This window comes from Athene noctua, chromosome 1 (genome assembly GCF_965140245.1).
Source record: "Athene noctua chromosome 1, bAthNoc1.hap1.1, whole genome shotgun sequence".
Lineage (NCBI taxonomy): Eukaryota > Metazoa > Chordata > Aves > Strigiformes > Strigidae > Athene > Athene noctua.
In genome coordinates this window covers 132,387,440-132,675,797 of record NC_134037.1, presented here as the reverse complement: position 1 = coordinate 132,675,797, position 288,358 = coordinate 132,387,440, and the positions used below count along the sequence as shown (strand labels likewise).

Here is a 288,358-nt window from a genome sequence, read left to right as displayed (position 1 = left end):
GTCATCAAATACCAGTGAGGCCCACAGGTGAAGTATGCTTCACCCCTTATGATGGCAAGACCAAATGTGAAATGGCAGTCTGCTACTGCTGCTAGCAAATTGAGAAACAAAGACATTTCTCTCCCTTCATCCCCAAGCAAATACCAAGCATGAGGGATGCTGGGCCTTTTGTTATTAAATCAATAGTTCAACAACTACAACGTGAACATTGATAGCAAGGACAAATTGGTCTATTAAGGTATGAAATAAGATAGCTGGAGAATCACAAACCAGAACACTTTCCCATAGGAACAGGGAAGACTGAGGTATGGCAACTGGTGTTTCTGTTCAGATCCAAGTGATCAGGAGCTCCCTTTCTTCAGCTGCCTGCAGATGTGTAAGGTGCTGCTGCAGGCTGAGGTGGGAGACAGAGAGCCTCCTTTAGGCTTTCCAGGGGCAGCTCCTGTTCCCGTGGATGCTTCGGACAGTGAGTGGCATTGTTCTGGGGGCTGCAGCTTGTACCGAGAGGATTTATACACAGTGTCGAATCCCTCCTGTCCTGACCCTTTCTGACTCCCGGACATCTGTGAGGGAACAACCCTGAGAGGGTATCTGTAAAGAACCGTTTATTTTGCAGTGAAGGGGTAATCTCATAATAACCAGGGAGGTCCTCCAAGTTCCTGGGAGTACCGAGTGAACATTGCACAGGGTTGCTGGCTGAAACGCTGCAAACACAAATACAAAGGAGGCTCTGAAGAAGGCAGAGAGGCTCAGCACCCACAGCCTATGTTTATTTTCTCCAGAGATGAATTGGGGGCTGCAGGTCAGCAGGAGTTGTGCATTCTGACTGGTATTTATTGACTCAGAAGTCCTTGCTGACAGACAGACAGACAGAGAGACAGGCAGGGAAGGGTTCCATTACAGTGACGTCGTTTCTTTCCCTCTTTGCCCCCGAGGCTTTCACCGCTGACACTCTGCACATTGCTGTGGCTTCTCCACTGGGAGCAAATGGCAGCTGCCATTCACCTCACTGGTGCTGGAAGCCTGGGTGCCCCAAGGAAACATGACTGTCAGGCTTTCAGTGACGTACCGCAGCACATCTATCACAGAGATGTAGCAGCGGCACAGAGTGTTCAGCCTTCCCTCTGAGACCGGGGTTAAGGCTGGAGGTCTGGGTCAGATGCTGAAGGTGAACTCTGGGTGGCTACTGGGGGGTCAGTGTACAGGCTCAGCCTGAAAGAGAAATGTATCCCTGCGCTGTGCTCCACCTGATTTCCACCTTCCATTCCCTGATGTAGTCACTGCTAATTAGGTATTTGATTGCCCTACATTAATATTGTGCTTTAGCAGAGATTCAAGTCTTTTCTGTAAGTGATGGTGAGGCAGATCTACTGTCACCTATTCGCAGGGATGCCACAACACTCTGAGCAGCCTCCATTCGAGCCAGGGGTCATGGCTTCAATACTTTTGATTCCTAGTAGGTTTCTTCCAGAGGATCCCTTGGGATTTAAGACTGTGCTGGAGACTTAGAGCTGTTGGAGGCAGTACAGTCACCTATGCTTTTAGCCACACAGGACAGCCTTTTTTAATGAGTCCTCAGTGGCAATGCAAGATACTGGATTCTTCATCCTTTGTCAGAGTGGAGAAGGAAAATGTCCATGTTTAAATAGCATGAATTGTTTCTCTTGTCCCCACATTTTCCATTGGTTTTTTTTGAAGATGAATTATCTCACTTTGAGTCCAGTAAACCAAAGGCAGCAGTTTCTGAAACATGAAGCAGGCTGGGGTACAGGATATCTGTAATGTTTGCAGCAAAGCAGTGTTGGATAGATCAGATCATAGGTTCTTTACTCACTTTAAAAACTTGCAGCATCGATAAGTGGATCACACTAATCTCTTGCTTAGTGAAATTTACATTAGGGATGCTAAGAACTTGAAATATGAGGGTGCCCTTTCAGTTCAGTCTTTATGAATATGCTGTCTCTGCAAATACAAATGCATATGAATGAGAACCAAAGAATCAGATAATTTAAGTCCACTTACTGATTGCCAATGCAAGATTACGTGCAACAGTGCATGTTTTGTTTTAACAGTCTTAAATGATGAGGTACCTTGCACATTTGGATTCTGGCTGTTTTTCTAGTAATTCAATTCATGCAGTGAGGCATGGTTGCAACACTTTCTGTTCTGTGACAGAATGCTTCTTACATCACCTAACATATATGGAATTCTTTTCAGGCTCTACCTCATTAAAAACTGATGCTTAGATCTCCTGCCTCTCTAATGTACAGGGGCAGATCTAGGCATATTTTCACTTTGAAAAGATTTCCTCTCCTTTTCATTAATGACAGCTGTACAGCTGTCTAAAGACTGTGGAGATTTCCCTCTCCACTGCTGGATGTTTACTGTCTGGGTAATCTGTTTGTGGAAAGCCACATGCTTTTGTTCCCCCAGTAAAGGTCATTTAAGCATAACTTATTTTCCCTAATGTGGTCTTCCCAGTAAACAGGAGTAAAGAGAGTGAGGGGTTTAATATGTGTATGGTGGATGCCAATGGTGGGATGGTACTGCAGAGAGAATTCTTCCCTGGCTATGTCTGTTAGCTGCTGAGAATGTCTCATGTCAAAGGGCTGCAAGAGTGGAGCTCTCTTCATGATGGTGCATATAGAGCACCTTCAGGGTGCTTATAGGTGCACATCAACTTACAGTTCTAAGTATAAGAAGGCCAAACCAGCCTGTAAGCATTTTATCATCTAGCCTTGATGGGGTTTATGTGTAATGGGGCAAAATATGTTACAAGCATGCAAATACTGGGCACGGTTACCATGTGCCTAATGGGCTTCCATGCCTCAAGAGGAAGGAACTGAACCATCAAGTTTTACCTGAGGGCTGACTTACACAACTGGGATGCCCCAAGTTAATTCCTATTTGAATAAGAGCCCATACACAGAAAGAAAGCAAACCTTGATTTAAAAGCAAACTTGATGATTGTCAGTCTGTTACATGACTGTCCCACTGTAACTTCCTTTTCTTTATCTTTAATCCACTGCTTTTCTCATCTTTCCCCATGAGATGCAGTGTCCTTATGTCAGTGGCTTTCAACTTTTGATCCCCAGATTTCTGGAAATCGGGGGTCTGCTCCTAAAGGGTCTGTGAAAGAAAAGCAATTTATATGTGTTGTGCTGTAATCTACATATGTGAAATTTCTAAAGAAGATTGCATGTCTGTCTGCATGCCCATTTGGGAAGTAAGATGAAAGGTTTTTCCTCATGGGAAGAAGCAGGAGATTTAAATCCTAAATTTGTGGAAGTTTTGTAATCTTTAGATTCCTTTAGTTCTCTGTGTCAAGAGAGGCATTCTGAGGTACTGAGAGACAAGATAGATACTTTGTGTATTTATGGAACCTCTCAGGAGTGTCCTGTATGTGCAGAAAGAAAGGATGCACAGTACAAGGGGTGTTTGCATTAGATTGGAATAGGCTCTCTGCTACTGAAGTATACTGTACCTGGCCCAGATTCCTGTATGAGGACATCTGGGACATGACATCCATGCACAGGGAAGATACTGATATCAAAGAGTGAAAGTTACCTCCTTAACAAGAGATGGCAAACATGTCCTGGATTTGGAGGTGAAAATTTTTTTGATCCTGTGCAAATTACTGTTAATAAGTTATGTCTGATCTCTAATTCAGATCCTATTTAATCCCTTTGAAAGACATGCCATTGTGTTTTTTTTATTCTACCCTGTCTCTCCATCCAAGTGCTACCATGGCCCATTCAGCTACCATGTTAACCTTTGATCCTAGTTTTGCTCAGCACCTCTAAGCCCCTTTTCTTTAGAGCCTGATTGCATCTGTTCATGGCAGCCGTATTCTAGAAACAGCTTCTTTTGCTGTTTATACATTCACTCCAAAATGAGTGACAACCAGGCACAAAAAGCTTACATGCATTGTTACCTGTAGCTAGATCTTAAATTTTCCTTGCAAATCTCATTAAACTCCACTTAGCTTAGTTATCTCCGTCACTGCAGAAAGAGAAACAGGCTCTGTTGTTTTGCCATCTACCAGTGAATCCTCATCAATGAAGGATGCTGACCACATGGAAAACCTGCCCATGAAGAGCAGATTTATGGTCTTACTGTCATTGATCAATGGCTTAGGCCTAGGAAAAGTGAATTTTGGTAATGAGATTAGAGGCAGATTAAAGCCTTTTTTAAAAAATAACAGACATCTGTGTTCTTTGACAGATCTCCTTTTGGTTTTGTTTCCTTCCCAAAATGTGAATTTGTGCAGTCAGACAGAATAATATCAGGTCTTATGACATGTATACAATGCAATGCACCTAACTGATTCTCCGCATAAATATATACTCACAATTTTGTAGGTTTGTAAGTTTAGATACCTTAACTGATGCTGGATATCCACAGATACTGGATGCTGTGTATGTACAGAATGAAACGTAAGATACAGTTATACACTGGAAGCTAATTAAAAATGTCCTTGATGGGATCAAGCTTGTCTTTCAATGATGCCAGAGCACACTATTTTATATTAACACACATTAGTTAAGCACATTATTGAGTTTATATTAACAAATTGAAATGGAGTCAGACAATAGCTGATTTCTTTCTGGTTTGCACACACTTGTTATACATTTAGGTCCTATGTTGGACAAGCAGAGCTCAGTAGAGTAAAAAATTTCATTTTGCTAGCTTTGCACTTCACCTGATGGATTCTGGAGGACTATTAGCTTCCCCTCTTTAACACGTTTCAAGAATGGCCAAACTATGGCTTGCAAGATAAATATTTCCTGACACATAGTTAGTTCAGCATGCAGTCCATTTCTTGCCATCCTCTTCTGAAAGCACTCAAAGCATGTGTGCGGAGAGCAGGTTATTGGCTTTGTGGGTTGTTCTCATGGTTAGTGCCACCAGGTAGTCCCTGTAGGCCTCATTCCCAACGATACATATAAGTGACATGATGCCATGTGATAGGACACATCAGGTGATGGAAATCCAGCTATTGATCACATCATGGGTACATATCTGGGAACATAACAGAAAGGCTCAAGCTGATGACAACAACCGAAAAATGTCCCCATAGGAGGCTGTAGGGCCCACCTCAGCAGAAGGGTGGGGAGGGCATAATGCACTCCAGCCATACCTTGTGCCTTCTCCAGCACATTGTCCATGCCCTTGTGCCAGATTCTTCAAGCAAGCAGGATGGCCCAGGTGAGAAGTGCCATGGAAAACCTTCCTTGTCCCGAGGATTTCCAACTCATCAGTTCTGCCACTCTTCCAGTCTTGGTACAGAGGCCACAGTGAAACACAGACTTTGTTTTTGTACATGGATTCCCCCCACTTTAAGATATGCTAGTTCAACAAAATTAGAAGGAAATCAGTAGGATTTAAAGGATACTTTTCTGAGTAAAGGAAAAAAAACAGTCCTCAAGAGGTGAATATGGGTTGAAGATTGAAATATGGATATGAAGAACGAAGAGGTAACATTGCAACAACTGACCATTTTGTTGAACATTGGTCCACTTTGACATAGGTGAGGATAGGGGAAAAAATAGTTAATTAAATTTTGTTGTCTAAAATAAGCAAGGGTGCAGTCACCTAATCCTGGACAGAAATGTAGTTTTTGTCACTGGTCCTTGAACATACATAGTTAAATTGGAAAACCCAAAGCTTTTGGGTTCAGGCTTTGCACAGTAGTTCAGTTGGACTATGAACCGGAAATTATTAAATCTGGTAAATGGTTGTTGATGATGCTTTCCTTTAAAGGCTTGACTGCTTCCCCTTTTGTCTAGTTTTCCTTCTGTGTGTATTCTGTGTGTCTCTACTTTATTTTCATGTCTCTTACCTGCACCTAAGACTCCTGTTATTAACATATACTGTTAATACTGTAGACTTAATTTTCAGAGGGGCAGCACAAAAGCAAAAGCAGCTGCCTTTGGCTTCCACTGGAATTCAGCATCTTTGAAAAACAGACATTAATGTTTTTCAGTTGGAAGAACAGATTCCCTTCTATAAAGTAATGCTTTGCATTTGCAATTTAAAGATCTTCCAATCTATGTAGGTTTTAAAACACTGTGTACACGCTACGTTCACACAGGAATCTGGCAGCCATTTCTAGGGAGCATTAAGCAACAAGATCTTGTAGTGAACAGTGGAATTATTTTTTATTTAGAGATTACATAACTCTCACAAAATGGAAACCAGCCCCCGTGCTTCACTGTAGACCAGAACTTTCTCTTCCCAGATGGAGGATGACCTTTAATTGTGTCAGTTCCACCCCACATCCTCAGAAAACAAGGGCAGCTGCTTCACACATGAAGGGAAGCAGAGACTGAAGCAGCCATGTTGATCAAGGATAGATCATGACTGAGGTAACCTTACAATAGCTACACAAATTAGACCCCATCAGTCAGTCACATCTGTGAGAGTCTCCAGGCAAAAATAATTGAACTTAAATGTCACAAATTTAATTAGCCCCCCACCTAGCTCTGTCTCTTTAGCAGCCACTGTCATAGCAATACTGATGCATCCAGGTAAGCTGCCTGTCACAGTTAACCCATGGGGGATGAAGCCAGGTTTGATGTTAGCTGTGCAGAGTGACACTGCTGTGGAGCTGCTCACTCAGCAGTAGTGGAGGAACGGGCAACTGGGGAGCTGATGGTGCCCTCGGGCTCAGTCTGCCAGAGGAGGAGTTGCCATGTGGACTTCATGTAACTGGGACTCACAGCAAAGACAGAAAACCTAGAAATACACCAAGTATTCTGTCCCGAGTTAGTTCATCAGTACTCCTGTACATGCCTTATCAATAATTGTCCTTAGAACTCCAGTACCACTTATGGTCCCCTATCTTTTGCTCCTTTTGTTCCAGCCACTCTCCTAAACATTCAGGTTTTTTTGATTCTCTTTCCCTGCTCCTTTAATGTCTTCATGGTGCTGAGGGGGTGGATAGGCAGGAGGTGCTGGGACCCCTTCTGTGGAGCAGCTGTGATTGCTTCCCGAGGATGTGTGAGAGTTGGGAAAGATAGCGAGGCATGATTTTTTGCTGTACGCTGAAAGGCTTTCTCCATCAACCTGAAGAAGGACCTGAGAAGTGGTGAAAAGGTATAGAGTTGTCAGCTGTGAAACAAAAGCATTTGCACAGTTGGGAAGTAACTGGATAGTGTCTGCGTCCTCTGATGAGCTGAGACAATTCCATTACCCACAACTTGCCGTAAATCAGCAGGTCCTCTGCTCTGAAATAGGAATTTGGTGTTTGCTTTGCTATTCCTTAAAGTTCAGGGCTCTTGGTCAGAGAAATGACTTCAGTGCAGTGGTTGGCATGAAGTCACTGCAGTAAAAAAATACCATTTCTTTTGACAAAGTTGTCACTGAACACAGTCACACACTTAAATACAATTTCAAAATACGAATTCACTTTGACTATGTTTATGTTAACTTTCTGTGAACAGTCAAGCAATTTACTTCTATCGACAAGAAAATCTGTAAAGAGTCAATGTCAAAGATACATATGTGTGCATTTAAGTAAACTAGTTTTAAGTTCTCATGCATAAGCATTCAGTTTTGAAGTGCTTACACATTCCCCTAGCCAAAGGAATGGAAACAATACAATGTGATTTATCTGACCAATCAAACCTAACCCAGACAGCTGCAGCGCAGGCTTTCCTGCTGGTTGTTGTTTCCATGCTGGCAGAAGAAGAGGGTAGATGCTTCAGATGATCGTATTTTTGTTGCGAGCTGGTTACTTGGTTCTTCTTGCTGATGACTCAGAAGCGAGAAAAAGCAAAGGAGCCCATTAAGCCTGGCGCTTACCGAACAACTGCCTATCAGTGGCATTCACTACATTTGGCCTTTCATTCCTGTATTTAAATATGAATATGTTGATAGGGAGCGACTTGAATTCTGTGCTGGATATGAAATCTCACCCCCGCGCCCCAGATTGATTCAAAATAGTTAAAAGAACTGTTGACAAGTTCCATGCATTAGTAGCGTATTAGGACAAAATGGTGAAAAATATGCTGACATTTGGTGTCACCGTGTTGTTCTCGTGTAACACGGGGGATGCATGATGTCAGCACTGAAATAACAGCTTCAGGCTATACCTGTGTAACACTCCTGTGTGAATATGCCAAAAATGAAATACAAAGGCCTCATTAAAAATTAAAAAACTACCACCAAGAACCAACATCTAGATTTCTCAAGGGTATGCCAAAATGCCGGCAAAGCTGCTGCCAAACCTGAAGATGTCTAAATTCCTTGCAGGGCTATAATTTTGCCAGCAAAGCTCCTTGTGATCTTGAAGGTCTGCTGCTGAGCTGTTAAATCTTGACTACATTAGGTAGCACAGCATGATCTTGAGAAGAAAACCAGCGTGGCGTGAGTGGGATTCCCCTGCACACCCCCCAGGTTTCTGTGATACGATGGAAACCCAAGCCGGGAATTCAGGCAGGGTATGTGGGTGCTCGTCCTGTTGCTGCCTCTGCCGGTGGATCCCACCTGGCAGCACGGATTTATTCATAGCTTCCTGCCCATGCTAGTTATTGCCAACTCTCTTACTTGTCTTCCCTCCACTTTCATCTGTCGCAGGGAGCCTCTGCAAAGAGCTTGGGAGGGAAGGTGATCTGAGGACAGTTCTGTATTTTCAAGAGGTGTGTTTTGAGTGGTGCGTGGAACAAAATGGCACTCGGGATACAACGCTCCTTAAGTCGTATACTTAATTAGCTCTGGTAGCATCCCCTGCTTGCTGTCTACAGCGTGTTTTCAAACAAAGATCTCCCTTTAAAAGAAAATAATATTTTGAAAATCAGAAAAAGTGCTGCATTTTTTTCCCTTTTAAACTGGAAATCAAACCCAGATGGACTGATAAATTTGTGAACACCGTGATTTTCGGCTTGTCACTGAACTTGCTCTTCCCTCCCCACTTTCAGGCGAAACCCCGAGCACAGGCCGAGATGCTGGTTGTGGGGAAGGGACCCCTTTCCATGGGGGGGGGTGGGGGGGAGTGTGGGGGGGGGTGGGTGCTCCTGGGGCAGGGCAGGGCAGGGTCCAGGGGTCCCCCAGACCCGGCGACTGGGCGGTGTTGGCGGGATGAGGGGGAGTGGTGCTGGGACTGCTTCTGGTGGCCCCTTGCGAGGTCGGGAGCGGTGGACATCTGCTGCACACGTTTTATTTATTTCTTGTTGGGAATGGCCGTGTGAGCGGCACGGCAAATCTCACACGTTTTCTCAATCTGTCGGCCAAGCAGGTAGGATTGACAGCTGGAGAAAACTATATATTCCGAGCGCTAAATAGGTTATCCACCATCCATAAGAAAGAAAAGCAGTGAGCTTTACAACCATGCCTCCCAGCCGTGCCCTTGTTTTTGACTTTGCCACTGGCAAGGCTGAGTGCCTGACCCCTGCTAACGTGCGGTGCCTTTAATAAGGAGAGGGAGGGAAGTAATTTTATACTCAGCGTGTGAGTGATTCATGTTCTCAAAGGGGATAAAAATGTTATTAGAAAATTCTCCTGCCAAATGTGTGGCAAACGAAACCAATTTATTAATGCTGTGAAGCCAATGTGTGAAATCAGGATAAAAGGTGAGGTGGGGTCTCACCCCTGTGCTTACTGTGGCAGAATGTGCTGCAGGACAAAAGGCTCTTGTCCTCAGCAAGGGGATGCTGCTGTTGGGACCACAAGCACTAGCAGCAAACAAACAAAATGTTTTCTTCAGCTCAGATGCACTTCAGAGTGTTGGGGTGAGAGATGCTGAGTCTGAAAGAGCAGACCTTGATGATGAGCAATCGAACTGCTGCTGTAAAAAGTTGCAGGACACCTTTGAAAATTCTTTCCATAGTTCAAGGCTTCCTCTTCATTTAGGGTTATAATTTATTTTATTATGTGTTAAGTAGTTTCAGCGTGCTCTGTGTTGAACAAGACAGAAAACAAAAGCAGTCCCAGACCCCAGAGTACTCCCAGTTTGAAACAAAGTCCACACAAGTAAGGCATGGTTTTGGAGAAAAGCAAGAGCCCTAGACATGGCCCATGCTTTTATAGTAATTTATTTTACATGGGTAATGGTGAAGCTGACCATATGTTCATGAAGCACCTATAAAGCAGGTGCTTTACTATTGGCAAAAGCAAGGTGAAAGAAGTTTATATTGAAATGACTCCTGAAAAGTCAGGACCTCTGCCTGGTGCCCTTAAACTGAAGAAATCTGTGACTTTTCCTGCATTCCCCTGATTTTTGCTTTGTCTGCCAACACCATGTGTGATGCAACTGAGCAAGATTGAAATAGCACGTATGGAGCTATAAGGAGGATGAACAAGTCTCAGCTCTACATGTTTTTATCTCATATGCAAATAGCATCATCTCCCTGTTTTCAGCACCTGGCAAACATCAGCATCTGGACAAAAAAAGTCAGGCAGAGCCTGTCAGGACAGAGGAAATCTGCGGGGGAATTTCTGCCTTTAAAAACTCATCTTCTCCAGAACAGAATGTACTCCTTCATCTAATGGTATCTGACTTCAAATTATCATGTAAGTAGGCATGCTCAGTTCTTCTGGATTCCTTTCTATTCGTGAACAGCCCCCAAAACATTGATACTAGTATACTAATAACTCCATTTCTTAGCAGCAGGTATCTAGAAATCTGGGCCTTGTTCAGTCAGATTTTGATTTCACTGTGGCAATCATCATATCCAGGGTGGTTTGCTGAGTTACTTTATACTCAGAAACAAGGCTGCAGATTGTTCTGATCTGTTTCTGGAGAGCTGTAACCCAGTCATTAACTCATTTAGCCCATCCAAGCTGAATCTTTCTGCTCACCTTTCATTCAAGAAAGCACTTGCCATATTATCCCCAGACTCTGATATTAGGGCAGAAGAGGTGATGTGAAGTCAAGCTTTGAACAAAGAAATTAAATGTATTCAGCATGTTCCTGAACAACAACTGTGAAAACTGTCTATTGTTCTCTCATACTAAAGAGGAACACTCCGGAATTTGATGAAAGACTATAAGGAGTAAGATTTAGCTGCTCTAGTCAAGCACATGCAGAGTATGAATGGCTGCGTATCTTTTTTCATTTTCTTCATGGACTTGATCTCTAAATAAAGTTGTGTGGATTTAACTATTCTCAAAACTATGAAGGGTTTTGTTTTGTTTTGTTTTTTTTCAGTTTAGTTCTATTAATGAATCTTGTACTGGTAAATTTACTCAGATATGGGGTTTCTTCAAGCTTCCTTCAGCTGTCATTGTACCACTTTTCTGCCTGCCGTTGAACCAGCAAGCTCATTCCACAAGATCTTAACATTATTTGTATTTTGTCTATAGCAGGGGTAAATGAATTAGTTTCTGACATAATATTAACATTTTATTAGCGTAACTCACAGATTAATTGAGGGGGTTAGTATAAAGTCATCTGTCAGGCTAGTGTCTCCATCTGGCTCTGTTTATGGTTGGAGTCCACAGATGAAGTTTGCAGAATCAGTAGCTTAGACCCTGTTCTCCATATCATCAGATTACAACATTCAGCTTTCTTGCCACAAGTCCTTTGGAGAGTGACACGACCACAGCTGATTGTCAGGACATAGTATTCTGAAGTAGAGTCCAAGGTCTCTAACACATAAAAACCCCATAAATAAATAAAACCTACCACTGATTGGCAGAAAAATGATTCAAACTCCATATATGCCCCAGAGTCTCCAGCTTCATGAGGGAGTCCTGTGTCATTCTCCTAATCCAAGCCCCAGTGTTTTTACCTTGTCAAGCTGGTCATTATTATTGAAAATTTCTAGATCCTGTGTCTCCTAACTTTGTGGGTGAGCTGCTACATACTCTACATTTTAAGAACAGCTTTGAGACTCGAAGCTTAATTCCAGCATGTGTCCACCCTCTTTGTGGAAGTGATCTCAGAAATACCTGGCTGTGGGCTCACTCGGTTGTTACAGCCAAGGAAAAATCTTAGGCGTTTATTGCACTTTGAAATACATTCAATTATACACTTGCCTGGAGTATGGATGTACTTAGGCTTTTCTGCTGATCAGCTGTTTCTGTGTATCCTTTGGGCCCTTCAACAACATCAAGAACCCAGTACATTCAATCCCTAGGCTTTCCTAGAATGGTCTTCAGAGCACATAGAATGCGTAAACAACCTAGGCAAAGGATACTTGTGCCTAGATTAAGGCAAGATGGACACCTGGAACTGTATCTCAGAAGGTGAAGTCTGAGATGAATAGCTGTTCAAGCCGTTCTCCAACAATCTGTTAACCATATTCCCACCATTTTTTTCTCTCTCTCTTGCTAATGTGAAACTATCACTACAATCCACTCAACTGTCAAGAAAGCCAGAAAATTGTCCCTGTTGGTGGAGGAAAAGAAGTCTTCATGGGGTCCCTGGAGAGCATGGTGTTGTATTTCATGAGATCTTAGAGTTTACAGTCTAGCGCTAATTCTGGAAATGCATTCCCTGAATAGAGACTGTTAGTTTCTCAGTTCAGTTTGCAGTTCTATTATCTGAATTGGCTACTGCCCTGCTATAGACTATCATGGGCCAATGATTACAGAAGAATAGAGTCTGAATAGCAGTAAACACAATAGAAGACAAATAACTCCATGAATTCTGGAATTAAGGCAATCTTGCGGCAGTTTAACTTTGGTGTCTAATGATGACACCAATGAACTGATATTCTTCCTCTAATTGGCTTCAAGAGTGGCTTCCTGAATGGATTCTCTGGGGTCAGTGAAGAGCTAAACTTACCTTGCCATCTCCCCATCAGCAGGGAAACACTGGTAAGGGCTTTCCTCAACAGCTAGTGATTTTTCATGTTGACTCTTTGGAGTTAGTATCTTTGAAATATTGTCATTTGAGTCAGGTGTAGCTGAAACTGGCTAACCTGTTCAAGAAACATTGTGAGAAGAAAGAGAATAGCAAGGAAATTATAAGCAAACTAACATAGCAATCTCCCATCTTCCCTTTCAACAGCTCAACATGTCCTTTATAAGCCTTGCTTTCTCAGGAAGCATTTTAGTTTACCCTCTGAGCAGCAAAACCACCCAACAGTCTTTTCTACCAGTTTGATAACTTTGTGTATTGCATAAAGACTTAACAAAAAAGGGATGTAAAGAACAATTAATCAGTTTGTGATGTCACCTGCATTGGTGTGTCAATCCTCTGGAGCTCTGCTGAAATCACTGGAATTACTCTGTATTTTCGCTGGTATGAGCAGATCAAAACATGGCCTCATTTGTGCTGTAACTTACTTTTTCAGAGAAGCATAAGAATTTCTATTTTGTATTACCATTATTATTTGGGAGTTGTTTATTATCATACCATTATTATCATATGGCCTAACAGAGTAATCTCTCAATGTAATTTTGTATTTCCTGGAATCCCAGATCCTTGGACATTTCAGACATAGTGCTTTAGCCAGTAGCAGTGCAAAAGTGACTGAGCTCTAACAACCTCCTGGTATTGCTTTACCATATAAACTGTGATTTATAGCTGTGTAGCATATCGTTTGTATTTGTTGTTTGCAGCTATTTGACAGTAGTGCTTTTCAAAGTGTTCCAGAACCGTATTTGGTCTTCGATGTTAACATTCTCACAACAGGACTGTGTGATTTTGGCTGGGGTTAGTTTACATTCATAAGTATATACATATGTATATGCATTCATATACATACCCTCTGTGCCTGCTCCACTGTTCTGCAAATCCATTTGATGCTGATCTTAGAATCATAGAATAGTTTGGGTTAGAAGGGACCTCCAAAGTTCATCTAGTCCAATCCTGTTGCAGTGAACAGGGACATCTTCAACTAGATCTGGTTGCTCAGAGCCCTGTCCAACCTGACCTGGAATGTTTCCAGGGATGGGGTATCTGCCACCTCTCTGGGCAACCCGTGACAGTGTTTCACTACCCTCACCATAAAAAATGTCTTCCTTATATCTAGCTTAAATCTACCCTCTCTACTTTAAAACATTACCCCTTGTCCTGTTGCAACAGGGCCTGCTAAAAAGTTTGTTCCCATCTTACTTATGAGCCCCCTTTAAATACTGGGAGGCTGCAATAAGTCTCCCCAGAGCCTTCTCTTCTCCAGGCTGAACAACCCCAACTTTCTCACAGCCTTTCTTCACAGGAGAGGTGTTCCAGCCATCTGATCATTTTTGTGGCCTCCTCTGGACCTGCTCCAATAGGTCCATGTCTTTCCTGTGTTGAGTCCTCCAGAGCTGAACTCAGTACTGCAGGTGGGGTCTTACTAGAGAGGAGTAGAGGGGCAGAACCACCTCCCTTGACCTGCTGGTCACGCTGCTTTTCATGTAGCCCAGGATACGGTTGGCTTTCTGGGCTGCGAGCATGCATTGCTGGCTTTTCCTCCACCAGTATCCCCAAGTTCTTCTCAGCTGGGCTGCTCTCAATCCTCTCATCCCACAGCCTGTATTGATACCAGGGGTTACCTCGACCAGGGTGCTGGAACCTCATGAGGTTCACACAGGCCCACTTCTCAAGCTTGTAAAAAAACCCCAGAGCCCATGTAACTCCAGAGTGATGCTATGACTTGGTTCTCATGCAAGTAGCACAGTTAGTCTGATCAGGGTAACCCTCAGAAGGAAGTTGTGGGCCAAAGGCTGGCACTTTCTGTTGAAGTGAGCCTGACACCTACACAGTGTTCAGTGCTTTTGTCAACAGGAGTGTCCATTACATGGACTGCTTTCTACATGGAGCAGTAAGTCTGTACTCCTATGCACACAATTTTCTGTGTACTCAAAGACATTTTCTTTCATCACAGTTTACCCTGATTATAATGCTTATCTGTAGGAAACCTAATACTTGTATCTCACCAACTAGATGTTTCAAAGTACTGAGGCTTTTTTTGAATACTGTCTCAGCAGGAGTTTGCCTTGCAAGGAGAGATGAGATGGGAGCTGAGGGTGACAGCAAGGCAGGCAGAGACTGGGACCTTACCAACAAAGCAGCTCAGTCCCATAGCACCCAAACAGAGTGAGCAGGGCAGGTCCAGCGAAGGTAACAGGGCTCAGCCAAGAATCCAGTGATTGCCACACAAGTCCATAGTGACAGGGCAAGTGCAAGGTCAAGCCAGGAGGTGAAGTCAGTGAGTCAGTCTCAGGATTAGTGTGGTACAAGGCCAGGAACAGAAAGGGACCAAAGGTGAAGCCCTAAGCCTCAATGCAATTCCTGAGCAAAGATGGAAGGCATCTGACAAGGCGTCTTACAACTCTTTCCATGTATCTGAGACAAATTACACAGCTGTGCCATTCCAGAGATGGTCTTGATCCAGGTGGTCAAGCCCCTTGGATGGAGAAGAAAGAGACTGCAGAGCATGTTGATGCCCTCAGGGCAGGCTGCGGTACATATTGGGACAGTTTAATTCATGCATTTATTCAGCAATCATGGATTATTCTTATCTAGTCTCTAAGTATCTGAGACACAATAGACAAAGTTACCTCCTCCTTCTTTTTCATGTACTTCAGGAAAGCTTTTCTTCACTGTCATATTTCAGAAAGCTTGAAAATAACCAGTGGCCTTTTTTCTGTCTCATGGTCTCCTTGTGCACCTCTACCTGTCTGGTGTCCCCACTTAAGGGGGGGGGATCACAGTCACCATTCTAAGAAATAATAAAATTCAGAAGATACTGTCATGAGTTACTATCTGAAACAGTTTTTCTGAACCAAATAGCTGTTCAGGTTGTTCATATTCACATAATTTGGTTTTCACATTCAGCTTTTTAGTGCATTCTTCTCTGCGGTCTGGGGCTCGCAGGGGTCATCACAGTTCTGATGCTTTCAGTGTTTGAAGAAATATTGCTTTGATCCATACAATGTCTACACACAATGAGGGTAAAGATTTTTATGTGTCCAGTATCATATGGGATATGGTGAGTTTTAGCATATCCACTCCCTGTAGACCAGACCCTTCTGCCTTTGAAAGACTTTCCAGAATTACAGAATATTTTTCCTTATGGACTCAAAATGTTACAGCTTTGTTTGGATTCTATTCTGGGCTGCTCGTGTGTGTGGAAAACATTCACCGGACTTTCTGCTAGTTCTAGGCTGCTGATTCCCAAAATAAGGCCATCTATGGCAGCGAGGACTAGGCAGCATTAGAAGTAGTTGTCTGGAACAGAGGCAAGACAGGAAAATGGGGCAGATTTGATAAGTGTTGCCTAGTATTACCTTTCATTTAAATTGTAAGTAAGTAATGCAGTTAACCAAACACAAGGCAGCTTTGGATGGAAGGCAGTCAATATTCTCCGTGTGTGTGAATTTTGGAAAGATGTTTAACTTTTGCACACAAGACAAGGTATTTCCCTTATATTCAGATTACAAACTAGGTCAGGATTGTCCAGTCTTCCAGCACAGCAAGCTGCTGCTTTGAACTGCTTCTGTCTCTGTGTGAGCTGCTGGCAAGCATGACTCATTGGGAAGCTGGGTGTAAGCAGGCGTCATGCCTGTCCTCCTCTGTCAGGGAGGGCAGCCTATAAACATTCAATATAGAATGAGACACTAACGTGGAGTGGGAGTTTAAAGTGTATTTTCTGAAACTCTTTCTTCCTACAAATTATCTTATATTTAGGGGAGTCTGAATTTTTTTTTATTTTTTAAGTTTTATTTTTTTAAGTTTCAGAGAAGGCCTTCAAAAGCACAAAGTGAGTTTAATACATGCCTTCTTGATTTTGTAAAGCATCTGTAATAATAGTAAGCCATATGATATGGATGTGCTGTTTATATTGATGGGAGGTACTAGACTCTAGAAAAAATATTTAAGTATTATAGTGTTTATCATCACAAAGAAAGAATGTCCCGATAAAGAGCTGTGCTGGCATTTCCCATCACCTAGACTATGAGTTTCTGACTGACAGATGAAGGTCAAGGTGGGAGATGTAGAAAATATGTGCCATTACGATGAGTCTTTCAATGGTATGTGTAGGGGCAGTTGGATTAATTTACCTAAAATTTGGAAAGCGTATCTTTAAGGAGTTCTCTTAGTAGGTGAGTATTGCTGGGGAGCAGTGAGGGCCAGCTGCTTCCTAAGGGATCTTAAGGGATCAGCTGCTTCCAGGGACCTGGAAGCCAAGGACAATAACATGCCTGGCCGGGCAAGGGCTTTACTAGGCAAGGTCTTAGTTCCACTATACCCAAATGAGGTGAGCAGACCAAGAGTCCAGATCATCAGGCAAGTTTGTGATGAGGAAGTAAGTACAAGGTCAAGCCAGAAAGTCGGTCCATAAGTCAGGGTTGGATCTGGTGAGGGTAACCAGGGTCAGAGTCCAGTGATTGTGGGGAAAGGTCTGTAGTGACAAGACAGGTCTGTGGTCAATGTCTGAAATGTTTGGGTTCAAGATCAGGCACAGGCAAGGCTGTGGCTGCTCTGGAGACCAATAGTCTTGCAATAAAGCTCAAGCAAGGGCTAGAGTTAGGCCAGGGCTGAACTTTCAGGGAGCTCCCAGGCCCATGGGCAGGGTATGTGGGAGAGGTCTAGAGGTAAGGCTAGTCAGGGCAATTAAAGCCTATTAGTGCAGTCAGGGCCCTGACAGCTATTAAACTGAAAATACTGTTAAGAATAATTAGAAATTTGGCTCATTGTTTAGCTTAAATTTTTCTCTATACAAAATGCTTTGCAAGTATCTTTCCTATGTGCTTGAATTCTGCTTGAACTAACCCATGTGGAAAAAAAAATTCTATCAGGAAATAGATTTTCCTATCTAAATTGATCACTGTCTACAGAAAATGTGAGCTCTCCTCTCCTCTCCTCTCCTCTCCTCTCCTCTCCTCTCCTCTCCTCTCCTCTCCTCTCCTCTCCTCTCCTCACAAAATCTCCTAACTTGTTTTTAGAATATCAGTAGTGAGTACAGTGCAATTCTCTTGTCTCAGAGCTGAAATGGTTTCAATGGTTGGTCAAGAGTGTTGTTAATTTTCTAGTTAAAAAGGCTCTATATGTGGCATAATTTTCATACAATCAACAGCATGGCATTTTGAGAGAAGTTCAGGTAATTGGACTTTACATGGGTAAAACTCAAATCCATAGTTCTGGTCAGGAAAATGCTTCAGCAGCAGAGTCCTCTGCAGTCTTAGAGTAGTATAATTACAACTTGTTGTGGTTTAACCCCAGTCGGCAACTAAGTATGACACAGCCTCTCACTCACTCCCTGCCCTCCCAGTGGGATGAGGAGAAAATCAGAAAAAAAAAAAGTAAAATTTGTGTGTTGAGATAAAGACAGTTTAATAAGCAGAGCAAAAGCACAGCAAAACAAGGAATTGATCACTTCTCATTGTCAGGCAGATGTTCAGCCATCTTCAGGACACCAGGGGTCCATCATACTTAACAGTTACTTGAAAAGACAAATGCCATCACTTCAAATGTTCCCCCCTTCCTTCTTCTTCCTCCAGCTTTATGTGCTGAGCATGACTTCATAAGGTATGCAATATCCTTTGGGTTTGTTGGGGTCAGCTGTCCCAGCTGTGTCCCCTCACAACTTCTTGTGCACCCCCAGTCCACTCATTGGTGGGGTGGTGTGAGGAGCAGTAAAGGCCTTAGCTCTGTGTAAGCACTGCTCAGCAGTAACAAAAACATCCCTGTATTATCAACACTGTTTCCAGCACAAATCCAAAACATAGCCCCATAATAGCTACTGTGAAGAAAATTTACTCTATTGAAGGCAAAACCAGCACACAACATTTAGTGATTACCATCTCTCCTAGCACTGGACTATATGGTGTTGGAGTGGAAGGAAAGAATGCAAGATAATAGGAATAACATATGTTGCTGTCTCGATAGGATGCTGAGCATTGTAAATCAGTGTGGACTTCAGCCAGAAACAGTCTTCAGCCCCTGCTGAGAGTGTCAACAGCATAGAGTTCCCCAAGTTTATGTCCCTTTGCACAAAACTTGTGCAAATTTGAGCCTCTCCTCTCTGGCCCAATAAATTCTGAAACAGAAAGATCTTGAGTCTCCATTCCTGAAACTGCTGATTTTAATCTCTAGGGATTTGTTTTTTTTTCTGTATGTTTTCCCCTTAAAATGTTTCTAGCTGTATGAAATAAAACTCTTTTTCTACAGAGTATTGTCAGAAATAATAGAACATCGATCATAGAAATGCAATATATTTTCAGCCAGTGCCTACAAGCCTGTTCAGATCGACTGAGTATGGACAGTCAAGCCCGATGCTGGCCTTAACATCAGCTAGTAACACATTGTCTTCAGATTAATTGCATCACTTTACACTAAGGTTAAGTAGGATATTTGGAGGGCTGTTTCTTTATGCTTTTGCCTGTTTTGACAGAGCATGCCCTTTGTGGTGAGGTTTTTGAGTGAAATTGTACAGTCCACAGCTGAAATGTCAATAGAAGTAGAAATCCTTAGGTGGTGAAAAGTGTTGTATCTGTAGTTGGCCAAAAGTCAGGTGAATAAGCATAATTTCCATGACAAACATAACCTATAGTGAATGAATAACATTACTGAGTGGAATGCAATCAATTTCTTTTTCTCTGCATGTAGCTGAGCACTCAAGTAGGATTCTGTACCTGGAAATAACCCATACTGGGATCTCTCCTAGACTCCTCCTTACCCGTTTCTTCCTTTTAGGCTCATGTCCAATTTCCCTCTCTCTCAGGATGTAAATGGTGCAGCCTGCAGTATTCTTGTTGAGCTGTCACACAAAGGATATTCCTTAGATAGCAGGAAGCACAACTCAAATACATGTTCTGAAAAGGAACTGGCTGATCTGTCACATCCCACAGTTAGTGCCATGCTGTAGGGTTGAGTTGTCAAAGCACTCTTATTGTGAAGTTCTGCAGGAGGCTGACACAGCTGGTATAATTTTTTTCACCTGTTTGGAGGTAATGGAATGCTATACTAGTAGGACAAAGAAAGTAGGTAGACCTGGTGTGATTAAGTCTATCAGTTGGGAGGCAGTAACTTGGAAAGTCCAGTTTGTGGTGAGAGACTGGTTATGACCTTTTGCTGTGGTGCTATGGCTGAGTGAGCCCGGTGAGTGATGGCTGGGTAATCACTGGGTGTATAAACAGACGACACTGAATAAAGAGATCATATTTCCTCTGCAAACAGTGCTGGTGATACTAATCTGGCACTAGATGTGTGCCCAGTTCTGCTGTCTGCACTTCAAAAAGGTGATGAAAAAATGACAAGGGTTTAGAAGCAATTACAAATATGACCCTAAAGTGAGTCTTCATAATGAGAGAGCAACTCAAGTGGAAGTTAGATGAAAGCTCAACATGGTCTGTAGGTAACTATATGGACAGAAGATTTTGATCAAACAGCTCAGACAAAGGCAGAAGTGACCAAGAGACTGCAAATTTACACATTGTGAAATAGACAAATTCACACTGAAAATCAAGGTCAGTCACATGGTCAGGCCAAAGAGTTGCTGGAAAAAACTTATCAGCAAATGCAGTGTATTCCTGTTTTCTTGAAGGAACTGAGTAGATTTACATAATAACTGGCTCTTTGCCTGGGAGATGTCCTCCAGCTCACCAAGAAGTTTTTGGGATTTGTATAGATTCTGTGCCTTGTATTGCACTAGAGGTCAAGATAACCTCCCACTTTTCTCCTTTAGCCATAAAAACTATGTGCCTACCTGCTCATCTGCTTCTTTGGCATGTGGATTGCTTATTGTCCTTTGTAGTGGTCTTTAAGCACAGTCCTAAAAGCTGAGATAGTTTTTTACTCAGAATCTACAGGAAGAGTGAATCAACTCACTGGGATAATTTTTCAAATTCTCATCATAAACAAAGAAGCTTACCAATGCTTATTTCAGTTTTGTTCTTGTATGAAAATGTCACGTTTGGCAAATAGCTGGGATCTTGCTGCTGCTGTTGGTTGTGTCTTCACCTCACTCCTCAATTTTTTTGGGCCAACTGCAGCTGTTGTGTTGGTGCTGAGTGGCTAGGAAAATAATGATCTGGAACTCAGCAGCATATTATGTGTGAGCAATGAATTTATTGCCAAGAGTATGTATAAAATAAATTACTGCCACGATCTGTTCAGAAATCCTCACTTTCCTTAGCTATGGTGTCTCCTTAGACAGTTCAGCCATTGCTGGCAGGCTGGAACTCTGGCAGGGATTGGGTGTAACCTGGGCAGGAGACTGCAACTTGGCATGTGGCAGCAGAAGGGTGAGAGAGGGATCAGAAGGGGCTGGATGAAAAGCTGAGGGTAGAATTTGCTCTGTTGTGGTGTGGGGCCAATTTTTCTAAAGCACGCAGCTGTGAACAGCCAGATGAGGAGAGCGGGACCAAGGTGAGACAGAAGCAGGACAGAGACACATAGAAGGAAGGGTTAAAAGGTCCAAATTGGAAGGAAAAGGAAGAGTCTTCATTCCTTTCCAGGCTCTGGGTCAAACCCTGAGAATCACTAATTCCTTTTCTATTCACTTACCTGTGAGAGGGCTTAGTCTCTGTATGTAGGATTAAAGCAGTTGACAGTCTAATATTGCTGTCAGGTATTTGATAACACAACTGGGAGCTGTATTGGTTGAAAAAATCTCTTATCCTGTTGGTGACCCATACACATGCCACCAGTGTGCCCTTTTTTTGTGGTTCTCATTTTTCAACATGAAGGTGAAACTTTTAAAGAAAAAGTGTCATATGGTTGTGTAATTAAAAGTAGAACCATAATGTGCATCCACAGGAAAGACTAATATAGGCAGCATAAAAACCAGGCACACTATTTCTGACTTTGGATTATCTGTCATTGTACTAGTGTTTTTATAGCTTTATTTTTCTGTTTGTTGAATAGTATGGTTCAGCCCAGTAGTTAACTTTAGTCTCTAATCGAGTAGGTAAGGACTGCTTTGTGCAAAACTTGTGCCTGAGTACACTGGTGTTGCAACTCAGCCTCTGCTGAAATCCTCGGTCTGCCTTCATTTTCTCATACTCTTATCATTCCCTTTCTATGGCTTCCTTGAGTCCCAGCTGTCCAAACCAGCACATGCCAAATTCTGCTGCCCATCTGTTTGTCTACACAGAGAAGCGTGACCACATCCCCACAGCCTCAACTAATTTCATTCACTTCCTGCTGTCTTTGGATTCCAGATAAAGCTGCTTTTTTTTTTTTTTTTTTTTTTTTTTTAAGAAACCTTCCCCTAATCTGTCCACTTACCGATGTTAATGTGTGTGCTTTCATTTAGAAGGAGGCTTTATCATAATTCCACTCTATTGGCTGTATTGCCCTCCTAAAAATGACTCTGCAAGTGAGTCTGTGACTTGAGACCATGGGAAGGGCATGCATTTCTTTGTGTCTGTTCCCTTTAGGCATTGAATCCTGGGTGTCTCCACATTTCAGATGCCACCTGGTTTTACCAGTAAGTTGTCATATCAAGAATTTGCCTTTATCCATTGCTATGTTTGCAGTAGCGTCAAAACCCCCAGTCATCTATATGGCCCTGTTATGCCTCATATTACATGAACACATGAAAATAGAACCTCTTCCCCAGATTGCTTACAATGTACTAGCATCATGGAACTCATACCCCTGCAGCAAGCAGTTCCCTTCCCATTTTATTCCCTGGTATGGATGCCTGCAAAATGAACATCATCTGGAGGCAATGGATCATTTTACCTAGGCCACCAAACATGTGTTTGCTGCTAATAACTTTGGTTCACTACTCAAGCATAGCCAGGCAGAATGAATGGTCTGGATTCAGAAGCCTTTGTATCCCAACTCCACTCTTCCCCACACATTATTCTATAACGTAAGTCCCTGATCTATGGCCGTTTGTTTTATAGCCTTATGTAAAGTACCATGTGTTTTACAGAACAGAACAATAGTCACAGCCACATTTTCAGTCAATGTGGTTTGGGATTTGGATGTCTTTCCTTTCTCTCTTTCTCTCTCTCTCTTCTTTTTAGGTCACTGTATTGTTTTCAGAACTGGCATATCTCAGTAATCGGCAAGTTACATATGATTGGTCTCTGCTTTACCTGGGAGCTCCTTGAATCCTGTGCCAAGAGTTTGTCACAAATTTAAGACATACAGCTTTTAGAAAAGATAATCCCAGCAAAGTGGTAACATTTAGCTTCTTTTCTGCAGTCATGACATCCAAGCAATGAGTAAGCCCACCAGAATACCTGTCTGGCAGTGTACACGGCTCTTGTGCCGGTCTGTAAGCCAAAGTACTTCAAGTGATGACCAGTGAAAGCGGGACACCATTGCCTGGGAAACCAAATAAATAGAAGCACACAGCCATCCATCACTGCCATCTGGAAAAGATTGGGCTGAACGTCTTCCTGTCAGGATCTGCTACAGTATTTATTTGTATAGCTGAGCTTTGACTGTGGGGATTTCAGCAAAATATTCCTGTCAGCGATGGTTCGAAGAGAAGATTTGGGTCTGATTGTCAGTCTAGTGTTAATCCCTCTGTTCAATTTTGCAAAATTACAATTGCAACTAGTAGTTGCATTTCTTTTTTCACATGTAGGGTCTTCATGTGTGTGGAAACAACATGTAAGAGATTATCTCATTTTGGCATTAGGTACACGTCTTGCAAAAGCACCGTGTTGGTGACATGTACAGGTGTAAATGATTCATGCTGGATGAGTTTGCTCCACCAATGTGTGTCTAAACCTGATAAGAAGCACAAGTTTTTGCTTAACACAAATAGTCTGATGAGTTCTCCTAACATCAGAAGATAAACAAAAGCTGAAAGATGGAGTTATTTTACACATTAAAAATAGGAACATCTGAATGTACTAAAGCACAGGGAGCTTGTGAATCAGATAAGTAGTTTTAAAGATAAGGCTGTGCTAATGGATGTATATTACAATGCAGTGAAATTTAATAAAGTGATACTTAAAACTGGAAGGACATCATGAGGAGTACAAGCTAGACAGAACAGAAGAGGGTAAGGGAACAAACAAATATAAATGAGCATTTGCTACTAACCACCAAGGCAGAAGACTGTAAGAACAAAATATTCTCAAACGAGCAAATGCCACAAAATGACAAGTTTAGGGAGAAGCATAAGCTTTATGTATGCTGGTAACTGTCAGAAATTCCTATTAGTCAAAGAAGGATCAAATAGTTTCCTAAACTGAATGGGAAAAATAACTTTACTTTTCAGAAGGAAGGGAGTCTAGTTAGTGAAGACACTGTCTGGTATCTGCTTTGAGAGGTTTGAAGAGAACATGAGAGGCAGAGAGTAGTTTGGCACCAGGACACGTGAGGTTCTGCTGAGAGAGGGTATGGAGTGACTTACTTGCTGAATTCACTAGTATATTGAAGAAGTAAAAGAAAGAGAACAAAGAAGTTAAGAAAAAAAAGGAGAGGGTAAAAGAAGATTAGGAAATGTAGGACCAAACCCTCAATCCCATGTTCATTGTTTACTTACTTTTTACTGAGGTTGGCTCCATTTGACTTCCATGGGAACTTATAGGAATAAAACCACAGTAAAGTAGAATTGGGGCATTGCAATTTTGGTTCTAGCAGATGAGAGAAGAAGCACTGAAAAACTCGGATCCTCAGTGGAAAAGGAAGGTCAGCCATGTGCCTTCGTATTCATCCTTTTCTGAATGGACATAGTGAGGCTGACAAAAAGCTAGTTCTTCCCATCAGTGTCTTCTATTCTACACCCTCCTGCTAGTGTTAAAAATGTGGGAGCAGGGCAATACAGAGCTTTTCCACAGATGGCCTTGCCTTCAGTATATCCCTGAGGATTCATGTGCTCTGGGAGAGGAACCATTTTCCTTCCTGGGAGAGCTGTGTCCTTCCCATAGCCCTCCTAAGAAGTTACCATGAAGACATCCTCACAGAGTTCGCCTTTCCCCAGAGCCTTCTCTTGCAGGCCCATTGTAATTACAGCACAAAGAGCTAGCATTCCTTTATGAAAAAAACATTTTCAAAGAACAAGAAGCAGGCAGCATATGTAACAAGGATTTGTTCTGAGACGGGAGATTTGAAACACAACTGATCCATAAATGAAAAAGTTGGATGAAGAGCGTCAAAACAAGAGTTACCTGAGACTCAGAGGGAGTGGAGAAGAGCAGCAAAGGAAGAAGAATGAGTTAATGCTTAATCTAGTTTCTCTAAAATCTGGTTTTCAAAGAGAAAGGGAAGAAGAAGGGCAAACCGTTCAGGGAGCGTGAATTGTTGAACTAGATCTCAGAAAATCTAGCCCTTGGAAGGATGGCTGCCCAGGAATATAGATGATTTCAGATAATGGGTAACTTTTAATGTTATTTTTTATTTATTGCATTATTGGTGTCATTGTCTAGACAGGAAAATTAAAACGCAGTGTGCTTACTCTGTGGGAGAAAGATATAGATTTAATTAACACATCCAAAGAAAGAACCACTAATAGTCAAGAGCAGAATTTGGGAGTCAAACCCTCCTTAGTCTGCAAAGATGAAGGTAACACATCTGAGAGTGAGAGCCACTATTAAGGAAAGAATCATGCTGCAGAAGACCTTCATCTGGCCAAAACCAAGTGCTGCTGATTTTCAGAAAATCTATTTATAATAGCTTTGGTCTAGAGAAAACTGAACCTCAGAGTACGTGCAGAGGATCTTCCTTACCTTTCGGATCATTGCTAAAACTGTCATTCTTTCCATTTGAGTGACAGTATATGCTGCCAAATAGTTTGCAAGAGCAATAATACATAGATGAAGAAATAAAGTAAGTGATAAACAAAAGTGAAATTATACTCTTTCTGGGATCAAATGATATGTGTATAGTTTCTATATTATTTTACAGGAGGTGTTAAGAAACTGTCAGACTTGAAAGCAATGGCATGAGAGCAGGAGATGAAATTTTCCCAGGCACTAGCTTGCTTTCCAGGGGAGATGGGACTTTGGCATTCTGTGAATAAAATGTAGAAACTCCTGTCTTCACTGAAGCTTAAAACAACAATAACTGAAGGCAAAGAGGAGAATAGAAAATGAGGAGAAGAAATAAAATTAAAAATTCCCTCAGCTTCTGGGCTGTAGCGTTATATTGTCGGGATAATAACTCTGTGACTTTTATGTATATCGTGGTGATGTATGTACTACCAGTGCTTAGATATTTAGATGGATGGATGTTTCAGAGATGCTAAAATAATCACACCTGCTTTCTATATCCAGTGTCTTGCTTACTGGGACGACTCACTCTAGAGATGTCAAACAGCATTGCTTCTGCATTCCTTGGATATACTCCATTGGAGGAGGCAGTGGTTTTATTTTCTGCTTAGCTCTCTAGAGAAATCATCATGCACGGTTATAACTTGGTGGTTATATTGTTAGCATATCCCTAATGGCTTCAGCTCGCCTCTCTTCCTGGGCAATGATGCCTTCTTTGGCTGTGTTACTGGCACGTAGTAGCTAGCTCATAGTGTCCTGCCAACATGGAATGCATTATCAAGTCTTCTGAGTGCAGATGTCTTTTTATTTTTGTTACCTTATATTCTGTCTTAGAAGTTGGAAAAGGGGAGCATGGTGTTTTTCTAAAATCAGACTGAACTTCCACTGTGCCTCTTCACCTCAGTTCATGCTGTTAATTCATGCTTTGTACCTGTGGGCCTCATGATAGATAATATTTTGGTTTATTTGTTTTGCAGAAGGGATTGTATATCTCATCCTTTGTCCATACAAATAGTGTATTTGTATATTAAGGGGCCAAATGTGAAGGCTTAAAATCTAGAAAGACATTAAAAATATTACAATTTATTATTTTAAAGTATATTTCATGACTTTTAAGTGAGTCTAACAGTTTTCTTGTATTTGAGTCATGGTTTCTGAACTCTATAATTGACAGTACTTTAGTCTGAAGCTAAAGGGAAATTTTTGCTGTTGGCATAGGTGCAAAACTACATCACTATTTAGGGCTCAGATCAGTTGACCTGATCTCTGCTGATAAACTCTGGTTTATTTTGTTTATATAAGATGCCTCCAAATATGCTGTATGCACTGGTCGGATGAGGGAGGGATTTATGTCATTTTAGAAGAAAGATACACAGGAAGTCTCTGGTGAAAAGAAAGAAAGGAAAAAAAAAAAAAAGAAAATTCCCTGCTTGAACAGAGGGTAGATTTCGCTTTGATGAAGCCGCAAAGAATTTGAGCACATATGAAGAACGTCGTATGAAAGCTTTTAGAACCCAAGTAAGACATACTTCACCTCTTAAAGCATTAATGTAGAGCCAGCCCTCATGTCCCGTTTGGTGCATGAGCCACAGCGCACCAAGCACCTTCAGTTTATGATTCTGACCTCTCTCAAGTACCTTCTGTTCAATTGCCTCCTTCAACCTAGGCAGTTGTCCTTATTCTAGGATGTCTTTAAGTGCAGGAACATGAGGAAGTCAGAAGAAGGGCAAAACCACTACAGCTTATATCATGCTACTGACAATTATTTTAAAGTGATAGAAAATGAAGGAGGAAGCAGGAGGCTGAATGAAAGCAAATGTAGAGCCCGTCATCAAAAAAAGGAGCAAGATTGATGCTAGTGAATGCTGTGGCTGTCTCAGATGGCATGCAGGCTACCAGCTGGACTGTTAGCTGTGATATAAATACTTTGTTGGGTTTTTTTAAAAATATTCATGGCAACTTCTTGAAAACATTTTTCTCATTTCTTGAGTCACACTCTATGAACTGTAAAGTCACAGTAATGTGCTTCTAGGCCAGGAATTGTTTAGAGTCAGGAATGGAGCTGGTAGATATTTTTCACTTGAAAACAATTTTTTGATGAAAAATGGCCTCTTTTGTGAAACCCTCTGTATTTAATGAAAAACAGAAAGCAAATATGTTCTTTGACTCTAAGTTAAGAGTAAATATCATCCCAAGGCAGTGTGAGCTCCACATGAAGGGGGAAATCAAAGAGTGGGAAAGCACACACACTCCCTAGAGCTTCTTTCACTCAGAACCTGTCATTTCCTCCATAGGGGTGCTTAATTTAAACTGGTGCAGGGTACGAATTGTGAATACAGAGGAAAATAACAGTTACAGAAGGAAGACTACAGCTGTTGAATGCCTTATCGGAGAGCATCAGCTAGGGGCTGAGCATAGTTGTCCTCAGATCTGGAGTACATGGCCTATCTGTTTGAAAGACTTGCCCGTGCAATGATACCTTCTAAGTAGTTTGCATTTTAGTGTTATTCATAGTCTTCCAGTGATTCTGGAATATTTATGGTCTGACATGGGGTCCCAAACACAGTGAGCTGTGGCTGAGGCATTTTTCAGTCTAAACGTAATTACCTTCAAGTTGTCATCATTTCCTGATGTACTTAGTCTCTATTTAGAACTTGTAATAAGCTGAATTCCTCTCCGTCATTTAAGTATTTGTGTAGTAAACAGTTTTGGAGTCATATGTCACCCAACATCTCTGTGCTTAAACATATGTGAACTCTCAAGGACTAAATTTAATCTCCAACATCATGCTTTTAGGGGGGTGTCAGCCTTGCATTGCACAAGGGTGTTTGTTCAATGACTAGCTTGGTGCTTCATTCCTTAAGCACGTAGTATAAGAGAGACTAACACTGCGACTGGCTGCATTTCACTGATGTACTCTTATAAGCTGATGTCTTCATTACAGTACTTGTCAAGGTGAAGGGTTACAGACAGTCCCCAGAAGCATGGATACACTGAACAGGACCTCTGGTGACTTGGGTTTTTTTTATGGGAAGCTTATCCTAGATAAAGGTCCCTCTTTAGAGGATCAATGAACAAAGGCCGTGGATCATCTAGGAATTCAGCTGGCAGCTCTGACAGCTGTGAAATTGTCCTATCAGCAGTGTCATTGAAGGGACCACCTCACAGATCCTGGAACAGAGCTAAATGACTAAGTATCCCCTATTGGACTTAATTTCCTCATACGTGTTCCTGAACAGAGGTAACATTTTCCTTAATGGTGCATCATGTTGGAATAAACCTGGTACTTTTCCTTTAAAACTGATCTGGTCAGACAGCACTGGCACCGCTCTGCATGAGGAAGAAGTGAACATGTGCTCCCTTAAGAGGCTGTCTTGCACCCACTGCAGGTGTAGGAGTCCTGTTCTGCAGGACTGTTCTCTAAAGTGCAAGGACATAGACACACTGTGTTTGGAAATGGAAGCCTCTCTTGCTAAGCTGTATCCACAGTTTGTTGGCAAGCAATGGCAATCCTAGAAAAGGGTTAATAGCTTGCCATTGACTTAATTTTTCCTTGACTCCTAGTCTAATAGCACCTCTGATATCCAAGGTTGTTTCACCTGCACCAAGGTGAGTGTTCGATAGCCAGTGGGTGCATAGGGCCGACACACATCTCTGCTTATGCTCCGTGATTAATATAGATCAACATGGCTTGAGGGTCATGCTATTTACTTTTTATTTCCTTTTATTTATGCTCACATTTTGAAAATGGTTGATTTATAATTTTTAAGAAGATATGTTTATATACCTTTTAGCTTAGAATGTCACTCCTGGTAAATAAAAATAAAAAGAAACATATACATACAACCATTATTTTTCTTATTTTTGAACACCATTCTTTAATATTTTTCTAACTTTTTCTATTTTTTAAAAGTTGATCTCTTACCCACAGAACTGAGAGAGAAGAGATTCTGAGTTTTGGGGTTCTATCAAGAATCAGTGCAACTCTGAGGAGTCGAGGATGCTGCTAAACCTCAGCCTGTCTGAAGTACAGATATGCCCCCAACCTCAGATGGAAGAAGGAACAGTTGCAACTATATGACAAAGCTTATTGGTATCAGTTGAGTGGGGATGATTCCTAAAACTGGAGCTGCAGATTTTTTTTTTTCAGTTCAAAGCCTCTCCTTGATTTGCCTGCCACCATCTGAAATTTTCAGCTATGGGACTCACATTTTCAAGTCTGACCACTGGTCAGATTTTTTAAAAAGTGTGACCAAAAGTGATCTAGTAGTTCCTAAGCATGAGGAAAAGTATGAAAAAGGTATTTTCTGACTCTATCAAGAGGGATGGAAGTTCTGTAGTGATAAAACAGCTCCAGACAGAAACTTCCAATTAGGCAGAAAAAACTTAATCACTAAAGACAAAAGTTTGTGAGTGTCCTGATGAAAATTGATTTGCTTTTGTCTGAATAACAAGCACTCAGAAATTGCACTCGGTCTAGGCTCAGCTCATTTTAAAGAGCTCTTGTACTCTTAATAACAAACGCCCACTGGAGCCTTTACTGTGTTCATTGTGTTTCCTGTATATAAATTATTTTCATGAACTGTTTGTCTGGCAATGCAGTAGTGGAGGGCACCGTACATGTGTATTTGAAGTTGGAGAAATGGTATGGCAGAAGTAGGCAGATTTCATTGGTGCTGTAGTGTTATGATTGCTGTTTTAATAATTGCCTTGGCATTCTTGAGGATCAAAATACTACGGAAATACAAGTTATAATGCAGTTATATAAAATTAGAGCGGCAGTAAAAATAAGAGTGGGCTAGCGGCAGGAGAGGATACATGAGAAAACAATTCCTAAACTGAAACATGGATTAAAGGTTCATTTAAGCAGGTTGCTACGTAACTCTGGACTGACCACAAGCATGTTAAGGCAGCGTTCAGCTCCTCTGTAAAACATTTGCTGGTCCACAGGAAGAGTTTGTTGCATTAAGTAATTTATGGGGTGCTAAGAAGTTCCTTAAGCTATTATTAAAAACATACAAAATCTTCCCTGGTTAGGACTCTAGTAACTCAGACTTCTAACTAAGCAGAACTGATAGGGCAGGCCTTTTGATGTTTAATGAGTTCTGAAGCAGATGTGAGATGTGATAGACAGGGGAGCCGGGGTGATTTAGTGCTCATGGAACAAAATGATGAGATCCCCTCCTGAAAAAGAAAATGTAGCTAAAAAGGACAGGGTGGTGGTTTTTTGGTTTTTTTTTTTTTTATTCCTTTTTTTTCCCCCCTTCTTCCTTCTTGGTGCATGTGTTTTTGATTTCCTCACCCCGTGCCTCTCAGTGCTGGCTCGTTTCCATTCAAACACACACAGAACACTGAAAACTAATTAGCCCTGGATGCAGCCACAGGAAGTTAGCCTGCCAAGTCCCCTTTCCCCCACAATTCCTCAACTTTCTCAGCTTGCCTCAGGCCAAGGGCCTTGCACTGGGCCTCTCTGTGTAGGTTGCCAGGTCTAATTTTACAATTTCCCTTCACCTTATCAAGTGTGCCCCAGGCCCAACAAGGGGGAAAGGATCAGAGCCAATGTTGTGTTGTGGGCCTTTCTCCCCCACACCCAGTCCCCACCCACCTCTTTTCTTTTCTGCATCAATTTTGGGAGTCTTGGTCATATCTAGTTTCAGTGTTGACTTGTTAATCTGACCTTTGCTAATGCTTTTTAAAAGAACCAAAGAGAACTTCACCATCTTGTAAAACTTGAAAGTCCCTTCTCTCCAAGACTTTCCTTGAAGGTTAACAAATTTTCCCGAGAGCCAGAGGACTACAGGTGTCAACCATTTTCAGGCATCTCATTTCAAAGCAGAGCCCACCACAATCCCAATGTGAGAAGCCAGAGTCTGACTAGAAGAGAGCAGCAGGCTGGATGCCAGCCTACAGTGGGCAGAGTCATGACACGTGCAACTCAACTAGAAAATACCAGCATGGCTGCAAAGTTATGAAGGTCTAGAAGTGTATTGTGGTTTTCTTGATTCTTATGTTCAGTTTCTGTGCAAGACTTAGCAAAAGTCACTTCAGCTCTTTTGACATCCCTTCCTAGGCTGGTGATAACAGGACATAACCTCTACAGAGAGTACTCTGAGCTTTGTGAATGAACGACACTGAAGTACATGACAGCTGTTATCAAATCTCAGTGGAAAGTGGTGAAGAAAGAAAAACTTGAGGCAACTCTACTCCCCTCTTCCTTCTTCTGCAGTATAGATAAGTGGGAACTGATGTCCTTTTTTGGAATGTTGCCCATCCAGTCCATTGTCCAGATCCTACATGATCCAGAACAAAGATTTCAGAGGATCCTGTGGTACAATGGGTGAGAAGAGAGAAGAGGGTAATTTGACCTTCTTGTCCAGTGCCATTCAGATCTCCAGAAGTTAGGAAGTAGCATAAGCCCTCAAGTGAAAAATGTTTGCTATTGTTGCCTGTTACAACTGTGGATGTTCTTGAGAGCCACATAAATATCTGGTCCTTTTTTATTGCTGTTAGGTTTTGAGCTGTGCCAGTTTCCTGGAGCAATGAGTTCCACAGTGTAATTGCATGTTGTGTGAACAACGCCCTTTTTCCATGGATGTGCTCTGTGAATATCTGGAGAAACTCATGCTACATCTGCTGGTGCTGCACCTGCCCTGTAGACAGAGAATTCCAGCCTGCAGGGCTGGGAGAGGGGGATCATCTGGGAACCAGCTCTAAATGAACTCAGAGTCTGGAAATAACCTGAAGAAAAGTATAGTGCTAGAAAGGGCTGCTGTAGGAAAGGAATGATCTTATTCTTGTTTCATTCTCCCCTGATGCAAGACTTGAGAAGAGTTTTGTATGAGCTTTGTAGTGAAGTTACATTTTAAACATATGTACCATCTTGCCTTTGATTTCCATGAATGTTCTTCCCATAGGGCAGGCAGTGACACCTGAGGTACCTTGTGTGGAACCATGCCTGCCACCAGTCTCTTTTCACAGCCTGCATAATGCCTGTTATGATGTTTTATTTAACATTTCATATGTGTTAGTCAGGGACAACCCAGTTACAGAGAAGTGACTTCACCATGCAGGCACACTTTTCTGAAGTGGAGATCAAATGGGAGCACAGAAATATGATGTTCTAGGTTCCTATATGGAGTATTCTTAAACGTGTGCTGTGTAGCATGTAGGCAGTCCCTTAGAATGAAATGGACTACTCTGGTGACTGCTGTAATGCTACGTTCAAGTAGCTTACTGAACTCAGGCAACTTTGTAGGGAAAAAGCCCTAACTCTCCTCTGTGGTTACAGACAGTCCTGTTAATCTGATTTCAAGGTTGTCAGTGGCATAATTTGTAGCCTAAGCTCTGTCAGGCAGAGTCTGTTTTTCCCTCTGCATTTGGACCTGGCACATGTGTCCCACAGTCTGTTTGGCCTGTCCCTGTTATAACTCTAACAAATCTAAATTTGGCAGGATGGCAAAACTAGCAGCCCAATAGTTGACCTGTATGCTCTCCCTCTGTCTTCAAGTTTTAACACTTCTCAGAGTACTTGCAAGAAAATAGTCTCTTAGTTTTTTGATTTTGGCCTGAGTGTCAGGACTCTAGTCCAAGACTATCACATCGCTATTGGTTGCTCTGAAGAAATCCATGAATCCCAGTGAGAACTGAACAGCAGGACACATGCATCTTAAAAGAACAAAATGAAGACCAGAGCATTTTTAATGCAAATATCCATGTTTCTTTTAGCAGGAGCAGACCAATGCAGAAAATGGAGTGTTTGATAAAAATTATTTCTGACTCTTGAAGCTTTCTGAGAGGTATTACCAGATAAAATGACCTACAAATCTGGAACTACAGCACTCATGTGTTGTGACTATTTTGTGAGAGTGCATGTCTCCAGTTCAGCTCATTTTTCAGAACTCTTTGCTTGTCCTGAAGAACAAAAGGAGGAAAACAGAAGTCTAACATAAGAAGTTGGCCTCCTTTGATATCTGTGAAGTCAAAGAAGAGCTTATATTTTACTAGAGTCCTAGAAAACTAGCCCATGTGGCTGGTCTTAGAGCTATGACATGTATCTGATTGCAAGTAGAGCTAGCGAAAAAGTTTCCATCCAAACTTTGCAAATAAAAAAAAAAAAGAGTTTTTACTGAAAATGGAAGATTCCTCAACAAAAATCTTCTTTTATTTAAGTTGTTATTCTTCTTAAAACTTAAACCCTAAATTTTAGAGTGCCATTTCCAAGGACTTTGGGGCCAGGATTTGTCAGCTTTTGTCAGATGTTCAAAAATGTGTGTGTTTGTTTTTCTTTTCTGAGTTCAAGGCTTTTAAAAAGGAAATATTAAAAATATTATGCACACCCTTTTCTTTCCCAGCACAGGCTTAATGAGGCAGGGCTAAGACAGCAGTAGGCCTGACTTTACACTCCAAGTCACCTGATGTGTCTGTGACTCCATGGTTACTCAAAACCTTTGCAGCATGATGGGGTAAGATCAGATCTGTAAAATGTGGCTTGTCTTTCTGTACCTATGGTTTGTTGGCACTGGCTTGTATCCAGACTCCTGGCAGAGCAGAGAATGTTATTCTGGCATCCCTTTGCCTAGTAAGAGGGTGCAGTTGGATATCTACATGGCTCAGTACTCACTTTGCTAATCCTTGAGTCCTGGGAGCCTGCTTCAGTCAGAAGAACACCTTTGTTTTCCATATTCGCTTCTTAAATAACTATTTATAATGTTAAGAAGCGAGGTTGATCCCATTTCAAAGTGTGGCCTGTTCTTTGCTGGAGAGGGAAATTAGTCAGAATTCAGAAGATCCTGTTCAAAAATCAAGGTATAATAACAAATAACTACAGCAAGAACATTTTAATTACAATTAACCTGCTGCAATTAATTGTCTATTTGATGCATTTATATCCATTTTGAGGAGGATCTCGTGCGAGGCTTGTCTGACATGCTAAAATGGTTAATTTAGCTTTCTACTGTCAAGTCTCTCTTTTAGAAATTTTCTCATTTCGAAAGTTATTATTGCAAAAGTCCCAGTCTGTCCACTTTTGATAATTCTGTGAGGGAGGAATACAAGTGTAGCCACTGGTGATGCCTAAGCATGGCGAACAGCTTCAACTGAGTGCACATGGTTGGTTTTGAGGAGAGAGGACTGCCCAGATCTGAGTGTCTTAACAGAAGGATCAAATTTTAAAATCTGTGAGGAGCTGATCTCTCAACACTGAATTTGTGATCAGCAATAACGTCTCTCCTGTTAAATAGGCCTGAATATACAAGATGTAATTATCTTTCTGTGTGGTCTTGCAAATCAGTTCAGCTTCCTTCAGGATCCTCCTATCTAATATGGAAGAGGATGATCTGTGAAGCCCTTTCTCTGGAAAGTGCATTTGTGCATTATGTACACAGAGACTTAGCAGAATAAAATTTCTCTTATATTTTGCCATGTAAAACCAGTGTGTGGGAATGGTCTAGATCAGGACTCTGTGATACAACACCCTCATCTGCTGCTATTGTGTCTTGGAAGATAAAAGGAGCAGGAGGAAAGACAGCCAAGTTCAACTGGGATCCCCAGATCACCTTTGATGATGTCTTCAGGCTGTGACCCTCAGAGTGTAGTTGCTGGATATTATTTTGGCATTAATAACTAGCAGTCCTCTCAACTTTTCCTCCACCTTCCTTACACCATTCCTTTCCTCCACTCCATTCCTGTGCCATCTCTCCTTTATGTGTCCTCAGGCTTTGATCTGCATTTGCTTTCATATACAGCCTGCTCTTCTAATACAGGGAAAGACAAACTTCATGTTCCCCAAACAGATCAATCCCCCAAAAGAAAATCAAACAAATGAGATAATAATGAGCATAAAACACTTCCACATTACTGTAGCTGGATGTATTTCCTTTTTTTTTTTCACCGTCTCATTTTGTTTATATGCTAGAGATCATTGAAAAGTGTTGAATTGTATTTGACTTGGACATTTTCCCAGGGAATTTGTATTCTTTCATTAAAAAAAATCAACACGTCCCCAAAGTTAAGATTTGCAGTGTAAAGGTAGTAATTTGAATGGTTTACTTGATGCTTCTCTTCTCCCTAGTTGCCATACATCTGTCTCACACAGCATCTCTCTGGCCATCAGTCCTTTCCTCGTGTACCATTGTGGCAGAACATTAAGAAGTTATCTAGGACACCATACTAGAGAGATGTAGCTGCATGAGTTGCCCAAAAAACAACTCTTCATGGATGCAAGCTAACATTTCTCAATAAAAATGTCATTAATGCTGCTGGCACTGCTGTGCGGTACTGGTTATGTGGTTGCATGGTGTCAACTCTTCTGATCAATCTTCTGTCTCTTTGGAGCACTAGAAGGCACATACATCATATGGGCAGCTTTATGGCAAGGAACTTTTGGGACATGACACTGAAGTTGTATTTGACATATTTGGAAAAAGGCTGATGGTTCTGATACCTGATATCCCATGGGTATTATACACAACTGAAGTCTTGGCACATTTCTTGTACTTATCAGTCACAAACAGTTGCGTGGAGCAGTATGTGGCAGATGGGAACTACTGAGAGACAAATATTTAAGTTGCTATATAATAAAAAGTAAATAAATAAAAATAGCATCTCTTGTTAAAGTGAAATAATTAAATTAATTACCCCTACCCTGTCAGTGGAAAACAAGAGACCTCTCTAGTGCAGCTGGCATCCTGAGAAAGTGTCTCATGCCACTGTCATCTTGGGTATCCATTTCTGAGAAGCTATCTGTCTCTCTCTAAAATATATCCATGCATATAAACATGGCTTTTTATTTTTGAAACACGTGAAATAATTTAGTACAAACTAGAAAATAACTTCCAAATGCCCTCTTTTGCCTGTACTTTTCTGAGAACTTATGGGGAAGATAGCACATACTTTTCTTACAAAGAAAATGAAAATGTCATTGTTTTCCCCAAATGAATTTGAAAAATTGATTTTGAAAAAATGCATTTTTGAGATCAGCCCCTTCCATATCAATACATCATATGAGAAAACAGTCACCTCTGCAGAAACATTTATTGGTTTCCATCATGTTGCATCGTTTAAAAGATGAGACAGCATGCTCTGCAGAGTGCAGAACTTCCTCTCCTCTCTTCTCTACTTTAATTGCATTTCTGTTCTCAGCATTACATAACTTTAAAGGCATGTTATAAATATTGTTCTGCATCATAGATCATGTCTGTAATTTATACAGCATTTTCACTTTGACATAGTCTCCTAAAGAAAAAGCAAAACATGTGAAATTAAAATAAAAGAAGCCAACCTGCTCATTTGAAAGACATTTTGCTTTTATTTTGCAGAAGCTGGTTTGATGTATTATGCATAATGTGATTATTCTGCAAAGTCAGTTTGGATAGGTTTGATTAAAAACCCTGACATTTTTTAAAGTCAGAAAACAAACTGATGGAATTTTTCTCCCGTGTCTATGGTTTCATCTAATTGTTTTTGTTGTATTATTTTAAATTCAAGATGAAATCATGGCTGATTCCCACCCAGAGTGAGGTAACCAGATTAACAATAGTGGGGAATGCCACGCTGCGAACACTGGCAGATGTGAGAACAACCAGTTTAATTCCATAAATTTTACATACTAGAGCAAGAAAAATGAGTGCTACAGGCACAGACATTTGTTCTTTTCTATATTTGCTCCAGCAAGTTAGAAGTTCAACTACTATGACAGAGAATAGGTTCATAATCCCAACACATTACTCCTTGTTACAAAATCTGTATTACTGCTAGGGAGTGTTTTGCTCAGCGACTTTGCAATCTAGCCTACATTTTCCCATTGTTTTTGCTTATGAAATTATAACTATGCAAACTGTCACCTGTATGATTCAGTGTATAAAAATATTAACATTAGCTGGATGGTTGCACTCAAAGAGTTGTGGTCAATGGCTTGATGTCCAAGTGGAGAGCAGTGACAAGTGCCGTTCCTCAGGGGCTGGTGTTGGGACTGGTACTGTTTAACATCTTTGCTGGAGATGTGGACAGTGGGATCGAGCACCCTCAGCAAATTTGCTGATGACACTGAGCTGTGTGGTGCAGCTGACACACTGGAGGGAAGGGATGTGCCATCCAGAGGGACCTAGACAGGCTGGAGAGGTGGGACTGTGCAAACCTCATGGAGTTCAACAAGGCCAAGTACAAGGTCCTGCCCATGGGTCAGGGTAATCCCAAGCACAAACACAGGCTGGGTGAGGAGTGGATTGAGAGCAGCCCTGTGGAGAAGGACTTGGGGGTATTAGTGGATGGAAAACTGACCATGAGCCAGCAGTGTGCACTTGCAGCCCAGAAAGCCAACCGTGTCTTGGGCTGCATCCAGAGCAGTGTGGCCAGCAGGGCGAGGGAGGGGATTCTCCCTCTCCACTCTGTTGAGACCCCACCTGGAATACTGTGTCCAACTCTGGGACCCCCAGTTATAAGATCGATATGGACCTGCTTGAGCAGGTTCAGAGGAAGCCACAAAGATGATGAGGGGGCTGGAGCACCTTCCCGATGAGGACAGGCTGAGAGAGTTGAGGTTGTTCAGCCCGGAGAAGGCTCTGGGGAGACCTTATAGCAGCCTTCCAGTACTTAAAGGGGGCTACAGGAAAGCTGGGGAGGGACACTTTATCAGGGAGTGTAGTGACAGGATGAGGGGTAATTGTTTTAAACTGAAAGAGGGAAGATTTAGATTAGATATAAGGAAGAAATTCTTTAGTGTGAGGGTGGTGAGGCAGTGGAACATGTTGCCCAGAGAAGCTGTGGCTGGAAGTTGTGGCTGCCCCCTCCCTGGAGGGGTTCAAGGGCAGGTTGGACGGGGATTTGGGCAACCTGGGCTAGTGGAAGGTGTCCCTGACCATGGCAGGGGGGTTGGAACTAGATGATCTTTAAGGTCCCTTCCAACCCAAACCATTCTATGATTCTGTGATTCTATGATTTGTCTTAGAATTGAATCTCTCTGAGTCTCATGTGGCTAATCCAAAAATAACCTTAATTTTGAATTTTAGTAATGAATGAAAATAAATACTGAGGTAGTGTTTTTTCTAAAAATAGTCTTAATATTAGCATATCAAATGCTTGGAGCACCCATCTTCCTTCAGAGTGGAAGTTCTGAAAGTCTTTACCCAGAAAGGTAAATTTTTTTGACATCTTCACCTAAAACACAACATTTCAACATCCCTGAATTTTGTTTTGTTTTGATTTTCTGAACTATATTGCATTATTACAATAAGCTTGTGTATTGCATTACGGGCTCTGTAGTTCAAGTTCCCATTCTCTCTTGGGGACTGGGTTCTCTGGCTGGATGACATCTTTGCATGATGTACCCAAAATCTAGTGATTCCCAGGAACTTTCTCAGGAACTGAACAGTGTGGAAGGTGCATATGGAGGTGGGATGGATCTCATCTAATGGTCTCAGTAATGTACAAAACACGAGAAATCAATGACAGTTTTTGCTGATGGCACAGAGCTGGGGACATCATCAGTATAGAAAAGGTCATGAGTCAAACAGGAAAAAGCAGATGGCTGTGAAAATTGGTGCACATAAAGGGGAGAGCAAAGTTGTTAGTATCAAGTTAAGAACTGAGGGTTTTACTTGATTGCAGGTTGGTTGTCAGTTGCCAGTGTGATATGACTGTGGAGAAAACAAATATAATCCTACAGTGTATTGAGTCATTTCTAACAGAGGTGGACTTTCAATATCATGAGAGTTCAGTGAGAACATAGTTCATGCCTGGCAAAGGCTAAACTGGAAGTAAAATTGCAGAGGATGCCTGCTGGAACAGCTGTGAATAGGAAGCCTGTGTTATGTGTGGAGACCAAGGCAATTTGTCTTTTTTAACTCAGCCATGAGAAGACCAGGAAGAAGATACTAATGTTCTCTGTGCATAATCTGGGGCCAAGCGGCTGGGGTACATAAACTGAGTGACCATCCTGGCACAGTAACAAATGGCTCTGAGCACATGTGTGCTGTGAATTGGGAGAGTGAGCAAAAGCATGAGTAGGAATAATGGAAACTGGAAGCTGAACAAACTTTAAGACGGGGCTGGTAAATATTTTAAAAGGATTACATGATGCGATTGCCTGCTTTGGTGACTTGGGAGGTTCATTAAGGTCCTGTGTTCTGCTTCCTTTCAGCCAACATAGTCCTTCCCTGGACACCAGCCCTTGTAGGAAACGAAGGCTAAAAGAGAGTTCCTGGGATAAAACATCTGCCCACAGATCAATTTCATGGGTTGTGCCAGTGGCCCCTTTGCACATTTTAAAGGATGGGGATCGTGCCTGTTGTGTCTCAGTGGACTGCTTCGAGCAGTCACACGGCATCTGCCACAGGTTTGCCAGGAGCTGGGTAGAAAACTTCCAATTCATGTTCTCCATATGTCTGTTGTCTAGCAGATGACATCACCTAAACGCCCGTAGTCCTGGTTCTCCCCTCAAAAGGCAGAGAGATTAGGGAAAAAATAAACCAAAACTCCTCCCTGCTCCCCCTCACCCCTAAAAAAAAAGGGCAAAAGTCTAAAGTCTTAATGAATTATGTCAACTCAGCTGCAGCAGCCCATCTTCAGGCTTACTAATTTGTTAGGGATACTTAATTGCACTGCTGTGTTTTGTGTTTTTGTTTGGGTGGGAAGACTGCAATTCCTGCTAATGCTTTGTAACATACTTTGTGACATGTGGTAACGCTAGGGAGAATAAAGACCAGGAAACACATGCGGCTGACAGGCAGGGCCAGTCATTTTCCTCCTGCCAAGTGGGCTGCCTTCATATGTGTTTCTGGCAGCGAGCTGCATGACACCTCAGGTTCCCTCCTGTGTCTTTCCAAGAGTAACAGAGATTTTCTTCCTTGCAAAGGAAAAATGAAATCATGACAAAAAGTAATAAAAGCCATCATCCCAAGGCATTCAAAGGAGTTTAAGACAGGAGTGGGGGGTGGGTGGGGGGGTTGGGGTTTCTAGCTTGGAATTATTTTATCGCAGATTATTACTGGGTGCTGTAGTTTATCATTATGTATTTTATTTTGAAGTGTTTCATTTCTTTAAGGTGGTGACCTTCAGTATGCTGAAAGCATAACTGGATGATCTTACCTGATTTCATATAGCCTGGGTATCCTTATACATGTTTCAGTGTAAGCCTCTTCAAAGGTACTTTGAGAACATAGTTTACTAATTAAATTTTTGTGTTGACTTTACCCTTTATCCTTTACAATGCCTTCATGGGTGCATTCTCAGGGAGCGGTGGTAGTTTCCCTGCAGTGCAGAAGGAGCTGGCAGCAAGGTGGGCAGTGGTGTACTGGAGCTCTCCTGCAATACAAATGCTGGGAAGATGGGTGTCCCAAGACCACTCAGGTGATTAGCCCATCCACTTTTTTATATGTATATTATTCCAACAATAGCATAAACTGGCTTTCCCTTCTCTCTGATCTGAGATGACTCTAGTTATTCTATCCTCTCTGAGAAAATTACTTTTTATTTCTTTCTTTTCTCTAAGGAGGGTCTTCACCTCCCCAGTCTCTCAACATCTCTTTGTTCTTTCTCCTCTGTACTTTACAGTCCCTTATGGTCCTTAAAATCCTACTACAGCACACAGTCCCCTGAGCATCCTATCAGCTCTTCCTTGCATGCAGCATCCTCACAATTTTTTGTAACTACTTCCTCTTTATTCTCTGTTGTCTCCCCACACATCCCTATTTTCCTTATGCCTCCTCCTCCTACATGCTTTGTGATCTCTTTGCCAGTGCAAAGTAGTTCTCAGCAACATATTTGCTGCTCTTTTAATAATTTCTAATGATTAAAGTGTCACCAGTGGCAGGACTTGCCTAAAAAGGTGAAAATTCAAAGATGAGACCCTAATTATCTTTTAAAAAATACAATCCAATTTGTCCTTTCCCAGCTTTGCCAAAACTACAAACCAGTCTGTCTTACATTTCATATATATATATATATGATCTCATGTCAGAGCTTAAGTTTTCTGGAAAATTTGAGACAAATTGGATGAGGCATTTTTGGATTCATATAGAAACTGAAACATTCTTTTTAACAGATTTTTCTTTTTTTTTTTTTTTTTTTTCTTTTTTTGGCTTGTCATGACTCAAAAGCAACATGGGCTGGAAAATTCCAGATTTGCTAAGACCATGGGTTTTCTCCAAAGACTAGGTTTTCAGGTTCTTCTAGGGGCCCAGAGAATAAAATCAGTAAAAGAGGCAGTCCTTTTCAGTTGGACGTCTTTCTCCCTTCCCTGCCTGATGGAGTTGTGATGTGTGCTGAAGGACAACCTCCCGTGTAATTGCCCATTACCTCTCAATTGCAGAAACAGAGGCTTATGGACGGGGAAAAAGCTGACCAAATTCAGCCAAGTCCATGTGTGTTCAATGTCAACCTTTTTTATGGTTACTGAATGCTGGTTGTTGAATGTGTCATATTAGCGCTTTGTCAGTAGGTGGTTTTTCAGCTTGAATTCTGATTTGATAATACTGAAATAAATATATTGGTTTTTTGTCTAATACAAATTGGCTTTTTTCTCCCAGCAAAATAAAAAATTCTTTCAAGATGACTTTTTTCTTCAACACCAAAGCAGAGAATTAATTTCAGTTTTGTGAATTGTTTTTTTATTCTTAAGAATACTACCTGTAGGCAAATTTCAGAACAAAATACTTTGTGGAAAAATCAAAATTCTCATGAAGAAAATGTCAAAATTACTTTTTTCCTGTGCTCTCAAAAAATCTCTGTAGACTTGCTAAATTCAGCATGAATTTAGGAATAACTTTGATTAACCCCAATGATATTTTTCTGGGCAAATATGTTTCTTTATGCCAAAATGTTTGTAGCTCTATTTTGATCTGATGATCTCATCAGTGACTGGTGTCTATGACTAGTTTGATAAAAGTGTATTAGCTAGGCTGAAAAAACCCCTATGGATGCCAGAAGCACTTTGCTTGCTGATTTTTATGAGCCTGAAGAAGATCACCCCACCAAGCTATGACATATTAAATTTTTTTTGTAGCTTCCCTTCTTGGGTACAGCATATGTTGAATTCTCAGTGGGTGTGTGGGAGTTTACCCAAGCAGTGATAAACACTGAGGAGGTGATTGGGAGCTGCGTATATCCAATTTTCCTCCATGATAATGCCATCAATCCAAAGATTCAGAAGGCTTTGTCAGCTGTAGTTGTGTTTCTCAGGTCACAGGTGCCCTCTCCCTGCACAAGCAGTAATCTATGATGAGCATGTTTTTTTATTCTTTGCAAGACTGGTTCCTATCAGATGTAGAGGAAATGGTGCTCTGAGAAAGTTACACAATATCCTAAAAAATAAAGCATAAAATAGTAATAAAATGTGATTTGTTTTATCTTGTGAGTGAGTAGAGTGGAAAGGAAAGTATCTTTTCTTGCTCCCTTTTTGCTCCTTGTCTCATACAAGAACTGTGAGAGCTCACAAGTAGTATAGATATAGTCTTCTATATATGTCTAGAACTTTGTGAGGGGTTAAACTAGAAGCAAGGCTTGCATGAATTTTTTGTGATGGACAAGTTGGCAATGATGGGCAGTGTGAGAATACTGTGACTGTAAGGGCAGAATATGACCACAGCAGCCAACAGATTTCATGTCCCACCCTGGTATTTAAGTTAGGTCTTGTGCTGGCCTTTTTCACCAGATTAATTTTATTCTAGAAAAAGAGCTGACATTTCTTCCACAGAAGAACCAGCACTCCAACAATCTAAATTGAATTAAAATTAAAAAAATATTATTTATATCTGAAGAATGAAAAATAATGGTGGAAGACTAGAGTTTAAAATAAGTAGGTTTAATGGGAAATTTAGCAAGGTAACTTAAAAATCTGACATCTCAGAAAGTTCAAGTTCCCAGCAACCTTTAGTCTGCTTTCATCTCATTCCACATCTTCCATTTATAATAATGAAGACACCCACATAGATTTGCAGTCCCTCTGTACATTGACAAGATGATCCATCAGTGTGCATCATATGTGATTTAAGGAAGTCTTAAGCACCCACCCAGGACATAAGGACATCTCTGCAACCAGAAACTATCTTCCAACTCTTGTATCTATGGTAAAATCTTGACCTTTATGTTTCACATAAGGATCAAAGATTCCCAGCTTCCCATTTAAATTCCCCCTTCCATGTACTGAAAATATTAAAACAATTTAATCTCCTTACAATCCCCAGTGGTGCCCTTTAAATCAGCTTTTCATTGGGAATTGACTACATACTTTCTGTAACATAACCTGAAATGTGGGAGTTGTAAGCTGCCAGCGAAGTATGAAGGTATGCTACATTTGCCCAGATATATAAGATATGACAAGATTTAATATGTATTAAATTTAACAGGTGCCATGATCTCCTGTGTAGACACACAATATTCAAAGGCATACTCCAGAGAACTCTGCATTCCCTGCTAGTTCGGCATGTCTGTCCTTTCCAGCGTATTTTTATCTGTAATCTTACCTCCCATTTCTTACAATTCAGATTAATTTTATTTAAGCAATATCATCTGTATTTTTATCAAGTTCCTAAATTACAAGCAACTTATGCAACCTTAGCTCTGGCTTCCCAGAGGTGTTAGCTGGGGTAATTGCAAACTGTTTAGATAAGCTGTAGACTTTGACAGAAACAGAACAAAATTTGGATGTCACATTTCTCACCCAGTCAGAAAAGCTGTTTCTCTCACATGCTTACTATTTGAACCTTTAGGTGAAGGAATTACTAGGGAGAAGGTGGATGGGGAGAAAGAAGAATGGTTTTATTTTTGTGAAAAGCTTCTTAGACTATGGAGTCCCATTGCTACGTTGCAGCTGGGATGTAAAGCCAAACATGTCAAGTGCTGTCAAATATGACTGATCACATTTTACACGTTTCACACGGTTTTGAACACTGACGATAGATGTAAGGCAGCACAACACAGGGAATAAGGTGCTGAACTGTTGGGACATAGAGCCTCTCTTGAGCTTGCCAGCAAAGCTCAGGAGTTCACATTAATCTAAGATTTATAGGTCTTGCTGGGAAGTGTTTCTTGATTGTCATTTACAGTGCCCACACATTCATTTCACTGGTACTGCAGGTTCTCCCTCCCAAATAGTGGCCCTTGTTTTTTAATGTCTAATCCATTCAGACATTAATAAAAACACCACCCTCACCTCCATTTTCACAAACATGTTGTATGTTTTCTGAACATACAACACACACCTTCAGTCACTCAGCACTCCCACATCCACTAGTCCTTTTGGAGCTCAAGGAAGCCATCATGAGCTTTCCAACTCAGTTTTCAGTGGGTATCTGCCAGCTGGTGAGAAGTAGGTTCTCTGAAAGTTTGTTTTCCCTCTTCTGTCAGAGGAGGATGTTGAAACATCACTTACTGAGAAAGCTATTTGAGAGGAAAATGTCATCATCTCAGTGGGCTAAATAGAACCATATTTTGTTCTCTGTCTGGATCAGTATTTTTAAAAAAGAGCAAAATTTTCCATTGATGATGCCCTGTACATAGAAGGAAGAAGGTTGCTCAACACAAAAAAAAGAGACACTTTTAGATGTAGAGAAGTTGCATGTGGCTAAGAATTGAAAGTTAGCTTATTAAAAACAGAAGAGGTAAAACAAAGAGAAAACCCCTGTAAACACAAGGCATTAATGATGTTTCCAGAGATCTTAAAGCCCAGAGGAACCACTACGGTACCTGTAGTCTAGACTTTTTCATAAGATAGGCCAAGCAATTGCACTCGGAGGTTCCATCAATACAACAATATCTTCTGCTTTATCTCTAAATTAGCTTTTAGAAATACATTCAGTTTTCTATTTGAAAGTCTCACCTGATGAAGAGTTGCTTGGGTAAGTGTCTTCAATGGCTATTTTCATGGAGGAGAATATATATCTTATTTATACTCTGAAATTCTCTTCCTTCAGTTTCCATTTATCTGGATTTCCTTTATCTGTCTTTTGCTGAAAATCTTTTCCCCATGAACATACTTTTGAGGGTCACATCACACTTAACTTCCACTGGTATAATCTAACCAGGATGACGTTATCTCACTGTAAAGAAGACCATGTCACCAAATTTCATATGAAATGCGATGGGAATCCTTGAGTTTGTTTTCCAAACCTAACTTTCTACAGTTCTGTGGTGGACAGTACATCAATTGAAATCTTTCTATCAAGATGCAATGTCATTCTAATAGGTTGGAGTGTCTTTGTAAAAGACAGAACTTGCTTTCATAATCTGGAAACAAACATGAATGGAGCTTTTGGAACATGGTTAGATCGTGTTCCATGATCAGAATGAAGTCTAAAAAACAGTTACCCCCAGCCCAGGTAATTGTCCAGCAGAGGACTAGTTTCCTTGAGAGGAGAAAATGTTGATTTGGGAATGCACATTAGATGTGGAGGGTGGAAGTGTATAAATTCTGTCTGTTGGATGCATAAGTTGCATCCTTTTTGTGGGAACCTGGTGCTCTTCTGAACTTCATTGGTTTATGGCTAATGTGAACTGATGAATCTACTGCTGCAAGAGGCTGGTTATACTCCTCTGCAATCACGCTGAAAAAGATGGCACATATATTAGCTGCCAAAAAAAAAAAAAAAAAGAATAAAAAGAAAGTTCAAGATTCCTTAGTGCTGAGTCCACGTATGTTAGCCAAGATAATTTCAGAATCAGCAACAATATTGACTGCTAGTCCGCTTTGGAATACACACCTTTGACAGCCAGAGGTGGGCTAGCCCAATCACATTTCAAATTTATGAAATTTTCCTCTAGAAAAACGAGGGGTTTTTTTTAAGACAGAAGACAGTATTTACTGTATTAAGGCAGAAGACAGTATTAAAGGAGAGGTTTATTAACTCAGCAACTGGATTCCTGCAGAATATAATGAAAATGAGTGCACCACTTCTTAATTAAAAGTAAGCAAACAAAATACTTCTACAAGAAAAACAGATCAGGAGAGTTTTGTGGTTGGTATTCTGTTATAACTACCAGGACATGCAGAACATATAAATGTAGCAAGTCACAATGTAAATCTAGAGATTAATCTCCTGTCTGAGGAGTTAAGGTACCCAGTTAAGAAATTTTACTGCACTGCCATTAATTATGAAAGACTTGATGGTTGTCTTCTGGACTCGCTTCCAACAGGGATATGCCAGAGAAATGTTTGTTAGTCAGTATTTTCAGTGTTCCCATTGACTGTCTGACAACAGATTTTAAAGTAGGAGTAAAAATTACAGGATCATCTTTGGTTGATGAATATGTTGATAATATTACCTAGTACTGCCAACAAGCTAAGAGGTTATTGGAAGAGTTGCAAAAAACTGTAGTCCTCTAGAGGATTTAAGATCAAAGTCATAAACCAAAAGGGTTTAGAATTTTTTTCAGTTACTTTAGTAGCCTGTGGTTGAGTTATAGCATATCCTTTGCAAATCTTTTCAGTTTTGTTGTAAAGGATTTTTGTAATGGAAAATCCTTCATGTCTCTCAGTAGGTGATTTCAGCATTTAATTAGAAATGCTTCCTAATCCAAATTTGTAAATCTCATAATTTTTTTGTGCTAAACTGAAGAGCTCTTTCTTATCAGATATCTTCCCCACATAGGTATTTGTAGGTAAGGTTCAAATCCCTTCTCAAGTGTCTATCGGATAAGCTAGTTTTATCTGCCCACCTTTCTCACTAAACAGCAGTTTTTCCTGGCCTCTTACTAGTTATTCAATTATTTTCTGAACCCCTTCCAATTTCTACCATCCTCCATGGGTGTGGACACCAGAACTAAAACCATTGCTCCAATCACAATAATATTCTAGCTGTGGGCAGTAACTGTTTCATTGCCTATTTCTGTGCAGAAATTAGAAAGATGAGAAAAGATTAGAAAGACACAGAGTTGCATAGGCACTCCAGGAAGCAATGCAGAAGAGCCTAAGCTCCAGTCCTTCAAGGCACCTCTGGGAAAAGCCATTCTCTTGTCACAGACAGTAGAGGGAACTTAGAGAGACCGGCTTCCCTAAGCCAAGGTTAGCCTCAGAGAGAAAACTGATTTGCCCATATTGTCGCTACATGCCTATCTAGCAGTGTAGTGTGTAGACAGTTTTTCTCAGGCAGTTGATTCAGAGAGAACCAGATTTACTCTTTGGCCATGAACCAGGTTCCTGGTTCAAGAACTTTCCTGACAGTTTTCCATGTGGGATATTATTCTGATTCATGTTTGTGCTGCAGCAATAATTCAGTCCTTCCATATAGTAATTTTATGCTTTTCTAGTTTGTTTCCTTGGAAGATCTCAAAAATGCCATAAATATTTATTGATTTAGATTCATAGCAATTCAAGGAAGAAAGTAAATATGAAGGCATTTAAAAGGTTATTCTGAGTCTTGTTTTAATGCTACATGTGAAGTCAGTTGCAGAGAGTGAAATAGAGTGTTTCTCACGCAAACTGAGTCCATCATGTCTCTCTACTTGATATTAGAATTATCACAGTCTGCACTGAAAATTATCTTCTCCTTTATCTGTGTAGACAGCCAACTTGTGACTCCTTTGCTATACTCCACAAATACCTAGCCTTCTGCTGGAAAGGAACTTCCAAGTACATGGCATAGCCTGTTGGGAAGTACTTGAAGACAAGGTGTTGAATGTGACTCCTTTTTTCAGCAGCAGGGTATTTTCCTCTCAACATTCAAACTAAGAAGGAAATGTGAGGATAACTGCCCCAAAATCATAATGGAATATTTCTTGTTTGCGCATTCCTCCTTTTGGACTGCGTCCCCTTGGCTTGTAGAGAAAAGCTTCAAAAGGAGAGGGTAGGGAGTTGTTTTTCAGTGTGTTTGTCTAAGCTGTGGTCCTTTGTGCTATGAGAAGGCTCTCAAGCAGCTCCAGCAAGAATCTTCTTTCTGCTCCCTTCACATCCTCCTTTATTCCTAGGTCCCCCTCCCCCTCCTCACTTTCTTTCATGTGGATCAAGGCCTGGAAAATGACAAGCCTCTTGATTAATAGATACAGAAAGTCTTCTAATGTAATTTATTTGCTTTCTGCACCTGACTAGAATCACTAGGTTTATCTGGAAAGGAAAATATATCGTCCTTCCTGACTCCGAGTGGCAGCAGAGAGAGCTGAGCATGTGATATCAAGCTGCGCATGGAAAGCAAACAAAACGCCATTTCTGTATTTTGTAAGCATCTCAGGTCATAAAAGTGTCAGCACACTATATTTCTTGCTGGGATCCTCTCTGTTTTATTATCTGAGCCTTTTCCATTGTGTTGAATATGCAAGGAGAGTCTCCAAAGCAGGCAACATCTGTTTCCCTGTCATGTTTTTGATTATCAGTTCCATATTCCTTGCAAGTCTCCGGCTCACATATTCCAATCAAATTCAATGGGGGCTTCAACAGCGAGGACACTTCCTTATCTCCCTTCCCCCAGACTCTCCATCCATCATTCTCACATGCTGACCCACTAAATGCTCATGCAAGAGGCCTGTTCTTTACACTTGGGTAACACACTCATGACCTCTCCAATTTGTTTTGTTTGCTTAAGTCTAATTGCAGTGAGCATACCTGCCTCTTGGTCCTTAACACAGGAGATGGAGAGGAAGGAGGCAGGTGGGACATCTGACTGATTTCTGTTTTGGTACCTGTGGAGAACAGTTTTCTAATGTAATTTTAGATTTCTTTCCCAGTTTTCTTCCCTCAGGAGGAAGTTTCTTCCCCTCTTTCTTAGCTCCCAATTGCTAAATCAATCTCTCTGTTCTTTGCCAAGAGATCTGTTTTACCATTTATGCAGGATTTTCAATCTGCAGATGGGGATTCTGCCAGTAATAATCAATTAAAACAATTGTCTTTTGCCTATGGTATTGCAGTTGCAGGATATCTGGCACACTGAGATCTGGGAACACAGACATGTAAGTTACATTGTACTACATGTTGTTTATTCGGTGATGTTTTGCATTTATTTTCACAGAATATTTTTCTGTCCTTGTGCAGAACAACAATGAACAGTTGTAGGGTGATGCAACTAAGTGTTGCAGTTGAGATACAGAAGGGGCAGTCTGTACAAGTGAATTTTATGTATTTATTTAAAGGGTAGATTCATGCCACCGTTGGTAACTCAAGCATCCATCCACAATAAAGCCACATTGTGATCCACATGGCATAATTTTTCAGATTCAGGGAAAAATGTTGTTAACATTCATACTCATAGCCTGCATAGAAGAAATTTATGTACTTCCTAGATCCTATATTGCTAGCAGTCCTGAGTTTACTGATGGATCTCTTAGGTTCCAGGCATGGCATGGCTTGCTTGCACACTCCACGTTAAACCACTCTCTAGATTTAGGGTCATAAAGGAATTTTTCTCCATGTCAGATTCATCAGCACAATTGCTACAGCTGCCCCTTTGCACCATGCATCCCCTAGATGCCCCTATTTCTAGGGCTTCCTAAACGTTGAGATAGTCACTAAAGTTGCTTGCTTGTGGGCATGTTTGACCAATCCTGACATGGTTTCTGGTGTGGGGAAGGGAGTCACAGCAGACAGCACTGGTGTTTGAAGAGCCTTGCATCCCATGACTACCTGCTGAGCTTCTGGCATTTGGTGTAGCTTCCTGTTCACCTGGTGCTGCTGTTAGGCAAATGGAGCACACCTGGGGCAGAGTCCCTGAAGTTCATCTTACAAGGATTCAGACAAAGGTGATGGCAATTTGCATGCAGCCTAAGCTTGGGCTGAGCACTAGCTGTCCTCAAAGCCTGATGGAGACCCCAGGTTGTAGGACATGCTAGAATTTAAGGTCTGCCAGGTCTAGTGTGCCAGTAGCATAATTGTTTTTAACTTGAACCATATCTGCACAAAATGTTTCCATTAAAGTCTCCCTGCTGTCATATTTTTTTATATCAACAGTTAGTTCCTTGGAATACATGTAGCTTTTGCTCTTTGTGCTACAGGTCTCATGTTAGGAATCGGGGTTTAGTAGTGCTATGTGGCTTGTGTTGAGGTGGTCGTTTTTGGACCTTTTTGTCTACCCTTTCTTACTGTCTTGTCCTGGACCTGGAGAAGACTTCATATTTATGTTCATTCTTGACAGTTCCTCACACAGCTTCATTAATAGGTGTGTGAAAGAGATTAAGGGCTCGGCAGGTCATTAACAGCACCAGACTGACAATATGATGAAAGGCAATGAGGACTGAATAAAGAAGAGCAAAATAAAGTAGATGCTTGCAGAGTATGTGTCACTGAAGATGACTGCAGGAAACAGAAGATAAGGTTGAGGAAAAATGGGGGGGAAGAGGTGGATGGACACAGCTTAAGGAGCAGCCAGATATGGAAGACCGTAACCTTTGTGGGTGGGCTCACAGAGGTAACTGTGAGTGCAAAGGCAGACTGGTTGTGAGAGACTGCAGTGCTCAGGCAGCTTCAGAATACAAACGTCCTAGAGAGGGAGTAGCAGTTCATGAGAAAATAAATGGTGGGGATAAGAAAGTAAGCAGTAGTAAGGTGGGTTAAAGGGATGGGTCAGAAGAGGTTGCAGGGTATGAATAGCTTGAATGGGAATCATCAGCTGAGACAGAAAAATAAAAACGAGTGATCAGGAAGAGAAGTAGGCAACAGAAAATTGTGTGGTGGTAGTGGTTTAACAGAGTGCTATATAAGAAAAAGAGACAGGACAAGTGAGGAGGGAAGAGTACGAATGAACATGGAGTCACCCATAAAAGGCAGGTGAGGAGGGAAAGCAGAAATTACAAATAGCAGAAGCTTGCCATCAGGGATCCAGGCACAGAACACCACAGCTGAGGTTATTCATCCACAGCCTTTTGTTCATGTTTCATACACCCTTTAATCATTCGATATTAGCTTTTTTCTTTTTTGTGTGTGAATGCTACCTTTCCTACCTACCTCAATGGTCAGAAATGTATTTACATAATCTACTATTTCCTGGTTTTCTACACTCTGTATAGATTTTAAAGCGTAATTTCTATATTTACTGCATACTTATGTGATCTGAGCTAGCTAAAATTATTTCATAGACTGATTTTTTAATTATATTTCCACTACATAAAAACCTGAATGGCCTCATTAGTTTCATTGGTATAACTTGCCATAATGTTTTTATTAGTTCACATGGAAATTTCCATTACTAGACTGTTCTATTTAACACAATATTTTAATAAAAGCATAATAATAAGATTTATTCTTTAATAAAATACACAGCAGCGAGTTTGCGTTAATGAAATGAAATATTTCAGCTTGATAGGACCTGAAGAAAACATTTCGGTTATCTTGAGTTAAAATCTGGGGGAATTTTCCTGCCCTGTCCTGTCCTGTCCCAAAACGTGAGGGCTGATCACCGCCCTGAGCCACTTCAGTGAGCCACCGACCATAGCCATCTAGGACACGCTTTTCTGTTCTGCATTGGCCTGTCAAAGGTCGTGTGTATTCTGATTGGCTGGCCAGAAGTTGTGGGTGTTCTGATTGGCCAACAATTGGCCAAACACCTGTGGGTGTGATCTGACTGGCCACCAGGTTGCCCTGGTGGGGCTGCAAAGCTGTTCTGGAGCCGTCCCCTGGCTCTCCCACAGGCACGGTGGGATGCGGGCAGCTGCGAACCCAGCCCGCCTTGTCCACAGCATTGGCAGGTCACAGCTCCGCTCACGAATTATGGTCCTGCCGAGGAGAGCAGTGATGGGCTTCTGGGCATGATAAAAGCAGAAACAACCACAGGCATCTGGTAAAACCACAGGAAAGGAAGAAGGGCATGAAAAATTCTTGGATTGGATGTTTGGGCACCCAGAAGCTTTTGGGAGGACATGGCACTTCTGAGGTGGGAGGTGGGAAGAGGAGATTGCTGCTTGTGATATTTTAAAAAGGCTGCTCAGCTAAACATTCAACAAAGAGGTTCTTGAGCATGAATTAGTTAAAATTGTGAAAGCAGTCACTCTCATTGTAGGAGAAACCACATATCAAGACAGTAGCAGAAACTGAATGAGACTATAGGGAAATATAGATCCTGTTACTGTGAAGTGGTGGCCCGTTTTGTTCGTGGGTATTTTAGATGTGCTCACCAATAAATGGCATTATACTGTTCATTAGTACAAGGGGATTTGATTGCAAGACAGATTGACCCAAGGCCTAGCTCTGCGATGGGTATAAAAGCAAGAGCCAAGAAGCATTGAACTTCCAAGGGCATTTTGGCCACAACTTGCTATCTGGTCCCTTATGCAATATAAAGGTGCCACAGAGTTCCACCCTTGTCTCAGGCTCATCTGCTTGACCTTCCCACTTTGCTCCCCCATGCTTTGCCAACTCTTCTGCCCTTTCTGCTGTATTTAGGAACCTCCATCTTACCCTTGCCTTCCATGTCATTCCCTCACAATGCTTCCCCCACCTGGGAAGATTACAGCCTTCCTGGAAACTCTTTGAAAAGAAGGTCCCTTCATCTTGCCTTCCATGACAGATTTCTTCACCAAGGTTGGACCAAGGAGCACTTGCAGCGATTTAACATGGAGATGACAGAGCACCAGTTCTACTACCCAGGCCTGGCTGTTGTTTAATATTCAGGGTAGATATCAGGGTAGATGTAGGCTATAACTTTTTGGCAGGCAATGTCCCATTCCATTTGCAAATGTTTTTATGCTGTATGCATGACTGATAACAACAGAGACAATACTAGAAAACCTGATGAAAGCAATTATAATGTTATTAAAAACAAAGAAAGTGTCCCACATGTCTAATTTGCATTCTGTTTTAAAATATTCACTCATGAGTCCTGCATGCCAGTCATTTGTGATGCAGCACCACAATCTCTGTGATTTTATGGTCCAGACACATCAGTAATATGGTTCAGACTGGGAGAGAAGCTGTGGCCACGCTCTGCAATTTGGGGTGTGCCACCTTATGACTTGTGCCACCTTATGAAGAGCTCCTGGCAAACATGATTTTTCAGCTCTTGCTTTCTGCTGCAGCTACTTCCCCGCAATCCCAGTGTGTGCATCATTTGACTGCCTAAATCCAGTGCTATCTTTGAGCCCCGATCCTGTGTGTTGAATCTCACCTGCCAAGGGATAAGTAAGCAACAGGATCTAGTGTGTATCATGGAAGCATGAAGAGAAAGTAGACTTTGTCGGACAGAAGTTTTTAAAATAGATTTCAGTAGTGTGTGAGACAAATGGGAAGGAGAGCAGTAGGTGGAGCAGGTCTGACATGAGATCTTTGGCACTGAGGTCAGTGAGATGAATCAGAGCAGCCCTCAAGCAGTTTTAGCCTTTAGGTGGCACTGGCCTGGCAGCCAGATTAGGAAGTGCTGAGAGTGCTTTGCTGCTAAGGTACCACAGTGCTAAGCTGCTTTTTCCTGTCTTATTTTTAGGGCTGTGTCAATCATGTAACTCTAGACTTGGGCCTCTGGTTTTAGTAGCATAATTTAAAATGCTTTGTAGAACAGGCAAGCTGAAAACTGCCTGAAAACCAGCTTATAATCATTAGTTCTCCAGAAGTTTGCAGAACATATTGCACACTGAGTAACAATTTCTATGTTTTCTAGCTTTTTCACAATGGAGAAGAAGGTAAGCCTCAACTTCCTCGTGTCTGCAGGCAGGTGTGTACTACCTGAAGGTAATGTGAATAGAGCAAAACTGGAGAAGCCAAAGAATCAGAAAGTAGTTTGTTGGGTGACAAAATTAAATCCTGCTTGGGAAGAAATAGAAACTAATACATATGAGGGAAATATCTAAACCACATTATTCACCGAGGGGGCCGTGGAAATAGGTAGGCTGAAAGAGACTAAGTTTGAGAGCGCACAGTGAATTAGCCATGAGTTTGCAATGTGTCAGCGATGCAGTTTGAGATGCATACACAAAGGCACCACATCAGAGAACATGATAATAAACCCCCTCTCTACATGCCTCGTGTGACCACACCTGAAAGTTTCAGGGACTTTGAAGTCGGTGGAGCTGTGCCAATTAACACCAGCTGAGTGCCTGCCTGTTGTGTTTGGTTATAGCTGTGTCATTACTAGACAGTTATTGACAAATTGGAAGAATCCAGTGGAAAGGAACAAAAATGATGACTGATCTGGTAAGGCTGACACATATAAGTATATATATATATGTATATATAAATGATGAAGTAAACTCAATATGAGAAAGGTTCAAACACTGGAAAAATGCCATTATTCAAATTCTAAACAGCTGCCTGGTTTGACTGCAGCTATGATGCCCTTCAGTATATAGTCCCTAAGGACACTTGTAGAATGGTTGGTCTTTGCATACATTCACATAAGAACAAAAGTGTGTTTGTGAACAAACACGAGTAACCATTGTTAAATACAGGGTCTCTTCCTAGTTGCATCACTCTGATTAATTTGTTATTTAGGCACCTCAGCAAGAGACCAGATTTTTAGATCTGATAATCACCCACAGTTGTCATGAACTTCAACAGCAAGTACCAAGGGCTCGTTCTCTCTGCATGTCTGACCTCAGTTATATAGATGTTAAATATAGATGTATACATCTCAGTGTAGGTGTCTAGATTTGAATTGCTTAGTGGACAACAGCTGAAGTTGCCATGAAGATCCAAACATTTTCCATTTCATTATCTAAAGATACACTGACCCTGACAGATAGTAGAAGCCATCTAATGCAGTGTCCCTTGAAAGGAAATCCTGAAGATGAAAGTTCCCTGTCATTCTGTATAAGACTATCCAGGACCTGATCCAGAGCTCTGTAAGTCAGTGAAAATCTTTCCACAGACTTCAAAGTGTTTTGGACCATTCCTAGATAATAGCACAAATTTCACTTCATTCTTTCTTTCCAATTGGGTTGTCTGAAATTGCACAGTGTGTGATTGAATCCCTATGTCCCTTGCATAGCTTGCATGCCAGCTCCCTTTAACACCTTCTGTGAAGCTTACGATGTTAAATGACATACTCAGTTGCTGTAGGCATCTTCTTTCCAATCTGGACCCCAGCTGCTTGAGGTCTAACAGATCGTTTTTAAAGGACAATGTGAAAGCATCAGTTAATGTATTTAAAGAAGTCAGTCTAGCTAAGCACCTCTGAACATATGACTATGAAAGTTATGGAGTTCATCTAGTTTTGGACACATAAGCCTCAGCAGCAGACAAGTGATTACAAACTTACCTATTCATCAGCCTTGATAAAAGTGGAGATTTTTCATGCTGCTAGTGAACACAAGGCAGAAGATTCTCAATGCTGAAACGCCTAAACAGAGAATCTGACCACTTAACCATCAGAGACACAGATGACCCACATCACATACGCAGATGAATGTGAGTATATGACCAGTTCTGCAGAGAGGCTTTTACTCCCAGAAAATGGCAAAATTTATAAAGTATGCACTCAAAAAGAGTGTGTTAAAGACAGTTAAGCTTCATATGGTGAAAACTCTTGAGTTTCTGTCATGTTCTGTTGCCACCAGATGATGCCAGATGTTAAAACAGGGTTATTCATCTTTGTATGCCACACGTAGAATAAAAATGCTGAAGCTACCTCTCTGCTGTCCCTAAAATTGTTCAGTTCCTCTACCATCTGACTGATGCCAACATCCTCCAGCTAGGATTTAGCTACTATTTAGATCCTATTGTTACCTGTGGAACCATAAACTTTGCTAGTTTCATTAACATCTGGCATTATTAAAGCAAAAAAGTTGGAGGAGCCAGAATTATCTATTCCAAATTAATTACATGAGTGTTTCTTAGGGAAATTCAGGGGATTTGGACATATCTCTGGAGCTTGTCTACCCTGTGGACTATTCTCTCAAAGGTTAAAGTCACAGACCCTCTTTCTCTCCATCGCTGTACGACTCATCTGTGCTGTCAAACTCCTCACTTGGAGATTTCTATTGTATGTGACAGTGGAAAAAGACATTACTAACTAATATTGATGTCTAATGAATGCAAAGAACAGGCACTTTCACTGAAGTGGAATAAATAAATAGAAGAGGAGGCAAGTCCGCTTACTCTTGTCATGCCAGCTGACCGGGGATTGAAAAAAGAACAAAGTTGAGCAAGACAGAGGAGAGGTCAGTATATTTCCCATCACAGGGGCAAAGTAACAGTATGCCTTGCTAATAAAACCTGCACAGAACCCACTAAGAAAGCCCTCATATGTAGAAACACACTCCAAATACCACAGTCACCGATGGAGAGGAAATGAGATGATGGGTGAGTGGAATGGGGGAGAGCACATCTGGCGAATCAAACAGTAACTCTCCATATCAAACAGACGTGAATATCAGACTCCACCCTGCATTTTGAAGGCTCTCTGAAGTTGCCCTGACGATGTCAGGCCTGCTTTTGTGCTTCTGTATCAGTCCCAGGCACCTATAGGAGGTGGAGGTGGAGTATTAACTGTCACAGCTTCACACTACCTTTCTGGAATTAATCCACTTGATCCCTGTTGTGAGTCATATTTTCTAACAACTTCATGAGACTGAATGCTCAGTCTTCTCATGTGAAGTCCTCTCTCAAAAGTAATAGGAATTACAAAATAGTTATGGATTATCTGACATGACCTGTGGTGGGCCAGGAACACCTTCCACAACTGAGAGCTTGGAGGTGGCCATCAGACAAAATCATGTCTAATCTTTTGCAGAGCAGAGCAAAGCAAAGGGGGACAGACAGCAGTGGAATGCACTTAAGAGAAATAGATACACACATGAAAGAAAAAGGCCTTGATATTTAAAATATTTATGGCCTTAAAAGGCATGAAAACTGATACTAGCCATTAACTAATAGACATTCTGCCTTTGTGATGCAGCTTACATCCCTAACTAAAACCACATCTCTGCTCTGACTCTGTCTGAAGCCAGGTGCACAGATGATTAAATTTTGGGCCAACTGTAAGGAGAGTGTCTCCATCCTGTCCTCTTCTCTAAGCACACACCATCTGTATGATACTTATTCATCTCCTTTTGCTGGGCTGACATACTGAGCCCATATTCTCCCGGAATCAGTTGTCCTCATACTGTCAAGCTGTGCAAATGGAAAGGATCTAAGCCTAAGAGAGTAAGAGACTCTATGATAGGCTTGTGCTGTTTTAAGCCGGTATTAACTGCTCTGCTGTAACCTTGATATTGTTCATGTGTGTTTTCACAAAAGAGACTTGGGGCTCTAGCTCTCCACTGTTGCCAGTGTGTGTTTTACTTCGGTGTTCACTATATTAAATATGTTGCTGTGCACCTCCTCTGTGTGAATCAGAAAAAGAAAGAGGCTGGCTTTGTGTCTCAGAGCATATGGATTCCTTGTAATGAGTGGAGGGTGGATTGCCTAAAGCATTTTTATTTTATTTTCTGCACAAATTTTTTGAGCCCCTGTTCCTGTGTCATAGGCCTGCTTGTGGCAGGAAATGGTAAACCCAGACTCTACCTCTTTGAGGAAAAGATAGGTGTAGAAAAGGACTCCAAATGCATGTATGTTTTTCATAAAAAGATAAGACTCCTACTTTAAGTGTGCTGAACATACCAGAGAATAGACACAAGCTCCATTTTTTCCTTTTTTTTTTTTTTTTTTTTTGTTTTTGTTCTTCCTCTGGTTTAAGTCATAGAGCCTAACAAGAACAAATATTTGCAATGCTTTTGACCCAAATACATACAAATATTATTCAGAGCCAGAGCCAAGGCTAACACCCTGATTTTCCACTCCACCAGATGTTAAGATGCACAAGATGGATTCAAACTTCTGTTTCAAGAAGTTCCTCCAAAGCAGGGCACTACTGACTGGCCTCACCCTGCATTCTTTCTTCATTTCCTCCAAATGCAAAAAGCCATTTTCTTACTAGTTTTTCACAAGGCTTTAGGAGCTGTTTTCAGTTGAGGATGATGCCTTGTTCATGTGACTCTGCCCTGTAGTTCTCAGGATTATTTCTGGGATGGGGAACTTAGACTGCAGAGGGTACAGCCGTAAGGACTGAGACCTTGAATATGGACACTTTGGGAAGAGCGGGTAGAGACCAGCAAAATGTCTGATGGACTCTACAGGTAAAGAGGCTAATTGTGGAGATGCAGCTTCACACCACTGCTTGTTGAATGCATCCTGCCAGAAAACAACAGCACCCTTCACCCCACATCACCCACAGCTAGTATTTTAGGAGAGGCCCTAGGTCACCCACAGCTGGTATCTTGTGCGGTGCCTGAACAGTACACAAGAGCACAGAAGGACGAAGATAGATCTGTCCTCTCTCTGCTTTGCCAGCAGACTATCCACCAGTACTGCATCAGTTTCCATCTTGTAGACTGGCTAGAATTTAGAGTGTGCTGGGTCTAGGACAGGCCAGCCAGGAGGATATATGTAAAAATTTCTAGAGATAATGGAAGAAAATTGAAACGTTGACACAGCAGGCAACTACTTGCCAATATAAGGCAATTGCATCTGTCAAGGGGCCTACACCATTCTTTGGATGACATAAATAACACATCCTGCAGGACATTGTCCCTTGATAAAAATAGAAGTCCCAAGTGAAAGAACATCCTGAGAAGTGAATTGCTAAAGGTCAGCTAGCCTGCTGGTGCCCGAGGAGAGCATGGAAATCACAACCTATACTTCGCAGGCTTTTCCTAGTGACAAAGTCCTTGCTTTCCTCAGCCATTTAAGAAAGCTTGTAAAGGAGAACCATAGTTCAGGTAGAACTAGGAACATAAAATATAATAAACAAATATATATTCATCTGCGTAGTTTATTTGATTAGCTGTTTAGCAGGCAGTGTAATGGAAAAGTGGAACAGCAGATCATAGTAGGGTTGCTTACAGAAATACCAAGTTCCATATCAGGATAGTTTTTAATGAGCTCTTACAGTAAATAGGACAATAAAAATTTTACATGATCAATTCACATGTAAATGTAACAAATGTATTCAGTCTTCTTTTTTTTTTGTTGTTCAATAATGGTCAAGAAATTGTTAAACTTGGTATAAACATGTTAAATGTCCACTCTGCCACATGTAAAATACAGCCCAAACATGGGACATTAGGGACAAATATGGATCTTGGTTTTAACTAAAATTTACCCTAGGGTCTTTCTTGGAGTGCACCCTTAATTCTGCTCTGAGAAAGCCTCTATATCCCCTTCTCTCCAGCATGGAGCTTGGGAAAGAATGTGGAAACACTGCAAATTAATTAAGAATAATGAGATATAATAAATTTATGGTGACATTATTAGTGAGATGATTTACTATACTAGAGATTATAATGCTTTCACTGGGGAAGGAATTGGCCTTGATGGAGGAAAAGTAAGCAGGAGAGCAATGCAGTAGCCAACAAGTAAGCAACATTTCCAACCAACCTCCAACTAACAGGGCAAGAGCCAATTTCAGGTTTCAGAAGAGACACAGCTGAAAAAGACATTGAAGTTAAAAAGCCCTCAGAGCAGAGGAAGGGAGAGATGATCAATGTATGGGACTATCAGCAGGTTCTATCTGCAGGCAGATATGTTGGTCTGCCAAGTTAAAACCTGCTTACTCTTGTAAGTCTTTTGCTCTAAAGAAATAATCCTTTTCATCAGGACAGCTGCTTGACTGCAGGATAGTACTGCCCTTGCTTCTGGAGGGAACAGGGCTGGAGGTGCTGGAGGGAATCTAGACACAGCAAGGAAATTCTGGTGTCCTTCAGGCCAGCCTGAGGATCCCTTTTACAGCCACCAACACCTGCTGCAAACAGCCCCCTCACACAAGCCTTGCTGAGGCTCCAGACCTGCATGGAAACGCATTGAGAGAGGCTGGTTTTAAAGCAACTGCTGTAGACCCTTCTGTCTGATAGGAGCCAGCAGAAATGCCATGCGTGAAATCTGTATAAATGGAGGAAGAATGCTACATTTGAAAAACAAGAATTTCTCATCATAAGTTTTGCTGTCTGAAGGAGAATTGTTTTTCAATAGACTGAGAAGACTGATAAGAGATTGGTCCATAAAACAACTGAATTTTCTGTATATACCTCTATGTGTTACAGAAATTCAATACCAGAAAAAGCAAGCAGAATACAAAGCTTTTTCCTTCCACTATACCTCAGCTAGCACAGTACTGCATCTTCCCCTGCTACAGCAAAATAAAAGATAAGAGCAGCACTAAAAAGCTGGAAATAGCTGGAAATTTAATTCACAGACAAATTAGCTGCATTGCATTTAATATTCCCAGTGAGGAAATGAAAAGAAATTTATTCTGTTCCTGCTCTCCACAAACTCACCAGAGGGAATGATATCCCTTAATTAAGGAAGACTGATTGCTTATTTTTTTTCCCAAGCTTTCATTTGCCCTAAAATAAAATGATGAGAAATAAATGGTGCATATAAAAAAAAAAAATCAAAACCACACTGGAAATGCTGCAACCATTCAAATTTCTCATTGTAGTAGATACTACATTCTAAAGAGTTCTTTAATAATCTAGTAAGAGAGTTGGCCAAATGGAGCAATTCATGCCGTGTTTCAATGGAGCAAATCAATTCAACCAAACAAACTAAACCGAAGGAATTCCCTCTGTTCTTTCAGGGTTGATAAATTAACACTGTGGGATAGTATGAAAGTGTATGTATTTGACAGCCAATTTTTTTGCATAAACACTATGCATAAATATGAAGAAAAGAGAAAGATTTGGATCAAGAAGGATATGGATGCTGAGGTAGAAGGGAGCCTAGGACTGGAACTGCATTGGTGACACCTTGGCATGATCAGGTGAAAATGAACAAGAAATGCAGGCTGAACAGCAGGACTGATCCTAATGCAGGCTTAAAAAAGAAGTGCAGTTGTGCCTAGACAGCTATAAACTGTTCCAATATTTGTCATTATTTAAGGACCTAGCTGTGAACTAGTAACTGTTTTTGCAGCTCATGCTTATAAACAATGTTCATCTTTCCATTTATTTAAAAACTCAGAATAGAGGAGGACTTTGAAAGTATATTTAGAGAGAAGACAGCTCAGTATCTTCTACTGAATGCTTAGACAATGAAGACGCACTGAAGAGGCTGAATGCAAGGGGGCCTTTGATAATGCATAGATAAGGTAGAAGATGACCCTTGTATTGTTTGTTACTGCTGGTCTGAATGTAGCTATGGTGCACACCCTAGACTGGTCACTCAAAGGGCTATTGACACCGTATTGACAGCTTTTGACACCTTTTCCCACATCATTCTCCTGGAGAACTGGCTGCTCATGGCTTGAACAGGTGTACTCTTCACTGGGTTAAAAAACTAGCTAGATGGCTGGGCCCAAAGTGTTGTGGTGAATGGAGTTAAATCCAGTTGGCATCTGGTCACAGCTGGTGTTCCCCAGGGCTTAGTACTGGGGCCAGTTCTGTTTAATATCTTTATCGATGATCTGGATGAGGGGATTGTGTGCATGCTCAGTAAGATTGCAGATGACACCAAGCTGGGTGGGAGTGTTGATCTGTTGCGTGTAGGAAGGCTCTACAGAGCAATCTGGACAGGCAGGAGCGATGGGCTGAGGCCAATTGTGTGAGGTTCAACAAAGCTCAGTGCCAAGTCCTGCACTTGAGTCACTACAGGCTGGGGGAAGAGTGGCTGGAAAGCTGCCTGGCTGAAATAGACCTGGGTTTGTTGGTTGGTGGTTGGCTGAATATGAGCCAGCAGTGTGTCCAGGTGGCCAAGAAGGCGAATGGCATCCTGGCTTGTATCAGAAACAGTGTGGCCAGCATGGACAGGGAAGATCTTACCCCTGTACTTGGCACTAGTGGGGTTGCACTTCAAATGATGTGTTCAGTTTTGGGCCCCTCACTACAAGAAAGACATTGAGGTGCTGGAGTGTGTCCAAAGGGCAATGAAGCTGTGAAGGGTCTAGAGAACAAGTCTTATGAGGAGTGGCTGAGGGAACTGGGATAGTTTAACCCAGAGAAAAGGACGCTCAGGGGAGACCTTATCACTCTCTACAACTACATGAAAGGAGTTTGTAGCAAGATGGCTGTTGGTCTCTTGTCCCAAGTAACAAGTGATAGGACAAGGGGGAATGGCCTCAAGCTGCACCAGGGGAGGTTTAGACTGGATAGTAGGAAAATTTTTTTCACTGGAAGGATTGTCAAGCATTGGAACAGGCTGCCCAGGGAAGTGGTTGTGTCACCATCCTTGAAGGTGTTTAAAAGACGTGTAGATGTGATGCTTAGGAACGTGGTTTAGTGGCAGACTTGGCAGTGGTAGGTTAATGGTTGGACTCAATGATTTTAAAGGTGTTTTCTAACCTAAATGATTATATGATTCTATGATCCTATGTCAGAAAGAGGTACGTGAAAACTGCTTTTCTAGTTTTGATTGAGGATTGTTGTAGGCTGGTATCTTCTCTGCAACAATGACCATAGCAGATACCTTTAGAAGTGTAAGAACAGGTGAGGCATCAATAACACTCTCCTAACTGTCAAACAAATTTAACTCCTTAGATTTCCTGATCCTAATTCTTTTTCTCTAATGTCCTTTGATGTAGTGCACTTCCAAACACTTGTCTAGTCTCTACTTGAATCCATGTGTGTCTTTCATATCTGTAGCATCCTTAGGCAATGTGCTCCACAGTTTTATCACTTATATGAAAACTTATTTTCCTTTGCTGCTTTTTAACCTGGTTTCTGATAGCTTCATTTTGGTGTCCCTAGTTCCTCAGTTGTAAGAGACAGTCTATTGTAATGCATCATCATCATTTTATTCAGATTTTTGCAGAACTCTCTCATACGCCTTTTCTTTTCCAGGTCTACTGAGTCATTTCTCCTTCAGAAGTCATCCCATGCTTTTCTTCATCCCTGTGGCTGTTCTCTGAATGTTTTCTAGTTGCATTATATCTTTTTTGAGATAAGAGCAACAGAATTGCACACAGATTCAGGTCTGGGGCTAACCAATGGGCTTATGTATGGAAATTATGTTATTCACTGTTTTGTTTTCTGTTGTTTTCCTAGTAACTCCTAAATTCTGATTTGTTTTTTACTTGTTCCCAGCACAGAACTAATATCCTCATGGAATTATACCCTCATGTTTCATGTCTTAGTGGCAATTGTCAGCATGAGGTCATCGATACATATGAGAAATGGCAACTTTTCTTCATGTGCATTGCTTTGTACTTAACTGCACTGGATTTCACTTCTGAATTTAATCATTCATTACACAGTCATCCAAAATCCCTCCACCATCCTTCACAGTCTGCCTTCATCCTCACTAACTTTAATATCTTTGTACCACCAGCTAATGTTGTCATCTGACAGTTCATGCTCTGCTTCAGGTCATTTATGAATAAGTTGAACATAGGCCCCACCACAGACACTTGTGCAACTCCTCTGGTGACACCTGTCTGTTCTGAAAATGTTTATCCCTAGTCTCTATTTTCTTCATTTAAATTGATTCTTCTTCAGGATTTTCCTTCTTATACTTTGGATGCTTAGTGTACTTAGCAGCCTTTGACGAGGGACTTTTCAAGGTAGATTCTGTCTAAAGGGCCTTTGTCACCTGTCTGTTGCTGATCCTTTTAGAGATGTCCAAGGAAGCCTCTCAGACAGGACTTTGTCTCTTCTGAAGTACATCCTTTTTCTTAATTTATCAGTGAATTCTCTGCTGAGTGATAATGGTTTCTGAAGAGCAGAATTTGCCCTCTCACACATGCACACCCTCGTCTTCTGTACCTTTCTGGGCTTAAAAACCAGCATGAAGCATAAGACCTGTGTTTCCCTAGATGCTCCCCAGGACCTCTTTTAAAGATTGACTTCATATATGCCACATTCCATTCTTTGGGTCCCAAGGATGTTTCAAGTGGGAGGTTGCACACTGTGATTAATAATTTAGTGTTCACATCCTTGATTTCTGCTTGGTACCATCTGGCTCCAGTGATTTGTTAATTTTCACTCTGTCTGTTTGAAACATAATCTCATCCACAATTACTTTCATTTCAGACATATCCTCTGTGCTTTCCCCCATATGAAAACTTCCCCCATTTCTTCCCAGTGAAGAGCAATGCAGAATGGATTAATTGTCTTTGAGTTTTGCCTTATCACTAGATGGCCATGCAGAGTCCTTAGCAGGCTCCTGAAATTTTTGATGAAGAACTAGTTTTGATTTCTTTAGCTAGTTTTCCTCAAGCTCTTTTTTAGCCTTCTTAATTAGGATTTTGCTTTTAATCTGCCTGACTACACTATTCATTTCATTTTATTTGTTTGGATACAATAGGCATCTTTTTGAAAAATGCCTTTTTACTGCTAATAAACTTGCTTACTTGGCTGTTTATGTGTGCTGGCCTCCTTTAATCCATTCTCCGGCCTTTCTCAATAGGTCATACGCAGCAGTGTTATGCTTCCAGTCTGGTGTTCTTCAGAAGTTTCCATGCTGCTTGTTAGGATTTCTCTTTGCTGACCTTTCTAGCTTCTTTTTAACAAGCTTCCTCATTTATGCATAGCTTTTCTTGAAGCTGAGGACAATGGCAGTGGCGTATTTGGCCTGTGGTGCTCCTGTAGAGCTGATGAAGCCGAGTTCTCTGTGGTCACTGTCACAGAGTGGAGCTTCCACTGGAAGAGCTAAAGCCACAAAGCCTTTGCTCCTGTGGGCTCTCTAACCAGCTGCTCCATGGAATAATAGCTAACAGACCCCAAAAATGTCATCTCAGTTTCATGTCCTGGCATGATATTTGTCAATCTATAGGAGGGCAGTTGACATGTCCCATTACCACTGTTTTTCCTGCCTCTCTGATCTCTTTCATCTTATCAAAATCAAGGCATTTTTCTGTCCTGGGTCAGTAACATTATCTGTCATAACTATTTTCTTCCTATTTAGGCCTGGAATTTCAGCCTGTACAGACACCATGTTACTTGTTGAGTTGGTGCACTTGTAAATTTGATTTGATGCTGAGCTTTCAATAAGGTGGAGCACTGCTCTGCCTCTGGCACAGTTTACTGTGCACTTTATATCCTGGATTTAGTATCATATTGCCTGTCTTCCTTTCCCCAGGTTTCCAATACATCTGGTATATTAGTATCTGCGTTTTGGATCAGACATTCTGATTCCCCATTTTATTTTTTAGATTTCAAACATTGTGTAGAAGTGAGTGTACCATTACTTTGATTCTTTTATTGGCACCTTGTATAAAATGCAGTATGTTTGTTTCCCTTTCCCTGCTCTATTTCTTGAATATTCTGTATTGTGTTTTCCTTCAGGATTTGAAACTTTCCCAGTTTTTTCCTCATAAGGGTACTCATGTTGAGTCTGGGCTTTTCCACACCTGTGAGCTTTCCCCAACTGTCTGGGTTTTCCAGCCTGTTAGGGAATATTTTAATTTCAAAATGACTGTCTAGGGCCTTCATTTTGCTAAGAATGTCTGAGAATGTTTTCAATTTTCTGGAAGACCAAGCAGTATCATGGAAGAGAGTTAGATATGTTGGATATTTTCAAATCAGCTGGACTTGATGAAATTCCTGCTAGGACACTGGGAGGATCGTCTGAAGCAATGCCAAGACTATTAGCTGTTATCTTTGAGGAATCATGGAATACAGAGATAAATGTGTAGTCTCTCTTTTTTTTTTTTTTTTTTTCAGTAATGAGGAGGCAGGGGAAGCAATTGTTGATCCTCCAGAAGTTTACTCCAAGGTGAATGGCAACCAATATGGATTTATCAAGAACAAATCATACCAAGCCAATCTAATATGCTTCCGTGACAGGATTTGCTGATAGGGAAGAACAGCAGAAAGATGTATCTTAACATTAGTAAGGCTTTGAACATTGTCTCATATGAGCTTCTCAGAAGCAAGGTAAGGAAATAGAGTCTATGTACAATTTTGGCAGGTGAGTGCAATATTCGTGGAAAAGTATATTCAGAGTGTAGTCCTTGATAGTTCACTGTTAGTCTGGAAGTGTATGTTGGTTAATATCTCTATTGTTAATTTTTTTAATTAATCAAATGGATGACAGAACAGAGAATGTATTTATTATACTTCTATGTTACACTGAAGTGGGTAGGCTTGAAATGATTTTAGATGACCTTGACAAACTGGAGAAATAGTCTGGAAAACCTAGGATTCAGTTTTATTAGGAAAACAATGTCTTCTGCCTTTAGCTATCAATCATCAGCTGTGCATGAGCTACAGACCAGCATTTCAGGGATGACTCTGGAGGTTGTAGCGTGTCCCAATGCTGCTGCAACCTGAGAGAAACCTTTCAGTAGAAAGTTGCCACAAATCAATGTGCAAATGGTCATGTTGCCTCAAGTCAAATGCTTCCCTGCTCTTGGACTTAATGTCAGCCAGAGGACTACCTCTGAAGCAGGTCAACCCCGGGGTTTTTGGGACAGGGGCAGCCCTCTGATCCCATGCTGTGTCCTTGTGAGAGCAGATCCTCTGCTTTCATGACAGGACTGAAGCTGGACTGGTAGTCTAGACATTAACAATAATAGACAAGGCAACTTCCAAGGTAACAGTACAGTTTTACTTTCCTGAAGGCATCAGTTCTGGGATTCCAGAGTCCTAGGCTCAGTTTAAACACTAATTCAGTCTCAAAACCTAAAAGGAGCCCCTCAGTTGTGGTTTTGAGTACACATTCTTATTCAGACTGGGAGTCATTAAAATCTCCTTTGTTTTCTGCCCTTCCATCACCACAAAATCTCAAGGCTGAGGTGGATCTTTCATGATAGAGACTGTTCTTGACACTGTTGTTCAAAGGCCTCCTTTATATCATATATCATACCAGGTTTTACCTGTCTCTGTTTCTCCGAGGAAACATCCTGGATGTATTAGGGTGTCTCTGTCGTGTATTTGGGATAGAGTCTTTTTTATGACATCTATTTCCTCTTAACATTTTTAGCAAAAAATGAGAGTTTTTTCATAGGTGGTTGTTCTCTGAGGTCTGAAACTTCTATTATCCTTAGCCTGACTCTTGTCCTAGTTGGAAAAGAGATGAGACTACTTCTCTATCTGGAAGAGACGAACAAAAGAATTTGGCTCCTTTCTTTATCTGAGGATGGAATGGCACATCTGAAGAAATGAGTAAGGAACATACTGCTGAGTAATGAACACAAAAATACTCTTCCAACATCACAGCTGAATAAACAGGAGTATTGGCATATTCTTTCTCTTTTGTTCCAGAGAAGACTCAGCTGGAGGATCATGTTCAGTTTCTGGTGCTTTAATTAAGGGAGGATGTGGAACAGCTGGAGAGTCAGAGGAGAGAACTGGGGATGACCAGAAGTCTAGAGAACATGGCTCATGAGGAAAAGCCGAAGGAATTTGCATAGCTTGATTTAGAAAAGAGACAATAGAGGAGGTGGCCCAGAAATTACCTTGAAATATTTTAAAAACAGACAAGAGAACATGAGTGAATCTTCTTCCATGTCCACTATGGGTGGATAATAAATTACAGGAAGAGAGATTCAGGTGAAACACCTGTAAATTTTCCTTGTGTTGAGGGCAGTAAATCAATGAAACTGGTCTTCTATGGAGGATGTGGGACCTCCATGATTGGAGAAGGGCACAGGTATAGCTGACTCTGATTTCAGGAAGAGGAGTGGACTAGATGGCCTCTCTGGCCTCCTCTCAGCCCTACTTTTGTATTTGTCTATGGCAGTTATTCAATGGCAGAGAAAGACTTAGTCCTCACTGATTCTCAAATGGTGGTCAGATAGCAGTGTCACTCCCACTGCAGATGAAAGTTGCCAGGACTTTGCCCATCTTATAAAATGGAAGTGGGACATCAAGCCCAGAGTGCTTTTTGTCTCAGGTGGTTGCAGCTCCTGGGTACCTCTTGTTTCTGTTTTTAATGTGCTGTGTGGATTTGAGCAAGCTACGTCTTTTCACTGCCAGTGTCACAGTACTTTAAAAAACAAGAAGGAAGAGAAAGGCTGGACATCTACACAAGCCTAGCTAGCCTATTAGGCCAGATAAGGCTATGAGCAAAATAATCCGTAGCCAACTCTACATAAGGGTGTATCATGATTCATGTCATATCCAGCTGCTTCTGACTCCCTGGCTTTAAGAGTGACAACCGCCCATGGAAGTCAAAGGCAACACTCAAAGCTGAGTCATGCCTGAGCTCCTCCGCTGCTCCACCTTGTGTGAGCTCAGTGTCTTTGGAGGCAACTTTGGAAGCAGCTAGTGAAGACCAAAGGCTGTTCTGGGAAACGCAGCATCTGCAGCCCTTTTTCTCTAGCTATTTTCTTGCTCATTTGACACCCTTACCCCTATTTTGCATACATACTGCAGGTTGTACTTATTTGTGCGTTTATTTGCTTGACAGTAGTCTTAGACGTGTTTGAGAGGAGCAGTGCTGTATGTTTTCATACTGAGAATAGACAGTCATTATCCTCCCTTCTTCATCATTTCCTAGAAATAATTAAATGACCCTGGAACTGCTCTCTGAAATCTTTTTATGGTTGTGTGCTCAGTCCATGACCCTGCTTGTGCACTCCCTCCCTGCAACCTGCAGCCCATGCCTCCTCACATGACAGTAAGTGAGTCTCTTACATCAAACCCTATGGTGATGTTTCCTCCCACCCAAATGTCCTTTTGGCTTGATTCCACCACTGCTGGTGAAGGGGCTTGTCAGAGTCTGCAGTTCCAGAATCTTTATGAAGAGGGGTAACCTGGTGAAAAGACTGCATCATCTCTCTTTGGTGCCACAAAGCACTTCAGACCTTCCTCCCTTGAAGGGATGCAAGGGAACCGACATACACGGTAGGACCCAGAAGCATGATCCTAGTTTCTCCCACTTTTTTCCAGGGATAAAGGGTATGGAATGAAGAAAAAGGGTAAGGATGAGTTGAAATAAAGGATACCACAAAAATTCAGGTTACCAAGAGAATCTAAACATGTAGGAAGGTTCAGGCTTATGGACAGCAGGATACATGATGCTCCACCTACAAGCTGCCATGTCCAGGGAGGCTAAGACCTATGTGGTGCAGGAGAGAGGTAGACACTCCATACCAAAGAAGCTGTCAGCTGAAAGGTCCTGTTGTGGCTTGGTTTGGGATGACACTGTATATCCAGCCTGCAATTTGGGAAGTCCACTGTGCTTGATTCTCTTCCCCTTGTGAGAGGACAGGCAGGATCCCTGAAAATTGCAAGGGAAAATGATTGTTGTTTTTCTGACCTGAACTCTCTAGAGGAAAAAGAAGAGATTCCACACACAGGGCCATAGTGGTAGTGTGAGGCAACTGGGATAGGTCCCCATGAGGGATGGTTTTCCATGTCCGTGAATTTGGATTGCCTTATTTCAGGCCGTCTAAGTCTACTAGCTTTTGCAGAGCCCAGCCTAAAAAGAACAGTCCTGAACCAGTGCTGCACATAGTAACAAATTCATCTTTATTTTACAGCCAAGGGTGCGGAACACAGAGGTTAGGACCAGTGGGGTAGTAACCTCAAGAAGAGCTCTGAGTGCTTACAGACTGGAAGCAGGGAGGGCTGTGCTGACACACAGTGTAACTAGCAATTAACTGGTTATGAATTACCAAACTCAGTGTTTCTTTCCAGACTCAGTCTACTTTTGCATCCTGTGATTTCTCTGTGCCCTGTTGTCACTGGTTTAGTAGATCTTTGCTTGGTGCTCTCTGATGCACAATAGTTAAACCCGATCTGCTTCAGACCCTTTCTCTAATGCTGATGCAGATGTCAAAGTGAGATGCAGCTGCCTTATGGGAAGACTTGTAGTTAGGTGACATATTGGCACATTAGGTAAGCCAGAAAAAAAATTCAGAAATGACATGTGACAGTACATGGGAGTTGTGAGACTTTATATGGTTGGACTTCCAGACACGCAGGACAGAGCCCTGCTGCATGAGCTAGAGGAGTCATCTGCTAGAAGGAAACACTTTTCCTTTTTGAGAATCTAACACTGAGGGTAGATGAGACACATTTTCCCAAAGGGCTCTGTTGCTATTTGCTGTTCTGCAGAGTAATGCTGAGAATAAATCAAGCTCTCTTCTGGGTTTTGGAGACAGAGGTGGTTACAGAAAGAACAGCCAAATATTTGGTAGACTCCTAGAACTGTTTCTGTCCAGTATGTTACAGGCTGTCCCCTTCTGCCTCTTCCCCACATTTGTCCCCTTCTCCTGATTATTTTATCCCCCTGAAGTCCTGTCATTCTGGCATGTCCCTGTCCTGTTTTAGTCCCATTTGTTCTGCCTCTGACCTTGTTGCCTCTGCACATCCCACCCTGATTGTCCCTAGGTGCTCTCCTGCAGCTCCTCTTTTGAGCCATTATTTTTCTCTTCCTTCTCCCCTCCAGTGCTGTTTAGGGCTGAATCCAAGCACAGGTGGCATAGGGGGTGGGAGAGGGGGTGGTGGCCAACTCCCTGCCCTCTGCTCATATTTGGGGCTTTCTGAGTTCCTCTGGCCATGGGCAGAAGCACGCTCTGCACTAGGCAAGTCTTCAGTAAAGATAACATCTGGATTTCAGACAAACTTTGCTGATCATGTGCGAGCAGAGAGCAGTGATTTACAGCTAGGTCAGATCTGGCTGGATGTTCATATGGCCAGCAAGTACAGGCTGATGCCCCCAGGGATCAGCCCCCGCTACTTTCAAGCCCCTGCATGAAGCACTAAACTGAAGTAAAACCACTGTAAGACATTCCAGCATGGGCCAACCACCATATTTTTCACTAACCTCATTCTTGGAAGTTGCTGACTGGCTTTCAGTGAAACATTCCCAAAAAAATGCAGCCCAACACAGAGACCAAGGTTGGAAAATTTCAGCCTAGAATGATTAAAATATGACAAAATTAAAAGCAACTGAAAACTGGATCTTATAATCAAAAGTGTTAGGCAATGTTAAATATAAGATTTGTTGCCATCTCCACCTATAATATAGGGATGACTATTTAAATATTTAATTTTGGGAAAACTTTCTTGCATGACTGACATGCAAGGAAAAAGTGTTTTCTTTCCAAACATGGGGCATATGACTAAGAAAGACATCTGATAAGGAAAACCAGTGGTGACTGTATGCTAACTGTTATGTGATCTGAGTTATTTACATTGCTTAGAGTTCACCAGATTCTTCACCGAAGTGTTGTAAAGTCCCAGAATGAACCCACCAGTAGTGGATGCATCAGTGAGATAGGTGTCAGCTTGACCCACGGCAATTTGCCATCTGTGAAAAGCAAACAAATGTAACCAACTGGAGTAATGAGCATTGTGATTGTAATAGGAACTGGAGCACAGATTTACACAGGATCTTTGTGTTTGGACTCACAAGCCTTTGACTATGTTAGTATTGAAAAGCAAGCAACTTCAACCCCCCAGCTGTGCAGATCTGTGCAGAAATCAAGCTCTGGCTGTTACCTGCTTGACACTCTACCTGCAAGGATGGACCTGTGTGAGTATTTCCTATATTATTTTCTTTACTTCTTAAAAGAAGGCAGCAAGGCTTCCAGCAAAGTTTTAAAGTCTTTTTAAATCTTTTATTGTATTCCAATGAAAGGGCTCCACAACTTTAAATCTTGACCACTTTTTTTTCAAGCATATATCAGGGGTTTTAATAAAAGATACTATCACTGTGGCAAATTTTGATTTCCTTAGAACTTAAGAGCTTCACAGCTAAATCAGAAGTATTACTAGTATCAGATAAAATACTGCTTATAGGACAAGAAGTCACTACTACTTTGAAATGAGTCCATTGCTGAAGGAAGATAATATATCTAGATGTAAAGTACAGTCTCTTAAAAGCCACAGGACAAAAGTAGAGATTTTTCCCCTCTCCTGATCCAAAACACGGTGGTCACAGACTATTTTTAATTCATGTGAAATTATGATAACCACGGAACCGTAAACTTTATGGTTTGGTGAGTTGGCTGCAATGTGCATCCCTAAAGTAGGTGAGTACTGAGATCAGCGTAATGAGAAATGCGACAGAGGACCCTGCAGATAACTTGTAGGCTGAAATGAAGATCAGGCCAGACCAGATTCAGCTATATTTATTACTATGCTGTGCACCAGAAAATTGTTAAGAATAAAACACAGGGAATGAAGATTTCCAAACATATTAGCAGTCACTCTTGTGATGTGATCATATCAGTTTTAAGGCCACAGTGCCTGGCAGGCCATCGAGTACTGATTTTTTTCCCTGTTATTACCAACATAGATTAATATGTATGACCCAAAGCTGACATCTAGTGGAGGGAGAACGAGAGAAGGATTTTCCTTCCCTTCCCAGGGATGCACTCCGTTTTGTGCAGATAGAGATGGCACTTTGCTCTTCTCTTCAGAAGTGCTGTGCGGCTGGCCCTGGTCCAGAAAGTGAACTGAGGAGCTCATGGCCACCCTAGCTAAGCCTGGACACCCTTGTCTCGTTCGTGACACCTGTATCATCCATAGCTGGATGCCAGAAGTTAGCTTCACAGTGCTGTTGGTGGACAGTGAACTCTAAAGGCTGCATTTAAAAACGTTTCAAAAGGAACCAGTATAGACGATCATGCCTGATAGAGTTTGGGCAGGGACTTGTGAATACATTTAGCAGAAGAATAGATGTTCACTACAGCTGCAAATATGGTGTCCTAGGATTTCTTCTGTCAGGAACATCAGATCTGCAGTCCTGGATCAGACCAACCTCTTGGACACCAGGTCCTGAGGTTGCAGGTCAGTTCAGCTTCCATCTCTTTCCCAGTCCTTTGGCTCACTTGCTGCCCCAGCAGGGCTGCTGGTGCTGGGAGAGCAATGATACTGGTAAAACTTTGGGAATGTTTTTGCAAATTTCTGCCTCATCCTCTGCATCTGATATCATAAGTTTATGAGAAAGATATCTCAATTTTCAGTTAGTAAAAATCAAAGTTTCAATCTCTCATGTTTGCATGGAAAAATTGAAAACATGAACCCTAAAAGCTAAAAAAAACCCAAAAAAACCCCAAAAGACAAATAAAACTGTCCAGTGTTTACTTTTCATATATTACAAATTTAAGTTAATATCATAAATCTGTTGGCACCTCAGTCCTGGTTTGTAATGCATAGCATGGGAGATGGAAGGAAGCACGGAGAAGTCTCACCAGCTCCAAGCACTGTAAAGGGAGGGTACCAGTGGTCCTCTGGGGAGATGTCTGGATGGGGAACCAAAGGAAGGAGTCTGCAAGGCGAGTGGGAAAGCAACTGGATCATGAGAGCACTCATAGCCCTTTAAAAATGGCAGAAGACAAAGGGAACTGTACTTGTTCATACACTGCAGGAAAAAAAAAAGTAGTGGTAAAAATTCAAGGCACTGTACCTGTGGGCTGTAACAACTCACACTGTCTGTGGATCATAATTTTGGTTGGATCTGTAGCACATTCAACAGCAAGCAACCAGCAGTTTAGGGATTCAATCAAAACTCCTGAAATACTGTTGCTTCCCTAAATGAATGCAGTCTTCAACCACTGTCAAAGAGCACAGCTCCAGAGCTGTGTCCTGAGCAACTGCGTTGCTGATGAGGTGATACATGTTTTTGGAAGGACCTTTTAATCATCTGATAGCAAAGCAAAGTTGGTGGTATACAAACAGTACAAAGTTTGCTGCAGGATTGAGCTTTAATCTCTGGTGGTTGCTTATTGACTTCAGAAAAAACAGTGGCTACTCAGTGAAAAGACCTCCTCTACATCCTGTTTTCAGGAGAACTTGAAGGAGAGGATCTCACCCACAGGTTGCCTGAAACCTAAAGTAAGTCTGGACTGAGGTCTGAACTTGGAGACAAGGGGCCTGGGTTGTTTAAATTTCCCATTTTTTTCTGCCATGAGAGGACTTGGTTTATCATTTTGTGCTTGCTGGCTTTGACCTTTCTAGTTGGAAAGCAGAAGTCATGATACATGATGTATTGTATATGAAGACTTGTGCTATCAGCAGTGCTTGATGTGGTGAAGGCATACAGAGAAGGCTTGGGATACTTTTACCACCTGCTAACCTAATGTCTGTCAGAGGAGACAAAACAATACTGAGGAAATCAGTCACATTTCTTCTTCATGCTCCAATGAGTCCCTTATTTTGGGCTCTTTCCTAGCAGAGAATTATGAGTCATAATTTTCAAGTGTATACACAGGCACCTCAGTCAGTGAGACATATCCATGTCTGCAGTTTGACAGGTTGGATCTGTTTGCATAACCAATATGTTTATCTGTGCCAGAAGTGTACAACATTGGACACATGGGACTGGTTTTGATAAAGCTTGCAACCCCTGCTAATCTGCTGTGGGAGGCTAACCCTGAAAACTAGGATATTTACTTCTTCCCATACATTTTAAGAAAAATTAGAAACAAACCACAGCTGTTTTAAAACTTAATGTTTTCGTGTACCTTGCAAAATGCCTATATTAATCGGAGCTGTGGAAGTAAATGCAAGAAACAATTTAGCAAATTGATTTTGTCTGTGGTTTGTACATGTTTACTTGCACACGGGCACGGTTTGCCGAAACATTCATTTGCATAGCATTTAGTCCTGCCTGGCTCAAAAGCATGTAAGTGCAGGCATTTGCTATGCAGCATTTATGTAGGTTTAATTAGACATCTGGGTCACATGTCACTTCTGTTCCCTGAAAGATTGAGAGTGGTTCTTAGAATCATGTTTTACATTGTGTAATTTGCTTTTTGCAAGTATTTTCTCATAGTTTGTCCAAATTTTATATGCTCCTTTGTTACTATGTATCAGTGCTCCAGTATGTAATGCAAACACCGGAAGATATTGTTACAAAAGAGAAATTAAGATCTGTAGAGAATACTTTGTTTTTCTGCAGCGCTGGCCTTGACAGTAACTTGCACTCAGAGTCTTGACATACTTTTACAATGTGTTCGTGCTGGATCAGGTTAGGTGTAAACTCCATATTTACTTGTTTCCACATTTCATGAGCTTGAATTTAGTCACCGTGCTCCATAATTGTTCAGTCAGGGAGCCATCCTAATGAGTAATTCAGCAAATGATGTTCTGGGACAACCTTTGAGGAAAAATAACCCAGCTGGTTTTAAGATGGAATTTATGACAGAATTACACAATTTCTGTGTCTTAAAATAGCAGAGGACCTAAAATGTCCTGTTCAGGCTTCTGTTTAAGACAGAATGGAGGCACAGAGGAAGAGGCTTCTTCCTACTTGTATGGCTGCATCTGCAAGCTTTCCTCATACTAGGGGAGAGGCTGAATGACAAGATGGACTGAGACAAGCTCTCAGCAACTCTTCTACAATACAGATGGGTCCAAGGTTTGCATTAAGTGACATTAGAGCCCCTGGAAGAGAGAATGACAGTTAAAGGATCTAATTTCTTCTCTGTTATTCCTTTCTTCAAGGTTCCCAGACCCTCTCTTGGCAATGGCTATGGTGTGTCTTTCAGACTTTGAAGCTTACGCTAAAAAGTATTTACCCAAGATTGCTTGGGATTTTTTTGCAGCTGGAGCAGATGACTGTAGCACCCGAGATGAAAATATCCTGGCATATAAAAGGTAATGTGAGGAGGAAGTGAGGGGTGTTTTACTGCTAGATTTTAAACTGGTTTTGTGTGAGTGTTTGAACTTCACAAGCAAAGATACCTAACACCTTGCCCTTTCAACGTGGTCCCCAACCAAATGCATCTACCTGAATATGCTGTATGCTCTAATGCTAGCCTGATTATGACACAGACTGTATGAGGCATAATGGATGCTGAGGGTACAGGCAAATGGTTGGTATGGTATGGTATGGTATGATATGGTATAAGAGGAAAGCAGATGAGTAGCTATAATAGAGTGAGAGGCAACGGGGACCATTTGAGGAACAACAGGAATCCTACATGTAATGGGATGATGGGATATGGGGATTATGCTGCAGACAGGGAGGGCAGTGACCTTTCAGTGAGGACAGACATACTCATGGTGACATGCAGACATGATGTGCTGTGGTCATTAAGCAGGAGTATGGGACTAATTAAAAGTGGAAGTGGCTGAACTGCTGGCTGAATTGATCTCTAGAAGTGAACAGAAAAGACAAAGAGCCTTTGTTATATGCTGTTTTCTTTATTGGGCTCAGATTCCTGCAATGCAATAGGTAAATGGAAATCTAGTTTCCATGAAACTTCAGAAAAGCCACTGAAGAGCTCATCCTGAAGGGGTTTTTTTTGCCTTACAGGATTCATTTCCGGCCACGTATGCTGCGGGATGTGTCCGTGATGGACATTAGGACTAAGCTCCTGGGTACTGAAATCAGCTTTCCTGTAGGAATCGCCCCGACCGGCTTCCACCAGCTGGCATGGCCTGATGGAGAGAAAAGCACAGCCAGAGGTACTCTTCTGCTTTGTTGCTGTGTAGCAAAAAGGGGCTTGTGGAAAAGCCTGTTTAGGAAGGCTGTTAGGAGGTCTTGAAGTGTGACTGACAAAATCTTCAGGCTTGAAGGGGAAAACTCCTTTCCTACTTTCTGACACCCCTTTTTGTGGATGACCCACTGAGGTCTTGTGACACAGAGTGTGTGAGAAGCCATATCGACATTGCTCTACTTCTCCAGCTACCACTATTACAAGATCAGCCCCATGGAGGCTGCTGCAAACTTAAGACACTGACTGTGGACACATTTCTGGTGTACATCAAGGACCACACAGGTCTCAGTGCTGTGGGCTCTAGATAGGACATAAATTGGGGGATGGGACTCAGCCTGTAAATTCCTTGTTACTGGTAAGAACAGTGTCTCCCTTGGAGAAAAACATAACCTCACCTCCTAAAAACTGTGGTAGGTTTGGAGAGCTGACCCTTGGGAATATCTTTTTTCCTGCGTGTTTCTCTGAACACTTAGTGCATTTGGCAGCGCATTCCTGCAAGTATACAGTCGTAAAGCTTAAAAAAAATAGTTGCAAAATGAAAGCACCACTTGGTAAATTACCTTTCCTGTTTTCTGAACCATGATCATATAACACTGCATGGTGAATACAGCCATTTTTAACCCTGATGGCATATTTGCCAATTGGTAGAGTGCTGTGTTTGGTACAATATAAGTAAAACAGGAGTTCAGGTGGTCTCTGCAAACAGGACATAATTTTGTACCTGATGTCTGGCAAGACTGTTCAAATGACTTTGATTCTGATTATTTTCCAACACCTCCCGAAGCGGCCAAGGCAATGAACATCTGTTACATTGCAAGCACATACTCCACCTGCACACTGGAGGAGATCTCTGCGGCCGCCCCCGGCAGCCTCCGGTGGTTCCAGCTCTACATCCACCGCAACAGGGCGGTTTCCCGGCAGCTGGTCCAACAGGCGGAGGCCTTGGGTTTCCAGGGCCTTGTCCTCACCGCGGATCTGCCCTACACAGGCAAAAGACGTGATGATGTCCGCAATGGTTTCCGCCTTCCTCCCCACATGAAACTGAAGAACTTGGAAGGAGCCTTTGAGGTTTGTAAAATGAGCCTGTCCTTTCATTCACCATGCTGGCATGTACCACATGAGACAAAACCACTGGGTAACTGCTGCTTTAGCATCTGCTGTACCCAGGGTGTATCTTCTCCCCTTCTGATTTTTCAGCATCCTGGCTTGACCTCCTGCCAGCCTGTGTTCTGGCTTCAAAATCCCAGTCCAGCTGCCTTAGAGACACTGATCTCCATCCCCATTGTAATTATTCTCCTCCAGAGACACGTGCTTTCTGGAGCTGATGAACATGTCTGTTAGCAAGTTTAATTAATCTTTTCTAGGGCAGGGAAAGACTTCAAGGGTCCTCTGCATTGTTACAGCTCAGATGAGGTTTCCTTCTGTCCTATGGCCATAGGGAGATGACCATTCTGAGTACGGATTGCCACCCAACAGCTTAGATCCTTCGGTCACCTGGAATGATATCTACTGGCTGCGGAGCCTGACCCACCTGCCCATCATCATCAAAGGCATCTTGACGAAAGAAGATGCAGAGCTGGCAGTGAGACATGGAGTTCAGGGAATTATTGTGTCCAATCATGGTGGAAGGCAACTGGATGGAGGACCTGCCACTGTAAGTGAGAAAACGGATGCCCCATGAGTGTTTATCATATGCACATTTGTGCTAATCTGGGTATCCTTATGCTCATGTTTGTATATATGCTTCTGGTGTGTGTGTGTTTGTTGTGTGGCTGTGGATGTGTGCAGATGTACTTTAGCTTTAAACTGGTACAATGCATGTCTTGACATGGACTATCCCCTGAAGGATTTTCTCAGCTTCTTGGGAGGGTTCTGTGAGTGTCACTGAACCCACATAACTACAGATAAACTACTGGACTAAGTTAGTAAAAGTTTCTGCCTGTGTCTTCATTAACTGGTGCAGTGCACATGTACTCTGCACACTGCAGCAAAATTAAAATGAAGCTCTGGAACCAAAAATGTACAAATGAGAGCACAATGTATTGTCATTGCTCACATCTGCCAAAACGTGCACAAACAATGCAGCTAGATTTAGTGAGAGGTCTGCTTGCGTATTTGCAGATTCAACTCTAAATGGGAATTTATCAACTTTCATGAGCCAGAAAAAGGATAACTTATCCAGAGAAAAATTCCCCCACTTTTTAATCTGTAAAAGAAATCGTGAGTTGTTTGGATGTATTTCACTGGTTTAATCTGGCTTCTGTCAGTTTTTCCAATTGTTCTCATTTTACAGTTCTGTATTGCATAGTATCTTATGGACTTGCTTTTCTCTGTTTTCCTCTGTACAATAAAAATAGGTACCAAGCAATTTTCTTCTATTCTATGTCAAGGCTTACAATAGTGAATAAAAAAGTTAATCTAAATGCTAAGGACTTATTAATGGAAATGACACCCACACTAAACTGCTCTTCTGCCTTAAAAGTTTCTTTACATACACAGACTAACCAGAAGATACCTAGTTCAGCTCTGCTATTCCTCTGGTGCCAAGCCTGGCAACAAAAGCTATTGTCCCTGCTCTTTCTGAGCTACCCTGGGAAAATTTCAGCCTGAAAGTTTTTGGTCTGAAATTCTGAAAAAAATATTATGACCATTTGGAAAAATCGACTTAGCAATCTTAGTTATAGCTGCTCTACTTAAAAAAGATGAAAAGGAGGCAAAAGAGTACAAGACACTGCAGAAAAGAGACCTTTGGGTGTGCTGTGAAGGAGACTTAATTAAGGCTAGTGCAATGCCCTGCCACTGGTTATGCTGCCTTTAGGGCCAGAGTCAGCATCTACCAGCCTGAAACTGCCCTGCGCTCTACAGAAAAGACCTGAGGGCATTAGGAGACTTAGCCTGGAGGAAATTATACCTTGACTGTACTATATAGCAAATTAAATCCTTCATAGATGCTTTAGGGGTCTTGAAGAGACTTCTGACAGGTGGTCACCAGGATTAGGTTGAAATGTAAGTTTAGGAAATTTGGACAGCGGCAAGGAGAAGTTCGACATCAGCCTTTTTTACAAACATTCATCATTGTCTCAAATGAAAGTAAGATATCATCAGCAATTATTTCCTTTGAAATTTATCTAAAAAAACTTAGAAAGCAAGTGAAAATGTTACTTTTTCACTTATCAGAAGTGCTAGCAAAGAGTGTCAATAGAAGCAAAGCACTGGAAACTGGAATTATCTATCTAGCATACAGAACAGGAAGCTACATTTTATTCTGCAGCTTTTGGTGCTGAGCTATTTGTGACGCATTGTCACATTTCATTTTGAGAAGGTATGCTACTAAAGTATTTAATGCCTGCCTGTCTCTTTGGAATATCCCCTCTTTCTCTTGGAATCAAAAGCTGACTTCAAGGTGAGAGTGGCTGCTTCTTTGCAGATTGATGCTCTGGCTGAGGTTGTGGAGGCAGTACAAGGCAGAGTTGAAGTTTATTTAGATGGCGGAATACGAAAAGGAAGTGACGTGTTAAAAGCACTGGCACTTGGAGCAAAATGTGTCTTTATTGGAAGACCAGCTTTATGGGGTCTGGCTTACAAGGTGAGTAAGGAGCTTTGAGCTTGTTTGTCTAATTCTCATAATCCCCAACACTTTGTTGTTGTTATTTAAAAGGCATAGAGACAGTCTTCAGCAGTGAAGTATCTTACCCATTTTTTTTGTTGTTGTTTTGCTGGATTTTGAGTGGAAACACCCCAAATTGAATCAAACCCAGACATTTTCTGTGATTTAAAAATACCACTGAATTTTATGATTTCAGATATGATTTCAAAGCTGGTAACATTGGTTTGTGGAACCTGATTTCTTTGTAGTGTAGTTTGGTAGGACTCAGGCCCACCTGTGCTTTTGAAAGTTTGAGGCAGGCTTCTTGGCAATAAAGTTGAGTCTGACAATTTTAATTGCTGTCAGCTTACTTGGAAAAAATATATGGTTTTGATACAGCAGTTTCATAGAGGTGTTACGAATTCTTCAGAAATACATGTAGAGCTTGATCTCGCTGATGTCTGAAAAAGTTTGGACAAGGCTGAGCACAACTGCTTGAGCGTGCCACTACTACTCAGTTCCAGCTTTGCTGCTCCTGAACTACTAACATATGATCCAGTCATGAATTAGGCCTCTGGTGCAGAAGGTTAACATAATATAATTAACATTAAAATGTAATTATACCAGTTGTTAGCTTTGCCAAATTTTTGCTTTTTAGCCTCTGGATTGGACTTTCAAACTTTCTCTAGAAGAAAAAAAAAAAAAAATGGTCTGGAATCTCTTCCTGTCTTCTAAATGACACTCCTGTCCAGTGGTGTGACTGCTGTGGATTCCAGCAGCTAGACTCTAAGCAAGAAATCACCTGAATCTTGTGAGAAACCTGGAAGAGTTGGCAGCACTGTTTCTGTTGCCAATGAACAGAGAAAAGAGGCCTAACATGAAAATGGTGTTGCTGTGAATTGCCTGCATTTTTTCCACAATGCAAACAGAAAGGAGATAAGATTTTTTGAGTTCAGCTATGCTTTTTTATTATATTCCATAGAGTATCCCTAAAGATGTATCTCAGTGACATTGCCCTAGCATACAAGAGAGGAAGGGCATGAACAAGCACTGGCATTGTCTGCACCCATAGCATTCTTCACTGAAAGAAATAAAAAACAAAAAATAAGAGAAAAAAATTAAAAAGCCTCTAATATTTTACAGTAAGATCAAAATAATATGTACATTTTATTGGATTTTGAACTTTTCAGTGTCATTTGCTCAGAAGAAAATGCACAATGTACTATTTTTAAAGATTCAGTTTGGTATCTGAGTAAACTAAAGTTTTTAAAGCTGTACCATATATAAAACTCTCATTACTTCATAAAATACTGTCAGCTTTGTAAGGATCGACATTTTACAACAAACCCATCGATGGAGGTTAACTGAAAGCTAAGAACAAAAACCAGCTAGAAAATGTCAGAAGTGAAAAACAGCTTTGTTTTCTTTCCCTGTTCAGATATATCACAAAAGGAAAAGCATCTAAATTAATCTGTGACGAACTGAACACATCCATCACATAATTTTAATCATCCATCTGTATGAGAGACTGGAATTGGCAGGGACTTAAGGGACTGTTCCAGCTCTCACAGTGCAAGCATCCTGCAGCATTGTTCTGTGCCAGTACTCCTTTTACCCTGACTGCTTTCTTTGTTCGAGCAGGGTGAAGAAGGTCTTCAAGAAGTTTTGAGGATTTTGCAGGATGAGTTTCGCTTGTCGATGGCCTTAGCTGGTAAGCGTTTTGCTGGTTGTTTGTAATTGATGATGCAGAGGCTTTGCAAGCCATCTGAAACCAGAAGCCTGATGGATGGGTCACAAAGAGGGAATCCATGTGAGCTTTGTTGGTTCTACTTGCTATATTTAAGGTGATTCTTTGCTTCCAGTGAAACCACTTGACATTTCAGGTGACAGAGAATAGAAGCTTGCAGGTAGGAAGTAGGTTAAAGCAGCTTTCTGATCTGCAAAACTGCTAAGTAAAGCTGAGCAAAACTTGGAATTTCTGTTCTGGGAACTGCATATGTTTTCCAGTATTCAATTTAACATTTACCAGGATAAAATGCAACCTTTATTTTTTTTTTTTTTTTCTGCATGAAAGTTCAGAAAAAATGGATGCAGAATTTTTCTCTGTGTATTAGAGAACACAGTCTTTTGGTCCAGGTTAAAATCTCTGCCTCCCACATGCTTTAAAAACCTCCTCGTCTCCTCCAAGCTTTTACTGCTGTTTCTCATTCTGCATTTCTCACATCTGTTCCTACCTGTAGTTGCCATGTTTGACCTCCCTCACTGAAGAGCAAATTTGCACAGCCCAGTGCAAATTCCAGTTTCACACATGAAAAAGCATGACATGCAGGTTCAGTGCAGAAGTATTTGGACATCAGCAAAGGGGCTTATCCCACTTCAAATCACTTTTTAAAGGTTTTCATGCTCTAGTGACCATGAACTGAAATGGATAGTAATGCTGACTGGGAGACTGGAACTGAAATCCTGTTGGGCATATCTTAACAGGCTGGGGTTTTGGGTTACTTTTTCAACTAGTAAAGATTCCTACAAAGTGTTTTCCCAGGAGGCTATCATACTTCTTTATATACAGAAGGGATGAACTTGGCAAGAGTAGCACATTGGGACCTTTTTGGCAGGGCTGTGGAATTCCATGCAGATTTGACCAAATGAAACAGCACTGCAAATCTCTACCTCCAGTCACTTGACACATGGCAATCCCTGAGTCTTTCCTATCTACCTTTCGCTTCTGGCTGGATCAGAAGGCTCCCTGCTCAGCTTGTTATAAAGATCCCTTTTTTTTTCATATTCTAGCTCTTTTTGTGCAGGAAGCCCAGTGCCTAACCTCAAGGCTGAAGATACCACTGAGGAGTAGGGCTCCTGTGAGTGAGCTGTTGAAGTACCAGCCTATCCCCACATGGCTTATACAAGACTAGACTATGATTCAGAGAGAGGGCCTTCCAAGTTTCATCCACAGACCTTCCTCTCTCATCAACATTTCTCTATTTATTTCAGGTTGTGCCAGCATCTCAGAGATTGGCCGACACCTAGTTCAGTTCTCAAAGCTGTGAACAGCCTCCTGCAATGCCCACTGAAGAGAGGCTCACACTGAGGTCCTAACCAGACTGAAGAGAGGAAAAGGAGGTGCAAACACTGTGTAATAAGTATCTGATAAGGCCTTCTGGAAACTTCTGAGATTAGGAAAGGCTCCGTGTTAGTAAAGGCTTTTCTCTGCTTTTATTGAGACCAGTGAGTTCTTTAACACTTCAGATAATTGTTACGTGCTTAAATACTTGCTTACTTTAAACTGGCTGTTCCGTGGCATTGCCTGTGTTGGGCCTTACTCCTAAGCTCTGTTATACTGGGCAACCAGACATGGAAAACTATGTCCCTTGCTTCCTCCACTTGGTTGTCCTACCAAGCCTGACTGCAATTCAAGCTACCCACCTTTCCTGCCCCAGGCAGTAAGTGTTGGGGATGATACTTTCCACAGCTTGGACTTTTCTGAATATATTCATGGCAGGTACAGAAACAAGATGCATCAGCTAACAGGCACCCAGCTACCTTTTTTGGGGGCGGGTGTCTTGTCCGCTGCTTCTAAATGCACAGCAGAAGTTTGTGGCAGTGCATAAATAACTCACCCAGTGCCCTGATCTCTGCCCGTGGATGAGTGCAGCCAGCGCCAGCTGCTGGTGTGGGTAGGAGTTGCCTGCACCACCCGAGCAGAACGTGGTTTGGAGTGCTGTGTGGCCAAGTTTCAACAAGAAAGTGCCACCTGTCCTCCCATGAAACTGCCTATGAGCTTCTTCAGTCAAGGCTCTCTCCTGACAAAGAAGACGTGCTGCTTTTTCTGCAGAGGAGAAGGCATGTGTGCTCCCCCAGTTCCTGCTGAGCACATTGTCTACTGGCTCCTGGTGTACAAGGGGAATGGGGGGGCGGGGGGGGCAGCAGCACCACTTCCTTTTGCACATATCTTAGAAGAACAAAATGAGGCTTGTTAGGTCCTAAACCTGCTAGAAGAGAGGCTTCCAGGTTATGCAAATGGCAGTGGCTGAACGAGCCTCCTGGCAGACCTGAAACATCTGACTAAACTCTGGAGAGGAGCAGGATTTCCAGCATGCTTCCTCTGATACATCCCAGTGACTTCCTTTTGAGCATTTGGATTTTTTTAGATCTGTTTCTGGATGATCTAGAGGACCTAGACATGGGCATGTGAAGTGTGAGAGTGAGTAGGTGCCTGAATTTAGCTGCTGTCTTCTGGAGCTGATGCTGTGAAATGGGAAAGTATATAGTGAGAGGTTGGGACAACTGCATTTAAGCTCTTTTTCCATGAAAATTTGCTCCTTCGTCTCCGCGGTAGATGACTATTAAGTCCTTTGCTCCTTACTCTACACTCCCATTCACTGAAAGAAATCCCTTTTGTTTGGAGCAATCCTGAAAAATCATCCATTTCTCACCTGCATTTCACTTAGATACCTTTCACTTGCAGTCAGACTCGGTCAGCGCTCCATGCATGGCATGGCTGCTCTGCTCATGCCACTCCTCACAGTAGTCTGTGGTCATCGGAGCAGAGGTGGTGCTCAAGGCTGCTCTGCTCAGGCAGAAAAATGTCTCATTTCAGGCTCCAGTCTCAGTTTTCATTTAAAGCCAACAAAACTAGATGCTGGAAAACATGTCATTGTTACAGTTGTGAAGGAAACCTTTCAAGGAGGAAAGCCTCCTTAAGAAACTCAGAGATGTCTGCTGGAGCTGAAACAATTGTGATGGAAATTGTCTGCACTGCCTGACTTGTGGTGGCTTCATTTAGACCACTGTTGAGTGCCATGAGATCGATATGTGTTTTGAAGGAAAGACAATGCCACGTCATGAAAATAAGCACAATGGTTTATTTTGTGATCATCTTCTCTGCTTTTCCCATGGGACTGAAGTTGTGGGATGGAGGACACGAGGGCAGGTGGAGCTGAAAGACATGTGAACCCCACTAAAGGTAGCAAGACCAATTATAGCCTTTGATCAAGCTGATGTATAGGTTTGTTGTGTAAGATGGCATAAACATCTTAAACCAGAAATGTTTGCAGAGGCCACTAATTTGCAACCCCTGTGATCTGGATGTCCAGTGGAGCAAATCTGGAGCCAGATTTGAAGAAGCATGGAGCACTTGCAAGTGAAATGACGTTCAATAGGGGTCCAGGACTGCAGGCATTTGGAATAAGCAGCATCACAGAGCTGAAATATCTTGTTCTCCAGTCCTGTCTCTTGCTGTTGGCCCTTTACAGCCATACAATTTTTCTATCTGATTTTTCAAGCTATACAATGATACAGAATGTCCTCCTAGCCCCATCTCCCCTTTCAGATCAGCATGTATTGCAAAACTGAGGCAATGCACTTGGATAGTTCTGCATGCCCCCAGGAGTAAGGGGAAGGGAAGATTTTGCTGGTCAGGTTTGTGCATTTGTGCGAGTACTGTGCCACAGATATCAGTATCAAACGGGAACCACTACAGAATCGGGCATGTACATCCTGGGGGTGAATGCTAAATCTGCTCTTAAGTTGAGGTTTTAAGGGCAAGCCACTGCCTGCGGCAGAGTACCACTTCTGGGGCAAAGAGCTCGCTCACAGTGGTGCAGAACCCCTGTCATGGCAGAGGCCCTGGTGCCCACTTCCCTGGCACACATGGGAGGACCCATGATGTCCACAAGTGACCTTCTGCATAAACCCTTAAGAAGGCAGAAGAGAGAAGCTAACATTGTTAGCTCACTCTGTTTAGACCTTAATTCCTTGCAGAGATAACAGTGTCTGCAGTGAGGCCTTCACATGGAGGCCTTCCTCTCTGTTCCAGTAATAATAACAGACTGACAGCCCGGCAGATAAGACTCAGGAATTATATCACATTGCACACTTTGATGGACTTCAAGGATGTACAAGAAGAGACAACTGGGTGTGCTCAGTCCTGAGAAGACTAAAGGTAGGGGGAAGGGGGGATTGTGTCGCTATCTTTTACTACTCAGTTGGAGGGAATAGAGAAGATGCAGCCCAACTTCTCAAACGTGTGCAGTAAAAAGGGTGAAAAACAATGGGCACAAGTTGCAATGAGGAAAATTCCAGCTAGAAATTAGTAGAAAATATGCACCAGAGGGTGGTCAGACACTGCAGCAGAGGGTTTTTGAAACCTCTGTCCTTAGAGATATTCAGAACTTGACTGGGCAAGGTCCTGAGCAACCTCATCTGATCTGACACTGCTTTGAGAAGAGGTTGGGTCAGAGACCTCCAGACGCTGCTTTCAATCTAAATTGTTGGGGGACATCACAGAATAACAAAATAAGAACGACACATCAGATCTGTACCCTGCTGTACTGGTGTGTTGCCATGGTCAACTACCATGGAGCTGCAGAGGCAGCACCTCTATCTCTGTGAAAGAGGCTGTAGAAAGCATTTTCTGAGGGAAATAGAAAGCTGTTTGGTGAGTGAGCTTAAAAGAAGAGCTCACAGTATTCAACCAGGCTGAGTCTATTGAACAAGCCCATCCTACAACTTTTCTAAGATTTTGGAAGTTTTCTACAATCTGGATTAAGTCTGTGTCAATACGTACCAAAGTGTCATGTCCCCTTGTCTACACTCTGTCCCGCTTTCTGTATTTGATTGTTGTGAACATCTCCTGATGCAAATTCAAGAAAGGTCAAATCTTCCCAAACAATCATGCTCAAAGAGATTACAAACATGTGGGTTAAGAACTAATCAAACCCTGCCACATCCCATCATCGCTGGAGGATGTAGCAAAGACAGAGATCCAGTCTATTTACAAGGGCAGTTTATCTACAAAATGGAATCAAATATAAACATTTTCCTTTGACATATGGTGCAAATTTCTATAGCCTTTAAATATATAATTCGCTCATCAATTTCAGCTGGGGAAACACAGTTTTATCTAACACTAAAGGGAAAATGAGACTAAATGTTTGTTTCTCATTAATTGCCCAACTCATGTGTTGTCTAATATAGCAAAGAATGCTACAAGGAAGTCTTCGTGATCTTGAAGATCATGTAAGAATAGTTTACTATCACTTTCTCCCTTCTACCAGAAGAATTCTGGTACTACTGAAATAAGAGATATCTTCTTTGTCAGGTTTGAATACACAGAAACATTGAGGCCAGTTAAGGTGATTATCTTCATACCTTGGTTAAAGTGTCTTAAAACTGTTTCCCACTCTGAGAAGTTGTGTTTATTCAGAGTTTGATTCAGTGGCAGCTGTCCAAAAGTTAATTATTTAAGTCTTGTTGCCTCTTGTCAATGTGTAACCAGAAGAGAGGAAAATGTTTCCAGGTAGGAACAGTATCTTCCACCCTGAAGGGCAGAAGTTTTCCTTGAGTAAAACTACACCTCAAAGTACAGACACTTTCCCAAAGCTGCCACCATTTAGGCATTTTGAGCTTACAGGCATATTTTAGAAAGAAATGTATTAATTTTTATGGCTTTTTGGTCATAACTACTCTATGTCTAGACAGCAAAAGGTCCAATTAAATATTGAGCATGCCTTTGCTTTTCCCTGCTTCAGTTATCATCGGTCTGGGCAACAGGGCAGACTCCAAAAACCCCTTTTCTAAATCAGACTTATTTTCGGGACAAAAGGATCTGTTCTCTTCTTACTCACAGATAGCTTCTTTTGCCTAATTGCCCAATTAAACATTTCCCTCTGTAAAACTATATTTTATCCTACCTAAAACTTCCATGCTCTGCAATGTTGTGGCATTTATTCATTGCAGTACCATGATATTGTTTGTTCTCAATGCTGCTGGGAATTTTCGCTTATTTCTCTCTTACTGTCTTCTCGTCTCCACTACACCCCCCCAATCCCTTTTTCTCCTTGTGACAAGGCTAAGAAAATGTGTTCTCGTAGCACCAGCCAGCCATTGCCCCAAAGTAACTTTTTCACAGTAAGCACTAATAAATCTGGAAGATTACAATGTTTCTGGACCAGCAGATTAGAGACAATGCTGGACCAGTGGATTGCACAGATACTAAGCTATCCACCTAGTCCATGTATAGCAATTCTCAAACACAGGCCAAAATTTACAAGCTTTGATTTTTCTAAAATGATTCTCTTAGACATGCAGCCCATTCTACAGCAAAATATCAGATTGTGAAGGCCTTGTTTTACGATAAAGTCAAGTAAAAGAACACAACATAGTTAAAAAATGACTATGCTTTGACACAGAATGCAGAGTTGGTAAACTTTTTAGATGCTGCTAAATTATGTTTTAGTTTGCAAATCCCAGATACGTGCAATAGCTCTGAATTTATTTGGGTTGCTCCTGGTGGTCAGGGCCCTGGTGGGCCTTGGTCTTGTTGCACATTGACACTGTTCTGGGGTGTACAGTCCATTCCAGCATCTGCCTCTGTGTCCTTTAGGGAACACCAGAGCCAGTCTTGCTTGCAGCACAGAGGAGCTGTCATGCCACCCAGCAACCTTACACACGACTGTCCAGAAGGAACAGAAAGTGAAAATGTTGTCTCTAGGTGAGACTGCAGGAAGCACCAGTAGGTCCACACTTTGAGCAAACTGCTGCTGTCTGATCCTGACATCCACAAACAGGAGTTCAGATGAAGGCTGCTCTGTACCGACATATAAAATTCCCTCAAACTAAGCCAAGCATTTGTCTCGGTAGTACCTAAGAGGACAAAAGCATAGCAGCAATAAATCTCCCTGCAGTCCCCTATGCAGCACTCATATTCTCGTATAAAGCACTACCCCTGCTAAACTTGGTCATTCTAATAGGTGAGCTTGATGTGGGAAAGTGTTTTCTATCCTAAGAATGTGTTGTCTGTTTTTATAATGCCTCTTTAAGGCATTTCATTTCCTTTCTGATGGTAAAAAGGAAGCACTGTTTCAAAGAACACTGGTTGCAGCAGCAACTTTGGTCAGTTGTTTTTCCTTGCAAAATGCATGTACTGACCAAAATTAATTTGCAGCAACTTCTGATAACATACAATGTCAAGGTCCTGTCTGAGAGAAGCCAAGGAAAGGAGCACTGATAACAAGTTTTTTAAAGCTTTGTTGTGGTAAGGGAAGGACTTCCAAGGACTCTGATTGAAATGGTTGCCAAAACCTTGTCATCTGTGTCAGCTAGAAACTTTTCTCCTCCAATGGAAATGGTTTTGCTTTTCTCCTGTCACTTGCAGGCCCAGTTTTCCTCTAAAAAAGTAATAACATGGGGCTGCTGCTTCTATAGCTTTATCCAGGGCTCTTTTTAATGAGTGAACAAAATTCATGGCAGAATAAAACAGAGTTTAGGACTTAGTTGCAGGAATACAAGTAAAGCGTTTTTAGAGATCCATTCCAGCTGTTCCTGAAATTAGTGATCCCCTTTCCAGTGATTTTATCCTAATTAGTTGTGTTGCTGGGCTCCTTTGTAACTTCCTTCTCACTTAAGGCAGCTACCTATTTATCATCTTGCATCTGTAGGGATGTCTTCAGATCCCTGTGTGTGAGGGAGAGAGAGAACATACAGTGTGATCTGACAGTACACAAAGACCCTGGAAGGCAGCGCAGTTATTAGGAGCTTCAGGCTAATGCCAACACTCTGCTCTGAGTACTCACACTAGAAAAGAGTTTTGCTAGAACTGGAGTGGAATGCTAGGGAGAAACTCCTGGACATTTTCCCTGTATTTTGAAGATGTAAAACGTAATGACACAGTTCACTGCAAAGGCACATACAGCCAGCCACAGCCTTCTTGTAACTAGGTACTCTCACACCAGACATTTCAGAGGTGAATCTTTTTCTCCTGTGGCTTTAATTTAACTGTAATGGTACATTAGACCATTTCATCATTTCAAATGCCTCAACTATACTAAACAAATACAAAATCCCAGGGGCTAGTTTTTGATCTTGCACAGAGTGAGTGAGAAACCCATGCTATAATGGGGGAGCCCAGTATCCAAAAAACCTACAGCAGTAGAGTCCACTGCTCAAACCATTCTAAACAGCTGCTATTTACATTTAATTTTAATGCTCTTTAACTTCATATTAACAGTGTATTACACAAGCAAGCACAGCTACAGAGAATTATCAGCATGAGGGTTTACCCTCCGCGGATTCAGGCACGCAGGACCACATCTAGGCTCAGACCTGGCCACATCCAGAGCCTTCCTCTTTGAGAGGGGAGTGGTAGAAGCACCACATTTGTTTGCAGCAAAGGAGGCACACGAGAGGGTGGGGAAACAAAAGGACCGAGGTGGTGCTCTGCAGTATATAAATACAGGCAAATCTCCCCCAGAGTCTTTTGCGTGACAGAGAGGTGGAAGCAAGGATTGAGGCAGACTTTTGTGGGGTTGGTTTGGCATTACAATTGATTTTGAGGTTTTTCAGATTTGTTAGTTTCTTTAGTTTGTAATAGTTTGTAAATAATTTTTTTCTTTGCATGGAAAAACCATAGACTAGTTCTGAATAGTAATAGCTAGCAGAAGTAAGACATGCTTTAAAAATCGTTTAATGTAGGAGTTAGAGTTTGTTCTCTAGCAGTCTCTCCTTCTGGGAACACCCTTTGATTTGTTAAGACTCTAGAGGTTGATGTCGTGTGTTCATTTCCTCAGGCAGGACGTGAACCGGCTGGTCCAAGCTCAAGAGACAGACAGTTTGCCACCGAGAAGCAACCCAGAGCAATGTCCCTGGCTGGGGTAAGCTGTCTGGTGACAGGAGCAGGAGGATTTCTTGGCCAGAGGATTGTCCGCTTGCTGTTGGAAGAAGAGGAGGCGCTGGCTGAGATTCGGCTGCTGGACAAAGCTTTTAGCAGTGAAGCCCTTGGGAGATTTGGAAGTAAGTACATTCTCATGAGGACTATATGTTGCGGACATATGTGCTGTTGTCTCATGTAGATAGCTTGGAAATCTTTACCTCTCATCCAAACCAGATTTGCAGATAGAGGTTTTATTTCAGTGAAGTTTTGCTTTATACTTCCCTCTCCCTCCAGCACAGAAATCAGATGTAAAACAAAAGCAAGTGCTTTCTTTGCCAGACCCTGAGGCTTCTCTAGATTGTAAGAGAGACCTATCTACTGTTCATGCAGTAAACAGGCTGCCTTCAACCTGCCTTCTATTACATGAAAACCCATAGAGCAAAATTAGTGCAAAAATCTCTCACTTCTTGTGGGGAAGGAAAACGCAAGTATTGCTATACTGGGAGTGGGGGTCAGAGTAACCCAGAGCATACTATCCTGAGCTCTGACACGCTAGACTAGAAGGCAGTGGCAAAGTTGTGGGTGCAAATACTAATGGGTTTTTTAACCTGTGGTTAGTTTGGTTAATAGTGATCTTCTGGCTGAGTGTTGTCATGAGGTATCTTTAAAATTTGTTGTTAATATTAATATTATCACAGTTTGCTGGAGAGCAGAACCCTTTTGTGTCACGCACAGAAAAGACAGGACCCATTTGCAGAGGGCAAGTCAGGACTCTGGCTTCTTGAATGGACTGGGGACAGCACAAATGAGTGATATGCCTAGTGTCAGAAACTGTCTGGCGGGGAAAGCAGCTCAGAGCACTATATTTTAAATGTCCCATTTCCTGGGAACCTGAGCACATCTATTAAAAGGCATGTAGGAACCTAAATTCAATCAAGTTCTTAAGCACATTTACTTGACAATGCTTTCCTTCATCACATCTTAACCTCAGGACTATTCTTCCTCTATACAGGCAACCATATGGGAACCCTTATGGAATATCCCCATACAATTTGCTAAAGAGACACAATCTTTCTATAAAGCATTTAAGTGTCATCAAAGAATAGTAACAGTGCACCATGAACCTGGTGCAAATTGCACAAGCCTTTAGGATGGTTTTATAAAACTCTGACTTCCTCCTCATTAAATCTCATTCAGCATTTCACTGAATATTTGCTAGATGCCCTTGAGCCTTGCCTGTCTGGATTTCCAGGCAGTTCCTGCAGCAACAAAACTTCCAGCTGCAGTAGAGGCTGAAGCCGTTGCAGTATCAAATGTGTGGTTTAGCACTGATGCAGCAGGGCAGCAGGAGAATCATCTGCACTACTTCGGGCCAGCAGAGCTTTGTGAGGATGATGGAGCTTCCTGGGGAGGGAAAGCAACTGTTGGTGTGAGCGCAGTCTTGTCTGGCATGCAGCAAAGGTTTCGCTGTTCCTTTTTTCATTAATAGGACAGCTCTGTGCCCTCTTTCCTCAGGCTCCCTCCTTCCTTCACTGAACACTGCCCAGACAGTCCCTCTTCTATTCTTGCAGCACTCCTGCTGCCTATCTGACGAGCACAGGAGGAAAGGAAAAATCACTTATCAGAGCTTTTTTTTCACAGACAGGTCGTAGGAACAACAGGCTGGCATTTCAGATGTGTGTGAACTGCCTTGAGGCCCTGCACTTTGACTGGCAGTGCCCCTGTCCGTATCAGCCTCTACAGCTACATCTCTTCAAGTGTCCTGTCAATGCCTGTGCTTGGGACTATCCGAAATACTTTCCTGCCATTCCCTTTCAAGCCCTTCTCTAGCACAGTGGCTCATATTCCAAATCCAGGGCTTCTGCAAAAACTGTGGGGCTGGAGTCTTCTGACCTGCATTATTTTTACTGCAGGGACTTTTACTTGCTAGCATATATTGTATGGATTTCTTGAATAGTCAGGAGCAGAGCTGGTATTCTTTCTCACTAAGCTCCTGAGTACCTTTTGCTTGCAATATCTTTGCAGAGTAGGACATGGGAGTACATGCAAGTTACAGCTCTTTGTGCCAAGAGACACTCAGGGACGCTCTTCTTTTGTCTAAACAACTTTCGGGCCGAGACCTTGTTCATCCCACTCAGTTTGCATAAAACAGTAGAATTTGTAGTCTTCCACAGCCCTAGGGAGTCCAGGATGATCCAATCAATGTCAAATGCTGTGAGCTGGAGTCTACCCAGTTACACTGTATGGTTGAGAATGAACATCATGTCGAACAGGGTGGTTTGGTGCCTTGGGTTTCCTACCTCCCATCTCCACTTCAAATTTATGTTTCTGCCTTTCCTGTGCTTCCACTTAAGCAATTCTTTTTTTGTTCACTACTGCTCTGGCACTTCTGGAAAAGCTGGAAACTCCTAGATTGTTCTCAAGAGGATTTCTCAATATTTCAAAGCACCGAATCCCCCTTCTCTCATCCCTCTGTATATCTCCCCCCTCTCCCCCTGAACCCTCATTTCAAGTCATTTTTCAGAGACAGACATTTATGGATTGTGTGATGCTTGAGCACTGAGTGTTTTTGCACTGCTGATCCAGTACTGCTCCAAAGTAGAAGGAAAGTAGAGGGAGAAGGAATGTTTGGGGGTTTTTTAACCCAGGATTTGTGGTGTGGGAAAGTTCCTGCTCTGGGAAACTTCCTTCTGGCTTTTTGCTCAATGTTGCAGATATTCATTTGCTTTTATCGCTGCATTGAAAACTGAAAGGCAGAGTAGCAACAGAACATCCCGGTACCTGAAACGGAAACAGAATAAACATTTCAGCTTCCCTGGGCCAAAGAAGCCAATAAATTGCTTTACCCTTTACAAATGAATATAAGATGAAATTTTTAATTTTTGCCCATGAATAAACAAAGTAGACCATTTTAATGAATGATGTAGTTAACTAGGGAAGTGGAGATCTCTCATGAGGTGTGCCTTTCCCTACCACCCACCCCACAACTGGTAGGACCTCTATAAAAGAGCACTAAGAAATTCAAGTGAAGTCCCACAGACATTGCTGTTTGTTTGAACTTTAAACAACACACAGAAAAGAGAAAGACAGTTTAGGGCCAATAGTCTTGCTGAATTGTTGAGTCAGACATGCTCACAATAGGACACTGAATATTATTGACTAATCTTTGCATTTCTAATCAAAAACTACCCTGTAGCAAGCAGGGAGCATTGCTTGCAGCTCAGAGGACACATTGGTGAAGTAGAAGAAGCTTTCCCAGTGGGAAGGTATTATCTCATAAACTATGGTATGCAAAAAGAGAGAGATGAGTTGAATTTATTCTTTTTATTCTTTTCCTCCTTCTTCCACCTGACACATATGTGCTTTTCTGATGCCTGGGCAGTGTTTTGTGCAGATGGAAATCAAGTTTCCAAGTTTCAGGTCCATCTCAGAGTGAAAACAGTGTCTGTCAGTCATTTCTTCTTTCCTCTCTCTGCTTCTAAGTTCACCTGTAGTTTTCCTTTTCCCTCAGAGCAAAACAAGATAATTCTGATGATTCCTGACATCTAGCTGATGCCTTATATCACACACGTAATTTAAATTGCAAGCCCAAACAAGGCACAAAGCACCTAGACAGCAGCTTTCTAGTAATTGACACCAACTATCCCTGTGATCAGCTTTAAAAAGGACAAGTTTCTTTTTTCTGAAAACTTTGATTTGCATGTGTAAAAACTTCCATTTTTCTAACTCCTGCCCAGGCACAGCGACCATTCTGAAGGGGCCACATGTCAGAATTTACATTGTGGAAAGCATGTATTTCAATCATTTGGATTACTGCAGCCCCACAAACCCTTACTCATGGAGAACATCAACCTAAGGGCTGTACAAAGACTGATTATTAGAGCAAGTCTAGCTACCAGGTGCTTAACAAAAAGCCTAGCCCCATAGCACAACATTTTTGCATCCATACAAGTAGAGGTCAGTGTAAACCTTCTGGAAATGGAGTCCTAGGAAATGAATACACTCTGTAAAATAAAAGAGCATAAGAGAGCATGTGCCAGAGACTGTGCTGGGAAGGCAGTAACTCTAGATTTAGTAATAGTTTTATAAGTGTTCCACAAATTTCACATCTCAGACCAACTGTCTGTGATGAAAAAAAAGACCCTCAAGCCTGTTGCATCACAGAATCAGAGTCACAGAATTGTCTAGGTTGGAAAAGACCTTGAAGATCATCCAGTCCAACCATCAGCACAACCTTAACAGTTCCCAACTACACCAGATCCCTCAGGGCTAAGTCAAATCTACTCTTCAACCCCTCCAGGGATGGGGACTCCACCATTTCCCTGGGCAGCTCATTCCAACACCCAACAACCCCTTCTGCAAAGAAATGCTTCCTAAGAGCCAGTCTAAACCTTCTCTGGTGCAGTTTGAGGCCATTACCTCTTGTTCTATCTCTTATTACTTGGTTCAAGAGACTCATCTCCCATCTCTGCACCCTCCTTTCAGGGAGCTGTAGAGGGCCATGAGGTCTCCCCTAAGCCTCCTCTTCTCCAGACTAAACCCCCCCAGTTCCCTCAGCCGCTCCCCATCAGACCTGTGCTCCAGACCCTGCACCAGCTCCGTTGCCCTTCTCTGGACACGCTCGAGTCATTCAATGGCCTTTTTGGGGTGAGGGGCCCAAAACTGAACACAGTCATTGAGATGCGGCCTCACCAGTGCCGAGTACAAGGGTAAGGGACCCTGTCCCTGCTGGCCACGCTATTGCTGATACAAGCCAGGATGCCATTGGCCTTCTTGGGCACCTGGGCACACTGCTGGCTCCTGTTCAGCCGGCTGTCAATCAACCCCCCAGGTCCCTCTCTGACTGGCAGCTCTCCAGCCACTCCTCCCCAAGCCTGTAGCGCTATTGGGGGTTGTTGTGGCCCAAGTGCAGCCCCCGGCATTTGCCCTTATTGAAAGTCCTCCAGCTGGCCTCAGCCCATCGCTCCAGCCTGTCCAGGTCTCTCTGCAGAGCCTCCCTACCCTCAAGCAGATCAACACTCCCACCCAACTGGGTGTCATCTGCAAACTGACTGAGGGTGCACTCGATCCCCTCGTCCACATCATCAATAAAGATATTAAACAGGAGTGGCCCCAACACCCAGCCCTGGGGGACACCACTCGTGACCGGCCGCCAGCCGGATTTAACTCCATTCACCACAAATCTTTGGGCCCGGCCATCCAGACAGTTTTTTACCCAGCAAAGCGTGTGCCCATCCAAGCCATGAGCAGTCATTTTTTCCAGGAGATTGCTGTGGGAAATGGTGTCAAAGGCCTTACTAAAGTCAAGGTAAACATCATCCACAGCCTTTCCCTCACCCAATAAGCAGGTCGTCCTGTTGTAGAAGGAGATCAGGTTTGTCAGGCAGGACCTGCCTTTCACAAACCCATGCTGACTGGCCCTGAGCATCTGGTTGTCCCGCATGTGTTGTGTGATGGTACTCAGGATGAGCTGCTCCATCAGCTTCCCCGGGCACCGACGTCAAGCTGACAGGCCTGTAATTTCCTGGATCATCCTTCCGACTTTCTTATATGTGGGCATCACATTGGCCAATTTCCAATCAGTCGGGATCTCCCCGGTCAGCCAGGACTGCTGGTAAATGATGGAAAGCAGCTTGGCAAGCACCCCAGCCAGCTCCTTCAGCACCCCCGGGTGTATCCCATCCGGTCCCATAGACTTGTGTATGTCTGTGTGATGCAGCAGGTCACTGACTATCTCCTCCTGGAATGCGGGGGGTGTGTGTGTGTATCATTCTCACAGTCTGTCTTCTGGCTGAGGATGCTGGATTCCCTCAATAGAACTAGTCTTGCTATTAAAGACTGAGGCAAAGAAGGCATTAAGCACCTCAGACTTTTCCTCATCACTTGTTACCATGTTTCCTGCTGCATCTAGGAGCAGATGGAGACTCTCCCTGGTCTTTCTTTTGCTGCTCACATACTTACAAAAACATTTCTTGTTGTCTTTGATTGCTGAAGACAGATTAATTTCTAGCTGGGCTTTAAACTTCCTGATTTTCACCCTTCATAGCCTCACAGCATCTTTGTTATCACTGTGAGTGGTTACAGAATAATTGTTAAATGAATACATGATTACATTCTAGCGTGCTATAGATACAATGAGATAAAACCATTTTAAAAGACAGTTCCAGATCCCAGCAGCTGTCTCTCTTAAATGTTTCTCCATTAAAGACATGGGATGAAATACTGCCTGCTTTGGAGCTGGTGACAAAGCACTAGGATACATGAGATTTCAGTGGTGGCTGAGGTTAAAAGCTGTATAGATCAATCAGGTTCCTCACTTCTCTAAAATGGGCATCTGATTATGCTGGGAGGAGATGGAGGCTCTGCCAGTGCTGCAGAGTCCCTTTCCAGTCGCTGTGCCTTGGGGGCCCTCTAGCGCAGCCACCACACAGGCTCACAGGAGGACATGCTGTGACACCACCTCCTTAGAAGTTGTAGATCGTGCCAAGAAAGTCTTTTCCTCCCCCATGGCATAGCTGCAGCCAGTCCAGTAGACTTCCCAGGAGAGCAACATTGCCTTGGACTATAAATTTCTCCGGGTGATCATGTTGTCCTGGCTCAATTTTTTTTGTGTAGTTCTGGGCTCTATAAACGATGCTTCTGCCCAGGATGGCTCTGAGACCTAGAGCTCCACCAGGGTCACACACATTAGCTGCTGGGGAGGGAAAGTGCTTAAAAGGCCGAAAGTTAAAGCAAGCCAGAGTTGAGATAGCTCCGGAGAACAGCCTTGAGAGTTCAGATTTGGACCAGAAAGTTGTGCATGCTAAAAATGGCACCACAGCACAGACACTGAAATGAAGCCACAGTTGGGTTTAGAAGAGGAACAGTAAGCCCTGGCTGAGGTACATAAAAAAGATGTGTCAGAACTGTAATGTGTTAGAAGAGCTGCAATATGGGCAAGGTCAAGGAGCAGAAAATAGGTGTGAACACAGCTCTGCACACACATGCTGTGGGTGGGGGGAGATCATTCATCACCTTGAAGACAGAAGCATGCAGTGCCTGGCTGTTTGGTATACTTGGGTTAACACTTTCATAAATAGCCAGTATGAGAACACGCATAGCTAAAGCTACTCCTCCTTTGAACTTTAAAATAGTCACACCTGAAGGAAGTTTCAGGCCCTTGCTAGCACTGGGAAAGATTTCTGTTTTTTGAAAAAAAGAAGAAAGAACCATGTTGAATATTGGCTCCAAAAATACAGTAGGTAATGCAACATAGACTTCTATAGCACTTTAATTAGCACTTGACAATATAGACATTGGAAAATGCTTTCAGCATTTTTTTGTCAGCCTTAAAATACCACTCCTGTGCCTGGATGGTCAACAGGTCCCAGGCGCAGTGTCAGCGCCCACGCAGCCCTTCATCACCACGCATTTCAGTGGCCTTCTTAGGATGTCTGTAAAGTCTTTTGCTTTGTTTTCTCCTGCCCTTGCAGAGGTCCAGGGTAAGACTGAGGTGAAAATCCTGGAAGGGGACATCCGCGATGTGTCGCTCCTGCACCATGCCTGTCAGGGGGTCTCCCTCGTCATCCACACAGCTTCCATCATTGACACCTTGGGCCTTGTAGAGAAGCAGCTGCTCTGGGAAGTCAATGTAACAGGTGAGCAGGTGAAGCACCTTTCTCAAACCCATGTGTCCTATGTCCTGATCATCATCTGCTTAGGAAAGGGAGCACCTCTGTTTTTCTGAGCCAGATTAACTGGGTTGCTCTGTGTCTTACACAGCCACACCTGTGAGGGCAAAGCATGCCTGTGTGCAGCCCTACACATCTCTGGCCCTTTCCACGGCCAGTGTGCACCACTATTCCACCGCAGAGCACTGCAGGATCATTCACTTTTATCAGCACTCACACATGCCCATACTGAGATCTGCACAGACTTCAGTGGGAATAGCCATAATGCCACACTCAGTGGACCTTTCTGGAAGCAATTAACCTCTGAAATCCCAGTGTGCACCTGAGAAATCGGTTCTCACTCTTCCTCCCCCTGTACTGTGTACATTTTTCGATTTTTACAAACACTGCAGACTTTGGCTGCAATTACAGCAAACTTGCATTGCTCACATGCAAGACCCTGTGGGTCTCTGCTTCCTATTCTTTTTCTTCCTCCCCTTCTCCTTTTCCTTCCACTTGCCACTCTGTCTGTGTGTGCATGAATGCAGTTCAGAGGAGCAGGTGCTCTCCCACCTTGAACTTATAATCAAAAATCTCCCAACAAACTCAAGGCTGTGGGCAGGAGGGATTTCAGTGACTTCTCACTCAGTGATGGGATCTCCCTTTCTACTAAGGAGCCCCTGTTTTTCATGAGAAGACCAGATGAAGGGGGAAGGTTTTGGCTTAGGAATGGCCTGTGTGGCATCTGCTGCCAGGAAAATTAAGTATGTTTCCTAAAAGAACAACTTCATCCCCCTCCCTGTGATTCCAAAACCCTCTATGCCTTTCAGAGAACTGTTACTGCATGCATACTGACCTCCCTGGCTTTGTGCTTGGTGAAGATTTGGGGAAGATGTCCTTATTTACGTGAATAGTTTTCCTGGTTCTTTGTTCCTCTCTGCCACAGATATAGGGCTTTTTCACAGACAAACAATGTACATACTTCTGCAGGCACCACTTTTACAAATATTGGCTGCTCACCAGTGTTCAGAGCAAGAGAGCATTCTCTGTAGTCAAGTTGTCCCTCACATGCACCTTAAAAACAGTGGGATGGCCTTTTGGTTGTTTTAGCCTGGCTCGTTGCCTGTACATTCAGTTTCCAGACCCTTTAATTTCTGCTCAAAGCCACAAATTGTCAGTGACCGCAAATTAGAGCCCAGTGGGCAGCTTCTTACGTCCCTGCCAGGAGGGAAGAGCAGAAAAGCAAGATCCCGTAAACCTCTGCATTGAGTAATATGAAAAATAAATATACAGGGGTGGTAGTTCAGAAAGAGGATTTGTAAAGTTCTCTATGACCATACTACTGCTACAATCCATTTTTCACAGCAGAATATGTTACCTAAATCCATAAGGAAAAACAAAAAACAACAAAAAAACCCTCAAAATACTAAAATGTCCCAAAAGCAGAAAGCTCTCTAACTCTGAGCTGGAGTCAGGGCTAGAGTTTATTTATGTCTGTCCCATTGTTCCTTTCAGCAGGTTTAGACTTAAACACAAAATATCTAGGTTTTCATAAATCTTTCAGATTGCCCCCCAACAGGGTGGGTGAAAGAAGCCCACTGGGCCAGTGAGGATTAGCTGACCACATTTGGTAGAATGAGAGCACACACAAGTTCTACTCATAGGAGCAAACTGACTCTAAGGTCAGTCACTAAATATGGACTGCTGTCCTCTTCCCTATTTCCCTCCATTTCAATTCTGATGCTCCTCTGGCTTTCTGACCAACCAAGACACTGCTACGTACTTCATAGACTCGCAGGAGGAAAGTTTTGTTTCTCCTAGAAAACAGAACTTTTATAATACAAATGTGTCAAAGAATCTGATGTGGATGTTCACAAACAAGAACAGAAGGAAACAAGTTAAACTTCCCATGATGCAGGGCTTTCCTCTGTCTCACATTCCACTCAATGCCTCAACGCAAAAATATCTTTTTAGGAAGGGAAGCAAATTTTTAGGAAGAAGGGAATTAAGAAAATGATTACATATAATCCAAACAGAAGTACCCTCTGTGAATCATGTCCTCAGCCAGAAGGGCTTTGCGTACAAGCAAAACTTGGAGACCTGCTCCATGCAATATTTAATTTACTACATGCTCTGTGGAAGATGCTCAAATTCCCATTACTGTAAAAACCTTTTCATTTTTTACATACAATTTTGATTTGCAAGTAAAACACATTTTATTTGGGTGAAATTGATCTTGAACAGATACCAACTCTCAGTATAATTTTATGTTTTCTTTTTTAAAACTTGCTAACTCATTTGATTTTATCTAGCCCTTCTGCACTTTATTAGTTTCCCTCACTTTCTAAACAGTATTAATGGCAGGAATCAAACTATTAATTTTCAGAATAACAGATTTTATTAATTAATTCCTTTTCCAGATCACCCTGTCTTATGTGTCACCTAAACATAAGTGACTTCCTTGAACTCACTTGTCATGTGAATTTATTCCTGGCGTGTAACCTTTTCCTTTTTTTTCTTTGCACTTGTTTTCTGTTTCTTAATGTTTCATCCAGATTTATTTTCCGTTTGTTGCAACTTCTTTCTTTTTCTTGTTCAAGCTTGAAAAAAGGTGCCCTAACAATATTCAGTTCAATAATTCTTCCCAATTTTCACTCATTATTGGTCCATATTTTGCTGCCAATATTCCTTGGTCCTCTGAACCTCTTATTTTCATTATTTTCTCTTTAGTACCACTAGCCTGCTCTGCATTGTGCTGCCTTTAGTTGTGACAGACTGAGCAGACTTGTTAGGTCATTTATGTGCCTCACTGCTAGTGTTTGATTTTATCCTTTTTAGGCCACACCCTTCTGATATCATATCAGTCATTTTGGGTTAATGTTCCTTTGCCAAAGACATTTTCAAATGTCTTTGAGCTGCATCTTCTGTTCCAAAGTCCCTGGCCATTTCACACATAATCTCTCTCATTACACCATGCACAACAAATAAGGACATTTTTGCCTCAAAGCTCAGAAGAAAAAGAAAATAATCTAGTTGCAATCAAAACAACACAATTTATTAAAGTATCTATTTCCCCCTTGAATGTACTTTCTTAGCTTAACCCTCTTGGCTATTTGAAAGACCTTGAACTTGCCAGTTTACCTCTGCTCCCCTCGATGAAAGCATTGTGATAGGATTTTAAAAGTAAGAAATCCTGTATTACTGCAAGTAAAAGCCAGAATATGCTAAATAAGGACATATACATACACAAGCACCACTTTGCTCACTGCACTTTCCTCTGTGATCTTTGACTACATGCTATTGTGTGTTCCGACATAAGATCTTTCTCTCCAAGCCCTCTTCCGAAGTCATCTGAATAGTGGGTGGACTTCCACTGGGTGAAGCTGATTTTGGAGCAAACCTTCAGGGCCCACAATAATTCTTCCTGGTTTAGCAAACCACCCAAAAGCATCCTCAAACCTGGAAAACATGGACTTCAGCATACAGGATGGATGGTACCTAACAAGAGGGGCAGCTTCTGAAGGTTCTCTGCCTTAAGCCAAGAAAATCCAACCAACAGGCACAAACACCCAGTCTGTGGTCAGTATCCATGCTAACTTAAGCAAGAGCAAAATTTGACTCTTGGCAAAAAAAAAAAAAAACCACAACATGCCATTAAGACCAAATGTTCACTCTGGCAGGTGCACTGATACCACTTAAATAAAGATTCAGAGCAGGTTCATTAAACATGCTGCCCAGTTCAGGACAGGATTCTTCCAGCTGCAGAGAGGGGAGATCTGGCCAAGCTCAGACCAGAGATGCTGTTTATGATCTAAAAATCCCACTTTTTCCTGCTTGGGGAGCTCTAGTTGACTTGCGTATTTCTCTTTTGAAGGTACTCAGCTACTGCTGGAGGTATGTGTCCGTTGTAATGTCCAGCACTTCATATATACCAGTACCATAGAAGTGACAGGCCCAAACTGCAGAGGTGACCCAATATTCAGTGGTGATGAAGATACAGCTTATGAGAGTATATCTAAATCTCCTTATGCCCAGACTAAAAGACTGGCAGAAGATTCTGTGCTGAAAGCAGATGGCCAGATGCTAAAGGATGGTGGCATGCTGATGACTTGTGCCCTGAGATCCATGTACATTTTTGGAGAAGGATGCCCATTTCTTCAAGGTCATCTGGATAAGTGTCTGTTGAACAAAAATGTCTACCTGCGCTTCTCCAGGAAGGAGGCTTTGGTGAACCCCGTGTATGTGGGGAACATTGCCTGGGCACATGTGCAGGCAGCCAAAGCCCTGCAAGTCCCCCAGAAAGCCAAGCACATCAGGGGGCAGTTCTACTACATCTCAGATGACACTCCTCATATGAGCTATGCAGATCTAAATTACGAGCTGACCAGGGAGCTGGGGTTTGGAATTGAGCCCCGGCTCCCCATGCCTCTGACAATGTTGTATTACTTCTCGCTGCTGCTGGAGATTATGAGCTTCTTGCTCCGGCCCTTTGTAAGATACATCCCTTCCACCAACCGCCAGCTGGTCACTCTACTGAACACTCCATTCACCTTCTCTTATAGAAAAGCACAGAAGGATTTTGGCTATGTACCCCGCTACACGTGGGAAGAGGCCAAGCAGTGCACAGGTCAGTGGATGGCCTCCATGGTCCCACAGAGAAGGGAGTACTTGAAAAGCAAGGTTGCCTAAGTCTTAAGAGAAACTGAGACCTGGCTAAACAAGCAGGGCCTTGAGCAGCAGCAGATAATTACAAAGCATTTAAATGAAGACTTTATCTAACAGCCCCCTCATCATTGCCACACCCCACACCCCCCCCCCTCCAATAAATAGAAGTGAAATGCTCATTTCTTTGTTGAGTAAAGGCCAGTCAAGGTAAATTTACTGTATAGTCCATATCTACTTCTACATCTTGTATGTGCACATAAAGACATTATTTTAGTAAGACTCTACACAGTCTATGGTGTGAACACATCAGCCCTTCTATTCACTACACACCACCTTTAAGGCTTTTGTAAAGTACAATTTGTCCTAGAACTATGATTACACTTTTCAAACAGCTACACCCTACCCACTCAGCTCTTGCCAGCCTTACCAAACATGCATAGGTTAGAAGCCACCTGATTGTAAAAGCTGTTACAATTGGGTCACTTTTCCCAAGAGCAGTGTCCAGTTTCATGTGCTATTCACCTGACAAAGTTGAGAGCAAATCTGGGCACTGTGAGCACTGTGAGGCTAAAAGTACAATTTAATTGCAACATAGTTTTAGTTAGGACGGTGTGTGGGAGAGAAGGGTGAGATTTAGTCGGGTGAAGGCTTTCTCATCCATTCTCACTTTCCTAGTTGCCAATTTTACAATAAATCTGATGGCTGCCCAGCAGAACAACAGCTTCAACAAGATGAAAAGAAGAAAGATATTGCAGGACAGCCTTGGTCAATAAAGGATTTCCATTGCAGAGCCAAGACATTTGTGAACACTGAGGAAAAATAAACAGTGCTGAAAAAAAAAATCATACCATTTCCAGGTTTCAGTTGGCAGCAAAGGCCAATTTTAGCTGATAGATGCACATATGCTGTCTCTATGTTTTTCTGATGGCCATATGAGTTTCTGCAGAATACATAACTTTCAGGCCAAAAAATGTAGAACTTGCTTGAACAGATAGATTTGATCCAGTGTTTGCTTCTTAAACATACAGCTCACTTGCGGAAAACAGCTCTAAAAGATGGGATTTTTCTCTGTTCTGTTCAGGATAGTATGAACAGAAACATTTTACCTGACTCAGCACTAATGTAAATAGATCATATTTCCAGAGATGCTGGCAGCTTAAAGTCTGTGTTGACTTAGATAGTCTCAGTGCAAATATTACCATTTTCTTTAGTAACATCTTAGGTTAAGTATGTCAGATCTGAAGCAGTGGAATACCAGCCATCAGAACTTTGTCATATTCTGGGGACATAGAAATAAGTTTTCTAGGCTTCCAGCAAAGGCTTTGCTGAAACACTCAGCAAGCTAGTACTGTGAATGTTATTTGAATGACATCTCTTCACAGATAACCATGTCAACATCTCCACCCTTCTCCACTGAGGAAGTGGTACTCAACACCTCCATCAGTGTTCCTCTTTTAGTGAGCACACAGATCTAACCCATGCTGAAGGAGACCCATCTCAGGCTACACTGTATGCTGATAACACCTCTAGAGACTGATGGAGAGTGAGGAGGTTTGCAGAACCTTAAAGAATGAGGGACTTGAAAACAAAATTTGGAATTGCAGCCTCCTGGATAGAATCTGTACAAAGCAAACTGATGTGCACACTCAAGTTTAAAAACATATAAAAGGCATTATTTAACACATTCGAGTTTGCTCATGGCAGGCAAGCAGCACATCAGAGTGAAGATTGCTAACTAGCTACATCACCACTACTAGGAGACTCTCATGCCTCAACATCATGTTAAAAAAATAAAGATAGCTTTAATAAATAAATTCATTCCCCAGAGAGGCCGTGATTTGGTCCAACTGATCTTATGGCAGCCATTTAGAAAGGTCATGTCCCATCCCTTTGCCTGGGAGCAAAGTCAACACAATAGCCCCATGTGTTTATGGCTCAGCTGCTCCAGTGTTTCAGCAGAAGCTGCAGAACCACACACAAGCGCAGGCACAGCAGCACGGGTACACGCTCCGTTCTCCTGTCTTTGCTCCAACACTGGGGTGAGAAACCTGTGACTGAAGCACCTTTCATTGTCACAGCTGCTCACTCAAGTGAACTTAGGTACGAGCCAGATTCTCCCGTTTTCCTGTGAATTGTACAGCATTTTGAAGCAAGCTGCTAACAGCAAGCAAAGGACCAGCATGGAACCACCTGAGGCACGGAATCTTGTGTGCATCACAGACATACGGAGAGTAATTTGGGGAGCTCTCTCTACATGCTTTTAGTAGTTGCTGTGGTCTGGACATAATTTTACCAACCTCGTTTTTAAACAAAGTATTTTATAATCTGGGTGATTGCCCTGTCCAGAAAGGGAGCCAATAAAATATGGTTTAAGATGGTCTCCTGTTCACAGGCAGTTGCTGCAAGGATCAGCTCCTGGTGCTTAGCTTTGTGATTAGCCCAATTGTATGTTTGATTTTCCAGCTTTGCTTAAACCCAGGCCTCAAAACTGACCAAAATGAAGTCAAATCAATCCCACATCAGTTGCCCGCTCATTACCAATGGCAGCAGTTAGGCACCCCTCATCCAGCTGCTACCAGCTGCAGTGGGCACACAGGTGTGAGAAACTGTGTGCTTCTGCCTTGTTGGTGTGCCAGCTTCAGATATGTAAGCCTCAGTGTCTAAATATGGAACAGTTTAAAGTAATTTAATTTCACTCATAAGCCCTAAAATTTCTTGCTAAAAGTCTTTTCAGTGCCTGACAGGACTCTGAACTGCAGAAAAGTCCTTGCTGAGAATGATTTGCCCATGAAGGACAGTAAGGCCTTCAGGTGCAACTTGCAGACAGGAGTCACGTCTTACCTACCAGTCCTATTAATAATGGCTTTATGCTAATAATTGCACCTCCAAACCTCTCCATACATGCTCTCTTCATCTCCAGATTTAGCTTCAGCTCCTGTTGAGCTCTTGGTCCCCTACCATCCTGTTCCTTTGCCCTCTGTTCCCCTTCAGTCCCCTCAGTGCATGCTCCGCTGCCCTTCCAGTATCTGTGTTTTCACATCTGCCCCTTGTGTACCCCTCTGTTTCCCCTCTAGACTCCTCCATTCATGCTCTTCCAGCTGTGCTCTGTTCCCTGCCAGTTCTCTCAGTTCATGCATTTGTCACCACCTCACAAGTAGAGAAAGATGGGCTCTGCACCTTGCAGCTGTCCCAGGCAACCTCATGTCTGGCTGTCCAAAAACCTGCTCAGGGATGAAGGGAAACAGGAACACAGGAACACAGCTCAGGAACACAGAAGAGTGGGTTTTGCTGTAACCCCAAGGCCCAGCTGCCTTCTTTGAGTACCCAGGTGTCCCCCTGCTCATTTTCTCTCTGAGTCCCTTCATCCCCCATCCCCCCCCCAACTCAAACTTCCAGGGTCTTGCACCCCTGCCCTAACCCTACACCCTACTGCCCTTCTGAGCATTCAGGAACATAGATGTCTAGGAGGTCCTCACTCTTTGAACAGTGGACAGGAGGGAGGCAGAGACCATGGAGAGGGTTGTCTCAGTGTGATGAATCCCCAAAAGCTAAAGAGAGAGAGCGAGCAAAAGCCAGATGTCTAGAGGGCAGGCAGAGCAGGGGATGGCTGAGACCTCAGAAGCTCAGGTGTCCCATTTGCCTGACTGCAGAGAATTGAGGGTTTGCAGCTAGTGAGCTTGTGTGGAAGGTTAGGTATGAGGATCTGCAAAAGTGGCCTCTTCTCTCCTGGTTAGAGACATGATACACAGTAAAGGGAGTGGGCCTGGGTCTGCCTCCAAGGTGGAGGGAGGTGCAAAATGAGCGTGAGGAACAAAACAGCTTGGGGACCCAATGCCTTTAATCTTGGCCTGCTGAGGGCTTTTGTATGCCTTGGAGACACTGACTCACTAACCAGGATCAAGCAAAAGTAGGAACGGAGATCAGCATGGGAAAAGTTAGGGAACTAGATCCTTACAGAATCTTGTCTGAGGACTGATCTGAAACCGAGACAAATGACAACACAGGATTGCTTGTGAGGCTCTCTCTGAAGACTGATTCCTGAGAGACTTATGGTGTTGCAGCATTAGAAATTCACAGGGAGAGAAGCCGGCTTATTTGCATTCTCATTGTTTGTGAACTTCTTTGGATTTGCAGGAAGATGGGCCCAGGTCTTTGGGGAAGAGGGAACTTCCTGAAAGAAGAGTCTCTAAAATCCACTTTCTGCTCTTGAGAGAGTTGTAGTACTTCTGCAACTCCCCTGCAGCCTGCAATGCCATTTTCCATCGCTGCCAAGTCATAGTCTTGATGTGGTGCTACCATGAGACCTGGGGTATAGGCTTGGGTTCCCAGCTACTTATGAGGAGACTCCTTAATTGTCCTCTCACCCTTGTTCAGATGTGTCATGATTCACCTTTTCTGCCATGGAGACATTACCAAACATCCTGAAGGGACACTCACTGTCTCTCAGTCAGGGTGCCTTCCAGGAGAGGCTTTGGTAGAGAGGGAAGAGGGACAACCACTTTGGATGCTGCTGCTTTAGGCCCTTTCAGGCCTCACCTCTCCCTGAAGCTATTACACTTCATTTCTCCATGTTTTCTTCCCCCCTCCATTCCCTTTTGTGGACACTGTTCCTCTTCCCTACCCTGTACACACACTCTTATTTACATTTGTACACCTTTATGCACACGCTATTCCTCTCTCATGCGTTTTTCTCCTCCAATCTCATGCTCTATTAGCCTCCCATCACTAAATGATGATTTGTCTTCTGTTTCCATCCACTCCCTGCTATTCTTATTCTCATCCCTGCCAGAACCTTCTGATGGGAGCTCTCTTCCTCTCCTGCTCCCTTCATTTGTGCTTTTCTCCTCCTTTTATGTTCTCATTTTATCTAGGCATCCCTGCTGAATATCTGTTTAGCTACAGCCTCTCTGTTGATGCCTTCTCCCCTTGAGCCTCACCATTCATGTTCTTTTCCCCTCCAGTCTCCTGCATTGTGGCTTTTTCCTCACCAGACGGGTTCCTTCCCGTTCCCCTGTGTACATACTCTGCTCCCCACTGGTTCCCTCCATTTCTGTTTCCATTTCTATTACCCTCTGGGCCCTTCCATTTGCAGGCTGTAGCCCTGCAGTCACCACTATCCAATATTCCACTCCCTTCCAGCTGCCCGCTTTCACTGTTCCTAGGCAGAAGTCTTTGAGCTGGCCATAAGCCTCCAAAAGACTCTGGCCATGTAAAATTCACATCCCTCTGAGTGCTGCTAGTAAAGCTCAGATCAGCTCCATATATTTATATATATAATGGTTCTCTCAGTTGCCTCCTGGATTGAATAAGGCTCTCAGGATGCATAAGACAAAATACTGCTGAAGGTGGTTATCAAACCCTGCTTAGAAAAACAAAAATAAGGTGTTTAACACAGTAACACCCATTATTTTTCTAGGCTAGGGATATTTCGTCTCCCATGTCCAGTGAGACCAAAATGATGGGTGCAGCCATGGCTGCCCTGTCACTTAAGTAGGAGTAGAAAGGATAATCCAGGCACATGGAAATAGAGTAGGAAAGGAAGGGGGAGAGCAACAGAAGCAGAGCTGCTATTTAATAGGGGAAGGCACTTAACACATCAAAGAGCTGGAATATTACAACCCACACCAGAAAACTGGGACATCTTTGCCCAGGTTTAACAGAGCTCCTAAAATACCTACAGATACTGCCAGAGAGAATAAAGGACAATTTTTCTTCCATAGTTCAGTAAGTGATTCATTTCCCAAATGTGGGCTTCCATTGTCAGAGCCTACTTTGCCATTTTTCCCTTCTCAATAAGACAGTGAGATCTTTTCATCTCTCCAAGGGCCACGCTGCCAGCAATCAGATTTCCAAGAACCAAATCTGTCCTTTGCTGAACTTCCTCCCTATTTCTTGCTACCACGTTCCTTCCCTCAGTCTCCATGACAAGCTGTTCCTGCTGACGGGACGCTTATTCTCACTTCTGTCCCTACCCTGCCACCCCTTCCCACCTCATCAACAACCTACTCATTCTGTGACAGAGACCCTCTCCTCCCCTTGGTGGTTTCTTCCTTCTTTCAATCACACCATAGAATTTATAATTGATTATTTTTTTAAAGGCAAGGCACCAATGCTCGTAGATCCAAAACAAATACTGTCCTGCTATTTCAGGTGAAGTTTACAGTGCCGCTTGAGGTGTGTCTTGTTTTGGAAGCACTTCCCATACTCAGCACACATAAAGGGTTTTTCTCCTGTGTGGACTTGCTGGTGTCTGTTGACGTGAACACCTTGATACACTTCTCACAGTGGGCTGTGGGCTCCTCACCTGTGTGGGTTTGCTCGTGCTGGGCGAGTGCTGAGAAATCACTGAAGCCTTTTCCACAGTACATGCATTTGAAGGGCCTCTCACCAGTGTGGACTCTCTGGTGATTTCTAAGGTGAGAGTTTAGTCTGAAGCTTTTCCTACATTTGAGACAAGGGTAGGGCCTTTCTCCTGTGTGCATTTTTCTGTGGGAAATAAAGTGGGACCTCACCCTGAAGTTTTCCATACACTCACTGCATGTGAAGAGCTTCTCACCTGTGGGGATTCTCTGGTGTTTGATTAAAACAAAGCACCACCTGAAGCCCTTGTTACATTTGGGACATTTGTGTGGTTTCTCTGGTATGCCTCACGCTGTTGAAAATTTTATGTCTGACTGATGATTTCATGATCACTGTGTCCTAGTCGGCCTCCATCCGCCACATCCTCCACAGGTCCTTCCCTGTTCACAAACAGGAGGTCCAGCAGGGCACCTTCTCTCGTTGGTTCACTCACCAGTTGGTCAGGAAGTTATCATCTCCCACATGTTCCAGGAATCTCCAGGACTGGTCCCGCTCTGCTGTGTTGTATTTCCAGCAGATGTCTGGGAAGTTAAAGTCCTCCACAATAACAAGGGCAAGCGACTGTGAGATTTCTCCTAAGTGCTTATAGAATATTTCATCCACCTCTCTGTCCTGGGTGGGTGGCCTATAGCAGATTACTACTATAACATCTGCCCTGTTGGCCTTCCCCTGATTCTAATGCAAAGACACTCCACCCTGTCTTCACTACATTTGTGCTCAAAGCAATCATAACAGCCCCTAACACACAACACCACCCCACCACCTCTCCTGCCTTGTCTGTCCCTCCTAAAGAGCTTGTAGCCATCAGTTGGCACACTCCAGTCACGGGAGACATCCCACCATGTTTCTGTAATGGCCACTACATCATAATTTTCCTGTTCCATCATGGCTTCAAGCTCCTCCTGTTTGTTACCCATGCTGTGTCCATTGGTATACATGCACTTCAGATGGGCTGATGTCTGAGATAGGGAGTCTAAATAAACTTAGACTGATGGTGCAAGACTTGTGCAAAAACAAAAGGAGGCATATGGGGCTGTTCGCAAAGACATACCAGGTGCTGATAACGTTGCTAGGCTGCAATCTCCTAGCTCAAAGAGAAGTTTCTTCTGGTCCTTGAAGTTGTATGTTCCAGCAACAAATCACCCTAGATTCTAGCACAAACTGGCCTGGCGGTTTGGCCAGGGCCCAGGGAACAACTGAGACTGCGCAGAACGACGAGGTGAAAAGTTCATCAGCGAGGAAGAGGAGATACTTCATCTATGTGACCCCCGCCCAGAACTCTGCGACCACCGAACAAGGCCAAAGGAGCTCAATACGCAGGCGCAAGGGGAGGAGACCTGATTACCATGAGAAGCGAGAGGAGGCGGGGATAGGCTATGCATATGTATAGGCGTTCTATGAATATGCACTACTTTGTAACATATAAGCCGGACAGGAGCTGCAAACGGCACACATGCTTTTGGTGGAGCTATCCCCCATGCGCCCGGCACTGAATAAACATACCTACTTTAGAACTCCACAGCTGTAGAGTCTTATCTCCGGAAAACATGTCCCCAGCACCTTTTTGCATTTAGAGGTCCTAAGTCCGGCCTGAGATTTCACAGGTGTTACCACAGTTTTGATCCATCAATATCCCTTGCACCTTTGTTGTGCTGCCTGTCTCCATCCCTTGCCTCCAGTGGAATAGCAGGGTGAGGGTTATCTCTGGCACAACATCCCACAAACTGTGGTAATCTACCCTGGGGCTTATGTCTGGGACTTACAGTTTTGTCCCTTTCCCCCTTCAAATCTAGTTTAAAGCTCTGTCAATGAGTCCAGCTAATTCCTGCCCCAAGATCCTTCCCCCCCTCTGGGACAGGTGCATCCCATCTAATGCCAAAAGGTCTGGCATCCTGTATACCAACCCATGATTGAAAATCCAAAGCCCTGCCAGTAACACCAGTCTCGGAGCCACTAGTTCATCTGTTGAGTTCTCTTGTAATCTTCTTCATCCATCCCCATAACTGAAGAGATGGAGGAGAACACTATTTGTGCTCCTGACCCCTTAACGAGTTTCTTCAAGGCCCTGAAATCTCTCTTCATTGCTTTAGGACTTTTCTTGGTAATATCATTGCCACCTGCCTGAAAAACCAAGAGAGGGTAGTAGTTCTTGGGTCTCACTGGTGCAGGGAGTTTAGCCATGAGGTCCTTTACCCAGGCCCCAGGGAGGCAGCAGACTTCCCTATCAAATGGGTCTGGTCTGCATATTGGGCTTTCGACACCCCTCAGAATGGAGTCACCCACAACAGTGTCCCTTCTGGGGCTCTTCTTAGAATTAATTTTAATACCTGGTCTAGAGTGACCCAGCCTTGGTGGACCTTGGTCTTCCTTCTTGTTTGACTCATTTTCTTTGTCCTTCTCTACTACATTCAAAAGTTCCAGGGCCCCATCTCTATTGTGAAGGGGTACCATGGAGGGTGAGGGAGGTGGGGAGAGGATTTTCCTGCCTCCCTGAGCGGGGACCTGTTTCCAGTCTCTCCCATCTCTTAAGTCCCCTCCTTCTTCCTGATAGCAAGAGGGTGAGGGATCGCCTGCTTCTTTTGGAGCCTCCATTAGCTCCTTTTGCTTGAAGGGTGCTAAGGTATTACTCCACCGATCAATTTCCCTTTCACATTCCCTAATACTTCTTAATTTTTCAACCTCTTTTTTGAGTACCACCACCAGGCTGAGCAGGTCATCCAGCTGATCACAGTGCACACAGGTGTTGTCACTGCTCACTGCTGCTCTCCAACAGGACAGGCTCAGGCATTCCCTGCAGCCTGGGACCTGGACTGCTGCATGTTTGCATGGCAGCTCCGTCTGGGTCACCATGTTCTTTCTGGTGGTGGTTTTGATGCAAGTGGAGACCATAGTTCAGTCTACACGTGGAGAATGGTTGGGATTCTAGAGGACTTTCTGCGAGAGAATGGCCATGTGAGCAATCCTGCATGAGAACAAGACTGATAAGAGCCTCAGCCAAGCAAGAATGCGATAAAGATGTGACCCTGAATGAGGGGGGAGAAACTCGACGAGACAAACGACTCCCGGAATGGGTTGGGACGGAAGAGGAAGTTCCACAAGGCAGGAAGCCTGGCAAGGCTGATGTGGCACTTTTTAACCAATCATAAGAAGATTTAAAGTATGGGCTAAGTTAACTGTCCAATCTTGAGGACTTGTACCGCATGTTACTCATGTGTGCGGGAGAACACTACAAAAGGGCTTTCTTAGTTGTAATATATGGGCATTGCTTGATCGCATTGGTCGTGTGCGTGCTCAGCTCTCCCGCAGAGAACTACAAGACAACTAGCTCAGATAAGCTCTAGACCCAGGAGAGGGACTATGCCCTGTTGGCTCACCCTGCTTGTGCGAACTGCCACGCCACACCCTTCTGACTGGCTGTCCTGGTTGCCGTACTCCTCAGTGCAGCTCCGAAAGTCAACCATCCCACCATCGACCATCCAGCATTGTCCATCTACCATGCACCATCCACCTTCAAACATCCAATATCCAGTATCTACCAGCCAAAAATCCATTATCCACCATCTACCATCCAACATCAACCATTCATCATCCACCATTAACCTTCCCACAATCCACCATCTACCATCCCATAGGTCATAAGAGACCATCCACCATACTACCATCCACCATCTTCCACAATCCAACATCTACCATCCCACAATCCACAAAAAAACCATCCCACAATCCCTAATCCATGATCTGACCATCCACCATCCACAATCCACCATCCATCATACAACATCCACCATTTACCTTCCCACAATCCACCATCAACAATCCAGTGTCCACCTTTCCACCATCCACAATCAACCATCTAACATCCACCATCCACATTTCCACCATCTCCCACCCATCATCCCATCATCCACAATGCACAACACATCATCCATAATCTACCGACCATCCATCATCCCACAAACCCCCATCCACCATCCCACCATCCACCATTAACAATCTATGCTCCAACTTCCCATCATCCACTAAACACCACCAACCATCTACCACACCACAATCCGCCATCCACCATATATCATCCACAATCTACCCATCCACCATCCAAACATACAGCATCCAACAACCACAATCCACAATCCCACAATCCACCATCCACCATTGCAAAATATACCATCCACGATCCACCATCCACCTTCCCACCACCCACCATCCACGATCCCACAATCTACATCCACCATCCACTTTCCCACAATACACTATCCACCATCCAACAATGCACCATCCACCTTCTCACCATCCACCAAACACCATCTTGCAATCCACCATCCTCCTTCAAGCATCCACCATCCACCATCAACCATCCACCTTCCCACAATCCACAATCAACCATCCCACAATCCACCCTCCACCATCCCACCAACGACCATCCACCATCCCACAATCCATGATCCAGTATCAGCCATCCGCCATCCACCATCCCACAATCCACCATCCACCATCCCACAATACACCATCTACCATCCCACAATCCACCATCCACCACTGTCCTTCCAACCATGCACCATCCACCATCCCACAATCCACCATCAATCATCTATCTCCCACCATTCCACAATACACCATACACCATCTAACATTCACAATCCACCATTCATCATTCAGCAGCACACAATCTACTATCCACAATCCACCATCCACCATCCCACAATTCACCATCCTCCATTCCACAATACACCATCCACAATCCACCATTGACCATCCACCACTGAACATTCCACAATCCACCATCCCAAAATGCACCATCCACAATCCATCATACACCATTCATGGTCATGCAATACACCATCCACCATCCCTCAATACACCATCTACAATCCACAATTCACCATCCACCTTCCCATCATCCACCTTCCAGCATCCACCATCAACCATCCCACAATCCACCATCCACTACCCACCATCCCACACTACACTGAAGAGAAGTTGCTACAAGTATACTTGAAATAGCTAATGTACAGGGACCTGAAAATTAGGACATTTGGTTTTAACATTAACCATCACTTGTGTTTTACTAGCTTCCCCCCCCCTCCATTTTACTGCAATGTATGCAATTTCATTTATACTTTTTCCTAACTACCCTCTGTAGTCATTACCAACTCAGACTATGTAAATGAATTCTGAGAACCCATTAGCATAAGACTGCCTTTCTTAAGAAATTTGATAAATATGTATACTTTTATGTATATTAGTCAGAGTATTTTGTTAGCAAATGTGGCAGTTGTGGTGGAGCAATCCCAGTGCTGCCCAGCACTGCGAATAAAGAATACCTGCTGAACAGTTATACTCAATTCTGACTGTTGAGTCAACCTCTTTGTTGCAGTTGACGACCCAGATGGGACCCTCTCTGCTCGGCTGCAGGACCCATTGAGACTAGGACTCCCTTGGGCTCCCCCACGATTTTCCCGGAGGGACTCCTTGCCTCAGTTGGGTCACTGCAGGAACAGACAAGGACCATCTGAATAAAGGTATTCTTTAAATTTTTGAAGGGCCTGGTCATTAGGAAACTTCATAAATCATGAGACAACCTCTTACATGTAACAGCGTATACCAGGCTGTTAGCACCTCCCTGGTATACATTTAGGTATGCTTTGGTGTACATTTGGGAACACTTTGGTGTTCATTTGGGACGTTTTGATATTCATTTGAGTGTTTTCTGGTTCTGACATTGGAAATTGTACTCTTGGATCTCACAATTTTGGGTTTGTGCTTCTGGATCTTGCAATATTGGTAATACGAATGATAATGAGATATTATTAAAAATCTGTATGGATGTATGAATGAGTGAGACATGCAATTACACATGTGTTCTGCTGATTAAGGATACCAGTTAAACTCAGACACCAGAGTGAAAAGAGCAGACGTATTTTACTAGTGATAACAGTGTAATATAGAAAACATACAGTAAGAAAAAGCAGAATAGTGCGCTTAAAGCAGCAAACGGGAAAAAACAGGGTAATGCATTAAATCATTACTACACAAGAGAGAGAATGGAGATTAAGAAAAATACATCACCACTTGCATATATTATCATCATCCAGATCCGCAGTGGCTGGGGAGCCCCGGTTACAGTGAGGATTTGGAGAGCCTGTCCCGGCAAGTGGGAAGTCCACCCATAGGCGAGGCTTCCAAAGTTGCTGCAAATGGGCCCAGCCTCATATACCAGAGATCGACAGGCCAGAATAGCCAGCACCTTTGTTTTGAGTGGAAAATTTCTGGTTTCATTCTCCTGTTGGATTCCACCCAAAGCCTGGCCAGGGCTCAGGGGGGGAAGCCAAAGGAGTTTCTAACAAGGCCAGATACTTGGGTTCTCAGCCTTGAACAAGGCTGAACAAGGGAAGCTGGATACATTCTCTCCTCACTCCTGATTATATTTTGTCTAAGCTGCATCTTTCACTAGTGAGTTTACATACTTTGTTAATGATTACAGACTAAGTTAGCAGCTTCAGCTTGGTGCCTGTTGTTCAGGCTTCAGTACTTCAAAGATTTAGCACTTTTTACATCAGCATTAAGTGCATTGTTATAACTTAGTACAATACGTACTAGCACAATGGTTTCAGTTATAAAAGATACAGGATTCATCTATAGGTCAACTCTGGCTTAGGCCAGTTGGCCAAGCCTTAGCACTTCAACATGAAGCGAGTGCAGAGTCTGGATTCGTGGTTCTGTTATTCTGCGAGGAAAACATCTGGAGAAGGACAAAAAGAGAGGAGAGGAGTGAAGGGTGATTTTAAATAATATTATTGTTAGTATAAATGATTTGTGGTAGTTCTCATTATTATAAGATAACCCCCAGCTGTGTGGTATAATGGTTGGTCAGCAGAGTGGGGGAGTTCTGAAAAAGACCCTGTTAGGATGCATTCTGGAACACTGGAAAGATATTGGTAGTCCACCGGGAGGGAATGTAAATGAGAAAACTTTAATCAAATATTGTAATCAGTGGTGGCCGTTATATAAATTGGATGATGAGGAAAAATGGCCAAGTAATGGAACTTTAAATTATAATACTTTATTGCAATTGATGGTGTTCCTCAGAAGAAATGATAAATGGGATGACATTGTATATGCTGATATGTTTTTCACCTTAAGAAATCATCCTGAGTGGCAAAAAGAATGTGTTATAAATTTGGCCCCTCAGGATCGCTTTGTTTTGGCATTAGAAAAGGGTAAAAAAAGGGAACAGGGAAAGTTGAAGCAATGTTGTTCAGCATGTAGTATTGGAGAAAGATGTCTGAAAGTGAAGGACTGGGGAACAGAAGAAAGGATAGAGGATTATCTACTGCCACCTCCTATATTACCTGTGGAATTTCCAGATGAGGAAAATAACTCTGGGGCAGGGGCAGTGGAAAGATCAACCCCAATTACTACCTGAACTCATAGTAAAACAGGACCAATTCTCCAGGTGCCCCTTAGAGAGGCGATAGGACCGGTGGGGGCTGACAAGAATTAAAGTCCTCTTTAATATGGGAGACTCGGATGCTTGAAAGGAAGAGGTTAAGGGGTATACAGATGATCCACTGGGGACTGCCAAAAGATTTCAATAAATAATTAAAAATCAAAACCAGATTAAAAAGGTATAGACATAATGTTAGATGCAATGACTGAAACTGAGAAACAGCTAGTTTTAAAAACTGCCGGAACCCATGTCCAGGCTCAGATTACAGCTGGAACGCTAGCAGGGGGAGCTGATCAGCATGTTCTCCTGACTGACCCAAATTGGGATCCAAATGATAATATGGAGTATCGCATATTGAAGCGATATCAAGATTGAATAAAATTTGGATGGGAGAATGCAATCCCAAAGGCTATAAATTGGTCAGCACTTTATACTGTGAAACAGGGGCAAACTGAAACCCCCATGGAATTCTTAGACAAATTGCAATTGGCAATGCGTAAATATACCACCTTAGACCCCTCATCTGATGTAGGGTACGAACAGTTGATATCTTTGGCTTTGGGCCAATCATTGGAAGATATTAGGAGAAAACTCCAGAGTCTAAAAGAGCCTGAAGTGTGAGATTTGGAGAAGTTAATTAAAGAAGGCTGGAGGGTATACAGGTATAGGGAAAACAGTAATAGGAGAAAATTAAGTAGAACAATAGCCACGGCAACAACTGCAGCTTTAAACGAAGTGCGGGACCTCAGAGACTCCCTGGATGCAGAGGTAAAGGAGGACCTCCTGTGGGAGCTCAAGGAAGTTTCCAAACAACACAGACCAGATCAGGGTACTTATTGTGGAAGGAAGCGGGCATTGGAAAAAGGAATGTCCAAAACTGAGAAAAGTAAAGCCTGAAGTAATTGCTGAAACCGAATGATGGGGACCTGGGGAATCTACCCTAGCAGATCCACTGGTTAAATTGAAGCTAGGGAATCAGAATGACGAGATAGAATTTCTTATAGTTACAGGTGCCTCATATTCTGTATTAAATCAGGAACTAATACCTGTAGGTCATGATTTTGTAACTGTAATAAGAGCTGCCAGCCAGAAAAAGAAGGCTTTCTTTTTACAGCTAATTGAATTTAAGATTGGAAAACAAATGGGAATTCACAAATTCCTTTATTTACCAGAATCTTCAAAATCCTTATTAGGATGGGACTTAGAGCAATTAGAGATACAAATAATTTTTAAAAAGGGTAAAATAGAGTAAAAGATGATCGACTAATTAAAATTTTAAGTTTGGCTATGATTCAAATAGAAAAACAAACTGAGGGTACCCCATAACTTAGAGAGATTTTTAGATCAAGTGTATCCAAGGGTATGGGCCTCTAAAACTGCTGGTAAGACCAAAAATGCTGTGCCAGTAAAAGTAGAATTAAAACCTGGTTCTGGTACAATTAAAATAAAATGGTATCCCTTAAGATTGGAAGATCAGAGGGGTGTAAAAGAAATAATTGAAAGATTCTTAAAATTTGGGCCACTGATAAAATGTGAATCAGAATTTAATGCCCCTTTTCTACTGACAAAGAAGCCAAATGGGAAATACAGAATAGTACAAGACTTGAGGCCAGTCAGCAGAATTGTGGAAGATCTATACCTGGTAGTAGCAAATACATACACCTTATTAACTAGCCTGAAAGAAACATATGAAAGGTTTACAGTATTGGATTTAAAAGATGCATTCTTTTGCCTCTCCTTGGCCCTTGAAAGCTGCAATCTGTTTGCCTATGAAAGGGAAAACCCCGATTTGGGGCATAAAACTCAGCTCACTTGGACAGTGTTACCCCAAGGATTTAAAAATAGCCCTACAATTTTTAGAAATCAATTAGCAAGAGAAGTAGAACTTTGACAAAGGCCTCCAGGTAATGGCATCCTTTTGCAATATGTGGATGATATTTTGGTAGCTACAGAGAAGAGAGAAGAATGTAAAGAATGGACTGTGAGTTCGCTGAACTTTCTTGGACTCAGTTATCGAGTGTCATTACAGAAAGCTCAAATCCTGAAGAAAGAAGTGGTCTATTTGGGATTCCTGATCTCCAAAGGACAACGACAGCTTGAAAACAAAAAGAAAAAGGCAAACTGTAGGACTCCAGAGCCAACTATGGTAAAGGAACTTTGAACTTTTCTAGGAATGACAGGTTGGTGCCATCTATGGATTTATAATTATGGGCTGATAGTAAAACCTTTATATGAACTACTGAAAGGTAACCAGAAACAATTAATCTGGACTGATGAGGCCAAAAGAGCATTTAAAGAGTTAAAATTAGAACTGATGAGAGCCCTTGCTTTGGGCTTGCCAGATGTGACTGAAGTTTTTTTTGTTATTTGCCTATGAAAAACAAGGAGTGGCCCTAAGAACTTTAGCCCAAAGATTGGGACCCTACAAGCGAGCAGGAGCATATTTTTCCAAACAATTGGATGAAGTGAGCAAAGGATGGCCAGGATGCCTCTGGACAGTGGCAGCTGTCATCATAATAATTCAAGAGGCTCACAAGTTTATCCTGGGGCAGAAGATGATTATTCACACTTCCCATGCAGTAACTTCCATTTTGGAACAAAAAGGCAGACACTGGTTATCACCGTCTAGATTTTTAAAATATCAGCAGTCCTAATGGAGCATGACGATGCAGAAATTATTACATCTACAACAGTTAAACCTGCCTCTGTTCTAAGTGATAAACAGGAATATATACATGACTGCATAGAAACAATTGAAACCATCTATGCAAGCAGACCTGACCTGAAAAAAGAACCGTTGGGAGAAGCTGTACGTACCTGAGATACGGATGGAAGCAGTTTTGTGGAAAATGGACTCCAAAGGGTCAAGTATGCGGTGACAACAACAGATCAGGCAATAGAAGCAAAACCTCTCCCAAAAGGTACATCAGCAAGAGAACGGAAATAATTGCCTTAACGAGAGCACTGGAGCTCGCTGAAGGATTATGTGTAAAAAGATGGACAGATTCAAAGTATGCCTTTGGTGTAGTGCATGCTCATAGAGTAATCTGGAAAGAATGAGGACTTTTAACTACACAAGGAAAAAGTATTAAACATGCAGATATGATATCATGACTTTTGGAAGCAGTCCGACTTCTGACAGCTGTGGCCATCACGCACTGTAGAGGACATCAGAAAAGTAACACTGAGAAGGAGGTGGGTAACAAATTAGCTGATTATGAGGTGAGGCAAGCAGAAAAACACAGTAAGGTATTAAGTTTGATTCCGGAAAAATCTCTATCATTACCTGAAACAGTAAAATATGATAAAAAAGATAAAATCTAATCAAGGACTTAAAAACTAAAATTGATTCATCAAATTGGGCAACAGTAGAAGACAATCGAGTAATAGTTCCCTTTAAAATATTGTGGACATAGTAAAAACTGAACATGACATAATTCATTGGGGAACAGAAGCTCTGTATAATTCTCTCTCTACGCAAATAATAGCCCAAAGCTTGTTTCAAACTGTGAGAAATGTGGTTAACAAATATGAGACATGTATAAAAAATAACCCAAAAGTGGAGCACCAAGTAAAGTTTAAAAATATTAGCAAAGGATGTGTTCCAAGTCAAAGTTGGCAAATAGACTTCTCAGAACTGCCTAGAAAAGGGGGGTATAGATATCTGTTATTATTAACAGATACCTACTCCAGTTGGACTGAAGCGTTTCCCAATCAAACTAATAAAGCTTGAGAAGTGACTAAAATTCTGTTAAGGGAAATTATCCCCTGGTTTGGAGTCCCCAAAATGACCTCTTCAGACAGAGGGCCACATTTTGTGTCACAAGTAGTACAATTAGTTAGTAAACTGTTAGAAATCAATTAGAAATTGCATACAGCTTATTGTCCCCATGCAAGTGGGCAGGTAGAAAAAAGGAATCATTTAAAAAAAACACAGTTAAGCAAAATCTGTCAAGAAACCAGCTTAAGATAGGATCAAGCCCTTCCAATCGCCTTATTAAAAATTCAAACCAAACCAAGAACCAAAGAAAAATTGAGCCCTTTTGAAATTTTATATGGGAAACCATTCCAAACTAAGTATCAAGGACAAGATCTCACTCAAGTCAGAGAAATGAGCTTACAACAATATTTGATAGCCGTAGGAAAACAATTGGAGGAAGTAAACAAATAGTTGTATCAACAAGGGCATGGGGATTAAATTCCCCAGTGCACTCATTTAAACCTGGGAATCTGGTTTATGTTTAAACTATTTCAGGTCTCCCCCTTAAAGAAAAGTGAAATGGACCATTCCAAATATTGTTAACAACCTTCACAGCAGTCAAAATCAGAGAGCAACCTGTTTGGATGCACTACTCTCGAGTGAAAAAGGCCCCTGAACAACAATGGACATCAAAACCAGTGGGACCTACTAAATTAAAGCTGTATCAATGTGCAAGTTTAGCTCCTGCCGGAATCGGAGAGCACGTTGCCGTTGCCCCTCCCCCACCCGCGGCCGGTCGGGCTGGAAGTTAGGCACAGACCCGGGCTAAAGTAACAAGGAATTTAATACAACAGAGTGATAGAACAATCTGAACAACAACAGTAACAATGATAATAACAATGAACAGCAGTAACAGTGAACGAGATAAAAGATATACAGAGAAATACCGGTAGCTGGTTCACGGACAAAGGATTCCTGCCACCGAGCCCACCAAAAAGCAAGGTGAAAAAGGTTCCGCCCCTGGACCTGACGCCAGCATGGTATGAATAACCCGGCTGGAGATCCCTTCCCCCTCTCTCTCTGTTGGGAAGCTTAACCCTATCCTAGCTGAACCAGGACAATCAATTGTAAAGCTTTTGTTCCACTTGTGGGGTAGCCTAGGAAAAAACCATGTATGTAAATTGTAAAACTGAAAACTGTTATGAATTCTAAGTGTTTCAAATTGCTGAAAAATGCAAAAGAATTTGCATGTATATTGAAAAGGGGGGGGGGGGGAATGAACAGAAGTTGCTACAAGTATACTTGAAATTGCTAATGTACAGGGATCTGTAAAGTAGGACATTTAGTTTTAATATTACCCATCACTGGTGTTTTACTAGATTTTATTTTTCCTGTATTTTACTGCAATGTATGTAATTTCATTTATACTTTTTCCTAACTACCCTCTGTAGACATTACCCACTTGTAAGATGTTCTGAAACCTTTAACTCCTTGCCTAGTAAAGATAAAACAGACCTTGATCAGTCTGAAAAACTACCTGAGTACATCCCTAATAGCAGGAACATAAAAACCAAGTGTCTAAGAAGATGCCAGAGCCAAGATAAGTGACAGGAATCTGGTCTAAACAAACCTCCTTGGAACAAACAGGACCTGAAGGATGGATGAGGTAACTCTATGACCATATACAGACATGAGAAACCTGAAGTTCTCTAATGGAGAGTGTGAGAAAGACTATGTGGACCCCTAAGGAGAGGATAAAACCCTCACTCTATTTTTACTATGCATGCTCAGACTATGTAAATGAATTCTGAAAACTCATTAGTGTAAGACTGACTTTTCTAGGAAAACTGATTAATATGTATGCTTTTTGTATATATTAGTCAGAGAGTTTTGTTAGTAAGTGTGGCAGTTGTGGTGGAGCAATCCCAGTGCTGCCCAGCACTGTGAATAACGAATACCTGCTGAACAGTTATACTCAATTCTGACTGTTGAGTCAACCTCTTTGATTCAACACCATTCACCATCCACCATCCACCATTCCACAATACAACATCCACCTACACACCATACACCATCCCACAATCTGCCATCCACCCTCCACCATCCACCACCCACCATTACAGAATCTACCATCCACTATCCCATAATCCACCATCCACCATTCACCATCCACAATCCACCATCCTCCTTCCAAGCATTCACCATCCACCATCCACCTTCCCAACACCCACCTTCCACCATCCAACATCCACCATTCGCCATCCACTATCCCACAAACCACCACCCACTATCCAACAATCCATCATCCACCATCCCACCATCCACAATCCACCAACCACCATCCTCCTTCCAAGCATTAACCATCCACCATCCACCTTCCCAAGATCCACCTTCCACCATCCAACATCCAGCACATCACAATACACCATCCACCATCCCACATTCCACCATCCACCATCATCAATCACTGAACAGCCCACAATCCACCATCCACGATCCCACAATGCACCATCCACCATACCACAATACAACACCCACCATCCACTGTCCACCGTCCCAGAATCCACCATCCACCATACTACAATCCAACATCCACCACCCACCATCCACCTACACACCATACACCATTCACCATACACCATCCCACAATACACCATCCACCATCAACCATACACCATATACCATCCACCATCCCACAATCCACCATCACACAATGCACCACCCACCATCCGCCATCCTGCAATCCACCATCGACCCTCCACAATCCACCATCCACTATCCCACAGTCCACCATCCAACATCCACCATCCACCTACACACCATATACCATCCACCATTCACCATCCCACAATCCGCCACCCACCACCAACCATCCAAACATCCACCATCCACCATCTCACAATCCACCATCCACCAACACACAATACACCATCCTCCATCCACCGTCCACCACCTCACAATACACCATCCACTTCCCACCATCCACCATCACCATCCAGCATCCCACGATCTACCATCCACTATATACCTATGTAGGAAATCAGAGTAACAATGGTCTTTTAACCTGAAAAATCTGTCACATCTAGATATAATAGACTACAGCCACTGTAAAGCTAATTTGGAAAATGGGTGTAGTGTAGGATGCGTTTCAAAAGACATCCTAATTTCCCCAGTTAATGATCCCTGTAGTCCCATGTAATGCTCTTCTCCCTCTTTAAAGCTCTCCATCTGATTCTCCATTTAAATTCAAAAACCACTGGGTAACTGGAATTCATGTGTGGCCATGACATGAATTTCTTTCTCATACCAATGTTTGTCATTTCTAGAAGTTTCTCATTCACATAACTAAAATTCTCACATTTCTTAAATAGAATGTTCCTCTCCAGCACTAGCAGCAAGCACTGAATATTTAGTAGTTGAGGACCAATCTAAAAAAGGGAAAAGAACAGTAACCAAAAATAAAGAAGATATATTAAATTTCCAGCTTGGTCTTGTCACAGATGCCACTCAATGTTGTGAGTTTTGATTAGGCAGGTAGGGACTTTGTTGTCAAATATTCAGAAGTTCCCAACAGTGAGGTGCTCAGTTAACAGACTGACTTCAACTGGAGAACTTGTGGGGCTAGGCTTGTCTTCTTGTCAAGTTCATCTTCCATATAAAAAAATACAGAAAACTCTTTTGGCACCAAAAGTATGTCTACAAACCTGGTTTCTCCAAGTACACCTTGCATTGATGAATACATCTCTCCTCTCACAACTGCAGAGTCATAGGAATGGATGGGAAAGAGGACTGTAGACAATGAGGGCTGAAAGTTAAGCACTGCTCTGCAATAGCATGTACACAACATAGTATCTCCCATCAAAATACTTAATATGCATTGTAAAAGACCATTGAGGCAAAGAAAGACTGCTTTTGTTGCTGCCTTAAGATGTGGAAAATCAGTCTAGTTAAATGAAAAGAAAATGCATGAAGGCAAATCAAATTTTGTGTTTGATATTAGTAATATAATTTTATTCTTGAAGATTTTGCAGTTATTACAATCATTTCAGATCACTTTCTTTTGTATTTTGAGTGTTTCGTTTGATCTTGGTTTTATTGCCAAAGCCTTTTTAGCACTTATGAGGACAGGCTCAGAGTTGGGATTGTTCAGCCTAGAGAAGGGAAGGTTCCAGGGAGATCTTATAGCAGCCTTCCAGTACTTAAAGGGGCTACAGGAAAGGTGGGGAGGCACTCGTGATCAGGGAGTGTAGTGACAGGACAAGGCATAACAGTTTTAAACTGAAAGAGGGTAGATTTAGTTTAGACATAAGGAAGAAATTCTTTCCTGTGAGGGTGGTGAGACACTGGCACAGGTTGCCCAGAGAAGCTGTGGCTGCCACCTCCCTGGCAGTGTCCCAGGCCAGGTTGGACGGGGCTTGGAGCAACCCAATCTAGTGGAAGGTGTCCCTGCCCATGGCAGGGGGGTTGGAACTGGATGATCTTTAAGGTCCCTTCCAACCCAAACTATTCTGTGATTCTGTGAACGCCAGGACAGACCAATGGTGCACAGACTAGCAAAGCTCCCATAAAATTTGCTCAGCAGCCCATTTAGTTATTAATTTGTACATCTGCTAGTGCTATAGAAGAGGTGACCTCTTTTCCAGGTGGACCACAATGTTCCCATTGCCTCCTGTTGGTGCAGCTTGGTGCAAACTCGTAGTCATTGCTACTGACACCTGAAGGTGGTAAACTGGTAAGAAAGCTCTATCTATGCAAGTGTGCAAGCAGCGCTCGATGGTCTCAGAGGTCCAAAATATCTGTACACAATCTCTGTAACTGCACCAGCTTCAAGCACATCATGTTGAAGCTTCACATACAGCTTCCAAAGAGAGGTGTAGAGATGCATTTCTTCATCAAGCTCTTTCAGTCCAAAAGAGTTTTTATCATCTAATACAGAATAGCTGTAATACATCTGACTTTCTGAGTCTTCATACGTATTTTTCAGTTTTTGTAAAAGACAATACAATTGAAGAGTTTTAAGGTGCTAATACTCAGGAGAGTTTGCCTAGCCTGTTAACCAGCTATTACACTCCAAACCCAGTGTCTCACCCATATCCCTTCTCAAGGACTTCCTTGTTCAGAAAGGCTCAGCCTGGTTTGAAGATCTTTATTTCAGAGTGATGCTGTAGCACTTTCTCAGATTAAGTATCAAGTGATACTCTTCAGAAAGTCACCCAAGCCTTTTTAAAATTATTGAAAAAGTTGTCAAGGCTAAAAGGGACAATTGCACCATCTATTCTTACTGCCTCAATAATGTAGTCTGTAGACTTTCACCCCTTATGTCCACTGAGCCTAGTAACTTGGGCCTGACTGAAACATGTAATACAGAAAAGCATCCAGACCTCATCCATAGGTGTCAAGAGAAGAAGAATGTATCACTTTGCTTGGTGATTAAGCCTTTCCACTATTCAAAATTTATACCTTATTCTTTGGTCTGGATTTGTCAAGGTTCAGTTTATGGCTTTTGATTTCTTATTATGCTTTCTCTACTAGAATATAAAGCCTTTGAGAACTCTGAAGTTTCTCCTAGTACAGGTACTTATATACTCTGTAATCACCTTACTCCTTCATATTTCTTTTGTAAAAAGTTACATGAATGGAGCATTTTCAGTTTCTCTTTACATGCTATTTTCTTTTTGAAATACTACTGCACCTCAGATTTTTCAATGCAGTGATTTCATCAGGAGCTAGATATAAATTTTTGGTAATCCCACATGCAACTTTAGGTATGTATGCTTTTTAAAATTAATTTAAGCCAAAAGCACACTGGGCTTTTATGTACACTTGGGCTTTCTACACACTTTACTTGTAAATGCTGATGACATAAGGAACAGTGCAAACCCATCACTATGTTCAAGACAGCCACTCTCACGGCACACTTTGGTCCCTCTTGCAATTGATGTTTCTTGTCTATGAGGTTCTTGAAATAAACTCTGGCACACAGGTATTGTTAGAGCAATGTGGTCTTTCAGGCCACAAGGAATAATCAAGGCATGAAAACCTGATGCTGAGCATGGCATGGTAGGTTTTGCCTGTAAGTGGCCATTGAGGTGGCTGTTTTGCAGTGTTCAAGTTTTCTTGATTCTAGGGACTTTTCCTCAGCCCTCTTAAATTTACTAGTTATATATTTACAGAGAGAAAGTAGTTACTTTTACAATGATCTCATTTACTTTGAACTGTCTGTTCATGGCATTGCTATAATAATAATATATTTTATATATATATATATAAGAAAATTTCAGAGCAGGAGCTCGATCCCCTCTTTTAATAAGCACTGTGATTGACTGTACATTACGCAGCTGGGATCTCCTCCACCTGGGCATCCTGTCAGTGTCTCTGTGCTCAGACCTGGGCAGATGCTGTGCGCTGAAAGCTGTACTGGGCACCAGCGCCCAGGCTGCCAGTGGCAGAGGTGCCGAGGACAAAGCATCCATCTCTAGTGGAAATGCAGGTGGAAAGTGGCCACCGGGCTGACCTAGGTGATATCCCAATGTAAAGACCAAGTCCACATTTTGATCTCATCACCCTTTCACAGGGGAAGGTGTTTTGGACAAGGAACATCACGGATGGACCACTGGGTGGGGTGAGTGGAGTATAATTTTTCATGCGTGTCCCTTCCCGGCAGCTCCTGGGCTAGGACACACCGGGCAGACTCTGATCTGAGTCTAGTACTTACGTCTCGGTGGTACCATTTGCTTGGAAAGGAAGGAGCTTATGATCAGCTGTTGGATAGGATTGATGCTTGCTTCACACAATTTAAATGTGCTGGCTCTGTCGGTCTGTGCCTCTTCCTACCACAAGATGGTATCTTTAGCAATAGTTTCCTCTCACTTGTTCTATAAAGCTCGATTTAATATTCTGACTGCTGAGTTTCTGTATTTACAAAGCCTGCAATTTTATCACAAATAACACAGTGCAAGATTGCTGGTGAAGGCTGCCTGCTCGTGGGTACAGTAGATTCAGACAGGATTAACTCTGATATATCATGTCCAGCATTCATGCAAGTATTCATCTTACCTCCTCTCCTGCTCACACTCTTGGGTGCTTTGCAACCCCTCTTACAAGTCAAAGTTTCACAACGTAGCTTTAGGGGAATGGCTTAGTGCATCTATTTCAAGAAAAGGTCCCTGATTCATCTTCTAAAGATTGCTCAAGTGGGAGTGATGTCTGTTTAGCATGACAACAGAACCACCAGAACACAGCCCAGACAGCATCTGGAAGAAGCTCCCAGACCCAGAGTGCCACTGTCTAGGTTTCTGTTCCTGTCTGAGAACAAATTGGTTAATACACTGAATTCTACACAAGCCTCTCTATACAAGCAGATGTATAGCACAGGATTAAAAAACCTCCAGGTTTCCCCCTTCCCTTCTCCCTTCAGCACTTCTGCAGTGAGTGGTGGAAGAAATACAGGTGATAAGAGTTAAGGCCGAGTGTATAAATCCTGTTCATTATTCACTTTGGAGTGGAGAAATAAACCTGCCTGTACAAAGATCAGTGCAAGAACCTATAAGTAATTGCAGGGCTCACATTTATATTACGGAATATTTTACTTGGACATTATGTTGTTCAGTATCGTGTTTTATACTTGGTTACTGTGAGCTGTCTCACTAAAACCAGGATGTTGCCAACTGTGTTTGAACCAGGCGTCAACAGGAGAAACTGCCTGGTATGTCTGGGGAATGGAGATCCATGTCTGTATCAGATTTATGTTTGAAACAATTTGCTTTCCAAAATCCCCAGTTGCCCTTACTTTAGAATTTGTAGCAGTGCTCAGGGTGAGCTTAATGCAGTAGTGCCCACTCTTGATCATTTCATGATGCCGAAACTTCTGCTAGATTGGGAGATATGCCAAGTTTTATTTTTTAATTTTTAAGGGTGTTTTTCATCATTCTGAAAGAAAAGGGAAGGGCTTGAAAATATTAAAACATGAGTGACCTAAAGGACTTTTTTATTAAAAAACCAACACAACTGAAGACATGGAAAAAGATCCTCAAACTTATTATTTAGAAGCAATCTCATAATTCTTGCATTGTGACTCAGAGCTGTTGAAAAATTGAGGTTGTCAAGCAGCTAGATACTAAACTTCAGTCTTTTCTCACCAGGAGCCAGCTGAAATCCCACGGTGTCCACAGAGGTTACCAGACTCTCCCCATCAGGCGTGTTTGCTCCCCTCCAGGAAGAAGATCACAGTTCATGTCCTGTCTCACAAACTTCCCACCATCCTTTGTGTTGACTCCCTGGTCTGTTCAGGGCAGCCTGCTGCATCCCCTGTGCCTGGATGGGGCTGCAGAGCCTTGCTGGCTCCCAAAGCAGGGGACTCCACGTGTCCTGGCAAGCCAGCTGCATCAGGTGTGACACATGCCAGTAGGGAAGGGATGTTTAGCATTTGGGAGACAGACCTGTTTGCTGTGATACAAGTAGGAATACAGTGTCTGTGTTTACAGGAGCTTGGCATAAGGTTTTAGCAGACTATAGTACTAATTTCATATAAATAGTTGCCCAGGTAACATTGGTTCTAAGATTTGAGCATACTAACAGCAGTAATGTACGGATTCTTTGAAATTATTTGCCTGGCTAAAGCATACAAAATGCATAACTGTATCAGTGCAAGTCTAAGAGTACACTTGCAAAAATGCCAGAGAACTGTCAGAGAAATCCCTTGATGTAAACATTAATTAGTACAGAAATAACCCACATACATAAATCACCTCAAGTAATAATTGCATATGTACCCAAATAAAGGACAAGATGAGCATATACAAATCTGGGCAAAACTGAATATAGGTGCATGTAACAGATGGTATCTTCAGAGATTACGTTTTTGAGGGTACCAATGATCTTTACTTACTTTGTTGTGTAAGAATCATCGCACAAAGGACTTTATTTGTGGACTGTACCACTCTTCTATTTTATTATCATATTCCTTCTTCCTTGTTTCTTGTTCAGTAACAAATCTTTTGATAAAACAAAGTGGTGTCCTATGTTGATAGCTCTGTGTTTCAACACATTGCAATCTGATTCAGCCACAAGCAAATCCAGTGGTAAAAGCTAATTGGATAACCACGTTGGAAAACTTAATAGCAAGTATTTTGATGATTTTCTATTCATCATTACTCAACCAACATAGAAATACTCTCATCCATGTAGATCAGAAAGGCTTTTTTTCCGACCCAGTGGCATTTTATATTTGCCCTGCACTAGAAACAATTAACAGCACAAAGGAAGGCTTTTCTAAATTCATCCCTACAGAGCTCCCATAGGAGCTCTGGAATGTAGGACAGGAAAGGACCTCGTGTATCATTCTTTCAGGTACTTGAAATTGCAGGCAAGCACAAAACATCACCCTTTTCTTCAGCAGATCAACATGTTTTTAGGACCTCGTTGTCAGAAATTATTCAGACATTGCAGGAATCAACTTGTGTGTGTGGTTTTTTTTGCCAGGTTTGTCCTTCAGGAAAACCAGCTTTTTTCTATCCCAGGATTACCAACCACTCGATGTGTTGTGGACAGCGGTTATCCCCTCTGCCAGTCTTCCCTTTTGCCAGGCTAAACTATTCTTCTCACATGACACAAATTCTCCATTCTCTGGTAAGCGTAAATACTCACTGTGTTCCACACATTCCCTTCTAAATATGGGTGACCACAATCATACACCATAACTCAGATGTGTTCATCCTGCTTTGTACAACACTGATACTTTTTTAGTTTCATCAGAAATTACTTTTTGATGCATGCATGCTTTGCCAACACCATGGGGCTCTTTAGCAGAGCTTGTCTTGCACACTAACACTTTCTATTGATTCACTAAGTGACTACACTAACTCCTAAGAACATTCCCACTCTCCTCCCCATATGTCAATGGCTATTAAATACAAAGGTACCACCTATGGCTCAGGAAGCTGCAGATATTTCAGGGCACACTTGGGAAGTTTCCTACTCTTCTGTGGGAATCTGTTTTTGATCAGTGTTGAGCCAAGGTGCTAGGTTAGACAGACATTAGTTTTAACCCAGCACAGCCATTTTCACCTGCTTTTTTTCACCTTGCATTGGTCATCTGTGTCATTATGGCTGACTGTATATTCAGGTCTTTCTCAATATTAATGATTTCAGACTAACAACAGCCCAGATTACAGTGAAAGGTTTTGCTTCTAGGCCCTGGAGGAACAAGTTTGTCCATTGACTTTTTAAATTTCTTTTGTCTTCTGCTGTTTCAGGCCTCAAGATTGTCTGATCCTTCATTCTTTTTATTGACAATTCTTCCTAACTTTTTTCTGCTGAAAATTCTTCTTGCCATTACAGAAGATTTGTCCTAGTACCAAAAATTAGTGACATTCACTAAAACAAACACCTATAAATTTCCTTCTCCATTTTATACATTGCTTCTCTTCTATCCAGTTCCTTATCCACTTGTGCAGCTCTTATGTTCAACTTCATATTTTCAAGACAAATTAATCAAGATGCAGTATTGCATACATAACTGAAGTTCAGTTATGTGAGATGTACCATACATCCTTCATCTGGAGAATGACGTATCTCATTAAAAAGTAGCATCTGGTTACCCTGAAAACTTTTGTCTTTGGTGTCCCAAGTAATTCTACACCTTCAGTGACTCTCTTCAGCATACATTCTGTGGCCTCACAGATGGTTCAAGTTAAGCCAGGAGTTCTGTAGAGGGATTCACAGGAATGCCGGGCACGATCCACACACCAGTCATGGATGGGTCTATCTGTCCATGTGAGAAATCTTCCCGCACCTCACCTGGAACCTGCACACAGGGCTCTGCCACAGGTGATGTAGCAGACTGCTGGCATCCATTCATATTCTCTGGGGCTTCCTCCACTGATTTCCTTGCTGAAGCTTCATCATGGATTGGAGAAGAGATCGGTACATAGACATATGCAGCACCAGCTTGCAGAAGAAGGGGCTTTGGGACATTCTTCTTTTTAGTAGCTGTATCAGTAATGCAGTTCACATGGGACTTTGGTGTGATCCCGTACCAACATGTGATGCTATCTTCTTAGTCATGCAGCAGCTCATCCTTTCTGGTTTACATGGTAACAGACAGACAATCATACCTGTTGCTTATAACTACTTGAAAAATGGAAACCATACAAGAAAGAAAACAGTGAAACTGTTGGTATACATGGACACACAATGCTTTTTTCTTCCTCCCCAAATCCCTCCCTGAATTTTTACCTGCAAGTAGCTTGGCTATATGAGTGACTGCTCTCCTCAAACCCTTTCACATAGGAGTTTGCTCAGCCTGAAATATTGTTGTCAAAGACTCTTGCTCTTCAAATTAAAAAAAACAGCACACCACCACCAACCTTCACACATCCCACATGTGAACTGGCACAAATAAAGTAATGTCTCCTTTCCAAAACCAACAGAATGCCTATGGCTTTGTATTGAGTGAAGAGAACTCTCAGAGCTACAAGATGAAGGCTAAAAATAACCCATTAAGGATTAATTTCAGGATTTTTAAATACTGCTAATTAATACGCATAGGAAAGGCACATGGTCTCCTTCCTGGAGACAGAGTCTACAAGGGAAGGGAGGGGGAAGGATGACACCCAGGCAGAGTGCCAAAGGAGAAATAAATGACAATACTCGTTATGAGGATAAAGGAGGTGCAAAGAAAGTGTGTTTCAGAAGAGGTAGAAGCAGGGGGGCAAAACACTTCACTATTGAAGAGGCAGAGACAATGCAGCGCAACCACAGAGGACATGATCCTGTTTGAAGAACAGCAAGGACAGCATGAAACCTTCAGGATTGCCTAAAATGTTATAAACAATGATAGAGATCTTGACAGTACTAGAGCAGGAGGCAAGGTTTTGAGTGTTAGGCCTCAGTGGCTGAGATGGTGTGACAGGGGTGGACATAGCAAACATGCTTTGATGCAAGAAGGGAATTTCAGTGAGGTGGCTTAAGGGCTGAGCACACCACAGGAAGATCAATGGTTGCAAAAGGGCACTTTGGAGGCAATTTTCTCTTAATGAAGTAAAACTGAAGGAAGTCACTGCATCCTGAGGCAGAAGCACCTGGGAAGGCTGGGCATTGGTTATAAAGCATTGAAACAGGACACACAGGATGGCAGTCGTGGCATGGCATGAAAACAATGTACTGCTATGAGCAATATGGGTGATGTCAGACAGTAAGGATTATCTACAGTTAATGTGAATCAGAAAGCAAATATAGTTATTAACTTGCTGTACTGTAAAACAGTGAGTTATGGAAGCAGTTTCAGGGAATTTTAAGGTGCAGGGAGAAAATAGGCTCACTCGAAGCAATTTCCTCATACTAATTTCCCTGTGAACAACATGTAAACAATTACAAACTTCTTGCTTTTCACTGAGTGTAGAGGAATGGATGGATGGTCCAATTCACTGGCTATTTAGTATCAAGAAAAGCTTGGGGTTTTAACATGTCTTAAAAAAATTAAGTTTATTTAGTAGCGCTGCTCATCTGCCTGTTCCCACTAAGAATCTTTGAACTTTTTAGCCACTTTCACACAAATGTAACAAAAGGGTAGAAAACTCAAAATTTTGTGAGATTTGGTGGCTTTCACAATGGCCCACAAACAGCCACAAACCGCTGTACATTTAGCTACATCTTAAGAAAAAATTGAGCACTACAGCGACCTGTTAAAAGCAAGCAAGGGGTACAGGTGTTTAATTTTGCAGTAAGAGGGTCTTGATACATGTTTAAGTTGAGTAAGAAAAGCTGTAGCACCATCAAGTGTATGAAATAGGATCAGCATCACAGTCCAATGCTACAGGAGGTTGCTTCTGGAGGCAAAGGACACAAACCACACCATTTTCACTTAAAGACATTCTTTATTCAATCTTTTTAATATACAATATTATTTTTAATCTGTAAAAAGTACATATGCAGGATTCCAGGTCAGAGGCAGAAGGTTTCCACATCAGAAGACAGACTTACGCCCTTTTATTATTTTGGAGGAAAAATAATCTGTCAGTTTTAGACAAAGCAAGAATAAAGGCAGAATGCAAATCCAACTTCCACCAAGCAATTAGGATTAAAGGCAACAATTCACCATAAGAAGTCAGGCTGTCTCCTTTGACTTTGGTGGTTCCCAACTTTTCTGGGCAATTACAGAGCACTTTGTTAGAAGGGGCTGACAGCCAAAGCAGCTAGTGCTTATCATCTCTGCTACAGTTGAATGCACATAACTTGCAAAAGAGCTTGGGTTTCCTCTTTGTATGGCAACTCAAACTCTTGAGTCAGAAGACTGTTTCTCAAAATTCAAGGAGCGAAAGAGGGATGTCTTATCAGGGTGAACAGATCTCTGAACTACAGTGTGGATCAAGAGCTTGCTTTCATTTTTCTCTGGTAACAAAAAGCCTGTTTCTTATTTGTCCCCTTAAAAACATGGACTAGATTTATTAACGTACATATCAGGCTCTATTTGCTAAAAGCCTGTTACTACAGCCCTGAGATGTAAACTGCCTCACCATTTTCTGTGGATGCCAGGTTACATTGTCGATCCTTTCAATGTTAATGCTATTAACCGCTTCTCCATTCAAACTAGGGAGAGTCACATTATGAAAGTTTGTAATATTTCATCAGGACAAGAGGGGATCATAAAGGACTGTCTGAGAGAGCTGTGCTTAGCTGTATATCAGCACAGGGTAGACATTTATCCTTAAAGGATGATATTACAGTGAGTGTGTCATTATTTTCACTTTTCAGAACCTAGATACTCAAAATTCAAATTTTCTAAAATACTGGGTGGGAGTGTCAGTGACTGGGAGGTAGAAGACAGTGATCCACAAATTTGGAGTAGGGGAGCTAAAGGAGCCTCAAAGGTGTGACTGGCACAGGGAACTACCTGCTTTTCCCTTTACTCCAGCATACATACTATTTTCCATACTTCTCTTAAACATTCAGTTTTAAGCACTACATTGTGCAGCAAAATGAACACCCAGAATATCATTCAAAGGTTTTGTTTTTAGAGGACAAAGCTAAGAAGTTGACTTCTTGTCTGCAGGACACACACAGCTCCAGGGTGGTCAATGGAAGCTGCAGAAATCCAGCTTCTTTGAAAAGTCAAGCTGTGTTAGAAAAAAAATCTACTGCTAGCAGATCCTGACCAACAGCCAAGCTTGAGTCTTGGATTAGGAAAAGAAATGAACATCCTTGTTTTGACTGTACGCAAAGGAAATAGACAATTCTGGGATTTCCAAGCTCTTGCCCAAATCCAGTGTGCCAAAAATGTATATGATTTTCTGTTCTTTATTTCATCCTGTAAGACAAGAGGGTATTGTAGAAATTGCTAAAATGGGACAGCTATCTAAGAAAAGGAGGATTGCTTTGTTAGAGAATACAGTGCAAGACTCAGAAACAACTAGGACTAAAAAGTCATTTTGTGCTTAAATTTACACTCTATCTTCATGAAAGTATGTAAGACAGCAGCAACAGAATGAAAATGGCAATATTCTACTGTACCTTACGTACCCAGAGGGAAAACAGTCTGAACTTTGGGTTGCACATAACGCCGTTCTGCAGATCAGAACCTACTTCTCTGTGAAGTACTTGGAATGAGGCACATCACTTCGGTCAGAAGTTTCAATATCCATGGTGCTTGGTTATTATGCACACACCTCGCCCAGAACCCATTACCTCAAAACTCAGCTTGCTCTAGGAAATCTCAGGATGGAGAGATTCATGAATGACACGGAAATTAGTCCTTAAAATACATTATTTTTGATAGACTATGCACATCAGTAGCTTCTGGAGGAAAAAGATAGTTTGTATTTTAAAGAGTGATAGAGTAGAAACTGACAGCTGTTGGGGTAACTGGAAAATGAGAAACAAGTGTCCTTTATTTGGTACCTGCTGCTTGTCTACACAAAGAAATAGCAGTACTGTACATCTGCTTTGAGAAAAATACCATCTCATAACATGAAATGGCTTAGGTCCTCAATTCAAGCATTCTTGTGGCAGTGAGTTAACCCATTGGGATTCACGGAGAAATTAATTTGAAGGGTCACTCTTTGATTCACAAGAAGGGGATGGAAGAGCAGCAATGATAAGAAGTTTGCTGTTTCTGGGACTCCAGAATTCTGTCCTTCCTCTGAACAGACTGGCAGCCATTCTACATCTGCATTTATCAGGTGGTGTATGGGGATGGTATATGGGGTGGAAAGTGCCCTTTTTCTTTCTCTCTCTCTCTCTCTTTTTTTTTTTTTTTTAACAGAATAGTCTGCTTTTCCTCTTTCTCCTTTGTACCCAGACAGATTTAGGAGAACAAGAGAACTGAGTGCAGTTTTAAACTAGTAACAATTTTCATGGGATGGGAGAAACTCAATTTGAAAACATAACATATCTGAACTTTGGAAAATGGAAAATGACTAGCTCTTCAGTAACTCACTGAATACTAATTAGAAAAAGAAATTTATGTGGGACCAGTAAGAGGAATCCATTTATTAAGCTACTTCTATTTTTAAATAAACAATTATTTGAATTAGTATTATTTCCTAGTTCAATTACTTTATCAGTTCTTCAATTATTTTTAAGGTACTGCTGCAAATTACAGTAACTAGTAACTGGTATTAAGGTAAAACATTGAGATTGGAGTTTCCTCCTCTTAAACTAAAGCAACTGTCTGGAAAATAGAATTTCATAGCATTTTTTCTTAGACTGTGTGATTTCTATGTCTAAGTTAGTGTCAAAGACAAGTATAGAAAAATTTTATGGGGGAAATTCTACTGTAATGTACAGTCAGATGTATTATCTTTTATATGTAAATCTTCATATAAGAACATTTTTTGAGGGGGACAAACAACACTCACTCCCTTTATATCTCATGCTGTACTGCTGTAGCTCACTGAAGAGTTCTTCTACTCACTGCAGTATGAAAACACAATCAATATTTTTTTTTAAGACTCAACCTGTGCACTAATTAGGAGGGAAAGTAGTACCTCACAGCTCTTTTTCAGCAAAGGGGTCAGTCACTATGGCAAAAGGATTTTGAGAGCTATAAAGGGGAGTAAAAATAATAATTTGAGCTGTAAGGATTCTGGAACAACGGTAAAAAAAAGGAGATTGAGATAATTTGAGATTTTAATTTCATCAAAAATATGAAACTTCTTTTAGTAAGTAAGTGAAGACTGAAACAGACTCCATTTAAGTGATACTGTCTAGCTCTGCCTAGGAATATATGAAAAAAACTCATGTAGGTAGCAGCATCTCATTCTTCCATTACTTTATGAGGAAGAGACTCTTTAGCTTCTTTTTCCACTCATATGTAAGAGATGTTATGTTCCTTCTAAAGACCATCATGTTGGCTTTGTACTGGAGCACCCAGAAGAAAAGAAGTTTTGTAAACTAAATCAAAGGCAGTTTGAAGTTTCTGTCACGCAAATACCTGCAAAGAAGGTTCTGTGAATAGCATCCAAAGAATGAAATTTCACTTTTAGGTAAAATCCAGATTGTGTGAAAAAATATAAAGCAACAAACTCCTGCTGCTTATCTTTATGGGAGCATTTTTAGGTGCCATAAACTGTATCCTCCTATATAAATCATGAGAGACTGTTTTTCTCATGTTGTCATCTCTGTTTATTTAGCTAAAAGAACCAGGACTAATAAGAGAGTGTTTTCTTCCATGTGACAGGATTTGTGAGGAAGGGAAACTCAGACTCCTTCCTACCCCTGTGATATGCTCCAGACTGTGACTGCAGCTTGCCAAATGAACTAAGCCCACGTTACTGACAGTGAACTACAAACCAAATGCTTACTAATTGTTGTTTTGGATGTAAGCATACAACACAGATCTTTCACCATTATTTTGGAAAGGGAAAATGAGGAGGCAATTGTTTTTATAGTTTAGAGTTTAGCTTTGAGGCCCTGAGAATGGCTGCCAGTCTGGACAAACAGATGCTCCTTAGAAAATTCAGACAGGTACAGAAAAAAATTCAAATCCTGATGCTGCTGGTGCAGTGATGTTGCTTTTTGTTGTTGCTTTGCTCATGCCATCATCAAACAAAAAAAAACAAAAAAAAAAAAAGAAAATCTAGGTATTTGGAACCCACCCGAACTGAAGAGGTGACTGATGTGTTGTTCCTTGCAACAGCGAACAGCAGCAGCAGCAAGTTCCTCTCCCTGGACGGGAAAGCCTCTTCTCCCTTATGCTGCTACATTTATATTAAGCAGTAGATTCCATGTCTTGCTAGGGTTCAAAGCACGTGAAGTCTCTGTCCTGCAAATACCACACTAGTGTGTTTTGGTCATGTATAAAACTGAACTTTTAACTTATCTATATGCCGAAGAGCTTTGCTTCTCACGCCGGTATTTGCTTGACTCAGAGGTCTAGTTTTATCAAGTGTCTGTCTCCTCTCCTGCTTAAAGTCTCAAGTGGTCCATGTAAACAAAACAGAGCTGAAAACAGTCTCTCTTCCTCTTCATAGAGCTGTTTTTATTGATATGCAGGATTTCCTGACAGTGTGGTGTTGGCTAAATGTAAAACAGGCAGAGGATGAGCTTCCGTGTTAAAAACCCAGTTGTCTAATGGTAGAAGGTCATCATTGGAGAAAAGCAGATACAAATACCTAGATATCAAGACAGAGAGAAAAAATGGTGGGTATTAAAGCAGAGAAACAGACAGGTAGGGGCAACACAGCAGCTTCAGGTCCCACCAGTCAGCAGCTAAAGCTATAAACAAGTTACTGGCTTTCAGTTTTTATATAGCACCCACACAGCCTTCCCTGTTATAATGATCTGAAGAGTCTTTTTATCATGATCAAACCCTTCAATGAAAAGTTGTCATAAAGACAGCATTTTGATCTTTCCAAATGACTTTTGTTTTTCAAGACTCCTTTCAAAGACTTACAATGTAAAACAAACATCAAGACAAAAAGGATGAGAAGTTGGAGAACAGGGGAGCAGAGAAGTTGTTGGCAAAAAATTCTTCTTAATGGAGTAAACCACTTGGAAATGACTCATTCTCTTTAATCCCAATCAAAGATTTTGAGGAAGCATAAGAGAAGCCAGTAAGCCATACTAGATATCTGACTTGTCATCACTGTGCTGGAAGCTGGTTCAGATTCAGGTGGGAGGAAATGGCCAGTATTTTGTGCAGAAGGGATTCATAAATGTGGTACATGATAAAGTAGTGCAGAGAAAATGAAGCGTGTAACAAAACTAATGTTTGTGGCCATACGTGGAAGAAAAGTTGTTGTTTTGTTGTTTTTTTTTCCTTAATATAGACTTTTGAATGTGGCTGTGCTACATGTTAATGGTAGGGATCTTTGTCAAGGTTTCCAAACTCAACTGACAAAATTCAAAAGGCATTTCCCTTGTTCCAGAAAACCTGACTGTGCAAGTGCAAGTGTAACGTCATGGGAGCACAGGAGCTCGCAGCTCCTGCTGCAGCTTTCTTTCCTGTCATCCAGAAAATGATAGGTCTTGCAGCATGTGACAAGGATGGGGTGTTGTTCCCATTAGTGGGGTCTGTCACATCCAGCACGTGCACACACATTGTTTTGCCTTTGCTCTGCTGAGGCTGCTGTTACTTCACTCTTTCTCAGACACTGGTAGTGTCTACTGTCTGCAGTCATGTGTCACTGCCTGGTCATTTTCCCATTGCCCTTATTTGGCAGTTGTATCCACAGCACAACACAGTCACTGAAGCTCTACTTTTTCCTTCCCTTCCTCACCAGTTAACTGTCCAGAGAGAAAAAGTTCTTGCTGAGATGATTCAGTTTTGTCCTGCATGTCTAGACTCTTTCTCTACATTTTTCATTAGTCTTTAAAGTGTCATGCCTTTCCTTTCCTCCTTACTCCTACCTTGCTTTCTTCCTCTGCAGCTCTCCAAACTCTTGTTCACCACAGCAGCAATGTTTCATCTTACTAAAATTCACCTTCCTCATTTGATTTACACTTTTTCTTTGAATAACTTAAGCAACTTACTTCTATGTCTTGCTCCTTCCCACTCACAGCTACCTTCTGTCCCTCATGCTGCCCAAACCCTCATAATTTGCCAAGTATCTTTGATGAGCCAAAGTTTCCGAGCAGTAACAATGCATATCTGGGAGAGGTATAATTTTGGAATTTGAGGGGAATGAAGAAGCAGAAGTTATCATGACTAGCAGAAAAGATCACAGCAGGCATTCTGTAACACACATTTTATGCCCCTCTTAGGGACATCTTCATTTTCCTCATGGCATCACACCCAATCCTTCTGTCCTTATTTTCATACCATTTGAACTATCCTGATCTATTTTATCTCAAGGTGATACCGGTTTCTAGTCTGGCTGTGCCAATCACATCAACAACAACATCTAATATCCAGCTCTCCAATAAAACTTCGTTTTGTCCCACAAGAAGGAAACAAACGAAACCAAAAACCACTAAAAATTTCTAAGTTCCTTCCTAAAACTGCCTTCTTTTGCTATATTTGCACTATAGTACATCCAGTTACTGAGTGATGCATCAGTGAATTTTCAAATCACCTTATTTAGGATGCAGACAGGATTCTGGAGATACTTCAAAGGTCAGTCTTGTCACCACAGAAGTCCCTTAGGAGCAGATTTCATTCTCTGATTTGGCTTTTATAGGCAGATCAGTCATATAAGATCAGGTCCTGGGGAGGTATTGCTTCTCTGACTGGACCTGTTTGCAACTGCTGCCTCTCTTTCTGGGAGTATAGCTTTCAGTCTCCAGAAAATGAAGGAGTAAGTGAAATAAAATTAATGAAGACAACAGAGGAGGTAGCAGTGGCTGACTTTGTTTCCCCATGCTATCATTATAAAAGAAAATATTGTGACTATGTAGAGAAATTTGGTAAGAAGCCAGCAGAAGGACAGAATAGCCAGACTCTCCCTGTACATGTGATGAGCTCAGAGACCCTTCTTGCCAGTGAAACATGTTGTGGTGTCTGAAGTAGGCACCAGTACTGCCACTTTCAGGACCTGCTTTCTCTCCACTGTATTTTGAGCTCCCAATACTCAAAAATTAACCTTCACAAACACCAGCTACAGCTAAAACATGACAATTTGATATTGCCAATACCGTAAACTATTTTTTCTAATAGAAACTCTATTTATTCTGCAAAGCCTGCATGCCATGCTAGACTGTCAAATGATTACAACTGTTTTATTGTCATATCACTGGGCTGTAAAGATAGAAAGGGCAGCTTAATGAGTCTTTGATGCTGACAGGTTTGTGCAACAACATATGTATCATCCTTTCCATCACACACGGGCAGAATGTGGTATGGATATGCAAGCAGAGGAAATAACTATGTCTCCTAATAGCAGCTCTGGCCTCATTCACACTGCCAGCAGTGGCTTCTGTCTGTGGATTTAACTAACTAAAACATTCCCCAACCTGTTATGCAGGAGGGGGAAAAAAAAGGGGGTAGGGAATATAGCCAACTCAGACACTTTCAAAAGAAAATTCACAAGATTTGAGGGAGGTACCCAATACAGGAATCTTGGTAGATTTCAATGCCAGAACTATATTACCAAATATGCTGCTGTAACTTGATTATTAAGAAAGTTGTCACACATCAGAAGACACTGCTTCACAGGCAAAACCCCAGAGCAATCACAACCATGTGACAAAAGAGTGCTCTTGATAGCTGGTTTGTGTCAATGATAGAGATTATGAGTACCCATGACATGCTAGCTCAGTTTTTAAAATGGATCTCTTAAAATCCCCACAAGATATTCCTATCTTTATACAAGTTTTTCTTATTGTATGTATCATCTCCGTAAATTAGAGAGTATGGCATATTCTAGTATAGCGCTTTTTGTATTAATTAAAAAGAAACACAGTGGAAGACCAATGACTGAACATTTTACCTTGAACTAAATATGCAACACAGTGCATGAGCTTCTTCAGGGTGGACTACAGGTGTCTTACTGATTTGACTAAATTGAAAATTTTTAAGTATGCAAGAGATTATAAAATATGCCTGATGTTCTTATTTACACCAAAAAGCATTCTAGAAAAATACATTGTGGGATAAATACAGAAAAATCATCCAAGGACATAAAGGACTTCCATTCCATGCATTTACTCTCTTCCAGTGACACACACAGGAGAAACAGGCTCTACAATATCAGAGCATGGCACAGACTTATATAAGACATGTCAAGTCAGTTTATCTAAAAAAACCAGTGTCTTTTGCACAGGGAATTTCTTGTAAGGAGATAACCTCTCCTCTGCTGTGATGCCAGAAATCAGAAGTCTGAAAAACTAAAGCTCTCTCAGCATAAGGTTCTTGCATGGAAAGTTCTGCTTGTATTTTCTGCTGGTAAAATGTGTTGATCTGGGTCTAAAACTAGGAAAAAAAGAAAGCTCAAACCATAAAACACCCTGACAAGACAAGACATTATTTGTTGAGCCACGACATTCTTCTAGAATTCAGATGCTATCTTTACAGGAAGATGCAAAGAGTGAAGAGAACTTACTTCAAAGTTTCAGCAAGAAAAAAGCTCTGCTGTACATCGTCATATGTAGGAGATGAGGAATAAACATCCTTGACGCCAGAAAAGCCACCACTGACTCGGCAATACTTGTCAATTGCCTGCAAAGAGGAAAAGAAAAGTAGAATGTAATTGTACAGCAAAATTTAGAAACATTATAGGATCAGGCTTGATCAACAAAGGAGGTTGCTCTTTCCGTGATGCATTATTCTGTTGTGAATCTCCTTGTCAGAGGATGCTGTGAGTATTAACAGCTCATGCTGACCAAAAAAAATAAAAAGGGACTGGACACATACAGAAGTAAAATCCCTCCAGAGCTACTAACGACACATTTGGCAAACTGCTAGATACTAAGAAAGTATTCTGCAGGAGAATACTTTCCTTCCTGGGTATTTACTGTTGATTGATACTGATGACAGGACATAGACTCAGTAGACTTTTGCTCTGAGCTGGTACAACTCCTCACAGGGAATGCTGAGTAGAATGTCCATCAGGCAATCCATACAACATGTGCTATGAGGTGCATATGAAGATGACAAACATCTCTGGATTTTGCAGCTGGAAGAGTTTGAAGAGTTACAGTAACTCTGTGACTAGTAGCTTGTCATAGGACTTAACTGAAAGTAGGAATAAAATGCTGTACTCATCTTTAGGGACTGTTGATTTCACCTTATAAAGTTCTAGCTGCTGCTTTCTCCCCACATTTCCATGTCCTACATATGCTCTTCTCTGGTTCCCCTTTTTACAGTTGAAATGCAAGTCAGCTTGTGTGCTGGACTGCAGAATTGCTCTTTAAAGCATGAAGTTTAAATCCATAAACGTTCATGGAGAAAGAGGCCAATGGATCCGTGACTCACAAATCACCCAGATAATCAGCTCCAACACAGTACTGCAAGAAGCACAATGGAAGAGGAGGAGACTGGAAAGAACGTTAGCAGCTCAGAGCACCTCTTGCCTAGGCTTTCATTATTCCGCTCACACACATGACCTTAGAGCACACAACGATATCAGCCATTAAAACCGGCCTCAAAGAAACGACTCTGAAATGATTCACAGGTTATCTGTGCTTCCCCGTTGCTTTGGCGGTGCTTCCTCACCAGACACCAACTCTTTTAATAGATTCATGCAGGGACAGAAAAGGCACAGTGATGAAGGAAAATGTTTGGCTCAGGATGTCTGTCATTACCAACTACTGAATGTAGCTAATCTATGATTCAGCCCGTTAGCCTCTATGAAGGTTCTTCTCCACATGGTGCTTTAGGCCCAGATTTTTGTTAATTCTGATTTTTGCTAGTTATAATCAACAGAAGTGAGGGGAGTCAAGGCAGGGGAGCAACTAAGTTATGAATGATGCAGAGAAAACAAATTCAAGCAAAATTAACTCTTCAAGGTCCTTACTATAGCCTCTGCAAACTAGAAATACTGGGAAACAAAGGAGAATTTTCCACTGGACACATGCATGAAGAATGCTGGCAGATGCCATCACTGAAATCAGGAGGAAAAGTGAAAAGGCAAATGAGCAAGGTACCAAGGACAGTAAGTTACAGCACATCAGGTACTACAGCTAACCTCCTCCTAGTATACACTTTTACCCTGTGGAAATGTGAGGTTGTTCATGGACCAAAGAATAATCCAGACTGTTCAAAGTTCTTTCAAATTTCTGAATACCAAGATTTTCAAAGAAGCGAGAGGAGAGACTGATAAAAGGATGTTACTGGAATTGCTGTAGCTCTAGAGCCTGAGCTTATGCCAAGAAAGGTACCATCTTTCTTGGCAAAATCTAATTCTCGCTGTAACTCCCTATCTCATGCTGAGCCTTCTCCAAGTCCAAATGGAAACTCTCCCTTTTTGGGAGGAACTTGAGCCTAAAAGGAAAGTGTCTGGATGAAATCTTTTCAGATCTGGTTACTGGTGCAGTCTAGGGCTACACTGAGACTATTTGTATGTTGGAATTTGGGTTGACCAGGTTTTCTCTACAATCTGGAAAGAAAGGTGTATGCAACACACCCAATAGCATCTCACGCATGACAATCTCTTTGCATGCTCTTGCACACTGCATGTGATGCTACCTATCACATGGCAGCCAAATAAACAAAAAAAAAGGAAAAGGAAAACATTAATCGCTTCGCCAACTTCTGAAGAAGCACATGCTGTTTATGGAACCATTTGCGTGTTCCTCCTCACAAGTCCTATAGCCGCTAGGCAGGTGTTGAATAAACAAGAGCCAAAGCACTTTTGCTTTCTAAGCAGGAAATTAAGTGCCTCCCTCTTGCCACTATCCCCTTTTTCGTAACCCTGCAGAACACACCTTGTCTCTGCACTGGAGTGTGGCAAGTTGGGGGTGAAGGTGCAATGGTTAAAAACCTGCCAGAATTTCTAGCATGCAGAGTCTGACCTTGCAGATGTTCCACTGGTCAATGATTCGTAACCCTGACACTGTATGGCACAGCTTGGACAGGAGGAACTTGCTAGTGATTGTGGCAAAATGAAAAGAAGAAACAAACAGTACCACTGTTAGTGCAGTGTCTACTTCAATTCGTTTATTCTGGAAGCTGCAGACAATAGATAGCACTGAGAGCCTGCTCCATGCTGTAGAGGTCTCATGCTTAGATAATTAAGCGCAACACTGGTGAAACCAGCAGGCCTAGAAGCCTGAAGAAAGAAAATGCATGGTTTATATTGATTTTTTTTTTTTTTTTTTGCTTACAATTACCAAGTAGTCTTGTATCTTCAGAAATTTCTCCTTGGGGAGGCTGACTCTGTTCAGGAGTTCATGATAAGCAGAGGATTTATCCCAGCTGGTCAGAGATCTAAACACTGCAGGTAGTAATGAACTGCAGAGGAAAAATTTCTCTGAAAGACCGCTATACAGCTATTCATCCAAATATGGATAAACATATTGTCCTTGATCCAGAGGTGTACAGAACTTCAGGATACTGTCTGAAGAGTTCAGTGCTGTAGACAAGCTGCTTAAAAGGTACTTCAAATTTCCAATGTTCTGCCTTCACACAGATCTCGAAGTACTTGGTGTAGAAGCATCTGATCTGTCACCTGGCTACTCTTTCACTCAAAGACCAGTCTCCCTGGTAAAATGCACCCTAGAGGGAATTCCTAGATGACTGGAAGGGTATCAAGGTAATGCTACTATTAGGAGGCTGAATAATTTTAGAATAGCATACTTGATGTTATTTCCAAAGAATTACGGAAACACATGTTAAAAATATAGAAGAATAAATGGATAATTGACACCAATAAGCATGGTCTTACAGAAAACTATCTCTCTTACAAGCTTAATATTTGAGGTCTACAAATTGACTAATAAAGGTAACTGCAGAGGTGTAACAAACTTAAAAGTTTCTAAAGCAATTGACATGGTACCATAAGATGTTATGAAAAGACAAAGCAGTACTGTACCATATCAATATCACTATCTTAATTTAAAACTGACAGTGCTCTAAGAATGAGCTAGCACTGTAAAATCACCAAAGAGAGCTGCTTCTCACAGATATCTACAAGGAACCGTCTGAAGTTTTATCTGTCACCGCAAAACTGTTGCTGGTAAAAATGACGTGGGTAAATATCAGAAGACAGTGTAATCTGGTGGTAACTCGGCCTCAACCAGGCACATAATCCTAAATCTAGACATAAAGGCTGTGTAACTGCAGAACCAGATTAGTCTGGAAAGTAGAGACACTTCAAAGAATTCAGTGGCCACATGAGACAATGCAGTATGAGTTCCTGCTAGGATATTGTGGCAGATGTACACACAAGGACAGTAAACAGTAACAGGGATATAATTTTACTTTTGCAGAGGGCTGTGGGTAAAGTTAAAACTAGAATATGCAATTCTAGAATTCATTTTTAAAAAAGGATGATGAACTAACATGAGTGCAGATATTTGGAGAAAATGCTTTACAGTGAGAGACAGTACAATGTGTTTAGCATCTTAAGCAGACTTGGTGGTAAGCTTATTACAACCTATGAAAACTCTCTGGAAAGGAAATGTGGGGGAATAAAAGACATTTTAATATGGTATAGGAAATCACAGGAAAATCCAGTGATTAACAGCTGAAATTAGACAAATTCAAATGGGAAACAAAGCATATATTTTTAACAGCACAAATAATTAAATAACGGAACAAACTACCATAAGAAGTGAATTTTCCAGTTCCCTTTATACAAATCAAGAGTAGAACAGAAGAATATGCAATGGTGTACTCTTACTAAATACATGTGTGTCTGCTTGTAATTAATGCCTATGACACACAAGGAGGTCAGAGTTGATCTAAGTTCTCTGGAAATAAAATTGGAGATGCCTCTAGATTGCACCCCAGCTCTCTTTGTTCCTCTGAGGGTGTTTTTGTGGTTGCATGTGGGACTCTTCTTGACTATGCCAATAACATGCTCATAAAAACTGTGCCAGTCTCTTCACCAGCTGTGATACCCATGAATTGTGAACCATGTTTTTTTCACCTCCAACTATACCTGGCTCTTTTCTGTCTACCTTGCTTCACGAAGGAGAGCACTATAGGTCTTTTCCACTGCATCTTACTGTCAGTCCTCAGTTTGCCTGAAGTTAGCTCAAACCTGAGGTCTTGTATATTATTTTCACTGTAAGTAGAAACTCTATAAACAAACTCCACAGCCTCCATGGTACAATCCTACTTGGTCAGATATACAAGTCCCCAACAGTAGTTGAACCCTTCGTTCACACAGCTTAGATTAGTAATTGGCTTTACATGCCTATTGTGAAGTGGTAGCTCTTACTGCTTTCAAATAATCCGCCTAGAAAGGATTTTAGTAATTTTCTGTATTTAACCTTGCATGCGTATTTCTGTAATACTTCAACCAGCCCCCCTGCATACCATCATCCAATTTGTCCAGCCCAATACAATTGAGATGGATGATATCTCTAGTGCTTAGTATTAGGGAGAATCAACCATTTTTTTTTATTAGGAAAGAGATACAGAACCTGTCATTGGGATTTATGATCACTGAGGGAATATAAGATTCAACTTCCTGGTTTTTCCCCACAGACACTAGATTTGGAAAGGTATGATAAAACAGGCCTTGGTCAAAGCACATCATCTGCACTAAAATGTCCATTTTGTCTAAAAATCTAGATAATAAAGGCAAAAAAGAAGCTGCTAATGGTGAAACAGATAAAGAAAGTACAGTACAAAGATAAGCATACACACACAATCCAGCCTTCCGTGCAAATTCCCATTCATAAAAGGCAGAGGGAGATCTGGGTTGGGAGTGCTAAAGACACTTAAGTAACGCAGTATATTTAAAAGTCAGGTGGTTCTGTAATGTATCCTAGATCATCTCTGAAGAGTTCTTAAAGTGACAGAAGCAGACCTCTAACATTATCAGTGAACTCGCCCAAATCCATTCAGGTGGGGATGTATTCATCCATTCAGAGAAGTAAACAAGGGAGACCACCAAGAACTCAGTCATCAAACACCAGGTTACACCAGGTTCACAGTAGAAAAATAAGACCATTTAGATCTCAGAAACAAAACTCAGTTTCCCCAAAAGCTTAGAAGAACTACTAGACTTCTGATGAGGAAACTATCACTCACCATGAGAAAGTCTGTAATACAAATTTCAAAGTATGCTTCAGTGGTTGAAAGGCAAAAGAAAGTGAATACAGACAGTGTTGTACAAGAGCAGCAAGCCACTGCTGTGTGTGTCGTACCAGATTCTTCTCTATTTAAAAATGGAGGAATAAACATAACCAGAGCTCTGTGTGGTAGGGCGAAGGAAAAGTAGTGAGTAGATATGAGTCAACACAAGAGCTTATTCTCTATATGCAGGGAACAGAAAACCCTGGGGAACAAAAAGCTTCCCAAGCTTCCGTGTTAGTATGATGGTGGGGTAAGAAAATCTGTAATTGTGGAAGGGAGGGCTATGCAAAAGCATTTTTGAAGAGTTTGAAAATATTTTATGGCTATGTTGGATAAAGAAACTTTTTATTGAGGAAGCAAGTAAAAAAAGGCACTCTGTAAGGACAAGGGCTGCTTCATTTACACAATTTTGATGCAGGCTGACAGAAGGATAAAATAAAACCCTACCCTGCACACAGAGAAAATTGGAGGAGGGTTTGGTCTGAAAGCATTAATGCAGACCAAGATATGAAGGCAAATGGAGAAACTGAATAAAATGCAACACAGACATGCTTTGCAGTGTGCTTAAGAGACAGATCTGGCATGAAGAAATTTACATTTGTTAATTCTTTAACTTAGCACAAAGGACGCAATCTCAGCATGGATCATCCAGCCACAATTTCTGAGAGGAGCTGGTGTTAGGCCAGCAAACATTTGGAGTACACACCCTGGCAAGGAGTAGGTTACTAAATCCATTCCTTTGTCATAGTACAAACATGCATATTTTGGGCAGGAGGGATGATGTGACTCAATGTTTGATGTTTTGGAGAGAGCGGCAATGCATTCTGGAATACAAATGTGACAGATGTGGAACCACTCTCCAGAATAACATAATGTTGGCTGCAACAAACAATCTACAGCATAAAACCTAACCAAGACTAACACACAATCTTAAAATACTTGGACACTCCTACGTAATTGTAACTGTGCTGAGGGAAGGACAAGGATGAGCTCAGCTAAATATTCTGAACTTGCTGTAACTATCTTCCACCTGATGAATACAGACTTCTCAATAGATCTCTTCCTCCAAGTACTTTTTCTGGGTCTCTTGCCTCTGGAATGAAACTGATTTTCACCTGCAGAATAAAGTTTCTCCAGACTCTTGGTTTGTCTCTTCCTTTGCTCTTCCCTCATCTCTTTGGCTGTAGTAAAAATATTTCATTAGTGTTTTGTTATCTTTAATATTTATACTCAACTCTGAAACTGGCTCTGAGCTGTGTTTCCAAAGACTGTTGGAGCTTTAGCAGGGGAGTGAAGGAGGTGTAGTAATCCACAGATCTTGAAGACAACCAGAAAACTACCTGGCCAGCAAATTAGTTTTACACAAACCCAGTACAGACCAGCAGGTGGAAGTAGTCAGCAACATGAGACCAAAAAAAAATTCACAAGTTCAACGCTAGGAAGCACTTAAGAGGCAAAGTCTTTTGGGGATTACAAATAATTTTTACAACTAGAATATTATATTGTCATGTGAAAATTAAGCTTAGTTGTTCATATAGCCCATAATCTATGACTACCAGATAAAAGTGTTATCCATCTACGTACAAAGGATGAAGGAAAGAAGGCCATGAGAGTCTTACAACTACTCTGGGCTTCTGTAGACCAGTATAAGCATTTCCAATGAGAAAGACTCAGGAGATTTTTCACACTTGGGAATTTGATTAAAACATTCAACAACCAGATTTAAACCCTAGAAAGCAGCTATTCAAAGAAACCCAACAATCTCTAAAATACCTTCGCACTAATTTTTAAGTGCCATTACTTACTTTATTTTATGATCTACTTCTTGTGATGCTATAATGTTTATTTTGTAACTGAGTAAATCTAAACTGACTGGCATTTTTTTTCCTTCCTATCAGACAACTAAGAAAAGAAAAAGCCATGATACCAACCTACATATACATATGTACGTGCTATCTAGTCTACAAACCATCTGAGAACAGTTGTCCTACCACTTGTGTTTTAATAGCCAAGAAGAACCTGTAAGAATAGCTTTGTCTTTTAGTCTAAACTGAGTGCAAACACATGCTTAACAAAATTATTTATAATACACTTTCACTTCTGAACATAAATTACCTCTCTCAGGGGCTGTGGGCTAATGATAAACAGCAGGAGTGGCTGACCAGTAGATTCTATTTCCATGCCTGAAACTCAACCAGCTGTACACATGAGTACATCTTATCTATGCATCTGATTCAACAGTTCCAAAACTGGAATAATTGCACACACCCAAATATGTTCCCTGGTTTACAAGAACTCATGAAAATCAATTACCATTTGAAGTGTTTCAGTAGCACAAGATTAAAGCAGCTACAAAAGGAAAATACACAGAATTAAATTACTGACAGATAATTAATACAGTTACCTGTGTGGCCTCCCAGCCCCACTGCCTGTACTTGGGATCGTGGGTGAATCTCCACATATACCAGTAGGTCTCAATCACCTCTGGTCTTAGGATGTAATACTTCTCATTCTGCCGCACTGCCACTGCCTCTACGCCACCATCAAATTTGAATGCTTCAGGACCCAGCTTTAATGCTGCAGAGGAAAGGAAAAAAAAAAAAAAAAAAAAAGAAAAAAAATATTCCTTACCACTGTTTGCAAGAAGGGTGGATAGGAGACTGCTATATCCCAAGCATGTGAGAAAAGCATAAACTAGCTTGTCTTTAAAAAGTCTCATAAATATTTCCTATTGTTGAGGCCTTTAATTTTTCTTATGAATAATTTATCCAGTTCCTGTGAGAAAACTACCTATCTTGACAGGAGTACAGTAATCCTCTTGAAAACTAATGAATCACTAAGAATATAAACACATTAACACATTCAATTATAGATAAAATTAAAGTGACTGACATCAGTTCTTTACAAGCAAAAGAAAAGAAAGAAAGGGTTAACAGAGGTTTTGATGTCCTTTGACCTCACCCAGCACAGTGGGCAAAGATCTTAGAACAAAGGCAGGTACCACCATCCGAAATAACCTGCATCTTTATGAAAACTCTCCTGGCTTAGGGAAGTGCTGTCAGGCCACTGTAACTGATGTGCTTCATAATGCGATCCTCAAGTAAACGGTTTGCAACCAGGCAATGAAAACTTAGCCACACCTGAAAATAAATCTCTGAACTAAGAGATTCACTATTTCAGCCCTTAAAGGAATCTATAATGGCCCTGTGCCAGCATCTGGAACACTATTCATGTAAGAAGGAAGTACCTGTAGAAAATCTGCCTATAATATGAAGATACAATTACATTTTTTTTTTATTATACAGCTACACATTATTCATCAAATTTGACATAAGTAATGCACTCTTATCTACAGCTGCACCACAACCTTTGCTTTGGCAGACAATTTTTAAGGTGATGAACTTTGAAGCTGCACTTGAGCTTTAAAAATTATCAAAGCAATTCAGCATGTAACTCTTATGGGCTAGAGGCTCAAATTAACCATGGTCTCATGAGTTTGAAAGGGGAACCTTAGAACACTACAATGAAAAATGTGAGCACCTCCCAGCGTGTGCCCCAGCAGAAACTATCTTTAAAAAGTTCCTTAATCTTTTTGTTTCAAGGGAGTATGGCTCTGGGTGCCAACAGAAAAAAGCAGCACACTCTGCTTCAGCCACACATGTGGCAAGAAAAACCCATCAGGAAATATTTATGATACTTCTTTCAAAATGGGACATTTAACGAGTTTCAGTTAAAAAAAAATAAATTACATATTTTACTGCAAAATCCATGAGATTAGATACAGAGTTCTACCTATACAAAATGAAGAAGATAAGAACAGCCACACTAGACCAGATGGAAGTTCTGTCTGGTCCAGTATCATGTCTCCAACAATGGTCAAAATCAGACACGGATGGGGAAGAGGAAGAACAAGAACAAGCCAAGTATGTGAGATACTCTTTTCCAGCTTCTCTACCAGTCTCCAATTATTCTGAGCTCTAGGTGTCTCCCAAACTAGACATACTTTTTTATGCGGTCAGTAATTCTTCATAGATTTATTTCCCAAGTACTTATCTGGTGTTTCCTTAAACCCATGTAAGCCTTAAGCATCCAACACAACCTCTGCTAAGGAGTTACACATCTCTAATACCTCTTTGATGTAGAACCACTTTTTTTTGTTCTTTTCCATTTTCAGCTTGGCTCCTACTAGACTCATTCAATAGTTTCTAGGTCTTGTCTTTGAGAAGAGACTGAAAAACTGATTCCTATCCACTCTCTCCAGTCCTCTGGTGACTTCACAAATCTTTTGTATCCTACCTAAAATATTCCTTTTCTACACTGAAGAATATTATCTAAGTCAGTTGTTCCTCAAATGGAAACTGTTCCACACCTTTAGTTTTCCTTCTAGCCTTTCTCTGCAACTCTTCCAATTCTACTACAAACTTTGTGAATGAGAGGACCAGCCTCAATACAGCACTGCAAGTATGAACAAGATTAATACAGTAACATATGACATCTTCTATATCGTTCTTTCTCACTTTGTTTTTCCTGACTGCTACTGAGCTGACATTTTCATAATCTCAAGACCAATTTCCTGAATTGTAATGGCCAATCAGTTAAGAGCTCACAGAATCATCTTGGTTGGAAAAGACCTTGAAGATCATCCAGTCCAACCACTGACCTAACCCTGACAGTCCCTAACTACACCATATCCCTAAGTGCTGGGTCAACCCTACTCGTGAACACCTCCAGGGATGGGGACTCCACCACCTCCCTGGGCAAAGCTCATCACTTTGTATGTGAGGTTAGGAATAATTTTTTCATAGGTGACTCTCTTTACATTTAACTACACTGAATTTAGTTAGTAATTTATCATGCAATTGCTCGACCTCATAAGGTATAATTTTTCAGCTTTGTTTCATATTTGCTATCCTGAATAGCTTTTTTTGGTTATTATCAGCACACTTACCTTATTGTTCCTGCCCTTTCCCTGATCATTTATATATATAAATATTATTTATATATACACATACTATAATATCAAATGTAAATATACTATACATTTATACACATCTATACACATATGTGTATAAATATATCTCAAATATATCAGAGAACTATCAGTTAACCAGCATTCGTCCATTCGAAGAGCTGACTATCTCTACCCTATTTGCTATACTACAATGATTTTTTTCTCCATGCAGGTACTTGCAGCTTATGCAGTGGCTGCTTAATATCCTTAAAGGGCCTTAGTAGAGAACTTCTGAAGAAGCCTTTGAAATCAGGTAAACCACGTCAGCTGTATTACTCCTATCCACATAGAAGCTGGATTTCAGGCAGTTCTGGTGATGCATCACCAACAGAAACTGTGACACCTTCTCTTGCTTTGTAGCTTGCTGGTGCATTAAATCTTTAGTTATTTACTCATATCTGCTTCTAACGTTTTTGGGCACCCCAAGAAATTATACCACCCAAGGACCACTTCTGCATATTGCTACAATCTCACTGAATTTTTATCTCAAACCAAAGATGTAAAATTAATCTCAGCACTTCTACTAATAGCTGACTAAAGTAAAAAAAGCTGCTATGAATAGTAGCATTCTTCTAAGCAAAGGTCATTTTACAATGCTATAGTGGTCACACTTTAATTCATGTATTTTACTATTAATTTGGGCTGATAGGCTATAGTCTAGGCAGGGAGAGCAGATCAGAAACAATTTCACATCACTGTGCAAAACTGCAAAGCGAAACCTGTACCATTTTAAAAGAGATTTCAATTGATTTAAAGTTGGCTCAGTAACAGCTGTATTTAGCATTGCTGAAAATAAGAACAGTAAGTCCTCAGACCTCTAGATAAATATTTGTATGTCTGATTTTAGAAATTATTTTGAAAACATTGCTTATTTTTTTGCATATTCCTTTCAGACTACAGTCAATCTAGCAAAAGATTTCCTGAAAGTAGAAAAGATTCATAATTATAATGGTACTTTCTAGGCTCTAACTCATATAAAATTTGAGGAAGAGAACCTCTAAGGCACTTTTGTTTGAGACTCTGAACCATTCCATCAACGTACATTGTTATTCTGTACTTTTCATGAAAATAAGTAATTATTCTTGTTTCTTCATCTTTGCCTGTTTAGCTGCTTACTGAGAGTCCTGGGACAGAGACAGCATCTACTCATACCCTTACAATGTCTCAGCTGGAATCTTAGTCATCTGGCTTATTCTGCATTGGAATTGTCACACATGTAAAAACAGATAAAGGTGTACCCAGATTCTGAGGACAGTTCTTGTCAAGAAACTTTAAAGATGTGCAAAAAATCATTCATCCTGTAGTCAGTCAATACATACTATCAGCTAATGGCTGGGATCATTCTTACATATAAGGGATGGTATATTTCACTAAAAATGCTGTGTGCTATAAATCAGGACATGCTGTCATCTATGCAGATAATTTTGCTTATTAACCTAACCTCTATAACACCTATGAAAGCTAATTATTCAGACTGATTTGTTAGTGGCCCTTCTATTCTATCAATTTCATTGGACATTTTTTTTTTTTTAACCATTTGTGGATTTTGCATTATCAGTTATTTTATGCCTCTGCCACATTTCTCAGCAGTGTATGTTAATCATGTAAAACAAAGAACTAATGCCCAGTAACTGGAATACCTCAAGATGTGCAGTCCACACACAGAAGCGTAAATGCTGAGAAACCTTGCACCATAAACACATGAAGCTCTTTTCTTTCAGCCTTACCAGTGCCCACTGACAGCACTGACAGTTCCTTGTGCTGTGCTGGACATAGGCATACAGATCAGAGCATGCCTTCTATCTTTGGTTCTCTCCATCTTCTCTCCAAATTGAGAGCACACTGGACTACATACAAATCCTGAAATATCCTGTCATAAAATGGGAGATTTAGAATGACTGCAGCCATTATCTATCAATAGGGTATGGTATAGAAAAAAACAGAGTAGGCAGAAGGCAGAGACATGTGCAGATTACACATCACAACACTATTCTAGTTACAGTTAGGTTTTCTGACTTTGACCACCAATAAGCCTTTTCAAATCCTTGGAGTTTCCAAGGGGGTCCACATGCATTCAGCTTCCTGAAGAGAGGAAATTTTCATGCCAGCAAGTTCAGTGGATCCTGGATACACAAATCCCTTGCTCAGAAGCAGATCAGAATCACACCTCTACCTTCTGCCTTCACCTTCCAAAGACCATCAGCTTCCTCCAGCTGGTGAATCAAAGTCATCCTACATGGAGTGCTATCCTCCATGTAGGTCCTCAGCTTCAGCAGAACCTATGCCAGCAACACACTGTCCAAAAGGTGATGGTGTGCTTTAACTTGTGCCACACTTTCACTCAAGTTAAGAAATGTCTTCAAATCTTCATCTTATGTGGGATTCCTGCAATACAATCTGCTCCTCCCCCTGTCAGCTGGGAGAGGAGGGTATAACTTCATGGTGTTTAGGAGCTGTTGCCCCAGCAGGAAGATGTACTGCTGAGAGCACAAACTGGATGGCGACAGAATGCTTGACATCAAGGGGTAGACCAGAAAACAGAGAAGGATCAATAACGGCTTAAGACCTCAAGGGTCTTAGAAGCCATCAACAGAAGCAAATGCATCCAAGAGACCACAGAGATGGTCTTAGAAATGATGATACTCTGGGCAATCATAATTCAACAGGTGATTTCTCACATCAGTTGTGATTAACTTCAGTCCCAAAGGCAAGTAAATGAAGAAGAGGGGCAAACAGACAACAATAAGTGAAAGGGCTGTATTAGCTTGACAAAATAAGTAAAGTCTTGTTTTGTTAAAGGCGACTGAAGTCAGCCCAAATACTCTCCATTACAGACGGTGATTGAGATTGTCTGAAGGCATACAGTAATGTATCAGAGGGGAAAGTGACCTGAGAGGATACTATTATTGACCTAAAAAAATCCAAATACATCAAGAACCTCCAGCCACAAACGTCATGGCAGAAAATCACCTCAGTGCTAAATAGGCATGTTGACTATCACTGCAAGACAAGAGCATTTTACTGATTATCACAGTGGTAAAATCTGTCCAGATCAAAGTTACTCCAGTGGAATTTATCTGAAAACCCAGTGGACCCTAATAATCTGCCATGTTACCATGTTTGTTTATTTATGCAAGACATGGAAAGCACAATTTCAAACCAGAATTTCTGTAGATGGCTTTCCATGATTTATATGCTAACATTATTGTAAAGACAGTAGAAAATCTAGAATTTAATTTGCCTGAAGCTTTCTGAAATTTATTTTTTTTTAACAGGCTTTCATACCTGCAATATGTGCAACAGATTGCTGACAGTTGGGAATATAATGCCCGGCTTTTACTCTGTGAAATTCTGTTTCGATTTTGCTGAGACTGGACCTTGAAAAGGCTTTTTTTTAATTTTCCCTCATGCTCAGCCCTTATGGAAATTCAGGTTGCTTCATAAAGTAGTATTTTTATACCAAAATATTATAAAACCAGGCATATACTGCACTTTATTATAAGCAACACTGGGAAGACACAGTAAAGGACAGCTCTGGTTGGTTTATCCGAAGAAAAGAGCTCTCTATCCTCAGAACACATCCTCTGCACCTTGCTGTCTTCTCTAGGGACACCAAATGGGGCAAGATTTCTTCCAAGTCTACAGGAGAAAGAGATCAGGCTTTCCCCTTTGCGGACTGAAACATAAACCTTTACACTGAACCAGGATGTCTGCCTTCTGAAAGAGAGTTTTTTTCTGTTCTGTCGTTAAAGTGTACAATTATGTCTCAAAACCTGCTGTTAAAGCATAATGAAGTTGACATTTTTCATATAACAGTTCATTATTTTATTTGAAAAATCAGTCCAGAAAAAAAAAAAATCCACATTCCTGAGATTGCATGACTGAACAAAAGAAAACTAGGGCATTGCAAGTTTCTAGCTGTCTGTAAAACTTTCAGCCTGTTTCTTGCATGTATGTGTTCTTATACAGTCATTAAATATGTAACCAGAAGTTTTATCCCCCCCAATCTTTTGACTTATTTAGGGTACAGAATAAACATCTGAAGAAATAAAATTAGGACTGCACAACAACTGTAAATTTAGCATTGCTTATTTCTAAGTGTCGAATTAAACATAAAAATGCAGTTTTTCAGCATGCAACAGCAGCTACAATGTCCTACTTTTTCCCTTAAGCATCGTCATATTTTTTCTTTCTTCTTTTTTTAATGCTGTTGCTACCCAGGTAAAACTATCACTTATGTGATTGAATTCTTTAAAATGACAGGCAATTATACAATGATACTGTGTAATCCTGTGAATAAATACATGAATTCTCATCTTAAACTGCCTGAGTTTTAGTTACCATTACCTCCACTAGGAAGTTATTTCAGAAGCTCACTTCTCCAATGGCTTCACAAAGCCATTTCCAATTTCCAACCCACATTTATTCATGGTGAGCTTACAAATCTTGCTCTTAGTACAACTGTGTTGTTTATATCTTAAAATAACTCTATTTCTTCTCAGTGTTTATCCCTTCAGATGACAACAAACTTATTCCCTCCTTTGGCATTATTTTTCTAGTCTGAGCAGGCTAACCTCTCTTATTTTCTCACTGTAAGATAAAAGCTCTTTTGCTCTAATCATTCTGTTGGTCCTTCACTGCATTTGTTCTGCTTGAAATACCGCGTATTCTGGATGACAAATTATACCTGTCTTCTAAGGTACTGCTGATATTCTCTAATTTTTTCTGAAAATTTTCCACCTGATACAGACTAAGACTGCACTGGCATTTTTCAACTCCCAGTTTAGAGACAGAGCTCCGGCTTTTTTTGAGTGAACTTCTTATTTCTGACAGTCCAGTTCTCAAGATCTTCCTGTTTACTAGTCTGAGAGTCTTCTGTTTTAATTGTATCTTATGATTTTATGGCCACTGTAAGTGTAATCACCACACTTTATGCATCAAGATCACTATTAATGATGTAAAATAAAGCTGGTTGAAAGACTGAACTTGAGAAACTTTCGGCCCAATAGAGAAGTCTGATACTGCCTCCTCACTAGTCAGGTCTTTGGCCATCTCATAGTTTGCATACTAATCTTCATCCTCTCTATTTTAATTGTACTTACCCAGAATGTACTATTACTAAAACCAGTAAAAGCTACAAATTTTTCACTCTACATGACTGTAAGAACAGCATATATGAAATTAAAAACTGCTCTATATATCTAGGAGGACAAGAGTTCACACACACACTCCTTCCTCCCTGCATCCATGTAACTGTCTGATCCAAAAATAGGGATAAACGTAAAGGAAGGAACCATATAAAGTCTGATTTCACATTTACTCACCGTGATGTAGATCAGAAACAAACACACGGATGTTAAAAAAACAATGCTGGTATAAAAACAGCACATGTTAGTCAAGGCATAAGTCTGTAACAAGTGTTGAAAATAATTACGACAATTTCTGTATTTCAACTGCTGAAATAACTAGATTAACAATCTATCTTACTTGTCCTGTCATATGACTCATGACATGTGTGTGCAATTTCAGCTCCAAGCTGCAAATAATGTCCAGCTTTATCATCTCTGGAACCATCTGCTCCAAGGGCAAACATTCCCCCTGCAAAACAGGTCAAATGGCCCATCTTTCTTTCAAGGTGCCCATTCTTCCACTCCCCAATGAAGGTCAGTCCACCATTGGACTTTCTGACGAGATGTTTTTCTATGGCCTACAAGAAAATTAAGAGAACTTTCAAATACTGTTTCACTTGCAAGTTTTACATAATAAATCTTCTTCAAAGAATAAAGTACTGTTTTCAAAACAGAGAGAATTTTGTTCTTTCAAATCCACTTCTGAGCACTGCTATAAGAATATAATTTCAATACACACAAAAAATTACCCTAACTGCTAAACGATGATAATGAGATCAAACATAGGAAAACCATGACATAGATAACGTTGCATGTTTAGCTGAGAATTCAGCACATATTTTATGGCTCAAACAATGTTTGTCTACCTGTTAACTCTGAGAAGTACCTAAATATTTGTTCTGCTGTACAGTCTGCACGTACTTAGAAAATACATCTACATTGGAAACTTTTGGTCAGCAACATACATAAAGGCAGCACCTGTACTCTCAAGTCAGTCTTAATTAGGAAGTGACAGGAATGCTCCAGCTACCTTCTAGCTGCTTCTCCACAGCAAAATCTTTCTGACTGCACATTACCAAAGGAAGGGTGAGGGTTAGAGAAGCTGTTCACAAAAAAAATATCAATATTGTATAGGTGGGGCAACTGCTGCTTTTTCTTATCACATTTGTACCAATATATGTTGTGGCTTGTTACTCATAAATGGTATTCTACAGTAGGAAGGAGAACAGCTGACCTAGTTTTCCAACTAGGAACTACATAGAACAACACATTTACTTAAGCCTCTTTCAGAGAGGTTCACAATCCCCACCAATCTACTGCAGTACTTAACTACCTTTAGCATTAGACAGTTTTTCTTGTAACTAGAATCTCATGACAGTCTGAGTCCTATAATAATAAAGACACTTATCTTCTTTACCATGGAGACACTATTCCTATCTTCTTTCCAGAAATCTCCTTTGTACTTCCACACATAACTATCTGATGGGTTCACAACTTCCTGAAAAGTGCGTGACCTGTGACTGGTCAGAGTATTCCAAGGCTCATTAGAGCTGAAGGATTAAATGCTATTAAAAAGGCATTTACTACTCTCCTTGCCATCCACAAGATCTATTACAGAAGTGAATCACTCCTCTCCATTACATTTCTGGTACCTTTCACAAATTACACCACAAAATGTCCACAACTGTATTTTGCACTAAAACTACATATACTGAGAACACACAGGCAGAGGATTCTGCATGTAACTAAAGCAATTATCGTGGATGTGGAGGTCACGTCTGCTGCACATAGTGGTGTTCTTGATATCTACACAGTGCAAATGATGCAGTTCGCTACAACATAGATTCAAGCAATAAATATCTAGATTAATCAGCTTGCAACTTGTAATTTGGATTTAAAAGTGGACAGTAAAATAGTTTTTCCCTCTAAATAAAAAAAGCAAGACTGTCTTTTGTTTTCAAGAATATGGACAAACAAAAAGCCTCAAGATCTTCTGTGTTATTTCAACTTTTCTTTTTTTTTCTTTTCTTTTTAAGCTGATGCTTAAGTGATGCAGGAATGTTAAAGCAGCTGTATTCAACGCAGCAATATTGGATAATATGGAAGTCTTCCATCCAGGTACTGGAATAACATCTGACACCCTTCCAAAGTTTTCTTCAATAAAAAACTTTTCTGAAAATGAAATTATTGAAATTACATTTAGAAAAGGTAGAATTTGTAGGACTGGAAGCCTCATCTGGGGAAGACAATATAAACAGTGATCTGAAACAGTTGTGTTTCTGAATATGGATGTGTTTTTGTATGGTTTTCTGAATATGTTCTTGACTTGAGATGCTGCAGTGCTTACAGCAAATTTTGAGTGGTTATAGTGATGTGAATCTATGCCTCAGCTATGTAGCCAGTGAAGATCTGGCAGTCCCCATATGGCCAAGCTAAAAGCCAGTGCAGTACAGGGAGAAGACAGCATTATTATCAGTAGGGCCCTTGAACTGTGGACTGAGTCATCATTTGGATGGTGAAATTTCTCCATTGCCCTCTACTGAGTTTGTGCATTCTGAAGTTTATGAAAGAGAAGTGCTGGTCTGCATTCCTGTTGCGTTCATTTCTTCACTAATACGCTGATAGATGTGAAGTTTCTGCTTATTACAGAATCCAGTGAGAAGAAAGCAGAAATAACTGACAGAGCACAGTAAGTCTCTGACAGCTGCCAGAGTGGTTCTCTAACCATCATGCAAATTGGCATCGAGGACTGGCAGAATACTATGACTTCTGCTGCTAGAGAGCCCGATTTCGTTAGCTGTACAAGCCTCATTTGCTCTGCAAGTACTGCTACAGGAAAGATTGGATCTGCTGAAAATTCTGCCAGCGAAGACAACACTAAGATCTGTTGCATTAGCTCTGTGGATTCAATTAACCTAGACTGTGACAAAACGGACATTATGATGATTACTGGATTTTTTTGACCAAGTCATATATAAAAGTTGAGGAGTCATTTTTAAAGTAAAGCCACTTTTACTATGAAGATCAAGAAGGCTTAAAAAGGGTTTGGTTTATTTATTTCCTGGAGGAAAACATTTTCTTCAGATGTTGTGTGAAATTCCCTTTTGAATTGTATCTTTGTGTAATTTCATAACTGTTGAGGAGTAAATGGTTGCAGAAGCATTTCTAGGGGGACAAAATCACTGTGGTTGACAGCAGGAGAGTCAGCAAAGGCCAAATTTAGTCAGTTCTCCATAAGCTACTCCTTCACTCTAGACTCGCTTTCAGGATTTGACCAAAGAACATAATCTAGGTGTGATGTGTCCCTCTTCTAAACAGAGAACTTGAATCTTCTGAACTTGAGCATCACTGTCTTGTATAAGGGGTAGTTTCTGAAATCTGAAAATCAAATTCTGCCAGCTACTTAATTATTAAGTTACAGCTTAAGAGTCACAAAGGAAGCATCCCCAAAAAGAAAATGAATGCAATCCTCTCAACATACATTATCATTCAGCAACTTAACTGCTTGATAACTGTATAAAAAGGACAGTTAATATTTACAGTAATTAATAAGGAACAGCTGGGCACTGCTGGGAGCACTGCTTAGTGGACAAGAAAAGCTTGAGCAGGTTGGGATAGATGTGGCATTTGTATTCTAGGCTGGATGCCTAGGGTCACAGAGCACTCCAGTAAGTACTGTAAAAGCAGTGACATTCACCTCAACCATGAGGAACATACGTGCACTAACATGGGCATGTATACTTAAGCCCCCAAAGAAAAGACTTAGTTCACATCAACTAAGAGATTAATTGACGGAAGAAGCTTCCTTAAGTCTGTGAAATGCCCGAAACAATAAACTGAGATGTGAAAACAGAATGTTCTCTATCTGATATTCATGCTTTCTGTGATTTTTATGACTACAAAACCCAGCATTTTCTGAGCTATTTTGCAGCAGTATTTGCTATGTTGTGAGAGTCTAACACACTGCTGGATCCTTCTTTTAGATATCCAGTGTTGTGCAGTAAGAAAGAGCAAGGATCAAATTTGTGAGCCTAACAGATTAGGCTACTCAAGGCAACAGATCAAAAGGATGCTTCCCTATCCTCCAGCTGAGGAGAAAAGACTTTAAACCAGATTAGCTGGGAGGGCCACATGATGATGTTGAAAGCAAAGTTAAGAGGCTCATCTTCAACATTTATCACCACAAAAAATTCTCAACAAGTTTCACAATTTCAGCTTTTATCAAAGCTGTGAATCTACACAGGAAGTGTCCTTTACAGAGGAAGACTGAATTAATGTTACATAGCATGGAGAGGTCACAGATACAGAACCTGTTCTATACTCTACATTTTATACTCTTGTTATGTAGTGACCTGGGTAAGGCTTCATATGCCATGGACTGGAAATCATGATGTATAAAGAACAGATGCTGTCATCTTTCTTCTTCTTAATACCTCCAAGGCATGGGATATCACTGCCTCTGCCAAACTTGAGAGTGAGGGTATGGTTGTCTATCTTCCACTCTCCCCCCTGTAATAAGCTAAAGGAGTGAACTGTGGCTGGACAGAGACCTTCTTTTAGACTGGTGGGTGCCGAGAACATTTCCAACTCTGTGCTATGAGTATTTTACACCCTTCCCCTTCTGCTGGCATAAATGACAGAGAGAGAGCTTTTGCTCCAAGTTTTGAAAAACAAGTAAGCGTCAGCTACAGAGGAAGACCTATGTTATGGGCAACAACAAATGAATGGTAAGGGAATGGGGTCTTGAAAATATTTTAAGATTTTAAATAAAAATTCAAACTGCAATTACGTAAAACAAACCCTACTCACTGACTCTTTGCCCATGTCTTTCAATGTCAAGTAGGACTTGGGATAAACACAAACCCTGAACCAGAAGGATGTTCCACGATGCATAAATCAGTATGGTTCATGCAGATTCAAATGTACATGGGTGGGTTTTGCTGAGAGGAAGACAAAGAGGAAACCATCTGATGCCTGCACTGCAGGTCATACCACACATGTAGTGGGAGCAGCTCAACTCTTTCTCCCTCCTATCCACAATGTGTTTACAGCTTTCTTACAGATTTCTTTTGCTGCGTCTCCACTCAGAGACAGATATTTGCTCCTACAAAATGTTTGCAAGACTGGGCTTACAGTGGAGAAAATGAAAGGGAAAGTTTATTTCTTCTAATTTTAAAGTGCTCACAGTTTAGGAATCAAAATAAAAATTTTCAACACTAACCACAATGGATGCTAAACATCAACAGCCAAACATTTTTAAACCCACAGGACCCAATAAACTGTATTTTAAGACTATTAAAAGTACTCAGCTAGTGTTTTCAACTACTAATGTTGACTTCAACAAACTCTAGAAAGCTAAAAAGGACTGGAAAACAGCTGATGCTTTTGCAATATTTTAAAAGGTTAATAGAAAAATAATATAAAATGAATGATACGGTTTCAAAAATAAATGTTTTGATTGACAGGTGAATGCTGATATTAGGAGTATTAGGAATTTCAGGAATTTCCTTGTTATTGTATAAAATATTAGTCCTAAACAAATTCAAGGTAGCACATATGAAGTGGATTAAAGGTTGGGTTGCTAGAACAGTTCAAAGTAAAAAGATTGTGGAAAATCTTCATCCCATAAAGATTCTGCAAAGATAATTTTATTCAATGCTAAGCAGCATTTCTACCAATGATCTACAAGAAACCAATGCTAAAAAAAATTTGCAGATGGCACAAAAATTGATGGAGCTATAGATAGTGATAAAGGAAAAGTCAGTCCTGTAAAGTCATAGAATCATATAATCATTTAGGTTGGAAGAGACCTTTAAGATCATTGAGTCCAACTATTAAATCATTCAGAACAGGTGACAAAATGGGGTTTGCCTGAACAATTGTGTTTTAATAGAGATAATTGTAAGGTCACACATTGAGGAATCAGGAATATAAGTCACAATAGTAGGAAAGCAATAAATCAAAGAGACTATAACCAACTTCAGAGTAAACCCAACTGGAAAGTGGATGATAGTGACGCAGAGGTTAAGAGTGCAAACACAGCTCTTGTCTGGATGAAGGTGAGAATATTGAGAAGAAATCAGGTGAAGACTTATTAGAAGAACAATTACATTCTTGTCTCCATACTGAAGACACTGGAAAGTACTAAGAAAGCAACTTAAGAAATAATTTAAAAAGCCTGGTTTATGTTGTGAGACTGAAGAAAATAAGGCATTTTTCCTTCAGGAGAGAATGCCTATTGTATCTTTGTTAGTAACTAGTTACATGATGCAGTTAACCCTTTAAAACAATGTAGGGAGGCAAAAAGTTGAAGGAGTTAAAAGCCAGATGTAATCAAATTCAGGTCAGGAATAAGACACATTAGAGCTTCAAAGCAATTCTGGACTAGAACCTTCACTATGTGTCTTTTAAAACGTGAATTTTGAGAACTCCAACAACAGGTGTTTTGCTTTAGGAGACTGACTGCACTAAAACTGAGCTTTAAAAGCTTGCATTGAAAGAAACATGGACGCACAGAGCATGGAACAAGTTAGGAACCAAGCACATATCTGCACTTGGACAAGACTACGCAGTCCCTGCTGCTCTTGGTGCCACAAGTAACTTGACTAAAATGGATTTAGTTACTCTCTGTGTCTTTAACTGTAGCACAGGCATGTTGGCATACATAAGCACAAGTGAGCTGGATGGAAGAAGATGCCTGTGTACGGGGAAACTAAGAAAGAGCTGTGCAGCATTAAAGCTCAGAGCCACCACAAAAAGGCCCCCACCCCAAACCCCACTGAACCATCCTGCAGTACTGCCCTGCTTGGGCAAGCACTGCTTATCTGTGAGAGGGAGCAAGACCCTATCACAAAAGAACCATAGAGCAAGGAATAGGTATAAACTACATTTTACAAGATAAATATGGAATATAACATCTGAATATTTTAGAAAATAATTTAAAGAATAAAACAATTCAGGACTTCAACTCCTAGAATGATTCTGAACACTGGAAAAAAGTGACTTGATCATTCTGCACACATGTTAGGGTTCTTAGGTCTCTTTCTAATAAACTATAGCTTGGGCTTTTACATTATACCATTTTGGACAAGTTGATTATTTTTAGCACAATAATCTGCATCAGATGTATTCCACAACAATACTTTTTAAACTGCTCAGAGTGAAAGCTAGTATTATTCATCACTTGATTTTTTAAAACTTACATAATCAAAACAAGTCCTGTTGGGGTTTTTTGCTTTTGGGTTGTTTTTTTTTTAAGTATTAAAGATGGTTAAGTTCCACTTTATTGGAAACCTCAATTAATCATAATCACCTCAATTGCATCGTCGTACATTTTCCTTGCCTCCGTGTCCATCTTGTCTGACATAAGCCAGGCTTTCAATAAATATTCATAAAAACTGTCTCCCAGCCCGCCCACGGATGTGTGATCTGTAGGAGGGAAAGAGGAAAAAAAAAGAAGTTGAAGTTGTTATATAATAGCACCTTAAATTTATTCAAAATATAAACTTACATTTTTAAGGTCTACTGTTGTAGAATTATCAATATTTTAAGACTGTTTAGCAGGACAAAGCTGCACTGTATGCCCTATTTCCTCTGAACTTACTTCATAGGCATGGAACCTGGTGTTATGTGTTCACTTTTTGCCATTCTGCACAGGCTATCCTACATATCAAAAATGTAACTTAACCTCTGCTTTTACTTAATTCCACAGAACCTAATTGTTTTGCTGGTGGGGTTTGGGGGTTTTCAATTTTTTTTTTTATATATGTAAAAAGTATATATAAAAAAACCTCATGAGGTTTCTGTATCCAGGATGCAACCAGGTCACGTGGCTGGCTATGAACTGCCGTGAACTACACAGAACCTAATCTTCCCAGGAGAGTTTTATTTCCAAAAAGGTAGTTACTTAACAGACTAATGAATTTCTCAAAATTAATGCTCTTATTTAAATTATTTCAGTCCAAATGGAGGTGAATTGCCTTTGCAGTGTACAACACAAGCCCTGCTCTGTTCCACCGTGTCACTCCACCTGCTACAGGGTAAGGCTGACTATTAGAATCCACCACCACATAAACTCGACCTCCTAACACACAGATTTCTTCATGCAGATTTCTTTTTTGTCACCTTTTTTTTTTTCCTTGCAGAGGTTGCCTTTCACAAGTAGAGTCATTGCTATTCTGTGCTGACAGACCACATGAGAACTACCTACGTTTCTCTTTGAGTGAACTATCATACATCCCCACAAAAAGCCTACTGATGGTCTGACTGTCTCAGAGTTCCTGTTCCAACCACGGTAAGCAATCCCTCAGTACACCCTTCATTCAAAAAGCAGTACGCTCTGAGATTTAGTAAACGACTCCAACCAGAACAGCATATAGCCTTTTCTTTCCCAATGTTACAGCTCCCAAAATGCTGGCACCAGAACAGCCGTAGTCTGCTGAAGCTAGGCAAAGGAAATGCTTAAGACCAACTTTGTCACAATGCCAGTAATGCACTGCCCTAAGCATGGCTGTTAGTCATGCAAGTTTTACCGGGTGAAAAAAAAAAAAAAAAAGATATAATACTTCCTTTTCCAAAGTACCTCAAAAAAGTGGTATTATTCACAGTCTTTCTGGGATAAAGGTGTAAAAGAGAGGTTGGAGCTCTCCTTCTGTTCCTTTTTCCTCCAAGCACCATCCTGCCCCAGCATGTCTGCTTGTCTCTGAAGATGAGAGTAGGAGGTTAGAGCTGGTAGATGCTCCTATCCTAACTCTTCTAGCTGCCTCTTGACTGCTCGGCTACTTACCAATGGATTTCTAAACAAAGGATGGAGCAAGCAGAAAGCCTGTAGCTTTCTCATTTGTTTTCAGGTTGTGAATTTGGAGCAAATTATTTCATGCTCTTCTCTCCAATCTCAGTATCTCCTAGACAGCTTTTTCACACCCATCTACTCAGTGATTTAACTACAAACAATGAGTTTTCACAAGCCTTCTAGCTCTGAGCTCTAAGACGGCACTGAGGTCAAAAGTCACTTTCTTCCACAAATGCCAGGCCTAGAAATTACTCCTTCAATGCACAATTACATTCTCATGTAGATGCAAGAACTAAGGGTCTGTGGTTTTCAGAAAATAAACTATCCCAAGACTTCAAAGTTACAACTGATATCAGCACTACTCAGGGACTGTCTTCACAAGAGATACAGTTTAAAACTACTTCTGTTAAGCTGCTGGCTCCTCCCCAGCTGAGCTCTGTCAGAGTCATCGCTGCTCCTCTGCCAGACTTCTTTCACAGATCACTCAGTCCAACCAGGACAGGGCTACTGAACCCTCTGCTGGGTTCATCTTGTAGTAGCTGCAGCTGGGTTTGGGGCAGGAAAGAGCAGGAATACAAGTGGAAAAGATTTATTTCCTAAACAGAGAAATCCACATTCCAGGTGAGTTTCCAAAGCCAATTATCAGAAACACACCCTATTTCACATCTACTTCTTCGGGCAGTCACTTGAGAACTGTGTTTCTCTCCTGTCAGCGGCTCTTCTCCTCCTCCACATTGCTTCTTGTCTTAGATCAAAGCACAGGGAACGCAGGAACCCGTAGCATTGGGACACACAGGAATTGGAGCCATCCCCTAGACAGCCTTTTTTGCACCTTCTTTATGTGTTCAGAGAACAGAGCTGTGCAAGCCTCTCGGATACAGATTCTCCTCCCACTCAGCAAGCGAGAAGCAAACACAGTAAGGCTAAGGGCTTCGGAGGGCCTTGCAGCTCCCAGCAGCAGTGTTTTCTTTATTCCCATTTCACATACTTCACTCCCAGCTCTCAACTACTAGGAGTTTTCAAGGCTACTCTTCCATTAAACAGTGGGGTCCTCCACTCGCTGGCTGATGCCTTTCACAGTTGGACCAGAGGGTAGACGTGTCAGAAAGGGCAAACTGATTCTGTTCCTTCTCTTCAGCAGCAGGAACGGGACAGATGACATATGTTTGGTGGTCACACATGATAAGACATCACAGACAACTATCTTTCACAAGGAAGGGAAGCAGTATTTCAAGGGAGCTGACTGCACTGAGACACAGCTGTCTATATTTCACTGACCCCTCTCCATCTGTAAAAAATAGCTGAAAGAGGGTGGAATTGAAAAGGAGTCCACCACAGCAGCTGAACTGAGCTTTAAACACAGCAAGTTTTCCAACTTCTACAACAGCATTAGATTTCCTTCAGATGTTCTGCTGAGGTCAGAAGGTGTTGCAGCAGCACAATTTGCTGCATTTTGTGTAATGACTATAGCTAGACATGACTGAAAATTAAAACACTTGTGACAGATTGCGAGACTTTGACAACTTGCTCTCACCTAGAGGGGAAATGCTAAAGAAATATTTTTCAAGATCCTTAGCAAATAGTGAAAACTGTAGATTTGGGTCACCACATATAATCCTCTCCTATAAACAAAGCTCCCCACCCAAATTTATCATCAGAAAGTCCACAGAGGTTATCACTCTCTCCTGCTATTTGAGCTACAGCTCAGATGGATTCCGAGATTTAACTCAGTTCAACTCAAAATGTTTTGCACGTAAAATATTTTGAAGTTTTTCAACCAGCCCTAACCTTGCACGTCAATTCAGAGTACTAAAAAGGAACAAACTGTGATTTGAATAACCGAGTTTACAATAGCGTCTGGGCACTGGGTACTCTCCAGTAGACAGCTAGGAAGGTATTATGTTTAAAATGCTTGTAAGTATTTTGCACATTTAAAAGCTGATTTAATTTTTCACATATTTGATCTAAAAGAATTATTTAATTAGCTCTATGTCATTTAAAGCTTTTTACTGTGAACAAGTGTTTCACAGTGAAATCCTGAAGCAAAATTCTTTCCAGATTAAGACAAATATAGCAAGGAGAACAGAAGTATGAGGGCATATCAAATATGGCAGAAGCCACATATTCTGTTCAACGGCATGTATACATTTATAGAACATTCATTCCTTCCAATCAAGATAAATTAGGATATTTTCTTCATTCTCCATTTTTTCAAATGTAGGCCCAGACAACTGGGCAAACATAAAAGGATTCCAGTCAAAAAAATTCCTTGGGAAGTCTTAAACTTTTAAAAGACATAGTAGCTGCAGTTGCAAAGAAACTTCAACTATTGCAACCAACAGCAATTACAAAAAACCCTGTATTTTCTCTGGTTTGTCACACACTTGAAAGCATATTGTGTGCAAATCTGTGCAGTCAGTCTGTTTGTAGGCTTCCTTCCTGCCAGAAAGAGCCAAATAAAAATCTTAATAGGAAGACAATGATATTTACAATTCATAGCAACACTTTTGCTGAGATACTTCAAAAGATTTACATCCTGTTAAATATTGGAATTTTTCTCCTTAAACAACAGCATGCAACTGGAAAAAAAAATAATTTCCATAGCAATATTTTAATGAGTTTTAAATTAATAATTAATTTATTGATAAAAGAAAATCTATATTTAGTCAAATACTGTGTCTCAGCTAATAATTAAAAAAAAAAAAAAATCACATCCACCCCTTGCCCATAGAGTGGAGGATGTTCTTTTAAATTCTCACACCATCATGACCCGATATTTCTAAAGCTAGTTTCACTCCAAATGATCTTACTCATATCAGCAATCCATTAGCCCACTGCTAAAACAGTCTCTTCTGACAAGAACCAGGACAATTACTTCACAGCAAACCACAGAAATACAGAGCAGGTCAGAAAGGAGTGTACATGCTATCTAACTGAAATGACAATGAATCTCAGCTTGAGATAGGAGGGAGAGTGGCACTCTGGTGATTTGTTCGCTCTAAGTGAAATTGTTTCTTTACAGTCTGGGGAGACAAAAACCCTTGTTTTTCCTCAGCTTGCTCTTCAGGGCGTAGGCAGCAGGGTTCCCCAGCCTCAAATACAGCTGAGGCTCTGTGATGGATCTGGCTGTTCTTCCTCTCCAGGACTAATTTTTTGGGGTGGTAGTAGATAATAGGGATACTAGGCATTCACATAGCTCATTCTCCTTCCTCGTACCCAGATCTACCTAACGGCTGTAACTAACTTCCTCCACAGAAAGCCAGTTCCTAAATGAACTGCAGTGGTTCCCAAGAATATGGTTATGGCAGCAGACTGCAAGTTACAAACATGTGCCACTTCCTTATGTTTACAGGAAAAGTTTGGTTCAGTGAGCAATAAAATATTTTCCTCAACAACTGAAAGCCCCCTAAAGATAACTTTAATAACAAAACCTGCTCTAATGAAGGTCTACCTGCTCTCTAGAGCAAACTTAAGATGTGTAAATTATTTTTAAGCAGATGGCTTTAAGTAGTTAACAGCAGCTTAATGAGGCAAATTAAAAACAGTTCATGATTTGCTAAACCCTCTCTGCTTTGTGTCTTAATTGTGCAATTGTCATTTCTTGGCAATGAGCAGGAATAAAGAAAGAAGGCAGGCATTGTTTTAAAAGCAGCACATCAAGCCTGAACTGATGCTGCAGTCACAACACCTGAGGGTGATGACTGCTTCGGTTACCCATGAGCAGATGGGTAGTAAGCCACTGTCCCTTCCTGACCCCAGGGCACGTCTTCCCGCATCCATGAAGCTTACGCATCATTTACTGCACACAGAATGAAAAACATGAAATAAAATGCTGAGCAGAAGTATGCTTAGCATGCACAGGCTGCCGTGCTGATAAGCAGTATGGTGAGATAAGATTCTAGCAGTACATAAGCACAAGCAGGTGGAGATGAGGATCAGCTATGCCGATAGTATTTTTAATTCATGAATTTGCAACTACAACACCGATTTAATATTTTTAAGTACAGACATGTAGAGAACAACCGAGCAAAGAAATCAAAATTAGGCAATATGTAAGAGAAGCTCAAGTCTTAAAACTGGAATTGTTAGTTATGACTCCAAAGTAAAGGAAAATTAACTTGAACCTGCTACAGTGCTATACCCAATAGACTAGAAACACCAAGATGAACAAACTACTGATTCATTTCAACCTAAAGAGTACTAGTACAGAACTACTTTGCAACAAAAGAACAAAGCAGTAAAAAGGGAGGCTGATTTTCCTTAAGGATCACGAACACTGTATCCTTCACGAAGTGCTATTGTAATGTCAGGGAACGAGTTCAAGAGTGGAAAAGATAAGTAACCAGGAGGGAGTAGTGAAGTGATTAAGCTAATACTAACTTGCATTTAGAAACTGTCACACTGCATCATCATTAGTTGTTTTGGGTACCAACTGCTCTTACACTGCTGGAACTCTCTTTCTCTGTGTAGGAAACTTTTTCAAGAATTGTTTTTCTGTTTGTCTTCACAGTGGCTCTGATTACGTTTCAGTTCAATCTTCATGTACTTGGGCTTAGTGCCCCTCAGCTGCTCTAAATAGGTGCAAGTTCCCTTTCTAATCCTTTAATCCAGAAAGATGAAGCCCTAGAAATTGCAGCTGCTGCAATTCACAGTGAAAATTCAACCTAAGGATGCCATAAGCCATAATGGATGGCTTAAAAGTGCAAACACTTGTAAATTAACTGCAGCAAAGGCAGCCATGATAAAAGGAGGCAGAGGCACAATTTTTAGTCAGCTATGAATCATTTATCACTATAGAACACATTACCAGCATGAAAATTTTTCTGAAAACATGCAGGTTGTCACATAATCTGTTATTCAAATATTACATTAAAAGAATAGTTAAGGTTGTAAAGACAGGCTTTTATAAGTTAGGACATTGTGTCCCTTTCTACTGTCTGGTGCCACAACAGATTCAAGCAACAAGAAAAACCCAGCTCAGCTCCTCCCAACCTGGGGGTGCATGATCACGCCTGCTCAGCACACACAGCTCAAGAGAACGTAGCAGCTGAACTCTAAATACTCCATATGGAGAAAGTAGATGTGAGTATTTTTCAAAGACTTGGAAAATATGGATGGTTTTCTCCTCAAAGCAGTCCTGAAACAAATCCACAGTATTTCATATCCAAAACATGATAGTTCTTGAGCTTCTTAACTGTATGCTGAGAAAAAACAAACTTTAATCTGGGTAGAATCACATTCTACCTCTAGCTTCATTTTAGAAATGGATGAAGCATTTTTGTCAAAGCTGTTTAAAAAAACTCAGCAAAACACCTTGAGGCAGACAGAATATTCCACTTGGAAGACTTGAAGTTTCTCAGCTACAAGAAACTGAAAACACAATCACTTAATGGAACATGTTGAGCAATCTTAGCTTAAGTGCTACCAGTTTCTTGGATAATAAAATTAAGAAAAATTATTTCCTAGAACTATAGTGGTTATCAACTGAAGCTTAAAATTCTCAAACTTGCACAATTCAAGTGTGTGCAAAGACAACAGAAATAATTTGAAACAGACCAGCAAGTACAACTAGCTCAACTAAGACATATTTAGGTAACTCATGTTGTCAAGACATCTTCAAACTGAATGTAGCTTATGATTCTGTGATATCAAAGGAGTATCCTAATTTGGTATCTTACAACAGGCTCTCCTTTCACACTGAGGAATTCACAGCTGGAACAAATATTTTCCTTTTTGTATTCAAACTTCCCTGAAACTTCAAAACATTCTACTTGTTTATAATTCTGAAAATAATTTATTTCTCAGAAGACATATTCACCAATCAGCTAAATACATCAAGATCATGTGTGAAAATTAAACACATTAAACCTGTATATTGGTGCTTTTATTGAAAAGTAAAATGGCCTTTTATCACCTGAAGTTATTTTCCAGATTATTTCACTCACCAACAGAGCTACTCAAATGAAGCACACCTGCCTCTCCACCAAGTCTGGAGTCAGTGTAAATCCCACCTGTGCTGGCAGCTTTAACTAAACAGCTGGAATTTGCAGTGGATTGATGGGAAGTCAGGTACATGTTTACTTCTTATGCCTTTTATTTTTTCTGACACAGTGTCTGTTAAAACAACAGCTAAGGGGTGGTAACATAATCTACAAACAATACTGCTGTAGGTATGCGCCCACAATGCAAAGAGTTCATTTTGAATAAAAATTTCTACACAGGAGGACTGACAAGCTCTTATGGTCATTACAACCTTTTGTTTATTCATCTTAGTCTTCCTGTAAGATCCCAACTCTCCTCCCCTACAGATTAAAACCAAGAAAACAGGAGAGAGAAAATCTTTATTAGATTAAATCTGGCCCAACATCTATCTATGCAAAATCAGCTGGCAAAACCATTGTCAACAACTTCACCCTCTTGTTCAAGTTGTATCAAGACCACAGCAGTTACGTACTTATGTACGTACGTGTGTGTATATATATATAACATATGAATGCTGACAGTCAAAAGAGATTCAAAGAAGCAATGAAAGACAGTCTCTGTTTTTGATGTACTTGGGGATTACATCACACACAAAACAAATTCAGGCTACTCTGCATGTTTCTCTCCCCTAGACTTTCGTCTGCATATCACTTATTTTTCTTCTTATGACAGACACCTGAAATGGCACACAGCTAGCTGAAGTTTTGGTCGCTCTGTAGGTGATAGGAAATTGTGCTGATTTTAAGACTTACTCAGTCCATGTTCTATGACTGAGACTGAACTACCATACCCTACATTTGGACTGAATTCATCACCATCACCTCTCACTTCAGACCATTAGTGTGATCTGCAATCAAAGATCAGCTATGTCTTCACAAAGATCTCCAAGATGAGATGGTATTTTACCTTGCTGCTACACAACAGTCCAGCTCCCAGTGGAATGTCACAATTAAAAGAACCCATCAAGAAGACATATTCAATGTCCACGGTACAAAATTACAGATCGTCTCCCCTCAAGGCCACCAAACTGGAAATGTTTCTCATGTGACTACCAAAGGTACACCTCCACATATAAGAGGATATGAAGTCTCACATACTTAAGACAGAATGAGATGAAATGGACTGTTATGTGTCATCTGAATCTATTAGTGGTCTAGAGAATGTCAATATGAACAGCTACATGTACAGCCTCCAACAAGTGATACAAAAGGAATAAAATAATAAAAAAATGTAATAAGGCTGTAACAAGTTTGTAATTTGACTTTGATAGGCTTCCCTAAGAAATGAGTAAGTCAAGAATGGTTCAAAAGTACAGTTTAGATATATAAAGATCCCAGCACAAAAATCAATTATTAAATAAAGAACAAGATTTTACAGTAGCTCAAACTTTACAAACTCACAGAGCACATGTCACCTTTTCAGTCCCCAATCATTTTAAGTTATCTGTCTTCAAAGCCAACAACTTAAGCTCTCAGGAATATCAACTGGTACCCTAAAATATGTCAGACTGTTAACACAGATTAGTTTACTGAATTCAGAGTGACGAAAATAAATGTTAAAGCTGTTGTGGGACATGTTTCAAATTCTAGATACTGATGTGCTGCCCACCAAGATCCATGGTCTAGAAGTACAGTTTGGTGGTACAGCAAACTAAAATATCTCTTTCCACAGCAACATATGCAGGCACTTTCAAAACCCAGTTACACCATATCCAAATCCTTTATTTAGGAATTATTTATAGACACTCTTTTTCAAATGCCTAATTCATATACACATGTATAACCTTCCAATAACACCAGAATCTTTAACACACTAAAGAAAGCTTTTATTTGTTCAGCTTTTCCAGCATATTGCTTAACAGACCAGCAAAACATCTTAACCTTGTACACTTATAAAAGCATATTCCCTGTAATGCACAGCTCTGTTGTGTTTCATTAAAACAAAGTTTTAACAGATTAACTTGTTCTTGGCTTCTAATGAATAAACAAATTTGAATTCCTCCTTTTCTTGGAACATGGTTAATTACATTTGTACATGGTTGTAAAGCAAAAGGGCAAGGGGAATTCCCCCAGAAGATTATTACACAGATCATTTTCTATTCAAAACACATGCATGTTCCTAAAGACAGAATATTTTGGAGAGAAAAATTAAGAACATCCTCCAAGACAGCAAAGAAAATTAAACAGCAGAGAACCACCCCCACCTCTTCATCTGTAACTGGTACATGCACATCTACTGCTGGAAGTCTAGAAATCACGTTGTATTTTTATTTGTTCATAACATACTCAACTGAAAGCAGATTTGAAATAAAAAAACGCACCCTTGCTTGCATCAGTCTCCAAACTTACCATCACATAGACCATGTTATCTCCAGTTTTGTAACTGATGTTCCAACCACAAATCAAAAAAGAAATTTACTGGCTAAATCAAAGAAATGTGCAAAAATAAAGTCACGTTGGGAACTACTTTTACAAGTACTTCTACAATAGGTAAAATTAATTATTTTAATCATTCACTGTTTCTATTTAAAAGAAAATCTTTTCCTTATACCAAAGAGGAAAAAAAAAATCACCTAAGAATTAAAGCATTAGAAACTATTATCCACAAGTCCAATTTGAAGGTAATTATCTGAAAAGTTTTGTAAAATACTCTTTGGAAAATACAGGCTTACTTGACACAATTCCCTTCAGGTTAGGATGTTTTGACAAAACTTGACGTTACATTTCCCAATTCGATTTTTCACTATTCTCAGCACTGCTGTTTTCTTAGTGTTGTTTACAGCACATAAGGGTATTAACAGACACAATTTAAGAGACTACTGCTAAATAAGGCATCTAGTAAATAAACAAACAAGGGGGGGGGAATGCCAAGTACCATCATAGTTGAAGGAAAACACTAGCAGCTTCAGCTGACAAACACAGGAATTTTCCAATACTAGCATCTTTCTCACTACCCATAACTAGACTATCAACCAGTTATTTTATGCTACAATGATATTTTTATCTGAGATACTTATCTGCAATATTTATTTAATCTTTTGAAAGACCACTTTGTTCTTCACTATTATGCACTTCACCTTGCAAATTACAAGGGCTTTAATCTGCCAGACGTAGATGTAAAGACTGAAAGGGCTTCTTGCTTTATTTAAACAATCAAAGTCCCAATAATAGAAATCCAAATAGTGACTTATCTATCAGTCTCTGCAGCACCTTTGAAAGCTTGCATTCAGGAGAGCCATTCTTCCTATATATTACATAGAGCTCAAGCTGCCAGGACAGTATCCTTCCACTGACATGTTGATTACTCTCAGTATTAGCATTCTCACAAACAGGGATGTGCAGAATGTGAGAGCACCTCCTTCACCAAGTTATTTGGGTAAGGAGCATTCAGTACAACAGAAGTAAGAAATGACAAGGAAATCGGTAAATTAAACACACCAACATTAACAAGAAGATAGTAGGAGACACTAACACAGATCAGAACTTGTCAGCTACTGATTGATGGGACATTAAAGGAACTACTCCGGCACAGACTCATAGAGTCAACCTGAACTTTGCCACTGACAAGGGGAAAACATGATTGTCATGAGCATTATTTGAGGGGACTTGCAGGACCGTGCAAAATGTGTTTACGAAACATCATAAAGGGCATGTAGCTTTAGATAAAACTTACTATGGGCTATTTAGGGCCAAAGGGAGGGAAAGAGAAGGATCAGGGTGGGCTTGGGTAGGTATGAGCAAAGGAAAAGTGGAGAGGAGGTGGCTTGAAAGGGCCTGGTCACATGTAAACAAGCTGCAGATCACCACACTTGTCTGCCTAAGTCCTGCACCCTATAAGCAGTCTGATTTATCTTCTTACTAAATCCTTCATTTTTCACATGTAACCCCACTCACTATCCTAAGTCTGAGCGCTGCAAGGCATAAACATCAGCATCTGAAGAAGAGGTCATGCACTGCAGACCCTGCAGGTCTAGGTGCCAGCAATTGGAGAATCTGGCATGCAAGAGAGGTTCAGGGGTCAGTAACCGGAGGGACTTGGATGTGTGTTGCAAGGTCAGAGTCCCAGCAACTGGAGAAAGGGGTTGAAGGTCACAGGGGCCAGTAGGTCCGGGTGGCAGCAGCTGGAGAAAAGCCAGTGAGTCACAGGGCCCTAGGTTTATGTGCCAGCAACTGGAAACACACGTGTGTTTCTTCTTGTGAATTTAATCCCAAGTGCGTGTGTGTATGTGGAATTCATTAGCAAACTTCAAGTTGGACGAGCTGGTGAGCTGCTCTACAGGCAGGCATAAAAATTTAGGAATATTCACCCAGTATTTGCACTGATTTAAGGGAAGTAATTTAAAAAAATTTTATTGTTTTTTTCCTACATGTGAAAATTGCACCATTTTAACATAAGTGTAAATCTAATCCAATTAAATGGAATCCACAGAAGTCTTCTCTAAATAGTACTTTAAAAGTGCTTGGTTTGGTTTATTTCAAGCATTTATTGTTGAAAATGAAAGACCACCTGAAGAAACACATCCACAAAGGTATTTGCTTTGGTTTATTTAAAGGTTAGGTCTACAGCACAAACAACTGGGAAACAGGGCATATAAATTTCTTCCATTCAGCCACTGTGGCTGTGCCTCTAATTACTCTGTAGTTACAGATGCAAGGAGCTGCAAGAAAGTGAGAACATCATCAAAAGATGCTAAGGCAGTGTGTGTAACCAGACAGGCTAAATACCTATGTGAACCCTCTTATTTGTCTTTAAAGCATAGTCATTATTTTGTACACTAAAGACAGCATTTAAATTTAGTGCATTAAATACACATACATAGACTGATGTCACACTGTTGGTGAGTCCTTGTAAAGGTGCTGATGGAGTACCCCTCATATGGCCTTTAACTTGCAAATCTGTCTAAAGGGGCTTGTTTTCAGTGCAGAGACACAAAGCAAGCACTGTGAAATAGACTGAAGTCTGAATGTTCATCACATCAGCATTCAGCAATAGCATTTTCAGTATCTGCTATTACGTTTCACAGTAGTGCTCAGCTCATGCCCTGTAAATTCACATACTAGCTCACTTTACAGTAATTTGTTAATGTACTCACATATCACAAAGATGCAATAAACACAGAAGGCTAACATAGATTAGGTATCTCTGCTTATTTTCTTGCATATGAAAGCCATATACAGTCTAAAAACCAATTTTAGTTAAACTGACACAACTTTAAGAATCTTACATAACCAACACAGGTAGCTCCATAGGTAGCCCAACTGCAGGAAGCAAGATGTGAAGTCAGAGCAATCTGAGTTCCCCTTCAGTAATATTATTACTTGCAAGAGACAGCAGAACCAGATGAAATGCAATAACTTGTTCTCGGTATTGAAAAGTAGAAAGGAAGAATGCACAATTTACAGAAATGGGCAAACATGAGCTCCATGTCCTGACTTGGCAATAGCATGCAGACTGGCATTTTCTTTGTTACTGCCATTCTAGTTGGTATTCTCATTTAGTCTGTTTTCAAATGCAAATTGTAATTACATTTCCTCAACATATTTTCTTTTTTAAAAAAAATAATTTTTCTTCAGTACAATTTTATTTCTGTAATTTTGAAATCTTTTGCTTTTAATCAAAATTCTAGTTGTTTTGTCTGCTTAGCAGGCTTCTCCAGAAAGCACTGTTACTGTTTTTGAAAATAATGTAAAATCAAAGTTTTGATGCTTACATCAAACCAACCACTCACAAAGTGAACTCACAAACCAACCACTCACAAAGTGAACTCACAAACCAACCACTCACAAAGTGAACTCACAAACCAACCACTCACAAAGTGAACACCAAGCTAACAAATTTAACTGTAGATTAGTGTGAGAGGTTAGAATATGCTTCTTGCCAGCTATTTTCCTTTCAGTTTCACAGAAACTGAAACCCCGAGGCAGAAGTACTTGTTCCTACTAGACCATCACCTTAGTCCGTAAGTAAAAATTAAATCTGTCAACATTCCTGTGGGCATTAGAGCTCTGCCTTCTAGCAAAAGCCTCAGTGAGCTGACAAATCCTGAGCTGAACCCATTAAAAAGCTGTTTGTCATGACACTCGTGCTGTAATAATACCTGCACATTACAAGCTTAAACAGTAATATTTAGCCTACACACGACATCATTTTCCTCCTCCTGAGTATAAAAAACTCCCTTCCTGCTACACAGCAGTAAGGGTCTAGTCACATACAGCTGTATTACAAAGCCTTTCCACTGAAAAGCATGGAGATTTAGCAGTGGCCAGCAAGCCAATCACCCAGCAGTTTTTAGGGCTGGGTTTTATGACATTCAAATGGAGAGAAATGATGGGATGGTAGTCCCTTTGCAGCCCTGTCTGATGTAGCTCCTAGATCTGGCTGCTGCTGCTTCGCAAGGCAGGCAGAAAAAGAAAGAAGGTAATCTTCAAGTGCTACATAAAATGCATTAAATTCACATGGAAATTTATATTCATAAAAATGTAAATATTACAAAGACATGGCTATAGATTAGATTTATGCCACGCTATATGACTCTACTCATCTCCAACTTGTAAAGAACCTGGAAGCCATGGTCACATCCTTCTTGATGAAACCATAATTACTAACTGACTGGTAAGTTACTTGACTGACTATACCTTTTTATGTATTTGTAACAGAAACACTGACTGGTTTGAATGAAAAATGCATGCCTTTGTAAGCACCAGCAGAAGCAGCAGAACAATGACCAAAAAGGACGGTCTGTATGTCCCTAGAACATCACCCCGCAGCAGTGAAATTGTAGAACATGTTATTTATATCGAGATCAAAAGGCCTGCACTCTGATAAATCAAACCACAGCAGAAATGACTCATCAGACCTGCATCCTAACATCAGAAGGATGGTGACAAGGCTGCAGCATATTACATACACCATTCCCCTTCCCCTAACCCAAGAAGGGAACAAACCACATATATATATTGTAAGCATACATTTAAATGAGGAAAACCAGGCAAGACACAGCAATGTGGCCTAAGATCTATGGAGGCTAATGACAGAAATATTCTGAGGCATACAAACACCCTGTAATAATTGCTGATCCCTAAAAGGCCTGAAAGATCTGTCCAAAAACTAGCTTATCGTCATCATTCAAGAACCCTAGGTATGTGAACAGGACTGGATAGCAGTGTCCCTTTTTCTTTGAGTCCAGACAACTTGGACATGTCTTGGTATCTGTGATCATGAGTGAGTTAAAGTTATGAGAAAAGGAGAGTAGGTAAAAATCAGCTGGCTTAATCACTCTGTAAACAAGTATCACCTTCCCCTTAAGACCTAGCACTGAATTTTATTACTGTCATTTCCTAACACCAGTAGCTGAGATATAAGCTTCATATTTGTGCATTATATCCAGTTCGTACAAAGTTCTGATGGACAACATGACATTTAGATTTTGCAAAATTTGAGATTCAAAAGGATGTTGTGAGACATTACACATGCTAAAAAGTTACTTACATGATAAAAAGTTACTTACATGATAAAAAGTTACTTACATGATAAAAAGTTACTTACATGATAAAAAGTTACTTACATGGCAGCATAATTCACTGCACATATTACTGGAGCAAAGAGGAAAAAGGAAGGAAAGATTTCTAAATGAGGTATTTCAAACACATGTTAGTTGCTCACACTAACAATTAATACTTGGGATTGTATGTCAAAAAAAAAAAGATGTAATCCTTGTGGGGTTTTTTGGTTAAAAACCAAAAATAAGGATGTGTCTAGGCTCTTTGTGCAAATACCTCTGAGAAGGTATCAAAATACTGTTATCAAGGGAGAATGTATCAAGCATTTTCCACAAAACTCTTGTTGCAAGTAGAGATACATCCAGTTTACAAGTCCTACGGGGCCACACCAAAGCCACAGAAAATGTCTGAGGCTTACCTTTTCTTCCACAAATCGGACTTGCAACAAGAATTGTCTTTAAGTATTGAAGTTTACCTATCAGCCCGTTAGAACAAAATTAAACAGATAAACAACACAAAAGTATATCTTTTTTCTTCTGTTCAAATCATATAATTCTTTTAAAAAATAAATGAAAAGGTAAAGACAAAACGTAACTACTAAGAAAACCTGACCTAAATGAATTCTTCCATTTTATATTGTTTAATACTCCCTGGATAATCAACTGGTAGTAATAACATCAACTAGTCTGACTGCTATATGCACATCACTGATACTTTTATTGCTTTTGAATAAAGTTATCCACCACTAGAATATACCCACTGCTAGAACGACAGACATAGAAACAGAAAATAAACCCATCACTAGATTTATGCTAATATAACAGCCAAATCCCATATTTCTTCAGCAGTGTATTTATGTAGAAATTGATTTTACCTATTTCACACCCCTCATGACTTAGCTGGAACACTGTACAGATTAATAGAAAACCTAACTAGCATTGAGCCAAAAAAGTCTGAAGGAAAAAAAACCATGTTAAAAGAAAAAGGAAAACCCAGAAAGGTCAGAGTCAAAAGTTACATGTATCTGGGCAAATAAGAGTTCTGAAATAATTCTCAAAAACTATCTGGAGAAAGTACTTTGAACAAGATAAGATGCATCAAACTAAAGGTCACAGCAGAGACGAAAAGGGCAGCTTTCCCAGAAGCCGAAAGAAGAAAAGTTATGCTTGGGAACTCTTCCCATTGTCTCAGTCTTTCCAGTACTAAAGTATAGAACAAGCCAAACACAATGCTCTTTGAAATTACCTTCTGAGAAGGACATAAAAGCCTTGCCTGCCCTTAACACCAACAATACAACTCAAGTCAGTGACAGAATCGTAGACTCTGACACAAGTCCTCTAGCGAGCTGAGATATAGGGCGTGAAGGCATCACCCTTACTTCACTGACTTCTGTGATACAGGATACAATCTTTGCAGGAGAATCAGAAGAAAAATTCCTGTCTAATCCTCAGCTGTTCCAGCTCGTATGTACAGTGTTTCAGTGTATGCATACCTTTACTGTAAGTTCTTAAATTTCTGCATATAGATTTACTGAAGAGTGATCTATCTGGGGTACAACAGACAGCTTCTCATTGTTCCATCTTGGTTTGTGGAAGGAAAAACAGAATTATGAATTCTTGCTATCTTGTCCCCACAAAACTTTTCAAGATAGGTTTACAAATGCTTGCTGCATTGGGAAAATCTTAAAAAACACCATCAGAACATCTGTATCTGCATTTGGAAGCTTATTTGCTCAAAAAAACCACCCCAGACAACCAACCACCAAATTCCAGGAAATAACTTTGTGGCTAATGAGCAGCACAGAAAAATAAAGGCTCTATAAAGTTGTATTTCTTTTTATCCTAAGAACTTAAGTGTCAGCCTGTAATCCTAAACTTTAGCCTCAAGTGTATTATCTTTCAAAATTCATATAAATAGTATGTTTGAGCTCCACCAAACTTCTGCAAAGTTAAAATTTTCACTGTATGTTTATTCTCAATGACCAGGATTATTGTCTTCCCAAGAGATGCCAGTAATTCTGAGCATTAATATTACAGCTGACAAAAAGCCCCTAAAGAATCCTGGTGATATGCCACATTAGACTCCTTTTGACAAAAGTAGCAGGGGTAATTGGTTAGAAAAAGAAAGAGGCAACAGAAAAAAATTCATAACAACAGCACAAAATTGTCTTTTGAATAAATAATAGGTGAATATTTGTATCTGCTCACTTTCTTTTTTGCGAATGCATCACTAAACCTAAATTTGTCTGAAGAATTTCTCTCATCAATCCATGTGTCCATCTCAGAAGGTCTCACTATTCACTCAAAGATATTAGATGCTTTGGCCTTAATGATGGGATTAGACGACTCTTTTCACAGTCACTGAAGTGACAGCTGCATTTATTTCCCTCATACACCAGACTCAAAGTCAGAAGCAAATTCTCAGTTTGCAAGCCAGAACATTTTCTACTGGGTATTTACAGCCAACCACTGAAATCCCCCAAACCTGTCAATGATGTCAAACAGGACAAAAATAGATCATCTTGCTTGTTTTTTCCTAAATAAGCTTGCATTCATAAAAGAAGTAGGAACAGAAGCCTTGTAGAAAAGGATTCTTTTACCACACCCACTATGAAAGCACTAAACTACTCAAGTTTTTTTGGAAGAACCACTTCAAGAAAACGAATCATGTAATCATGTCTGTGTCTTATCTCTCCAGTTACACTGTCAGCAACAGAAACAATTTTTTTTCATTCCAAAGCCTTGTTTTTTTGTTTGTTTTTAAAATACGAGACACACTGATACCCTCAGGATCTACAGGGAGGTTCATCAGGCCACTTTACATACCACTAAGTAGAAGAATGATGTTTGTAAATGTCAGGCTCTAACACCAGGTGAAGGAGCTCAAATTTAACCACCACAAACATGCATTACTTCTACATCACTTTACAGTAATTCACTTATCAGATGGTTTGCAGAACAAAAGCAGGAACATAATCAAAATGAAGAAACTATTGTCAGTATTACTGAAGACTTTATTGACTGATGAAAGTGATAGATATCAGATTTGGTAGGAATTTGCTTTCAGAAAGTACCAAAAAAACCAAGCTGCATGACTTCAGAGAGCACGACAGGCAAAAATTGGTTTCAGGAGTTCTCAAGTAATCCTTTTATGTTGCAAGCTTTCAAGCAATGCTGTTCATACCCTAGAGAATAATTTTATTGATCTCCAAATCAGCAACAAAGTAAGAAGTAGAGCTTTACTTAGAAATGAATAAAATAAGAATACTTACGCTGACCCCACCGGCCTGTTCTTGGATTCAAATAATTTGGATAAAGTCCATTAGGACGATCCATTTTTTGAAGTAACTTCCGAATGTGCATGACCTAAATTAAATCAAGAATCAGGATCATGACTAACAACATTCATCTGCTCTCTGCACATAGTTAAATCTAACCATTTTTTGTTGGGGTTTTGGGTTTTTTTTAGTACTCAACTTTCTTAATCTGAACCCAGAAGCTTTCTTGAGGGCTTCCTGCAGATTTTAGTATATTTTTGGTTTTTAAAGGACTGCTCACATAAACATGTTTAAAAATTATGTTTTTTAAATGTATGCTGAAACAAATAAAAAAAATTGTGTTGTCATAAATTTCTACTTGAACAAGTCACCTATTTGGTAACAGAAATATAAGTACGAAAAATTTACCTGCTACCAAGAACGCAAATAGAATTCGATGTACTTCTCCTTTAGCGCAATTTATGATGAAACAGTATAAAAGACACTTGTATGATAAAAAACTGAATTTGAGACTCACCTTGTTGTAGTATACAGGATCCCCTGTCAAATAGCTGAGGTGGACAAATTCCATGTGCAGAGTACCAAACTCAGCGAGGATGCTGCTGCCGGCAGAAGCCCAGCCCCAGTTTCGACCCACACCGCTGAATTCCAACAAATATGCATGAAAAATGGAGAAAACAACAAAAAATTCAAAATTACTGGGCTCAGCACTAGCAACAACCACCACAGCAAATTGAACAAATAACAGCAAAGTATTAACCCACACTTAAGATTACAGGAGTTGTAGTTTGATCGTTCAGTGAGTTTATTGGTTAGGTCTTAATGGAAAAAAGATACCATAACCTCAACAACAAAAAGTCCTGTCATTAAAACATATAGTATCTTGAAGTCACAGAAATATAATGACTTAACACTGGGCCCATTCTCGATTGTTGTTTATTCATTGTACGTTCCTAGGAACAAGAATCAAAATAAATTATCAGATAAGATGAGTATACGTCTAAAGGTGGCAGCATTCAGTTTCTTGTTCTGCCAAACATCTGCTGTGGTCCATTTCCTTGTGTGGGATGTGCTTCAAGTCAGTATTAGACACTCCAGTAGGTTGGGAGTGGGCCCTATCTGTATCTACGTAGGAAAACAGTCCATGTTTACTGTAGGCAGAACATTTTTAGTTCCTCAGGCTCATATACAGAATCAACAGAAAGTATCATATCCCTCATATCTTTTGCACTCGAAGATACACCATCTTGGTAAGTCATAATTCCTAAACAATCTCTGGTTTAATCTAATTTGGGAGTTTTCACCACATTTCAGGATCGGGTCTTTTTAATTTCTGAAGTAGAGTTTCCTGGAGATTACTTCTACTTCCTCTCATAAAAGATTTCAGTTATCAGTAGGGCTACAATCACTTATGAATGTTGTCTTATTTATTTTTTAAATTACAAATTAGAAAGAAGAAATGTAAAGGAAAAATGTTGGTTATGGAACAATATTTGTAGCTCTAACCTGAGATAGAACACTACTGTTTAAAATACAGTAAGCACTGTTTACAGAGTGTAGAGACACAAAATAATAGCTTGGGGTTTTGTTACAGCTCTCAAAAAGAGAAAATTAAGTCTTTCATTATGAATACAAAAGCTAATAAAACACAAGTCAATAATTTTTCAAATATTTCTTTCATGTCATGTCTTTTACTGCACGTCAGCTTGATGGTAAGTGTTCTCATATACGCCTGCTACTGTCACTACCCTATGGCATGCCAGCCACTATTTTCTGCTGTGATGCTGGCTGGTTCTGTACATTACCAAGAGACTTGACACAATAAAAGCATACACAATACCAGCACGCAGAAAATTTCTGGCACGCCAATCCTTTCCCCTCCGCCTACCGCAAATCCTCCTCCCTGGTCCTGCCTTTCTGACTGTGCTCTGACACCTGACCTATGTGATCGGCTGCCATGTTTTACTGATATATATATTTGTGAGTCTACTGCTTGAAGCTTCTTAAACCTCGCCATCTATGTTGCTTGAGCCAGTGAACTGCATGCCTGCGATGCCCGAGGAGTACAGCCACCTGGGCCCCTCAAACATAATTGGAATCACAGTGCAGGCTTCAACTAAACAAAGCAAAACCAAAAAACTATTTCAAGCTCCACAAAACTGCAGAAAGGACACAAGACTGAGTAAACCATCATGCTGTGCAGAAAGTGCGTAAGAAAATTTAACCCAACAATATTAATTGTACAGAGTTCCAATAAATGGCCTCAGAGGGGAAAGTGCAGCACAGGCAAAAAAGAGAAAACCAGGCAAAGGTGGTGAGGCCCTGCAGAAACAGAAGGGCAATCCACAGCTTTGTGGTCTTCAGCTGAGGAGTGACGGCAAAGTGAGAATCCTTTCCTGATTACAAAAAGGCACATAAGGCTAACGCTGTCAAAGTAGTCCTAAACCTCTTCACAGTTTAACAAAGCACAACAAATAATCTCTTCTACAAGGAAAACAATATAAAACAATTCAAAATCCCTCTGCTATTTACTATGTTTAATTGCTTAAATGTACACACAATCTAGATGTTCATCCTAATTCAGCTACTGTTTAAGAACATAATAAAAATTTTTAAAATGCCTTGCATCAAAAATGCTCTCTCAAAATTTTGTTTGTTTGTTCTTTAATGACTCAAGAACCAATGGTTAAGTTCTAAGGCAACACATGGCATAATACACTGGATATGTTCCAATGGCATATTAAATTCTTACCGCAGAATCAGGAAAAAAACATCATGGTCACAATTTATTGCAGTTAATGAGGTAGAATGCTCTGAACTCTATTAAAATTATTCTGAAGTGCCAGGAATGCCAATTTATCTGCATATTCTACAGCTCCACTACTAAAAAAACCCTGGCATATGCCATTACTAATTTTAAGTTTGAGAGAGGGGGAGGAACACATTTCCCCACAAAAGAAATTTCATTACCTTTTCAGATTCACCATTGCCCATGGTATACCCGTAGGTGTGTTGAAGGCTGGAAGAAGTTTTCCTGCCAGTTGCACTGCTTTGATCTTGAAAACCTAAGATGGCAGGATCAATTGCAAATAGTTACAAAGTCTGACTTATCTCCAAGAACTATAAAGACAGAAATTTCTTTGTTCCACCCACTTCTTTGTATTAGAAAAGCTTTACATTGTAAAAAATACATTAACTTATCATTTATTTTTCACTTGTTCACTTTATAAATTTCATTAAGATTTGAACATGAAAAGAAAACTTGACATTTTAATTTCTTTCCTTCCATGCTCTCCAGCAATAGTGCTTAGGTTCCTATTAGAGAATATAAATTCTCCTCCCACTTCCCTCCACCAATATTAGGAATTTCAAGTGCTTTCTAAAGCAGTCATTAAATCATACTTTATATTTTGTAGCTAAAAATAGAGACAACTCCCCATTTCCTCACAAGTATTTTAACTTTTACAAACTTCCAATCATTTTAACAAGATGTTATATACACAGTGCAGAGTTCCCATTCTTTTATGAACATGGTCTATGCAAACCCATATATATGCAGTTTCCTGTAGCTTTTTCTTCATTGATAATGCGTAAGAAAAATAATTATAGGCTTAATCTTCCCTCTCAAGTCTGATTACTCAGAAATTACTGAAGGCACGAAATCTCTTTCACTTCTAATGCTGTTTCTACTTACTTTTGGAACATAAATCTGTAATAGCTTATTCAGAGTCTAATGTTCATTAGTTAAGCAATTAGAAAAAGGTTCCTTCTAAGCCTATAGGAAGCACTTTTTCCAAAGAAGGCATATTTGGTAGATCCCCATGACATAAAACGCGTGATTACCAGCTAATTGCTAGCATACATTTTAATTAACGCATTATCGGTATTCACTACCTTTCTGCAGAAGTATCTTCTTAATTTGGAGATAACATCATTCATCAGTTTGAAGCACTGTACAAACATGTAACAAATAAAAAGAGCTACCATGCCCCAAAATAACTTGTGCAACACAGACATGCTATAGAAACATCACCTCTCTGGTGACCAGCAACAGGACATGAAGGAACAGAATGAAGCTGCATCAGGGAAAGTTCAGATTGGACATTAGGAAAAGGTTCTTCAGTGAGAGGGCGGTTTGTCACTAGAACAGGCTCCCCAGAGGAGTGGTCACAGCCTACCAGAGTTCAAGGAACATCTGGATGATGCTTTTAGTCATATGGTAGTTTTAATCATATGATAGTTTTAGGTAGTCCCTTGAGGATCAGGAAGTTGGACTCAATGATCCTTATGGGTCCCTTCCAACTTGAGATACTCTGTGATTCTATTATTATCAACTACCTGACCAATACTCTCTGATTGAGAAGAGTAAGAGCTTTAAGAAGGACTACAAGACAGCTCTGTTAGATTTATAAAAAGGATTTTTCCCTTTTGTAAAGTCTATGGGAAGAAAACAGAAGAGATGCTCACCTGAGAAGCAAGCTGAAAAGTAGATGAAAAATAAGCAATCAAGAACATCCTTATTTTTCATGTGAAGGTAGGAAAAGATCAGTATCTTAATATTTGAGGAGATGACTAGTGAGACATGAAATAAAACAGAAAAGAATATTAAAGATGACATCTAATTGTATTTGATGCAGTGGAGTATGGAGAGATGGAGGTGGATCTGAAAGCAATGAGCCAGGAAAAAACTTTTACAGAGGTACTCTAAATGAATTGTAAGATGGGATATGCCGAAACTGAAAAAGAGGATACCTCAGAATATGATTTGATACAATTGCTAAGTAACAGAGGCAATATGGCTTGAATGATTTTTAACAGATACTGACACAATACAGTCTTTGAGAAAATATTGAGGAATTCAGATAACACTCTGACCTTGAATAAAGGACCAAGTCAAAATAGGAAGGCATAGTATAAGTAAGATGTATAATACTGGTGGAATCTATGGTAACTGGGGAAAAATAAACACTGAAGAGAACTAAAAGCTCTGTCTTGGCCCAGTTACATATAAACTACCTGATTTGCATCTATAAATATCTGTCAAAAATTCATGCTGAACTTTCAGATTTTTAAGTAATAGATTGGTCAAGACCAGCCAGAAATATCTATAGGGAATCATCTAAACACCTAATCCAGAAAAGAATGATGACTTCCAGCTGAATGGTACAGAAAGATATCGTGGCATGAATTTGTCTAGCTATTGGATCCTTCACCCTCTGAAAGTGCTACACATTATTGTATTATTCATTAATAAAAGATACTGAAACATTTGGGTAAGAATATTCAGTGGGAGAACATCTCTAGAAACATCCTTGCTAGAAGAATATTATTAAAGGCAAACCTATTTATGTGCCACTATTCAGCTTTTAATCAATTTGAAATGTACTACAGTATTTGGGAAACAAGCTATAGTAGTGGAAACAGTTTTTAGTAAGAGTGTATGAAGTAAAGGTTGAGCTGATCTGAACGTATACAAATCTAGACAAGGACAGTTAAAGCAAGGCAATCACTGTGCCAGCAATTTCAGTGTCTGAGCAAACCAGAGTGGCAGCAGTAACTGCTAGTTCAGACAAACATATTAGCAGTACCTGCGAAAACTTGCTGTTATTAGAGGCACCCTCCTGTCACCTCTGCTGGGTTGAGGACTCTATATACCACTGATTTAGCATCAGAAGGTAGAATTCTACCGCTCTACCCCTCTCATCTAACACAATGCAAGGAAATACATAAAGAAAAAATGGCTGAAGACATGCCTTTTTTCACTTTCTATTACTGCCATCTCAGTCCTACCTCAGTGCTGCTTCTGGATAACAAAACCACAAAGTGCTCAATACAGTGCTTACCTCAGAGTGGAGTGAGAACTGGGAGACAGCTGCATAGGTTTTTATCAGAGCAAATGACCAGAAGAACATATCTGGAGAGATGTAGGGAAAAGAAAGAACTGTAGCAAGCAGTGGTAGATGAGATGCCTTTGATGGGAGAATGTAGATGTGAACAGAGTGCTCTGCTGAGCTCATTAAAGTGACTTCCTTGAGTAAGTTTTAGATGCAGGCTCATTAAATTATGTGCTGGCATCAAACAACATGGTTACTTATCATATCGTAAATATTTTTATAAAAAAAAACCAAAACACAACAAAATAAACAGACAAAAAAAACAACAAAAAAACCCAAACAGGTTGAACAGATAGATTCTATTTCAGCCTTGGCAGCTCCCCGTAGACAGGCAATGCATTTCAAGAAACATACAGGCAAGAAGAACAGAGAAGAACAAAAAATAAATGGATGCCTTGGAAAATAGAGCTTATTTGGAAACCATAAAAGAATTGGGGTTATTTAGTCCAGAGAAAAGATGTTCAAGAGAGATCAAGATAATAACTTTTCAGTATATAAAAGGCTAATAATACAAGAAAAGGGAAATAATTTTTCCCATGGACATGAAGAATACAAAATAAGACCAAAATGGAGCAAGAGGAAGCTAGCAGGAAAAAGCTGGCGATAAAGACAATTAAACATGAAGCGTGACTGTGATTGTTGCAGAGCCATCACTACAGCTTTTAAAAATTAATTGTACAACACATTCAACTACAAAGACTGACGTGATTGGACATGCACAGACTGAGTGATGTGAAGGACACAGACCTGACTGAGTGGGTCCAGAGAACAGCATGAAGATGATAAGGGGGCTGGAGTACTCTGCTTATGAGGACAGGCTGAGAGAGTTGGGGGTGTTCAGCCTAGAGAAGAGAAGGCTCCGGGGAGACCTCACAGCAGCCTTCCCATACTTAAAGGGGCTACAGGAAAGATGGAGAGGGACCCTTTATCAGGAAGTGTAGGGATAGGATGAGGGGTAATGGTTTTAAACTGAAAGAGAGATTTAGGTTAGATACAAGGAAAAAATTCTTCACTGTAAGGGTGGTGAGACACTGGCACAGGTTGCCCAGAGAAGTTGTGAATATCCCCTCTCTGGATGTGTTCAAGGCCAGGTTGGACATGGGCATGGAGAGCTGTCTCCCATGGGAGGGACCCCAGGCTGGAGCAGGGAGAGTGTAAGGAGTCCTCCCCATGAGGAGGAAGGAGCAGCAGAATCATGATGAAGTGACCACAGCCCCTGGTGCTGCTGCACGGGAGGAGGCAAAGAAAATCAGGAGTAAATTAAACCAGGTAAGAAGGAAGGGGTGGGGAGAAAGTGTTTTAAGGTTTGGTTTAATTTTCTCATTATGCTACTCTGATTTGATTAGTAATAAATTAAATTAATTTATCTGAGTTAAGTCTGTTTTGCCTGTGATAGCAACTGGTGAGTGATCTCTCCCTGTCTTTATCTCAACCCATGAGCCTTTCATTATATTATTTTTCTTTTCTCTCCCCTGTCCAGCTGAGAAGGGGAAGTGATGGGTACCTAGTGTCCAGTCAGGGTCAACCCGCCACAACTACCAATTAATCAGATGGCTTGTGCACATTCCTTACATGTAGGAGGAAAAGTGTTTTGTCTCTCTTGGGGCCTTGTACCTACTCTGCAGACTGCCACAGCACCTTTATAACTGGTGCATAAATCATGGAGACCATCCACTCCCAAGTTTCTTTGCTAGCACAAGCTCCAAAGTATAGGACCCTATAACAGAGGGAGTCATAGAAATCACAAAACAACAGCTCTCAAAGAAGTGCTGTTCCTACAGGATAACAATCTTTCAAATGTGTAGTCACACTTGCATTAGTTACAGAATTTAGCATATAGTGAACTTAAGATGTGGAGGTAACTGATCACAGTCTTCTTAAAGTAAATACCCCATAAAAGCTCTAACAAGACATCCTATATTGAAGGCACGAAAATACTGTTCTAGGTAAATGTGTATTAATCCCACAGTAGCTGTTCTGTCCATTCTCAAAGGACATTTCTTCAGAAAAGTTTCAGAAGCCATCATACACTTGGAGAAGTATTCCCATTTTACATGGCAAAATCTAATATAGCAAATCTATCAATTTAGACGGCCTTTGGTAGGCTAACGCTTCTTTCTGCAAATGCTGGAAAGTAATGGAAGGATTTTTTCCCCCTGTCGAATACAAATCACGCTGTTTACAGCTAGAAGGGGAGAGAGTAAAAATTAGCAGAAAAAGCAAAACCTAAACCCCGAATCAGGTAAGTGGATCCCTCATTAAGATGAAAACATCAATCAGTATCTACAAACTAGTGTGTACAGCAGACCAGATGTGAGGGCCTGAATCATTTTCATCCATTAAATTGATGCTTAACATATCGAACCTGCCACCCACTCCACAATATGAAAGCTTGCTCCTGAGCCTATTAATCCAAATAAGGCCAAAATATTCAACAGAAAAGGCCTTAAAGATTAAAATGATTCTTCAAAAGCCTTATTGATATATCCAGTGACTGCTGAGATGCATGGCTGCAACTGTTAAAAGACTATATTATGCTAATATTGCTGTTAGCTGCTCCCTTCCAGAACTCTGAATGGCAAACAGCCTTGAATGGCCTCTGCTCCTAACTCTGAGGGGGATTATAGATGTTTTATACAAATAAAGAATCTCCTTCATTTATGTGCATTGATCAGTCTTTGAGTCACTCTTCTTAAAAAGTGTAAATGCCAGCCTTCTGCTTAATCTGATAGTTATTATAACTACTGAGTATCCATGGTCATGCAATGTGGCTGGTTCTGTAGGTTTGATAACTTTCGGTCCTTGGAAAAACATCAGACAAAACAGATATACCGCACAAGTTCACAAAAACTTAGTACTCACCATCAGTACTACTATTACTACCAAATCCTGCACACGTTTCCTTTGAACACTAAGCATGAAGATGAGGAGGCAGACCTACCTAATTACGGAACGCAGATTAAAAAACCAGCACATCTGACAGCATTACTAGATCCTTGAGGAAAATATTTGGCATTTCTTGGCCCACTCTAGAATAGTTACCTTTCTATGTCCACAGTTCAATCTGCAGTAGTGAACTCTTGGCTGCCCTTTTGTGACTAATCACTCAGTTAAAGCTCAACTTGTCAGAGAGGCTTTCTGCGTGAGTAGAGATAGAGGCTTGTGCTGTGATTTGCTGCTGAAAAATCAAGCTGCATTGTCACAAAAAAACCCAACAGATAACTAGCTTAATAAGCATTGCTGTTTTGTCACCTGTTTATATATAAGCCTTACTGCGTAGGAAGATGTCTGCATGCCAGATGCACAGCTCTAAGTTCCAACACACCTTCCCCCTTGAAGACTGGGAACTCCTGGGTTTTGCAGTGTTCCTAGGGCATTCCCCACTGCAAGTGTGGGCCATCCTGCTACCAAGAAATGAAGAAACTACTCCCTCTTTACATGCTCACTTCTAATGAATTCCACATATTTAATTACAAAAACATCTTGTGAGATGAGAGATACGCAGTAAGATTCTGGTAACACTTTAGCTATCGTAGTATGAGTGGGAGAGTACTTCATCTATATTTTATAGATGTTTGTGAGTGATGATTGAAGAGGTATACCACACCTAGAATTGGTCCCGGAGAACATAAATCCACGTTCATGTGAGGTTTAGCAAGGCAGCTACAAACTACACCACCTATAGTGGTGAAACAATGGAGAATTACATAAATACAACAGCACATTGTCAGCACTGCATCTCTCTTGAGTCATAGCAGATGTTCAAGGAAGGAATATTTGCAGATACTGTAAAGACAATGTCATAGCTAAGTACTTCTGCTGTCTTTGGTGAGCTGTAACGATTACCAAAGTACCTGATGCACAACCCTTAACATTTCTAAAAGACTAGAAGTCTTTAAACAAGAGAACACTTATCCTGAAAAAGGATGCTCTGTGAATTTATATTACTTTCTCTATGACAGACAAAAAAACTAATATGGAAATGGAAAATCTAAACAGCAGTCTAAGATCAGAGTTAAAAAAAAAAAAAACAGAAATCAACTTGAATCTGGACTATGGTGTCAACTTAAAATGGCCATGGTGTCAATTTGCTCTGCTTTCTTTACTTCTTCCCTTCAGATATTTGTACACATTGATGAGACCCGTCCCGAGTTTTCTCTTCTCCAGGCTTTTCCTGTCCCAGCTCTTTCAACTCCTTCTCAGATGAGAGATGCTCCAGTCCCTTAACCATCTTTGTGGCCCTTTACCCGACTCTCTCCAGTATGTCCATGTCTCTTATACTGAAGAGCCCAGTGGATACAGCACTTCAGGTGTGGCCACACCAGTACTGACTAAGACAGAAGGATCACCATCTCCCTTGACCTGCTGGCAACATTCCTAATGCAGCCCATTCACTTCTTTGCAGAAAGGGCACCTTGCTGGTTCATGGTCAACTTGGTGTCCACCAGGACTCCCAAGTCCTTTTCTGCAAAGCTGCCTTCCAGATGATTAACCTCCACATTATATTGGTTCATGAGGTTGTTCCTCCCCAGGTGCAGGACTTTGCACTTGCCCTCACTGAACTGCATAAGGTTCCTGTCAGCCCATTTCTCCAGCCTGCTGAGGTCCCTCTTGGTGGCAGTATGATGCTCTGGCATATCAACCAATCCTTCTAGTTTTGTGTCATCAGCAAACTTGCTGAAGGTGCACTCTGCCTCATCATCCAGATCATTAATGAAAATGTTGAACAGGATCAGACCCTGTATTGATACCTGGGATACAGCACCAATTACTGGCCTCCAACTACATTTTGCACTGATCAGCACCCCCTGAGCTCAGCCATTCAACCAGTTTTCAGTCTAATTCACTATCTGCTCATCCAGCCCATACCTCACCAGCTTCTTTGTGAGGATCTTGTGGGAGACAGTGCCAAAATCCTTACCAAGGACTAGGCAGACAATATCCACTGCCCTCTCCTCATCTCCCAATCCAGGAATTTCATCATAGGTTATCAGGGTTGGTTCAGCATGACTTCCCCTTTGTGAATCCATGCTGGCTACTCCCAATCACAGGCCGATGAACAGTTTTCCATCAGGAGTTGCTCCATCGCCTTCCCAGGGATTGAGGTAAGGCTGACTGGTCTGTAGTTCCCTGGGTCCTCCTCCTTGCCCTTTTTGAAGGTAGGAGTGATCTAAGGGTGATGCTATTCATCTTGTGCATCAGCTTTGATGCCCAACAATACCTACTTATACTGTAGCATTTTAAGCTACTACACTTCTGTAAGGCATGCAGTTGTTACATGCAGAAGATTTACAGAGACAGAAAGAAACTGGGCTTAATTCCTTAAGTCTAACAGTCTCCAAAATTTTAAAACACTGCTAAATTCACCCTGATGGAAGTCCAGAACCAGTTACTTCTGTTCATGCAACTGTTGCTTCAGAGTCCTTCTGTGCTACAAAAATTCTGGCCTCTCAAGAACAACAGGATAAAGAAGAGTACTTTATCCATAAATATTACATAATTTGCTGATTTACTCATTTTACAAGCCAGTAAATGCTTCATGAAATATTCTTTCCTTCAGAAATAAGCCATATCAAAACAAACAAAAAACACCCATTACCAATTCAGCAAACTCAGTCAACATTTATGAACATTTATGACTGCCCCCTTCTGCACCCATTCTGATCCAGGCCTATCTTCCCTTTAAAGGTTTCTGAAGTCAAACCTTTTTTTTTTTTTTTTTCCCTCTCACTAAAAGGAAATTGCCTTTGTAGAGAGATTTTCTGAAACTCCCTTAGTTTTCAAAACATGCAGACTAGGCTGACAGTTTCTTTAGCCATCAACACGGCAAATAAGACTTCTACAAAAACTTTAATAAAAGAAAACCACACTGGATACCTCATGAAAGACATGCTTTTGTTGACAATTTGAAAGAATGGCTGTCCAGTTTCAGATGATGCATGAAATTAGGTGATGTAGGAGTCGCCTCTGAGCTAAAAATCATGGCTATACGAGCCTAGCTATGCTTAGTATTTCTGGAGATTCGGAGACTCAGCTTGTAAGAAATTTCTAATGCAGCATATCAAATTTATCCTCACTTAGGGCATAAGCTTCAACTGTGCTCTGCATTTTGCTTCTGAAATAAAAAAGCACAGTAAAACCCACAGGACTGTACAGGTCCATTCATACACCCAAGTTGCCAGATCTCCTCTTTCCTAGAGGCTCTAGACTGTTCTGAGATGAAAATAAAGGTCATGTCTTTTTTTGTGTACTGAATACAGGGACAGGTAAAAGCTGTGGCAAGAAACTACCCCATCATATCAACTGATCTGGATGGACTAGACAACCTAGGAAAACTGTCCTAAAGGTAGTTCCTAAGTCAGAGTTGTACTGAAAAGCATTAAAAACACTTATCTGATCATATTGTTCAGCTACCGTCTACAAATAATCAGAAAAATAAACACAGAAAAACACAAACTGCATCAGTTAAATGCAGATATTATCTGATTGACTACAACTTTTCTTATTTACACTTTACAGATTCGCAATTGTATGTTCAAATGCTGCCTCTTAGATAGAAGACAATAAATACTATGGTGGTTTTCTACCGTCAGCAGGGAAAGATTTGCAAACAGAATTCTTAAGTGATACTATCTTTATCTTTTACTAAAGTTTTCCAAAGCTGTTTTCCTGGACAACAGACGTGAGGGAATATAGTTACTGTTGACTGAAGCATCTTAGGATCTAATGAAATATTCATTGATTTCACACTACTGATATTTTTAAAAAATCCATGAGAAACTTGGTGCATATATTAGCTTATTAGAAATATTTGAAATTTTTGATCTATAAGACCTAAATGTAAAAATCTGGCATGCACTGGACAACTAGCTAATCACATTTAAACTACCTGGCACTGGCTAATAATACCTCATTTACAGGGCATAATTTTAATTCACTTCAATAGCCATATCAGCTTCCTTGGCATGGGTTTCATGCATATCTGAGTAGAAAAGTTACATGTTCTCCATTTTTAAAGGGCCTTTAAATCTGAGGCACTTTACACCAGTCAGTCAACATCACAGATCACTTAAAATTCAGAATAAATGCAATGAAAATCTGGCATATAAATGCCTCCTCAATCTGATCATTCCAGGAACTTATAATGCGCTGTTTCTCATCCCGCCTAACTGAGCCAAAAACCATGACAGTCTTAAGTTAATTTTCTTTCCTATTATTATTATTAGAAAGTTGCTTTCAGCCTAGGCAATTTTGTGCTTTATTTTACCCGCTTTTCATATGTGACTTCTTCACTCTAAGCTTACCTGCACAAGCAGTAGCCTGCCAGATCAGCTACCTTTGTAAATAAATTGTCTCGGGACTAGAAGCAACAATCTTGAATTTGCACAACATACCAATCACCATCACTCATGCCTAAGCATGCTCTAAGGATGGAAGTGGGCTTTTAAGACTCTCTTTTCAGATGATTTCTTCTTGCTGCGGGAGCTACTGTAGCACAGGGAAGCAGATGTGAGAGCACAGACAATGTCTGGCATCTGGCTTAAATGTTCTCCCACTAGTTGCTGGCAGCAAGAAAGATTGATTTAAAGAGTGTGGGAAAAGGGAATGAAGAAGGAGAAAGAAGAAAAGTGAATCTAAATGGCTATCAGGAAACCAAACAAAGGAGCCATCAAGGGACAGAAGATCAGCATGGAGCTTTGCCAGCAGGGGAGCAGAGTGATAAAAGATTGGGCTTCCAGCCTCCCACCTCATACAAGGTGAAGTGCCAGGAAGAAGCTGATAAAAGAAGAGAACACGAATAGGAGCTGAAAAAAAGAAACAAAAGGCATCAGGAGGAAGGACAGGGAACGAATGCAGGGCTAAAGCAGACAAGACATAAAAAGGGACTACAAAGGGAGTGACAAGAGTGTAAGGAATAGGAATATGAGAAACATCTCTGTGAACCCCACAGGGGAAAAACACTTTCTCAACTCCAGAACATATTCTTAGGACCTAGAATTGCCCCTAACACATCAGCCTCTCAACATGCCTTTGTAGCCAAATGCATCCAGGCAAAGCAATGGTAAAAATGGTGGTTATTAATCAGTGATCTTTGTTATTTTGGTACTACCAGTTGTTCTACGGAGTTGAGTAACAGAGTGCATTATATTCCTGCAGGTCCCAACCCAACTGATGATCCAGTCTCTGCTGTTTTTGAAAAGGAAAATCTGTATTAGGAAACCTAAGAAACAGTTCTTAAATTAAGTAGTAGTTTGTGCTATACTTACAAGTCTTATGAGAATCCTTCTCATGCAATAAAAATTATCTACATTCTCTGATTATTAATCTCTTGTGGCACTGGCTTTTTTTTTTGGTAACACCTGCTCCTAACGTGTCCTCCACTCATGTGGAATACCCCCTTCATTTCCCATATATTTTTCTCTGCCATGTCATCCTTTTTGTCCTTCAGCTCTGTGCTTACATTGTATCAATTTCTACCTTCTGAGTTATTCCTGTCTCCTGTTTCTCTTGAATGTGCTGCCAAGCTTTCCACTTCAAATTAATCTTGATTTCCCCTTTAGACTTTGCCAGAAATGACTCAGCCCCCTTTAGACTGTATTTGCCTTTACAAAAAAAAGCTAAACAGAGGTGGAATTACCTATTGTTTCACACTATGTGCATGCATTATACACACAGCCTCAATCCTCCCACTGGTATGATGTGGCAGATTACAATACAAAAAATCACAGACAGTCTAAGAAAAAAAAAAAATCACATAACTTTTACATCTTCAGAAAAATATCCTTTACATGATGTCAGATGCAAAATTAATCGGGTGCAATGTAATGTAATGTGAGTAATTAGTGTTTTGTGGGGTTTTTTTAAACAGATGAACTGGCTTGTTTTCACAGATTTGCAGATATATTTAGCTTATCTACAGTTAATATATATATTAGGACCAAGTTCTGACAGAAAATTAGTTGGCAAACAAAAGCTATGAGCAATGAATTAGTAAGCACTGAATCTCCATAGTTGCATAAATTCTGCACAGCACTTGAAGAACCAGACATTTATTTTGAAAAATGGCGAAATAAACACCCTAAACTCCTACAGCATAATTTACAAATCTCTGGGCCAGAAATAGAAGACAAAAATTTTATTTTTATGCTATACAAACAAAAATCAAAAAGGCTCAACAGAGCAACGATTTGATCATCTGCATAAAATAAAGCATAATTACCAAGCTACCTTTATACATAAGTAATATTTAAGTGAAACATTTCTTCCAGAGATATACCTGGACTGAGTCATATACCACATACTGACTATTCATGTGTCCAGGAGGCTTAATTATCAGTCCTCTACCTTTTCATGATTTTTCTACCACTTCTGCTGTTTTTCACACATCCTTTTAAAAAGTGGCCCTTTATCAATGACTTAAACAGAAATAAATTCCTCCTCATATTCAAAGCTCCTATTTATAAATCCTCATAGGTCTTTTGTCACAGGATTTCATCCCAAAAGTTCAAGTTGCACTGCTTGCCTTCTGTGAGTTCCACATATTCTTTAAAGCCACAACTACTCAAAACATATTTTCTTGGTCTGTTCTCATGCTGGTCTGGCCAACATGGGTTGTTTCTTCTTCTTATAACTTGCAGTCTGCATCTACACCTTTGACAACATTAAAACGGATTTCATTTATATTAAGTTGAACAATTAATTAAATTTCTCTGGAGTTTTCTATTTATGTGCCATTTCAACATGCGTAATCTACAGTCAGCTGTAAATTCTTATGAGGCTACTTTTACTGTCAAGTCACTACTCTACTGATGATCTCTAAATTTCCATTAAGTGACTTTCTGGGATGGGGAGGAGGAGTTAAATCTGGCTAACTGGCTCACAGATACCTAGGTCACCTTAAAAGACCTTTTCTAACATGGACATCTTTTGGTTTAGGCACTTCCCTGCAATTTTATATTTTGAATTTTAAAAATTAATATTCATAGGCTAGAGAGCTTCTTGTTCATTTCTTTAAAGATTTGTTTACTGATTATCCAATTCATAAATGGTAACACAATACTACTGCAGACAGCATCCTCTTGATTCCAAAAAGACCAGAAGAGTTCACCATCTTTATCATGTGCATGTATCATTAAAGGAAACATGATTTTTGTTAATATTTTTACTAGTTTTTAGTGGGTTTGCTTAGCGGTCATTGCAGCATCCATGGCATTTATTTTTCTCTCACTATACCTGTCCTTGTCTAAACAGTTTATAATAGTCAAACTCCTTTTTAAGAGGAAAACATAATAGCACTGAATGAAAACAAGTTCCAAAAGGCAAACCAAGCCAAAGACACCTGGTTTTAAAGTTGTATCATGTCCAGTGTTGTATATTTGTTTTGTTTTAAAGCAGAAAAAACGCCTGCTGGAAGAACTGTGTTTTCAGTTGACAAAAGAGAATGCCATACTGCCTCTCTGGATCAGATCAAGCATGCAAATGCTCAGTGCAGATGTGAACTTAGGAGGAAAGAACATAGAAAAACTCAATGGGTAGAAATTAATGTGTTACTGTGTCAACAGTAATGCCTATAAATGAACATCTTGAAAAATAACATGTGCTTGCTGTCACTGGTGCCCAATCACATCAGTATGATTGTTAAACTACCAAAAGGAAGCTAAAAAGTAATAGACATGGTCATCAGGAGATACATGGCATGATAGCAGTTATAAATGATCTATTTTTTCCTCAGCTTTTATAGCTGTATACAGGAACCTCACCAAAGAATGAGTTCTAAGAGCAGCTATCCCTGCACAGTTATTTTATTTTCTATTGCTCAAACAGCTTGTCCTTTATTTCCACCAGTTTAAAGCATGTTATACCAACAGGCAACCCTATTTCCAATCAGACTTAAGAGTAGAGGAAACGAAATTGCCATGAAGTCAGTTTTCCCCTCCTCATCTCCTCTTTGGGTGCCATGCAATACCAAGCGGCAGCAATAAACTGGGCTAAGTGTCATTTGCCAGTCAATAAAATGTTTACTATAAGCCTAGTAAACAGAAACTGTGCTGCAGTGAGAGTGGCCATGCCTAATATGTGACAATGCTTTAAAACTCAAGAAAAAAAGATTTCTTTTCAGGCTGTGCTTTGTTACAGACCAGTGAGCTGCCATGACCACTTACGAATAAGCAGCTCATCTCCTGGCAACATGCTGAAATCTCACCTTTATTGGACAGGAGGTACACAATGATGTTATCTCTTCTGAGATTTTAGATAAGCCCCTTAATAGGTATAGTCAAGACTTCTGTGAAACCAGTTCACAAAATATTTCATCTTCTGTAAAAAACTATACTTTACATGTTTAGGTCAGTTGTTGGGATATCCATTGGCGTATATAACATAGTTTTACTAAGGAGACTTCCTGAACAGAAGAGATGCTGCCTGTCAGTTTACTGGAAAGGATTACTTTGATTTCTGTTAATAGAGTATCAGGTACTTAACAGCCCTCACTCTCTATTTTAAACGGCAGATTTCAGGCTGGATTTATCCATACAAATTATATTATTATCTTTCCCAAAAAGATATGTCATTTTGATAGTGTTCATAAAGATGAGAAAGACAATCACATAAAGGAACGCTTTATAGCTAAGGCTGGTAAAGGTAAACACAGTAAATATTTTTTTTAATATTGCAAATACCATAAATAACTTCGTTCAACAAAAATGTAACAATAAGCTATCCTTTATATTGTATTAATAAATCAGCAGCAGACAAGAACATTTTGTCATAATGGTGTGTCCTCCTGCCACTATCAAACAGCAGCTGTTAGAATAATATTCACTTTATTTTCCCTACTTGATGCCATTTCTCAAGCACAGACATGTATACCACACAACTGACCCTCTACCCATCTCCAAGCTTCAGTCATTCCATGCATTATCGCTAGCAGGAGTATTTTATTTGCCACTACCAGTCACACCAGGAATTTTAATGATTTGTGAAGCTCCACTTCATGAAAAAAAGCAAGCAGTCAACAGATAGCTTGTGCACTCTCTCCACAGACAAATACTATTCCTACGAGATAAGATGCTTAGTTACTCTAAATGCAAGGTGGGGTTACCCCTGCACACCTTACAAATCTCTTTATGGATTACTATCAAATGAGCTCTTAGCAAAGTATCTAAGTGTCACTTACTAATCCTAATTCTCAGTCACTTGTTTTACAAACCAGAACATACGCAAGAACTGGAAACAATCCCTGAATTCTGCTGCAAACATCTACAGCTGAAATTTTATGGGGAGAAACCCAGAAGCCACAGTCAATGTTTGGTTTTATTACAGACTTCCTATAAGATACTAGTCAAGAGAGTTAAATTGGAGTTTTCAGAGACCACCACTACTATAGCATTCCTTTTTTTTTTGCTTTCCCTTGCTTCAGAAAACAAGATGACTTTTCAGAAGCTTCAAGGACTCTAACCTGTAAGTGAGGGCCATAGGGTCTCAGAATACTAATTCCTGAGAAAAGGTACAGTCATACTTCTGTTCACTGAAGCACCCCAAAATGTGTGAATACCTTCAGTACTTTTAACCTTAAGTCTACCCACTATGCAATTATTGATGTCCAAAATGAGCACAATAACACATACTCATACAAAACTACTGCAAACCTTCATGGGACACATATGCAGTGTCACTTCACATAAAAGATTAAGAAGGTTCATCCTGGGTGTGTATAAAGGTAGGTGTTAGACACATACACGCCTGTGAAGTCTCCTGCACAGAAGGTAGGAGTGACGACTAGCTCTTCCCCTGTAATCTCCCCTCTGGCTGGGTTTGAATTTTATGCATTTGCAGAACAGAGAAATACTTTCTAAGAACCCTGTGACCTACCAACCATCTCAGATCTGGAACAGAGGAGTGGCTGTGTCCCTGGACTGCAGTCAGCACCCATGCTTCTTTGAAGGAAACCCATACTCAAAACCACCACCTTAGAAGACGCATTCTAGAGCCCGTGATACAATTAAAAAACACACAGAGGAAGCATATCACAAAACAAGCAATGACTTCTTGGGGATTAGGAAAAAAAAAAAAGGCTTACCCACTGAAACAAGCATTAAAGAAGAAATAGTACAAAAACATATAAGCAAAGCCCTCACCTATACAGAAAAACACAAGTTACGCCAAACTACAAAAAATTGTCACGTTTAACATCATTCAAATCAAAATTTCAGTTAAATACATTCTCAGCTGCCCTGAGTTAAGGCTGCAAGAATCGAGCTTCCTGAAGGCAGAGCTCAGAAAAACAGGAAAAGCCCACACATTTAAATGATCCATCTTAATTTGGTTAAAATTCAGGTATCTGAAAGAAAGTCTACAGTGAAACAAAAGAAATCCATGTAACAGCATGTTCCTCTGACTCTCTTGGTCTGGGTTAACTACATCTCTTCAGCCTCCTGACAACAATCTGAATTTTGCATCCTGCCTTCTCCTACCTGGAGTTACACAGCTGTTCCAGCAAGTGCCTGGATATGCTTGCTCCAGGTACTTTCTCTTAACATTAGGATATTTTGCTTCCTGATCTCAGTCTACACAGGATCTCTCTCCACTCCTGACATACACAAGAGAAAATAAAGCACACTGGGAATACACAGAGAAACATCAAAAGGCTTAACTGAGGCTGAAAGCTTATGAAGGTACTACAAATGGAAATAATATCTATTAGTGAAAGTCTAATATCAAAGGACTTCATCTTCCCATTCACAGAGCCATGGGAAGGAAGCAGTCACTATGAGAAAAGCTGCTATTTGAAGGAGTTTACCAAGTGCCCCTGGTGACAAGCCCCAGAAGCTATTCATGAAAATGAGGGCTTGCCACCACAGTGAGCCACACAGTACCACAGACAAAGGTGGGGCTGTAGCCACAGGGAAGGGGCACACTTGACACACAGAAGGCAGAAGACTCCTTCCTCAGTTGGTGAGACAGAGAACTCTGTAACGATCAGTAGATGGGGCTCATTTCTGCTTGGCTAGGACTTGCTATGTAACAAGTATGCCTAGTCACTCTGAAATGAAAGACATTTTCTTGAAGCAAGGAATGGTAACAAGAGGTCCTACAGCCCAGAGAATGCCTCAAAGATAGTGGCACTGCTTATTCCACTCCTGCTGCTCTTACTTCTTCTGCAAATGCTGATTCAGCAAATTGGACTTGAGATAGGAGGAGATTACTGTTTCCTTTTTCTTCTGACTGGGGACACTTCCTAAAAAGCAGGGATAGCCAACCTTGATGGTTCTAGCCCATCCCCATCAGAAATTCACCTTCTCAGCTTTATGTTGTCTTCCTTCCCTCTTTGGTGAGGACAATAGCAATAGCAGGCGCCTCATCTCTAGAACCGCCTCAGAAAGAAAGGGCAACTGCAACTTCTTTGAGACCTTCAGGCTCCAGGGAATAAATAGTACTCAAGGATTATTAACCCTCAGGGGAGATGCCCAGTATCCAGAGACAGTGGACGTGCCTACAATTGGGATCACAGTGAAGAGATTACTATTCTTCAAGAATCAGGACAGACATTTAGCATGTGAGTATCACATTCCTTCTAACAGTGGGTATAGTCACTGCTGGAGGCTACCATGCAGGAGCCATAGAGGAGAAACAACAGCGGTTCATCAAATACAACTGTAAAAAATAGAAGATTTTGAACACATAACAATCAACTCTAGTATCTTCTTTATTCGTAAAAACACCACAACACTTTTTTATCTTGCTTATACTTTATTACTCCTATGATCATTTAGTGTGTTTAATTACAGGATTATTCTGCATACATGCACCACTTCAGCTCTACAGCTGTCTCTCTCCGTCCTTGAACAAACTCACATTTGAAAAGCAGAAAGTTCATTTACAGTGTCTTCACAAAGGCTTGGAAGTGAAGAAACTGCTCCAATCAGGGTTCAGCATCTTCACTGCTGTCTTTTGGATGGTGTTCAGAAATGATGAACAATGGGCCTGCATCCTGCAAGATAAGATGCTCTAGGAATCTCCATCTGCCTTTATGAGCTCAAAGAAGTTCACTTAGCCAATATAAAGAACTGAAGCTTGTTTCTGCTGGCATTCTTGGTGTATGTCTTCCTTGTACTTACGACTCCTTCTCTAAACAAATGTGGGGGCAGCACAATGGTAATTATAGTGCTTGGACCATTTGATTCAGCCCACTATGAGAAAATCCCATTTCTGCTGAAGATTCCAGTGTGGTACCCTAAATCAGGTTCTGACAGACCTTTTACTGTCCTAGGCCTTGAGGAAGGAACACTGTCATTCCTAGTCTTGTGGTAGCCTACTCTCACAGATTTGACATTCAGGCATACTCATCACAGACCTATTTTGTAACTTCTACTGCAGCTTATAGCTGTTGTCTTTGGCAAGCTTTGTTGTTTCATCATTAAGACACAAAGATCAGCCAGCTATTTTCTATTTGGTGCCATTCATTCTTACTGCTTGCCTGGTTGTTGCTTTTTTGCACCAGGAATTGAAAGTGTTTTGGACAGGCAGTGATTTTACAAAGCAGCCCTTCTGTCCTCCCTCAGTAATCAGTGCCAGCTACCCTGATGCCCAAAAAGACCCAGATCCACAAAGTGACTGATAAAAGTGGAAGAACGTATAATCAATCATAAACCAAATAAAGACCAATCTGTGTTGAAAAAAAAAATTATTTACCAATACCAACATACAGAGTGAAGAGGAAAACCTCACATTACCCAGAGTAAAAGCAAGAACCAAATATGACTGATCTTGAACAAAATCTTAAACCAGAAACTGGATAGATGCCATGAGATATGAAAGAATTCCATAGTGCCATTCATCCTGAGAAACCAGCTATACAATATGGCTGATTTCCAGGTGATAGAGGAACCTTCCTGGAAACACTTTAAAAGACTGTACGAACCAACAGCTCCAATCTGATAATAAAAGTATAACTTGCAAAAGCATCCTTTTTTGGTGAAATATAAGTGCTTTATCTGGTTCTGATCTGTGTCTACATGACACTTTTATTAAGCATTTCTATCCTGATTCTATTACATACAATAGAGTGTTACCAAGATATTTTATTAGTGTTTGATAAGAAGTTAAAAATAACTGTAAAGAACACAAAACATTCTTATACAGTATGTCTAGGGCATTAACTTGGAATAAACTTAAAGGAACCTGCTGTTCTAGGGAAAAAGCTAAATAATGCCTTGATAGGCATCATTGAAAACTGTAAAAAACATGGATTCATAACTGAAGGCAAAAACTATACTTATGCCAGGATAATGCATGAGAGAAAACAAATGCAGCCACCAAAAAAATGTTTGCTACTTTTTTGTGTTGGAGGGTTTTGGGGGGGTTTTGTAGTGTTTTTCAGTTTGGCTTGGTTTTCATTTTGTTTTGGAGTTTTTTTTCATTCACGTAAGGCTGATTTTCAAACTAAGTGGCCATATTCAGAGTTTACAGTAGGCATACAGAACGTTTAATTTCTACTTACTTCTGTTATATTATCAACTACCTGGACTTGTACAAGGCATTTGACACCACCCCACATGACATCTAAATTGGAGACACATGGATTTGACGGACAGACCACTCAGTGGATAAAGAATTGGCTGGATGGGTACACTCAAAGAGTTGTGGTCAAAGGCTCGATGTCCAAGTGGAGAGCAGTGACCAGTGCCATTCCTCAGGGGTTAGTGTTGGGACTGGTGCTGTTTAACATCTTGGCTGGAGACATGGACAGTGGGATCGAGGCACCCTCAGCAGTTTGCTGACAACACCGAGCTGTGTGGTGCGACTGACACACTGGAGGGAAGGGATGTGCCATCCAGAGGGACCTGGACAGGCTGGAGAGGTGGGACTGTGCAAACCTCATGGAGTTCAACAAGGCCAAGCGCAAGGTCCTGAACATAGGTCAGGGCAATCCCAAGCACAAACACAGGCTGGATGATGAGTGGGCTGAGAGCAGCCCTGCAGAGAAGGACTTGGGGGTATTAGTGGATGGAAAACTGACCATGAGCCAGCAATGTGGGCTCATAGCCCAGAAAGCCAACCATGTCCTGGGCTGCATCCAGAGCAAGTATGGCCAGCAGGGCGAGGGAGGGGATTCTCCCCCTCTACTCCACTCTTGAGACCCCACCCCGAGTACTGTGTCCAGCTCTGGGGCCCCCAACATAAGAAGGACACGGGCCTACTTGAGCAGATCCAGAGAAGGGCAGGAAGATGACTGGGGGACCGGAACAGCTTTCCTATGAGGACAGGCTGAGAGAGTTGGAGTTGTTCAGCCTGGAGAAGAGAAGTCTCTGGGAGACCTTACAGCAGCCTTCCAGTACTTAAATGGGCCAACAGGAAAGCTGGCGAGTGACTCTTTATCAGGGAGTGTAGGGATAAGATGAGGGGTAATGGTTTTAAACTGAAAGAGGGAAAATTTATACTAGATACAAAGAAGAAATTTTTTACTGTGATGGTGGTGATCACTGGAACAGGTTGCCCAGAAAGGCTGTGGCTGCCCCCTCCCTGAAAGGGTTTAAGGCCACGTTGGACGGCGCTTTGGGCAACCTGGTCAAGTGGAAGGTGTCCCTGCCCAAGGCAGGGGGGTTGGAACTAGATGATCTCTGAGGTCCCTTCCAACACAAACCATTCTATGATTCTATTATCACAGCTCCCCCACCCCCAAGCATAATAAAGACCTGTCTAGTTCCTATAGAAGTTAAAGGATTGTTGCAGAGATTACCAAGAAACAGTCTGGTTCAATTTAGATAAGAAGTCTTCATATACTTTACTTCCAGTATGTTAATTTGGCCTGTTAACTCCATTTGACAAATGGAAAAGAAGCGGCATAGTGATATCTCAGAAAGTGGAAAACTTGTAGTTCACATGGGTTAACTACTCATGCTTCCTTTTTGATCAAAATGCAAATCCATTTGATCAGAGGGCTGAAACACCTCTCCTATGAGGACAGGCTGAGAGAGATGGGGTTGTCCAGCCTGGAGAAGAGAAAGCTGTTGGGGAAATCTTATAGTGACCTTTCAATATATAGAGGGGGTTTTTAAGAGAGATGGAGACAGACTTTTTACCACAGACATCAGTGACAGAGGAAGGGGCAACAGTTTTAAAAATGAAAGAGGGTAAGTTTTGACTGGATATAAGGAAGAAATTTTTTATGATGAGGGTAGTGAGACACTGGAATAGGTTGCTCAGAGTTGTTGCAGATGCCACATCCTTAGAAGTGTTCAAAGTCAGGTCAGACGGGGCTCTGAGCAACCTGATCTATTCAAAGATGTCCCCACCCATGGAAAGGGGGTTGGGCTAGATGATTTTTAAAGTCCCTTCCAACCCAAACCATTCTATAATTCTGTATTCTGCTATTTTATATATATTCATTACATATTTCAGTAATGTATTTTGGAGAAAAGCTTCTCAAAAACCTCCAAGAAACTCAAAAGCAAGGAGTTTGGGACCTCATTCCTACATAGGAGTTGAGACAAAGGCAGCACACTCTTAGATCTGATAATATAGTCAGACACCTGTCCACAACCAGCCAGGAAAAACTTACTGTGCAGAGAATTTAAACAAGGGCCTCCCAGACTGCAGACCTACTACCCCTGCCATCACATAAAGCTCAGTGTTGTTTGAACTTGCAAAGCCTGAAACAGAATGCATGGGCAGATTTTCCACCGTGTCAGGTTTCACCGGCATATCTTGATTTTCTTCTACTGAGAAGGCATTCTGACATGGAAAAATGGGAGAAAGATGGTGACTTCCCCCAAATCAGAAAAACTGTTAAGACAGAGAAACAATTTTGTCTCTCTGCATCAACAGAAAGGTACAGTGAGCCAAGACAACCAAAACATTTGGCCACAGGGACATGAAAACACATTCTCCTCAAACTTTAGCTCTACATGCCTATCACTCAAGGAAGTCCAGCAGAAATTCTCAGATGTAAAAGGCTGAGCTGTTAAAAAATTCAGAAGTGTCATGTTTCACAAAGAAAGGCCTGTGACTCAACACTGGACAGGTCAAGCCCACAGCATTTTAAGCCAAGTTGTCAGCTGCTAAAAACAGCAGCTTTTTTCTGGTTGTGAGAGAGATGTTTCATTATTCCTTCATCCACTGTAGTAAGAGGGAACTCTTGCTGAAAGAAGGGACAGCAATACCCACAATCATAATATGAAAGGTTTAAAATATTACCATCAACTGTAAGCAGCATCATTAAAATCCATGATCACAGTTGATGCTCCTCTGAAAGTAATACCAGTAACACGACAGCTAAAATATAGCATGGAGACTACAGTCATGACACTAGACACGCTAAATAATTTTTTAAAACTGACGTGTTTCTAGTAAGAGCATTAAACAGGACAATTTTATCTAAATTAATAGCCAGCTGTACTTAAAAACTATGATCAATATCTACCATTATGACTCATAATCAGATAAAATCCTATCAAGCACAATTACCTTCTCCATACAAAGGACAAAAGCATATCAATAAACCATGCTGACTATTAAATTCTCTGAATGTGGCCACTTAAAAATGACTGAACTTCCACAGCTGTTTCTAAGTCTTGGACACTTTATTCTATGTTTGTCACTACAGCATCTTTAACAGAACTAAGCGATAGGAGTCAAAATTAAATAAGAATGTGTTTTATAACTGTCACCAAACAGAAGTAACTCTTATTGCAGAACTAAGCCGAATTTATATAAATTAAAAGAGGAAACCCAGCATTAACTCCAAACATTGGCATTAATTGGATTGAATACAATATTAATTGTTCATTGTATTAGACCTATCTTTCAATATTAATTGTTCATTGTATTGGACCTATTTTTCAATAAATCAAACAAGACAGGCAAAAGTACAGAAATTAGTTTGAAAACATTCTAAACCAGTATCTAGCAACAGTCTTACAGAAGTAGAGGCTTGAAGAAAGGGAGATGAGGATTGGAATATCAAGAAGGTGTGGGAAGGGAACATGAACAAGTAAATGATAGCTTGATGAAGAAAGGAAGGATACCTACTAGTTAATAGAGATCCCCTTAGAGGCATAAGCCCATGTGCATGTTCACAACCTGGATCAGGCAAAACATGCAAACAGTTGGGTTCAGGCTTGTCTGTCTTAGCAGTGGCTTAAGTGTCTCCTCACATGTCTGAATGCAGTAAAAAAAGGAATAAGGCATGTCCCAATCCGGAGCTAAAGAATACCCTCCCTTCTTGGGAACAGATGACTAGGCCGGAAATCACATCTCAAACCAACCTGCTTCCAACTTCAAGGAGTTCTCAGAGGCTGGTGTCTCTCTCCTGGGCTCAATTACTGAAAAAGTCTCAAGTTCCTTGCTTTTCTTATTCACACTGACAAATTGCAGAGAAATCATCCAATTTGGCAAATGAAGTGGTCTTTCAGATACCAGAAGGAGTCCTATCTGCCACACTATTTTGAAAAAAATGCAGCCTGAATGTTTTAGGAATAGTTCTTTTGGAAAATGAAGATAATAGACATGAACACTCGACAGGAATAATCTTCTACCCCAAATCATGAAGCATTTAAAGTCCATTGGAGAGACTGATGTCATAAAAGTATTTCTTAAACAGAAGAGTCATCCCAGTAGCCAAAATTTAGGAAAGACAGAGGGTAAAACTTTCTAAGAAGAACGGAAATAAAATGTGTCAATGAAAAACTCTTTAAGCTTGTTCTGACTCTACCAAGCAGTTAGAAGCAACTGAAAGGAAAAGGAATACTTAAGCTTTACAACTGCAGCAAAGCATATGTTTTGGCAGTGTTTAGCTGCACCCATCTGCATACTGAGGCGAAAAAGTTCTTTTTAAGGGGCTTGTGCACAGGTGTGGGATTAATCTACACAAACAATTCAGCTACAAACACGTGATCTGGGCTCTTTCCCTGAGGTTTTTCATATTCACAGTAGATGACTTCAAGAAGCATGCTAAGGTTTGAGTAAGTTATTCAGACACAGGTTCAATGCTCCTAGTTGAAAAGATGATGTGGGACTGCTCTACTCAATGCTTGAAGACTTCAGTGATCGCATAATATTAATGTGATCTGTGCTCCAAGCATAAATAGATTTCTGGAAAGGAAGAATCCTTCAATGTGCTGCTGTTGCATGCACTACAGTAAAAGCTACCAGAACTCCTCCCAACGGTTCCAGCTTATCTACTTCAGTATCTCCACAGCACAAGTTTAAAAGCACATGCAGCTCAGACTGCTCTCCATGAAACTTCTTTGCTACAGAAATAAAAAACACAAGCACTTTTTCTTGCTTATATCTGACAGAAAAAGAAAGCTGAGGGCCTTCAAAAAAAAACTGGTAGGTTAATAATGCTGACCTAGATGAAATTCAGAAGCTGCCTCAAGTTAATATTTGGGTTGATTGTTCAGTGGGTTTTATGCCTTCTTTTGTTAGGTCATAAGCGTAAGCTAACAGGGTTTGAAATTCACCACTACTCAAACACAAGTGATAGCTGCTACAAAGACTGTCTTCCTGGGGAGGTGCCACAGTAACCGATTTAAAAGGCTGACTTGTAATGCTGGGGAACAGATCACTCCCTGAGGGTAAAAGCCTTACAGAGTTGTGAGAAAACTCTGGTGGAATACCTAAACCTGACAGATTCTGGAGGTGGGGAAAGGCTCACTGCCATGAACATAAGGTCAGCTCTTCAGCTGCTACAAAGGAAGGAGAGGCAAAATTACATGCTTCTCCTTTACTTTGGGCCTCCTGGAACAGAGCAGGTGAATCACTGTAGCAGAAAGGACTGTTTGCAGCTGGATCCCTCTGCAGACAGGAGCTTGGAGAGTGTGGACAGTGGAGAAGGTGAAGCAGTAGTCTTGATGAAAAATAAACCAGCAATTTCTTTCAAGATATACACTGGATTTTTGCTTTGCCACTAAGCTCTTCTTTCAAAGAGAAGACACTCCTACAAGAGAACATTTACAGATCCCAGGATGACACCAAAGACCTAAAGAGCCAACAAATATGTGGGTTTTTTCTCTGGGTTATTTTTAGGGCTGTGGGCTTAAAATCTCTGAAAACTTGATACTCACGTGGTGCTCCCATAAACAAAGGGGGAAGATACATATGAACACCTGAAAGTGTATCAAGCCTTAAACCATGAAATATGACTGCAAGCCTACTGTTTTAGGTCGTGGCCTACATAAGAGCCATGAAACATAAAGGATAAAACCAAATCAAGACATAAGCAATAGATCAAAAGTCAGGTAGCTGATAAGACATGAGAAGATCTATGACTTAATCTGTAACAAGGCTCCAGCCTTGTTAAAATATGTGAAGTAAGAGGTCACAGCAACGTTACTGCTAGACCTCTACTAGTTCATGGTTGCAAGTCTTCAGGTATACACATATGCATCCTTTCAAACTAAGCATGTCTCTGCCTAAGTGCTCAAAAGTACAAGTCTGATCTTTTTAAATAAAAGTCTCAAAAGTAGGACAAAATTGGCTTGATATTTCTCAGTTTGTCAGTGAGAAAATGGTAAGAAGACAGTGCAGCACTTTTGTGAAGCAAACTTACAGCCTTGTAGGGCAAGTAACAAAACTATTATTTGTACTTTCATGGAGTTACAGAATAACAAAACAAGTTATTGTTGGCATGAGAATCTAGTGACTTGATATTTCAGACTGATGTTTGAGTAAACATCAAAATCCAATAAAAAAAAAATCTTTTGAAAACACCTTGATATAAGAAGCATTCCAAAGCTCTAACAAGGGGTTCTAAATTGGCCAAGACCTGCACAGAAAAAAGCCTTAAAGATTCCTTACTCTAAGAATTTCATTACTCAGACAACATACTGCTGTAAAATTAGTTTGAAAACTACCAGGAAACCAAGATTTTAGAAAATTCTTCATATGCAACATTTGCTCAAATACACTAAATTTCACAGGCACCTTCCAGTCTCCTTACCTCTTGTCCTGAAAGGTAGTATGCTGCTAGAAGACCACCAATGAAGCGAATATTGACCTCAAAAACAGATACTTCAGAATTCTAGAACAGAAAGAAAGAGTAAATAATTAATCAACGCCCTAATCAAAGAAAAAAAACCAGCAAGGCAGAGGTGAGTACATACCCTAAACCAAACTGCACTCAAGGGTTTGTACTGTTTCAGTATCTAGATCCATACTGAAATTCCTGTGCACGTCTTCATGACACCAATAATTCTAGTTACAGCTTTAACTGATTTTTAAAAAGTCAGATTAGTTTTTCTCCTGCTCTCTAATTATATTATCACCACAAAGTGGAATTAAAGTTGTTTGGGGATGGTGGGAAAGGCAGCAATTTCCATTTCCATAATTCAGCATCTTTTCTCTCACATTTAACCATAACACCAAATCTTCTGGGTTTACAGGATAAAGTAGAATAATAATTAGAGAATTCCTGTAATGTGCTTTCTTAACCTGAGTTACCAATGTGCAATCTCAAATTCAGAGCTGCATTTTAACACAGTCTCTGTCTAGGAATAGCCTTTATGTATTTATATGACAACAAGTACTGTAAGACCGCTGAGAAACTAAAGAGAATAAACCATTTTACTGCCTGCCTCCACATTTATATGGGGCTAAATTTACTAGTATCTTTTGAACTCATCTAACCCACTGAAAAATTAAGAGGAATTAGGTAGTTTTAACATCTTTCTACCTCCCTCCGCACCCCATTCACTACTTTGCCTGTATACAACCCATCTGTCTCCCTATAAACTTCACTTCATTCAACCCATTAGACACAGAAATGCAGTTTTATTAAAATATTTTGAGATAAGGCTTTCTTTTATCCAGAAAAGTCATTACAATGTACACTGTACACACGGACACACCAATGAGTTGAAGTGATATTTATAGGTCTATCTTTCCTTTCACATTCGTTCTATGGCACCTGCAGTTGTAACATGCATTTTGCTTGTAACCAAAATAAATGCATTTTGCAAATATTACTTATTTCAGAAAGATTATATCCTTCAAAGATTTCCTTAATGAAAGTCTAAAGTTTGAAATACTCCCAAACACAAGTTTTTAGTAAAAGATGTATTTTTATTCACATACAGGTGATACAAGTAAAGTATCAACGAAGCAGCATACAATTTCACTTAATACCTATTAAAGTCATGAATCACACAAGCACTTGTACACAGTGTAGAGTGAAACTAATGATTTCTATTTCCCAGTAAAAGAATCCAAGAGGAATAAACTTATGTATGTATTTATAACCTCCAAAACGTATAAGGAAATGACTCAAGTCTGGTGTATATTCTAAGACAACTCATTAACAGAAATGTTTTTTGATACATAGGAAGCTGTAATTGAACCCCAGTGGGTCACAAATTTCTTCCACCCAAAATCCTAGATTAATTCTGGAAATTTAATATTAAGATTTCCTCAGATGAGACAAAAGTTATAGAAGTAATTTTCTTCACTGTCATAATGGTACCATTGTGTCTACACCGTCTCTGCTATATTTAGGGTCTTCAGTTTTAGACTGAATAATTAACTGGCACGAACTGAAAAAAGCAAAGTAGAATTTCTTTAACGTCTGCCAGACAGCCGATGTATAAAACAAAAGGAAAATGCTGAAGCAAATCACTTCTGAAATGTAGTTTATAACATAAAACCAACAGTAAGCATCTGCCTAATTCTGACTGTATACCTACATTTCATTTTGTGCATTACTGAATGAAAAATTATTTTTGGAACCATAGGGCAAGTCCAAGAATTGAAATACAAATTCTGTCACAGAGTCTGTGACAGCCCCAAAATTAGTCATAGGAACAGTAATCAATAAAGATAAAATAGAGCCGTTTCTTCCACTTAACACTTCCAAACTCTGACAAAGAATGTCAGATACTATATGACCAACTGAGAAACTCCTGCAATAGATTCAGAACCTGTAGGCAAACTGCGACAACTCAAGTGGCATTCTTCATGTTAAAACATCTCAAGGACATGGAAGAAGAGACTGTATTGTTAATTTACATACCATGGTTTGGGGGGAAATTGTCTTTCACAGCTCAGTTATTTCCAATTACTATCAGTTAGTAAAGTCTCACTTTCTGCCTTCATTTCTCAGGCCCTGCTGATTCTCACTGGCCACTTCCTTTTTCTGCCATTATCCAATTATAATTTGCACTTTAAGTAAAGATACATCTATTTATTGTATTTTCAAAGTGTGAAAGAGTTGGGGCGCGTTTTTTTCAAAATAAAGTTACAGAGAACTTCATTAAAGCTTACATCTGATATTCGAATCATAAGTTTTTTAATTTCCAGCTGAAAGATCTCTTCTGTCTCCCCCAAGAGGAACACTGTGAAAAGTACTAGAGAAATTAGGGCAAGTTCTACTCACCACACTGAAATCAAGATTTTTGTCAATCCACTCTTGTCCTTCTCTGAATTCGTCGTGAAGTCCCATGATATAAAGAGTATCCAATGCATCTACTATGGTAGCACCCATTTGTGAGTTTCCTACATGCAAAAACACAGATTTCTATTACAAGTGATTATTTCATTACTTTTCTTAAAGATCACAAGCATGAGAAAATAACCCAAGCAGTAGCAAAGCAACGTTACTACAAAGATGACAGGACAAAGAATAATCAAAATGAGCAAGGAATTAGCAGCTAGTAAGAGGATCGCCCTTCTCTTTCAAAGCATCAGTCCTCTGTCACAGTTTGGCTTCTGGGGAGAAAAGAATAAAGATAGAAAATAAAACCCTTTTCATCTGCCTAACCTGAACATAAGCAACTGTACTTTGACACAAAAAAAAAAAAAAGGAGAGAGAGACATTCAGCTTCAAAAAGCTACTAGGAATTCTAGGATAGAAGTCTTTAAAAAGCATATACAAGCTAAAGCAATTGGTACTTGCAGTGGTGCATGGTACTTTCCAACATTTACTCCTGAAACATTCAAAGTTTTGCAGTTATGGAAGCTACCTAGTCACTCACTGAAAGCATGGACTGATGAGCAGGGGTGCCCTGACTTGGCTTGACTGATAAAGTCTGGGCCTAAGATGTCACTGCCTGCAGGGACCCCTACTATGAGCTGCTAATGGATTCCTCAATTGCAACTATTCAAAGTTGAAAATTTAAAGCCAAATAAAAATCAATGGTGCTCTACCCTAAAATGTCATTCACTTGAAAAAGCAGCAATTTAGGTGACTGATGAGCGACTCATCAGTTTATACAAGGGAGAAGGGATGAAGAGGTGGTGAGCCATTGCCCACTTTAGCCTTGAGCTCCTTAGGCCATCCCAACCTAAACTGTTACCCTTAGTAGGCAGAGGTCTTTGTTTCTAGAGGAAAGAAAAAGTTACCACAGGTTTATTTATTTTCATGGAGTGTATGAAATTTCCTATGCACTAAGAAAGTAGCCGAATTTCATACCAGTATTCTATAAAACAGTACAATAACTATATGATTGACAATTTAATGACAGTAGTCTCCTAACAAATTCAGCCACTTTTATTTTTTTTTTAATGTGTTTTTTATCCATAATGGAATCTCTACAGCAGTGTTCCTGCTTAGTTGTTTCTATTCATTCATTTCTGATTTTTACATGTTTAGAGATTTTTTTTTTTACCCCTCAAGCATAACAATAACTGAATTAAGCCATCACCCACAGTGTATTTCTTTCAGACATCTAAATAACTGATACTTACATGCAAGCTTAACTCCCATTTTCAGGGATTTCTTTCCCTGAATAATAAAGAATTAAACAAAATCTCTATAAGAGAGTAATCACTAACTAATTTCTTCCAAAATAGCTGTGCATCTGTTTTAATTAATTTAAACTAGATATGGAAAGCCTGAAGTCAGTGGTGTTTGCTAAGAATATCCAAGCACTGATAGGGACACTAACTTTCGAAAGTTTAATTAAAAGACATATCCTTTGACAAACTGGCCACCAGGCGTATCAGTGTCTCAGGAAATGAATTCACCTCGGTGCCCAAGTACTGTGAGGTTTAACACTGTCAGCCAAACGACTAATTCCATCGCTTGTGCTGAAGTGGAGTTTGCTTTGAGCAGAGTTACAGCATGCACTAAATTTCGCAGCTTTTCATAAGCATAATGTGACAGTTATCTAATTTATCACTTCAAAAATATGCAAATCAGACCATGACACAAGGACTAACTTCAGTATTAGCTGACAAGGTATTTTTGACATAATGTTGGAATGTGTTATACTGCTATGGCACTCAAAGTAATTTCTGTTCCTTTATTTAAACCGCATTGATAAAAATCTTCAAATGCACAAGGTGTTTGAACAAATAGGGATACAGAGCCTTGGGAAATCTGAAAGCTGCTCTTGTTATCGTTTCAGAAAATAAAAGCCTTCTAACTTAAACACAGTGATAACCACATCAGTAAGCTCTCATATTCTACAGTTACCATGAGGTTAGAAAACGCCACAGCAGGATGGATCGGTGTGTCATTGCGTCATGTGCCCTGCCGTCCACACCCCCCCATTCCCCCCCCCCCCCTCAAAAAAAGAGTTCAGACCACTCTACAATCATTCAGTTTTCTAGATATCAGAAGTACATTCAAGTGTCCACAAAGGGGATCAGTTAGGCACAAGAATATCTGCTTTCCAGCTCTTCAAAAATATCTTCAAAAATACAAATTTAAACAACCTTTTTCATGGAGTTCTTTGCACAGAACTATAGAAGAAGGACCATATAAATGCCCATGATTATTTTTGCCATCTCACAAATCCAACAGACGCATTCAGACAGAAACTAAGAGTGGAAAGGTCAGAACTGCTGGAACAGAGCTCTCTCCAAGAACTGACCAAAAGTGTCCATGGTTTCCTAACACGTCCCACACTGACTGAACAATATGACTTCGCCAAATACAGACAAGAAATTTGCTTTCATCCTCACAGTGTTAAAAGCGAGCCTTCAACCACGCGTATAGAAATCTCACCTAAACCAATAGTCCCCAATAGGGATTGACCAACAACTTGTTTCACACAAAATCCTCCTGCGTTGTTTCCAGCCACAGAAATAAATGCAGTCCAACAGAACAAAACAGAATTGTTCAGCACTTTTTGCCCTTAAGAGTCAATTAAAGGCATAGGTTCATACTCTAAGCTTTTGTCTTGGCCACACTCCAGTAATTTGTTCAAGCTCTCCTGCCTGCTGCCTTTTTACCCTCTTCTCTCATCTTTTACATCTGTCTTTCCTAGACCCACACACACCCAACAAAACATTACTGAGCAAAGCCCCTTCTGCTCACACATGCCTCTTCCTTGAGCAGTAATGGGTGCCTATTTCTGAGATGCAGATCAGTATGGTTATGTTTTCTAGACTCCATGGAAGAGCTCAACTATTTCTTACCACAGCCTCCTAAAAAAAGCATTTATATCTCAACTCATAATAAATTATTTTCTTTTCTTCCTTCTTAATCATAAGTAGACTATTTCAACTAAATTTGGATTATTTTTCCTCTTCCTTAAACACACGATAACTAATCCTAACAGCACACCAGCACTTCTTCCTTGAGGAAGACTCAGAAGAACAATCTTTGTTTTTTAAGCCTCTTTGGCTGAACACATTTCCAAAAGGTCAAGAAATAACAAGTCAGTATTCTGTAACAGACTGTCTACCCAGTCTTCTTTTAGTCTCAGACAGCACAGAGCAAGGTAATTGCATCCTCCTGTGTACTGAGGGAGAAGAGTCCAAAATGCAGAGTTCATACCCAGAAATCTTATACCCACAAGAATAGAGGGCAGAGCTGGACATAAGGCAACGCAGAGGACAACAGACTTAACACCTTGGCTGTCCTGTGTTGCAAGACAGGTACAACTTAAAACTATGTGGGCTACATTAGGTTGGGTTAGAGAGCAAAATCAATTGCTCTCAGTTTTTTTTCTTGGACTGTGTGGAGAGGACATCATTTCACTGAATTCTTCTGTGTCCGCTGAGGTCCACAACCTAACCAGAACAGGCAGAGATGTTGTCATAGCTGTCTTCCTTCATCTTAAAATGTACTGCACCACCAGCAAGGCATCACCTGAAATCTAAAGCAGGAAGAAACGACAAGTGTTCAAAGATCACTGGTCTGCATTAGCATCACACATGGTGCTATAGGGAAAACAGACTACAATGCATAGGCAGCAGTACTTCCCCTTCTTGGTGTTGATAAAAATCATCCAGTTTAAAGTCCCAAAGAAAAATCATTTTCCATTCGTAACAGAGTATGGGTTTTTTTCCTTCCCTAACCATGCTAAGATCCATAAATTTTGCCTTACAGGACAAGAGGATGATCTTCCTGGACTTAAACTGCAGAAGGTGTCATTTGGAAAGTAATAAACTAGCTCTAAACAATGAGATAATGGTTTAGAGGAGTATACACTGTTTACTACCACCTCAACCAGTCTGATCTATTATTGCCCCGGATACAGAAAGAGCAGATGTCTCACTGTGGTGAAAAAGGCTATAAAACAATTAAATTATAATAGAAAATAACACTTCTCGTAGCTGAAGGCACTCCTCCCAGGGTCTGCCTCTGTTCCGTACAAAGGCTCAGTTGGTCATGTTACATAAGATAATAACCGATTCCAAAAGGGCTTAGTTTTACAAATGTCAGATTAGGAAGTTTCCTCTCCATATAATTATAGTTCTAGTTGATTGAGCTCCAAATTTAATGAAGTTTGCCTAATGAATGCAGTGTTCATTCTTCTAAATAAAACAGAACATCCATCATGAACTAATGGAAGGAATTTAGCAGTGAAATAGCTGAACTATTAACAAAATCATGCACACTCCCATTAAGCAAGAGTATTATTCCAAAGGACTGCAAAATAGTAAATCAGATTTATATTTAGGTAAACATCAGTTTCCTGGGATGAGACAAATAATTCCTTCACTTGGTAGCACATAAATCTACAGTCTGAAATATCTGCAAATCATATGACTAAGTGTAAACAGCAGGGCCATTAAAAGAAAAATGGTCTTTCAGTATGCCAAAGCGCTAGATGAAGAACTGGTTTATTTGTATCATTTTAAAGTCTCACAAGAGACTATCAAAGTACAAGGAGACAGACCATTGTCATGTGTTCCATGACAAAAGGAATATGAAGGAAATAAACAGCCCATTTTCATTATACCATAAGGATAAGTATAGAGAGTTAGAAAGTCTGATACCAGCTACAGGGTTGCTTAGTGTATTTATTATGCAGAAGCAGAAGAGACTATGAGCAGTGAGGTACTAGATAAAATATGTGAACTAGCATAGATCAATTATGGTCAGAGAAGACTGAAAATTTGACAAACAGATACATTACGTAAATAAGGAACAAGATGGCAAGTTAGAACTCTACACCAGCAAACTGAAGCTACACATTCCGAGTTGAAAAGTAATCATCAAATAGGTGCTTCACAGAAACTCTGATTATTTTATGTTACTCATATGCCCATTTTCAACAGGTTTATACCACACACAGGTATCTCTGAACTTCTTCCAAAAAAAAACTTTAATGAGGGCTTTCATCAGCCCAGGTTGAGGGCTAAGCAGATGTACTGGGCCTGGCTGGGATGGAGCCAATTGCCTCATAGCAGTCTGTATGATGCTGATGCGTGCTCTGGATTTGTGACTAAAACAGTGTTGATGACACAAAATAATCTGGGCTATTGCTGAGCTGTGCTTGCACAGCATCAAGGCTTTTTCCTTTTTCCCCCCTGTCCCACCACAGCAAATAAGTCAGGGGTGGGAGGGGACACAGCCATGATAGCTGACCCAAACTGGCCAGAAGGACACTCCATACCATATAACATCCTGCTCTGTGGTAAAAGCTAGAGGGAGAAGGTGTGTTTAGTCTGGCAGGTAGCCATTTCTCAGCTTCAGCCTGCTTGCCAGAGGTGGCAAATAATCGTCTCTGCATGACTCCCCCACCCCACCCCACCCCTTCCTTCACTTGTTAAACTACCTTTATCTCCACCCATGGGTTTTTCTTGTTTTCATTCTTCCCATTCTCTCCCCTGACTCACTAGGGAAAGAATTTTCTTTCTTTCCCTTTCACCCTCTGTCTGTCTGTACTCTAACACTCCTGTGTTACAAGGATGTTAGTATCTTACAACACACAGGCATCTATCCAGAGACCAGTCAGGGTAGTAACAAACCTGAAGGAAATACAGTCTATTTAAATGGATCTCATTACCAAAACACATGCTACAAAGTCAAGGAAACCAGCTTAAGTGGAAAAAATACCACGAGGCCACTCTTCCTCTAAGGAAAGTCATATATAATAGGCCTAATAGGTGCATGTAACCATTTTTATTCCTCTACCTTATGCAGCGAGTGAAAACTAAATATTTTATTATTAAGCAGAAGTGATAGCAAATGAAAAATCCAGAAGTGGGATTCTCATTAGTTTGTTTACAGTCAAGGCATAGTTTTAGTATTTCCTAGACCAGTGACAAAATCACACAGGAATCTAATAGAATCTTGTTGTTTACAAGGACAGCTTGCAGATACCACCGCCAGCTATGTTTAGAAGAAAGCTAAGAGAATTAGCAAGATTGCTTGAGTCAAAACAAGTAGTTGGATAAAGCATCAGGCTGTTACTGAAGACAACTGCCTCTATATATATCATACAAATAGTCCGTCAGATTGGAAATTGGCCAATGTGATGCCCATATATAAGAAGAGTTGGAAGGATGATCCAGGAAATTACAGGCCTGTCAGTTTGGCTTCGGTGCCCGGTAAACTGATAAAGCAGCTCGTCCTGAGTACCATCACAAAACACATGCGGGACAACCAGATGATCAGGCCCAGGTCAGCATGGGATTATGAAAGACAGGTCCTGCCTGACAAATCTGATCTCCTCCTATGACAGGACAACCTGCTTACTGGATGAGGGAAACCATTTCCCACAGCATTCTCCTGGCAAAACTGGCTGCTCGTGGCTTGGATGGGCACACACTTTGCTGGGTAAAAAAACTGTCTGGATGGCCGGGCCCAAAGAGTTGTGGGGAACGGAGTTAAATCCAGTTGGCGGCCGGTCACAAGTGGTGTCCCCCAGGGCTGGGTGTTGGGGCCACTCCTGTTTAACATCTTTATTGATGATCTGGATGAGGGGATCGAGTGCACCCTCAAGTCAGTTTGCAGACGACACCCAGTTGGGTGGGAGTGTTGATCTGCTCGAGGGTAGGGAGGATCTGCAGAGAGACCTGGACAGGCTGGAGCCATGGGCTGAGCCCAGCTAGGGGAGTTTCACTAAGGCCAAATGCCGGGGGCTGCACTTGGGCCACAACAACTCCCAGCAGCGCTACAGGCTTGGGGAGGAGTGGCTGGAGAGCTGCTAGTCAGAGAGGGACCTGGGGGGGGTGATTGACAGCCGGCTGAACAGGAGCCAGCAGTGTGCCCAGGTGGCCAAGAAGGCCAATGGCATCCTGGCTTGTGTCAGCAATAGCGTGGCCAGCAAGGACAGGGTCCCTTACCCCTGTACTCGGCACTGGTGAGGCCGCATCTCAATGACTGGGTTCAATTTTGGGCCCCTCACCCCAAAAAGGCCACTGAATGACTCGAGCGTGTCCAGAGAAGGGCAACGGAGCTGGTGCAGGGTCTGGAGCACAGGTCTGATGGGGAGCGGCTGAGGGAACTGGGGGGGTTTAGTCTGGAGAAGAGGAGGCTGAGGGGAGACCTCATCACCCTCTACAGCTCCCTGAAAGGAGGGTGCAGAGAGGGGGGATGAGTCTCTTGAACCAAGGAACAAGTGACAGGACAAGAGGGAATGGCCTCAAGCTGCACCAGGGCAGGGGCAGACTGGCTCTTAGGAAGTATTTCTTTGCAGAAGGGGTTGTTGGGCATTGGAATGGGCTGCCCAGGGCAGGGGGGAGTCCCCATCCCTGGAGGTGTTGAAGAGTCGGGTTGACCCAGTGTTGAGGGATCTGGTGGAGTTGAGAACAGTCAGTGTGAGGTTCATGGTTGGACTGGAGGATCTTCAAGTTCTTTTCCAACCAAAATGATTCTGTGATTCTGTGAAATAGCAAGCATCTCTTCATCAAGACATCCCTGCTACAGAAGTAAGCTTTTTTTATGCTCTAGAAAGCCAACTTTTCTTCATAAGCATTAGAAAGCTGGAATTTGTAGTTAGTTATGTGTAGAGACTAAAGATCTGGATGTAAGGAAATGTCTTTCACTCTCAAAACAGCATAGGCAATGAGATGATACTGATGGACAGAACCTTAAGATACAAAGCGACCTTGTATGCCAGAAATAGTACTGGTCTCAACCACTCATAGCCAATTCTTGGTTTATTTCCAGGGCCCTGGACAGACATCCTTTACTGGAAGCAGAACCTACACCTACTGGTGCAGTACACCTTTGATTACTGGTGTGTTTAATTGAGGGTAGGGGAAGGATCAATTTGCAGAACGAATCTAAGAGGACCAAAGTCTTGAGGGATAATTTAACTTGATTTCCAAGTTAAATGTCTGCTCTGGAAGGCAACCTGAACTTCAGAGCAGTCCAACACTACTGCCAGAGCAACCAGAGAACTGGAGTGTGCCCAAGCATAGAGCACATCCTCCCTATTCTATCGCAGTGATTCCAGAAACAAAATAGGGGATGTAAAGCCTCCTCATATAACCTGGTAGTCCTTGAACCTAAAAGATTAGTTATTTTTCACATAGGCAGGTATTTTAATCTCTAGCAGCAGAGCAAAAATGTTTCCTTGATAAACTCAGTCTGACATTAAATACAGAGTTATTACAGTCTTTAAAAAATAAATATTCTTGTTTATATTCCTGCCTGCCCAGCTTCAGAATGGCCAAAAAATGTAGACTTGGCAAGACTGTACTGATCTAGGGAAAGTATAGCAATTTCTACTCAGAAAGATTCAAAAGAAGCAACCCTGTAGTCTGAAAACTTGAATTAACGTGACAGACAATTACAGATGTGGTAGAAAAATATATAACATGAAAATTAAAAGCAAACAATTATTAGTCCCATTTTCTGTATCTCTAATGAGACTCTGGTAATAAAGCTGTCACTACGGAAGGATACCACTTGTAAAGTATCTTAATGACTCACACGGAAGAAGATAATGTTCAAAAATTTAATTCATTTTCCTAAACAACAGTTTAATTCCACTGTGAAACAAATGCCTCAATCAGTCAACGAAACTATACATTTCATACAAAACTACAATATATGATTTCAGCTAAGCCATAAAATGCAATGAATAAGCCTTTAAGTATGCATGAAGAAATCAATTGCCTTTAACATCCTATACTAATTAAAAAAGCAAAACAAAAAAACCTAAGCATGTTGATTGCTTAGTTCTGTTAAACTGCTGATAATAGGCAACATGAAAATGAGTTCCTAATCTTTTATACAAGACAGTAAATTATCTTCGCATATAAACACATTAAATAATCAAATTGTAATGCTTTCCTTAATTTTAGAAATGAGGAAGCAACTGAAGTGAAGCGATGAAGCGTATGCTAGTCTTTGAATTTATTAAAAAGCGGACCTGCAGGTAGATGTTATTAATCAACAAACTGTGCTTTAATACTTATGTCCTTAAGACCTTAGACAAAGTTTTTAAATTTGGAATTTTTACTACAGTAAACCTTCCTCTTCTCTGCTCTTCACTTGATTGCTTCCCTTTGCTTTCCAACTAAATCACACAGCGCTTCAGTTTAATTAAAAATTCATACAAGGAAGAGTTGAATACAGTCCCTCCAGTACAAAGCCTGAACATCCTCAAAACTAAATTTGAAAAGGGCTTAACATATTAATACCAGACTGCTTTGATTTTCTATGTTTCTTTGCAATTGTCTTTTTCATTTTTTTTGTTATTCTGTTTTTAAGCACAAACACAAAACTGAATTACTGTAGATAGGAGGAGGAATATGTGCAGACCATAATTAAGATTAATGCTGGAACTATTATCTGAGCTAGCGGAAGGTTAAGACCTAGTGATAACTGAAAGGCTGCAATGTCAGGAAAGAAAGACTAGGATGAGCTTCAGAGTAGGAAAGGTAAGAGGGAGAGGACATGGCATAAAATTGAACACAAAGGAGGGGATAAAAGTGTATCGGAAGGCAGGCAAGAATAATGGTCAAGAAGTGAATGTTGATGGCAATCAGCTACACACATGAAAGCAGTCAACTGAAACTAACCAAAAATACACATCTGGAACAACTCCATTTTGAGAAATTAGGAAGTGGAAGATTGAAGGGAAGAGTACCTATAAATGATGGCTCAGAACTTTGCAGAACCTAAATACAGGCAGTAGTCAAGGCCAGCAGTGAGCAAATCGAGATTCATATTTGACAGTAAATAAGATAGCAAGATGTTATCTGGACTCCAGTATAATCGTGTGACCTGAGTTCAGAAATCTTACATATGAAGCAAGCTAAGTACTGATCTTCTGAGACAGTAAAGGTACAATTTCTTACAGGCAATTGTAAGCTAAATGACTGTCAGCCAGGCAGTAGGAAAAGCATCATAAAACATGCGCGTCTACCAGCCATCTTGTCACATATGCTTTTCTATTTTTAGATAAAATCTTGTGCTGCTTCCACATATTTAGGTCCAAACCACATTCTAAATTTTCTTTAAAACAGCTGAGAAGCTGATTTCCATGTTGTAGCCATAAAACTTCATCAGAATGGGGCAAGACTTGTGTGAACAATAGTACTGCATTAGGCACAAGCACAGTACTGGACTCTTGTCGTTGAGCTGTTCCTGAATTACAGCCGACAGTAAGGTGTACGTGCATCTGCCTCCCATTTTTTACATGTAGTTGTTCCTAACATATTTAGTTTTAGAGCTCTGTATGCTAATCTTTATGTAGTTGTCATGCCTGTTTACTTGATATTTTAACACAGTCCAACACAGACTCTATAAGTCTTAAATTAATTTCCTTATTACACCATCTGTTCTTAGCTCCAAATGATAGGGAACAAGTTTGAATTCAGCAATAGCGTTCTCACAACCTCAACAATTCCCAGATCAACACAAACAGAAGTCCAAAGATTGCCAACAGGAAACAAATACTTTTTTTTTTTTCCTCAGAGCAAATTATCTAGTTTATAAGTTAAAAACAGGAGAGGATGCTATTAGAGAAAATAAGAATTCTCAATTTGAGCCTAAGCCCTGAAATGCAATATGACTTAATTTCTTCATTAGCACTTGATGTAGACAGCAGGTTATACAAATGAGCTGTGTTTATTTAATTTCACTTTAAGTCTGTGCATCTCTTCTTTCTTTTTTAAAGGCAGAATTTTCAATCTTCTGAATAATGCCATAGGATTTATACAACAGTTCCGAAACATATAAAAAAGCCACTGAGAACAACTGACCTAAATGTGTTGGTACTTGAGCTAATAAAAACTGGGTGAGAAGAATTCAATGGAAATAATATATTATTAAAAAGAACAGAAAACAACAGCTGCTCATGGTGAATTTTCCTGATATGCATAGGCACACTTGTGACAGTTTGATGAAACAGCAATAACATTCAAAAAATATTCTTAGCTATGCACAGTTGCCTTTATCTACGGCACCAATACTGTAAAACACATAAAAAGGAATGCGCACAGCCAGATTGCATCCTGCCTGCACAGATCTGCAAGTTTTAGAGAACAACCATATTCTGAATAAACATGACATCTATTGCAGTGAAGCAAAACAGTGTTTACAAAACACTATTTGCCCAGTTAGCAGCATCGGTCCGAGGACAGCTTTGAATTAGGTGAACTAAGGAAAAGACAGAAATTCTGTAGAGAAAAATCTTACCTTAGCATCAACGTCACAGTCTTCTTAAGAAGACTCAACTTGCATATGGACAGAGAATATATACAGAAGATATGTGAAAACAAAGGCTCTTAAGAAAACTAACCTGCCACAGGATAAGAGAAAATCGTCGTATTTTTAAATCGTCGTATTTTTAAATCGTCGTATTTTTAAATCGTCGTATTTTTAAATCGTCGTATTTTTAAATCGTCGTATTTTTAAATCGTCGTATTTTTAAATCGTCGTATTTTTAAATCGTCGTATTTTTAAATCGTCGTATTTTTAAATCGTCGTATTTTTAAATCGTCGTATTTTTAAATCGTCGTATTTTTAAATCGTCGTATTTTTAAATCGTCGTATTTTTAAATCGTCGTATTTTTAAATCGTCGTATTTTTAAATCGTCGTATTTTTAAATCGTCGTATTTTTAAATCGTCGTATTTTTAAATCGTCGTATTTTTAAATCGTCGTATTTTTAAATCGTCGTATTTTTAAATCGTCGTATTTTTAAATCGTCGTATTTTTAAATCGTCGTATTTTTAAATCGTCGTATTTTTAAATCGTCGTATTTTTAAATCGTCGTATTTTTAAATCGTCGTATTTTTAAATCGTCGTATTTTTAAATCGTCGTATTTTTAAATCGTCGTATTTTTAAATCGTCGTATTTTTAAATCGTCGTATTTTTAAATCGTCGTATTTTTAAATCGTCGTATTTTTAAATCGTCGTATTTTTAAATCGTCGTATTTTTAAATCGTCGTATTTTTAAATCGTCGTATTTTTAAATCGTCGTATTTTTAAATCGTCGTATTTTTAAATCGTCGTATTTTTAAATCGTCGTATTTTTAAATCGTCGTATTTTTAAATCGTCGTATTTTTAAATCGTCGTATTTTTAAATCGTCGTATTTTTAAATCGTCGTATTTTTAAATCGTCGTATTTTTAAATCGTCGTATTTTTAAATCGTCGTATTTTTAAATCGTCGTATTTTTAAATCGTCGTATTTTTAAATCGTCGTATTTTTAAATCGTCGTATTTTTAAATCGTCGTATTTTTAAATCGTCGTATTTTTAAATCGTCGTATTTTTAAATCGTCGTATTTTTAAATCGTCGTATTTTTAAATCGTCGTATTTTTAAATCGTCGTATTTTTAAATCGTCGTATTTTTAAATCGTCGTATTTTTAAATCGTCGTATTTTTAAATCGTCGTATTTTTAAATCGTCGTATTTTTAAATCGTCGTATTTTTAAATCGTCGTATTTTTAAATCGTCGTATTTTTAAATCGTCGTATTTTTAAATCGTCGTATTTTTAAATCGTCGTATTTTTAAATCGTCGTATTTTTAAATCGTCGTATTTTTAAATCGTCGTATTTTTAAATCGTCGTATTTTTAAATCGTCGTATTTTTAAATCGTCGTATTTTTAAATCGTCGTATTTTTAAATCGTCGTATTTTTAAATCGTCGTATTTTTAAATCGTCGTATTTTTAAATCGTCGTATTTTTAAATCGTCGTATTTTTAAATCGTCGTATTTTTAAATCGTCGTATTTTTAAATCGTCGTATTTTTAAATCGTCGTATTTTTAAATCGTCGTATTTTTAAATCGTCGTATTTTTAAATCGTCGTATTTTTAAATCGTCGTATTTTTAAATCGTCGTATTTTTAAATCGTCGTATTTTTAAATCGTCGTATTTTTAAATCGTCGTATTTTTAAATCGTCGTATTTTTAAATCGTCGTATTTTTAAATCGTCGTATTTTTAAATCGTCGTATTTTTAAATCGTCGTATTTTTAAATCGTCGTATTTTTAAATCGTCGTATTTTTAAATCGTCGTATTTTTAAATCGTCGTATTTTTAAATCGTCGTATTTTTAAATCGTCGTATTTTTAAATCGTCGTATTTTTAAATCGTCGTATTTTTAAATCGTCGTATTTTTAAATCGTCGTATTTTTAAATCGTCGTATTTTTAAATCGTCGTATTTTTAAATCGTCGTATTTTTAAATCGTCGTATTTTTAAATCGTCGTATTTTTAAATCGTCGTATTTTTAAATCGTCGTATTTTTAAATCGTCGTATTTTTAAATCGTCGTATTTTTAAATCGTCGTATTTTTAAATCGTCGTATTTTTAAATCGTCGTATTTTTAAATCGTCGTATTTTTAAATCGTCGTATTTTTAAATCGTCGTATTTTTAAATCGTCGTATTTTTAAATCGTCGTATTTTTAAATCGTCGTATTTTTAAATCGTCGTATTTTTAAATCGTCGTATTTTTAAATCGTCGTATTTTTAAATCGTCGTATTTTTAAATCGTCGTATTTTTAAATCGTCGTATTTTTAAATCGTCGTATTTTTAAATCGTCGTATTTTTAAATCGTCGTATTTTTAAATCGTCGTATTTTTAAATCGTCGTATTTTTAAATCGTCGTATTTTTAAATCGTCGTATTTTTAAATCGTCGTATTTTTAAATCGTCGTATTTTTAAATCGTCGTATTTTTAAATCGTCGTATTTTTAAATCGTCGTATTTTTAAATCGTCGTATTTTTAAATCGTCGTATTTTTAAATCGTCGTATTTTTAAATCGTCGTATTTTTAAATCGTCGTATTTTTAAATCGTCGTATTTTTAAATCGTCGTATTTTTAAATCGTCGTATTTTTAAATCGTCGTATTTTTAAATCGTCGTATTTTTAAATCGTCGTATTTTTAAATCGTCGTATTTTTAAATCGTCGTATTTTTAAATCGTCGTATTTTTAAATCGTCGTATTTTTAAATCGTCGTATTTTTAAATCGTCGTATTTTTAAATCGTCGTATTTTTAAATCGTCGTATTTTTAAATCGTCGTATTTTTAAATCGTCGTATTTTTAAATCGTCGTATTTTTAAATCGTCGTATTTTTAAATCGTCGTATTTTTAAATCGTCGTATTTTTAAATCGTCGTATTTTTAAATCGTCGTATTTTTAAATCGTCGTATTTTTAAATCGTCGTATTTTTAAATCGTCGTATTTTTAAATCGTCGTATTTTTAAATCGTCGTATTTTTAAATCGTCGTATTTTTAAATCGTCGTATTTTTAAATCGTCGTATTTTTAAATCGTCGTATTTTTAAATCGTCGTATTTTTAAATCGTCGTATTTTTAAATCGTCGTATTTTTAAATCGTCGTATTTTTAAATCGTCGTATTTTTAAATCGTCGTATTTTTAAATCGTCGTATTTTTAAATCGTCGTATTTTTAAATCGTCGTATTTTTAAATCGTCGTATTTTTAAATCGTCGTATTTTTAAATCGTCGTATTTTTAAATCGTCGTATTTTTAAATCGTCGTATTTTTAAATCGTCGTATTTTTAAATCGTCGTATTTTTAAATCGTCGTATTTTTAAATCGTCGTATTTTTAAATCGTCGTATTTTTAAATCGTCGTATTTTTAAATCGTCGTATTTTTAAATCGTCGTATTTTTAAATCGTCGTATTTTTAAATCGTCGTATTTTTAAATCGTCGTATTTTTAAATCGTCGTATTTTTAAATCGTCGTATTTTTAAATCGTCGTATTTTTAAATCGTCGTATTTTTAAATCGTCGTATTTTTAAATCGTCGTATTTTTAAATCGTCGTATTTTTAAATCGTCGTATTTTTAAATCGTCGTATTTTTAAATCGTCGTATTTTTAAATCGTCGTATTTTTAAATCGTCGTATTTTTAAATCGTCGTATTTTTAAATCGTCGTATTTTTAAATCGTCGTATTTTTAAATCGTCGTATTTTTAAATCGTCGTATTTTTAAATCGTCGTATTTTTAAATCGTCGTATTTTTAAATCGTCGTATTTTTAAATCGTCGTATTTTTAAATCGTCGTATTTTTAAATCGTCGTATTTTTAAATCGTCGTATTTTTAAATCGTCGTATTTTTAAATCGTCGTATTTTTAAATCGTCGTATTTTTAAATCGTCGTATTTTTAAATCGTCGTATTTTTAAATCGTCGTATTTTTAAATCGTCGTATTTTTAAATCGTCGTATTTTTAAATCGTCGTATTTTTAAATCGTCGTATTTTTAAATCGTCGTATTTTTAAATCGTCGTATTTTTAAATCGTCGTATTTTTAAATCGTCGTATTTTTAAATCGTCGTATTTTTAAATCGTCGTATTTTTAAATCGTCGTATTTTTAAATCGTCGTATTTTTAAATCGTCGTATTTTTAAATCGTCGTATTTTTAAATCGTCGTATTTTTAAATCGTCGTATTTTTAAATCGTCGTATTTTTAAATCGTCGTATTTTTAAATCGTCGTATTTTTAAATCGTCGTATTTTTAAATCGTCGTATTTTTAAATCGTCGTATTTTTAAATCGTCGTATTTTTAAATCGTCGTATTTTTAAATCGTCGTATTTTTAAATCGTCGTATTTTTAAATCGTCGTATTTTTAAATCGTCGTATTTTTAAATCGTCGTATTTTTAAATCGTCGTATTTTTAAATCGTCGTATTTTTAAATCGTCGTATTTTTAAATCGTCGTATTTTTAAATCGAGTCATTCAGAAATACTGTATACAGTGGATGAGCCTTTTGAAAAGTAATCCTACTGCAGAAACCCACTATAGGGTGGCTTTTCTAGACTCATTAAGGAGCCTAAAAGATGCAAAATGCAATTAGGAAAGGATCAGTGAACAAAACAGAATCAGAACAAAGTTTTAGTCTTCCTCTCAAAGAAAAAAAAGAACTTGAAAATATATAAAGAAAGGGGATAACAAGGTATAAGGTGTAGAAAAAAAAATATGAATGAGAAATTACTTAATAGACCAATACTCTCCATGTAAGAAAGGCACACAACTGAGGGCATGTGAAGTTCCACAAACTCATGAATGGCAAAGAAGAATGGATGGTTGTTTTCCAATACCAAAGTGAGTTACCTAAGACAGAGAGGATGCTTCAAAACTAAAAACTTTTCTACACAATATGGAATCAAACTATGGAACCAGTCATAATGGAATGTAGCAGGTGCTCTTAAGTTTGCATGGACTCAAAAGCAGATTGGACAAAAAACACAGAAAAAATTAACAAAGTGATTAAATAAAACTTGCCGCCTCTGACCACAGAAGCACTAATGCTGCACAAACTTTTGCAAGCCTGGAGAGTGCTCTTAGAGAAGCTCACTTACAACAGGCTTTTCCTGCTCTTACATTTCCCCAGTAGGTACCTGCCATGAGCAAGTTTTTGGAGGCTAAGTAATGATCATGTTTGATCTTCCGTCCCGTCTGAAGGAACTCTTCTTGCATTATCAGAATACTGCTCTAATTCTAAATTTGGCCAGCAACTCGAGAGTTATGCTCTTTATTTAAATCTTATCTTTGAAAAATTTCTGTTATGGGCCAAAAAAATACGCATTCAATGTATACATAATATTCAACATTGTCTCAGTGTAGTCACTCATTACTGACTTTGCAGAGGACACAGCTCCATAGACCTGTCCTAAGGCCAGTTTCATTTACTTTAAAATTGAATAGGACTTGAATTACAGAGATAAGGCTGAAATGTGCGCCATGAAAGTACCTCTCTTTACAAGTTAGTGTGAATGGGTTTTCTTTCCCCTTTCATGTGCCACAGAAAAAGGCAACAATGGGTAGATCACAAAATAAAAACTACTGCTCACCAAATAGGACTTTTTTTTCCCCATCAGAACAAGTGAAGAACATATTTGTTTACATATATATTTCTCATCCCTTTTTTGTTTTCACTTATCCTCCACACAGACTCAGAAGCTGAAAACATGCACAGAAAAAAGATGTTAATCAGAAGTTTCTCCTGTTTGTCTCTTCATTAGGGTTTTACAACCAGAAGTTTTTATCCATATTTTCAAAAGGTCATCCCTTGGTTTTTACTTTAGGGTGTATCACTTAGTTTCTTCCCAGTAAAAGTGTGTCTCCATAATGTTTTAAACTTGCAGGTTATTTGGCAGCTAAAAAGAAAACCCCACGGAAAAAAAAAAAGGTCCACAAAACTCAACACCCTTGATACCTGATTACGTGAACTTCAAAAGTAAATGACAACTAATCAGATGACAACAGATGATAGTGTCGGAACAGCTCAGGCAGCCCAATAACTGTTACAATGACAGATGACAAAAATGTCAAATAAACTAAAGAATATTTCCCAGGGTAATTTAAAAAAACATCTGTTAAATAATTTTCTTGTAGCGCTTAAAAGAAATATTCCACTTCTTGTTTTCTAGACCACAAACTGGATGAAGAAATCTCATTACTCTCCCAAGCTGTATCATACTTGCCAAAGGTAGAGGAAAAACAGACTCCTTTGCCTGACTCAGCTCCTCGCCAGAAGAGCCTCATGCCCTTGCAGTCTGACAAATGCATTTTCTCTGCGGGGCTTGGGAGCACTGTTGCTTCTGCTCTCCAGTAGGGCAGAGAAATGCACTGTCAGATCTCCATTGCTTAGCAACACAGAAATCTGCACAAGAGCTTCCCACGCTGCAGCAGTGGGCAGCTGGCAGCTGGCTCAGCAACTTTCTCCCAGGTCATGAGGGTTTATCAGCAGCGCTGGTAGCAAAAGGCTGAGATAAGGCTGTGCAGCAAGCCAGGCAACAGGACACACTCAACAAGGTGGTAGAAACCAAGTAGTCCACTGGCAAGTTTAAAAAAAAAAAAAAAAAAAACAACAGCTTGCTAGTTGACCCAACTGAATCCTTGAGTTGCTCTCTTGGATACATCTTATTTATTAAACAACACACACCTTAAAATGTCATTTTTTCCCATATGTATGAAGCAGCAGCACATTACATTGATGACACTGAATGTGCCAGACAAAAATCCCTCATAAAAGAGCGAACAGCTTTATTTGGTCATGTGTTAGGGAAGAGATATGGCACTGCATTGCAGCCTTGAGGCTCTACTAGGTAACACAAATGCAAACACAGTGTGACTTCATTGACAATTTTATCTTCCTCCCAGAACACATTATCCCAAGACAGAGCTGGCAGGCATCTCAGATTACATTAGCCATTTTCATGGCATGTGAGTTGAGAGAACAGGAGAGGCATGAAAGCACTATAGATGTGTGAGACAGTTCTAGTGTGGGAAAATATGAAATAATTTCATTAAATTTTTGTGCATGAGAATGGGCATGTCTGTATGCAGGCATCAACTTAAAAACTCCACATCATCATTACTTGGGAAAGGTCTTTTAACACCCTTCAAAACATATCTAGACATGTATCTGTATGTGTACATTATCAGGTCACCTTCACATAATGCAGCTAGGGTGTCTCTAGACAGAATACATCCAAATGCAAGGTTTAGAAATGCACTGCTAGTAATATAGGAAGTTTACAATTTTGCCAGTTTGCATTGGTACTTTGTCATGTACCTACTACCTGACAAACTGCACATCTTCATTGTATTCTTAGACAGTTAACATTACAAAAACACTCCACATCACAAATTTCAGAACTCTCCTTTCAGAAAGCATCACGTAAGACAACAACCCACGATTTCTAGTTTTGCTGAAGACAATGTTCTGAGTTGCTCAAGGATTGTGGTCTTGATTTTCTCTCTTAAAGTCATTCAGGTTCACAATCAAACATTGTTTAGAAAAATAAAGATTGGAGACTGATACAAACCCACTAGTACAAACTGCTTGGTTTAACTCACAATAAAGCATCTTCAAAGCTTGTGCTACACTAATTATTTAAAAAGATGTTGAAGATACATATAGTATAGTAAAAGATACATGAAGTTTAAAACTCTGAAGCATATCTGGACTGAATGATTTTGATAGTGTTTCCATAAGATGTTCACCTAGGGGTCATCAAACAAGTGCTGGGAGAAACCATCTTTAAACAGCATGTTTCAGATAGATGGTTACTCTGATCCTCAAAAGCAAATCCAAGATTTCATTACAGCAAGAGAATCTGACAATACCATCAATTACTCTGTTTTTGCTACACCCAGAGAATCTTCTGAAGCAAGCTCAGTGTTCATCACGCTTGCTCATTATCTAACATGCATCATTTTCCACCAGCCTTTCTTTTCAACCTTTGTGTTCCAATGAGAACTTGACACCGATCCCATACAACTCCCCTCTGCAATAACACCCTGTAGCTGTCAAATTATTCCAGCAATTTAAGCAGCCCGAAAAAAGGTTAACTTTATTTTTAGCTTAGCTGCTATGACCACCAGCAGAGCTGCAAACAAAAATTTAAACTGGAAAGAGAAATTATACTCCTATGCTGTACTTTCTCCTTGCAGGGTAGGCATAAATAACAAATCTTGAGATTAACAGCCCTTTCAAAACCAGGTAACTTTTACAAAAATAGGAGCAAGTTATCACCCTGCTTCACCAACACAGGTTTGTTACATATGTCTTATAAATACCTTTAAAAGCTCGCCAATTCCCACTCATACTTTCCCAAAGCAGCACCATACTTTTAATGCTGTGATACAGCTGTTGAAGAGGTACTACTCAAGATTTTAACTATTGACTGATTACACAGTTTGATAGGGAACATTTTTAGCAGTCTTTCCTTTACAAATGTCTCCTCTCAGACATCTCAAAAAGACTGGCAAGAGTTTCTAGCTGCAGGTCAAGTAAAGCAAACCCAGTAAGTGCTGTTATACAAGTCTAACAATTGGGGCAGCCCACTAATGTTCTTGCTGGCATGCTTCAGTGAGGCACAGAACGTTTTGCTTTAAGAAGTTGATCACCTTTCTCTATTTTTTAATGACTTAAAACCAAGACTCATAAGAGGAGAGCAGGCCACCTCCTCTCCCCTTCTCTGACCCCACTCTGAACCCTGATAGATCTTGCAAAGTTAGGAACACTTATGTTCCTCTTGGTACAGATATACACCGCTTCGGAGGGAAAGGGGAGTCCAACAGAGAAGATTAATGGCTTATTTGCCTTCTCATCATGTTTACCTCACTTGAGAATTATCAGGAAACCTGATTTCCCAAAGATTCATGCAAAGGGTTGCGGTGTCACCCAGCAATACCATCTCCTTGCTGAATATCACAGACATGCTATGAACTGAAACAGAAGTACAACAGACTGCAGTAATGGGTCAAATCATCTTTGAGATGAGTAACAAAACCAGGTTTTGCTGAGCAGCTTTTTATTCAAAATAGCGTTGGATTTCAAAAAATAATTATGTAATGCTTTTATAAACGCAAATATCTCTGGGAATGGTTTCATTATGGGTAACAGACTCATGAAGTACTAGCAATAACACCATAGTCTAGACAGTCCTCAGTACAAGGACCACTTTTTTCCCCCCTTCTCATCAACCATGCACCAAATAAACAATAGCTGATTTTATTTTAGACTCAGTATATACTGAAGTCTACATATTACAGAAAAGTTTCTCATATGAAATAGCCTTGAACAAAGCAATCATAACATGATTTGGCTAAAAATTAAATGGCACAAAATAGCATCTGCATTTTAAAAGGATAAACACTTCGCTAGTTAGCTGGAATAAGACGATCCAAAACTTGAATGCAGAAGCAGCCTACAATTTCTTTCAGACAGCAATACCAAAATTTCAAAGAATAAGCATTTTGAGAAGAAAAAAAGGAAGTTCTCCAGACATTAGGATACATTTTAGAAGTATGCAGAGGAGGAAAGACAATAAAAGACTAGAGTAAAACTATAATTCAAAATTGCTTCAAAATACTGTGTCAGTCACATTAAAATCAAAATATTAGAAAAATGTTTTCCTGCTATATGAAGAAAAAAACCCACTTCACAGGGAATCTGGGTTACAAACCAAGGCTAATCTAAAATTATACTTGGCAAATTACGCAACAGAATTGGACGTAAAGTCAACAGCAAAGACTACATGATCATACAGGTGAACATTAAAGACTTACACTGTCAGACCCAAACTCATCAGCTGGAAAAAAATATAAAGGAAAGCCATGAAATAGAGATAACATACAAGTAAATCACAGCTTCAGAGGAGATTTTTCTCATAGAAATTAAAGCAGTGCCAACATAGAAGGTAGCAAAGAAAAATTATGTAAGAATATTAACAAGACTCTCCAGGAACCTAAGAAATGTCCTTCTGTCTGTCACAGCAGGAGCCTGTTGCTCTGGTCTTCCCTGCAGCCTCACACTCTCTCCTTGCACTATGCTCAGTACTGGCTGCATCTTAGACTCTTCTATTTTACTCTCCAAACTCCTCATTCAGTCCAGATGCATTTTTCTCTTGAGCACGTTAACTTGCTCATCTTCCTCCTCTCAGACAACTCTCCCTAACTCAGTCACTGTCATTATAAAGAAATAGAAAGAAATAAAACCAGTATCAGCTTTCACACCATACTTAAGCGTAAGAAACCAGGTTCCAGTGCATGATCAAAAGCAATCAATGCCAGGCTCTACAGGTTTGCTTGCAGTACCACAGATCAGTCCAGTACAGCAGCCGAGATTATTCTCCTATGGATTTAAATAGGCTACTGTGCACTACAGGCCTGGGGGGAAAAGGTTTATTCGTGGACATTTCTGGAAGGGTTTTTTTGTTTAAGTATTGCAGGAAATGCAACTCAGATGCTCTCCTTCCATTGCTGGGAGCAGGGGAGAGGAGCAGAGTGCCTAGTTAAAGTTCTCCTCCCTTCTCCATCTCCAGCATTTATTTAAGGTTCAAGTTCATCATGCAAGTAAATTTGACAAAAAACTGTTTGGATATAAAGCAAATGACTTATTCTGTAAGATATAAGAACGGTTTCAAGATAAAAATTTAAGGAGATTGGGGAAAGGGACTGAGCGAAAAACAAAAAATCCATTTAAATATTACAATACTTTTGAAACAAGTCCTTTGACTCTTCTTTTGAAATAGTTTCCTCTGGGAGTTTATTTTTTCCCCTATAAATGAAAACAAAAATCTAACTAAATTATCATTTAAATCAAAATAATTTATTCTGGGTTCAGGCAATAAGCACAGGAAACGAGAAAATGACACAATCCTAATCTGTATTTCTATCATTCACAAGAAACAAATTCAATGTTTAAAGACAAACAAAACAAATACTAATTACAATGACAACCAACCTCACACAAAGTCATTAGCCAACTGCCTTAAAATAAAAGCCATTAAAATCTTAATTTCAAACAAACTGTTATAATCAATACTAACATATTTAAGGTATGAACAGTATATTCACACTTGTTCTCAGATACCAGAGAGTGGAACACAGTATGAAACCCTGAACAGAATTCATAAAACCCTACCCAGTCTTAGAGCAGCTTTCCTCTGCGTGTTTCAAAATAAATGCACGAACTTCATGACTCAGTCATCTTAGATGCTGTGCATTCTGGACCAATCCAGGCTTAACCTTAATCACTAACATCAAGGTTATGTGCTTTGCTATACCAGAAGATGAACCTAGAGAATCTCCAGGGTTCAGTCCTCAACAGTGACAACTAGGTTTATTGAACCATCAGTCCTACAGAACTCAGGATTTAAAAAATTAATTCTTTCCTGGCTCAAGTACCAATGAAATTCTTGTCGCTTTCTGATCACTATTCTACTTATTCTATTCTGGTGCATTGACACCAAAAAAGCAGTACCACAGATCACTGATATTTTAAAGAAAAGCCATCTAAGTCTGATCACACATACACAACACAAGGCTATTCAAATTCTTGATCTTTACCTTCCTGTTCCATACTATTCTAAATGCCATTTATAACACTCATTCACACTCCATTGCTCAAATATTCTCACTCCATCCCTTGAATTTCTTCCAAGCTTGCCTCTACACTCAAACTTCTGTATTTCGAATGGTTTTTTTGCTTTCATTCTAGTCTACAGGTTCAGAATCCACAAGTTACACATGAAGTAACAACATCATTTTTGCCTTACCCAGATCTTTTTTTTAAAAGAGGCTTTAAATTTCACCTTGGTACTAGCAGGTTTTTTGGCATCTTGCATATGCATTTTGTCTTGTATCACATTCTCATGGAATTAAACACAAAGATCTACACAAGATGAGGTTGGGTTTTTTTAAAACAACTTTATATTCACGGCATTCCAAGATATCATCACTGCTTTGTAACTTTTTTTTTTAATATATATGCATACACAAAGTAACAGTGCACATAGACACACTTAGCTTTTGCAACAATAACAACATATTACTCCCGAAATATAGTTTAGTAAAGTAATTCATTGAAGTACCATCGAAATAATCAGTACACTTCTGTCATCCACAGTTCAAAAGACTTATATTAAAACAGAATTTCCTAAGAATTTTGAGTAGACTTTCAAAGAGGATAGCATGGACAGAAATATTTTAAAAGAAACCTAAATCAGAAAATATAGCCTACCAAATATGTTGGTGGAATGTCCTTTCCGGGCAATTGGTTTGAGCTCATTATGTCCCCATCCATATTGTCTATAATTGTCCCAGGCATGCTTCATCATCTAAGAGATGGAAAAAATAGGATTCAATTACATTATAAAACCACTTTGTATGAATACAATATTTTACTCCTTATTTGAGACTTCATCTTTCACAGTCATCCAGCATACTGATAATTACTTTGCCACTATTTCTATCTGTTACAGAAATCAGATTATACAGCATGAATAAATTTGGAAACAACTTCAAGTCTATTTGACTTGAGCTCTAGAGCCTATTGCTCTGCATTAGGTTATTTTCTCGTTCTTTCTTTTCCTAAAATATATGCACAGACATTTAAGAATTTAAGCATAAGGAATTGGTGAAAAATACTGTCTAACAACTAAGATGCTAACCAAAAGAAAAAATATCTGAAGAATAAGAGATTTATTTACACTAGTGCATCAAAGTATGACTAAACAATTTTGCAAAAGGCATAATAAATTTTTTATCAGCAACACCTACTTGACAAAGATATACTGTCATACCACCTCTACCAAAAGAAATGCCAAAAGCTTTGCTCTTTAGAAAGCATAATGAACAAGGCAGTATAAAATTATTAATATTTGCTCCACAAAACATTCTTAATTCTTTTTAATAGATGTTTTCACCATCTGGTAAGCCAACTACATCTAAAAAATAGAAGGTCTCATTGACCCGCAAGTATTAGTTGTGCACATCCATTGCTAAGCAGTGCTTTTACGGATTTGCAAAAACTTTTCAAATTCCTCGCTTGTTAGTATACAGCAAAAATTCAGCAGCTAACAAATTGCAAAGCAAATGCAGTTAAAAAAATCAAATATTATTAGTTACCTAAACAGATCAAAGCAAATAACATGAAGAATCAGATTCCAAAAGACAGTGCCCCAGACACAAGAACTGCTAGGAACAAACCTGTTCTAAAACAGCTATGTGGCTGTATCCACAACATTGTACATATTTTATTTTTATATCGCATCTTAAAAGTGATATTAAAGTATTGTTAATATAAACAAAAAGCCCAAAAAATGTATAGGACTTAAATCACAATCTCCACAAGCTTGAGAAATGTTCTCTAAGAAGAGAAACTATGTTAATGTAATTAATAGACCAATATTAAGTCTTTAAGAAATTGATTATATCAGGGCAAGTAAAGATTTCACTATGATTTACAAGACTGTAGTGTTCTTATTTTAATCAGAGAGTCACTGGACCCACAGAAAACAGGAGGGAACAAGCAGACGCTGGCTAAGAAGTGAGGTGCAGCCAGCTGCCTTACCAGCACTACCTCACGTAGAAGGAGCTCTCCGAGTTCAGGATTTAGTGGAAATCAGCATTCAGTAATCCCAGATCTGCCAAACTACATCTAAACTTCCTGTTAAGACATGCCAAACAAAGTCTCTGTTTCCCTACAATCATCGAGAGATCCCTGTCCAACCTACACAGCTGTAATTCCTTTGAACATAAACTCCCTCCAAATTTCCCATGGCTCAGACAATTCATGCTCAGACCATAAATGTGAACCACAGCAAAGGTATACGCACAGGCCCAGAAGCTGGGAAGCACTCCTGTATTAAACTGACATCAACCTAGGTACAGATGTCCATCTCAAGATGGCTGAGATCTCACTCCTACTGCTTGTCATTCAAAGTCAGCTCACATGTTGCTTTTGGTATTTGCACTAAAAGATCCTGACACCCGATCAGGCAATAATACTGTATCATTTCTTTTAGTGTCACGAACCTGTAATGTAAGAAAAAGAGGATGCAAATATTATACTAAAAGAGGAGAGAAAAGCTATTTCATTAGCATTCACAAATACCTTAGTGTTTACAAAGCACTTATCAAATTGACCAATTAGTAGCTATTAGAACCTCAAGATGACTCAGGTAAAGTGATCTTCTCTTGACAGGTAAGAAAACTACAGCATGACAAACACAATAAAAGCCTGATCACAGGCAGTACAGAAGTTCCTCTGAGATCTCCTACTAACATTATCCAGAATCAACCTACAAATTTTTATATAAAATTGTTCATTAACTAAAGATCATAGCATCAAGAATCACAACATTGTTTGAGCAGGAAGGGACCTCAGGATGCCTGCAGTTCAATCTCCTGCTCAAAGTAGGATCAGTTATGGTATCAGACTAGGCTACTTAAAGCTTTATCCAGTCACAGTGGACTTAAGATTTTCTCCAGTCAGGATGAGTCAGTCAAAGCCTCTGTGAAGTGTCCTCATCTAACTCATAGCTTGCCCATCCAACTCTAAGTCCTAAAAACTTTATTGGGGAAAAGAGAGACCTATAGATTTAGAAGGCACTAGAGGATGAACATAAAAAAATTACTGACTAGTGAGCTCTATGGGAGTTTAATAACAGATAGAAGTCTAAACAGCAAGGTGACCATGACATGGCCAACTTGCTTCCACGTAAGGGAAACTGGGCTTCTAGGACCTTAGAGGCACCAAATAAATACTTTGTGAAGGAGAATCAAATGACCATTGACATTTTAGCTATGTAAAAATCTCAAAGTGCAGGCAAATACCAGTATAGATCAAAACTAGCTAAGTCCAGAAAAACAACCACCAACTTGTTTCCTCATGACAGAATGTTAATTGTGAAACATTCCACTGTCCCCATTTGCTATGCTTCTGGGGGGAAGATCCAGAGTTTTGGTTTGGTTTTTTTGTTTTGTTTTGTTTTTTTCCCCACAGACTATTCAGGTCTGAGGAAACCCAAGAAAATTGTTGAAATTATAGGGATGGAATTAAATATATCACAACATAAGATGTTTCTATATCCAGAAGATCATAAGATAAAATTATCCTAAGATAAAATTTCATTAAGACAGAAACTGTAAAGGAGTGGATTTCACCAGATTCATGAATTAATGCATAAGTAACTTAATACACTACAGAGACCAGAAACTCTGTAGAACACCAAGAGACTAAGACACAATTGACTACATCATCTAAGGATCTGAGATAGGAAATCATATTTTGATGAGACTAAGCTACTTTGATAAAAATGAATGCATGCCTGTCCTGTCCCCTCTGCCTCCTCCAAACTGTACCAAGAATATGGTGTAACTCCCCGAGAATGGTTTGACTATTACACTAACTAGTCAACTGATTTTTTCCAGATGAACACTGAACATTACTCTGGCATGCAGCTCATTACCCACCTCTACCACAAAGTGAGCAAACTTCACGATATCACGTCAGCAGATAACTGCACGCTACACGCAAGTGAGAAACCCCACAGCTCTTGTATACAATATTAAGTTTTGTAAAGATGATATGCCAGGAGATAACAACAAGGAGATTTTTGTTACTAGCAGAATTGGTAGCATGATACACTACAGATATAACATCTATACTATTGGGAGCAGTTGTGCACACAGCAGCTTTTGGGAGACAGGAGATGATAGATGCCTCTGCCAACTAAAAACTTAACAGAGGATGACACTTTGGTTCAGGAATTATAAGCAACATGAATTCCTGATCTGAAAAATAAGATTATCTCTATGGTTATGGCAGATAGCATTTGCATAGTGAAAGCTAGAAATGCTTCAGGTATAGTTAAGCTTTTCTTAAAAAAACCCTTGTCTTTAAGAAGAGAGGGAAGTCTCAGACTGACTGGATCATCAGTACTAATGATAACAGAAAGAAGGTAAAAATACTTGAAAAAACCCCACCCCTAACCTCTAAAGAACCCATGACAGAGGCATATGCTCAGTAGAGTGAAAGTAACTAGCCAGTCCAAGATGGATGAGTAACTGTGAAAAAGACAAGGTATAGATTTCCATAGCTGAAATTTCCATACCTGATAGCAGTTTGTCTAAGTGTATGCTTGGAGCTTGGTGGCATATCACAAAGATTTTGCAATCCGTCCACCAGAGAACAAATGGTTTTAGCAATGGACTTTTTACTGACACTATTAATGCCAGATTTTACTTTTGAAAGCAATATCATTGCCTCACATATGGTGCATCCCATAGTAACATTTTCAACAGCCAGCAAGATACAGTTGCATGTACAGCTTGATAATCCTACAAAAAGACAAATTTGGACTCTGCTGCAAGAAAGCCAGAATGGCAAGAGTCAGGGCATACCAAATGAAACCGATTTTGTGGGTACACCTTTATCTAAATGCTTTTACTGACTTTAGAACATGTTCATGGGATCTGATCCTCTGTAGTCATTGGGAAATTAGAATTTTATAGAGACACGGTTGTAATGATGTCTTTTGACAAAATCATAATTGTAACAGTAAAAGGATGTTACAATGATTTCAAAGAGACTTTTGTAAGGGAGTTCTATCACTACAGCAGCATGTTAGAAACAATACTTCAAACCACATATTGGTTCAAAAGCCCCTTTCCACCCCTCAGAACAGGGCAGACACCTAACAAACAGAAGAGTATCGAGAAATAAGCAAAAGAAACAACTTACAGGCAAATTACAGTCTTTACTGGTTGTGTCTAGAAATCAGAAACTAATGCTATTCCATCAAGAAATAGGTTCTACTTTCAGAAGGGTATATGCTGGTTAAGGGTATGATTTCAAGAGATTTATATAAACCACCTTCAAATTCTGTTTTAAAATTAATCAAGGACTTGCTAGACAAGATTACTGCTCAACTGGCAGATTTAAAATTAATAACCACTTTCCGACTGTCTGCAGAGAATACTTTTTGGAGGTTAAAGAATGATCTTTACCTTGTATAGATACTCAGATTTTTGAAGAAACTTAGAAAACATACAGATTATTTTAGTCTTCTGGGAGCTATAAATCTCTACTTAAAGAGACATTATTTCAGGCTTCAGTCTGTGCCACTGTCATACATTTCTGAACACTGCCACTGAAAGTCTGTTTGGAACATGCTCATAACACACACAGAAAGCTGGGTTTTCTTTTACTGATGAATCTAGTAACAAATCCATTACTAAAAACAAAACTAAAATGTTTATCAAATGTATGCAATATGGGAAGCTTGTCCTTTTTTGTTGGCATGAAATACCTGAAGTCTAAGACGTCTGATGGAACTAAGGGGAAAATACTTCAGACTGGTGAGAACTAGAACAGTAAAGAGTCTAAACTTGGAGAGCTTACAGCCATGCACCAACTGCTCAAATTTGTACAAGAACAGCAAATGCTTTTTTTTCCCCCCCAAGATGATGAATCAGTATTTTTGACTGTTTGCATCCTCATGGTTTCAAGAGAAACTGGTGTTCCCGGATTTGACTAGTCCTGTGGTGTTCAGAAAATTAGAACCTCCCAGATCATCTTTGTAAACAAGCAGGACTGCACATCAGCCAGCAGAAAGCATTTCCTTTCTTCCAGTCTTGTGTTTTCAGGCATCAATCTAATCATCTTCATCAGCTTATCCCTGCCACTTTGCCAGTTTTACTGTATCCATTTTGAATCTGAGAGACTAGAACTACAAGAAGTGTGCAAGATGCAGCTAAGGTGCACACGCTACCATAAGAACCTCACCCGTTGTGTTCTTCTTTCCTAAAATACGCAATATTTGCTTTTTGTCTGTTTTTGAGTACTACAGTGACATTTTCAAGGAACTATTATAAACACAAGATCTCCTTCTCAAGTTGCCATAAGTCACCTCATACCTTTTCATATTAAGCATAAGGTTGGAATTTCTCACCCACCAGCCCCAATATGCATAAATTTTACTAAGAAATTTTAGCTGAAATAAAAGGGGAGATAATCACTCAGTCCCACAAGATTTTTCTGCAATTCTTCATTCTGGCCTCAGTTTGCTACTCCAAATTTCCATGCTGGCAGCAAAGTTGATCATACCACTATTCTTCACCCATTTTCAAACTTTAAGGAATTTATTTGCATAATTTAGAGCACAGATCACCAGCACACATCCTCTGTGGCCTCCAGCACCATTTATTTGTACTCTTCATTTCCTGCCTTCTAAGCAATTTCTCCAGGCAAAGAGGGACACAACCCTCCATCCTGTGGCTTAGTTCAACAGCTATTAGTGATAAACCTTGCCAAACTTTTTTTTTTTAAATTATGTATATAACCATATCTCCCTTAATCACATGACTGTTGACTCTTTGGGGGATCTTCTATAGCTACGTGCAACACGTCATCATTAAAAACATATTGGGGAATCTCGGCTATCTGTGTGATCAACAATTCTATTCCCTATTCTAGATTGCTAACCTGCAGTTCATTCACTAGGCGTAGGGGTCTGCAGTTCTTTGATCTCCTTCAGAGAAGGAGAAAAGCATCTCTTTCAAAAACTGGTGTCTTATTAGCTACTTTCTAGTCCTCTGGTAACAAAGTAAAAAATAAGAATAGATGCCAGCAGTGCAAATCAAGAATCCAAATCTCAGAGCAAACTAAGTCAGAGTAAACTATTACAAGTTTCAGGTATTAAGTACTGGATGCAGATGGTCTGTGTCTTAATGGAACGCACCATAAGAGGTTACACATCAAATATGAGTAGCTCATATCGTGTATCAATGACATCATTAATACTAATAATTCTGAGATTTAGCATCATCGGGAAAACTATGTTAAAGAACAGACTGGCATATATTCTGTGGAGTTCCTCTGGGAAACAGAGGGAACAGACTACATCAGAAATTATGTAAAGATGACTAACAAGTAGTAGAAATTTTACTTTATTTAAGAGGATGCTCTTGTCCTCCAATCAAAGTCTCCATAGCTGAAAAAGCAGACATTGTCACTTGTATAATAAATCTTGTATAATATAGAAATCTTTCATCTAGCCGTAACTCATGGTTTTTGCTACCAATACTTCTATATTATAGGAATAAATGGCACATAAAATACAAAATAAATAAAAAAATAGCAGCAAGGTCAATCAGATATCACGGAGCCTTTTGATTTAGCCAGTTCTGAACGTAATTTATCTGGGGCTTTGCTCATTTTTGTTTGGTTGATTTTATCAGGCAAGTGAAATACTTCCTTGTTTTCTTGATTTTATTTTGCATTTATGAGCTTTAAATAACTGCAAATGTGCTAGTTCATTGCTGAAAGACAGGTTCTTCTCACAGTGGTCTGGAAAAAAAGGTACCTTTAATAATGAACTTTAATGAGCTTTTTGAATTTTTAACATGCTCCAAATAATGGATAAGTGCTGGTGAATTCTGTAACCACTACAACTTGAATAAAAATTGACCCATTTTTAAAATATCCTCAAACACAAACTTGCCTTCCTCATTAGAAGCACACTTTAAGTTTCCAACCAAAGCAGCCTATCCAGGATGTGCAGATGATATACTGGACCATCCCCATTAGGAGATTTTCATCCTCCTGTTTGAACAAAATAAATACCAAGCTACAAAGCTTCTCATAGGCATAAATTAAAGATTTACAAAATGTAAAACGAGTTCTTTATACAATCACCTCAACATGCCAAGACACAACTTTGTGCATGGCCACTCCTAACTTGCCTGTACCGGCCAAAGTGCTATTTGCACAGTTTTCATTCTAATATATCCATTGAAAATTACTTTACCAAGAGGCTTGATCAAAAAGACTCCATCCTTACTTTACACAGGTTTTACTCATTCAGTAAAAGATAAGCATTAATAAAGGCAGTGAAACCAAATTTAAAGCCAACTTAGCTCTTCTCAATATGCTGAATTACATTTGAGAATCCAGAACATAGAGAACACAAATAGCGTGCAAACAAAACCACTTAATAAACAATGTGCATGTATGCATATGTATAGATACAAATACTTTTTAATATATATTTTTATATATATTTTATACAAAACACACACATTGCAGGGACTGTCATCTTAAATACTGAAAAAGATAGGTGATAATACTTATCGTGCTTCATTTTGATTGGGATCAAAGCCAGGACCAGTGAGCTACAAAATACAATGTAAAACTCTTAACACAATAGACATGTATTACTAAAAACTGATGTCCTAACCAACTAGAATTCCAAGTAAGTTTGATCAAGAAAACAAAGTGTCAGCAATAAGGAAATTGTTCTAAATTGGGTGTAGATGCTGAAAAAGTCCCCTAGTTGCAGAAAGCAGCCTATTTGGCCGGATCAGAAACACTGCAATTACAAAAAAATAAATTAGATCAGCAGTGAAAGTTGTATGAAAAGTAACTACAAAAAGAGGAGTTATGCAGCATGAGAAGACCTCTACATGATTAAGTATTTCTTTTTTCTGCACAGCTCCTTTCTCAATAAGCACACAAAACAGAAATCAGGTAAAAAGGACACTTACTATTTTTAACCCGATTTCTTAAGAGAATAAGACTTATGCAATCTTGCTGTCTGTACATATGTCTTTTGCCACACACGTCTGCACTAGCCTTTGAATCCATTCTCTCATTCCAAACCTGATTTTACAGAGTTGGAGGAACCAGATACTTGAGACCTACTCTTATTTTCTTTGGGGGGGGGGGGGGGGGGGGGGCAGTGTGTAGGGACAGGGACAGGGGGAAGAGAAAAGGAAAAAATATCTGCTGCGGCTAGATAAGGTAGACCGACAAATTAGCACCCCTACTGAGAGAGGAAGGCAGTTATGATCCAAGCCTTTATTCATTCAGAGGGGCAGCATTTAGTATGCAGGTAGCTCTAAACCAAGCACAGGACACACTGCAATTCATGCAGTCAAGTAAGAAGGTAAGAGAGCATTCACAGCAATGTGTGCACAGGAAGAGAGTGGTATAAGGGGATGTAGGTTCAAAAATCCATAGGAAACCTTAGTTTTGCTGCTTATAAAACAGCCTATTACTTTTCAACATTATTGGTAGCCTCTTGAGCATCATCCAGAGATCATTATGAAAATACATTTTAATCACTTGTCTTCTTGGCGCAATTCTAAAAGTATTTCCAAAATTGCTTCCACTAATGTTAAATAAATTATCTTCCTACCTCCCCTTCTAAGAAGCAACATATTACAAGTCACATTTTAAAAGAGGATAACTGAAAGTTTTGCTGAAGGCCACAGTAAATTCACTGGTAAATGAACTCAAGTCAGAACATCCCCAGCTTCCCAGACAGAACCTTGTTCCTCACTTGCTCAAAGCATCCAGATTTAACAGCAACTCATCCTTGCAGGTACCAGATGGAGCAAGTGCTCTTTAATTGTGGCCCCTATGCTCTCTTGATACCCATCTCAACAACTTTTTCTTAAATTTCTTTCTCTGTTTCTTTTTATCAGAAAGCCATGACAAGCAGGACAGAACCAATGTTTAGCTGTGTTGAAAACAGTTTATCAGAAAGTAGTAAATTATCTCCTTGCTATCCCACCTCATTAAACATAACAGCTTTTAAACTGCACAAGAAGTAAGCATGCTACAGCCAGCAGCTTCAGTCACTTCACAACTATCTTATTTGTGTGAACACACCTCCTTTGAGCCAAATTTCAAAAATCTGTGTACAATTAGCACTGCGTAATTACATCACTGCATACCACAACAAATACAGAACAAGCAGTAGAACAGAAGCTCCAGAGAACTCAGATTTTCCAGTCTGTCTTTGAAAGCTAGAACATAAAAACTATTTTGCTCTTAAGCTTACTAGATGTGCTTGTGTAACATTCTGGAGAAGCTTTCTTCTAGCTGACAGGCTTAGCCAACAAACACCCTATCACAGAGTGGCTAGAGTTGAAAGGGACCTCTGGAAGTCATCTGGTCCAACCCGCAACTCAAGCATGGTAATATGGAGCAAGCTGCCAAGGTCCATACCCACTCTTCTCTAAGGAGGGAGACTCCACAACTTACTGGGCAACCCGCCCCAGTGCTTGGTCACCCTCACAGTAAACAAGACATTCTCATGTTCAGATGGAGCTTCTCGTCTTTCAGTTTGTGCTCATCGTCTCTTGTCCTGGCACTGGGTACCACCAAAAAGAGTCTGGCTTCGTCCTCTTTGCACTCTTCCTTCAGGTATTTATGTATAATTGGAAGATCCCCCTGAGCCTTCTCTTGTCCAGGACAAACAGCCTCAACCCTTCCTCAGATGAGAGATGCTCCAGTCCCTTAACCATCTTTGTGGCTCTTTGCCAGACTCTCTCCAGCATGTCCATGTGTGTCTCATACCGGGGAGCCCAGAACTGGACACAGCACTCCAGGTATGACCTCACCAGAGCTGAGTAGAGGGGAAGGATCACCTCCTTCAAACTCCTGGCAATACTTTGTCAAATGCAGCCCACAATAAAAATTAGCCATCTTTACCAGAAGGGTGCACTGCTGGCTCCTGTTCAACCTGGTCCACTAGGACCCCAAGTCCTTTTCTGCAAAGCTGCTCCACAGTTCATAGGGTTGTTCCTCCCCAGATGCAGGACATAATCACAAAATTGTCTAGGTTGGAAAAGACCTTGAAGATCATCCAGTCCAACCATCAACCCAACATTAACAGTTCCCAAGTACACCACATACCTCAGTGCTAAGTTGACCCTACTCAAACACCTCCAGGGATGGGGACATCCCCCCTGCCCAGGGCAGCCCATTCCAACACCCAACAACCCCTTCTGCGAAGAAATACTTCCTAAGAGCCAGTCTAAACTTTCCCTGGCGCAGCTTGAGGCCATTCCTTCTTGTCCTATCACTTGTTCCTTGGTTCAAGAGACTCATCTCCAGTTCTCTGCAACCACCTTTCAGGGAGTTGTAGAGGGCCAGGAGGTCTCCCCTCAGCCTCCTCCAGACTAAACTCCCCCAGTTCCCTCAGCCGCTCCCCATCACACCTGTGCTCCAGACCCTGCACCAGCTCCATTGTCCTTCTCTGGACACGCTCGAGTCGTTCAATGGCCTTTTTGGAGTGAGGGGCCCAAAACTGAACCCAGTCATTGAGATGCAGCCTCACCAGTGCCAAGTACAGGGGTAAAGATCCCTTCCCTGTCCCTGCTGGCCACAGTATTTTTGATGCAAGCCAGGATGCCATTGGCCGCCTTGGCCACTTGGGCACACTGCTGGCTCATGTTCAGCCGGCTGTCAATCAATACCCTCAGGTCCCTCTCTGACTAGCCTCCAGCCACTCCTGCCCAAGCCTGTAGTGCTGCTAGGTGTTGTTGTGGCCGTTAAGTAAGTGCTAAGGACTTAGCACTTGCCCTCACTGAACCACATGAGGTTCCTGTCAGACCATTTCTCCAGCCTGCTGAGGTCCCTCCTGGTGGCAGCACGATGCTCTGGCATATCAACCTCTCCCTCCAGTTTTGTCATCAGCCAACTTGCTGAGGGTATGTCCCTCATCCAGACCATTAAGGAGGACGTTGGACAGGATCAGCCCCAGTATTGACTCCTGGGGTACACCATGAGTTACTGGACCCCAAACAGACTTCCAGTAACTGATCACCACCTCCTGGGCCCAGCCATTCAGACAGTTTTCAACGCACCATGATGCTTATCCAGCTCATACTTCATCAGCTTCTCTGTGAGGATTTTATGGGAGACAGTGCCAAAAGCCTTACACCTCAGTCTAGGTAGACAATATCCACGCCTACCCCTCATCTAAGCCAGTTATTTCATCATACAAGTTTATTAAGCAAGTCAACCATTACTTCCCCTTTGTCAGTCCACACTGGCAACTCCCAATCACCTCATTCATGGGTCTGAGAATAGTTTCCAGGATTAGCTGCTCCATCAGCTTTCCAACGATCAAGGTAAGGCTGACCATCTTGATAGTTCCTTGGGTCCTCCTTCTTGTCCTTCCTGAAGACAGGAATGACATATGCTTTCCTCCAGTCTTTGGGCACTTCTCTCAATCACCATGATCATTCAAAGATTATCAAGACGTCTCACAATGACATCAGCCAGCTCTCTTAGCACTCCAGGTACATCCCATCATGCTTATGTATGTACAGCTTGCTTCAGTATCCCTTCACTTGATCCTCCTCCACTAAGGGTACATCTTTCTTGCTCCAGACATTCTCAGTGGTCACCAGGGCCTGGGATTCTTATCAATCCAGATTAAGACAAAAAAGGACCTCAGCTTTTTCCATGTCCTCTGTCACCAGGTCCATTGCCTCATTCAGCAGTGGGCCCACATATGCTTTAACCTTCCTTTTGTCATCTGTTTAATTACAGAAGCCCTCCATGTTGGCTTTGACATCCCTTGCCAGATTTGCTTGCAGTAGGGCTTTGGCTTTCCTAACCCCATCTCTGCAAGCTCAGATAGTATCTCTGTATTCCTCCCCAGTAAACTGCCCTTGCTTCCACCTTCTTTACACTTCCCTTCTGTGTTTGAGTTCTGAAAGAGCTCCTGGCATTTTTTGTCTGACTTGCTGCTCACTGGGATGAACCGCTCTTGAGCTTGGTGGAAGTGATACTTCAATATTAACCAGCTTTCTTGGGCTCCTCTTCCCTCCAGGACCTTATGCCACAGGACTCTACCAAGCAGATCTTTGAAGAGGCTGTTAAAGGATTTTACCAGACTGTGGGTATCTCTAGGCTTACTTCATTAACAACTCAGAGTTGGGCCATCACCTCAGTGAGTGGCAACAGCTGACAGAAAGCATCTTATATTTTTATGATTCTTCATAACATGTAATACAATACTAATTCATCATCAATTTCAAAAGTCCATTATATTCCACAGCTCCGGTTCTTCTCTTCTGACATTGCTGCTCACTGATGCAGTCTTCGGTCATCATGGCTACTTGTCAGTATTGTTCCTAGAGCACCTGTGCATACTGCATTGAACTGTTAGTAGGTTCCTAGAACACCTGTGCTGTATAAAACTATCTATTTATTAATATTCCTGCTATTAATAATATCCTAAGAGAAAAGAGATTTCTAAAGCTTATTCCTTTTACAGAGGCCAAAGTCCACTCTCCTGAAGTTCAAGGTTGTGAGCCTGCTTTCTGCCCTTCTCCCTCCTTTCAGAATCCTAAACTCCACTATCTCATACTCCCTACTGCTGCCTTTGAACTTCATGTCCCCAACAAAACCTTCCTTCTTTGTAAGTATGAAGTTTAGCAGAGCACCTCTCCTTGTTGGCTTTGCTATCATTTGGAGGAGTAAGCTGTTATCAACACCCTGCAGAAGACTTCTGAACTGCTTATGCCCTGCTGTGTTGTGTCTCCAGCAGATACTGGGTTGAAGTCAGCCACGAAGGCCAGGGCCTGCAAACACGACACTGAAGAGTGCATCATTCACTTGTTATTCCTGATAGAGTGGCCTATAGCAGACACACACTACAACATCATCCATACCAGTCTGCTCTTTAATCCTTACCCATAAACTTTCGGTTTATCATCCATCCTCAGGCAGAGCTCCAGGCGCTCCAGCTGCTCTTTCACATAAAAGGCAAATTCACCCCTTCATTTTCCTGGCCCATTTTTCATAAAGAGTCTGTATGCTTCCAGTGCAACATTCCAGTCACGTAGGTCATCCCACCACATCTCCATCCACCTCCACATCTTCCAACAAGATGCAACTGCACACAGATCTGACTCATTCCTCTCACTGCACACATTATTGTACATGCGCTTCAGAGAGGGACCTTGGCACGCTGATTTCCCAGAAATGGTTTGGGGCATTTCTCCATAATGGTGCCTTGTAGGCACTTCCTCACTTACATGCAAACGCTAGAGGTGACCCTGCTTAAGCCTTGTTTTCTTGATTTTGTGATCCCTTTCTGACACACTACTGCAGACCTTTTGCTCATCCACGCTGTCAGTCACTCCCTCATAGGGCTGGTAGTTACTCTTCCCCCTCCCACTGTGTCTAGTTCAAAGCCCTCCTTACAAGGTCAACCATCCTGCTGGCAAAGATCCCTTCACGTTGCCACAGTGAGGTTGGTCCCATCTCTCCCAGGCAGACCCTGCAAACAGGGTCCTGTGGTTGTAGAACCCAAAACCCTGTTGCACACACCAGCTCTACAACCAACTGCTGATGTACGTTGCCAGTGCCCTCCTCATACCCCTTACCCTTACTGGTAGGATCAAGGAAACCACTACCCAGGCCCCCACGTCCCTGACAATCACCCCCAGAGCTCTGTAGTCAGTACATATACAAAACTGATATATGTAATACAATACATACTTACTTGTATGTAAATATTGTACATTCATAATTTCAACACTTCTCAAAGCAAACACCTATGGACTGGAAGAATCCAAGAACTCAAACCAAGTATTTCAATGTTTAAAAAAGTTATATATAGAATATCCTGCATAAAAATTAGTACCATTAATGAGTACTAATTTTGTGTATTTTAACAGGTATCCAAAATGAACTCTGGCAGTGAGACAATACTGTGAACTCTTAAGGTGAAGTGAAAAAAAAACTGAACCTGAGTAGGGTGAAAAGAATTGTAAAATTTTCCTCATAAATTTAACTTCACAAGGAAACAAAACTCATTAAAAATAGCACTACGTAATGATTACACTTAAGCTGAAAAAATTAATATTCTGAACACCATTTAAAGGACATAACGGAAATTAAGTGCCAAAAATCCCAAGCACTCATGCGATTTATATTTAATTTAACTTGGAAAGGAAGACAATGACTTCCAAAAGATGAGTTTTGCTCTTAATTTCTTTGCATTAACCACAATAAAAAGACACATCTTTTGAAAATTATACATTTACCCTCTTATAAAACCATTTTCTCACCTTTCACTTAGTATGAAAAAAAAAATCACTAAAATATTAATACAAATCTAAAGTGTGGCAGCAAGAATAATTTTCAGATGCCTTTACTCTTAAAATACCAGTTAATTAAAAACCATAGCATTTTTAAAAAGCCAGACGGCTAGCTAATATACTTAACATACTTTGTAGCACTTATGTACATGCTTTGTAGCACTTACAGTAAGCAGGTGGAAAACCTTTACTTCTCAAAGTTGTCACGGTGCATCTAAAGTAATCAAACAACTCATAGATGGTCCTTATTGAACCGAATTAAAAGCTTGTTAAAAGAATACAGACAATTTATACAATTCTGTGAATTAGTTACAACTGAGAATACAATGCAACACTAAATATAAATACCAAAAGATACAAAAAAACCAAAACCAGGAGATGAAGATTATGCTCCTGCATAACCTTAAGAAGTTCCCTCTCTGTGCTCAGTAAACATTCTCTTATACAAAGCTTTCAAATGCTTTACAAAGCCCAAGATCATTACATGAATTATTTTTACTTTTATATGCACTTAAAAATCATAATATGTATTTTTAAATATTTAAGTACTGCAAAACCACCCTTATAGAAAGATCCATTAAAAAAAGACTTAACCAAAGTGTTCTTTGGAAAGTAAAATTACTAATAAATTTTCTGTAAAAATGACAGAAACTAGATTCCCATTGGAAGATTTTCCAGCCTTCCTCCCAACTGTAGAGACCCATGTGCACGTTACATTATGTTGTCTCCAACAGTCAGCCCAATTCTACCTAGTTTTTCACCATTTGATACTAGCCAAAATAGGCTGTATAGATTCATTCATTTTGTGAATTTAAACAGTCTAAAGCTGTTCTGTGAGAGTGAAGTTCCTCAAATACACCTCAGGACACTTCAAAGTGAACCAAGGCATGAGCCAAATGCCTTCTCAATACCACCTGGAATTCTGAAGCCAGATACACAGCCTCCAAAGACCTAGGAGCTTCCCTGTGCTAATATTTTGGTCTCAATCCAGACAACCATAACGTCTTGCATGTCAGAAATGCTATAAATGCTAGGTGTTAACCTATGTTAGAGATATTGTCTCCTGGAACCTGTTCTTTTTTTACTAAGTCTGTATCTCATCTATGAAGACTATTTGTTTTAGTCTACACTGGTTACAAAAAACAGTGAGAGAAGACCTCAGTGATGATCACAGCATATTTCAAAATGAACTCTGCATCTCTAGAATTGCTGCAGCCTTCTGTGATACATGAGATGCTGTCAAAAACGGGTTTCAGGCAAAATATTACTCCTCTGACACTGTTGATATGTTTTATCTCAGCCATACTACATTAATTGCAGTGTAGCAGATGCCAAAATCCAGAAGTAGACCTAGAGGCCAAACAAAAACGACAATGTACCAACAATGGGTTCTTCAGCATTATCATTTGTCCATTCTCACTAGCAGACCTTCCACTCCTGTATTCTACACCTTCACACATCTAGCTGTAGAAGTGATAATCTGCTGCCTTGCATCAAAGAATTTAAAAATTCTGGAGATCATCTGGTAGCTACAGTACTAGCAAGACTGACTCAACAAAGGTAATTCACACAAAGACAAATTTCAGTCATACTAGTAGGATCCTGGACTGTTTAAGCACAGTGGTCACACTATTGAAGACTGGTCAGTACAAAGCTATGATTACCCTAACTGAAATACTTACCCACCTAATACATAGTCCCATAAAATCTTTAGTCTGGCTATGAAAAGCTACACTTCAGAAACCACAACAGAAGTTATGCAAAAAAAACCCCAAGCTTGTCAGTGTGACTCACATGTAGGCCAATCACAAAAAAAAAAAAAAAGAGTATGCCTCTTACAGAAGAAGATTTGTGGCAGCTAAGGATCACTAGAGCTACCACCTGGTGATCCCTACTCACAAGCTACCCTGGATTCCTTATTCACAAATTGTTACACCTTCAGGTTTAGATCAGCAAGAATTGTTCAAACTTTACTACTTATTCATGTCACCAAGAAAATTTCCGTTCCAGTGAGAGCCTTCTCAACTCCTCTGAATCTACATTCTGACCAAACAATAGCAGAAATGCAAGTACTAATCTTCAACCCTCCCTCCAATTCTAGGCATTATCTATCTATATAGGAACTTTAGTGGATTATTTCTTCCAGTTAATTCTTCACTGTTAGCTGTGCTCAAGTACTTTCACATTACTTGATCAAGTCAGTTCTATTCTACCCATTAAATCCATCAGTGTCTAACTCAAAGGTATTTAAATACAGTAATCTATAGTTAAACTTAAGTGCTGACAGCAACATGACCATACCATTCACTGTTCATCTTCACCCTACACAAGACACTTTGAAAAGCAAGATCTTCTGTCTGTTCTCACTGAAAATGTTTGAGAAGAGAGTTTTGAAAAGCAATAGAGCCTTTTGAAATCCACAATTCAGTGCTGTCCTTTGGGAAATAGCCCTAACCAGCCAGGGTGAATGCAGACCAGTATTCCACACACAACTTCTTGGTCAAAAGTGCTTCTACAGTAGCCACTAACAGAACAGGCACGCCTTCCAGGGAAGGATTTGCTATCTGGGAGATTCAAATAGTGATACAGGTCCATGCTGTATCACTCACATATCATAAGCAGTTATTCATTACTTGGTAAGAGTGGATTTTGTCTAGTCATCATTAACATTCAAAGTAAAATTCCAACTTGGGTGATCTACATGCAGTATGGCACATACTCCAGCTGCAACTCCTCTCTATCAGGACAACAGGTGGATGACTGACGTATTTTTTGGTTTTCTGAGTGAATTAAACTCAGATTAAAAGATTCAACTGATGTAACTACTATGTGGACCTGGATGCTCTTTAGTTACAGAGCCTGTGCTTGTTTACCTCTGGCCTGAACCACTCGTGCTTGTTAACCCAATTTTTAGGCATAAAACTAATCAGATTGCAGGAACGAAAAAGATAGCTGCACAGTGTTTCTGCCATACTAGTTAGAAGCACAGACTCAGAAAAGCCTGGCAATAATAATAGGAAATCAGCATTACCATGGCAAGAGAAGACAATAAATCTCATGGCCAACAAGGACTGGAAAGGATAAGACCAGAAACAGCAATTCCCATAGCATAAACTGCCACAGAACCAAAAGCCTAAGCCAACATCTTCCATTTGAATGTTTTACAGATAAACAAGGCTATCTACTTAAACGAATCTAGTTTTTTAGACCCATTTTTTAAACTGACTTCTTTTGAGAAGTATGTGATAATTTGGTAATTTGCAAGTTTCAGCAGCAAGTCATTTTCTTCTATCTTTTCAATCCACTTTTTAAACATTTAAAAATATCTTGTGACAAACTAACATATCCTGTTATTTGAATGGAATCTGACAAAGTCAAGCTCTGTTTTAAAGATGCACTTCTTGCTATTCCATGTGTTAATGACAAACTCACTTTGAACCCATACCACTAAATTGAAGAAGACCTTAAAATCATTTTTAAGTTGATATCCAGTGAAATATTAACACCCCAACACCAGGAAAACACATGCAATAATGCTGATGTTCATTAATACTTGTGCACTTTTAGCTTACTGTTTATTAAAAAGATTTGTAGTCCTATTTCTCTTTTATTTTTAACAGAAATCATAACAGGAACTAAATGCCATATAAATAACTGCTATCAGATACAAGAACGGGTGGGACCACATCATCATCATCTTTACCTCTTTAATTTTGTTCCTCTTCTCTCGGATATCCGGGTCTGCTGGTTCTCCGCTGTTTATCCCTATAAGATTTGGTAAAGGAACAGGGGGCAGTGGCTTGCTGTCTTTCTTTTTCAACTCTTGCACTACTTTGTTCTTTTCTGTCTGAATCTCAGCTTGAATCTCATCCCGTGATTTCTTCAATTTCTCCTTAGCCTCTTCCAGAGCCTTTTCATGATCTGCTCGGATCTTATTTCTCAGACGTTCCTCTTCTTCTCTAGAGACACAAATGCTAGTCAGGATCTCATTACTAAAAACACATTGCTTATAAACAAACTCAGCTTCAAAACAGAAGCCACATCACAAATTGGTTTACTCTAATGATTCAGATGAGTGTACTGAATTATGTTAGTGCACAATCCTACACTATTTTTGCCATTAACCCTATTAGAAGAACACTACACGCATCAGCAACACTATTTTAGAAAATCAAATCATATACGGGTTTTCTAGATTACATCTCAGCACCTCTGCTTGTCTGCTCAAGAATTTATAGAGAGGAAAAGCCCTACATCCTGTACTTCAACTACAGGATGCATGCAAAGGCACATCTAGCAATCATTCACTTAAAGAAATCAGAAAGGCTCTTCCTTGCCTTCTACACAATAAATATATCATACACAACTTGCCAAGTTCTGAAGCAACCACTAAAAAAAAAAAAAAAAGAAATAGCAGTCACTCTCTTTACTAATGCTGAGGTGTGCGCTTCCAGAGCTGCAAATCCCACCACAGCATGTTTTGTCTTGAATTCAGAACTCATTCCAATCAGTACAGTCCATGAACGTCACAAATTAAATGCAGAGTTAATTATAAAGCCATTTAGGAACATAAGAGCTTTTAGTAAAACATGTTTTTGAAACTCACTGTCAACAAAACCAATATAATCTTAGTTCTAAGCACAATCTTCCATCATGACCTTTAATGATACGTAAAAGTTTTGCAATTCATACACAAAATGAAGGGTGTTGAGTTAAACAAGAGGTTATTCTAACCACAGCCAAAAATGGCCAATTCCAGTCCTAAAATATTTTAAGGCATCAGAAAGGTACACATCAAACTCTCAATATAACACAATCTTTTCAAACTTTAAAACACAGAGTTACTTAGTGACTAATAGAAGCCAAAATAGGTGTAAGGATTTAAAACAAGCACTACTTACAAAAAATCCCTACGATCTCTTCCTGTTTCCTCCCCCAGGCAAAAATACTTTTTCCTCAAAGAGCATTAAGGAGAAGACAGTGGATGATGGAAAGGAAAGAAGGCAAGCAGCAAACCATGAAAAAAACATCAAGCTTGGCCTAAGTTCTAGGAGAAACTTGACCCATATTACATGTTTTTTCAGGTATACCGGAAAAAAACAATGAAAAGGAGTAGCCACCATTTGAAATGTGAAAATTAGAAGAGTTCAATTGGAAGGTACCTAAAGCGATCATCTAGTCTAATGGCAATTAAAAGTCAATACAAAGTTTACTGAAAAACTAAACATAAGACTGACACCAAACACTGACAACAAAAAAAAAAGTGTCTGTATATTTAAATTGGGATATTTTCCTACAAAAGTTATTAAAAATATTTGACAAAGTCTATGATTAACTGATAATGTTTCCAGAGATTCAAACAAATTTTCAGTAACTTGCTGTGGTGCTGTGTTGGAATATTTGTGTATATTTGGAACATATCTTACTAAGCTTTGCAAGTATAATAGAACTGTTTTTGTTAATCTCACAGATTGTGTCTATTATAGAGCACTGCTTCACCTTTACAAAAAAAAAAAGGACAAAGAATTAAGCTAATAATGATTAACTTGCATAGAGTTATGATACAACAGTATCAGAGCAGTCCCACTAGACTGGTCAATTTTATTCAAGGTTTATGACTGCTACAGTCCTCTGACTAAGGAGAGCTTATTTTAAGCCAATGTGCAATAAACCAAGCTTTTAGTTCCAGAAATTCACATTTCAATCCTCCAGTGCACTAGCCCTGACTGCTATTTCTAAACATCCAGCATATTTTTAAGTTAAATTTTATACACCTCTAGGCTCCAGTCTTCAGCTTGGGCTCAAAAGCTCAAACAGAGACTAATTTTTTCAGGCATGTGTTTTATTCTCAGTTTGACAAAGTCTGACATCACTTGACATCATCCATAAAATAACGTTCCAGTTTACAGGCCAATGTGCATATCATGCAGGGGAAAAATCATGGTACTCTTAACATAAATGCTCTCAGAAAAATGCTTTGTTACACAAAGTGTGTTTTATCAGCCCTTAATAGCACATAAGAAAAAAACTTAAGATCTCATTATAAAAAAATAGTAGCATTATTACCTTTCAATATTTCAGTAGCAGAAATACAGTGCAATGTTTTAACAGATGCACTGACTGAGAGGCATTCAAACTGAAGTTCTTCAGCTGCTCTTCTCAATATGAGCCATGTCACATCCGTATTTCTTCCAAACAATAAAAAATGAAATCCAAGCTCATTAACACTGTTGAATGGTAACAGTCATTCTCTCCCTCAACTACAGAGCAAAGAAACAACTTTCAAAGTGGCAAAAGACAAGTCTAAACAGAGAAAATACAAGTAATACCATTTAGGATAACTTTTTCTTCTACTGTGACCAATTTATGGGGGAAATTAACTTTCCTGTATTCCTGTAAAAGTTACATTCTATTGTGGCAGCAATGTGTTCAATTCCGTAACAAAAGCAGCTGAACATTTCTATTCACTGAAGATTTGAAACCCTAGTTGTGTTATCTGGAAAGTTTTTCCAAGGCTAGCAGAGGGCTCTGTGTAAGATGCAACTAGAGAGAATGAGGTCGCCAGAATGAGACATCATTCCCCACAGTCATGTTCTCACCAAGAGACAGCATGCTGTACAGGAGCCAAAGAGGTGGCTTACAGAGAATGAGAAATAGGAAGCATTCCTGAACATTTAAGTATCAAAATAATTCAGTGTGGAGATAATGTATTTCGGAAATGTGTTTCTCATTTTCAAAACTCAGTTTCTGGAGACAAGTGACAGCCTTTACCTTCTGACTAGATCTACTAACATTTTGTTGATAGATATTGAAATTCTTTTTACAAAAGATCAACCATCACTGAAAAACCTGAATGTATCCCATACCTTAATAAAAAGATATTCAAGGTTTAATAACAAGATATTCCACATTAATCTAATTTGAAGATGGTGCTTTACAGTGACTGTATTTTATTCATAAATAGAAATGGTTTTGGTAAAACCCATGGTTAACGTGCATGTCTCCAAATACAATCCCATTGTGTGAAAAAGATTAATGATGTTTGAGTAGTTAGAGTGAGTCAGACTCACTAAAACGAGTCACTGGTGATATGCTTTGTGCACCTTCAGGATTTTGCACCATCAAGATCAAGTGCCATGAAGAGATTGCCTTTACCTTTCCTTTAAGTTTTCAGTCCCAGGTGCTGCATACAACAGTAAAAATAAAAGTTCCATCACTCTACCAACTTCATCTATTTCTAGATTCAAACTGCATGAAAGAACCATAAATTGGAAAACAGGTTTTGAACTCCTGTCTGTTTACACTACAGGAACCACTATATAAACATACAAAAGCTGTTGATTTCTATAGCACTATAATCCAATTAGAGTCATTAAGGAGGTTTGAATGACAGTCTACTTCCCTTCAGTCACCCAGCAGAATACCGAAGTGTTTGAAGAAAATACACAGAGACTCAGAGATGAAAAATTCCAGCGCTAACTGTATGATCAGCTCCAAATCTTCCAGGAAGTGACATTTTGAGACAAACATAAGAAAACAGTAAGATGAAGATAAAGGTCAACAGGTTTTTGAGGGAGTTTACAGGAGATAGTACAAGAGCTTCTTCTGCAGACAGATATCCTCTATGCAATTACCAATGATGGACAGCATGAGCTACAAGAACTGTCATATTCTACATTCCAGCTGAAGACATATTTTACCAAATATATTCAAGTATATGACCCTCATGGAAGAAAAAAATCACACCCCTAAATACCAATATCACGTTTCTTTTGACTTCTTAAGCAACAAGAACTAAGTAAAAATACAGGATAAATTTAAGAAGGTGAGAAGATTGGAATGCATGAGCAGTTGATATACCCACCCTCCCACCCCTTCAGGTCATACCCAAACAACAAGCAACTCCCCATCCAGGTGAATAGTCAGCAACAGTTTAATGCATGTAAATAGCACTACATTCAAATACTCAGAGTTAAAGAGACCTCAAAAAGGATTAATCTAAAAATATAAAATATTGGAAAGGATCCCAGCAGAAACACATATACCAAAATGTGTCAAACAGTTTCCCTTATCCACCTACCTACCCCACCCCGCTTCTAGGCAACATAAGCAAACTCTTAAGATAAGAGCATTTTCAATAAATCTTCAAAAAACCATATCTAACAGAAAGCTGCTGTTTCCTTTTAGTCTCCCAAAAAAACTTATTCTGAAGTCTCAAGACAGAGGTTCAAGTGCCATGAAGCTACAGCAGTAGCTACTTTAAAACAAGCAATATTATTAAAAATGATCTGTGATTAGACTATTTTTGCCAAGCAAGAACCATAAATAGACCTAATAATTAGAATCTGAAACTAGAAACAGGTGCAAGATTTTTTTTTAAACAATCACTGTAATTAACTATTGCAGCTGCTTATGCAGGAACACTGCACACTCTCAAAGTATACACGAGCTGTCTAAATGTCATTCAGAAAAGACCACAAATTATAACGCTTGATAACCGAATCACTAACTGAAACTTAATGTGCTTTAATTATGCACAAAGTAGTGAGCCTTCCAAACTTAACAGCTACTAAGGCTTCACTTGCCAAGACAATGACTTTTAATGTAAGTCTGTGATACAACAGGCTCTTTAGAAACTAAATTGCAAAAAAACAAAAATGCTTCCAAATTTCTTCCTAAAATTCAAGATCAAAAAAGGAAACAAAAATTAGAACAGAGTCTAGAAAAGAAAACTGGCCACCAGCAACTGTTCTCTCACACTAAAAAGCAGGCCACTGGATCACTATAGCAAAAGGACAACTAGTTTATTATTTCGATTTTCAGCAGATGGGTAGACAAGAAGTGTTAAAACACATACATATTTGTGTAAGTCTGTCATTCAGAAACAAACCCCTGTATGGAAATTCTGAACTTTTACCTTTTTGTTAAGTTTAATCTTTAACCAGAAACTCCTTTCAGAGACAGAGTGAAACAAACAGATACACACTAACTTAAAAAAACAAAAATCCTTGAGAGTCAGTGACTAAAAAACATTTTGCATGTTAACAAAACTTGCTTTTCCCTCCAATTTTGCAACATCTACACATATTACAACCCCATCATGTTCTCCAAGTATATGAAGGATATATATTCATGATACACAAGGACACTGGAGATACATGTATTGCCCCTCATTGACCAGAAAATTAACACAAACTGGAGATTCATTGAGTAGCTTCTTTCAGACAAAGGTGACAGTAGAATTTATTTCTGTCAAGTAATTAGATTTGCATATGACATTAGTACTGCTCCTCAAACACAAGGAACATAAGACAAGAGTCCTTATTCAAGTCCTCTTATCCCTTTCCATCCAGTTTCAGAAGTTTTTCCTCTTGCTGTCATTACTTCCCCATTGACCTTTTTCATATTCCTATTTCCTGCCTTCCTTTACTATTATTTTTTACCATCTTAGGCTCCACTAGCTTACTTCCTTGGTCTTCTGCAAAGGCATGGCCAACACTCTGAACACCAGTTCTCCTTGCTTCCATCATTCCATTTCTTTGGACCATGCTAGGGAGAGGAGAAAATTAACTTGCTGACACAGGCACTATCTTTTAAGCCTAAATACCACACACACCCCTTAAATTCCATGTAAACCTCCTCCAAACGAAACCTCCTTCCACTTCCGTGCAATAAATGATGTCCCTAACTGATTTCTTTTGCAGCCAAATCTTAGACCAAGAATCCAGGCCTTCAGTCACCTTCACCACTGCTCTCAAAAACTCTCATCTCTATGATGGATGCTCGCAGATCCCATTTCAGATCTGCTCTCCTGTCTAAACCAAGACATCAGTATCTGACATTTCTGCACAGATAGATGGGTGTCACCTTCAAGCCAAATGAACTGTAACTTAATCTTCCTCCCACATCTTTTGTTCAGGAGTGGAAACCTCTCCATTGTCCACATTGCCAGTGTCTGGGCACTCTTCCCATTTGCTTGAACTTGACTACACCTGAATTTTTCTGCTTAGTTTCCATGTATTTTAAACAGCCTTTCTTAACCCATGTAGTTAGAAGCCCTCAGTTTAGTCTTGTTCTGTTCATCCAGCAATTCTGTTAGGAAGACAGTTCACTTAACTACCTGCATACTTACATTGCCTTTTTGTCCTTTTTTTCCTCCTACAAAAACTGTCGTTCATTCTATATATCTTTCTAGGCACAACAGAAAGAAAATATGGTCACTTCTAGATGTACAATATGTTAAATTCACAGATTTCTATGCTGATCATTAAAGGGCAGTGCTGCTTGCTACTGTGTATCTATCTCCACCCAACTTCGTTTTCCTTTGTCTTGTAATTAAGGCCAGGGCCTTTGGAAGCAGCTCTGGAATGAGGACAAGCAAAACCCCTGTAGAATATATTTCGAGATAATTTCAAAAACACAGACTGAATGGGCACACAGGACTTGCAGAAGGGAGTGGAGAGTTGAAGCACATCCCTTGTGTGTGAAGAGCAAGCCCTCTGCAAAATTTAAAGCCAAAAAATTCCTTAATATTGCTAGATATCTTTCATAAGATTTTGGAACATAGCCAGAATTTTCACAAATCATCAGAAGGTAATACACCCAATTAAATACTTTATCAATATTAAATACTTTATTAATAAAGTGCATTGACATATAAGACATCTCTTGTTTTCTTTTACGCTGACAGTAAAATGTACAAAACATACCTCCCAGTTAAGAACAAAACAGTGCATACTCCACTATCAAATGTAGAACATGTGTAACTTTTGAAGGAAAAAACATGCAGGCAAGGGGTCATCCTTGTGGAATTATTTGCTTCCTATGTTATGAATGTTAACAGAATTGGGAAATCTTGAGATCCTGTCAAGTGCTGTGACCATTAGCAAAGGCATTTGTTCCTCACCTCTGTGTACAGCAGCCATGTAATCGCAAGCATCAATTCAAAAGGGAGGAGGGTGCCAAGATCAAGCCAATGGCTTTCTTGGGACCTGAAAGCATTGTCATAGCTGGAACAGTCAGCTTAAGTTTTACTAGTGAAGAAAGGTAGATGTTTTCTACAAAGATTCCAAGAGCTGCATTCATATTAGCTGCCAGGAATTCATCAGTGCTAAGAAGGGTCACTAGAGACTGCATAAGCATTTTAAGCTTACATGAAATGTCTTCATTTTGTAGTTACAGTATCAGCTGAAACAGATTTTTCAGAAGAATCAGATCAACTATTTCAGGAAGAAATGAGATACTTATTTTTTTAAGACTACACCAGTAATGAATGCAACTTTCACTAGTGAGGAACAAATAAAAAATACTCAATGCTTTCCACAAGTCTTCAACTACATATAAGCAAACTCATTCATTTTTTAGTGTCTCAATGACATTTTGGTAGAAAACCACATTGTTAGGAAAAGCAAGAGATGCATAAAGTTCAAGAATGCAGAGTTTTTAACCACTACAGCTCTATCAAACACATCTCACATCCTTTCTGCTTAATATGATGTAAAAGAGAATACAATTACATTTGTCTCAAGGCAGTAACATATAATCAAAAATAGGCATTATTTCAGAATTTTTGCTGATTAAAGAAACTTCATTTAACAGCTGCAGCTAATTACTGTGGAGAACATTTAAGCTTCTGCAGAACAAGGTCTTAAATCTGATTGTCAAAGCACTTACAATGCTAATATAGAGGGAAAAAAATATTTTTTAGGAGTCAATTTAACTTTAAAAAAGAGACTAAAAAGCCTTAATAGAAAAAAGTCTTACTAAAAGATTATGAAATTTACAATCTCTTCATGTTTTGTTAATAAACCTGAATGATAAGAATGTTGCGACCTGCCCTGTGTAAAAGAATTTTAAATAGCTTCCTGTCTCATAGCACCATACTGACTGGAGCATCAGATCTTCCTTTTCAATTAGTACCCCAATGAGACAGATTTAGTTTTTTTAAAGGAATAAAGATGGAAGAGCTGTACAAGAAGCAGGAATGAAAAACACATATAGACTACAGGAATAAGAAACAGAAAAAGAAATCAGTATTGAACAGAACTAAGTAGGATAAAAATTTAGAAATGGGTAAGATAGTAACAATGAACATCTGGAAATGGAGAGTTTATTTTGATGCAGGATTCAAACAGCACCAAAAACTAGCAGGATAATTTTAATTCAAAACTGCAAAAGCCTACTACAATTAATGCTGTCAAATCACAGAATTTTCTACTATAAACCACTCCAGGTTGCTGGAAACACTGCTGTTATACAAGTTTAGATACACATATAGCAATGTATTTACACTCTACTCACCACAGTCAAGTCTAAGACAGTATGGACAAGCATCTTCCATACTATATTATTTATTTATATAAAAGTTTGATGAAAGCAGAATAATACATAGCTGGTCCTGTGATACTGAAAAAGCAATGAACTGGGTTCTTATGCAAGAGCAATGCATCATCTCTGCTCCTATTAAAGGAGGCATCTTTACAAATGAGCACATTTACATATTGGACAAAGCAGTCCCACTGATGTTGATCTCACACAGATGAGATACTAAGGCAGAAGCAGAAATAAAAGAAACCAGAACACTCCCATTACACAGCATCAAGCTCTTAAATATTATGTCCAGTCTACTACTACAAGAGGGGACATCACTTCAAAAGAATTTGCCAAAAAAAACCCATACTAAACATGAGTCCAGGAAGAACAATAGCAGAAAGAATGTACTCCTCATCTACTCTTGTTTTGAAAAAAGACCAAGCAAACCATAAAACAGACCAAGAAAACTTTTGAGGCGACACAGTTAACAAAATAAAATCAAGTTAATTATATATAAGTGGGTTGAGGCATTTGCTTGTTAAGAACAGGGCTTGAAAGTTTTACTTAGTTTCAAAAAACAGAAAAAAGTTAAAGACCAACTGTGAGCAGTAATATTTGGCTGACTTCTGAAAATGTCAAGTAACCTTAAGAACAGAGTTTGGGACACTAAAAAAGAAAAACAGGGTGCCAAAAGACATTTGCTGTCTAGAACTGTGTTTCAGGGTAGGGGGCTGTTTTTCAAGGAAACTAAGAAGGAGCAATCACGAAAAGTTATTAGAATCATTTTATCATCCTAGTGATTCAAAATGGTAGGGCTGGAACATTACCATCCATAAGGGACTCCACAATTTGAACTAACAGAAGATGACAGCCTCCTGCTATCAGTTACTATGTAGGTCAAGAACAGAGGAAGAGAAAAATACCTTGACAGGGTTTCACACATATCAGCTTGCAGCAGGCAAAAAAGGGTACTCCAGTTACAGTTTAACATTATATTTAAGGTGATTAATACCTAGCTACTGCCAAGTGAAAGGTCCCACTCAACCCTGCACCAGCTCTAGCACTTGTCAGTGGCTGGTGAACTGATGGAGAATCTTGGTGGTCTACTAAGACCCCAAGAGGTCTATCTGGGGGCTTGGTTGTTCTCTCCTAGGCATTTGTTCATTCTGAGGTTTTTTTGCATGCAGTTAGCTCCCTGAATTAGCTGATGATGGATGGCATCAGTTACAAAGCTAACATGGTAAAGAAGCAGGAGCAATCTTTCCTCTACAGACAAATCCACACAGCCTTCCCTCAACAGAGCCCGCCAGAGACAAATGCATAAATTTCAGGTTTAAGGTGACCGGTATAACAGGAAATGAAACCAACTGTAGAGCTCCAAGGTAAACAGTCAAAGCCAACAGTAATAAGGCAAAGATCTGCTGGAAACTGAGGACTATTAGATAAAATCACGGTGAGATAAATGAACTGCCTGGACAACCCACACAACACTTAGAGCAGAGATCAGCAATGCAAGCACAAGCCATGGCAGGTCAAGCTTTGGGAAGTTCTTATGACAAACTCAGAGGAGAAGATTCATCTGCAGACCCAACTTCCAGTTGGAGAGGAGATGACATTGTCTTCACTCTGTGCCCAAAGTAGAGAAGTCCACCTGTGTGGATTTGTAAGAGAATATCCCTGGATGAGAAACAGTTGCTCACCATCAGCATGCAACCCCCTCCTGATCACCAGCCACAGTGCACAGAAACACAACTCCACTGTTGTTAATCCAGTGAGTCACTGATGGTTCTGCAGAAACAAGTCACTACCATGTGAAGGATGCTTTTATGTCTATACATGCTGTTGTTTTATTAGGTTAAAGATTGGTTGTGTATGACTACAGCATTAATAATCAACAATAACAGTTGCAATATTAGTTTATGTAATAAAGGATATTGTAACTCTATATTCCTTGTGTTGGTCACCATCTCTCTGCAAATGATTCTTTAAGTTTCAGAGCTTTAGTTGCCCTCCAAAAGCAAGCTCCCTTACTCCTTATGCCTGTACTCAGGAGACTGGGCAACAAGCCAGTCAGCCAGTGGTGAGTTGAACCAGCTGAGAAATCACTGATCATTTCAGGCCAAATCAGGTCTCCTAACTGGCTGACTGCCCAAGCACTGCTGTTGGGACAAGGATATGGACAAGATTAAATGGCTGGGGACACAGCAGAACACGACATGAGCTTCAAGCATTACAGAGCTTCATCTTCAGGGATGTTAAATTAGAGCCCAAACTATAAAGAGCATGTTTTCTGCACACAAACCCACACAGACATTAACCACAGTCACTCCTTCCCCTACCATCACCTCTATTCCCTCACCCAGTCATAGGGTTTCCTCTCCTCTAGTTTATCCCAATGATACTCCTTCCTCCATCAGATAAGAGTCACTTCCTACCACCCTAAATTTTATTTAAGCCTTACTAAGAACCAACTTGCTTCAAATGTCTCCTCTCCCTGAGGCCACTCTGATTAGTCTTCAATATCTCACTCAGCCAATGCCTGCCTCTTATGTCTCAGACAACACTGATCTTTTTCTGCTTAGGAAAAAAGGGGAAGAAAGTGAAAGGCACTATTTCACAGTCACCCCTTTTATTTTGCTCCATGTACAGTTCCCATCTCCAGCTCCCAAAGAAAGAAATTAATTGCTGCTCCTCCCCACCACCAAGGTCCTCTGCTAGTCCTGGCTCAATTTCCCCCTCCAGGTTCCTGTTCCTAATCAGATTCTCCTCTCCCTCTTCCCATCCCCTATACTGGAAAAATGAGAATTACATTAACTGAAGCAATATCCGCTTCCTGATATCTGTGTTCAAAAGGGGTACCACAGTAAGTATGGTAGTTCTCTCCATTTACATCACAGGTCTTCTCAGCAGCCTGATGTTCAGCAGTAAACCCTAAGACTCTCACCAACTGAAGAAAAGCTGCCGGTGAAAGTTAGCCATTTAAAGCAATAGCCATGATAGCAGCATGGTCTTAGCGTAAAAATCCTCAATTGTTCAAATATAAAATAAGTTGACAGCAGAAATATACATAAACAGAGAAAGGCTATTGCAAAGTGAAAGTAGCAAACAGCATATAATACAGACTCAGAAATGGCAAACTTTCAGGTAAGCAGATGGCACTAGACTTATCTGCACGGGAAACCCTCTGGCAAGTCCTACAGAGCTCTAAGGAAGTGACTACCCTCGAACAGATGTTCTGTCAACACAAGATACCACATTTCCATAATGCTGTTTTACTCACCCAGCCAGAGTTGCTTTGCACATCCCAGAAGCAACAGTGCTTTAAATATCCTATTGGAACTTCACGCATACTGACTGCTCAGATTTATCTTCTTCCTCCACCTCTAACTGTTACCATATAGCTATATGGTAAATTGATGCCTGTATATCAAAGCATTTCAAATAAGAATAGTAGTCAACATGCATAGTGCTATATGCCAAGCACTAAAATGTATGGCAGAGAGCTTGACGAGGAGGAGGAGGGGGAAAACACTAGGGTCTACCATATGACTGATACAAGCTTTTCATTACAGGGGAACAATAATACTACAGGTGTGTAGCTTAATCCAAATACAGGTCTAGAGCAATTTCTCTTGACTTGCTCCTCTTGCCACCAAGCAACAGTTATGCACAATCCACCTGGCTAATAATCAGTGCTAGTCGCTTAGTCTTGGTGGAGCACTAGAGCAGCATTTGACTTGCCAGAAAGACACAGATCAGCTCCTTGCACCACAGGATTGCCAGGATCACACCAGTCACCAGTACTTCCTTCCCTCTCTGTGACAGCAGTTTAGAAATGTAGTCCTGCTTCACAGAAACTGGAAGAGTTATTGGGCAACAACAGAAAAAAAAATTATTTGAACTCAGCCTAATATCAACAGTTTTCAGAAGGTATTTCGTGACATGTCATAAGAAAAATCCAGACAGGACAGGAGCTGCAAGCAATGTTCTGTTGTTAAACACAGTCTTTACTTATTTCAGAGAAAAAAAATGAAACACATACAGCACTTACACTGCGATTCAAAATTATTTCAGGTAAGAGGGCACAGACTGCAGTGTGGATGTACTTTTAACAGTAATATTGGATTAATTAAAATCGAAATACTCTATAAAAGTAGTTCTCCCATACAGCTCCACCGGGACTGGTTAGAATGAAAAAACAGCAAAGCTTTATACCTTTCTACTTGACAAATCAACCAAACCAGTAACTAAAGATAGAGCAACAAAATACCTGGAAATCATGACATACAGTCTTATCTGCACTGTTCTGCAGAGCAAAACTGTATCTCATTACTCCCAAAGTTCTTTAATCTTGTCAATAAAGCAGAGGATGAAAGACAACTGTGTGACAAATTATTTAGCCTTCCAGGTGCTTTCAATAAGTTTCCACATTAAAATAATCCACCCTGCTAATAAACTGCACAATTTTGGCTCAAGAGACAGGTAATTGAGCATTGGGGTTTTTTTCTTTTTAAAAAAGGCCAGAAAAGCAACACTGGATCAGTTAACTACCCACCCCAAAAAATGTAACAATGCAAGGCTCACCTACTCAGTGCATTTATGAATATGGAAAGCAGCTTTTTGCATGTCAGAAGAGTATAATCCTCATAACAGAAAATTTGAGGTGGGAAGGGACTTCTGGAGGTCATCTAGTCTAACCTCCCTGCTCAAGCAGGGCCACCTAGAACTGGTTCCCCAGGACCATGTCCAGACAGTTTCTGAATATCTTCAGGCATGTAGGTATCATTACCATAAATTGTGCAGTGGAATTTCCTCATATATGAGCAAACTGCAGAAAATATGAGTGATAAGCTTCACCCTGAAAAAAGACACCTTCCCAATTGCAATGTCTTCCCAACTGAGTAAATAACCAGGTTAGTAAAGTCCAGCACATAGTCTAAGGAATGACTGACCCATAAACAAAGTAAGACTGTTAGCATCATGATGATAAATGCAACAGGATGCAAAAAAAAAAAAGTATGAAATTGTGATGTATAAATTACTTTCACACATTACAATTAAGTCAGCTAAAGATGACTTGGCATTCTTTGGGAACTGCTAAGCAGATCTTTGTTCCGCAATAAAAATATTGTCAGGATACATGAAGTGAAACAAAACACAGCAAAACAGCAATGTTTCAGTAGTATATATAGAACTCTAGTATAGTAGTAAATCTATTATATACATCTAGAACTATCATGGATTTTTTCATAAACCTATGATAAAATTAACAGATTCAACTATAGCAATGAAATGCCAATTAACAGCTATCAGTGCTATTTCCAGTATCAGCAAAATACTTTAATACTAGAATGTTTTACAGACCACACATACAGGCTTTATATGTATGCCACAACAGAGGAGTTGGACACAAACTATGCTTGACACGACCAAGAGAGAAAATACACAGAAATACTGTAGCCCAGAGCATGAATCTAAAACAATGGAAGAGCAGAGGATATAAAATGTCTCAGCAATCTGATCTTTGAATTGTCTTAATCAATAGAATCTCAGATATTTCAGATAGCTTTAAAAACAGTTCACACTGTTATTTTCCTGTTCATTTGCTTAATGCAATCAGTATATACATATACATCCAGCATGTATATACATCCAAATTTCTTCCTTCTCCAACACCACTGTAGTCAACTTTCTAAACTCCCAGCAACAAAATGCAGCTCATGGACATTTGTAGTCATATGTTTGATTCCTCTAAGACTAAATTAAAATCGGTTTCATTAGTCCAATGATTATGGCAACTTCCTTCTCATGAAAAAGAGGTCATTTCACTAACAAATATAACAGTACATAATTAAGAGATGACTCAAACAGGATACCATTGTTGATTTGCCTAATGGAAACTTTGGAACTCGAAAACAACCCACAACACTTTCCTCCACTGGCTGTAGGCAATAAAACCATGCTTATTTTGAGAAGTTCAGACGCAACAGTTTCAAACTTACTCATCCAGAGCAAACAAGCATGCAGTCCCAAAATCACCAGACCAGGAGATTCAACCCTTTACAACCCAAAGTTCAGTGTGAGCTTGGGCTCAGCTCCACCAAACACAAACTGTGAGAGGATACTCCCAGAGCTGTAAGCCACAAAAGGTAAGCAAAAGAGTGAAACTGCTGAGACACTAACTTAAGAGAAAAATATTGACTCAAAAAGGCTTAATATCTGAGAAAAAGTGGAGTCGGAATACGCTGACTCAGCAAGTTCAACAATCAACACACTTCAAGAATCAGAGGAGGTTGATATTTTCCTACCTTACACCTTCCAGGCCAGCAGAGACTCACTGAGCCAGTAAGCACATTAATCCTCAGTAAATAGCCTAACTGGCTAGGCTCTCTGCACGAGCCAGCAAATAACTGCTGTGTATCTCCTGCCTAAAGAACCTTTGTGTATGCTAGGAGATGCCCAACGCATATCCACAGCAATTTTAGAGAAAGACCTTATTTCTGAAGATTAATGCTGTGGCAGAAGGTCATAACCTTGAAGCCACTGTCATGCATGGAAGTTAGTATTAGTTAGAAGTTCTTTTGAACCTTAAAGATGCTGCAAAATCAAGCACTCAGACTAGGAAATGGAAGCTTAATTCCCTCCCCTATAAACATTATATCACCTTCACTCATTATCATTTTAGATTCCAGAAAGAAGTGATGGGAGACAAAATAAAGAACACAAAACATGATATTTAAAATGGCTGTCAAAGCCTAATGTAGCTTCCCTTCTTGAGGACTTCTTAGATTTTATGGAGCTTTTATTTACTCTGGCTTCTCAGAGGTTAAAGTTCAGTCATTCTTAATGGGTTAAAAGAAGATGAGGCAATATCAGCCACCCTTCACCACAAGGTGTTTCAGGACCATGTCTAGCCTTTTGTGGAAGAAAGGTTGGGGCAAAGGCTATCTGTCATCTGAAAAGCAGCATGGCATGAAGTAACCTAAGAAAAACCTCTGGTTTACACTTCCACCGAATTCCTCCTATCTCTCCCAGCTTTCCCATCTCCACATAGAGAAGCTGGTGACACTGTTTGAGATGTCTCAGACTACACCACCATTGAATAGCACTTGGCACCTTCACAGCCCCGTTATTTCAACTGTTGAGCACTGAACTGAAAAGAGTGGAGTCAAATTGCTAAAAATAAGTGACCAATTCCACAAAAAGGAGAGGTAGAGCAGAAATCGAACATAAAATATAAAACCAAAAATTGTCTGCCACAAATGTTTTTGAATAGTTTAATGTAAATACAAGGATTTCTAAATCTCAAAAGACATTCCATTTTAAGCATTACTGAACCCACATGAAAGCTGGTGAGGCAAGGTTATGGCTGATGCGTTTAAGGCAATTTTCAAGGCAGCCTGGAAGAACTCTACTTACTGTCTGCACAGGTTGCAGAATTTTTTTCTTGTAACAAGTGAGATAGAAAAACAAATTTGTTAAGTATCAAATTCAAGGAATATTTTAAATTTTTATGCTTTCATATACATTCTAGTTACTGGAATACTTGACACTTACATAGTTTGCTTTTTTCTGAAAATTCCACAGCAAGAACCCATAAAAGTTCAAAACAAACTTTCTAGAGAACCAAGCAAGTAATTGACTTACTAAAAAATTACACACACCACTTTGGAGTTTGGGCTGGCTGTTGCTTTGTTTACTTGTTACTGTATGAAAGGAAGCTCTACAGACATTTCCTTGGGTTTTTTCCTTTTAAACTCAAAAGGAACTTTAAATTTTCCTGGCAGCACCACCAGCAAATTCTAGAGTACAAAAAATTTTGAATAAAACTGCATACCTTAATGGATTAAATCATGATCTTGTGCTGGGGACTGATCATCTGATTTGTATCTGAACCTCCCAGACCACATAAAGGTGTCATTTTCTTTGCAGTGCCTTAAGATTCTCCTGCAAGTGTTTCTGCAGGTTACATTACCACTTGAAACGTCACATATTTCATTGAGCATAATGATTCAGGCATCTTGCCAAATTGACACGAATATGTCAAGCATCATTTTTCTTTGTAATAGCAGTAGACTGGATGATCTAGCCCCACTGTAGTGTGACAGCCAGATGCTATTTGGCAAAAAGAATGTTTAAAGAGGGGAGAGGGGGTGTCAAGCAAACGGCTATGCATAACTGCAATAGCATATGCATCTGAATAAAATTAGTGCTCAAGTGATTTATAGAAACCAAAATAAACATATCAAAATACTACAGATGTATAAAAACCAGAGCAAACCAAGAACCTGGGGTTCACGTGTAGCATTAGTAACAATCTCAAATTCTGTTGTTTCATAAACACGCACAAGAACAAAGTCACCATTAGGTATTTGATTTTGAGTCAATAAATTGTTCCCATCGCCTACTCAGGTCAGCAAGCAGCTATCAAATGCTGCAATGCCAACACAGGACTGGGTAAAAGCCAGCCAGAAAGATTTCAGGTTCTCATCTCATCATTGTTTTTTTGTTTTTGTTGTTTTCCACATCAAGTAATACACACATCAAGTTTTTTTGTTTGTTTTGGGTAAGGTTTTTCAGTGTTGCTTTTATAAAAGAGCTTCCTTTGGTTACCAATACAACTTTGAACAATTCCCAGTTGTTCTGTTCATCAACATCACTACAAGAAAAAGCTGAACCAAGTTCATAACAAGTTATTTATAAAAACTTCCAAGAGAATACCAGTCACCTCATTAACCATTGCTTTCAAAGTTTCATGTGCAAATACTGAAATAACAGCAGTGACAACTGATTATCCACCTCACTGAGCAGTTTACAGAGATCACATATACAGATACCTTGGTATCCTTCCATAGGAATCTGTCCCTTAATATGAGGAAATTCCCAGACAGAATATAAAACTAAAAAAATTCTCAGTCATCAGGGTGACAGTTACTGCAGTGCAGTTAAGCTCCCTTCCATTACCTGGGACATGAATTAGTAATTCATTTCACATAGAAAGAGGCATAACATTCATACTCTGAACTTTTCGCTGCACTGATCTGGACCAACTTAACAAGTCTAACAGTTGGTAGATCCAACTTGCATGTTTGTAAGTACCTAAACCAGCATTTTTAACAGTTCAGAGTAACCACCAGTTAAAACAATGTGCAAGATATAGTGATAAAACCTAAATTAAACATTTGTTTAATTCTTAGCACTATTTCTCATTTGTTTTGATTTTTCCTATTTACTGGAAAATGGCTGTTTCACAGACCCATTAAATATTTTAATTACTGTGGATTCCACTGTCTCTAGAAGGTGGAATTATTCACAAAAGCAGAAATCTGAATTCCTTGAATACACTTTCTAACATCAGAACTCCATGATGCAGAAGAGCCCACTTACCCCTCTGCAGTATTTTCTTCTCCAGAACACTGTGCATTGCAATTCAGAATTCAACACGTGTTACTTAATAATTTGGAGAACACTTTCCACTCAAATAGAAGCCAACGACAGCAGAACAGATGCCTTTAGGAAACTAAGGATGTGTGATTATAGCACTGGGAAAACAGACACATGCTCATATCATCTGCAATTATTAAGTTTAGAATTAAACAGTCTTCAGTGTTTCCAAGATAAACCTGATTAACAAGAGATTTAAAAGGTCGTTAGAAACATGACTCTCAAACCAGTTCACCCTATGATTTTTTTCAGGACGAAATTTTCTCTCTCTGAGGGGAAAATAAAAAGGGGGCAGGGGAGGAGAATATTGTATCTTATCCAGAAAAATAACTCCCCTCCTCTCTAACAAGCATCTTTCCCACTAGTTTTGACATCTCAAACAAGCCCAGAGAGTGGTAGGTGTTTTCTCAAGTTTGTTTTTAAAGCATGGAGCAAATTTTATTTCATAAAAGTAAAGAAAACAAGCAGGAAGTTTGCAGTCCAGAATGTCAGCTCTGGATTACGATTTCTAAAAATATACTAGAGAAAGGATGCAAGTATTCTGGAGCAAAAGCAGATTCCCTAACTTGCACAGGGAAAATAGTAAATAGCACTCAAAATGCAATACATTTGTAAAGATCACAACGTATCCAGAAAAACCTCCTGAAGGAAACAGCACATGCTGTAAGTTATTCTTACTAGACAAACCTAAACCATGAGTACAACCCAGTGTATTCAGCACAGGTTTACTTATCCAGCAAGGTATTCAGAGCAAGAACATGGCAGTTGTGATATTCCCCTTCCCATTGAAAGATTTAAGGGATATGCTGCTCCCACAGGCAAGATATCTTTCTTACCCTTTGTGAGCACATTCAGTTTGATCCAATAAAAAGTAAAACTGATTAGTTTGATTTACCACTGACAGCCACCTGATCCTAAGTGGCCTGACCATACACTTAAGCAGTTAAAACATGTCAGCAGGTCCCGGAACAAAATGGTAACAAATTACTGAAAGGGAGAAACTACTTATGCAGCTTGCCTGTGGAAGCTTCAAATGCCTTGCTGCCCTACAGTGCTAAACCTCAGATGAGATGAATGTCATCTTGCAAAAGTCTTCCAAGTTGCTAACAGCACACATTAAATGTGAAAACTGACATTTCTGCATGCTAGTGTTAATAGACACAAAGTAATCTCATTTAAGAGCTCTTAAATCTTTATACAGCAAGAAAATAATTTCATCCTCTGCACTCCCTTGAAGCTGTAATTTTGCTCATGCCATACTGATCAGATTACATAATGTTAAGCCAAATTAAGACCTCAAACTTGCACTCTCAAGTAGAATAATGGAAAATAGCTACGCGTCCATTGTAGGCCTCAATAGCAGCATGATGGCAAGCAGGAAACATTTACAAAATCCTCTGGTGGTTTAAGAGGTGACTATCAAGTAAGAAAGCACATAAAACGTTAATGAAACTAATGCTGAATGCAAGGTAAACCAGTTGATGGGTCTGCATTATAAAAATCTTAAAAAATGAAGGCAGCAAGACAGAATCAGAAATATGACTTGGTGTTTGGGCAAATAAATCCTGTAAGGAGCAGAAATAACATAGCCCTTTATTTCATACATCAATGGCCTTTAGCTTTCTGTCCCAATGTTTCCTACCTCCTCAGTAATGCACCCATTGCTACTGACATCCCATAAAACCCAGCTCTTTCCTGCCACAGCTTTAGTTTCCAGCCACCCTTCTCCAGCAATCAGTGAAGAACAGGGGACACATCTTAACTGAACCAGCCCCAGCACTTGTGCAGACTGATTAGCAGCAGACCAAGTATTACAAATGACTCTTGGGCTCATAGCTCTGATTCTTCCTTCAGCACTGTCCCTAATTCAGGTCTTTCTCTTTCACCCAGCACTGAGATACACACAAGATAGAAAACTTATTTAGACAGGTCACCCTTTGCTGCTGATAGATGCTACAGGGGAGAAAGAGGAAACAGAGAATAGAACAAGGTCAGCGAGCACCACAGGTGAACATACAGCACAGCTACATAAACTTTGTTTGCCAAGGCTAAAGATACCTTTAAAAAGTAGTCTCTAGCTTGGAAAAAAGGTTAATAGAAAACCTACCTTCTCTATTTTTTTTATTTTTTTTTTTTATTTTAGAAACACCAGTGTACCTGGTTGGGTACTCAAAAAACAAAACCAGAAGTTATCAGGGAAAATTATCTCCCTTATTTCTTGAGATCCTCAAATCCTAATACAAATGATACAGAACCTCCAGATCTTTGAGTGAATGGATGAAACTACATAATTTGCTCTGTACGGGACACTAGATCAGACAACGTAAAAACAAAAGCCTACAAATTTTATGAGCAAGCATGTATTACAAGAACTTTGCAGTACTCAAGACTTTTCTCTGCATTCCCCCCCTACCATGAATAAGTGTATTCTCTTTCAATACATTAAGAAAGTAAAATCTGTTTGTTAAATTTGAAGACAAATAGCAGCAGTCATACCAATCAAATAAGAGGTAAATAACTACATCGTAAATGCAGGCACTTTAGAAAAGTTACAATCATACAGGACGTGTAGAGCCCTCAGACTTTTCATTTCAAGGGTTGGGGCAGCAGGGGAAAGGTCCTTATTTTTCCCCTTTCTTGGCCTTACTACCTCATTGGCCTGTTGAACACCCTTCTGCTCACAAATGGTTATCTTGCAACAGAATTCTGAATTTTAGTAATAAAGTGATGATCTAGTTACTGAATTGAGGCACTCACTTGAGCCTGAAACTGGAAGTGAAGGGAAAAGAACAAATCCCACAAGCTATATCCAAACATGCCCTGAAGTTCGCTCTTCGTTAGCTTGAGTAACTACTGTGAGAAACAGCTGCCTACCCATCAGACCACTTTTCTCAACATCAAGAACTGCAATAATGAAAGTGCGGGATGGTGGAATAAAAATGCTGACTGTTGTTTGGACTGTATAGGCTTCTTAGGGAAGGACGTCAGAGAAGAAAGGCATTACAAAATTTTTTCCTCTTTGCTCATATTCTGTCTCAGTTCAATTGTTATGAAAACATGTACACATACAACAAATGATGTTGCCAAACTTGTAATTAGTTTTACATATATTTGTTGTAAAGAAGCAAAACCCCATAACCCAGAACTAGATGAGTAGGATCGAGATGTTTGTATTTACTACAGGAAACAGAGGATCAGAAGATGGGAGAACTCTTACATTGCAGTATGCCCACAACTAGCCATGCTGCTTACTATTGCCTACACTGCTACCATCATCAAGCAACCCACATTTATGCTAAAGTTCTTTTTGAGATTTTAATCTCCAAAACTCCAAATGAACCAAAGTGCTATTGCCTCCCACCCACTAGCTGGCCTAAATCCAGACGGCAGACTTTCTGCAGTTTTCCCATGCCTGATTGTTTTCCAGCATGTAGACAAAGTGTAGATCATGCAGAAAACCAACAAGTTAAAACTTACTTTAAAAAAAAAAAAAACACTGAGAAGGATAAGAACTGAAGAACACCATCTCTCGTCTCCTGTCTTTCATAACACAGGAAATACTTTGACAAACTGGAGTACAGCAAGATAACTTGAAGAAAGCAGCACTCTACATATGATGTAGGCTGTTCAGCAGATGGGGGGGGGGAGGAGGGAGCACATCTAGACAGATGGTCTAGAATTTGCATTTTGCAATTCAAAGATGAAAGCATTTGTCAGCCTACAACATAATGCGCTAATTTCAGCAGAACCTTTGAAATAATACAAGAGGGCACCTCTCCCACAGTCCAGTACAACTTAAGGAGAAATTCAAATTGAGTTTAAGGGTATAATGTGGGACTCCAGAAGTCAAGAGAAATCAAAACCACATAAATCTTCAAGTACCAGCTTAATTTCTCAAGCCTGTTGTCAAAACAGAGTCCAGAATGGAGAATGACACATGACTACTAAAAACTCCTGCTGAGAAGTCTCCAGAAAAAAACGGGCAGTGCCCTTTCAATAGCTTCAGCAGCTGAAGACTGATTCAACTTCTTTGCCCTAAACGTCCAAGACGTTTCTGCACTCTGATTTGGAACGTACTGTCCCTGCCCTCTTCAGCTCCACAAGTGTCACCATGAGGACCTGCATCTCCTACATGTTGCACGTTAAACCCCCTTGCTTCTATATCAAGGACCTCAGTCTAAAAACAGCGCCCACGTTTCAGAGAGACTGTGGAGTCTACTCTGAAGATAGGTTCAATTTCATGCAACAAAAAATTGGACAGAGTACAAGTTGGGGTCCAAACGGTACAGTGGCTCCTGATGTTTCAGGGGTAAAAAAACAGGATCTCTGAGATCACAATAGCAAATAGTCTTAATTACACTAATGAGCTGTGCCTCAAGTAAAGCTGGGAAAGGAAGAGCAAAGAGTTTTATGCACTTTTATACTTGATGGCATGGCAGAGGATGACAGGAGACACTGATCCCAGTGAGTAACAAGAGGTTAAATTACCTCCTTTGCCCACTTCTACTATCTCTAATTAAGTCATATAGACCAGAGAAGATAAAGGTATTCAAAAGCAGCACATTAAGCCTTTCATGTTTCTTAAAAAAAAAAAAAGCAGGATTTAAAAGAAGCAATTAAGACTGAAAACTCTTCAGAATCATTTTTGTTACCTTCACCTCTTAAGAGCAAAGACAGCAGCTGCCACAGAGAACCATATACTGAGCAACAGAAGAAAGAGCACTTTTAGACTACTGCGATACAGCTGCTGACCCACAGCTGATCATATCAGACTGCTGAGCATATATCTCTGCATAATATGGAAGTCAATATTCCTTAGCTTCACCGAAACAAAGTCAAAGGTGTGATTAACACCGAGCTATACCTACTCAGACACAAAGGCTGAAGCAGTTGAGGTGGTCAACTGTATGAGCAGCACCTGCTATCAATCTGATGACGTGAGGGTTGGTGGGTTTTTTTAAACACTAACAGGAATTATGACTTGAAGTAACACAGGGGAATTTAGCAGCTGAAGATAAAGCTCTGCAAATTCTGAAGGACTGAATTGTTGGCACAATAGCAGTCCAAGCACTGCTACAAAGTGGCTTTGCAGCTTTGAGCTCATAAAATTACATTATTCATGGCCTCTAAGATTAATGTATTTTTGCCATAGAAATGATCTTAACTTCTGTCAAGTAATATAAAGAACATCTGCTTGACACATCATTAAAGAAACAAGTCTGCTCAATTTTCATATTACAGATAATCTTATTTTTAAAAAATCTGATAAACCAGGGAGATTACAAGGCATCTGCATTCTCACTCATTTATATTAGATGCCAAGATGCCATAAGAATGTTTTGTTTAAGTTCCAAAGTTATCTTTCAGACCTGGTACTGAAGAACAAAATACCCAAGACAGCTGAAAAGTAACTGTGTAGGGAGAAACACCTCAAGTGGCAAGGGAGATGCAGAGGTCTGGAAGAAGTAAGAGTTATCTCAAACCACGTAACCAATTTTGAGTAATGTGTAAGTTTGTGTGGCAAGATGTGTCTTTGAAACTGTGCTGCTCTCATTCCAGAATCTCTGCAATATCCTATTTGAAATGGAGAGAAATTAATCTTCGGGAAACAAAATCGATTTTTAAAAAGCGCATGTGCACATATCTTCACAAGTCCTGGACGAGTCTCTCCCACTCTCCCTCCTCCTAGAGGCAAAACTTTGTGGTACACCTTTCCAACATCAATAACACATCCCCCATGCATTATCCTACAAGTGCACATGAAGAGCTTACCCATGAAACAGCTAAAAATTAGTATTAACATGAATGACAGCCCATCCATTTCCCAAAACATAAATTGCAGTTTTATTCTAGATTTTAACCATAAGAAAGTTGGTTTTCTTTGTATAATAGGCAAAGACACTGTAATTCTTGAATATTTAAGACCATCAGGAAGGGAGTGAGGTTTCCCCCTCTTTTTCTGCCTGGAAGGGAAAAAGGGAAGAGGGGCAGGAGCAGTAAAAAAGCAGGTTAATGGAAGATGTAAAGTTAAATGTCACCAAAGGGTAACCACTGTAACAATAATAACACTCAGGAATGTCAAGGAGGGCCAGGGAAAGAGGTGGGAAAGGAATGTGAGGAATACAGAGAAGGTCCAGTGAGAACCATTGTTTGTACACAGAACACTAAAGCATGGATGCATGACAACCCTCTACCTATACCACTGCTGTAATTTTGCTAGAAGATAGCAAAATGAATATCCCTCCAGGAACCTACAAAGCTCAAAATTTACAGGGTAGGAGAAAACGAGCATTAAAATATTACAGCCTATATACAAGGGGAGACGCATAATAATATGTGTTTTTTATCATTTGATAGAAGTCAATACCACCATTCACAGAAGAAACACTTTCCTTTAGTCACTAAATCAAAACATCTGTCATTTCATGATCAAGTGTATACTTCAGATTAATGACCTTTGATCGTTGACCAGTTTCTTTTGAAGTCCCACAAATCTTGGAAATACAGCTTGTCAATTCATCACACTTCGCATCTTAGACCACATTCCCCTTCGTATTACCAGTAGGTTAATTTCTCTTGATCTTTTGTACCATAATTCCTCAGTGACATCCAAAACCTGACACTTACAGAGTAGTTCACACTCGACTTCGCTCCTTGATAGTAAGGTTTCCATCCCAAACTGAGATAACAAGTAATGTAGAATTCACTACTGAAGACCCTATACTTTCTCAAAATATCATCTGTCAATGTCTCTGCAATACAGGCGCAGGAACTCAACAATGAAAATGGCTATAGGTGTTCTCCTTTATGAAAAACAATCACCACATAAGCTCCAAGCTAGCAAATAGCCTGTTGATAAGACTATGTGGCAATAAGCCAGAAAAGTTGCTCCAGAAGTAAAGCACTTGCATCACAATGCATATTGTGGCATTCACACAAGTGTCTTACAAGCAGGTTAAGCAGGCAGGGGTTTTTTAGGTGTTAGGACATGCTTAGAGGAATCCAATGGTTTGCAGGGCTAAACCCAACAGGAATAATATCTATTTTTGCTCAAATAACACAAAAGGCAGACACAGAAAAATGTAGGTGACAGGGACAATTTTGGGTGGGGAGCAGGGGGAGGTATACACATTCACAGCTAATGGAGGAACCATGGAAGAGTTAACTGATGACAGGATAGCCACTTTGCTTAAGAGTAGACTCCAAGCAAGCAAAATCCATTTAGCTCCAGTTGTAAGTTACTGCTTATCTACACGACAGATAAAAATAGTATGCACTTTGTTACAATAGCTGTAGCCTCAGTAATTACACTTGAAAGAGGAAACCTGAAAAGGACCACCACGTAAGTAGGTTAACCAAGAGCATCACTCCAAAACTATCAGTATCAACAAACTTTTTCTACAGCCCATCTACTGGGCAACACAAGGTACAACAGTCACAGCTAGAATTTTGAAAATTTCTGAACAATTCTTTTTGTTTCATCTGACTTCTATTTTAGAACCCGATTTTGACCGCATGTACTGCAGTGACTGGAGAAGCTAAGAAATAAGATCACAAAAAAAAGAACAGTGAAAGATGAGAACTTCAAAAGCATATTAGAGAGCTCTAAACCTATGTTTTGTGCAAATTTAACAGCACCAGCGATTAACATGCTAGACAAAAGAAGTCCTTGTTAAATATTAAGCATCCATGCCCTTTCAGTTAGGGAGAAAGAGCTCCTAAGTATCCCAAGACATCCAACAGCAAAGATGTCTTAAGGAAAAATACCACAGTATCACAGTATTTAGGTAGACTTTATAACTCATAACAGATGAATAAAAAGAGGCAGTTATGCCCTCACCTTTTAATGTAGCACAAATAACCTTTAAATGATTCTTGTACCATGACAATAGGATGTATTTTAAACTTTTCTCAAAGCAACACTATCAGCATAAGTAACCTTTCTTTAAATTTCACTGTATTACTCATTTGAGTATGGAAAAGCATATATTTTACCAGCCATCATCACATTTTACACATCTTTGACAGTGAAGAGCCATCAGTCAGCTTCACTGTGATCCAGGCACTAGGGTAGGATTTAAGCAATTACAGTATGTTAGAAGCAAACATACTGTACAATCCTCATTTAAGTTTTTAATCTCAGTTTTGAAGGCTTAACTTCACATGACTCAGTCTTTAACATTCAGAGCCTTGCACCGCACAAAGCTTTAGGTGGCCCCAAAAAGCTATCAACAGCATGACATTTACTCTCATTACTCTTAGCTACTATTTTGTCTCAAATTTCTTCATACTGGCAAACACAGTTAAGGAAACTTAGCCACCGGCACCTCCAATTGTCTGGAATAACATCATAACAAGCGATCTTAAGGGCCAGAAAAGGCGACTGTGCCATCTACATTAGTTCTGCATCCTGCACGTCATAGGCTGACAGCCTCTGGGCCACAGCATGAAGTCTTCGTCAGATCAAAGTTTTCGCTACACTGTTCGGCAACAAGCAGCTGTTTTGAGTAAGCACATAAAAGCTACAGAAAAGACGCAGCAGTTGTTCAGTCGATTATACTGTTGCCACAAATGCCGTAACTTAACCCTTTTCCTTCCACGACCGACCCAGGGAAGCAGCTGAGAAAAATGAATCACTAGAGGAGGGCTCACATTTGTCCTCCCAGCCCTCGTTAGCCAGAAGGCTGAATTCACAGGGGAGAAGAAAACATGGAGCCACAGCTCCCTACAGCAGCTGGAGGACACCAGGCTAGCGCTCAGAAGTTGATAGACACTGGGAAGACGTGAGAATGCGGGAGAAAGGCGCGACAGCGGTACGGGAAGGGGCTGTTTTAACGGATCTCCCTTCCTCCCGGTCCTGCTCCCAAGGGGGGAACCCCCTCGCACCCTGATCGGGACCTACCTGTGCCGGTGCTCGTCGTGCCCTTGCCCATGGATGAGAAAGCCGCCGAGGTTCTTGCCCCCTTTGCTGGTGTCCACGTGAGGAATGAGCACATCCTCCAAGCCCAGGTCAAAGCGCTTGTGCTTCGAGGAGTCGGGGAGGAAGAAGAACGCCCCGAAGCACAGGGTGATGAAGGCACTAAGAATAAGGAGCAGGATAAATTTTTCGGAGAGTCTCAAGGTAGCCCTGTGGTGCGGGAAGGCGGAGGCCCCCAGGTTCAGGGGGGGCAGCCTCCGCCCGGAGAGCGGCAGCAGGGCGGGAGTGGTCATCCTTCCGCTAGCGACCACCCGCCGGGGCACGGCTCATCCCCTCAGCCCCTGCGGCCGGCGGGCCTGGCGCCGCGGGCCCGGCTCGGCTCCACCGCCTCCCGGCCCGGCGCGGGGGCTGGCGACGGCTTCACCATCCTCCCCACGGGCGCCGGGCCGCGTCCCCCCCTCGCCCGCCGAACCACCGCACGGAGAAGGGGACGGGAGGGGAGGAGGGGGGGCCGGGCCGCCCCAACGGCCCCCGCCCCCCCGGGGGCTCGGGCTGGGGCGCGGCCGCACCGCTACCTGCGCGCCCCCCCCCCCCCTCCCCCCGGGGCCGACAGGGCCCGAGCGGGCGGCTCCGGTCAGCGGCGCTCCCTGAGCTCCGCGGCCGCTCGGCTGCGGGACTCCGCCGGCAGCGGCAAGCGGGCTGTTGAGGGCCCGGCCTGGCGCTCGGCGTCCCTCCGCCCGCGTCCCTTCAGCCGGGCCGGGCGGAGGTTCATCCCCGCTGCGCCGCCCCGCTGCGAACGGCGAGCGGCGCCGGGAACGGCCACCGCAAATCCACTCCGGACCCTCTCCCCGCCCTCACGGCGCCTGCGCGGCGGCGGCGGGCGGCGCAGGCGCGCTGGGCAAAGCGAGGCCGCCAGGCGGCCGCTGCCGGGGACCCCGCCCACTTCGGCGGCAGGGGCGGGGCAGGGGCGGGGCGGGGGCGGGGCAGGGGCGGGGCCCGCCCGCGCTGCTCCCTGAGGGGCGGGCGGCCCGGCGCGGGACGGGTAGCTCGGCCTTCCCGCCACCGCCACGGCCTCCCCGGCGGCTCGGCGTTGCCCCCCTGCGGGAAGCGGCGTCTCGCTGCACCGCTGCGGCAGCGCCGGTGTCGCTCCTAGGCGCTCTCGTCGCCGGCGAGGATCGGTGGGTCGGGTGGCAAAACCTGAGGTGCCTTTTTGAGACAACATCGCGCAGATCTGGCTAATCCAGATCCGCGTAATCATCCTGGGGACCTCGTAAAACGGCCCCGTGGGGGCGGAATGTGCCTGGCACGACAGACGAGTCCCTGGGGAGCTGCCCCGAGTTCTGATGGGAGCGCGGTAACACATACCGGTACCCTACGAGGGCACCTGGCTGCCGTCCCCCTGCGCGGTTATTCTCACATAATCATCATGTTTGGAAAAGACCCTGAAGATCCTCCAGTCCAACCATTAACCTCACACTGACCGTTCCCAACTCCACCAGATCCCTCAGCGCTGGGTCAACCCGACTCTTCAACCCCTCCAGGGATGGGGACTCCCCCCTGCCCTGGGCAGCCCATTCCAACGCCCAACCACCCCTTCTGCAAAGAAATACTTCCTAAGAGCCAGTCTGACCCTGCCCTGGCGCAGCTTGAGGCCATTACCTCTTGTCTTGGTGCTTGTTCCTTGGTTCAAGAGACTCAACCCCCCTCTCTGCACCCTCCTTTCAGGGAGTTGTAGAGGGCGATGAGGTCTCCCCTCAGCCTCCTCTTCTCCAGACTAAACCCCCCCAGGTTCCCTCAGCCGCTCCCCATCAGACCTGTTCTCCAGACCCTGCACCAGCTCCGTTGCTCTTCTCTGGACACACTCGAGTCATTCAATGGCCTTTTTGGGGTGAGGGGCCCAAAACTGAACCCAGACATCGAGGTGCGGCCTCACCAGTGCTGAGTACAGGGGTCAGATCCCTTCCCTGTCCCTGCTGGTCACGCTATTGCTGACACAAGCCAGGATGCCATTGGCCTTCTTGGCCACCTGGGCACACTGCTCATGTTCAGCCAGTTTACCAGAGGGTATTGGCCAGGATAGCAGAGCTCCCTGCCATCAGCAGCTGCCCTGGGACAGCTGGGGACCTACCAGAAATAGTGCCAGCTCCCCAGGCTGCTTCAAAGCCTTGGGAATGTTAAAGCAGAAGTGCAATGAGAAGGGGCATAGATGAAGTGACAGGCAGAAAACACCTGCATTACCCTTTGCAAATATTAAAGGTGACCAGTTTACCCTACTCACAGTTTGCTGTCTGCATGCATGCATAAGGCAGAGTTCCCCAGGCTGTAAAGGGTTTCATGCAAAAGGAAAGGTCAAGCAAAGGCCTAGATAAGGTAACTGCAGGAACCAGATTCAGAGAAGTTAAAAGAACAAAAGCAGGTCCATAAGTTTGGGAGACAAGTTACACCTACAGCTCTTTTCAAAGTAGGGTGCTTTTCACTTTTTAAAGATCTAACAATAGCACTGGAGCCTTGAGTACTCCCAGGTGATGGAGAATGGAGTGTGTTTAATGAACCTGGCAGACAAGGCAGAATCCCAGCCAAGGAAAGAGAAAGGCAGGGGAGAGGACTGGTCGGTTCAGCCTGCTGAAGTTAGCTGAACTGGAGAGGACTTCAAGGTGCAAGGCAGTGTCCCCAGATTGTGATTGGAGTGACAGGATGAGAACTGAATTGAAGCAGCAGGCTGCAGCTCCCTTTGGGGAACCCCCCAGCCGAGCTCCAGAAAGGTGAGAAATCCAGTCTACAGGTGTAAACGCACAAAGAAAGCGGGAGAGAAAGTGTTGAGTCATGCGTCCTGCAGGCAGACAGAGCAGGCACAGAGCCAAGAGTGGCTTCCACTGCCACTAATGCTGCCAGTGCCCATAAGTGGGGTGCCCTTGATCCCAGCCACAGCAGCTGCTGATATCTGAGCAGAGGAGGTTTGATAACAGTAATACCAGGCATTTAGGTCTTTATCAGTCTTATACTTTGCTTTATATGTTTTGAATCCTTGGGGAATTAGGCTGGCCTGTGAAAAAAAGTCCCAAGTCCAGCTGGACATGCTGAATTAATGAAGGTTACTGCTCGGTTCTGGTCTGAGTGTGGTGTACTATGGAAACTAAGCTCTCAAGAGAGGTTAATTTGGGAGCATTCCAGGGAAAGCAGCTGAGCTAATAAAATAACTTGTGATGGTCAATGTAGTGGCACAGGTGTGGATGGGTCAAAAAAATCCGGTTAAATAAACACTTAGTCAGGTTATCTGAAGTTAATTGATCAAGGTGAAGGAGACCATCTTCTTTTACATGAGACTAACACTTCCACTCTGATCACTCCCTACGTCCTCACATCCAAGCTATGAATCGCACCTTGATGGATGTTTTTGCATAACGTATCAGAGATAATGGCCTTTCCCATCTGTCCACCCAGCTAAACTCTTCCATCAACTTATATTTTTGCTTCCTCTTCTCTGGTTTTAACAAAGAGGACCCACAACAATGCCATGCAGCAGGCAGCTGGATCCTACTCACTAATCTTGCAGTATTAAAAACCAGAAAACGGAATAAAGTGAGAAACTCTGCCATGAGGTGATAAAAAACAAAGAACCAGTGTGTGACAGAGATACCAAAGAGAGGGCATATAGGAAAGAGCTGTATTATCAATGATACTACAATGCACTCCAACCAGTATGGCAACTAAACCTAACATTTTGTTGTTACTACAGAATCAACGGGCTTCAACTGGTCTGTTGGCCATTTCAGCTGTCTTCTAGTTTTGATCTGGTAAAGTGAAGTATCTTCAAATATGTTCAAGTCTTCACTTGTTATATTGCTTTCACACACAGTCTGAAAAAAAAGATCAGTCCATGAAGACTTTTGTTCTTCAGTCTTTTTGCCCTTTGCTTCACTCTTCTCTGCCAACTGCCAGTTTTTCTTTTGCGTTAAAAGACTGAGCAGAAGCTTCCAATTTCTTTATAAAATGTTTCTTTGTGTTTAGCTCATTGCAAGGAAGTGACATTTCTTTAGGTTTTGTAGTTTATGATGACCTTTCCAAATGCTAAAGCATCTGTGTCTAAACCATGATGAAGTTTTGTATTTCTACAATTTTGTGCTTGTTTTGACTTCTCTACTCTTTACCAAAGACTAAGAGTTATTTTTCATCCTTTGGTTCTGTCATACTGGGTAATATACATATCCCTGTAAGCCTGCCAGTGTTTTTCCATGCTGCAGTGGTGTTGTTCTGTAGCTGAACAACATTAAATATAGAACTATATTGAATTAGTTGGGTTTTTTGTAACCCTGTGCTACACTATATAGACTGCATCTATCAGTGTTTTCTAAGAGATGCTCAGAACATTCTCAGAAGTGTCCTGTGCTGAAATGTAAAGGTTTTCACAAGAATCAGGAATTTCCTGCACTCACCACCTTGGCTTTGATCAATTACTAATGTAACTGGGAG

At 40.3% G+C, this 288,358-nt stretch overlaps 3 protein-coding genes across 5 annotated transcripts; 2 read left to right on the top strand and 1 right to left on the bottom strand.

The window, feature by feature from the left end:
* Positions 1 to 75,727: 75,727 nt before the first annotated feature.
* HAO2 (hydroxyacid oxidase 2) lies at positions 75,728 to 83,368 on the top strand. Of its 2 annotated transcripts, XM_074927645.1 has the most exons (7): positions 75,728 to 75,858; positions 76,520 to 76,671; positions 77,488 to 77,771; positions 78,142 to 78,357; positions 80,131 to 80,289; positions 81,931 to 82,000; positions 83,281 to 83,368. In XM_074927645.1, exons 1-7 carry the CDS (start codon positions 75,728 to 75,730, stop codon positions 83,334 to 83,336), a joined length of 1,068 nt encoding a protein of 355 aa, XP_074783746.1. In that variant the 3' UTR covers positions 83,337 to 83,368. The 2 variants fall into 2 exon arrangements, with proteins under 2 accessions (XP_074783746.1, XP_074783755.1); XM_074927654.1 differs by lacking the exon at positions 78,142 to 78,357.
* A 112-nt stretch (positions 83,369 to 83,480) lies between these two features.
* On the top strand, positions 83,481 to 103,373 carry LOC141970772 (3 beta-hydroxysteroid dehydrogenase/Delta 5-->4-isomerase-like). Of its 2 annotated transcripts, none has more exons than XM_074927631.1 (4): positions 83,481 to 83,514; positions 90,855 to 91,077; positions 98,410 to 98,574; positions 102,461 to 103,373. In XM_074927631.1, the coding sequence occupies exons 2-4, from the start codon at positions 90,924 to 90,926 to the stop codon at positions 103,273 to 103,275; spliced, it is 1,134 nt and encodes a 377-aa protein (XP_074783732.1). In that variant the 5' UTR covers positions 83,481 to 83,514; positions 90,855 to 90,923; the 3' UTR covers positions 103,276 to 103,373. The 2 variants fall into 2 exon arrangements, with proteins under 2 accessions (XP_074783732.1, XP_074783722.1); XM_074927621.1 differs by lacking the exon at positions 83,481 to 83,514 and adding an exon at positions 86,170 to 86,230.
* Positions 103,374 to 133,619: 30,246 nt separating this feature from the next.
* On the bottom strand, positions 133,620 to 284,733 carry MAN1A2 (mannosidase alpha class 1A member 2). Its single transcript, XM_074896783.1, has 13 exons — positions 283,874 to 284,733; positions 256,919 to 257,174; positions 238,544 to 238,640; positions 214,829 to 214,947; positions 212,402 to 212,482; positions 186,539 to 186,633; positions 184,086 to 184,209; positions 183,563 to 183,656; positions 165,332 to 165,447; positions 158,378 to 158,597; positions 150,284 to 150,456; positions 142,235 to 142,350; positions 133,620 to 138,367 (listed from the first exon to the last, which is right to left on the bottom strand). The coding sequence occupies exons 1-13, from the start codon at positions 284,179 to 284,181 to the stop codon at positions 138,235 to 138,237; spliced, it is 1,932 nt and encodes a 643-aa protein (XP_074752884.1). The 5' UTR covers positions 284,182 to 284,733; the 3' UTR covers positions 133,620 to 138,234.
* Positions 284,734 to 288,358: the final 3,625 nt, after the last annotated feature.

Bases quoted from the DNA above. Each gene is read 5' to 3' on its own strand.
- HAO2 (XM_074927645.1), top strand. From the start codon at position 75,728: ATGGCTATGGTGTGTCTTTCAGACTTTGAAGCTTACGCTAAAAAGTAT. The intron at 77,772-78,141 runs GTTTGTAAAATG...CTATGGCCATAG, and splicing joins ACTTGGAAGGAGCCTTTGAG to GGAGATGACCATTCTGAGTA. The intron at 80,290-81,930 runs GTGAGTAAGGAG...TTGTTCGAGCAG, and splicing joins TATGGGGTCTGGCTTACAAG to GGTGAAGAAGGTCTTCAAGA.
- MAN1A2 (XM_074896783.1), bottom strand. From the start codon at position 284,181: ATGACCACTCCCGCCCTGCTGCCGCTCTCCGGGCGGAGGCTGCCCCCC. The intron at 165,448-183,562 runs GTAAGTATTCTT...TCCCTCCTACAG, and splicing joins AACAGGCCGGTGGGGTCAGC to ATCACACATCCGTGGGCGGG. The intron at 142,351-150,283 runs GTAACTGTATTA...TCCTCTTTGCAG, and splicing joins GGGGCTGGGAGGCCACACAG to GCAATTGACAAGTATTGCCG.
- LOC141970772 (XM_074927631.1), top strand. From the start codon at position 90,924: ATGTCCCTGGCTGGGGTAAGCTGTCTGGTGACAGGAGCAGGAGGATTT. The intron at 91,078-98,409 runs GTAAGTACATTC...CTGCCCTTGCAG, and splicing joins AGCCCTTGGGAGATTTGGAA to AGGTCCAGGGTAAGACTGAG. The intron at 98,575-102,460 runs GTGAGCAGGTGA...TCTCTTTTGAAG, and splicing joins CTGGGAAGTCAATGTAACAG to GTACTCAGCTACTGCTGGAG.